General features: G+C 34.0%; 17 protein-coding genes, 3 long non-coding RNA genes and 7 other non-coding genes across 36 annotated transcripts; 16 read left to right on the top strand and 11 right to left on the bottom strand.

The window, feature by feature from the left end:
- Nucleotides 1-2,531: 2,531 nt before the first annotated feature.
- Nucleotides 2,532-5,330, top strand: LOC140060123 (uncharacterized). Its single transcript, XM_072106201.1, has 3 exons — nucleotides 2,532-2,570; nucleotides 3,013-3,870; nucleotides 4,145-5,330. Exons 1-3 carry the CDS (start codon nucleotides 2,532-2,534, stop codon nucleotides 4,343-4,345), a joined length of 1,098 nt encoding a protein of 365 aa, XP_071962302.1. The 3' UTR covers nucleotides 4,346-5,330.
- A 293-nt stretch (nucleotides 5,331-5,623) lies between these two features.
- On the bottom strand, nucleotides 5,624-9,347 carry LOC140060954 (CMP-N-acetylneuraminate-beta-galactosamide-alpha-2,3-sialyltransferase 4-like). The gene is made up of 9 exons (XM_072107330.1): nucleotides 9,212-9,347; nucleotides 8,914-8,959; nucleotides 8,627-8,710; nucleotides 8,384-8,478; nucleotides 8,171-8,240; nucleotides 7,761-7,838; nucleotides 6,736-6,928; nucleotides 6,380-6,511; nucleotides 5,624-5,854 (listed from the first exon to the last, which is right to left on the bottom strand). Exons 1-9 carry the CDS (start codon nucleotides 9,345-9,347, stop codon nucleotides 5,624-5,626), a joined length of 1,065 nt encoding a protein of 354 aa, XP_071963431.1.
- Nucleotides 9,348-10,082: 735 nt separating this feature from the next.
- LOC140060173 (protein dpy-30 homolog) lies at nucleotides 10,083-12,942 on the top strand. Its single transcript, XM_072106270.1, has 4 exons — nucleotides 10,083-10,176; nucleotides 11,037-11,098; nucleotides 11,408-11,598; nucleotides 12,074-12,942. Exons 1-4 carry the CDS (start codon nucleotides 10,167-10,169, stop codon nucleotides 12,144-12,146), a joined length of 336 nt encoding a protein of 111 aa, XP_071962371.1. The 5' UTR covers nucleotides 10,083-10,166; the 3' UTR covers nucleotides 12,147-12,942.
- Trnat-ugu (transfer RNA threonine (anticodon UGU)) lies at nucleotides 10,696-10,768 on the top strand. The gene has a single exon. It is a non-coding gene; the product is annotated as a tRNA-Thr (tRNA).
- A 312-nt stretch (nucleotides 12,943-13,254) lies between the features above and the next one.
- LOC140059874 (symplekin-like) lies at nucleotides 13,255-27,918 on the bottom strand. 2 transcript variants are annotated; one of them, XM_072105840.1, is made up of 26 exons: nucleotides 27,719-27,918; nucleotides 27,116-27,238; nucleotides 26,590-26,663; nucleotides 26,270-26,402; nucleotides 25,770-25,876; nucleotides 25,537-25,648; nucleotides 25,340-25,443; nucleotides 24,623-24,720; nucleotides 22,124-22,278; nucleotides 21,884-21,967; nucleotides 21,509-21,682; nucleotides 21,152-21,292; nucleotides 20,520-20,586; nucleotides 20,122-20,295; nucleotides 19,375-19,458; nucleotides 19,027-19,219; nucleotides 18,692-18,773; nucleotides 18,144-18,326; nucleotides 17,477-17,658; nucleotides 17,007-17,185; nucleotides 16,780-16,880; nucleotides 16,486-16,675; nucleotides 15,865-16,100; nucleotides 15,530-15,658; nucleotides 14,299-15,249; nucleotides 13,255-14,217 (listed from the first exon to the last, which is right to left on the bottom strand). In XM_072105840.1, exons 1-26 carry the CDS (start codon nucleotides 27,818-27,820, stop codon nucleotides 13,726-13,728), a joined length of 4,650 nt encoding a protein of 1,549 aa, XP_071961941.1. In that variant the 5' UTR covers nucleotides 27,821-27,918; the 3' UTR covers nucleotides 13,255-13,725. The 2 variants fall into 2 exon arrangements, with proteins under 2 accessions (XP_071961941.1, XP_071961940.1); XM_072105839.1 differs by having other exon boundaries at nucleotides 13,256-15,249; nucleotides 27,719-27,917.
- A 448-nt stretch (nucleotides 27,919-28,366) lies between these two features.
- LOC140060110 (dynein axonemal light chain 1-like) lies at nucleotides 28,367-32,618 on the bottom strand. Its single transcript, XM_072106186.1, has 9 exons — nucleotides 32,535-32,618; nucleotides 32,379-32,417; nucleotides 31,988-32,100; nucleotides 31,756-31,811; nucleotides 31,470-31,525; nucleotides 31,244-31,333; nucleotides 29,889-29,979; nucleotides 29,475-29,561; nucleotides 28,367-28,943 (listed from the first exon to the last, which is right to left on the bottom strand). The coding sequence occupies exons 1-9, from the start codon at nucleotides 32,535-32,537 to the stop codon at nucleotides 28,894-28,896; spliced, it is 585 nt and encodes a 194-aa protein (XP_071962287.1). The 5' UTR covers nucleotides 32,538-32,618; the 3' UTR covers nucleotides 28,367-28,893.
- Nucleotides 32,619-32,835: 217 nt separating this feature from the next.
- Nucleotides 32,836-36,051, top strand: LOC140060474 (small ribosomal subunit protein uS10m-like). The gene is made up of 8 exons (XM_072106706.1): nucleotides 32,836-32,879; nucleotides 33,470-33,555; nucleotides 33,701-33,741; nucleotides 33,974-34,059; nucleotides 34,340-34,485; nucleotides 34,919-35,027; nucleotides 35,141-35,230; nucleotides 35,344-36,051. Exons 1-8 carry the CDS (start codon nucleotides 32,859-32,861, stop codon nucleotides 35,434-35,436), a joined length of 672 nt encoding a protein of 223 aa, XP_071962807.1. The 5' UTR covers nucleotides 32,836-32,858; the 3' UTR covers nucleotides 35,437-36,051.
- A 460-nt stretch (nucleotides 36,052-36,511) lies between these two features.
- On the top strand, nucleotides 36,512-44,055 carry LOC140060441 (spermatogenesis-defective protein 39 homolog). Of its 5 annotated transcripts, none has more exons than XM_072106651.1 (16): nucleotides 36,512-36,647; nucleotides 37,011-37,085; nucleotides 37,302-37,323; nucleotides 38,878-38,928; nucleotides 39,052-39,108; nucleotides 39,396-39,478; nucleotides 39,879-40,040; nucleotides 40,322-40,458; nucleotides 40,721-40,748; nucleotides 40,858-40,931; nucleotides 41,049-41,139; nucleotides 41,852-41,983; nucleotides 42,161-42,292; nucleotides 42,466-42,549; nucleotides 42,724-42,918; nucleotides 43,314-44,055. In XM_072106651.1, the coding sequence occupies exons 1-16, from the start codon at nucleotides 36,624-36,626 to the stop codon at nucleotides 43,332-43,334; spliced, it is 1,368 nt and encodes a 455-aa protein (XP_071962752.1). In that variant the 5' UTR covers nucleotides 36,512-36,623; the 3' UTR covers nucleotides 43,335-44,055. The 5 variants fall into 5 exon arrangements, with proteins under 5 accessions (XP_071962752.1, XP_071962750.1, XP_071962748.1 ...); XM_072106649.1 differs by having other exon boundaries at nucleotides 37,302-37,443; XM_072106647.1 differs by having other exon boundaries at nucleotides 37,302-37,554.
- Nucleotides 44,056-44,253: 198 nt separating this feature from the next.
- LOC140060440 (uncharacterized) lies at nucleotides 44,254-49,390 on the bottom strand. Of its 2 annotated transcripts, XM_072106645.1 has the most exons (8): nucleotides 49,349-49,390; nucleotides 48,910-48,984; nucleotides 48,578-48,800; nucleotides 46,302-48,431; nucleotides 45,596-45,680; nucleotides 45,406-45,457; nucleotides 44,655-44,755; nucleotides 44,254-44,476 (listed from the first exon to the last, which is right to left on the bottom strand). In XM_072106645.1, exons 1-8 carry the CDS (start codon nucleotides 49,380-49,382, stop codon nucleotides 44,348-44,350), a joined length of 2,829 nt encoding a protein of 942 aa, XP_071962746.1. In that variant the 5' UTR covers nucleotides 49,383-49,390; the 3' UTR covers nucleotides 44,254-44,347. The 2 variants fall into 2 exon arrangements, with proteins under 2 accessions (XP_071962746.1, XP_071962747.1); XM_072106646.1 differs by lacking the exons at nucleotides 44,254-44,476; nucleotides 44,655-44,755; nucleotides 45,406-45,457 and having other exon boundaries at nucleotides 45,654-45,699.
- A 25-nt stretch (nucleotides 49,391-49,415) lies between these two features.
- On the bottom strand, nucleotides 49,416-51,448 carry LOC140060439 (uncharacterized). The gene is made up of 3 exons (XR_011847323.1): nucleotides 51,410-51,448; nucleotides 49,566-49,655; nucleotides 49,416-49,451 (listed from the first exon to the last, which is right to left on the bottom strand). It is a non-coding gene; the product is annotated as an uncharacterized lncRNA (long non-coding RNA).
- A 31,652-nt stretch (nucleotides 51,449-83,100) lies between these two features.
- LOC140060953 (uncharacterized) lies at nucleotides 83,101-88,286 on the top strand. The gene is made up of 10 exons (XM_072107329.1): nucleotides 83,101-83,131; nucleotides 83,436-83,552; nucleotides 84,062-84,307; nucleotides 84,502-84,600; nucleotides 84,818-84,881; nucleotides 85,287-85,475; nucleotides 85,578-85,692; nucleotides 87,621-87,727; nucleotides 88,080-88,173; nucleotides 88,266-88,286. Exons 1-10 carry the CDS (start codon nucleotides 83,101-83,103, stop codon nucleotides 88,284-88,286), a joined length of 1,083 nt encoding a protein of 360 aa, XP_071963430.1.
- Nucleotides 88,287-88,393: 107 nt separating this feature from the next.
- LOC140059818 (uncharacterized) lies at nucleotides 88,394-89,096 on the top strand. The gene is made up of 3 exons (XR_011847258.1): nucleotides 88,394-88,607; nucleotides 88,831-88,897; nucleotides 89,013-89,096. It is a non-coding gene; the product is annotated as an uncharacterized lncRNA (long non-coding RNA).
- Nucleotides 89,097-89,137: 41 nt separating this feature from the next.
- LOC140059817 (uncharacterized) lies at nucleotides 89,138-90,089 on the top strand. Its single transcript, XR_011847257.1, has 3 exons — nucleotides 89,138-89,228; nucleotides 89,449-89,617; nucleotides 89,926-90,089. It is a non-coding gene; the product is annotated as an uncharacterized lncRNA (long non-coding RNA).
- Nucleotides 90,090-91,475: 1,386 nt separating this feature from the next.
- On the top strand, nucleotides 91,476-91,547 carry Trnat-ugu (transfer RNA threonine (anticodon UGU)). Its single transcript has one exon. It is a non-coding gene; the product is annotated as a tRNA-Thr (tRNA).
- Nucleotides 91,548-91,842: 295 nt separating this feature from the next.
- Trnat-ugu (transfer RNA threonine (anticodon UGU)) lies at nucleotides 91,843-91,914 on the top strand. The gene has a single exon. It is a non-coding gene; the product is annotated as a tRNA-Thr (tRNA).
- A 17,878-nt stretch (nucleotides 91,915-109,792) lies between these two features.
- Nucleotides 109,793-124,920, bottom strand: LOC140059803 (cap-specific mRNA (nucleoside-2'-O-)-methyltransferase 1-like). Its single transcript, XM_072105726.1, has 20 exons — nucleotides 124,696-124,920; nucleotides 124,043-124,272; nucleotides 123,777-123,935; nucleotides 123,126-123,218; nucleotides 122,522-122,593; nucleotides 122,126-122,293; nucleotides 120,752-120,944; nucleotides 120,381-120,499; nucleotides 119,379-119,475; nucleotides 118,422-118,554; nucleotides 117,900-118,079; nucleotides 117,514-117,628; nucleotides 117,301-117,384; nucleotides 116,778-116,903; nucleotides 115,489-115,614; nucleotides 115,113-115,204; nucleotides 114,907-115,023; nucleotides 114,249-114,358; nucleotides 113,638-113,746; nucleotides 109,793-112,957 (listed from the first exon to the last, which is right to left on the bottom strand). Exons 1-20 carry the CDS (start codon nucleotides 124,859-124,861, stop codon nucleotides 112,822-112,824), a joined length of 2,625 nt encoding a protein of 874 aa, XP_071961827.1. The 5' UTR covers nucleotides 124,862-124,920; the 3' UTR covers nucleotides 109,793-112,821.
- On the top strand, nucleotides 116,128-116,199 carry Trnad-auc (transfer RNA aspartic acid (anticodon AUC)). The gene has a single exon. It is a non-coding gene; the product is annotated as a tRNA-Asp (tRNA).
- On the top strand, nucleotides 116,492-116,563 carry Trnad-auc (transfer RNA aspartic acid (anticodon AUC)). Its single transcript has one exon. It is a non-coding gene; the product is annotated as a tRNA-Asp (tRNA).
- A 274-nt stretch (nucleotides 124,921-125,194) lies between the features above and the next one.
- LOC140059812 (UPF0696 protein C11orf68-like) lies at nucleotides 125,195-128,672 on the top strand. 2 transcript variants are annotated; one of them, XM_072105742.1, is made up of 2 exons: nucleotides 125,195-125,408; nucleotides 125,997-127,261. In XM_072105742.1, the coding sequence occupies exons 1-2, from the start codon at nucleotides 125,284-125,286 to the stop codon at nucleotides 126,577-126,579; spliced, it is 708 nt and encodes a 235-aa protein (XP_071961843.1). In that variant the 5' UTR covers nucleotides 125,195-125,283; the 3' UTR covers nucleotides 126,580-127,261. The 2 variants fall into 2 exon arrangements, with proteins under 2 accessions (XP_071961843.1, XP_071961842.1); XM_072105741.1 differs by lacking the exon at nucleotides 125,997-127,261 and adding an exon at nucleotides 127,279-128,672 and having other exon boundaries at nucleotides 125,198-125,408.
- A 2,217-nt stretch (nucleotides 128,673-130,889) lies between these two features.
- On the bottom strand, nucleotides 130,890-148,997 carry LOC140059805 (protein transport protein Sec23A-like). Of its 2 annotated transcripts, XM_072105728.1 has the most exons (18): nucleotides 148,887-148,997; nucleotides 147,374-147,612; nucleotides 147,205-147,262; nucleotides 146,938-147,024; nucleotides 146,120-146,445; nucleotides 144,957-144,986; nucleotides 143,573-143,717; nucleotides 143,063-143,221; nucleotides 142,576-142,691; nucleotides 142,125-142,248; nucleotides 140,762-140,932; nucleotides 136,513-136,619; nucleotides 136,022-136,253; nucleotides 135,453-135,611; nucleotides 134,923-135,009; nucleotides 134,436-134,591; nucleotides 133,380-133,445; nucleotides 130,890-132,739 (listed from the first exon to the last, which is right to left on the bottom strand). In XM_072105728.1, the coding sequence occupies exons 2-18, from the start codon at nucleotides 147,598-147,600 to the stop codon at nucleotides 132,653-132,655; spliced, it is 2,337 nt and encodes a 778-aa protein (XP_071961829.1). In that variant the 5' UTR covers nucleotides 147,601-147,612; nucleotides 148,887-148,997; the 3' UTR covers nucleotides 130,890-132,652. The 2 variants fall into 2 exon arrangements, with proteins under 2 accessions (XP_071961829.1, XP_071961830.1); XM_072105729.1 differs by lacking the exon at nucleotides 144,957-144,986 and having other exon boundaries at nucleotides 130,891-132,739.
- Nucleotides 148,998-150,186: 1,189 nt separating this feature from the next.
- LOC140059804 (uncharacterized) lies at nucleotides 150,187-164,638 on the bottom strand. Its single transcript, XM_072105727.1, has 2 exons — nucleotides 164,400-164,638; nucleotides 150,187-153,376 (listed from the first exon to the last, which is right to left on the bottom strand). Exons 1-2 carry the CDS (start codon nucleotides 164,435-164,437, stop codon nucleotides 150,934-150,936), a joined length of 2,481 nt encoding a protein of 826 aa, XP_071961828.1. The 5' UTR covers nucleotides 164,438-164,638; the 3' UTR covers nucleotides 150,187-150,933.
- A 994-nt stretch (nucleotides 164,639-165,632) lies between these two features.
- LOC140059806 (GTP-binding protein 2-like) lies at nucleotides 165,633-171,781 on the bottom strand. Its single transcript, XM_072105731.1, has 12 exons — nucleotides 171,531-171,781; nucleotides 171,252-171,278; nucleotides 170,745-170,929; nucleotides 170,277-170,385; nucleotides 169,821-170,018; nucleotides 169,133-169,319; nucleotides 168,598-168,814; nucleotides 168,028-168,163; nucleotides 167,883-167,941; nucleotides 167,317-167,488; nucleotides 166,745-166,906; nucleotides 165,633-166,059 (listed from the first exon to the last, which is right to left on the bottom strand). Exons 1-12 carry the CDS (start codon nucleotides 171,633-171,635, stop codon nucleotides 165,898-165,900), a joined length of 1,719 nt encoding a protein of 572 aa, XP_071961832.1. The 5' UTR covers nucleotides 171,636-171,781; the 3' UTR covers nucleotides 165,633-165,897.
- A 1,145-nt stretch (nucleotides 171,782-172,926) lies between these two features.
- Nucleotides 172,927-210,482, top strand: LOC140059801 (serine/threonine-protein kinase MRCK alpha-like). The gene is made up of 37 exons (XM_072105725.1): nucleotides 172,927-173,764; nucleotides 175,964-176,055; nucleotides 182,077-182,160; nucleotides 185,321-185,416; nucleotides 186,368-186,610; nucleotides 189,218-189,274; nucleotides 190,616-190,759; nucleotides 191,597-191,762; nucleotides 192,136-192,298; nucleotides 192,835-192,983; nucleotides 193,200-193,316; nucleotides 193,520-193,643; nucleotides 194,164-194,304; nucleotides 194,601-194,736; nucleotides 194,893-195,003; nucleotides 195,787-195,927; nucleotides 196,257-196,463; nucleotides 196,629-196,753; nucleotides 197,132-197,228; nucleotides 197,881-198,029; nucleotides 198,217-198,320; nucleotides 199,600-199,673; nucleotides 200,143-200,223; nucleotides 200,602-200,758; nucleotides 201,415-201,691; nucleotides 202,038-202,119; nucleotides 202,563-202,779; nucleotides 203,117-203,257; nucleotides 204,058-204,381; nucleotides 204,688-204,795; nucleotides 205,220-205,300; nucleotides 205,854-205,951; nucleotides 206,245-206,338; nucleotides 206,828-206,909; nucleotides 207,367-207,466; nucleotides 207,971-208,259; nucleotides 209,943-210,482. The coding sequence occupies exons 1-37, from the start codon at nucleotides 173,587-173,589 to the stop codon at nucleotides 210,053-210,055; spliced, it is 5,142 nt and encodes a 1,713-aa protein (XP_071961826.1). The 5' UTR covers nucleotides 172,927-173,586; the 3' UTR covers nucleotides 210,056-210,482.
- Nucleotides 201,188-201,255, top strand: LOC140061386 (small nucleolar RNA SNORD61). Its single transcript, XR_011847435.1, has one exon. It is a non-coding gene; the product is annotated as a small nucleolar RNA SNORD61 (small nucleolar RNA).
- Nucleotides 201,849-201,919, top strand: LOC140061387 (small nucleolar RNA SNORD61). Its single transcript, XR_011847436.1, has one exon. It is a non-coding gene; the product is annotated as a small nucleolar RNA SNORD61 (small nucleolar RNA).
- A 12-nt stretch (nucleotides 210,483-210,494) lies between the features above and the next one.
- On the bottom strand, nucleotides 210,495-216,070 carry LOC140059807 (ribosome biogenesis protein NOP53-like). The gene is made up of 12 exons (XM_072105732.1): nucleotides 215,886-216,070; nucleotides 215,501-215,568; nucleotides 215,241-215,340; nucleotides 214,930-215,126; nucleotides 214,574-214,650; nucleotides 214,321-214,413; nucleotides 213,893-213,997; nucleotides 213,427-213,588; nucleotides 212,377-212,552; nucleotides 212,006-212,072; nucleotides 211,800-211,876; nucleotides 210,495-211,546 (listed from the first exon to the last, which is right to left on the bottom strand). Exons 1-12 carry the CDS (start codon nucleotides 216,017-216,019, stop codon nucleotides 211,477-211,479), a joined length of 1,326 nt encoding a protein of 441 aa, XP_071961833.1. The 5' UTR covers nucleotides 216,020-216,070; the 3' UTR covers nucleotides 210,495-211,476.
- A 10,112-nt stretch (nucleotides 216,071-226,182) lies between these two features.
- Nucleotides 226,183-228,576, bottom strand: LOC140059814 (uncharacterized). 2 transcript variants are annotated; one of them, XM_072105747.1, is made up of 4 exons: nucleotides 228,430-228,576; nucleotides 227,458-227,736; nucleotides 227,090-227,268; nucleotides 226,183-226,706 (listed from the first exon to the last, which is right to left on the bottom strand). In XM_072105747.1, the coding sequence occupies exons 1-4, from the start codon at nucleotides 228,459-228,461 to the stop codon at nucleotides 226,483-226,485; spliced, it is 714 nt and encodes a 237-aa protein (XP_071961848.1). In that variant the 5' UTR covers nucleotides 228,462-228,576; the 3' UTR covers nucleotides 226,183-226,482. The 2 variants fall into 2 exon arrangements, with proteins under 2 accessions (XP_071961848.1, XP_071961847.1); XM_072105746.1 differs by having other exon boundaries at nucleotides 227,458-227,739; nucleotides 228,430-228,570.
- Between the last annotated feature and the right edge of the window lie 1,425 nt (nucleotides 228,577-230,001).

Raw genomic sequence — 230,001 nt, 5'->3', positions numbered from 1 at the left:
ATGATACTTTTTACTTTTTTTAACACATTTTCTTTATACAAGGATTCAACATCAGGTAAGTGCTCTCCTACTAGTCTAACTGCTCTATTTCCTATTCGATTAAGTTTAATTTTATCTTTTTGCATTGTATTACCATAAAAACAAACATTACAAAAAAGTATTACACTGAGAATTACAGAGTTATAAAACAATTTAAGTATAGTTTTTTCAATTTGTAGATACTTCATTTTTCTTAAAATAAACATCCTTTGGTTGGCTTTGCATGTGGCTTTATTTACATTATTTATCCAATTTAGCTTATTGTCAATTATACAACCCAGATATTTGTACTCATTTACTACTTCAATCTCATTTTAATTTATAATCAGAGGTTCTAAGGGTTCTTTAATTTTCCTAAAATCAATTTGCATTTCTTTTGTTAACAAACGGTCTGAAGTTTGTAAAATTAATTTATAGTCACTCCTTGGTTGATGGAAAGTTTGAGTTCTTACTGGAATTTCATGATGTCTATAGGCCTACTAAGTTTCAAAGATGCTAAGCCTATTTATTGTATTAAAACATAGAGGCATTAGTTTCCAATGCATTCGATAATGTTCGGGACGTGAAAATGCGCTGTGCGATGCATTTTTCGTGTATCTCAGTTGTCATCTCTTTCTGAAAACTATGCTTACATTTTAACTTTACAAAAAACTAATGTTGCCTAACAACGAAGCATCATGGAGTGGGAGGCCTATAAGATCAAGACCATATCAAACCAAACGACAATTCATAATGCTATAATCCCTACAAATCGTTACACCATATTGGATATCAATATATGTTTCTACTGAACTTGTTATTGTTATTATACAATAGTAATCACGTGGTTCTTCTCTACTGGAGCAGAACAAGCTGCGAATAAGATTGGTACTGCTCAACTAACTATACGCAGGGCCGTAGCCAGAATCTGTCAAGACACTAAATATTTGGGTCAACCCCCCTCCCCCTGGGGGTGGGACCTGATGCGAAGCGAATTTTGTTAAATGACGCCCCTAGATGGCCGGAAAAGACACTCTCGTGCAGCATGCTATATAACCAATGAGCAAAAAGATCGTACTTTTTTCCTCCTCCTCAAACACGTTGATAATTTAAATGACGATAACTATTTGTTTCCGTATGTTAGATGCGCGTGCTCTGTGCGGAACCGCCGATTGTTTGATCATTTACTCCGTATTTTGTTTTGCGTTCAAGTTCAATGCGAACGTATATCTAGGAGCAGCCCCGAAAAAAGCACACTGGGTGAAGGCAAATGCTATTTGCTAGCTCTATCTATAATATTTATTTACAGCAATTTGTTGAGGAATATAAATATGTAAATAGGTGATATTGATACATTTTAGTACGTATCGGCTGGTGGTCTAGAAAAAAAATAATCGGATGCCATAATGTGAACTACAGTACTTGATACCATAGATATTATAGTGTAAAATATTAATATTCACTATAATCCACTATGATACATTATACTTCATAGTCACACATAAATACTGATGTACGTCGGAAGGCTATATACTTTATGCATGCTGCCTGACTGCCAGTGATCTAAACAATTATAGGTACGCAGTTGTCTGGCGGTGTCCTTTGTACGAATCATTCGTGCGCCAGCTCGCTATGAGACGCGTCAATATCATGTTACATGCAGGGACCAAACATTTATTTTTCAGGTTAAAATCGGCAATTCATTTGCAGCTTTTAGAAATTTACAGACACGTATCACTAGTTGACGCTCATACAGAGAAGAAGGTTCACGAACAAGTTTACGAATTTTTCAATTTACAAACAACTTTTTGTACTGTGGGGCACGTATTTTGAGGATTTTTGGAGATGAGGGTGAGGTATTGGGCATGTCGGGGATGGGTTCGCTGTAAAGGGGGGGGGGGGGTTCGCCCGAACCATAAAAAACCCCCCTGGCTACGGGCCTGATACGGTCTGAAGTTTGTACAATTATACAGTCATTATAGTAATAATGAACACTTCGCGTTATTATGATATGCTCAAACGCCTAGTGTATTTCTGAACACATCGTGTTCATTGAACACCAACATTAACACGTCAGGCGTCCGAAAAGTTTACCATGTACACGCGTTAGGCGTCCGAAAAGTTTACCGTCTATCCGATCGATAGTTTCTCATTTACGTACGGGGATTTTCTAAATCTTGTGATGCGTGGGGCTACGTTATCCAATGATAAACTTTTCGGACGCCTGCTGACGCGTCTATAGACGCGTCAGCAGGCGTCCGAAAAGTTTACCGTGTACAAAACCGTGTACGGCCTAACTGCCGACCGACCTCAATGTCTGACTGTGAATATTATTCTGCTGTGTTATCATTGGATAACGTAGCCCCACGCATCACAAGATTTAGAAAATCCCCGTACGTAAATGAGAAACTATCGATCGGATATTGTCACAAATAATAATGTAAATTGCAAATAACTTGCCATAGGCTGGAAGCATTTTGATCAAGCAATGATCATTCGTTGTCAAGGCAGCGATGGGCTCGGGCGCCTCTATCACAGATCCTGTTTATATGGTAAGTTGTATGTTTCATGGATGCTATTGGCCTTAGAAAGTAAATGTTGTTAAAGCAAGGCAATCTAACAACAGGACACAGAGCTTGTAACAGTCCTTTGATCTTACGTCTGGCGGCCACAAATAGCAACAGCACTGGTACTTTATACATATTCTGCGAGGCGCATCGTGTTGGTTAAGGGCGTGGAACTGATCATGTCGCAGCCACGGATAAACCCTTTGATCTCAGCATCCTGTTAGATTACCTTGCTCACACCAGGGAGATGTAAAATAATAATTATTTTACATCTTCCTGCTCACACTTTCCCTGTGTCTTGTTATTCATGTTGATAGTTTTTCCTTCAATAAGGCACATATTGTTTTTCCTCCGAAGCAAGACAGGATGTCCAACACCTTAGCGATAAATTAGTCTCAAACCAATTTTTGTTTTATTTTTTCTATAGAATAGCGTGATAGGAAATGACGAAGTTAAAAATCTACGAATGTCGGATCAACTTCCCAATATAAGTGACGAGTATCACTACAGCGAACTGCTAATTCAGGACACTTGCTTAGCACTATACGGTATAATCACCCAAGACATCAAACTCGGCAAGAAAGAGCTACTCAAGGATTCCAAGTTTATACAATGTAGATTTTATGAAACTATGACGTATATAATGTCACGTCAGGAAAAGGACTTGAACCAAGTTCTTATGGAGTATAGGTTGCCTAGGTTACGATATGTACGCGGTAGTATAGTAATAGAGCCTTTGGTAGACGTTTTGCTAGCCCGACGTCAACCAGATACTGTTTCTATAACGGCTCTTTATCTGAAGAAGGCTTCTAATGCGTACAACCCTGATGTTAGAACTGTTAGGTCAGACATGGCAAGGTTGGCGTATATGGTTTTGGACAGAATCATCAGATGGGGTTTTTATTTATGGATCGGTACGTTGGATGAACTACGTAAAATGGAATTAACGAAGGACTACAAAGAATTATCGTCTGCAGAGGGAACGGTAGAGAGTCAGATTGTTTTTCGGAAGGATACGCTGGTGATACCTCGAATAGGAAAACCTCTTCCAGCCTCTTTCACAAAGACATTACTCGTTAACAGACTATCTGGTGACTTTTGTCTGCGTTTGTATCGAATTGAACCAGAAATGACAACATGGGGCAATCGTGATGATGATCTCGATAGGTTGATAGAATATTATCGTAATCATCAAAAAATGTACGCAGGTCACGGTACTTGGGAAGTACACGAACAAATTAATAACATTAGAAGACAACTTAAGAAAGTTAGGGATTACATTGATGTAAGTAGTCTAACCACTTTTCATTACATTTTCTGTGGGTTTTTTTTTCGCTCCGAGCTCTTGCACATTCTCATTCACTTTACGTTAATTACACGCTTTATTGACTGTGTGCCGAGCTAAAAACGCGGCATACAAATTTAATATATAACATTTACTAATTAGGAAAGTTCTCACTTGCAAGCCATAAAAATGACATGTTTATTTTTATAGCTTATACAAAAATGAAAAAGCTTATTAAAATGCTGCCTTTGATATCATTTTTAATTTGTTTTAGGCAGAATTATACAACAGAGCACGTGCGGCATTAATGGTGACCCGGGTCATGTATACTGATCTAACAGTGGTTAAGAAGATGAACAATCGACAACTTGACGAAACGGACTTTCTTAAAAGTCACATTGACGAAATGAAGAACGTCATCGAGGAAGGTTTGAACAGAATAGGATCATTGTCGAGTAATGAAGATGATACGTAAAATGATCTATTAATTAATATGTAAATTATGATGACGTCATTGATAAATAGTTTAAAATGTAGAATGTTTACATGGGATGGAATTTTGATAATTGTACGGTAGTAGCCGCCGTGGGTGGGGCGGTCGGCGTATACAAACTCGTAACGTAAGTTATGACACTAATTAAATGTGTTATGTTCAACATATTCGTTTAAAGCTCTGTCTACACTATCAAACTAGTTTGACAAAAACAGTTTGATGTGCCCAAATTTGGTACGGTAGTGATATGCCCAAATATGGTAGTGATATGACATCAGTAGGCCCGGTCCATATATGGGCACATCACATTTTGTGTCCACCAGAGCTTTAGTAGAGGCCTGAAATATGGTACACGTCTGTAGGCCAAACCGTTGCACATTTTACAATAAATAAAAATAAATAAATAAATATAAATAAAAGTCTATAGCCTATTTCTATACAATATTTTTGAACAACCGCTTTGTAATTCTATTGGTTTTACATTAAAAGACAAGGTCTCTGAACGTATTTAAATTGTAACGTATAGATTAAACGCAAAATGTACATTTGATAAGCAATACTCCTTTTGTTATTTAATTTATACATTATCCAATAACTAATAAAACACGTTTAAATAATTACGATCCCCTCTTCAATCCATTGTTAGTAGTTTTGGTCAATATTTATTACAGCAATAACAGCCCATAGTGCACGTTTAATTATGCCTTAACAACGATGTATCTTAGCATCCATGTAATAAGAACTGAATATATCCTTTCATCTTTCACCTCATGAAATTATTTGTTCCATTGCACTGATTGATTATAGAACGCATCAACTCAGAACCGAGGACTTAGGTACTGTTATTTCAAACACACGAATCTCTACACGTAAAGTAGGTGCTATAAGCTTGTTCAGATCATTAAAAATTGTCTCTAAGTTTTAATGGAAAGGGTATTTAACTGAAGGTTTGAAATACAAGTACTGGTATATAAGTTTACGTTCACACTGGTTGTAATACGTTTACATTTGACTGTGATTTTTTAATGTGTCGTGGGCCTACGCCTTTCGTAAATTAATAACAATCAACATAACCGCATATATCGCTATTTTATGGTAGTTCATATAATTTGTGAAAATATTGTTATTGCTCTATTTTATATCTATGAATGTGTAAAAAAGAACGTTATTGTTTATAGAATATTGATTCGTCCTATTTTTGTAGTGCTTAATTTATATGCCAGCAATTGGCAGAGGTCTATCTATATTTCTACTGTTTTCTTAAGAATCAATGACGTTATATATTATACCTTGTTTTATAAATTCTTGAATCATCTCATATTCATTGTTATTTTTTTTCTTAGCTTTGTATTTTTTAGTCAAATTAGTTGTTTTACCAAGGCGATGCTTAGACATCATGTTGATATCTGTAAATCCTGCGATAGAAACATTGTCGCAAATGTGCAAGGCTAGCATTATTCCGATTGCCCTTCTAGTTGGAGATGCTCTTTTCTACAAAAATACAATTAAATACTGTATAAATAACGAAACAGTTAAATACGGTGAAAATGTTTGTTTTTGCTGTCATCAAAGAAGAAATATCGATTTCAAATACAATTGTACATACAGAAGCAACAATAAAACAACCATGACTGTTTGTAGAAACATTGTCATGTTTACACAGCCAAGCACCAAAACAAATTAACGACACTTGTTATAATGAGGCTGCTAGATGCAAGAAAACAGCTGTAGGCATTGTGACCTGGTGCGTGCGTTCGTCCTATAATTTACACACTACATCGTTTACGCGCGCGTACACAATCCGTTCCATTTTTATCAGTCTTTATACGCGTATGTGAGCAAATTAATTATAATCGCGTCGTGATTGGTCAACATACTTGCTGTGCTTACGTCCTTGCGTTGCGTTCTATAAAATTGTTTTGTCAAATATTGTGGAGTCCCTAAGAAATCAATGCTAATATATTACAATAAACGTTCTAGTTGTGTTGTTGAATAATGATTAAGATTGTTACTCACATGGATTTTGGATGTTCTTTGATACTTGAATATCTTAAAAGCTACCTCTTCAACAACAGCGGGATTTAGCATGAGCATGCTGGTGGTCTGTCGCTGATTTTCCCCAAAGTTTCGCATCTTTGAATGTTTCTTCTATTATAAGATAGTATAAATGAATTACACATATCAAGTTGGCTCAATTATGCTCATTATGTACAATATCATCATTAAAATATTATTGTAAATTGTGAAAGGTTTCATTCATACTTGTTTTTATTCAGTTGTTCACAGCGTAAACTACACACATGATACAAATAACAATTTGTGTGTAAAATAACAATTGTTGAGTAAAATAACATTTTATAACTTAAACGTACTGCAGTCTTCTTATGAACGCGTTTCACAATCTTTTCAATGTGTCCCATGTCGACGGGTTTGTACGCAATAAATACTATTATTGCGTTGATATTTTCAAAGTGTTGACTTTTTCTACCTCTGGAGTTGACGATATTGATGTAGGCCTTATTGGGAAAATTCTTGTTAACTCGAATTGACTGTAAATCGTTGATACTAAAATAAGAAAAGAACAATTGAAGATTAGGTCTATTTGGCAATACACGATGTTCTATCGACACCACATTATTCCATCGCTCCCAAAAAAATAGACAAATACAATTGAATTACCATAACGAACTGGCACGATAATTACATTTGTTTAAAACACAATTGATTGTATTGTATATCTTTCAATTTTATGTTCACTTCCGGCCTGCGCTGAATTTCATTTTTCAAAACCATAATTTGTTATTTTATCGATTTTCAAAGCAAATATGCTACCGGTACTTTATAGCAATATTGATGATGGTAATTGTGATATACCAAATGAAGAAACAGTATTCAAACAATCAATCCAGTCAAGTACTTTTATTTGTATTCTCACATTCATATTATAACAAACGTTCCTCTGTGTGCAGTAAGCTAGCATGTATCGCATCTATAACCAACGCTATTGTGCCCGTGTCGTTGTATGCCCCCCCCCCCCCGTTATTAAAAAGGACTGACCATCTGCAGAACAATATGCAAATAAGGCAACTTGCAGACCAAGTAGGCTATTTACATAAATAACTACGTAAACACTACAGTAATTACTGATTTCATAAAGATATAGTAGCTTGGCGGTTAACATGCTTGCCTTCCGATCCCAAGGTTCAGGGTTCGATACTGACCTTGTGCCAGGGGTGTAACCCACGACTCTTTCAACTCCACTCGAGAGTTCATAAGCACGATGAAATATAAAATAGTTTATCCAACGTATTTTATTCAAATCTACAGTTAAGTTAACTTTTACGCATACGCGCCTTATAATGACGTCATACGCACCTTATAATGATGTCATACGCACCTTATAATGACGTCAAATGAATCTATGACTTTATCAGCAGCTTTTTCTCCAACTACCAGACAACTTGCAGAGGACATACTGAAATAAAGTATAAACTTAGAAAAAAATAGATAGGTTTGCGATCATAGTATTATACTATTATGAAACGGCAATTATTATAATAGGCCCTATATATAAACAATTTCGTTAAATTAAATCTATGTCTAGTGTGTATATTACGGTATATCTGTTGTTATATGGTATAGTGGGACGTACACAAATGCCGATATTTTGGTATAAAAGTTGAAATAAAGTGCAGGAAAAAGCGTTGATATAAGCATGGAGGATCCTTTTGTTATACTTCTTCCAATATAGCAAGGATAACCATACTGATTGTCTTTATAAATATCATTAAGTAAGAAAACACAAACCTTCTTAATTTATTTTTGATATAACTGTTTGCAGGTTGTAATACCTCCAACACGCTTTTAGCAGCATCAGCTTGGAAAAAAAAGAAAGTTAGAAATGATATGCAAGGCAACAATTTCATAGAAATGTGGTGGAACGAAATTTAATAAAGGAGTTTTTAATTGTAATTTAATAATTGTTTAAGCTTGCTCTAAAATCGAGCTATGTGTACTTACATACTCCGTTAAGTCCAAATGGTAAAGGGTAAACCTTGTTAGTTCGACAATTAATTGAAGAATTGTCTATAAACAAGGACAGCGAACGATTCAATCTTCAAAGAAAAAGAAAAATAACAGTGAAATAAACACTAAATTATAACCTGACGTTGTGAACTTTTTGAGTAGAACCCAAACTTTAGGTATGCGACGAGAGGGATTAGTTTAACGACGGAGAACGGTGGTACCATCATGTATACTTACGACGAATTCTCTCTTAACCGGGCTACCAAGTCCCAGGCGGATGGTCTTGATAAATTCTGTTTCATATTAAGGACTGGTACAGGTCTTCAACATACCAATCGGAGAATGAAAAAACAAAAACATATGAAATGTTGTTGAGGCCTATGACTATACTATCTGTACTAGGCTTACTACTCTTCAGTTTACGTCATTTGTTCATTTGTATGTTTGATGAATGATTGCACACAATGTCTGTAATATTATTTTCTAAATAATAATAATCGAGTATGATGAAAAAGATCACAAACCTGACAATGATGCGTGAAGATTGAATACCCGCCACACTCATTGCATCTAAATTTAAAAAATACAGAGTGTTATTATTCAAAATTCATTCAACTACTTTCAACATTATATTATGATTAACTAGCCATGTTTCAACCAATACAATTCCTTGGTTCAACCATGACATTCAATATGTACACTTGCTGCTATGATCTGATTTGTTAGTATTTTCATGGAGGAAATATCATTTTTCTCGATGGTATACTTTAGTTAAAATAGAAAATATAAATAAAACTTGGGATGATAATTTCCTATACTCACCTCTGTTAGTCAGGTTGCCTTTAGGTTGTGAAGAGTGAGACGTATGATAGCCTTGTAACGTCACTCCTACGCACGTTATTGTTAACACGCATGTTAGATATGCGTACAACCTTTTATGATGTTCTACAAAGATCATGTTTTTTTGGATTCGGAATGGACCTCTAAAAATAAATAATACACACATAGGCCTATAGTTAGGCCGCTTGAGTTGAGATAGAGAAAAGTTCGATGAATCGATACATTACTCCTCAGTTCAGCTTGCTTAATCTATAATTTAATCGAAATTAAATAAGTGAAGAATTACCATAAAACAACGTTACCTAAAGAGGGTCTTCACCGATAGTTAGCCGATTTATAAAGTAGCCTAAACACAAATGCCTATTACCAAAATCCGAGTTTTCCCTCACTATAGGCCTACGCAATCATCTTCTGCAAGTAAATGTCGCAACTGTTTACAAGTGTAAACATATGTTTCAGTTGAACGACAACCTACGTACTAAGAGAGGACACACATGATCCTCGAAAAAATAGCCGCCAATAAAGAAACAACAGAAGGTGAAAGATTAAAAAAATGAGTTTGTTGCTTGATAAGTGTAATCAACACAAGGACTAAGTACCATCATCGATTGTGTTCAGTATTATTGTGATATCACATTCTTGCAATAACCGGATGTGAATTTTTCGTTTCATTCTCGATCTCCTGGCTTAAAATGTATAATTATTTTATGTTTTTTTAGTTGAACATCTTTATAATGATGATGAATTCGAAAATACAAATAATAAAATATAATTACAAAAACTAACCAATCAGATTCGCGTAATACGTATTCACGTGACCATCCTAGCGACCACCGCAATTTGATTGATTTTTCTTGATCGCGGAGTTGTTACACACGACGGCGGTGTGGTTATTAACCTAAAATCGAGGCAAACTTTGAATAAATTAAAACATAAAATGGCAGAAGGTAAGCATAAAAATACTACATGATTCGCTTTGTGTTATTGTCCAAACTTCAACTGCCTTATATCTACCATAAACCCCAATACAACTGTTTTCGTATGTTTGAATTTGCTCACTCAGGCCAATTAAGTTGATTAGAGAGGCGTTGTAGCCGCGTGCGACGTGACCTTTTCATGGTAAAGATAGGCCTAGCCTATCCTTTGAATATAAATAAGTGTATTGTGTTTTTCTTACAGGAGAGTCTAGCTGTATGGTATGCTAACGTTTTTGTTGAAATGCAGTAGGCCTAATGATTTTTTTGTGTTATCCTTCCCATTCATAAATCAGATAAAAGAGAGCCAGCATGATGAGATCAACAACCCCTCTAATGTTTTGAATAATTGTAAAAAAAATTAACTACTTTGCTATGTTCAAAAGCATTATTTTGTCAAGGTTCTGTAAAAACTGTGTTGTGCAGTCAAGTGTATCCACCCAAATCCTCACATTTAATAAGTCCATTGATGATTATATCTGGTCAACAAATGCCTCCATAGCTCAGGGGTTAGAGCACTGGTCTTGTAAACCAGGGGTCGTGAGTTCAATTCTCACTGGGGGCTTTCTTTTTTTTTTTTTAACAGAATTTCTAAAACATTGATTTATTAAATTCAACACAGTCTCATTTATTTTAAATTGGGTGTAACAATTTTTTTCCAAAAATACATGAACAATGAAAAGTTAAAATATTCTAACTAAACTGTTATTGTGAATGATCACATGTTATTTTAAAGTTACTATTTAAAATCAATGTGAGTTTTTTTGCAAATTCTTGGTTGTAGAATGGAGGAACTCTGATAAAAGAATTCAGAAAGATTATTTATTTTGCAGAACAGCAGCAAAATATACCACAACCAGAAGCTAGTGTAGCAGCACCCGCAGAGGAAACTGCTGTAAGTATAATTCACATTACTGTGTTAGAAATCCCCAATCACTTTTGTGTGAGTGCTATTCTCAATTGTTCTGTTTGTAACCATGTTAAAGGGACAGGTTACTTCTAGGTTGGTCCTCATTTTATGCTCTGTATTATTTGTATGGCATTTACTAAAATAAATGTTTGAATAATAGACCAAAAATCTATTCCTAAACCAATACCTTCTAAGGTTCATGTAGGGTGTGGTAATCCCTTTGCAGGTTAAATAAAGCTACATGGGGGCTGTCAATATTTCCTCTCTCTAAACTAACAACTCTTTTGTTTCCAGTTGAAAGCAGACACACCCCATGCTGAACATGGCCTCACAGAAAATGTACAAAAGATCATTGCTAGTGAGAAGGCAGAGACAGACAGGCCGAGAGCAAAAGTAGAGCTACAGTCTCTGCCTACAAGGTCATACCTTGACCAGACAGTAGTACCGATACTCTTACAGGCAATGTCAGCTTTAGCAAAAGAACGGTTAGTAGTGGAATACAGTTAATATACCATTGCAGTAATGGCTATGTACAGAATATTTAAATAAATGCTTCGCTTTGAATAAACTCCCCCATAGAACATCATTTTGAATAAACACCCTGGGCCTTTATTTTTTTCTTTAATTAATACCCGCCACATGCATTAAAAAAAAATAAATGTCTCCCTCAAATAAATGCCCCTAAAAACCCTCCTGAACAATAAATGCCCCAGGGCGTTTATTCTAATAAATATGGTATACAATATATAACGATTTGTTGCGTATGGAAGGAAAATCTTACACGCTGTTGTTTATTGCAGTGATTGCCTCATAAACTTCAATCGGAACAAACTAAAATCATACATTATAGCAGTAAAAATGTAGTTACTGCAGTAGAGTAATAAAAAATAAACTTAGTGACTGTTGGTGCTTACATTAATTATTTAAACAATGATCTACTTTATATTTGTCTTCTTTCAGACCTCCAAACCCAATAGAGTATCTGGCAGCATATTTACTGAAGAATAAAGATCAATTTGAAACTAAAAGCTAGATACAAGCAGTTAAGCAATCACTCTACTGGACTTTCAATCTTTCAGTATCGGTTTGAAAATTCCGATAGAATTTTGCTTAATCGTTACTATTTACAATCTTGAGTTAAAATGATGCAAATTTAAATAGCAACATAAACTATTGCATAGTTGCACCAACAAGACCAATATTTCACAGTGAAAAGATGGGCATATTTCATCGTTACCTTAGTTTCCCTCCAGCATAAACATATAGAGACATCTTGATTTGCGATGAACAAGCTAGGTCAGGTCAATTAGTTAGTCGTCATCTGGACCTACATTACATAGCCTACTTTGCTCATCGCAAACAGAAAGCTCCCTATTAAAAAGGTACTAAACCAATTCAGTAGTGTATAGATATTTAAAAGGTAGAGAGAAAAACTTAATTGGTTTACATTAGTGTGTTATTATTTATAATTGTTACCAAGATAGAAAGCACAGTATATTTTTCCCATGTAACTAATATGTAAAAATGTTCTGTTTAATCATGTGATATTTCTTGACCTTTTCATTGGTTATGTGTTCAGAATTTGAATTTAAATATCTTCCGCACAAGTATTCAAATTCCAAGTTAGACAATTCTGAAGTTTTTTTTTTTTTTAACGTAGACTGCAGGCTTTTCCTATGGTGTCTACCTCCTTTGTTTAAAGATTTACAGTATCTTAATCTTATTTTATTAAGTTACAGTCAAGATGTATTCTTAGGGTTATTATTTTCACATATTAATTAAGGTTTCTCCTTGTGTATATTTGTCAATAATTATTGGAATTAAAAAATAAAGTTTAGACAAAAGTAGCCAAGTGGTTGTTGTTCATTTCCGTTTGATATAAAGACACTGTGATACCATCGAGTAATAATTAGATGGTGATACAAAATAACACTCATGACAATTGTACACAGCAAAGAAAAAAATATCAAAAGTCAGGAGTCTGTGCTAATGATAACGGTCAAATAGGTTGCAGATTGACTTGGTGTACTGGCCGAAATTCTGTGTGAAATGTTTTATTGGTTCTCGTAATATCCGTTTCCAGTACTGAAAGAGAGTGTTGCATTTGTATGCAATAACATGAATAGTGCACAAGTATTATGTATAAGGAAACCATATCTTTATTTCTAAATTCTGTATACAGTATAAAGATCATTCCAACCCCTTTGTTTACACAAGAGACATAAAAAGAGCTATTTTATAATAATCACAGGCAAACAATATACCTGCACACCTCAACAATATCTACACATCAAAGCTTTATGTCTCTTGTTTGGTATAAAATAATTATTAGTAGGGAATCTATACATCCTTGTGGTAAATGCATTTGTTTCAATGATCTTGGAGATTGTGGAAAAAAATCAATCAATTTCCAAATTCTTAAAAAAACTTCACTAGCCTGGCGCATCACATACATTCAAGGACTCAAAATAATTGACAGTTTTTAGAGTAGTTTTTCAATACTGGGCGATTATACATTCTGTTCTAAAATCATTCATAATGGCACCTTCCCCCTTGGTCACATGACAGTTCCACAATCGGAACGCGCATATCACACATCGGTTGGTCATTTTTCAATCTGTTTTCGCCGTCCTCTGCGAACTCCGCGTTTGCCTTCGTGAGGCTGCAGGTGCTGTTTTCTTCTTTGGTTGTTTTTTAGCAACCGGGCTATTTGTACTATCAACTACAACTTTACAATCTTCATTTAAAGTTTCATTAGAATTTTCCTGTGAGCTATTACCTTCTTCGTGTGTATCTACTATTTTCTCTTCTATCTTTGTTTTCTTTTCTTGGTTAGCAGTTTCTTGATTATCATCTTCCAATTTTCGTTTCCTTTCTAAATCTTTGCTTTTCTCCTCAGGCATGATTTCATTTGTTTCAACTGTACTTATTTCTTTGCTATTTTGTACATTCACTTTACCAGGTTCAGTAATATCAAGGTCATTTTTCTTTTTTTTTCCCTCCTCTTGTTGCGCTTTTGCATTGGCTTCTTTCATTTTAAGTAGATTCTCATTTGCTTCCTTTTCTTTCTGTTCTTTCAGTTTGGTTTCCTTTTCTTCTTTCAACTTGGCTGCCTTTTCTTCTTCTTTCACCTTTGCTTCCTTTTCTTCTTCTTTCAACTTGGCTGCCTTTTCTTCTTCTTTCACCTTGGCTGCCTTTTCTTTTTCTTCTTTCAACTTGGCTGCCTTTTCTTCTTCTTTCACCTTGGCTGCCTTTTCTTTCTGTTCTTTCAGCTTTGCTGCCTTTTCTTTTTGTTCTTTCTCTTTCATTTCCTTTACTTTTGCTTCCTTTTCTTTCAGTTCTTTAGCTTCCTTTTCTTTTAGTTCTTTAGCTTCCCTTTCTTTCAGTTCTTTAGCTTCCTTTTCTTTCAGTTCTTTAGCTTCCATTTCTTTATGTTCTTTCTCTATTGCTGCTTTTTCTTTCTGTTCTTTCAACTTTGCTTCCTTTTCCTTCTGTTCTTTCTCTTTCATTTCTCTTGCTTTTGCATCCTTTTCTTTTCTTTCTTTAGCTTCTCTTTCTTCTTCTCTTTCATCTGTGTTGTCTTCCTTTTTAACTTCCTTTAATTTAAGTGATTTCTGCTCTTTTTCTTTAATTTCCAAATTTGTTTCCATCTCTTTCTTTATGTGTTGTTTTTCTTTTGGTTCTGTTTCTTTCCGTTCTTTCTCTTTAGTTTCCTTTTCTTTCTGATCTTTTGCTTTTTTATCAAGCTCCAGCTTTTTTCTCTTCTCGTCCCTTTCTTTTTTTAAACGTTCTTCTTCAGCTTTAAGCTCCGCTTCTTTTGTTTTTCTAATCATTTCATCCTTTTCTTTTTTCTCTTTATCTAACTGAAGCTTGGCTTTAATTTCATTTAGTTGTTTTTCCTCCTGCTCTTTCCTCTTCTTTGCTTTTGCCTCTTCTTCCTTCATCCTCCTTTCTCTTTCAATCTTTTCTTGTAATAAACGTTGCTGTCTTGCCTTTTCTTCAGCGACTTTCTTCTTCCTTTCTTCCTCTTCTTTGTCTCGCCTCTTTTGTTCAATTGCCTCCTGTTCTCTCTTGATCTTTGCTGCTACTGCATCTGTTTCCAGCACTGTCATTATAGTCTTTGGAATGTGTGCTTGCTGAAATGTAACAAAAACAAATTCATTTAGTAAAGTCCTACAAAGACAAAAAGTCGCCAAGTGGTTACAATAAGGTCACTACAACCATACACAGCTTCAAGGCACTACTTGGTTATTGTTATGGTAGTATAAAACATCTTCTCAATGTGTTGGACTAACAACCCTACCAGTTAAATCTTTGTTATGGAAACCAGAAGAGTGGGCCTATGTCCCATTGAGATGAAAAGGAAATAACGAAAGAAAAACAAAGAGGAAGAGAATGGGTATAAATGTAAATCACCTGATGGGGTGTGAATGATTTGACATGTTCCAGTAATGGAAGTCGCAGATCTGGACTGGTTTCAAACATCACTGTCAGCTGACTTGGTGGTAACTGGAGTAAAACTTGGAATGATTGGGGCTTTGTTCGCTGAAATAAATCAAAATTATTTTTTATCTTAATTTAAAGAAATGAAGTAAAAACATCAAATAATGACCAGATAAAGGAGAAGATATACCTGAACTTAAGCATAATATTGTATCATTTTCATAATTTTATGGAGAAATAGTTAAACGAGGGAAGAGTGAAAGTACTTAAGTAAGTAGTTTCACTCGTCTCTGGTTAAACAAACAAACCTCACAGCACTTGATGAATCCTTCCCAAACCTTTGGATATCTCCAAACCTGTTTAACAATAAGCCTTTGTAAGATATTCATGACAAAGCCAATGAGTCTGGGGTACATGCTGAGAGACTGTATAACAGTCCTCATGAGCAGCGTTGGGATTGGTGTCTGCTCCATTAGTTGCTGCATTACCACCGCTAACACCTCTTGGGTATAAATGTTTTTCTGGCTGAAACACAGGCTTGTTGCTGGTGGGGAAAAAAAAATAAAATTTAAGTTAATGGATACTTTTTTATTATTTACATATTTGGATATCAAATTAAATAATTTTTAAAATCTATATTACTTTTATCAAATTTTTTTTGTGTTAAAAATATGTGATAGAGAAAACATATTAGTTAAGAAAAAAAATCTTCATTATTATATGAAGTTTGTTGTTGTTTGGAGTTCCTAAGTATATTGTATATTTTTGTTTTGAGGAGCCTATTCACTACAGCCTATGCTTTTATTTAGGCTCCTCCACTTTTTAGTTATTATTAAAGTGGAATAAAATGAAATATGAGCAAATGAAATAATGTTCATGTATTGTAAATCAGTAAAATAACTTATGTTAGAAAGAATGAGAACACAAACCTTTAATAACTGATTTCATATCACACTTTGTCATGTCTACATTGTGTAATGCTACAAGTAGCTCAGCAGGTGTAAGAGGGCTTTGTCCAAGCCCTCCTTCCTGATGACTCATCAGTAATCGGTGAAATACTTCTTTAACTACATTTGGATTCAGTTTTATCAGTTTCGGTAGAGCCGACATTACTTCACTCTGGAAACAACAAATTAAGTTTAGATGGAGGTTGCAGACATAAACAAAATAGATTTGAAAAATAGTAAGTAGATTAAATATTGACTACTTTAAAACAACAATACCTTCTCAAGTCCAATTAACACGGGTATTAAGAAACGAACATCAGGCACACGTTTCTGGTATAAATCACGCACTCGCTTGACAAGATCTTGAGATGGGGGTACTGAAAATAATATAAACAAAAATTGTTGTAACATAATCTTGATTTGGTTTGTTTATAGTAAACAGTGTTAACAGTAGTATTATTAAATGTGATTTAACAACTAAATTAAAAAAGTCATGTTATTACCTTTATCAGTAAGTATATGTAACATTCTAGTGATGAGTGTCTCAGCTCCTTTGGGCGAGGTCTCTAGAAGGGTTAATAGTTCTGGTGACGACATTCCCATGCCGCGTACAGGCGTTTCAAGACTACGCAGCACAATGCGCTTGATTACTGCTGATGCTGCTACGTATACCGTAGCCAATCTGCAATTAAGTTTGATATTTTTAAGTCATTAAACATTGACTTAATGTGACATTGACAGTGTTCCAATGTATTCACCTTTACGAACGAATTGTACAATTCAATCATAAATATTTGTTTAGAAAAAAACTTGAAGGCTCTGAGACTAAAAGAAAAAAAGTCATACAGTAGGCCACTCTTGGCAAAAATAAATTTCAATTTTGTTAAGCTTGTATATATGAACCTTAAGGTCACTGTTGGTTTTGAAATAAATAAATAAAATTATCTAGAACCAATAAATGAATATAACTTACTCATGAATTAATTTATGATTTATAGGCAGCAATGCTAGGTACAAATTAAGACATATTTTGGCAGTTTCTTCAGTCCAGGTTTTATTAGCCTCCACTCGTTTCTCGGGTGCTGATAACGTGATGACCATACTGGGTGGGGGCTTGGTACCTGTTAAGTGTTGTAGACTAGTCGTGGCAAAATGCTGCATAAATAAAAAACATAAATAATACAATTTTGTAATGAATATTACGAAATATGTTTATATAAATATAGACTGAAACGAATTTATCACATTATAAATATCAGTTTGAAAAAGACTGGAATTCATGAGGTAAACATTGTTGAATTTACAACATTTATTCAGTGATTAAATTGTTGAGCTTATTGTTGACTTTAAAGTGGAATTGTGACTTAGTGGTTATGATGCTCAGCTACCAATCGAAGGCTCCTGGGTTCTAGTCCTATCATGTCAGGATTTGTTCTAATGATGATTTACAACTCCACTTATAAGATTTTGTTTATGTAGAGCATCTTGTGTATGTTTGTCTTGTGAACAGGATTGCCACCTTTAAGAAGGATAGTGAATGAATTTGCTTATGGTTATCCTTGCCAATTTGCCTAAATAAAAAAAAACAAAAAAAAACTTTGCACTGATATTGCAGATAGTCGATGCAAGTAAACCAATACCTCTATATGCTGTCTCATGTCTGCTTTTTCATAAAACCTTTTTACATATTGTGTGGCTTGTGATCGTACTTCTATCTTCTCGTTCCAAGTCAGTTCCAGCATGTTATCGAGATAGCGCTCCATGCTGGCGGGACGATTTAATATAATGTCACGTAAAGTTTTCATACCAACGAAAAAATGAATCTGTAATAAACAAATTATATTGTTTGTATTAAACTTAGCGCACAGCACAATTAGTGTCAAAGGTCACAGACAGCAGAATGTAATATAAAACCAATGACATTTCTTTATGTTTAGTGGAAAGTCTTGTTAACATAAGGTGCACAACATTATTCTGCACAATATCATTGTATTTAGGAAGCCTTAGATTATCGACAACTGTGTCGTTTGTTTTCAACTTAGAATCTGCAAAAACCAAGTTGAGGAATCAAGTGATGAACAATAACTCAATGTCTCAGCATGCTCAAACGGATGATAATTAGTTCGTAGGTAATTCACAAATTATCCTCCTACTAATTCTACCCAAAATATCAAATCTTATATCGTACCTCATGCTCACAAAATCTCTTTATAATCTTTAAGGCGTTTGGTGTGATAATTGGCGACTCCAATCCAAGTCTTGCAAACACACTATAATAATATAAACATTATTTTATAATATTATTAATAATATGGTAGGTAAAAGGAAAATATAATGATATCCAAAGAGGAGGATAACACATCATTATTCATATAAAAGCCTACAATTGACCAAACAAACACAAACATGGAAGATTTACATATGACATAATGCCATTATCATTCACTGTTGCTGTGAAGTACTCATTACATTATTTAAACTCCTCTTCTCTAGTTGCTTATGATACATTGTATTATATCTTACCCATCTCTTTGATCATCTCGTACTAGTAAACTTGCTAATATACGGCAGAGAAGAGCGTCATATCTCTCAAGTGAGGACGACTCGTCTCCAAGGATAAGCATATAGCCTCTGTACTTAGCATACTCTTGGTACAACCATGAGAATGCTAGATCAATATTGGCACGAAGATCAGATAGAACATACTCCTGTAAAACTGAAAAGTAAATTGGTGTTAGTTGATTTTATTAACCAATTTTTTAACAAAATCTCCAAATAAGGAGTATTTTAGGAACATGGTAATATATAAAACTTTATTCTGATATAATAAATTTTTCTTAAATCCATACTCAAAATTAGTCTTTAACTTACCATTTATTAATGGTCCACCAAACTGTGTAGTTAAAAGAACAATCATTTTGTTTCTAGCTTGTAATGCTGGTCCCTTAAGGTTTTCTGAAATTTTAAGTTATCAAAATGAAGTCTACCATTTATTACTTTATTTTTTTTCAGGGTAAATTATTCATTCAGGGTACATTAGTTATCCAGGGGTACATTAGTCATCCAGGGGTACATTAGTCATCCAGGGGTACATTAGTTATCCAGGGGTACATTAGTCATCCAGGGGTACATTAGTCATCCAGGGGTACATTAGTCATCCAGGGGTACATTATTTATCCAGGGGTACATTAGTCATCCTAGGGTACATTATATATCCAGGGGTACATTAGTTATCTAGGAGTACATTAGTTATCTAGGAGTACATTATTCATCCAGGGGTACATTATTCATCCAGGGGTACATTATTCATCCAGGGGTACATTATTTATCCAGGGGTACATTATTTATTCAGGGGTACATTATATATCCAGGGGTACATTATATATCCAGGGTACATTATTTATCCAGGGGTACATTATTTACCCAGGGAGCAATATTTATCCAGGTTACTTATGCTTGGTACTTTACACATGTATAAATTCAACTCCCCCAAAACCATCGGGTTGGCTCAAAATAATTGGTAATACTTTAGTATGACATTTTTTAAAAAGCATATTACACAGAGGAGCCTTCACAGCATGAGCCCTAACCTTAGCCTCAAGGTGCCTCAATACTTACTCCCTGAATCTATTATTCTCTGTAATGCCATTGTCATCATTTTATCGTCTAAGCTTGTACTAATTGGTTTTGTAACATCTGCCAACTTAAACTGTTTAATACGTTTTACTCCCTTTGGTGCTGCAAATTGCGATGGTTGCCGGAAATTGTCACCAACCGAACCACTTGACCCACCTGAATGAGCACAATAAGTAAGTACTTTTTATAATGATACAAGTTTTCATACACTTCATACAGTTGGATAAAGATCTCTAACCAACTACGTTTCTTTTTTGAGTCATTCATTATATCTTTTTGGGCCAACCTCTTTTATTGTGGATTGATAATTTGTAGTTCCAAGAGAGTTGACTGTATTGTGTGAGATTTTTTTAAAATATGGTAAATATCCTCGTACTCACCGAGCACTGGAATACCACGTGGTGTAGGCATTATTCCAAGATCATCTGCTTCGGTATTAATAATTTCCTGTAAAGTGTGATACAGAAATAACAAATTACATAATATATTTATATATTGGATTTATTAATAAAGCTATCTACACTATCAAACAAAATTGTGATGTGCCCAAGTACGGTTGTGGTATGCCCAAATGGTAGTGATATGACATCATGTCCATATATGAGAACATCAAATTATTTTTATCACATAAAGTTTGATAGTGGCTTAATATTTAATTCTTATATATAGCACATATTAATATGCTGTACATACAAAGATTTAAAACAGGAAATGGAAAAATTGTTAGATAAATGAAAAAGGAAAGTCTTTAATTGAAAGAGTTCACAATATCACCTTCATTAAATATGGTTAAAATAAAAATAAAATAAAACACATTGTCAGATTGGTAGAGAGGTTTACAATATTGGAGCTGCCACAGAAATATCTCTCTGGCCGGCCATACATAGATTTCATTACATTAAACACCTGACCTAAAAGGTCTAGTAATCTGCTCAAGTTAAGATAGCTTATGGTGTGGCACATATGTAAACATCAACACAATATTAAATAATAGTCTAGATTTATTTTCTACCTTTTTAGGCTTGATACCAGCAGGAATAAACTGCGTTGCCATCATCCTTGCCAGATGCTGTACCTGACTATCTGTACCAGCTGCTGCTATAGGCGTGTACATTGCCTGGAAATGAGCTGGCATCGACTCTGGCAATGTTACCTTTAATAGCAATATAAATGCAATTTTAAAATATATTGGTATATGTGAGTTCTGGTAACTTTTTGTTGGTGTTTTTCTTCACTGTTTTTCCTCATACTTTCTAATTTAATGTAATAGTTTTAATAACAAAATCAATACAATATAGTTACATCATGCTTGAGTACGTATATTAAATAAATTAAGAAAGCAAAAAAAAAATGTATACATAATACTTACCATACTGATAAGCACAATATTAGCAACATTCTCGGAACTGTCTAAAAGAGGTTTAATTTCTTCTGTTAATAAATCTAATGGTGTTTGTTTTGAGATCGCTTTCACAGATGATGGGGGTTTCACTGGCACTGATGTTGTCGCTTCTTCGTCCATTCCCTCATCGTCATCCAAAATCTTAATCAAAAAGTCATAAACCACTGATTAGTGTCAATCTAAAGCTCTGTTTACACTATCAAACTAGTTTGACAAAAAAATGATAAGCTAAAATATGGTAGTGATCGTATCCACATATGGGCATATCAAATTTTGTTTGATAGTGTAGACAGAGCTTAGTTCAAAGTTTTATATATTATTCATTTGTTTTATATATATTACCTTTGCCTTTTTATTAGTTAGATGGTTGTTCTCGTCTCCTCGTGACCTTTTTAAATTTTCTGACCTTGGTACTGCTTTAAAAATCTAGAAAACAGAAATTGAAACATTCAGTTTCTTCAAAAGAAACCCCAAAGAAACCCACTAAACTACTCCTTTTTCAGAGACAGAATTAAATGATTTAACCGTCTTAGTAGAGTACTTATTTTAGAGAATATTGTACAATTAGAAACAATAGGATACCTCATGGTCACTTGCACCTAGATCTTGCAAGAGCGTTATAACACGGGCGTGAAACGTCTCCGATGATGGATGGCGTAGAATCGACATTAAGTGAAGTTTAAGATTTTTACGAACACTGCTAACCTGTGACTTTGCTAACGTTGGTGGCAGGTTTGCTTAAAATATAAAAAAAAATGATTTTGTTAATTTAATATCAAGATTTCCAACACATATTCACTAAGGCGTCATGTCCAAACTGACAAAGCGCGTTAATCGCGTTTTCTTTTGTTTTAGCGTTAGCGTGAAAATTCTAAAATCGTCAGACCATTTGGAAAATGGACAATATGCATAGCTTGTAATAGTTCCGCCCACTAACATGCTTGACTGATTTTTACGAATCGTTTAACGTTGTTGTGAATCGCTTCGTGAACGTCGTTTAACGATGAGTCACATCACAAACAGGCCCAAACAATTCGTTTCAGTTTGCCTTTTAATTAAGAGAGTTTGTAGCTGAATTGTATTCCGGGGGTGCCGATCTCAAACATCATTCTAAAATGTTTATAAGTTTGTAACCTCAATAAATAATTTAATATTAATAATAAACAGAGGCCTGGAATGTTTTTTAGTCGCTTTCTTTTACATAGCCGAATGAAAATATCATTAGGAAGTTCATACGATGAACTAAGCACCTGAGACAATAGCAACACGATGTGCCACGCCACCGGTGAACTATTCACATCTCACTTCTAAATGCATTAGCGAACGTCTACAGTAGCCGATCGATAAAAAAAAAGGTCTTCTAAAAATAGCAGCAGCGAATGCTCGGCCGACCGTCGGTGTTCGCGCGCTCATAGATTGCAGGCCGATAACATAAGAAGGTAAAAACGTACCAAGATGTTGGTCACGCGACATCCTCTTTTTCCTCCTGTTCACAGCGCTCACATCTTTTTACTTCAAATTCTGCCGGTCGGTAATCTTATTTAGATCGTTGAAAAGATGACTGATCATTAATTTAATTCATTTAATGCTTTATTCTATTTTTTGTGCTTTATTTTATTTTGTTTATCTTTATAAATTTGATTTATTTTAATTTAATTTTTATTGTTATATATGTCTCCTCATATTGTAATTTTGTGAGGGTCCCTAATGATCAACTTCGGCTGGATGGACCACCCTCGTAAAATATTCTTGAAAATAAATATATAAATCATTGGCTATTTTTCCGTTGCACAAGGGCCTAGTTGTATTAATAATAATAATTATTATACTTATTAAACAAGGAATGTATTGATTTTGTATTTATTTTGTGAAGGCTTTTGAGCTTTGTCGTCGCTGTATTTTTTAATTTGTTAACTAAGTTAGAATTTACTAGCATAATATAATACTGTAAAACCAGACACTTTTGTGACATAAAACTTTCGCAAATTTGAAAAGTACAAGTAAATAACTGTATACTGTAAAAAAAAGATTGCGTTAATCCATTGTGGATGCGATCTTTGTATATATCGAACATCCGTCGATCCAGAAACGATGCCCACAAAAAAGATGGTAAAACATTCATTCTAAATATAGTATCAAAACGTTCAAGTCGCTCAAAAATATTGCCGACAGAAGACCGTAATTAATACAGACCTGGGTTTTTTGGCATGAAACGCGATACTACTCGATGTTTAACCTCAACCTCTAACATGATATTTTTTTAACTCAGTACGGCCGGCCGTCCATTAGAGGGTGGTGGATGCTCTGCTGACGACCATAAAACAGTAATTAAGATCGTGTACCTGGATTTCCTCTATTTATATCTAGACTGTGTTCCCAGACTCCGATCCACTCGCATGTTTTTCCCACTCCAAATTCTGGTCGGGCCTTTTTCTTTACACAATATATTAATCATTTAAAAGGCCTATGACTGGTAAATCTTAACATGGAATATATATTTAATTTGCATATATTTTGTTGGTGTCCTAGCCTAGGTGTCGTTGTTTTTATAATTTGCTAACCCAAGGTAGGATTAAATAATTTATAGTGTAGGCCGCCGAAACTAGGCTAGCCTGAACTCTCTCTGTGTGAGCTGAGGTCCACGGGCCCGATGTCGTCTCGTTGGCTGATGTTTCCGGCCAAATTAGGATAACTGATGCGTAGGGCGGCTACAAAAATTGACGTCTTCCACCTTTAAATAGGATTTTAATTAGCGAACAATATATTGTTTGTGTGTATTGTCCATGCTTCTAAAGGCGATGACACATAGACATTTTAAAACAAACGACGTTTAACGCCAACGCGCGTCTAACGGCTAAACAATTACAATGGGCGGTGGGCGGTACAATACTAAATGCATAATTTAATTAGCTCTTTTACGATCGTTGCACGCGTTAAACGATCAAGCTATCAACGGTGACCGTTTGACGCGGTTTGTACGTTTGGAAACATTTGGACATGACGCCTAATCAGACTTCCCTCAAATGTAGAAAGTATAACTGGACATTTGCACAACAAATCTTACTCAAACTTATGTCTTACCATGTAAAGCTTCTAAACCTTCTATGACATCTTTCATAAACATGGGTCGTTGTTTGCATATTGATGTCACTACCCCCATACACGCTATCAGATTCACGCTACAAAACAAAAATATTATTTTAAAATATGAACAAATTTATTATTATTAGTAGTATGTAAAGCTCTGTCAACACTATCAAACATTATTTTACTTTCAACAAAAGAAATGTGATGTGCTCATATATAGACATGATGATGCCAATTTACACAGATGAGCTTATAACAAGTGTGTTGCAATGCTTAAAGCTCTGTCCACACTATCAAACTTTAATATGTGACAATAAAATGTGATGTGCCCGTATATGGATATGATGATGTCATATCACTACCATATTGGACACTTTTTTTTGTAAAACTAGTTTGATAGTGTAGACATAGCTTAAAGGCTAATTTATACGGACGAGCAGTAATGGTAATAAAAATATAGAATCATATTATTTAAATATGACACACAACAGAGCTGACGGGCGGTTTCCGCTCAGGATAGATACAGATTCTATATGGGACATGCTACGCGGTTTTCCGCTTACCGTACCGTTTGTCTCTGTAAATTGGCCTTAATGATGTTTAAAATGTATACATAAAATGAAATCAAAACACTAAACAAAAATCTACAATATACTGTTACATAAATGTATCATTTGAAATATTAAATATAAATTTAATCTGTTCACTTACCTGGTGATACTTGGCGTTGCCATAAGTTTAAGTAACAAATCCATACCATTTATAGCATCTGCTTTTATGTGACGATATTTCAAAATGGGATGGTCTTCAGGAATCTAATAAAATAACAAATTGGTAAAAAAGTTGGTAAAATTTGATAAAGTAAACAGATGGTAAAATAAAATGATACTTTTAACAAAACATTTTACCTTATCGAGTGATATGTCATCTATTTTTTTTTTGGGAACTTCTGAATCAGCAGTTTTTGGTGATGAGGTAACAATTAACATTTCCATAAACTTTATTGCATGTGTACGAACACTTTAAAGAAAAAGAAGTAAAATATATAAAAAAGGAACTTTTAACAGAATGTACGGATCTCAGCCTGTAAATGTTTACAAAGGGTCAATTCTAGGTCAATTAAAAGAATAATCAAACCTACCCATCATTTTCTGAATCTATCATTGCCTTTATTTTTGACTTCATATCTTTAAAATTCTGCCACATTGCCTCCTTCTCCTCTCGTACAATTTTTGATTTTAAAACCCACTGAAAAAATAATATAAATTAAAATACTTAACATTAGATGTTGACAATTATAAGCAACAATGAAATGAATATGAAGGAGTTTGACATAAAAAATACAATCCTTGCTACTGTAATAATAGGCAACTGATTCTTGTGTATGATACTGTATCTCTAAATAACTGCCCAGTGTCATAGGAAATACTTTAAGACAGTGTTATATATACCACATGTGGCACCTGTATTATGTTATGGTTAGGTTAAGCTTAGAATTATGATGCAGGCATTACATGTGATACATATGTGACATTGTATTACAGGATTTGCCTATGAATGATACTGAACAAAGTCTGGCAGAGAATCTGCTAAAATATGATATTAAACCTGATATTATTCCTGATCTTTTTATCAGTTTACCTTGATAGCCACACGGTATAGTTGAGCATTGCACAGTATAACCCTCTTAAGCACCGCTACATTCTGAGCAGGATCACTCAAAATCATGTTTAAGTGCATTACCACCGTAACAAGCAGTTCATTATCCTTTTTACTGTAGAAACAAAAAATGAATTGAATTCATATCATAAAAAACTATTTAATGTATGTGTAACAACAGCAACGTTAACGATAAATCAAAATACTTTATCAAAGTTTATTATTGATTCTTGATGTAAAACTAAGAGTTCATGAAACAGGTGCATATATCAAAAATTTAGAAATTAAAGAATTTAACATACCATGCCTCTTCTATAAATCCAACAACAAATCGTCTGACATCAGCAGACTTGTCATTTTGGAACTGAAGTACTTCCTGCAGTGAATAAAAAATATTATATAAAAGAACTATTGATGATGAAGTTTTAGAGCACTGTAAGAAAATACATTTAGTTCTCTCAAAGGAAAGTGGATAGACAAGGACAGATCCAAGAATTTTTAAACAGGGGAGTGCTGCTGACACAATATTAATATAGTCTCTCAAACCAGATATCAAATAGTTTATAATTTCATTTCAGGTGTCAAAGGGGTGGGGAATGTGCTCTGCTATCTGCATTTCACCTCTGATAGATGTCTGCTTCACCATGAATTTATTTTAAATGTTAGTTTACTCATGTGGCAAAAATATGGTATTAAAGCGCTAACATTATTTATTTTATTTTTATTTAATTTTTTTATTTAATCGGTATAAAAATACTCAAAATACAACTCATAGTTGAAATGAAGAGCTTACATATGAAAATGATAAATTATCATGATTGTACTTACATCTAGAAAGTTGTCCAATAAGGTAGGATCTTTATTAACAATCAATTCTTGAACTTGCTTCAAATTTTGAATCTTTTGTGAATCTTTGGGTAACAATTGAGTTTCATTGATCAGTTCAACAACCTAAATAGAAATAAATATTATTTATTTGGGATTTTTTTTCAAATGTTATCTTAACAAAACATACAAACATGGCAAGCAAACATTGATGGTAGTCGGAGTAATCTATAAATACTGTTTATATATACAGAAAACAAAATATTATTTATAATCATTCATACATATTTTTAGACCTAATATTTGATATAGACCCAGCCAGTACTACTACTGTAGGCCTACAACTACTACATGCATTGATTGTGACCGAGTCTGCTGTGTCACATTTTTCCTTGTTAAAAGTACCAAAAAAGAGAAGAAAAGAACCGGTATTGCACACATAAAAAAAGCTTTTAATATCGTTTAACACTTATCCTATAAACAAATACCGCCAGTTATTAAAAAGTGCGGTTTATATTATTGTAGGCCTAGGCACCCTTATTTTATGTATGTGTAATTAACGAGGAGGACAATAGGCCATGCGGCCAAGAACGCGATCATACCGACCTTGTCAGCGGTACTGATCTGTTTAGCGTTGGCTTGGCTAGCATCTGAATCTTCTTCAGCAAAAAACTGGGATGCTATAGATCGACGATGGTTTGTAGACATTTTAAAAGCTTCTAAATAGTTTATTAAATATTAAGAGTTTTTTGAGTAGCCTAAAAACTACCGAATAATCATTATTTTTACGGAATATTTTACAATTCAGAAATTAGAAAAATGAAACAGGCCATTCGACATGCTTAATTTACGTAGCGCCCTCATTCGTTGAATCTCGAAATTAATGATAGAAAAAGCTATATACTGTAGCTCCGTGTGCTGGAATAAGTTATAACAAACTTTTGCAAAAATACAATATGTTGCAAATAATACTCAGCCTCAGGTATTAATAGTTTCAATATCAGTTCACTCGCAAGTCACATGGCAGATTCTTCTTGCACAGTCGTCAAATGGGTCTATTTTTTAAATAAAGCTCATGTCTCGGACCAACATTTTCTTAACACGTTGGCCATCATATTATTAATAATATAAAATATTTTTTTCAAAAACCCCATACCAATATCTTAGATTAGAACTCTCCAAAGTTCAATCAAACCAAGTATACAGAAAAAAAAATCAGACATAGAATAATACAGTTGTAACACTCAAGTAATTTATTGTGACAATTTTAATACGCACAAAAAAACTCTGGGTCACGACTATTCCAAACATTAATATAAGCAATGGCACTAATGCCTAGATTAGATTTTAGAAACAAATGTATTATATTGGATATTGGAAACGTTATACAGCATTACATTACTTTTTTTAAAATACAAAATATTTTACAAATTAGAGTACGTTTACTATAAATTTTATACATTTTGTACAATCTGGACGGTTTCAGCAGTAAAAAGAGAATCATTATCTCTTTATGTTAATTATCAATGCCGTGAACAAACATGACAAAAGCTATAAACCAGGTATTTACACTTGTACAACTAAAACAGTTGTGCTATTTTCAACTTTTCATTGAACAAACAAAAGTAAATGTCAAGTGATTAATATGCAGTTATCTCTCAGTTTGCTTTTTGACACATTTTATGTTTTGTTCATGTTGACTTGAATACTGATGTTGATAGAATTGGTGAAATGCTTGTTCGATCATCTGCGAGTTCGTGAAAACATTGCTTACGTTATTTCTAATCGTCGCCCTCACCCTCTTCATCCTCCTGCTTGATAACAGGTACGCCTGTAAATAAAATAATTAATAATAATTAACTTTTATAAAGCGCGGTGAGATTTTAGAAGTGAATTGCTTAAGAGATTTACATTGATGGATATGGAGTGGAAGCTGGTTCCAAACTAGTGGCGCTTGTGCAAAAAAAACCCTTGGGGTAAGATTTAAGGTGTGTTTTTGGAGTAGATAAAACAAGAGGGCCAGTGCAAGGATAGATTTAGAATACCAAAGAACAGTAGGCAATTGTTAACAGAATTAGACAACTAAAACTCTCCAGTACAGTGTACTCCCTAAATGCTCTCCATTCATTATGCGGCAGTATTGGTTTTAAGCTATGTCTACACTATCAAACTTTATGTGACAAACAAATGTGATGTGCCCATATATGGACATCATGATGCCATATCGCTACCATATTTGGGTACATCACTACCCATATTTGGACACATCACACTTTTTTTGTCAATGACTAGTTTGACGGAGCTTAAGAAAAGAAATAATAATTTATGTTTCACGGCTGCAATCTTAATAATAATTAGTTACCATCTAATTTCTTTAGTTTAGGTAAACGTTTGGTAGCTTGATCTCGCCAATCTCCTTCTGCAGTGTGTTTCTCTTCCAGAGGATTGCCTACACAAAAACGAAATAAAAAAACACATAAAAAATCAAAATAAACACAATCAATATTAACATACATTCATTAAATTAACAAAAAGTTGTTAAAAAAAGAGTAAAAGAATAAAGCTCTGTTTACACTGTCATACTTTATTTGACAAAAAATGTGATGTTCCCATATAGACCTGATGATATTAGATTAGATTAAATTAGACATATTTGGGCATATCACACTTCTTTTTTTGTCAAACTAGTTTGATAGTGTAGACAGAGCTTTAATATAGGTAAACATCTTTAATTTTTTTACAATAAAGTTGAATGAATAAAACGAAATGAACCTACCAACAAACACAATGTCTTCAAGAAGTGGCAGACCAGCTAATTTTTCAAATTCTCCAAAGTCTTTAACCGAGTTATTTGACATGTAAAGTACCTTAAGCAGATAGAAGAGAAAAAATATCAACAACAAATACAACGCCCTTTGAAACTTGAATATGGTCTGGATTTTCTGTTAATTCTGGCAATCCAAGTGGTTTTTGTTTTCAATGGTAAAAAAGAATTTGCGAGTTTTGGAAAAGTCTGGATTTTAGATATTTTGTGGTATTGGAAAGTATCATCATAATATCATTTTCTCCCACCTTTAATTTTCTTTTCTCTCACCTTTAGTTTTTTTTCTCTCACCTTTAGTTTTTTTCTCTCACCTTTAGTTTTTTTTCTCTCACCTTTAGTTTTTTTTCTCTCACCTTTAGTTTTTTTCTCTCACCTTTAGTTTTTTTCTCTCACCTTTAGTTTTTTTCTCTCACCTTTAGTTTTTTTCTCTCACCTTTAGTTTTTTTCTCTCACCTTTAGTTTTTTTTCTCTCACCTTTAGTTTTTTTTCTCTCACCTTTAGTTTTTTTCTCTCACCTTTAGTTTTTTTCTCTCACCTTTAGTTTTTTTCTCTCACCTTTAGTTTTTTTCTCCCACCTTTAGTTTCTTTTCTCTCACCTTTAGTTTTTTTCTCTCACCTTTAGTTTTTTTTCTCTCACCTTTAGTTTTTTTCTCTCACCTTTAGTTTTTTTTCTCTCACCTTTAGTTTTTTTCTCTCACCTTTAGTTTTTTTCTCCCACCTTTAGTTTCTTTTCTCTCACCTTTAGTTTTTTTCTCTCACCTTTAGTTTTTTTCTCTCACCTTTAGTTTTTTTCTCTCACCTTTAGTTTTTTTTCTCTCACCTTTAGTTTTTTTTCTCTCACCTTTATTTTTTTCTCTCACCTTTAGTTTTTTTTCTCTCACCTTTAGTTTTTTTCTCTCCCCTTTAGTTTTTTTTCTCTCACCTTTAGTTTTTTTTCTCTCACCTTTAGTTTTTTTCTCTCACCTTTAGTTTTTTTCTCTCACCTTTAGTTTTTTTCTCTCACCTTTAGTTTTTTTCTCTCACCTTTAGTTTTTTTTCTCTCACCTTTATTTTTTTCTCTCACCTTTAGTTTTTTTCTCTCACCTTTAGTTTTTTTCTCTCACCTTTAGTTTTTTTCTCTCACCTTTAGTTTTTTTTCTCTCACCTTTAGTTTTTTTCTCTCACCTTTAGTTTTTTTTCTCTCACCTTTAGTTTTTTTCTCTCACCTTTAGTTTTTTTCTCTCACCTTTAGTTTTTTTCTCCCACCTTTAGTTTTTTTTCTCTCACCTTTATTTTTTTTCTCTCACCTTTATTTTTTTTTCTCTCACCTTTAGTTTTTTCAATACTTGAATGCCTTTCAGCTTTTCAATAGAATTATATGATATCCATAACTCTTGCAATGTGTCTGCGACAGCTTCCTGTTGAAAGACCATGTATTTGATTATTATCTGGGTTGTTCAATGATACACTTCTCGTTTATTACATAGTATTTTGTTTTTTATTCTGAATGTATCTCCAAAATGTTTTTGACAAACCTTACAATATTGAACTTACCAAACCATTTAAATTCTTGATATTGTTTCTTCCTAAAGATAAAATCTTTAAATTTTCTATAAAGATAAAAATGGGTAATTTATATTTAACTGAACTTACTCACATGCGGCAAGAGTTGATAATTAAGCGTCCATTTTCTCAATAGAGGGAATTGAATTAACATTCCGACAGAATGTATATGAAAGTATGTACATCCATGCAAAGAGATGTATTTCATTCAAAGTATTAAACAGTAAAAGTGGCTGATTCAATATTCTGATTCTGTATTTTCTAATACTGTACTTACTTAGCCCATTCAAGTTTCCAATTTTTTCTATACAATTTGTTGATAGAGACAGCTGCCTGTTAAAATAAAAAGGAAGCATAATTAATGATTATTTTTTTCTTTATACAAAATACATAAAAGTAAACAAAAATTTTTCAAAATATTTGTTACAAAAGAAATAAATAGGCTAGGCTAGGCCTAGAACGTTTTTATATCAATTATTCTTAAAATGGTATTATTTAACTGAACTTACTCGCATGCGGCAAGAGTTGATAATGAAGCATCCATTTTCTCAATAGGGGGAACTTGCATGTACAGCCGCACTACTTTTGCTTCTGAAGGTGGACATTCTTTGTTTTTTTCGGCCTAATTTATATAAAATGTTGATTGAAATGAATAAGCAAAGTGAAAAAACAAATTATAATTTATTAAATTATATGCATCAAAATTGATATATAAAATTAACTTAAATTAAATTTAATGATTTGTTGGCAAATGAAGCTCTGTTATCGTCGACAGTTGATGCTTCATTTTTTTTTAAGTATTTATTATTTATTGGTCTAGATTAGATGTAAATTATACTGTGCAAAGTAGTTCTTGAGTCAAGAAAATCAGGGAAGAGATAAAAAGAAAAGCAAACCTACCCATTTGGCCAATGCATCTTTGATCGTTGTTCCTTTAGACTGAATAAGAAATGAAAGACAAAACACATTTGATTAAAACTAATTACATTTTAAGCTACTATAGAATAGTTACAAGATGTAGAAGTTAATAAGAAATATAAAAGTATTCCACCATACCATTTTATTATCGAATATTAATTAACTCTTCTCTGAATCATAAAAATGTAGATCATGAAGTTACGTTTATGTGTGACCTCTTGTGACCATGGCAATATCAGAGAATGACGGGAAGGAAAAGGATTTTTGTCAAGTATTGTTATATTTACTCATATTAATTCACACTATATAACAGTCACACTATTTTTCTTATAAACTAAATATTAAAATATGTTGTTTTAGATTTAAAATTAAGTCTAGAAGAAGATATTATATATTTGAATTGCTTATTTAACATTATGATATATATACGTGACTCAACATGTCAAATAATCTGAAACCAAGATGGCAGCCTCCATACCGCAAGTGAGTTTTTAAAGTGGTTTATTTAAAATAATTAAAAACACATACAATTCTGATTTATAACAGTAAATATCAACGTATCTTATGAAATTACCTTTATGAAATAACCAGATAATATGCTGGAAATTGTTAGATAAGAGGCCTAGCTAAGCTTTTACGGGTCTACTAGTAGTAGCCTACTATAGTACTAGGCCTAGCCTACTACTAGTCTACTACTAGAGAGTACCTAGCCTAGTACAGTAGGGATGCTAGTCAAGTCGCCCTAAAAAAAAAGGCTTGACTAGGGCTAGCCGTAGCCTAGCCCTTTACTCTAGATAGGCGGCGGCCTATAGCTATAGTTTAGCAGTCAACCTCCTAGTTAATAATAAACATTATTTATAGTATAATAATAACAATTTAATTCATTATAAAATAATTAATTAATAAATAATTTATATAAAATAAAGATTTATTTGAAATAAATAAAGATTTATTTGAAAATAATATTTTCTCAATTTTTATTAACTTAACTTTTGTAAATTTATTATATTTATCTTCTTAATTAATAATAATAATATAATGCTTAAATATGTTTAATTGTTTCCAAATTTCAGCGTTTGCTTTTGCCAAGAAAATATATTCATCAATCAGGAATAGGTTTATTAAAAAAGCACCTTAAAGATGTGAATGGAATTAACAGGTTTGTGATGGTCCAAATGTTATGTATAATTTATAACACATATTGTTATATACTGTATGAGCATGCTCAATGTAAAGCATACCGACACTTATAAGTAATATTATAACAATAGAATAATATCTTGTATAATTTTATTTTATTACAGAAGTCAGTTTGCTCCATTTTTAAGATGTCTATGTATTAGTGGTAAGATTTTTGTCAAATGTACTTATTACTAGGAGATATTGCTGTAAACTGTTGGAATCTTGTTATAATGTCATTGCTTCTACCAACTCAAAAGGCAAATTAACCTAATTCATTGTTGAAAAATTTTATTTAGGAATGTCACATCCATCTCAACCAAGAGACATATATAATAATAATAATTTCAACCTTTGAATTTTTCATAAACTCCATTAAAAAAAAAATTGTTTTTTAGGACTTCCACATGAGAGATGCACTTTATTGGCAAAATCATCAGCGACACCTGTTCGCTATTGTTCAGACACAGTCAAGAAAGAGGAGGTACTGTATGTTTATCTGGCATGGTCAGATGTAGCCATTTTAGCATGGTCAGATGTAGCCATTTTAGCATGGTCAGATGTAGCCATTTTAGCATGGTCAGATGTAGCCATTTTAGCATGGTCAGATGTAGCCATTTTTATCATCTCTTGATAATCCTCAAATAAAGCCATTAAAGTTTGATGATTTACCCTTATATATTTTTATAGAAAATTACAAGTTAAACCAATAACACAACACTGTGCCAAAATTATTCATTATTGTAACATTTTGTTTAACCCAGTCAAAAATCGAAACAACTACAGAAGACGATGAACTTTACAAATCAATTGAAGTTAGAGTCAAAGGTCATGATGAAGCTGTGCTTAACAGTTATGAAAAATTTGTTTCCATGGCAGCCAAAGAATTGGATATAACACTGGATAGTGTGTAAGTAATAAAGGTCAATACATTTTTGCTGTCATGATTGGTTTACACTACAGTTTGTATGGTTTTATTGTACACCTGTCCTTAATTAAATTGTAAGTTCTGGGTTTTTGAGCTTTCAATTTCCATAAAAGTTTCTGTATCAGTCTCCAATACAGTAGAACCTACATTTTACATATGGTACGGGACCTAAAGACGTACATAAAATATGGGATTTATAAAATCCAGGTTAACCTTACATTGACCTCCAATTACGTAGACTGTAGCCAAAAATGCTGCCATGTTTGCCTACTTACAGCATGCAGCAGCTGTCACTACTAGGCCTACTACAATTTAGGCCAAGCTAGTCCTCAAATCTAGCTAGTTATATGTTTATAATTTTGACAAAATAAATTGAATTGACATTTTTACATTCTACACTTTATTGTCTTTGCAGAACGAAACCCAAGAAACACATGAAGCGATTATCACTCCTGAAATCACGATTTATTCATAAAAAGCACTTTGTACAATATGAAATCAGAACACATTATAGAGTTATGTTAGTAAGTAGACAAATACTCAATACAACACCTCCACCTTATTGGGAAGGATATGGGGAAATATTTTTTGGGTTAAATCTATTATTTTAATCATTTGTTTACTGTTTCTCTTATAGTTTAAACATCTAACAGGTTCTACTGCAAGTGTTTTTCTAGAGTACATTCAGAGAAATTTACCTGAAGGAGTGGCGATGAAGGTCACAAAGGTCAGTAATTCTCGAAGCATTCCGGTGTCTTGACCATAACCCAAACTTTAGAATATATTAATATTTTTTTCAATAAACAGCAAAGTTATATTTTGACGTTTTCTTATCTTTAGCGTGCACTTGAAGCAATGCCAGAATACATCAAACCGCCATCAGATGCTGACCTGGATCAATTAGTCACTGGCCTAGATAAGTTCAAAGTTTAATAATAGTATTCAAGAATCGGCCCTGATGAGTTAACACAGTTTAACAAGTTTTGCAAATTGAAATTGAGAGAAAAAAAAAACTTGAGCATTAGTGGTTGTACATCAAATACAGTGGATATTGGTCTGAAATAATTAGCTACTGCTCTGGTGTTGTGTGAAAGTTTAGGAAACTGACCTGAACCTGTTTAGGAAACTGATCTGAACTTGTTTAGGAAACTGACCTGAACTTGTTTAAGAAACTGACTTTGAGTTACTTATCACTGACCATTGGAAATTGGCCTGATATTACTGCTATATTGCTGTGGATTGTGTAAAAGTTAAAGAAACTGACCTGGATAAATTTAGCAGCTGGGCAACAAATACCATAAGAAACTAATATGAATTGGCAGATTGATGGAAGTTAAGAGACTGAAATTATTATTTGTAATTGACCTGGATAAAACACAGCAAAAACGAATGAACTCTTCCCTGGTATAAAAATCATGCCGCTGGCAGATTTTAATTGAGAAGTTGAGACAAACTTGTCCATACTATTATTATAAATGTCGTTTGTTGCTTTATTTCCATGGCAACAATTGAAGATTATTGATTAATAAAATATAACACAAAAATTAATTAATTAATTGTATTTTATTCACTGTTTAGTTTTGTTACATTCTCACAGGTTATTTATCAGTTATTTTCAGAACTATATATAATATCGTGTACCGCAAACTTTAATATAAACATTTGATTTCACATGCAAGCCTCCCGGGGGCAAGCCTTCAAACAATATTTGTTATTTTTTCGTTTTGATGATATTGTGCCCAATGCATTGATTTATTAAGCTCTGTCTACACTATCAAATTAGTTTGACAAAAAAGGTATGATAGTGATATGACATCATCATGTCTATATATATGATGGGCACATTACATTTTAAAAATTTGATATAATTGTAGACAGAGCTTTATGAAATTAAACTAAAGTGGGCGTTTCTCTACTGCGCTCACTGAGCATGCGCATTACGGCGTATTTTGTTTTACCGGAAAAAGAAAGAAAACAAGCACAGCCTAATTAATTTAATAAAAAATTACCGTCCGTGTGACTTCACCACCTGTAAACAAGGAACTGATTATTGAATGTTACAAAAACAATGTTTTAAATTTAAAATTCCTTTGCAATAAGTGTTATAGTTTTTAGTAGCCATGTCAGTAAGATATTCATTAAAGGTAGGTTTAAAACCGGAGTGATTTACGTTATAAGCTAGGCCTAGGCCTAGGCTATGTCATTCTGTCGATAATAATTTTAGAAGGGGGCGCGGCTGGTTTTTAGGCCTATCTGCTCATGTGACCATTCATGGGCCTAGGTAACTTTTATTTTTTTTTAATGGTTTCCAAACTAAGGTGAGTCTGTTGATATTTTGTGTACACTGCTCCCTAATAATTTATTATATTAAAGATGAAGTTAATTTAAATTATTAGAAATTATTTAAATATTTTTAAATTAAACAATTATTGTATATTAAATATTTGTATCTATTATATTTTTGTATGTGTTTACATATGTGAATAAATCTGAACTTGAAATAAAAGGGAGATGAGGAAGATGAAGGTTACTGGAACCAAAAAGAAAAACGGCAAAACTTCTTCGATGACGCAGATGACGAGGTGAGCTGATAGCAAGAAATAGCTTAAAAAATAATTTGTTTGCATAATTTTATGTTTCAAATATAGATTTACATTTTGATTTAAAAAAAAATGTTAATCAGATACAATGTAACACAATTCCACCTATAACATTATTTGATTTTAACTATTTTAACTTACTGATAAGAAAACATACTGCAGTATACAAAAATACATAATCCATGTTTTAAATTTCAGAATGAAATAATTGATTGGACAGGTACACGCATAGAGGAGTTCACCGGCCCACGGGTTACATCTGCCAGGGGAACTAACAAAAATGCATCATTTACAAAGCCTTCTAGGCCAGTAGAGATAGCTAACAATTTTCCAAAAACAGGTACAAATAAAGGAAAACCCTCCCAGCCTGAACCCAAGCCTGAACAACCCAAGCCAACCCAAACAAGTGCCAGTAAAAGTTATCACAAAAAATCTGCTAGTTTGACGATTGGTAACGTATTGTGTAAATTTATTTTGTCATCCTCCAAACATTTAAAGCCCCCTTCCCTACGTTTTTTAGATCTAATTTAAGATCACAAACTATATTTAATGTAAAAATAATACTACTATATGGTCCTATTGCGATAACTTTTTTCGTCTTTAAACAGTTAAAAATATGAAAAATAAGTCGATTCTAATAATTATAGCGGCCCGCTATAAATCCCAAAATGCATTGCGCGCGGATTGATATTTTTGTTTTTCACCTGTAATTCGCCCACTTTTCGATCGATCGTGAGGCCAAAACAAATGGAAGACTCCTAACTTTTCGGCGAAAATACCGGGTTTTCCCCAATTTGTATCAACGGAGTCTGGCAAAAATAGAAAGACAATTAATGCAGCAACTATACAACGTCAGGCTAGGTATATAGCTAGCGTATGATGTTCGTACGTTACCGATGTTTACCAGCTAGGCCTACAAAACTAAGCCTAGCTAGGCTAGGCCTAAGATCGTCCACGAGAGGTCGATCGCCGCGAGCTACTTAGGTAGTGCATTGTTTCTCACTTTTTATCATAATTTACCATAAAACGTACATTTAAGACAAGGAATGACATGGTTTAATGTTTTTAAAGTGATATATATGTATTATTTTCCAAAAAACGTCCAAAATTGCAGGGAAGGGGTCTTTAACATGTTACCATTATCTTCTCTTCTTTTGCCTTCTTTTTTAACTAATTTAAATTCATGTATCAATGCGTAAGTCTCAGTGCACTTGGTTAAAAAATAAACAAAATTTAACACAGAAATATGGTTTGAATGGAGAACCATCAGTCATTGTTTTATCCCATTATCACACATTTGACATTTGACACAGCTACTACAACCCCAGTCTTCGCCCACCCCACCGACTCCCCCTCCCCCTCTCTCCCACTTACTAACCAACCTCTGTTCTCTTAATTCTATAATAGGTTTTGCTTCATCACTGAAATCTCTAAGCTTTTTAACCTTTTGATTTGCACAGCTTTATACATCTACAATGGGCTCTAAACTTAAATTCACTTAATATTTCACTAATTTAAAGAAGATTAATAATGTTAATTCTTCTCATCTGCACTCACATTTAACATGTAATAATAATTGTTTATTGATAAAGATAGTTATCCAGCATAAAAATAAGTTAGACTATTGGTCTGCATTATTAAAGAATGCTACTAACCCAGATAAAAAAAATATTAAAGACTAAAACAGCGTAAAATTCTGCATTAACATTACACTGGTTATTACAAAATAATAATATCATTAATTTACTTGTATTTATTTTATTATTAATTAAAGGTGAAAAGATATCAAAACCATCATTTAGATTAACAACATCATCAGAAACAGGTACTATTATATTCATTTCAATTGTTTCTATTTCCACTATACATATATGACGGATGCTTATCTCTGCTACCTAGTACACTATGAACTATTGCTTTATAACGTTCTTAAATCATTATTTTTCAGTAGGTACTAAGAACTTGTCCAAACCAACCTCTTCTTCTGCATCGTCTCTTGAATCAGGTACAGTAGGATTGTCTTAAAAAATATGAATAGAGTTTGGCATAAATAAAATTCTAAAACGACATCGCACATTACGTGGTGGACAGAGTCTAATATCAGACCTATTTAATTATTTTATGTATTTTGAGGGCAACACGTTTTTCGTAGATTTGAGATAGTGGTGTGATATTACATTTAGTGATATGCTGAGCAATTTTTCTTGACCTATCAATTTTGTTTTTGCATTGTTTTATGTTTGAAAAAATTGCTTTTATTTTGACCTTTTTTCGTTTGGATATTAATTTCAGCTGTAAAAAGGGACTCCAAATTAAGTCATACTGAAGTTTCTAAATTGTATGCAGAAGTTACATCACTGAAGAGGAAACTACAGGTGAACAATGAAGTCTATTTGTATTCTGCTTGTTTATATTTTTTTATTATGTATTTGGGCATAGGATTACCAATAGTAAATGAATCATTGTCCTATCAGATAGGTGGTAATCCCCCTGTTTTGTAAACCAGTTCACCTGGGTAACCCCTACTCTTCTCGAATAATGAACTGGGTTCTTTAAAGTGCACACAGGTTATAACTGTGTACACTTGACCTATGGTTTATAGTCCTTATTTGAAAAGACTTGTTCCACCACCAGAATTAGGAGCGAGTCGGCTTAGAACTCTTGCCGATATTGTTTGCTCTTTAGGTCTTAACGGCTCGGCTATTTGACTTAACCGCTAATAACTAAGTAATTAATGTTCATAATGTACAAACTGCTCACATTTTTTATTATCAGAGTTCAGAACGTTCAAGATGGGATGCTCCTAAGGTATCAGATACCATAATTAGAATGGTGATGGGAGAGCCTTTCTCATTAGAGATGTACAAGTCCTTACCTGATAAACTTACGCTTCTTGATTCAGCTATTGAATATCATGATGGTAACTCTATTACTGCAGTAAGTATTGAAATTAAGCCATTGAATACCTTGACGGTAACTTTATTACTGCAGTAAGAATATTTGCTGTGGTAGATTTATCAAAACAAAAAAACTTTTTAGATATACATCATGAGATTAAGTGATTTAATGGTAAAAAATTGAGAAGAAAATTCTGAATCTCAATTCAGTCAGAATTAAATAATCATTAGATGTTCACAAAATACACACACACAACCGAAAATAGTTTGAGAGATCACAATGGGCAAATGTAATTTTAATTTTTATTTCTATATTATTAGATTGTTTTATTTCTCAAGAAGACATTAAAGAATTCAATATTTATTAGTGAACTGCGTAAAAGACCTGTAGCAATAAACCACTATGCAGTGTATTTACGATCAATGGGAGATGAAGAAGTTTTAGCCTCACAGCTCCAGTAAGTTGTCTTCACCTGCAATCAATTCAAACACCTAATTATTATGTACAGTACTGTAGTTCTTAATACTCCACACCTGTAAAAGTATAAACACACTAGACACTTTGTTGATTAAATGTGGCCAGTCCTATTGTTATCTAATTAACTGTGGATCCGAAATTTCATCTGTCGAAAAACTGTAATAGCTTAGTTTTTAACTTCTTTATTTTATTGGTTTTATCATCTATTCATTTATCTGTAATTTGTTTACTTTTATTTTTAGAACTCTTGGACGAAAAGAGGAAGCAGCTGTAAGTATATTTTTAAAATCCATTTTAGCATTGCATCTTACTTTCTTAAGCACTTGATGGTTGTCAAGAAGAAACATTTACGCATGTTTTATCATATTGTATTTTTTAGATGTGCAGATACCGGTTAACTCTTCAGGAAAGCTCACCACAAGCTAGATATCAGAGTATGAAAAAATGCACTGAGTAAGTACTTGAGACACTTAATTCATGAAGTTAATGAGGTCAGAATATGTTCATATAAACCTATTCATGTCTGAGGTAAGAAAATGCTTAATGGACAATTCCTTTATATTTTATTAGTTTATATTTTGAGGGATACAAGATACTTCATCGTGAAACAGTATTACTTCGTGAACAGTGTTCACTGTTAAATAAACAGATTTTGATTGAGGTAAGTACACAATGATTTAATTTATAAATTTTTATTTTATTTATTTATTTTAGCATTATATAATTTTTATAAATTTAAGCTAAAATTGATATCATATTGAAACTTTACGAGTTAAAGTTTCTCATCAAACTCATTTAGTACATATTCAAGGACACCTCTACTATTAAGTGGACACTTTCCATTTTAAATTTGCCTCAGAATAAAGTTGAATACATGGCATGATTTTTATGGCATATAACATAGATACTGTATTAGTAATATAATTGTACTCCATACTTTTAGATTGGGTTAACGTGCACATGACGGTCATGTCCACATGGGTTGTAGTCGACTGTTCCCGTCGACAGATATATGAACATTTAGATTAAGTGGACATTTACGTTGACGTGCCGGTGAATGTATGACCTTGGGATCTGAGCTTGTAATCTCTATAGTAGCGCTCATCCATGGTGCTATTCCACTGGTCGGTGGAAGTATACAGGCTTAGGGCAGGCTAAGTGTGTAGCTTAGGCCTAGCCGAGATCCCTAATTTTCTGAACGAAGGCTGGCGTCTTAGTGCTCAAGCTTTGCCAGTCTACGTACCAGTCGTCTAGCGCATCATAAAAATAAACGTAATAGGGTAGCAGTCGACGTGAAAGTCTAAAAGTCCCTAATGCCATCCTACAAGTAGTAACCAAGACTATTTTACAATATCATTGTTTCTAATTCTAAGGGTGCAGACTCTAAAGCAAGTAGAGAAAGAAAACCACCTTTTGCAGATTGTCCAAAAGAAGCAGAATTATATTTTCTACCGTTGATAACAACTTTATATTATTGTTGTAAATACCATTTTAACCAATCACAGGTGTGTGGACATTTTTTGCTGTACATTATTGTATTTTCATGTTCAAGTTTAAAAAAGATCTAGGCAATGAATCTTTATAAATATTCAAGAAGTGTATTCTCAAAATATATCAAATTGGGGTGGAAGTAATGTTTACTAATCAAATGTCTTATTTTGATCTGTATGTTGTTTTTACAGTCATCAATAAGTAGTCCAGAATCTTTAGTTAAAGAATTTAATATGAGCGAGAAGCAGTATGTAATGACAGCAGCTAAAGCATGTGCTAATCAGCGTAAATGGGCCGACTTAGAAACTCTGTTAGCACCAAAGGTATTCAAATCATTTTTTGTCTTAATAAAGTAATATACTTTATTTAATTAATGTTGTCTATTTAATTGTAATCTAAGTGTTTGCTAACCATAATGTCATTGGTGTTGTGTTTTAGATGTAATTGGTGTTGTTCTTTTTTCAATACTCTTTTTTAACATTGTTTTTAAAAACAGAAATGGATAATGAAAACCAAGAAACCAACAGTGGGCTTTGATAGAATTGTGGGTATTTTATTGAAAGCAAAAGCGCCAAACGATGTAAGTGTTTATATTCACAATCATTTTAACAAACCTCCCAAACAGTGCCACAACAGCTATGAGCACACACTGACTAAATCCAGGGGCCCTGGAATGTGTTTTTTTTACTTAATCGACAAAACATATTCAATAGAGCTCTGCTCAATTCCAATTCTTCAAATTAATGAATTTCAGATATTACAAAAATACATGTTGATGATGGATGATGCAACTAAGAGATTAGAAACAGCCAAGAAGTACAAGATCCATTCTGTTGTCATAGAGACACTAAAACAAATGCGAGACTTAAGAGGCTTGCAGAATTACAGGACTGAGGTCAAGTATGGGTCAAGTGAGGACATTCAACTTCAAACACTTTTAAAGAACACTGTAAGTATTAATTAAAGACGTAAAATAATTAAACATTGTTTTCTTGAATATGCCATTTTATCCACTTTGATAAAAAATGAGATCAAATAAAAATTTATTAACCTGAAAAAACTGTAGTTTAAAGAAAAAAAATAGTCAAATTGGCTGCCAGCTAATGGATTTTTGGTTGAATTTAACAATTTATTTTGTCATTTGTAAGTGAAAACATCTTTTTTTGGTTCTACGGAAGTGATTAACTTTCAATAGCCTATTCAATCAATCAATCAATGTAACATTTATTTTCTTCAAATTAAAACAGTATTCAAAGTCTGATTTAATTATTCTTCATTTTTTTGGGAGGAGGGGGCAACTTACAAGAAGATTAGTAACATGCTGGTCTTTATTTTTTTTTTCAGAGTATAAAATGGAAGACATGAATGCATTTTTTCAATTAGTTGACACCAACCTATGTGGTTTGTATATAAATATAACTATATACACATTGTGTACAAAACAAACTTGACCAATACAAAATGGACAGGAAAAGTTTGTTGTAAGAGACTAATGTTAAATCTAGATCAATATAGTTAACCCTGTCGTTGAGCATACACATGGATAGAAGTAAACAGTAAATGTTTGTGCATATATCCTTCATTATTGTCTTTCCAATTTTAACTGTACAATATATATATAAAAGAATATGTCACCTTTAGTAAACCATGTTGGGAGTGGAATGAACAGTGGGTTGTTTTGTTTGGTTAAAAAAAAGCAATTAACATTTATATTATATATAAGAGAACCATTCTGAGTGAAGCTATAAAATGCAAAAATATGGTCCTTCGCAATAAATATAAATTATGTAACAAATTTGTGTTTAGCTGCTGGTTGAAATATATGTTTTATCTTATTACAATGAAGAATTTCAGTATTGTAGTGAGTGCTTGCAATTAAATTGATCTAATATTGACAGATTATAATTACACATTCCAAATTACAGTTTCAAACTTGTGGTGAACTGTCACATCACCTAGCAAATCTACACAATTTACGGGAGCGTCAATATCTAAAAATGTTAACTGCTAAATACAAAGAACATTTTCTCTCATTACAAATATTGTAAATAGATTTTAAATGAATATGAAATATATAATTATCATTTTAAATTTTCTTATTTTTATATTGTATGAACTATATTAAAAGCACCTTTGAGTTTTACGTAAAATAAAGTGCAAATAACCAATTTCCACAGTCATCTTTTTATACAAATATCTCTGCATTTACAAACACTCAGCTAATAGTAATACTAATGTGGTTCCAATATACAATAATTATTTATATGTAAAAGTATAAAGGTAGCTTTTATTTGTATCCAAGTAAAATTGGTGTAGAAACCAGTGTTCACTAGATTTTCAAGTTTTATTAAACTTTATTATAAAAACAGTATTTGTAATTAATATTCTTGATCTTGTTTCTTTTCTTCCATAATTTCTTGAGTTTTGCTATAACTAACGTAATGTAGATCCATGTAAATCTTGATCAGGGCTTCGGCTAATAACACTTTCATAACGTAATCCCAGTACTGGAAAAAATACAAAAAAAAACTTTTATACTGTATTTCAATCGATTTGAATGTGGTACTTAAGTTGTAATTAAAAAACATAGCAAAAATATTGCAAAACACATCATGTACTTCATATTTTGCATTTTACCTTATTCTAACTTCTTAATTACCCATAATGCAAAATGAATTGTTTTACCTTAGGACCTTTGGAACAAAATATCTTGACAAGTGTTTCAACTACAGTTTCCACTTGTTCATCTGAGAACATGTGTAGTGGTACTTGAAAATCCAAGTCAGCTGCAAGGAAGTGTATTCATTTTAACAGTCAACTATAAAGTATTTATTATTGTTAATGTATTTAAGAGAGCCAGTCACTAAAATCAAACATTAGGTGGCAAGGGTCAAAATTTCGAATTGGCTCATATTTTGCACATTGGTAGACCTTGATGTAAGTAAACCTGATGTGTAGTTTGTTTGGTAAAATATCGCTTAGTTTTCGAGAAAATCGAAAAATAACAATTTTCGGCCAATTTTGTTAATTTTTGGTGTATAATTTACATTAACTTTAACAGCCTCTGGAAGCCAAACGTAGCAACCTAGCGTTTTAATATTTTACACTTACGTTAACTAGCATCTTGACAATAATTTAGTAAAGTTTCAAAAAATTTTAAGATTTTGACTAATTAATTACTAATTAGCATATATAAAACTCTTAAAAAGTAGAGTAAAAACAAACGCGTTTTTTTTCATGTGCGACAAATTTTGCCACTAAATTACGAATATGTCTGATTTTTGGTGACAAGCACTCTTAAACAAGTGTATGGAATTTCTTTCTGGCTGTTTTTCTTTATGGTTTTTATTTAGCTTTTTTCTTATTTCCTCTCCATTGATGGCCAGCAGATTTTTCAGTAATTTACCCTTTGATTAATAATTGCAAATATATTTACCCTTTTTTGGACCACCCTGTTTGAAAGAAATATGTCGTTTACTAAATTTACTCTGAAAAATAAAAACAAAATTGTGTGTTTAATTTTATTTCACCATTGGTTTACATAATTAAGAAATAGTACACTCTCTACAGGGATAGTATACTGTTATTTAAGGTCTTTATCAATTCCTTATATGGGCAATTCTCACCGTTCCTTGGAATATGTCTCTTAAGTACTGCTCATTTTTCCAAACCATATACGCTATCTCTTCCAGTTGCAATTCATCAATGTCTCTATGTAAATAAAGCAATTCTAAATAATAATAATACATTTATTTAGAGCAAAAATATAGGATCTATGTTTGTAAACCGCGCAGGATAGATACAGATTCTATGTGGGACAAGTATGCGGTTTTTCTCTTAACATTGCAGCTTGTCCATGTAAATTAGTCTTAATACTGTTGTTAGTATTATAGTAACAGTAAAACCTGTCCCTATTCAATTGAGCCTTGTGCTTGTCCCTTAATAGGAGTGTCCCTTAATAGGGGTGTCCGCTGAATAGGGGTGTCCGCTGAATAGGGGTGTCCGCTGAATAGGGGTGTCCCTTAATAGGAGTGTCCGCTGAATAGGGGTGTCCGCTGAATAGGGGTGTCCGCTGAATAGGGGTGTCCGCTGAATAGGGGTGTCGCTGAATAGGGGTGTCCCTTAATAGGGGTGTCCGCTGAATAGGGGTGTCCGCTGAATAGGGGTGTCCCTTAATAGGGGTGTCCCTTAATAGGGGTGTCCCTTAATAGGAGTGTCCCTTAATAGGGGTGTCCCTTAATAGGGGTGTCCCTTAATAGGGGTGTCCCCCAAAGGAGGGGTTCTACTAATGCTGTAACAACCACATAGAAGTAAAAAATCATCAAAACATACCTAACTTGTAGAATTCTATTCTCAAGTCTACATTCATACTCATCATCCATCACACTGACTGTTTCTATCGTCTTGTAACCATAATTCACTACGTCTTTTCTTCCAGTTATTCCAAAGTTAAAAAGATCAGTTTTCTGTTTTTTAGAGCAAGCCGGGTTGACCTTTTCATTCCAAACCTGTGAAAATCTTTTTCTTGATTTACGTTTATCAACATCCTTTTTAACAGGAGAAACGGCACTAGTAGATGGTAAACAAGGCTTGGAATTTATTGATAAAATCTTATTATTTTTCATCGTGCCTCGATCCTTAAATTTATATTTTGGTTTCTTGGTCACAGTGGTTGTCTCACAGTCTTCACTTTTTGTTGTGTCACCTAAATCAAAATTCAATCGACTACACTTCTTAAAATGTTGATCTACTAATGACAATCTCTTTCTTTTCCCAAATACAGGACTACTTATTTCTTTTGGTGATCTTGGATTCACATCACTAAGAGATATCATATTCATAAGACCATAAGGAGCTTCTTTATCAGAGAGTTGTTGGGAGAAGCTGACTCTCGGGAGATCCTCATCAGATGTATCTGTTGTAAATACACAAGGCTCTGTTGATTCTATTTCATGTCTTTTGATCCCTTCATCTTTTTCATCATCACTGATTAATTCAGGGGATATTGCTATTGATTCACTTTCATGTTTCTCATTTGGTGAACTCCGACATTGATTTTCCTCCTCATATGACATCATTTGAGTCTCTGTTTCATCACCATTACATGTTTTATTGTTATAAACCTCTTTACCAGTGTCTATAACCACTTTTTGAGGAAGGCAACTGGAAGGTTGTTTTTTGGCAAGGCAATTTTCTTCACCCGTTTTGTCTGTTGAAAAATCTGGTGATGGACGCCATTTGAATTTCTTGACAGGCTTTGCAAGTATCCAGCTGTCGTCGTCTTCACTTGTGTACGACTGTGCTGCATCTTTTCCTCCGTTTTCTTGAGAAATTCTCTTGGGAAAACTTTCAGAATGTGTCGGAAGATAATCATCCTCTTCCACATCTGAAATGATATTTATATCATCAAATTCTGAAATGTCTTTCTCAGTCTGGTTTGTGCTAGTGTTTGTTAGTGATTTAAATTTCTCACTTGTTTCTCTAAGAACACCTACTAACGATGCAGATTCTTCTACTATGCTTGGTTTCTGTAGAAAATCTTCATTTACAACTTTAAGTGTCTTTTCTTCCATTTCTTCTTTTTTTGTGGGAGCAAAATTGTCAATTATATCACTTTTTGTAAAGTCATCCGTCATTAGGTTGTGATATTGTTGATCATTTACACTCGGATCTGATTTAATTTGAGTGTCACTGTTGTTTTCTTTGTTAGGTAGTTCATTTAGACATTCAACACTGCTAGACCTTCTAGCTTTTTTAGGTAACCTCTCGCTGGGTTTTAAATTATCTTTATTTTGTCTTTTTAAAGAAAGTTTACTTCTTCTTCGCTTTTTTGGAACTTTATTTTGTATCGTAATAGATTTTAGTGCTTTTGGGTTCAATAAATTAGTTGTGGCTTTGGAATTACAGGCATTTTGTAATCCTAACGGAGCTGCTTGGTCAGAAGTATTTTTTGATTTACCTTTTTCTGTAACTTTGTTATTTAGTGCACATTCATTTGTGACGTTTTCTTTAACATTGACATCCTGAAGGTATACCTTCCTTTCTGTTTTCACTTTACAATCTACCTTGTTTTCAATTTGCGTTTTTCTTAATGTATCTTGAACCTTGACATCTGACATGGTGTCTTGAACTTCGACATCTGACATGACATCTTTAAGATCCTCCACATCTGAAAAAACAGTCACCTTCCCATTGGACAACCAATCCTCTGTGTCTTTATTATCTGCTTCACGTTCCATAATCACTGCATCACCATCACTTCTTCCACATTCTTTGTGCATATCTTTATCACTTTCTCCACATTTGTTATTCATATTTTTCTCAATTAAGTCATTTTCAATAAAGTCAGCAGCAGACAGTTTAACTTTCCCTTTTTCCATATCTTCCAAGCTTTCATTTTGCAGCATAAATCCTGCGTCTTCCTTAAAATCTGTTTTGAGTGCTTTGGTTCTGTGATTGACACTATATCAAAGTTAGTGTATAAAAAATAATTATATTGTTTTATAAAAGAAATAATCTTACATGCATAAAGGTATAAATCTTTGGGGTGATGTTTGACATCAGTTAGAAGAATGGCAGTGGCCTATAACACGTATAAGTCTACTTACATTCTTTTTAGATGGGCCTTTTTTTTATGAGCAGACTCTGTAGCTAATTTTCCTGTTTCTTCTTTGCTAAAGTAGTCACTTATTCCAAGCTGTTTTTTGGGCAATTGAGATGAACTCATCAGAATGGATGTCGACAGGTCATCACCAATTGCTGCTGCTGTTGTTGTTTGACACACAGTTACTTTTAACTTTTCATCAAATAAATGCAATGATCTGAATGTATCTATAAAGTATACAACCAATATCCTGTATTTATTTGTAATTATCTTTAAACACGCAACTTATACCTTCATTCAGAAATGAAACTGTGATAGAAAATAAGTTTTCATTACCCCTTTCATCTGGCAGTATAAATGATTGATATACTTCTTTATCCACAAAATGAAAGCCATACTTAATCATGGATCCTATTTTTTAAAGATAAAATAGGTTATTAATATTAGTAAGACACTAGGATGTCTAGAAAACTAAGGAGATTGAGGAAATTCGGTCTCCCATCCAGAACGCAACTGGGCCCAACGTTGCTTAACTTCGGTGATCTGACGAGAACCAGTGTTTCAACCCAGTATGGCCGTATATAAACTAAAAGACCTAATATATCTTAGTTTTCTAGAAAACTGAGGGTGATACTTTAAGAAGGGTCATCAACAAAAACAAGAAAAAAAGTTGAGATAAATTGAAATAATAAAAAAAAATGTAGGCTTATCACTATCAGTATCAGTATCTTTGCAAAATGTAAGATGATGAAAATGTTGTTAAAATGCATCTTACCATTACCAATCTCAACTTGCTCATCTTTTCTCATTTTATTGGTTTTTGTTTGACTTTCAGCAAATCTTCTTCCAATTGGTTCCTTTAACAACATTAGCAATTCCTTCACATAAGATAAATTGCAGAAATTAATTTAAATATAAATATGTAAAAAATAGATAGGCCTAGGTAGGTGCAGATTAAGAAGAATGCTATTTTTAAAAATTGTTTAAATTACCTGTAGACAGTGATCATTGAACCAACCACTTTCCCCACGGTTCTTGTAATATATGCTTAGTTGTAAAAGCAAAACATGATATTTTCCAATCTGAAAAAAAGTGTCAAGTTATAAAAAAAGAAGGTAACTACTAATAATAGGCCTACTAGCGGTCCTACTAAACACCACCAGATACCAACTAGAGCAATAAATCCTACCACCAGAGAGCAGCCACCTGTTCGGAATTGATTATTAAGGGTATATTGCAAATTTCAAAGCTTAATTCTTTCAGAAACTGATAAAATTGAAGTTTAAAGTTGAATTTCTCGCCGTCGTATTCCAGAACCGAATGCGTTTGATAAACATTATAGCAACGAAACGAACGCATTCATCCGTGTCTCTTGTGTATTGTATTCAACAGTCAACTATGAGGCGCTACCGATGCTTTTTTGTTACTTTAGTCAGTCACATAAATTACACCAATCGATTGCGCGATTAGTCTTTCTTTTGACATTATGTTTTTATCATGTTTTGTATGTCAAAATCGGTAACGATAACATAACAAATAGCATACGATAACATTTTTTTTGCAGATTAATTTTAATTATTTCCCTTTGTCATCGTTTTCGTATACTCTGGGTGCTGTAGGAATTGTTATTATATTATTATAAATTGGCAATTAAATAAAAAATGTTGTATATTTTCTATTTCACCACTCTGACATATAGTGCAGTGGCCAGATATTTCTTTAGACATAAAATACACGGTAATATCAAGTTAAAACTTCTGTTTTATTTTCTCTTTCCACATTCCTATTCTATAATGAGTTTACTCTATTTTAACATACGATTACCTTCACTGACAAAAGGTAGTTGGCATTAAGTTTTATTTATTTTTAATAAATGTTATAGTGTACAGAAATGAATTTCTGATTTTAATTGACCAAATAAATTCATCGGTAGCGCCTCATAGTTGACCATTGAATACAATACACAAGAGACACGGATGAATGCGTTCGTTTTGTTGCTATAATGTTTATCAAACGCATTCGGTTCTGGAATACGACGGCGAGAAATTCAACTTTAAACTTCAATTTTATCAGTTTCTGAAAGAATTAAGCTTTGAAATTTGCAATATACCCTTAATAATCAATTCCGAACAGGTGGCTGCCCGCTGCTCTCTGGTGGTAGGATTTATCGCTCTAGTAGGTATCTGGTGGTATCTGGTGGTGTTTAGTAGGACCCGGCCTACTAGACGTACTACTAGTACTATACATCATATGGTTGGCTACTAGCCTAGTAAAGTTTAGGCCTACTCTTGACTTAGTTATAGCAGTAGGCTTCCCTAGCTAGTAGAGAGAGTAGACTAGCTTAAGTAGTAGTAGTACTCTGACTGAGTGATTAGTACTACTATACTACTACTACTATACAAAACTACTATCTATCTTTTACAAGTTCTAGGCCTAGCTTGGCCTAGCCTAGACTACCTTTGTTTGTGGGCGAATCATATAAAGACAAAACCTGTAGGATAGCATAATAATAGTAGACGGCGCTACTGCACTTTGCACATAATAGTAGGCATACGTAGTGTCACTCACCTTCACCACAGCCTAGAGGCCTTAGCCTAGGCTAGTAGTAGTAGAGTAGGCCTAGAGGCCTAGGCCTACCTAGGGCAGGCCTAGCTAGGGTAGTAGGCCTAGCCAAAAAGGCCTACTATCTAGTAGGCTAGGTTTAGCCTAGCCTAGTAGTAGTAGGCCCTAGCTAGGTGGAAATCCGTTCTAGAGTAGCCTAGCTAGGCCTGACCCTGGATCGTTAGTATGTTATTATTTAATAATAATAATAATAATACAGTTAATAATTATTTACCTGCAAAATAAAGCTTTTTTTTTTAAGCATCTTATTATAGGCCTCCTATTCTTTTCAAAGTACCGCGCGAATCGCCGGACACGGATGGATGGTTAGTGATAATAGCAAAGAATATGATGGCGCTACATTTTATAGAAAAGGAAGGTGGCGCTACATTTGGAAAAATGATTTGCAATTAAATATTTATGATTTTTGCGGGAAACCATTCAAAGAACCTAAAACACCACCAAAAAAATCAGTAGTAGTAGTCGTCCTCCGCGAATTGAGTCCAACAACCAATCAACATAACATACATAGCCTACATACAATGGAAAAGAAACAGTTGAATCCTTTCTTTTTTAATGCACTGGACTTGCACTTTCCTTATTTAAGTATGCCTAGCTATTTTATTTATTTATATTTAAATAGTTTATTTATTTTTTTCTTAACTTAATTTTGCCTTTGCATTGTAATTTGTGCTGTTTATTTTATTTACTTGATTTGCACATGTACAGTATTGTAAGTTATACTGCAGATATATTTTATTTAGGCCTATATATTTTTTCCGTTGCTTTTGTTTTGTTTTCTCTCTTCTTTTTTGTTTTGTTTTATTTCATTTGTTTGCCCATTTGTTTTATTTTGGTTGCACCACTAATATAAACGACACTGATAGCAAATGATGACGAATAAATAGATTAAATTATTAAATTATTTGCTTCAGCTACTGCCTGTAGCCGGGTCCGCCTAAAAACCGGAAAAAACCAAAAAAAACCGGAAAATACCAAAAAATACCAAAAAATTACCGGAAGAAACCGGAAAATACCAAAAAAAATGACTATTTACCAGAAAAAAGACAGGAAATTACCGGAAAAAATTGTAGAATTGTGATATTTCACGAATAGAGGGCGCATTTATAAATAATATCGATTTTTCTGATTGCTGCCCTCTATACATTTATTTAATTGATTTTGAATGTGTAATTGTAACTGTACAATTAGAAATAATAAAATGTCCATGTATTCACATAAAACTTCAGTATAAATATTATTTTATGCTTCGCATCTCTAAATGAAATGTTAAGGAATATCATTTCACAAATCCAATGAAAGTAGTTGTTGATAACTTTCTTTTATTTGTTGCATAATAGGCTATATTATTGAAGTCTTAGATGTTTGAATGAGATGAGAAGGACCTCCACCGGTAGTCTACGGAATGTGGGCCAGCTATCCTTAATCCTATCCTAAAATCTTTGATTTGATACGAAATTGTAGGTCGTATTTCAAAATGTAATTGGCTGTTATTTATGATGACATTTAATTATGTATTATTCCTTTCAGTGGTGAAAAAAAGGAGCACCGAGGACAAGAATAAAATAGATAACATATATTTGCCTCAATTGAGTTTAATTCATAGATGTGATGAAATTTATTTAATACAAAACTTGTTTATTATGAGTTCGACCGTAATAAAAAATATGAATTATGAACATGAAGAGTTTGGTGCTTTTGTTTATGTGATCTAAATGTCTTGGTTATGAATAATGGAGAACCATGTTTAATGTTTCAAGCAGTCCGAATGAAACCTTGAAAAAAGTGATGGAGTGTTGTAGACCTACTATGACTGGGTATTAGCGTGTTTTCCTCAATGGTACAAGTATGCCCTACGCAGTATAAAACATAAATCAATTTATAGGACACATACTTTGCATTGATGTTAAAAGTTTGGGACTAGATTATTATTATGCACAGTAGATATTATGACGTAAATTTACAAAAACTGGGAACAACCTTGATAGCCACGAACAAAGGTGAATGCCACAGGAACCATGCATGGGTTATCAAATCGGCAACAGTTTTACATGTCAATCATTATTTATTGAGTTTACGTCCGAACTGTTGATTCAATCCAAGGTTTCGGCACCATAAAAGGATAAATAGAAAAGAGGTGCATTTATTTATGACGATCAGTGTCCAGAGTGACAGTTAAAAAACTATGCAAGAATGTAAATATTATATTACTAATAAATCAGCAATCACGAAACGGAAACTGCTGCAAGCAAATCTTGGTTGGGACGTCTTTTTTTAATCTCACAGATTTCCTCATGTTTATACCGTTTCAAATTGATTAATTAAATTTCAGTATATCACGGGCGACTTATATACAATTCTCTTCGGAGATCCCGGTTCGTGAATAAAATACTTAAAAATGAGGGCGAATCAATTTGAGACAATTGAGGGACACTAGTGTTCTTCCACCGTACCACTAATACCATGTGAAAAGCACCTGTGGTCTAATGGATAGACACATCATGCATAGAACATAAACTCTAAACAGCCTGGTGTATACTGAAAATGTATTAATTAATTTGAAACGATAAGAGAGGAATCTGTGAGAATGAGATTCGAACCCGGAACCTTCTGCTTGATATGCAGATGTCGTAACCATTACCCGGGGCTTTCATGGTATTGTTAAGATCCGATTTGATAGCGACTCTTTAACACTCTCGGAGTGGTACGATGGAACAGTACAAGTCCATCGATTACACGCGCACCAGATACCACAATGTAATTAAAGTAGGTTTATCTGGCATGTGTTACATTATTGTATTTTTGTTACAAAATTACATTTTTGTACTTAATTAGGATCATAACCCACACAATATACAATAGGCCAAAATAATACTTAAACAAGTCGTACTTGGTGGGATACTTAGTATAAAGAAAAGGGCCCAATCATAATTTCATTTATACGACGCCAGTTTACGTTTAAATAAAAATAGTAATTAATATAGTCAATCAGTGATTCAAACTGGTTGAATATCCTTTTGTTTCAAATACGGATGCGATCGCCTGAACACCTTGCCTCCTTCATCCTTTCTATCTTTATGGTAAATTTAATTTCATTCACTTCAATTCTCAGTTTGTAACCTAAATCAACAATTAATGAAATGTATTATTACAGAGCAAAATGAAATCAATACACATACAGACAAAGGTTTTCGCACGAGCCTACTTGGTGCGTACGTGCCTACAAAAAAAATATTGATTAAAATTAATAATAATATTACAGTATTGTAAATATTTATTTTTTTAGACCTCGATTAACTACAGCAAGAATGGCCGCCTATATTTTATTATTATTTTAACCATAATCTGACTGCGCCCTCTATACAAAGATGTTTACTTGTGGCGTTTGACGATCGACTTTGACACAAAAATCACATTTAATTTATTTGTTACTAGCCTATCTGTTGTTTTTTCCGGTAAATAGTCATTTTTTTTGGTATTTTCCGGTTTCTTTTGGTATTTTTTTGTTTTTTTCCGGTATTTTTTGGTTTTTTCCGGTGTTTTTTGGTTTTTTCCGGTTTTTAGGCGGACCGCTGTAGCCTACACGGTTCGTTTGAACAGGGAAGAGACTCTTCCCTGGTTTGAATTTGCAACTTAGAATAAAACCTTGGACGTGACCTACTACTGTAGAAAAGGGGAATTAAAAGTAATCCTTAAGGATTAAATTAAAGTGTTTTATAACACGACGCGACACGCACTCGTTTACTTTGCGACCTGGATCGTTGAAAAGTGGGTGCGGGAACCATGTCTGCTTCAGGTGTAAGTACCGTTTCTTTGATATAGACTTTCATTTCGTTACAAATTATAGGGCCTATATAGCTGAAAACAAATGTAAAAAGGATAATATGCAGTCTTATACTAGGCCTATTTTGTATTTCTTTTGTCAGACGCTGTACGTTTCTTACACACACTAAGAACAATTTCAAGGCATACAAGATCCAGGCGGCTGCCAAGTACAGTGGTGCTGTCGTAAACGTTGTGCAAGATACGGATACATCTCCTGACTTTTTAAAGAAATTTCCCCTTGGAAAGGTTACGCTTAGCCTATTTAGTTTCTGTACTGTTTTGCGAAATCCTACTTTTAGCTTTAAAAGTTTTCCGAATATAATAATTCACATAAAAATTGCATATTTTATTAATGAAGAAAAATTAACTTTCTGTTCTTAATCCTCGACATGTCATATTTCGTTTAAAAAAACAGTTGATTGGGAATTAGGCCCTACTGTACTTTCAATATAAAAAATGTTAACCCACCGACTCTGAAAATTGGTATAAAGGTTTGGGTGTGGACTAAAATTTCAAGTTTTTATTACAAGTCAATTTTGGAGATTACCATTAATACCTAGAGCCGCCGCGTTGACCTTCAAGCAAATCCCGAGTTTTGTTGTGTTCATAATATTATATATTTAGTCCAAACCCAAACTTTTGCGCCGAGTAGATTTTCGCAATAATCAATACAAAGTTTAACATTGTTTGTTTGATCGACAGGCTATGTGTAGTGGTGTGCTGACGGTGTGGCTACTCGGCTGTGATTTGTTTTCCTTGTCGTTTTAAACGACAATTGCCATTTGCCTATTATTTTAGGGCGAGTTTTCTTACGATTCTTATGTCATCCTTTAAACCAACCCGAAATTTGCCGCCTTAGACGCCAAATTAAGTACCTATAATTTGGCAGTAGGCCTAGGTGTCGCATCCGTGTTCTGACTGCAAGTATAAATAAAGGGTAAAAACTCCTATATATAAGTCCATCCACCTTTTGGTTTATTTTATTTAACTGAATGGGGAAAAAACACTTCTCCTTATGCAGTTGCTAATGAGACGTTAAGAGGCAGCAATGTACAAGATCAAGCGCAGGTACAGATGTTTGTGAACTTGGCTGACAATGAGATCTTGCAGTCTGCATGTAACTGGGTTTTCCCAACCCTTGGCATTATGAAGTACAATAAACAGGTTAGTTACGTCAGACGTTTACTATAACAATAACATTTAGTGACAAAAAACAACAAAACATTTTCAAGATAACAAGTGACTGAATAACACAAAGTAGATATAACACCATATATTTAGCAGGAAAATATATAATATAATATAGTTTAAGCTGTTTTTTAGTTCCATTCCAAAATTGTTTACATCTCTACCAAGCTATCTTCTTTGTTTTCTACTCTTATTCAGTCTCCACCCACCATTCACCACCCTGTCTCCTTTTGTTGCATTTCTTTTATTCATATCCACCCAGGATTAATATAATATAGTAGTAGGTATACCTAACTAATCCATTACAAAGGCTGACAATCCTAGCGTCTCCATTTTGGCTTTAAATGAATTATTTACCTAGAGATCACTGATCACTTGTGTATGAAGAGAATGCTAATTATTGCAGTTTCTACAGGAACAAAGATTTTATGTTGTCCGAGATACTTGATGTTTGTGTTCTGCTTATAAAGGGTGTGTTAAATAACTAAATAACTAATAATGTTTATATATTTACAGGAGGGTGTGTTAAACTAATAATGTTTATATATTTACAGGCATGATTGACCGACTTGACAAGTTTCGCAAGTATGGTTTTGCTGTTGTGTATATACTTGGTGAAGACTTCAATAACGAAATATCTGGTATCTGGCTCATGAGAGGTCAAGATTTAGCATTTTCCGTAAGATATTAAAAAAATATTGGTATAAACCAATTTCAATACAGTTGAATCATACACATGGACAAAATTAGATATAACACAGCAAGCCGACAAAGAAATGGTTAGACAATATTTTAGTGATGATGGTCCGAAGATTTGTGATAACGTTTATCATGATATTCGGCCCATAGCAGATATTAAGGTCTTTAACTAGACATGGAATAATGTTACTATATATAACAACTATATATAAGGTTCAGTAATGTTGATAGTATAAGTATGATATATTAAAGAGGATACAAAAACAGAGTATTACGAAAAAAGAAGGTAAAAGATGTATCAACAAATTATGACATTGAATGAATAAAGGTGGCTATGACCGAAACATGTCGTAAAAATAAACTTATGTTGAGGCAGTTTTAACATATTTGATCTTTTTTTCTATGTTAAGATTATATATATATATATATATATATATATATATAATCACAAAATTAAGAGTAACCAAACTGGTCGCATTTTTCGGATAAGACAATCAATTAATTGGCTAAGCAAAAAAACCTCATTTATCTCATACTGTAATATTTGTGACAAACAGTACGTCGGGGAAACAAAAAACGCTCTCGTATGAGAATGACACAACACAGATCAGCTATCAAAACATTAAAGCTTGATCAACCTGTAGCCGAACATTTTAATTTAGCTGGTCACTCGATTGCAAATTTCAGAGTTATTGCAATAGACCACGATGTCAAATGGAGCGACAAAACTCCCAAAGACAAAGAAAACCACTGGGAATTACAACTTAAAACTACAAAACCTTTTGGACTTTACCAAGCTAATAGCATATAATTGTGTTTAAATTTTGAAGGGTCAGGGTCAAAGATGAAGGTCCACAAAAAAAAAAATAATGAAAAAAAACCTCACCGGGAATTGAACCAGCGACCTCACTATGAGAGGCTGGATACATAACTATTACACCAAACTCTCATCCACAACTTTGTAGTGTGCAGTTAGCCTATTTACACTTCAAACTAATAAAAAAAAATGAAAAAAAAAATTTTCCGGGGACATTTTATGTTGGAGAATTTTACAGTAGGCGGAGGTTTGTACTCTCGGAGTACCCTCTAGTTTATGTTGCTTTACTATGTAATAATATAATGATTAAAAACAAAACTATACACTGTGTACCTTTTAGAATAGGTGCAGATTAAAACGAGAAAAAAAATCATTACAAATTAGTAAAAATAAAAAGAAAAAAACAGAATTATTTTACGTTTATGATAAATCACCAAGCTGCAAACACGACGAGAAATATAAAAATGTCACTGAGAATAATAATATTAATATAAAAGTCATATCTGTTAATTTAGTAAAATAATACTTTTTACCTACGTTATTTTTGTTTTAGTGAATTAGTGCCTTAATTATTTGCTTGGTTATTTAAAAAAAAAGTAAAGAAAAAAAATGATGAGAATAGGGCAATATCTATGCTTACAAACAGCACAATGTTGTTCTCATAATAACGCTTATTACGATAATTAGCATAAGGTAAGCTAATTGGTATTTGCGGTGCTGTTTTCGAAAGTATATCGCCAACAACAGGCTTTATTCTAGGGGTAACCATACCGTTTGAAATCGTGTCCGTAATAACGTCGCTCTTATGCGGCGCTTAATGCACAAATAAAACACATCCTGCCGCCATAATGTTGCATCAAATCCGCTATTTCATCTTCCTGCTTAATGCCTGATTCTGATTGTATTTTTGCATCTCGTTGTGGAGAGCCTTTCGAATGTTATTTTTGTTATAACATTTAGGTAATCCTGCCTCATTGATCTACATTTGTTCTGTTTGCTTGTATTGTTATATGTTTGGTGAAATAAATGATATGATATATATGAAATGTATTTAAAGAATATTACCCAGATATTTTACTGAATAAATAGTAACAATTACAGAAAGTTATCATTTTTTATTATTCAGTGTTTTGCTTATACAGATAAGGACATCTTATTCATTTCAAGACATTAAAACAAATGTTGGGTAAACGAAATCCAAACACTATCGAAAAATAAAAAAGGTAAATGAAGAGATATAACAAATCAAAAGGAATACATTTAAAATTACTGTAATAAATGGGCATCATTGAAATACATCGTAACCATGGTGGCTTTTCCCTTAATAACATCCATTATTAAATCATTACGGCAGTATCAGGGAAACTGAAAATCATTATTTATATGTTTTTTCAATGGAGTCAATGATGACCAGTTCAATCTTTAATAAAAGTCTTGAGGAAAACTAAGAATTACAGCACTAGTCGAAAATAGTAATGAAATAATAATTAAAAAAAAAGTAAACATATGCTGAACACGACCAATTCGCTTCATACTTCAGTTGAACCAAAATGCAACTTAGCTAGCTTAATATAATGCAGTATTTAAAAATTGATAATCAGATAATGTCTTTCTAAATAAATATTAAATTTACATTTTAATGGCAAAATATCTTATCTTATTCTCGTTTTTTTCAGTGTGAATTGTGTTTTCAATGAGTTTCTATTTTTGGCAATATTTCATTTCCAAAAAAAAAAAACACAATAAAACTATCATAATGTATGTATGTATAATATATGTATATAATTGAGCATGTTTCAGCAAAGAAAAAACTTTTTGCAATTTGTTTGACTCTAAATGCAGTATTTAAAAAATGATAACCAGATATTGGCTTTCTAAATACATAGTAAATTTACATTTAATGGCAGAATGTCTTATCTTGTACTCTCGTTTGTCAGTGTAAATTGTGCTTTCAATGAGTTTCTTATTCTAAACAATAAAACTATCCTTTGTAACAACTAAATCCCCTTGTCCGAGTATTCATTTGATAACCATTAAGGAATATAATGTGTATGATATCTAGTGATTAAAAATAAACAATGAAAATTGACTTTTTGTTGATACTGGTTGGTATGTTCTAATACCTTACGTCATTTCAAGAAACGGCTGCTGCATTATAAAACATCAGTTGTGTGTATTTAGAGAGTAGACGTAAACAAATGAAGTGGGTTTTGGCAATTTAATTAACGTTATTTTGTTTGTTGTTACTCCTATGTAGCCTAAACCCGGTGTACGTATACGGATGCTGGCAAATGTTTTTTGTACACGTGTGACGACATAATGTTGACATTGAGATTTGTTTTCTATTTTCTCGGCCTATATTATGCCACTGGTAAGTGTATTACAATAATGATATTTTCAAGTTTTTAGGTCTAAATTCATAACATTTCAAACAACAAAACAAAAGTTGAACCAAACAAAAATACATACCTCACATACGGTAACACGATGAAATATCCACAAGATAAGCACAGAGCTACTTGGAATTTTAATGTTTGTACTTTTTCAAAAGGCAATGAATGTGACCCCGGACAATTTCAATGTCGGATGGGAAAATGCATAACCAAAAGTTATATATGTGATACAGACAACGATTGCGGTGATGGCAGCGACGAAATTAACTGTTGTGAGTATTGTAACATGCACATTGTCTTGATTTTGACAAAAATAATAATATGTTATGACCACAAATAAATGGAATCTCAACACTTTCAGAAAGTGTTTTAGGAATCGCTTAGGCCTACTGATGTACTACAAAACCCCCATTTAGTTTCAAACTAAATCTTAATCAAGCACTGATCACTGCATATGACGATTAATTCATAAATAATTTAAATTCTTTTTTTTTCTTTTATGGGTCTCTCCCATCTTTATTCATTCAATCTTTAATGTATATACAAAATTTATTATTATATAATATAATAAAATAATATCATAGAAGAGGTTGTTGAAATAAGACAGCACACAAACAATCTTTTTATATTACTGTATATAAATATTGCACATCCATTAAAGTAAACTTTATAATATTATACCTTATGGATATTGTTTCAAAAAGAACATTCATTTTTTTATTTATACAATTTTTCAGGTAAGTAATACGTTTCATTATTTTTATACATAATTGTTGTTTATAGCATTGATAATATGTATATTCTTATATTTTTTTCATTTATAAAGAGATGATGAATTGAGGCATATTTCCATTTATTTAGTTGTTTTAATACATTAGCTTTGTATATGCTTAGCAAACCAATTGAAAACACATGATCTACATATGTAGGCTAAAGGCTGAAATAAAACTCCTAAGACAGGAGCTAAAGTACACAGAAAACAACAGACAACCAAACGCTACCGGCCTACAAGAAATAAGGGTAGAAATGGAAAAAATGAAAGAAAAAATCAATAAAACAGAAAGAGAAAACAAACTAACAGCTAATGCTTTCATAGATGTCAAGCGAAACAACGATATGATCCTGCAGAAAGATAAACAAATAACAAATCTCCAGGACAAACTACAGACAGCAATACACGAAACAGAAAAAGCAAGGGAGTACGCGTACGAAGCAAAACGAACCCAGGTAGCCATCGACGCATCAGACTTCCAAACTGTTAACTCAAAAAAAGACAGTCAGAAATTGTCGTATGCAGAAAGTCTAATGAAAAATAATGACACACATCGAGCCTACGAAAGCAAGAAACCATCTGTATTACTTTTAGGAAATTCGCACTTAAAAAAAGTCGAAGCAAGTCGTATTTTACCAAAAGCAGATGTAAGCATTACACACGCATACACTAATGACCAAATTGGAAATGCACTCGATGAAATCCTCGAAACACTTGACTGTATAGTAATCCACGAAATAACTAACTCTGTAAAGGAATCAGCTCCAGAAAAGTGCGCAGAAACGCTATACAACACAGTCAGTGAGTATGCCACAAAACATCCAGACACTAAATGTTTGATATCACTTGGCTTACCACGAGCAGGCCCACTAAATTTCAGAGTTGAAATAGCAAACTCATGTATAAAGCACAAGATACGCACAGACAAAATACCAAACCTAACATTCTGCGACAATAGCAACTTCTTACGAAACGGCGAGCTGGTCGACACACTTCTAGCACCTGATGGATACCATCTATCAGATGGAGGCACCAGCCTATTGGCCAGTAATGTCAGATACAAAGTTGAAAACGTTCTAGGTCTATCTCGCAGAAAAGCTAACACAGGAAGAGGTAGACCACGTTACCACAAATTTCAACAATTGTAAGGTAACACAAATTCAGAAAGTTATTGTAACTGAAATTAAGCAGTAGACATAAGCATAGTATTATAAATTATATTAATTAAAATAGTTTTTTATAGACAAATGCAATCAATAAACATACAAAATCAAAGCATGGATAACAATAAAAATAACGGTGATGAAAACGAAATATCAAATCCAATGGATATACTATTTAATCCAATATCTATTGATAATGGTAATAATGACCATGACGAATTCATTGAATATAGTCTCAGAAACAAGCTAAATGCTATTGAGACATGTTCTTATATGAGTCCATATGACTTGAATGAATCTGTGAGGAAATTAAAAAATATTGGCTACTCATTTCTTCACTATAATATTCGAAGTATCAATAAACACATTGATGAACTAACTACATACCTAAACTTAATCAACCACCCCTTTACAGTTATTGGTATATCGGAAACATGGTTAAATAATACATCGTGCAAACCATATTTACCGAGCTATGACTTCCTCGCATTAGATAGGAAGAACCTTAAAGGAGGGGGAGTTGGTATGTTTGTTTCTGCTACAATTGACATAAAAGAACGAAAAGATCTATTTATTGAATCTTGTGAATGTATTTTTATTGAAATAATTGAAAAAAAATGTAACAATACGATTGTTGGTATAATATATAGACCTCCCGATTCGAATATAGAACTTTTTAATAGATCACTAGACGATATTCTTAATACTATTGATATCGAGGGAAAATCATGCCACATTATGGGTGATTTTAACATTAATTTACTTAAGCATGCATCGACTGATTTTGTAAATAATTTTCTAGAAGTAATGATGTCGCATTCCTTCTACCCATCGATTTCAAGACCCACTAGAATACAAAACAACACATCTTCATTAATTGATAACATTTTCTCCAATACACTTTCTGAACAAATGTTATCTGGTATACTAATCTCAGCCATATCTGATCATTTACCGGTATACCAAATTATCCACTCCGTGCCCGACAAACATATTAAAGTAAAAACCGGTAATATAGAACCTCATAAATATGCAATAAACGAAAGAAATATAAATAAACTATATAATGACTTATTATTACCTGTTGATTGGGCTGATGTATATGTAAGGACAAACCCTGATGATGCTTACAATGCTTTTATCAACACTTTCAAAAAATTATATAATAAAAACTTTAAAAAAAGAGAAAAAGTTCAAGAAAATCACAAAAAGTATAAAAAGTTCAAACAACCATGGATGAGCTCAAGACTCTTAAAGTCTAGCAAAAGAAAACATGTGTTGTACAACAAATTTATAAAACATCCCTCGTCTAAAAATAAGGATATTTATAAAGAGTTTAATAAGTCATTTATGCGTACATGCAAAAAGGCAAAGAAATCATATTATGAAAATGTTTTTAACAATACTAAAGGAAATTAAAAAAAAACATGGAATATTATAAATGATATTATAAATCCAGGTGGAGGCAAAAATAATGTTCCATCCACTTTTACATCTGGTGACAAACTCATAGAGGGTTGTGAGCCTATTGCAAACCACATTAACGATTATTTTATTAATGTTGGTCTCAAGGTACGAGACAGTATTGAGCCATCAACGGCACAATACTCTGATTACCTGCTAAACAGGCAAAGTAACTCTATGTTTTTCTACCATCTAAATGAGGAGGAAGTGTTAAAAGTGATTCAATCACTTGATGCAAACAAAACACCTGGTTTTGATGATATTTCACCAAAGGTAGTCAAGGCAGTTGGTGATGCTATTGTAAAGCCCTTGACTTATATATTTAACGTATCTCTTCACTCCGGCTCAATACCGGAACAGATAAAAATTGCAAAAGTAATTCCCATATACAAAAAAAGGGGACCGTCATTTAGCCTCGAATTATCGCCCGATATCACTACTACCAATTTTCTCTAAAATCTTTGAAAAGATAGTCCATTCCAGATTGTATAATTACTTTAAAACTTACAATATACTTAATGAAGAACTGGAAGCACGCACACTAGAGATCATCAAAGCATGCCTGTAGCAAATTGTCATTTCTGTGGCGAGAGTGGGCATGTACGACGAGTTTGCAGACATGAAAAAGCGGTTGTGTGTTGGGTTTGTAAACAAGTAGGACATAAAGCGAAATTTTGCCAAGTTGAACACTGAAAAAATGGCAAAGTAGATGAAGCCGTAATAAATGTAGCTAAGGTGAAGAGTGCTGATGATAATGACATAACATTAAATGATATTAATATAAACAATGATTCTAGTAATAATAGCAGTAATATAGTAAATTCATGTAACACAAAATCAAGTAAAATGTTAAGTTTATTCTTATTGTAATATAAGAAGTGTGAAAAACAAATTATTAGATTTCAATGTTAGATTTTCTTCTTCGTCTCATGACGTCATTGCTATATCAGAGACATGGCTCGATAGCACAGTATATGATAGTCAGCTTTTAAACAATGATTATACCATTTTTAGAAAGGATAGAAATTCTCATGGAGGGGTGGGGGGGGGGGGTTTAATTGCTTGTAAAACATGTTTAAATCCATCTTTATGCACAGATCTCAATGTTGATACACTTGAACTGATTTGGATAGAATGTCATAGTAATATAGATAAAATTTTATTAGGAGTGTTTTATAGGCCGCCTTCTTCAAATGTTCAATATTTAAATTCCTTTATTGATTGATTGTTGATTACAAACAGGTATTACTCATAGGCGACTTTAATATTCATGTTGATTGGAATTGTTTGAATGTGAACAATGGTTTATCCGCCCAAGCAGGAAGCTTGGTAGAAGGAACAATGGCAACTGGACTAGTGCAAATAATAGATCAGCCTTCTTATGTAACACGAAATGGGGATGGGCACTTTTTGGACTTGGCTTTTGTTAGTAATCCACTTTTAATTGATAAATGTCAAATTATTAACAATTTTGACTCATGTGATCATGAGGCAATTGAGATATGTCTAAGGATATCAAAACAACGTGACAAAGTTATAACAAAAACTGTATATGCACTAAAAAATGCAGATTTTGAAAAGATGAAAAGCATATTAATTAATTTTAATTGGGAAAATTGTTTTATGTTTGAAAATATTAATAATATTTGGGATAGTATAATGAACAATATAAACAAGGCTATTTCTGAATCTGTGCCTATTAAGAAAAGAAATAAGACTAAATCATTTCCATGGATTACTACAGAAATTAAGAAACTTTGTACAAAGAAAAGAAAATTATATAGGAAGGCTAAGATTTTAAAAACAAATGAAGCTACAGATAGATTTAAGTGTTGTAGTAGGGGAAATCGGAAAAAAGCCACCCCTGTAAAAAGCCACCATTGTAAAAAGCCACCCAACAATGGACTATACCATTGTAAAGTGGGAGTGCTGGACAATCAATTTTTATTTAATTGTGTTATTGTGAATAGCAATTTGGGTGTAGGTGTTATTTAGAAACAATATCAAAGCTAATCAAAGGGATGCCTACACTTTTCATGTTACCTCTTCCAAATGCCACTGCCAAAACATCAAACACTTCCTACTTAGTTAAGATTCATAATACATGTTATGCCATTGTAATGTTAAGGCACGTTATCAAAATACAAATCATTTCAAAATGGAGTTCATTACAAATAATAAGGGAGGTCGCAAATTATGCTATGATGGTTATCTTTATACTAAACGTAAGTCTAACAGAAGTTCGATAATTTGGGAGTGTTCTTCACATAGAAAGTTTGCTTGCAAAGGTGTACTACGGACAGACATCGATATGGCCGAAGTGCAGTATGTATCGGAACACAATCATGCAGTTAACATCATGAAGGCTCATGCAGAGAAAGCAAGACATAGTATTATGGATAAAGGCACAACTTGTAGAGCAACTCCAGCTCAGATAGTCATTGATGAGATGGCCAAACAACCGCTCAATGTTCGTGTTACTATGACTTGTGCAAAAAGTCTAAAAAGAAACATCAGAATCAAAAGAAGTAAAAGTCATCCTGGTCAGCCACAATCGCTGGAAGACCTAGTCATTGATGGTGAATGGATGAAAACTGTTGATGACAGAGACTTTCTAATCCATGATGCTATCATTGGTAATAATGACCGTGTCACAGTTTTTGCAACTTCAGATGGTTTGCGTCACCTATGCAATTCAACAACCTGGTTTATGGATGGAACATTTAAAACCAGCCCAAAACTCTATAAGCAATTGTATGTGATTCGCGTTGAGTTAGAAGACAATTCGATAACAACTGTATATGTGCTACTTGCATCAAAATTGCAGGAACATTACAAACAATTTCTTACTGCCATTGTTGATCAATGTAGACTACTAGGTTATGTACCATCTGTGGAATGGTAGATGGTCTCGCTTTCCTGCCTCCAGATAAGGTATGTTATCTTTACAATATATTTTATTTATATTTATTTGTTTAATTTCCACCTTCCGTTCACATAGAATTATGCATTTCAAGATGGTGATTTTTTACTTGTTCTTTATAATTTTATTGCTTTAATAATTGATTTAATAACTTTTTTCTATCTAATTGTTCTACAAGCTATGTTGTCATGTCCCTTTATTTGATTTCTTTTATCAATTTAATTTGAACATTTATTCGTACTGTAGCACCATAACTTTAAAACATAAAAATGACTCTTAGGCCTACATGATTTCAAATTAAGAATTATCTGGAACATTGATCATTCTACTTTACTCATAAATAATCTTTGTTTTATCTAGGTCAAAGAAGGTATGCAGCACCTACGGGAAAATTCACCTGAAGTATAGTATTAGAGGACTTTCTTGACTACTTTGATACAACTTATGTCAACGGAACATATTCGCATCACATGGCACAACCAGGCAAACAACACATATTCAGAAGGATCCCACCAATGTTTGACATACACCTATGGAACGTTTATCACCTGACATTAAACTGTGAACCGAGGACAAACAACATTTGTGAATCCTGGAATAGAAAGCATCTTAACAACACTGGTCATACAAACCCATCTATCTGGTCATCAATCAATGCAGTCAAAAGAGATGAAGCATCTTCAGCGACTTTAATTGAACTTGTAAGGCGAGGACAACCAGTGCCATCTAAACGCATTACCAAATCAACAGTTAAACACCAGGAGCAACTCTATAACATAATTTCTAAGTACAACCGACAGGCCAAAGCATTATATCAAACTATGACTGCACTAGGTTATGCCATACGATTAAAGTAACTTGCAACCAATGCCACGTCTTGTATTTAATGTACAGTGTTTGCAAATATAAAACAATTATTATCTCTCAAAAATGTTAAACTGATATAATTAAATATAATTTTGTGTACTTTATTTATTTATTCATTCAATTTAATGTAATGTTTTTAATTAGACAGAATGTTTATAATATCAATACTTATTCATTGTATAAGGACTATGTGATATTTTTTATTTGGAGATTTCAAATTAAATTGAATACATGTTTATTAAAAATTGATTCTTATTTTTGTGTCGTTTGTTTACATTTGTCAGTCCTAAGTATTCCAAATTTATATTTAATAAAATGTTGTACATGTAATTCATGCTACATTCCTATTCATAACACACAATTAAATACAAGTTGATTACATAGCACCCCCATTTTGAAATGGTATAGTCCATTGTTGGGTGGCTTTTAACAGTGGTGGCTTTTTACAGGGGTGGCTTTTTTCCTACTTTCGTAGTAGGAACTGAAAAAAGCCATATATTGTAGTCACAGAAATTATGTTCTAGACATCTCAAATAAGGCTACTTCAAATATAAAGCAATTTTGGGCATATATTAGGGCAATTAGACAAGATTCACAAGTTATAAGTTTTAAGATTAATGATGCTATAGTAACAGATGCTAGAGAGATAGCAAATTTGTTTAATGATCAATTTTCTAGTAATTTCAGTAATAATGATGATGGTGGTAATGATGACTTGCTCTGCAACTCTGATATTATCCCTCAGCATTATATGGAACTTGAGAAATTTAATGTGATGGAAGTTTATCAGGCATTAAACTATTTAATTGTTTCAAAATCTCCAGGACCTGATAATTTACTTCCCATATTTCTAAAGGTTTGTAGGGTAGAACTAGCACGATTGTTGTGCGACTTTTTTAACTTATCTTTAGAAAAAGGCATTTTACCAAAACAGTGGAAAACTGCTAATGTTGTACCTGTTTTCAAAAAGCATGGAAAACCTAAAGGTGATTTTAAGAGTTACAGACCTGTGTCTTTAACACCAATTGTTTGTAAAATTATGGAGAAACTTGTGTGTACCCGAATCAATAATTTCTTAGAGGCTAATAGTATATTATCAGATAATCAGTTTGGTTTTAGACATGCTTATAGTACTGAATTGTTACTCACTAAGGCGTTTCATTCATGGGCTCAAAGTTTAGACGCAAAAAATTGTAAGCAAGTAGATGTAATTTTCTTAGATTTTTCATCTGCTTTTGATAAAGTACCCCATAATCGTCTGATTAAGAAACTTAACAATATTGGCTTAAACAAAGGTTTAAATAAATGGATCCAGGATTTTCTTTTAAATAGAAAACAAAGAGTTATCTATAGAGGTGAAATATCGCATTGGAAGAATGTAATATCAGGGGTACCCCAGGGGTCAGTTCTTGGCCCTCTTTTGTTTCTATTGTATGTGAGTGATATTGAATATGGTATAGAATCTTCAATTTTTCAATTTGCAGATGACAATACCATTTCAAGACCTATTCATGAATTAGAAGACTGTATAAAGTTACAGAGTGATTTAAATAAGATTTATGAATGGTCAGTTTTAAATAAACTACCATTAAATGCATCAAAATGTGCAGCAATGAGTTTAGGCCTATCCAGGTGTAAAGATCCCATCATATTTGCTTACGATATCAATTCCGATTCAACGGAAAGAGTCCATGAATTCAAACTACTTGGTGTATATATCAACAGTAAATTAACATGCCACTCTCATGTAGATTATGTTTGTAGTAAGGCAAGCAAACTTCTTGGTTTTGTTTCAAGATGTAGTAAAGCAATGTCTTGGATGGCAATGCTAAATCTTTACAAAGCACTAATACTACCTGTTGTGACTTACTGTTGTTGTATGTGGGCACCTACTGAAATATCTCATATGTATAGACTTGAAAGGGTTCAGAGAAAGGCCACTAGAATAATTATGTACACAGAAAAGAAGGAAATTGGGACACTTCATATTTATATAGGTTAAAGACCCTAAATATTTTAAGTATTGAAGATATATTTAAAGTGTATAGACTCACATTAGGTTTTAAAATAATGCATGGCCTCTGTCCATCATCCTTTAATGAGTTTGTGAGATCAAGTGAGAGGTGTGAAGGGCGGTTAATACATTGGAAGGCAAAGACCAATACATTTTTAAATTCATCGTTTGTTATTTTCCCTAGATTATGGGAGCAACTTCCCAATGAAATTAAACAATGTGCTACAATTTCAGACTTTAAAGCCCAACTCATCAAACATTTGATCTCAAAATATTAAGTTGTAATTGTTTATACTGTTTATTCAATGCAGCTTATTTTTAATTGGTGTATCTCATTATAACTTTGTTTTGTTTTATTTTGACTTAATTTGTGCTACTTAGTTTTGTTATTTTTGTATTTTATAAGTAATGATGGAGTAAGAGCAGTTTTCTGTTTGGGCTCATGCCTATTACTTGCTCCTGGCAAGATGAATTGTAAAATGTACTTTATGAACTTTTGCCGAATAAATATTATTATTATTATTATTATTATTAATGATTGGCAATACGGCTTCCGAAACAATCATTCAACCTCCCACGCTATAATTGATCTGATCCACAAAATACTAAAGGCATTTGAAAACAAAGAGTTCGTAATTGCCACATTTATGGATTTGTCAAAGGCATTTGATATTATTGACCACAGTATATTACTGAACAAGCTATTCCACTATGGTATAAGAGGTGTTACACTAAAATGGTTCAGTAACTACTTAAAATCACGAAAGCAATATGTTTTTATAAATGGTACTTCGTCTAATATTAAAGAGACTAGTATTGGTGTTCCACAAGGGTCCGTTTTGGGACCTTTGTTGTTTCTTGTATATGTAAACGATATATGTAACTCAAGTACACAAATTGAATTAATTAGCTTTGCCGATGATACAACAGGATTCAAGTGTGGAAATAACCTGAACGCATTGGCAAACACTATGAATGTGGAACTAGATAGAATTAATATGTGGTTCAAGGCTAATAAACTTTTATTAAACACCAGCAAAACAAATTACGTAATCTTTAAAACTGCCCAAAGGCGTATTATTACAACCAACATTGAATTGAAAATGAATAACATTACTTTAGAACAACAAAAAAATGTAACATTTCTTGGGGTTGTAATAAATGAGAACCTTTGCTGGAAAAATCATATAAGGCTTATTAGCAAAAAAACCGCTAGGTCTATTGGAATATTGATAAAAACTAGACATTTTTTTCCTAATTATATTTTAACAAATTTGTATAATACATTAATTCTACCGCACCTTCAGTATGGAAACATTATTTGGGGCAGTACATATGATAGTACACTAGAATCCCTTCTTAAACTCCAGAAAAAGGCTGCTAGAATAATTTTATTTAAAAAGCCATGGCAACATTCTGAGCCACTGTTTAAGCAATTAAATATACTTAACATACAAGATATCAACAGAGTTACCGTCCTAGGTTTCATGGCCCAGATTAAAAGCAATGTTTTACCCAGACGAATCCAAATGATATTCAAAAGAAACGAAAATACTACCCATAATCTTCGAAATATTTGTAGCGTAAAACAACCATACTCTAGGTTAACGTCTGGTCAACATTTTATCAGTATTCACGGACCGAAACTATGGAACGAGCTCTGTAGAAATCACTTAGATATTGTTAACAAAAATTATAAAATACTAAAAAAATATGTAAAAAGAGACATTTTATCGAATTACAGAACTTAAAATGCTTCACTCATAAAATATAGATGCATATATTATGCATTTGTGTTGGTGTGTGCGAGTAAACACACATAGCCTGTTTTATATTATGTATTCATACTTTTGCTATAATATATATAGAAAAAATCCACATGTACTGGAAGTAATAAACTGAATATCTTCTTTTTTAAGACAAAATGTATAAATAATCATGTTAGAAAAACAGTATCGCTTTTTGATGATGAACAACTCTAAAATGTATATAGGAATGTTTTTTTTATTTATTTTGTATCTATTATGTTGTGTTTATTGTTTTATGTTTTTTATGTAAAAGGGTCCTGCGAAAACAGAAGTGTAAACTTCTCTATGCAGGATCCTTGCCATCATTTATGCTATGAAACTGTATTTATAAACGATGAGTAAATAAATGTGAATTGAAAGGTTTGAAAGGTTTATATGTATTTCCAGTGCCAAGTATTATATTTTTGAAATTTGCCTCGATATTGAATTTAGTTATTGTATGCTCATTTATGTAAAGCCACAACTGATTTGCTTCGGCACATTCAAAAAATAAATGCATCATCTTCAACACAGTCGCATTGTAGACATTTGTTTGTGTTTACAATTTTCCATATACATAACCTCTTTCTAGTTGGCATAATTCTATGTTATAGTAACTTAAAGTTAATTTGTTTGAGCTTGTTTTCCTTAATTAATTTTATTTTACGCTCCCAGGCTAATTTCCAATCAATTGTAGTATAAAAATACAACTGCCATTTTATTTGACATTTTGGTTCTATACCTTTTTTCTAATAAAACAGTTATACATTTGCTTACTTGTTATTTTACATAATTTAGTAGCAGACTCAATCTTGTCTTGTATTGTATTTTCATTTTTTGACTTAATAACGTCTTTCCATTCTTGTGGAATGGCTTGTAGTAATGTGTGAAATTCTGCTATCCAATTTGATTTTGAAATTAGAATTCCAAGTAACATATTCGAATTAATGAATCTATTACCAAAAACAATATCTTTTATTTTTCTAATACCGGATCTGATCCAGTTTCTATACAGTAGTGATAGGCTGTTATAACTTATAAATTTATTTCCCCAAATTTTTTTGTTCTAATATCATAGCCTGATGGCCATTTTAATACAATTTCATTATATTTAGTTAATGCATTTAATACATCTAGATAAAAACTAGGTACACCTTTACAACATTTTATATTATAGTGAGACATATTTTCAAGGACATCTAGAGGTCCGATATTATTTAAATACATAGTCGGTAAGTATTTCCACTTTGAAGGTTCGTCGTTAAAGAGACGTTTAGCCCATGATATTTGTAATGCTTGCACCTGCGATCTTAGATCCGGTGCCTTTATTCCACCATGACAATATTCATTTATAAGTGTTGACCTTTTTATTTTTTCTCCTTTTTTATCCCATAGAAAGTCATATACTATTATAATTTAAATTCTGGTAAATCTTTCTTTACTAACGGTTTTTTTTAAATGTCTTTTTATGAGCTCGACTGATATAAGTCCTGGTCTGTCCGGTGTTTCGCTTTTTTCTTTTTGGGGTTTCTCTTTTCACTTTATTATTTTTATTAATTTTGTTTTTGTTTTTTTATATTGGTATATATGGTTTTTCATTTGTCCTAACCATTGTTATTTTGTTTGTAAGTTACTGCAGGAAGTCTAGGCTTAAAGTTTATTTGTTTGTAATAAAAAACTTATCTAGGCTTCCTTCTGCACATGCTTTTTACTATGTAACATCTTGTATTTTTTTGTATGTGTAGAGAATTGTTAAATAAACGAAACGAAACGAAACGAAACCTCCTTTACTTTTATTTCAATAAACTATAATTTTAAACAATTGTTTATATGTGAATCATTAAAATTAGGTTTTTGAATTTGTCAGCCGCAATCATTGTCCCGAGTCATATTATGAAACGCGTGTATTCACACTTGCTTTTTAGGTCGCTGTTAGATGATCATGATAATATTAAATTGCATAATATTTTTTTTACAGCGCAGTATGTTTGTAATGATCAACAATTCCAATGTTTAAGTGGTGAATGTAAAGCGAAGGCCTTTATATGCGATGGAATTGAACATTGTGATGATGGATCGGATGAATTTATGTGCAGTAGGTGTAGTTATTTTGTCTTGAGGGTTGCCGATGTCTGTACTTAACCAGGGCCGTATAGTAGGCCTAAGCTTGGATGATTAATAGTTGGTAGCTTGTGATTTGTTAAATTACTCATGTCATTGCGCTGCGTTCTAGTGGGAACCAAGCTTTACATGTTAAGCCTGTGCCACGTGAAAAAAATTGATCATGTAATGATAGGAAAATGGTCAGGGTCTATACCGTAATGGTTGCTCTTTCTTCTTGTTTAATGTGTACCGTACGCTACGTACGTATTTAGATATTCGTTCGTTTAGATATTGAGAAATATCTCATCTTTTTTGTGAAAATAATTTGCTTATAATCTAAGAACTTATATAATTATTCAATTTGTTCGATTTGTAGATTATCATGAATGTAATGCATATCAATTTCGATGCGAAAATGCTCAATGTATTGCAGAATACTTTGTGTGTACCGGTACTTATGAATGTTCTGATTTTTCAGATGAGGTGAATTGTCGTAAGTTCATTTCCAATTTAATTTGATACAGTTTTGTCCTTTGTCTTAATGTCAATGTATCGATATTGTAAAATCGTATAAAGAAAGGTATTTTGGGAGATGTTTTATTTATACTCTATTAAGAGACAAGTGATACAGGTCATAAGTGTCATCCATCCGAGGTGGAATAGTGGGTGTTCTTATGCAAAATACGACAGAATATCAGACCAATTAGTATTGGTATTAGTATTGATATTTTGAATAAAATATTATCTTCCCAACAAACTTAAATCGTTTTTATTGGTAAAAGAATTTTAAAACAGTATTTTTCTTCAATTTGCAGCTGCTGATGAATGTAACGAGTTCCAATTTCGCTGTCCAGGTGGATGCATTGTGGGAAACTACATATGTGATGGTATTTATGATTGTGAAGATGGTTCAGATGAGCAGAATTGTTGTAAGTTCATTATAACATTTGGAAACACTTTGGTAAATTTATTTGGTTTTATAGAGCGGATAGTTGTATCGTGGTCCACCCAATTGTGCAGCTTACGTCTACTTGTTTTATAAAGCATCACGTCAGATTAAAAAGGCATTAGTTATTGGATTAAACTTCAATTTCCTCGCGGAATAAGTGCAGTAATAATGACTCTTATCATTATCAACACATTGGTCGCATTGATACTTATATTAAACTAGCCCACAGTACTGGTATAAATAACATTATACAATTCTTGTCTTTGCAGATGTCCGTGAGTGCAGTGAATCTGAATTTCGATGTCTCAATGGTCAATGTATTAATGCTTTCAATAAATGTGATGACGTCATCAACTGTAATGACCATTCAGATGAGGAGAATTGTTGTAAGTTGATATTTAGAATACTGTACTTGTTAAAATTACATTCTCTTAGAGATGTCACAGAAAGCTCGTGCAAATGTATGTAAAGTATCTCGCCTTATTGGATACAAGCAATGCGTCAAACGTCCAACACACTGCGCCCTTAGTCGTGCATTATGACATTCAGTAAAATATATTTGATTTTTTTTTAATTCTGAAAGACAACCGCTACAGCACTAAACTAGAAGTAACAACAGGATCACGTTCAATTGACAGTGAGTATAGTATTAAAAACAAATGCTACATAATAAATCTATACAAATCTATATTACATAAATGTATTTTAATTGTCATTTTCATGACTAAATAAATTGAGTAGTTTATTAGGCCTCCTGTTATTTTTCAGTCTTATATTCTTTTTACATTTTGACAATTACACAATTATATTAACAGTATTTGTTTTCCTCACAACACCGATAAAAGTTTGGGTATGTAGGTTTAGGTATGTAACACAAACACCGCGCGTCGAGGACAGTAGTACTCTACATAGTATTGTACCGTACTATTGGTATTTTTCACAGCCAGACATACCACCAAATGACTGTTAGGAGTTCCTATCTTGGCAAGACAAGCTCAGTGTCCTGTTAGATTACTTTTGCAAAACCAATCGTCGTTTCAGAAGTAGGCCTACCTTAACATACAAATATTATTTTTCTTTGTGTGTGTAATAGGCAGTCAGTGTAGACCAGACCAGTTCAGTTGTGGACATAGGAACTGTATATCTATAGGTTTGATATGTGATTCGAGAAATGATTGTGGTGATGGTAGTGATGAAAGTAACTGTGGTAAGTAATTTACCTTCGATACGCGACACAACGCAAGGACGTAGTGGCAACGGTTAATTGACCAATGGTAAGCGAAAGTCCCTTCGTAAACTGGAACATCACCACTCGAAAAATCATGGCACCATTCCTTCTAGACATTACAAGGTTAATGTTGGCTAAATAAAAATTGTCAAAATGATATTAACCAAAATTGAAGTTTGACCGGGGTTCGACACCATGATGCTTCTTTTTTTAATGGATAATGGGGGGAAATACCCGTGCTGTTTTACCCAAACGAAATTACCTCATGGAATATCCCGGATTGAATTATGTTTAATCTCACAGTGCAACATGTTTGTAATGAGCAACAAGTGACATGCGCAGTTGGATGTAAGCACAAGGCGTATGCATGCAATTTTTGGGCAGATTGCTCAGGTGGAGCGGACGAGCGCAACTGTAGTAAGTTTACTCTTTTGTATTATCATATTAAGTATAGTATGAATCCTGAAAGAGATCAATAAGGTTCGGATGAACAAGGACATGGGACATCCAAAAGGGCAGTAACATGAAAAAGAGGCAGGAATAATTTACACGTGGCATGAATGAACACGTGGCAAGACTGAACACGGGGCCAGAAGATAGGCAGCAACACTGGATAAAAATAAACATGGCTTAGACAGGAATGAAGATGAGACAGGAATAAACACGGGTCAGGAATGAATATGTGACAGGAATGAACACGGGTTAGGAAACAACATGGGACAGGAATGAAAACGGGGAGATGGGTGGCAGAACGGGGCAGGGATAAGCACGGGGCAGAATAACATGGGAAGGAATGAAGATGGGACAGGAATGAACATGGGTCAGGAATGATCATGGGACAGGAATGAAAACGGGAAGATGGGCAACAGCACGGGGTAGGAATAAACACGAGGCAGAATAAATATGGGACAGGAATGAACAGGGTTCATGAATAAACGCGTGGCAAGAATAAACACGGGGCAGAATAAACACGTAGACATGTGACAGAAAATGAACACGGGACAGGAATAAACACGGGGCAAGAAGATTGGGAAGCGATAAGTGAAATATAATATAGTATACTGTTGGCCAGGTATTATCTTATTGAATAATATATCTTTGAACTTTGTTAATCAATAGATTATGGTGAATGTAATGAATATCAGTTCAAGGAGTGTGGAATTTGCAGACCCAAGGCACTAGAGTGTATTGCTCAATGCCGTTTGGGATTTTACTGTTTTAATGGTTAGTAGCTATGATCACAAGCTCTTTTTTCTATTGAAATTTAAGTTGCATAGCTTGTTTGCATTGCATAGCTTCTTTTACGTATCTATATATAAATTATGGTTAATTCTGACATAGGCGAGCACAATGCAAAAACTTCGGTACAAATCTCCGCCTTGGATACCTACCTTATCTATCTGAGATGTACCGCGAAACGTAGATTTGATAACATTAGTGTTCACATCGACGCTATTGTTCCATATTTCTATCTTAGGAAGATATTATAAAGAGTTTTTTAACGAAATTTATGATTTCAACATTAGATTTTCATCTCAATTTCAATTCTTTCCGGTCAAAGTAATTTCCGGGTTTAAGATAAGTTCACCTTGCAACAACCTGGTTTCAAATATTTTCTCTCTTTTATACACAAGGGAGCAGTTAAAATAATAGATTTGACCCTAAAGGTGACTGGAAACAGGCACTTTCCATCAATCAATACAGTGTCCCTTTGGAAGACGAAAAAAAAATCAGATAGTTGGCCATTAGTCATAGCCATTTCAGTGTTTTGTTTATTTTAAAACATACCGCGCGTGTGTGAAGGTACAGTAGTTAAATAATAGAAATTATACTGCAAATTAATAAAGATCAAATTAAATATACGCCATAAAGAATCAGAATATATTGTGGGGAATAGTATTATAAAATTACATAGGGAGATTTGATGATAAGACATTTTTCGAGTGAAATCCCGATAGCTGAGTTTTATTGAGTAAGCTTACAGGAATAACTGTAGGCTATCTTCCTGTGTCCCGTTAGGACCGAGATGTCTGCCCATGTTGCAAGCCACAATGTCTTCTTTCTTGGGCCCACTCTGTCACGGCAGTTAGTTTCAAAAGATGATTAAATTAAATAATGTATTAATAATTATTAGGATGGTATTCATTTGAATAAACGCCTCTCCAATAAAACATCACTTTGAATAACCCCCCCCCCCCCTCCCACCCAACCCACCTATCTAATAAACGTCCATCCACATATTTATAATAACACAATTATACTATTTGTTGTAGAATTCACCGCACTGTTATCTACAATTTATCAAGCATTTGTAATTCTTTTTTACCACTTTTCATATCTATTAGAGGATTTCATTTGATTATAAATGTTACCATATTATTAAAACTAAAAAATTTAACATATATCCCTCGAATAAGCACCTCCCTCAAATGACCTCCGCCTCAGCTCCCCAAAGGGCCCTACCAAACAATAAAAACGATACTTTAAAATGTTATTTATCATCTAAAACACTGTGAAACAAAGTTTAGTTTTACGAATGTCAAGCATTTTCAATAATGGTAACCGACAGAAAACGTATAAGGAGAACATTATCATTCCGAGAACCATCGTCTACACTTCCTAGAGGGGGAGCGAGCGAAGCGAGCTCACCCTCTAGTAAATACAAAAATATACACCAGTTAAAAAACTTATAGGAGGTCAAGATAAATCAGATATAACTGTGAAACCTATCAAAGTTATCGAAGGTGTATCGGTGCTATATTGAAGCTATCAACGCAGAGGTATAAAGCGTGCTTCCCACTATAGTGGGGTGCCTTAGGGTCAAAAACGTTACACGGATGACAAAGTTTTCAAATTTTGCACATATGTTCACTTGGACATACAGATTAAAAAAATCACTGTAGCCAAGAAAAAAAATGTATTTTATGACCATATTTGGAGTATTTTCAAAATGGCCGCCAAAACAAAATGATGGTCCATATCTTAGTAACCGGTAGGGGTACAGAGTTCATTTTAGTGTTAAATTGCTTAGAACACATATGTTTCTATTCACTCTAATACAACATTTTATTAGAAAATGGCCGGAATCATCATTTCCGGAATTGTGACCTTTGACCCTAGTATGGTCATATCTCGATAACTACTGACAGTAGAAACATGAGGTTGGTCTTAAAATATTCACAATATACATGTTAGTATTTGGTCTAACGAACTATTTTTCCCAAAAGTGACTGGAAATCATAATATTGACCTTTGACCCGATAACCTCAAATTTCGTTACCGAATGCGCATAACATCAAAATATTGGGCTTAAATTGTCAAAAATGTATATTTTTGTATTAATTAAGGTAATGACTGAATTTGTCAATTGACCAGAAGTAATTATATTAACTTTTGACTTAAATTTTGTTTTATATCACTACAACTAACTTCAGTGTTATAGAGAAGCAGTGCCTTTTCGACATAATCTATTTTTTAACGTTCCAAAGACCAGTTAAAATAAATCACAATATTTGTTATAATAGTTTCTATTTGAGAATAATAAATACTAATAATAACAATGATTTCATTATTTAAGGTCCATAGAACCCCTTTTATATACAATCAATTACTATAGTATTAGCTAGACAAAGATTTCCCTCCAAAATGAGTATTCATAAAATCCGGCATTCTGATTGGCTAAAAGTTTATGAAGTCAAACGTGTTGACAGGTGGATAATTGCCAAGTGGTAAGTATTTTTATGCTTATAAAGCAGTTGTTGATTTCAAACAAGTGTTTTTATTAAATATATATATTGATTTACCACTTTAAAGCATTAGGTTACCATTAATTTACTTTCTTGTTTCTTTTAAGCATTTAAATTGATTATCAATTAGGCTAGGCTAACACAGGCTCGTTGCTAGGCATACCTCCACGGCGAAAACGACTGTGGCAATGCAAAGCGGATGCCTCTCATAGGCCTAGCAAATGCTTAGTTACAGGGAGTCCCAAGTGTAGTTTTGTGAAAAATTATATTGCAATTACACATCATTATTAAATTTAACTTTAAATAATTTAAATAAATAAAATTTTTTTTAATAACTTTAAATAATTGATGTAGGCTATAGGTTTAGGACCAATAGGTACAGGAATTGCTTCTTACACGTATTTTGGTTAAAACATGAATGATAGAAAATGAATAAAAGAAAAACATTCATATTTATTTTTTAACTATCAGGATTGTTATTTGTTTAAGTTTACTCTATATATTTCACAGAATTTATGTTCGAGACACTAGCCCTATGACTAGACTAGGTGTAAGTAAACACTTACAATGGACTGGTCAAGATGCATTATATGCCAGTCTGTTACATCGGAAAGTTTAAGGTGTCCACAAAAACGAGGAAACATTAATGCTAGATGTGTGTACGAAGCGTTTTTAAACAATGTAGACGGCTTTAAGCAACTACAAGCTTCACCACTTTCATTAGAATATGGAGACCATGGTACACCGGAGGCTTTTATTAAAAACGGTGCCTCGTGGCATTATTCTTGCCATTTGAAGTTCAACAACACTAAGCTGGAAAGGTTAAGAAAACATCAAGTAAAAGAAAACATAGATACGAAAGAGCGGTCTTCAAAAAGACAGAAAGTTGCAAGTCCTAGCAGAAATAACTGTATTTTCTGCAAAAAAGATACATTTCAAAAGCTTCATGAATACTCAAAGGTGTCACTGACAAAAATACTTCGAAGAATGGCGACAGAAATGAATGATTTTGATCTTCTTGCTACTATTTCGAATGGTGATTTAGTAGCTATTGCAGCAAAATACCACATGGATTGTTTGACGCAATTTAGAAATCGATATAGAAAACATCAAAGCAATACTTTGTCTTTTTCTAAAACAGAAAGAGATCGTGTGAAAGGCAGAGTGTTTGCAGAATTGGTTTCTTATGTAGAGGGATTAGTAGAAGAGGGAACATTGTTATTTCAATTATCACATTTACATTCTTGGTTTGAAGATCGTCTTCATCAATTTGGAGAGAATATATCATTTAATAAAACGCGCTTGAAAGAAATCCTTCTACAACATTTCGAAACCATGGGCCTACATGAGCATTTTGATGGATACAAATGTGTTTTAATTTTCGAAGAGGCCATATATCAAATGTGGAAAGATGTGCATCGTCGACAGTATGAAGAAGAAGCGCTGTTGTTTGCAAAGGTTGCAAAAATCTGCAGAGAAGATATTTTTCAAATGACGGATGGTTTTCAGTTCAAAGGGGCATTTCCTCCTCGTTGCCAAGAGATGGTATCACCAAGTTTAAAAATGCTGATAGCTATGATTTTATATGGGCCAAACACGAAGGAGCACGTTGACAATTCACAGACATGCCTTACAATATCCCAATTGATTTCTTATAACTCCAAGAAGAAGGTAAGAGAAGAAACTGGTAGGCCTACTGAGCGTCATAACCTAAACCGAGAACCACCTCTACCAATTTACATTGGGATGCTTATTCACACCAATACCAGAAGTAAGCTACTTCCTTCTTAATTCCAAAAACAAAGAGGAACTATTCCTATATTTGTCTGAGTTAGTTGAACAACAATCATTTACAGACAACAAGAATGTGTACATAACAAAGGGTACATCAGTCATATCTAAAGGAAACAACATGAGTAACTCAACACAAGAAGAAGCAGATACCAGGATTGTAATTCATTTGGTGCACTCGTTGGAGCATGGTGCAAGACAAATCATGGTGTGAACTGTGGATACTGACATTATCATCATTCTAATTGGTCAATTTTTCAATCTTTGCCATCGATTTCCTGAACTGAAACTGTGGGTTGCATTCGGCACTGGTAATCACTTCTGTTACTATAACATCAACAACATGTGTAGACATCTAGGTGAAAGCATGGCATGCGCCCTTCCACTTTTCCATGCTTTTTCAGGTTGTGACACTACATCCTCATTTTTCGGTAAGAGTAAGAAGAGTGCTTGGAAAGCATGGAAATCATTTCCAGAGGCAACAGAGGCATTTCTTTCCATATACAGACATCCTTTTCAAAAAGTTGACTGTCTTTCTCTCAACTTCAAACATATTGAGCGGCTCACTATTCTTCTATACAACAAAAGCAGCATATCATTATCAGTAAATGAAGCCCGTCGAAATATGTTTTCACAGAAGAACAAGGATATTGCTCATGTTCCACCCACCCAGGTAATTAAAATTGAATGGTTGGAATACAATTAAACTTATACTTAGTGCATACTTTTTTTTATTCAACTAAACAGCATTGTTTGTACATTATATTACATTTATATTGTAGGATGCATTACTTCAACATGTGAAAAGAGCCATATATCAAGGAGGTATATGGACCACTTGTCAGAATGCTGAACCAACTATTCCTACTCCAGAAGATTGGGGTTGGACATTAGAAAACACACATTGGAAGCCAGTTTGGATGACTAAACCAGAAGCAGCCAAGGCCTGCAATGAACTTATCAAATGTGGCTGCAAATCTGACCGTGACTGTGTGACTTGCAAATGTGCCAAATCCAACCTCCCTTGTACAGAACTGTGCAGCTGCAAATGTCCCAGATAATATTACTCGTAATTGAATACAGACGATCCGTGTCAGAATTTATTATTTCTAAGACATAGTTAATACTTATTATTATTATTTATTTATTTTATTTTTTAATAACTGAGGTTTGAAATATAAAATGAAGAAGTGTAAACTGTAAATATAATACACTGCAAAACAGTTATATTAATTTATTGAAGCTTACAACTTGCAGAAAATAATCTGGAAATGTAATCACGCATAGTAAAATGTAACATTCCTCTACACATAACCAGGTAGGCCATATCTCTAGATACAACAATCTGAATCATTCTAAACAAACATATCATATGAAAAAGTAATTGTTTAAATTTGTTGAGAAAACAATGTATTGCGTGAAAAATAAGTGTTTGACGATTTACTGCCAATGTTGTAGTGATATAAAACAAAATTTAAGTCAAAAGTTAATATAATTACTTCTGGTCAATTGACAAATTCAGTCATTACCTTAATTAATACAAAAATATACATTTTTGACAATTTAAGCCCAATATTTTGATGTTATGCGCATTCGGTAACGAAATTTGAGGTTATCGGGTCAAAGGTCAATATTATGATTTCCAGTCACTTTTGGGAAAAATAGTTCGTTAGACCAAATACTAACATGTATATTGTGAATATTTTAAGACCAACCTCATGTTTCTACTGTCAGTAGTTATCGAGATATGACCATACTAGGGTCAAAGGTCACAATTCCGGAAATGATGATTCCGGCCATTTTCTAATAAAATGTTGTATTAGAGTGAATAGAAACATATGTGTTCTAAGCAATTTAACACTAAAATGAACTCTGTACCCCTACCGGTTACTAAGATATGGACCATCATTTTGTTTTGGCGGCCATTTTGAAAATACTCCAAATATGGTCATAAAATACATTTTTTTTCTTGGTTACAGTGATTTTTTTAATCTGTATGTCCAAGTGAACATATGTGCAAAATTTTAAAACTTTGTCATCCGTGTAACGTTTTTGACCATTTTTTCCCTTAAGGCACCCCACTACTAGAACGCAGCGCAGCGACGTATTGACGCAAAGTTTTGTATTGCAAGTGGGAACCGACGACGCAACAGTGCTGCAAACATCACACTACAGCATGGTCTACACTAGATTTCACGCAGGCGGGGGTAAACACAATTTATATAAGCTTGGTTCCCACTAGAACGTAACGCAAGGACGTAAACGCAACGCAAGCGTTTTAACCAATGACAAGCGAAGTTATAGACAGAATAGCAATCACAAGCGAATAAGCCATCGCTTGTGATTGGTCAATTCACTTGCGTTGCGTTACGCCCTTGTGTTGCGTCGCTAGTGGGAACCACGCTTTAAAAGTGCATTGTCTTACGTTGCGTTACGTTGCGTCGCTAGTGGGAATAACGCTTTAAAGAAACCTAAAGTACAATAAAACATAGAAAACATTACATTTGTTAGGTAACTATGAGTGTAATGAATTCCAATATCGATGTACAAGTGGACAATGTATTGTTGAAAACGCAGTATGCAATAACATTAAGGATTGTGAAGACAATTCAGATGAAGAAAACTGTCGTAAGCAAAAACATATACATCATTTAATAAAATCTCTACTCAAATAATATCAAACCACACAATAGTTTCGGAGGAGTTAGGAAAGAAGGATTACTATACATGTTCTGAACCAGAGCCGTAAACCACCAGGCGTTGGTTTACAACTATTTTTTTACCGGACACACTTATTGACAAAACAAAAACACATTCTTATTGTGTTGTTGTATAGTATAGTACCTTTAGTAGTAACAATTATCTTATAACCCAACTACCTTTAAATGATAAAAAAAGATACAAACTTATTGACACAACAAAATAAGAACCCATTCTTATTTGTGGTGTTGTAGTAAATAGTCCACAAATAAGTTACAACCTACGGCAACCACCTTTAAAATAATTTAAAAAAAGATAGAATAACGCATTGTAACATTTATGTAATTTGTTATAGACAATTGGTTCTGTTCTAAAGAAGGAATTTACAGTAAGTTCCAAGAATTAAAATCTTCCTAAATTCTGGTAACAAATTGTAGGTATGCTAGAAGTTGAAGACACCGCATCACCATCGAATTCTTTTCTTGGTGTCACCGGCAGCACAACAAACTCGAATGAAGTTTCTACCCAACAAATAACTTCCATCTCAACTTTTGAAGAAGGAACTGTTAAAGACAATCACGAACTCAATACTGACATAAAAGTAACCACAGTAACAAGAAGTGACTCGACTGAAAACGCCGATGACGTTATGACCATACAAGAGAAAATTCTCTCAACTGACGGTAAGTTCTTTTTCAGTAGTCCTACCCGGTTTTGTCGATGATAACATATTCTGATATAATTCATCAAGATCTGGCGCCATTATTATAACATAGTAAATCAACACGAACCTATCGGCTATTACAAATCCTACTGCAATAGCAAATCAAATTATTAGATTTCTTTCTGTACTGTATAATTTCACATTATATTTCAGTCAATTTTGAAGCTGAATCACCAAATTTTTCTTCTATTATTGTTGTTTCTGAAACAACAATTGTCAAAGTTTCTACTACGGCTAAAGGCAGTGTCAAAGGTCAGTAAAGAAAAACGACAAGTAAAAATATGTACGTACGTAAATTAAACATTGTAATAGGGTACTTATTAATCAAATATTAGTCAGACTATGATCTGAATTTAAACGGATAGGCTCACTCCAGTGTCTAGTGCACTCCATATAACCTAACTTTGTGAACCCATAGAGCTCCAGAGAAGGTTTTCGAAAATATAGGCCTAACTAATCAATTTTTCAGACGGACCATACAAACTTGTTGCAAGATTGACAGAAGCAGAACAAATAATTAAACGGAAAACTGTGTAAGTTAAATGGCAAATGATTGAAAGTTAAAGGTATTTATATTTTGTCCTCAGGCTTAACCGGATCATCTTGCCTAAGGGTACATGTGGTTCAGATATTCTCGGGCACCCATACCTATCACATGCGTCCGATAGTATAATTACACCATCACTCTAGATCTCCGGTAGATCCCTTGCCGCGATTCTAGGCGGTCTCCCATCTTCCAGAATGCAACCATTGATCTGACGAAAACCGGTGCTTCAACAACGCTGTTGAAACGTACTATTGAAGTATTATTGAATACATTACAATAAAAGACAACCCGTTTTGTTCTTTTACTATCACTACCTAGATTTTCAAGTACTGTCTTACTTACTTTGAAATATTTCTATTAGGCCTACTGTATATATAAATTCTATTTTCAGAGAAGGAGAACTTCTCCCAAGCGCCTCTGAAATTGTGGAAGTTATCGTTTACGACAAAAATAACAAGTCGATTAGCACTAAATGCGAGATAGTGTTCAATAATATTACGTTGAAGAATTTAGCTACAGAAAACGAAACGGATGTTTTACATTTACCAGTTTGCCATTTTACACATGGAAGACCAAATTCGTAAGTAAACTTATCTTTGTTTATTTCATAGTAGGGCAAAACATCTGATAGATTAGTATATATTTCTTGTAAGGTACAGGTGACGATTATTATTAATTTTAGGACATGGTCAACAGAGGGATGTTTAACGGTGTACCAGTACGATTATTTCACCAGTAGTGTGACATGTACATGCAATCATCTGACGTCATTTGTGGTTCTCATGAAACCGAACTATGTGAGATTAAAACTTTACTCAGTCAAATATTTGTTTATGTTGCTATACCAATGTAATATAATAATGAATCCCGAAAAACCCCAGAAAAATACATTAAAAACACAATAGTAAAAATAGACAAAAGAAATACAGTACTACGTTAATGATAAATCAGATGTCTTTTGTAAAACCAAGAGTGAGTGAAATTATATAGTATATAGTGATGAATGGTGTAGTATTTTTATAATAGTAAATAGTAGTTAGTAAATTAACAAGGCCAACAGCCATAAGTCGCGTGCTAAAACGCATAGTGATACCGGACCGACAGACAGACCGACCGACCGACATAGTGAACTATAGAGTCGCGTCCACGCGACTAAAAATATACAAATAGCCATATTTTGTTAAAATTAACAGATTTGCACGTATCGTCAGGCAACCATGACAATAAATAAAAAAATGTCACTGAGAAAATATCTATATTATAAGTGAGAGAGTTTGTCTGTTTGTTTGTTTGTCTGTTTGTTCGTTATACAAAATTTTGTTACTGCACATAATCTTACATATGGGGTATCAAAATGACCGCAATTGTACCGGGAATGTTCTAAGCTATATTTCAACATCATCCGCCACCTAGGATCCCAGTTAGGGACCAAAATGTGGTCAAACCCCCTACTTTCGATGTTTGTTCGTTATAAAAATTTCTGTTTCTGCACGTAACCATACGTATGGGGTATCAAAATGATGGCAATTGTACACTCGGAAGGTTTTAAACTACATTTAAAAAAATTCCCCCGACTCCTGGGGTTTTTGTGGGAGGGGTGGGGCGGGGGGTGGTTTGTGATGTCACATTTTTGCTAGGGCTCGGGGTTGTAGGCTATCGAATTGTAAAATATATACTACAAAAGTTTTACAGTATTTGAATTATCCTCAGCAAGGCGTTTGGGGAAATATAGATATAGATATACATATTTTATTCATTAACCAATATGACACCTATTCAATTACACATTTAGCAAAGTACTTTAACCATATCCAGCTATGTATCGGTCTCTTGGATTGTCTCATTACAGACATCCATACCTGTGTGAACATACACATGATGTTTACTGTTACTGTGTTCAACTATATCACCAATCCTCCAAAAACGTCAATTGTGGGAAAGTGGGGTTGGGTTCAGGGGATTTTGCTTTTACCAGAATTGTGGTTAGAAAATGTTAAAGTATTTAATCATCCCTGGGAAGCAGATGGGAGTTTGGGGTGGGGATGTAGGCCTATCACTATGACCGAAACTGTATTTGCAATGTTTTAAACTACATTTGAAAACTGCCACTGAGGGATTATGGGTTGGGAGTGATAATAACATAATTTGTAGGGGGAGGAGGAGCGAAAATACTAGCGTAATGAAGTAGCATATATGATTGGATTGTACTAGGAAAAGTTACTAAATTTGAACTGACCAGGGGAGGAGTTAAGGTTTGTTGATGGTGGTGAAAGGAGAAAGAAGGCTGGGGACCGCAGTATCTAAATTACATATTTTAATTATCAGCCAATATGACACCTATTCATTTACACAATTTACAACGTACCATTTAACCATTATTAGACCCATCGTAGCTATGCATACTCCTCTCAATTCGAAGCTTAGGTTGAAATGAATTTGTCCATCACTGGGAAGAATTTGTTTTTAAGAAAGAGTATGGGGTGTTATTGAAGAGGGGTGGAGGTTGGCGAGTATAGACAGATACTGGCGTCGGGTGTTATGTACTGAGAAGGCTGTAAACTAATTTTGAAACCCGCCCTGGGGCGGGTATAATTGCTAGTTATATTAATAAGCTATTACTCTTTTAGTGGCCTTACTTGACAAAAAAACGTCTTTTTTTGCAAAGGTTAGAATACAAATACACTTCATTAGTGCCCTAATCATTTTTTTTTTTTTGGTTATTTAGAAAAAATCACAAAATGATAAGAGGGCAATATCTATGCTTACAAACATCACAATTGGAATGTCTAGTGTTTTTCTCATAATAACGCTTATTACGATAATCAGCATAAGGTAAGCTAATTGGAAATTGCGTCGCTGTTGTCGAAAGTAAAGCGCGGCATTTGTATTCATAGGTCTATCACCAACAAAAGGCTTACACTAGGTCCCACTTTTCATAAAATTAGTTTGAATTCTGTGTCTGTTTACCGTGTTAATATTAATGCTGAATTCAGTCACTACTTCGATTCGATTCCTATAATCAACTTCTTAATTTGAATTGTGAACGAGTTTGTTTCCCTTTGCCCGTGTTTGTCGAATAAACAAACTACACACAACAGAGTTAAATCAAATGCATGATGATAATGGTCATTTTTTCATTTTAGTTTGTTTAAAACACATACTTTGTTATATGTTTGTATTTCAGAGAACTGAGAAATTCCGACAGATATAGGTTGTTACGTCATCTGGTAATCGCTTTACTTTTGGTGCATTTTTTCTTTCCTTTCATAAATCTAAATGTAAGTTCTCCTTTTTTTCTGATTTAAGTCGTTTTTAAAAGTTTATAGAAACTCTATGCTGATTCATTCATGTTACATTTTTTTATCATTAGAGATTATCATTATCATCATAAAAGACGATACTCTATAACAAATTTATTTACAGTCTAAAAACTAGTGCACATGCAATGCATAGACAAATTTTGACATTTTGTTTCCTAATAGATTCGTAATCAAGTTGCGTGTGCATTCCTTGCTGGATGTCTTCACTACAGCTTGATGGTAGCGTTCTTTTGGATGTTAATTATGTCAACAGATATATACATAAAGATTAAACACTCATTTATGGATCATGAAAAACGATTTGTGTACTGTCGTTACATTGGTTGGATTGCACCCGGTATTTTTGTGTTGATAACTGCGTGCGCAACAAGAGAAAACTACGCATCTGATGGGTAAATCCTTTTTACACAATTGATCTGAGCGTACACGCGTACCGCGAGTGAACGCGCGCGTACAAAAAATGAACAATTTATGCATCACAATCACATTGTTTAGTTGCAAAACTATTGCATAATTCGATGCTTAATGTAATTTATGAATTTCTAATTGAATGCAATAGTATTTTTTGTTTAAATAAACTTTCTGTATTTTTTTTATAAAAAAAATACTCATTAGATGTTGGTTGGACACTGACTCGGGTGCAATATGGAGTTTTATTTCTTGTGTCTGCATTACTATCATGGTAAATATTATTTTTTCAATGTATATTACTCAGTATCGGTGATATATGAGAGGTGAAGAATTTGGAAGTTACATATTCACCGCAATGTGTTGTTATTATACATTATATTTTGTAGATCGTTCTTGTTCAGATGACTGTTGTTGGGGTTTTAATTTACAAGAAGTCTAAGCTACCAAATCAGAGTAAAAATGACATTGACACTCTTAAACGGCTAAGGTAATTTTAAAAGACATCGAAATTATTAAAATTGATCAATATTCAATTGAGCTACGATATTTTCCTGCTGCTTTTACTTTTTTGGACTTTGCCACTTTCAAAACTCAAAAGAAATGTATTACCATTTTTAAGACACATCTTTCTTTTCCAGTTTGTTTTATTCTCATAAAATATTTGTAAATTAAAAGAAATGTTATTTTTTATTGTTGTTTTGAAATAAATAAATGTTAACTTGAATTGAATTGAATATATGTAGCCTACGTACTTAAATTGTTGTTTTATTATAAGAATAACAACATTTCAAGCAGCATTGACTTGACATTTTTAATTAACAGAACCATGGTAGGAGGTTTGCTGACCGTTACACCAGTTGTTGGAATTCCTTGGATGTTTGGTATAATTATCATTTTTGATGATTCTGAGATAATGCAATACATATTCGTTATTTTGAATAGCACGCAGGGATTCTTTATTTGGCTGACACAGTGCTTCTTTAGCAATGAGGTAATTAACGTGCGCGTACAAACCGTGATAATTAGTATTACTAAACAGATACATTTTTTCACATATGGCGTTTCATACGTACAACAAATGAACCCGGATCATAGTTTTTAGACAAAAATCAAAACTTATATATATAATATGACCATGTCATTAAAATACAATAACTACGGACTTTGGGCAAGTCTACGTCATAATCAATGACTAACTACTGATTTTGAACGGACGGACGTACGTTTTTTTTAAAACAATTAACACGATTATCACATGTGTACTATAAGCAAATGTGTTGTATTTCACTTATATTGCAGGTAAGATGTGCAGTGAAGAAGAGTTTTTGCAACAAAATAGGACCTATCTTTGATAACACCAGTTCTAATACTATTAACACACGTTAAACGTCCCTCTAAATGAAAGAAGTGGAGGACGAGTAATTTGTAAAGAAATATATTAACGAACTGTTCGCAACTAGAAAGCCACTCCGAGAGTGCACATCTCCGCCTACTGTAACATTCTCCTACATAAGATTTCTCTTGGAAATATATATATATATATATATATATATATATATATATATATAAATCATACTGTAAATTATAGAAACAGTGCTCATATTCGGAACATGATCTCATAATCGCGTCGAGCATAGCTCATTTGGCGAAAGTTCCATATTTTTTAGTTGTATGAAAAAATGTCTCTGGCTGGATTCGAACCTGCAACCTCTCGCTTACAGGGCGAGTATCATACCACTAGACCACAGAGCCATGTATGGTATTATCACAGATTTTCACCCACCAGATACATTCTCTCATACAACAAACGCCCTCACAATCAGTGGAGGCTTAACAAGTCAGAATAAATTCCAACTTTAATTCGCAACGGTTTTTAAATAATATTTTGTATATGTAAATCAATGATGTTGCGTAGCACTGTGTAAATTATATATAAATCATACTGTAAATTATAGAAACAGTGCTCATATTCGGAACATGATCTCATAATCGCGTCGAGCATAGCTCATTTGGCGAAAGTTCCATATTTTTTAGTTGTATGAAAAAATGTCTCTGGCTGGATTCGAACCTGCAACCTCTCGCTTACAGGGCGAGTATCATACCACTAGACCACAGAGCCATGTATGGTATTATCACAGATTTTCACCCACCAGATACATTCTCTCATACAACAAACGCCCTCACAATCAGTGGAGGCTTAACAAGTCAGAATAAATTCCAACTTTAATTCGCAACGGTTTTTAAATAATATTTTGTATATGTAAATCAATGATGTTGCGTAGCACTGTGTAAATTATATATAAATCATACTGTAAATTATAGAAACAGTGCTCATATTCGGAACATGATCTCATAATCGCGTCGAGCATAGCTCATTTGGCGAAAGTTCCATATTTTTTAGTTGTATGAAAAAATGTCTCTGGCTGGATTCGAACCTGCAACCTCTCGCTTACAGGGCGAGTATCATACCACTAGACCACAGAGCCATGTATGGTATTATCACAGATTTTCACCCACCAGATACATTCTCTCATACAACAAACGCCCTCACAATCAGTGGAGGCTTAACAAGTCAGAATAAATTCCAACTTTAATTCGCAACGGTTTTTAAATAATATTTTGTATATGTAAATCAATGATGTTGCGTAGCACTGTGTAAATTATATATATATAATATGTACAGTGCTACGCAACATCATTGATTTACATATACACAATATTATTTAAAAAACCGTTGCGAATTAAAGTTGGAATTTATTCTGACTTGTTAAGCCTCCACTGATTGTGAGGGCGTTTGTTGTATGAGAGAATGTATCTGGTGGGTAAAAATCTGTGATAATACCATACATGGCTCTGTGGTCTAGTGGTATGATACTCGCCCTGTAAGCGAGAGGTTGCAGGTTCGAATCCCGCCAGAGACATTTTTTCATACAACTAAAAAATACGGAACTTTCGCCAATGAGCTATGCTCGACGCGATTATGAGATCATGTTCCGAATATGAGCACTGTTTCTATAATTTACAGTATGATTTATATATAATTTACACAGTGCTACGCAACATCATTGATTTACATATACACAATATTATTTAAAAAACCGTTGCGAATTAAAGTTGGAATTTATTCTGACTTGTTAAGCCTCCACTGATTGTGAGGGCGTTTGTTGTATGAGAGAATGTATCTGGTGGGTAAAAATCTGTGATAATACCATACATGGCTCTGTGGTCTAGTGGTATGATACTCGCCCTGTAAGCGAGAGGTTGCAGGTTCGAATCCCGCCAGAGACATTTTTTCATACAACTAAAAAATACGGAACTTTCGCCAATGAGCTATGCTCGACGCGATTATGAGATCATGTTCCGAATATGAGCACTGTTTCTATAATTTACAGTATGATTTATATATAATTTACACAGTGCTACGCAACATCATTGATTTATATATATATATATATATATATATATATATATATATGTTTGTGTGTGTGTTAATGCCCGGATCATAGTTTTCAGACAAAAATCGATATATGGCTATATAATTAAAAGACAATAATTACAGACTTTGGGCAAGTGTACGTCATAATCAATGACTAACTACTGACATTTGTATTTCTGTATTTTTTAAACAATTAACACGTACTTTACTATAAGCAAATGTGAAGAGTTTGAACAACAAAATAGGACCTGTATTTGATAAAACCAGTTCTAATACTATTAACACACGTTTAACGTCCATCATAAAAAAGGAGAACGAGTAATTTAAATTTTGGATTTAACTTGTAGATCTAATTAATGTTGTATTTTACGTCACAAGCACATTGTAAATATTATTAAAACTTGACGGACAGGATTATCTAAACCAGCCACAGTAAAGGAACTAATTCGCACTGTTCAATTTATAGAGATAAACTTATTATGTACAGTTAGAAGAAGTAAATTTAGCCCATCATGAAGGTAAACATGTCCTGAATACGGCACTTGATAATTTACTATACTAATAGTAATACTATTCATAATAAAAATGAAAGCTATCCTACATTGTTTAAATGTTTACATGTCGATATCAAGTGTTCATATAAAGTTAGCGGTGTACCCCAAACTTTATATCAATAAAATGTAAGTCAATTTGTATTTAAAAATTAGCCAGATCTTTCAATAAACAAATGATATACAATTAAGCAGCCATTTGTTATTATTTAGTCTTTTGGTTAAAGGACTTACTTATTTCAAACATTTAAATTATTATTGAGTAAACCAAACGAAAACAAGACACTATCGAAAGATCTATAAGGAATTCATCAAGGGTCACATTGTTTATTTTAAATGATAATGATGATATTTTTGTCTTCTTTTATTTAGGCACCATAGGAGAGCATTTAAAGCAACATAATTATAAGTCCTATTGAAACTTTTAATCATTTCAGGATATTGTCTAAGTGCAAATCCAAATTTGATTGTTTAATTAAGGAAATGCTCTGGATCAAAGAACTGAAACCTACACTTAATAAACAAAGCGATTCAGTCAAAGCTAAATTGTTAAATTAATTAAGGAGGAGCTTAATAACTTAAGTTCTTAGAATTGTAGGCCTTCGTTGTTGTTAATTAACCAATTAATTAGTATTTCCTGTCACCCTTTGGTGTTTGTTATTTTTGTATAATTCAATCACTTGATCTTGAAAATGGTTCCATGATGGTTCCGAAACGTCGATCTTCTTGTTTTTTGTCATTAAATTTTATTGTAAAGTTATATAGTAAGCGTCTATTAATTCGTTCTTTTATTTTGTTTAATATATTATATTGTATAATAAAGAAATACAATTCCTGATTTCTTCAACGTCCGCAAACGAGTAATTCTAGGAATAATGCTTATGATTGATTATGATTATTTCTATTTATTTAGGAATCTTATGTTGAATGTATGAACTGAACTGAGCAATGGCAAAAGAATATAAGACCATGTTTCCCGGTTGATTTTTAGAACGCTGTTTGCTTACAGTTCGGCCTTTTTTGTGAAATATCATGCAGATGTAAAAAGAAAAACTGTGTTCATCCTTCAATGTGGGAAATTAAAATACAGTAAAATAGAATAAATCAATATTAAATATTTCCCATGAATATCATTAAATTGCAATTGCTGTTGTGTACTCTCAATTTTGAGTGTACATTGTGTTTTCAATGAGTTTCTATTTTTGGCAATATAATATTTCATTTTCAAAAACAATAACTATCATATGTTGTTACCAACTCCCCTTGTCCGATTATTCATTTGATAACCATTAAGGCACGTCATTTATACCTGATTACTAAAAATGAAAATTGACTTTTTGTTCATACTGGTTGGTCGGTTCTAATGGTTTGCTTCTATTTGGTGAGAAAAGACTGCGTTATAAATCATCAGTTGTGCGTAAAGTGTTCAGATTTTAAAGTCACAAATGAAGTTGGGTTGTTTTTGTTAATCTAATGAATGTTATTTTGTTTATCAATACAAACTATGTAGACAAAACCAAGTGTATAAGTGGACAATCATTTTTCATCAGTTTCTATCAGCTTTTTTACTCGTGTGACGTCATAATTCGGTATTGGAATGTGGAAATACACTTTCCTCTATTTCATAGGTGTATATCATGCATTTGGTAAGTGTTTATATATCATTTTAAATAGTTCCAAAAGGAGGAAAGGGAGGCCGAGGTGCCATTGTTTTGGTGGTATAACAGATTTTTCGGATAAGGACTTAAAACGGGAAGTCCTTTGTTTTGTTTATAGTTAGTTCTAAAGCTTTTATTTAAGAAAACGGCCGCACTACAAATTATCAGTGTTAAGAAAGGAATAATATGGTGATGTGGGGCGGGAGGAGGTGTTTTTTGCACTTTATTTAACGTTATATTTATTGGTCAGTACATCAAGTGTTATTAAATTAAGTATTCACATTTTGTTTTTTTTTTGTACTAATGTTTGTTGTAATTTGTTAGAGTTACATGTTTAGAGCACTTGTGCTTATTTTATATCCCATTTCTTAACATATTGTAATTGTAATTAATAATCGTCCTTTTTTCTTATTTTGTTTGTAACCAATCAATTTGTTTCTTTTTTTTATCTATATTATTGTTATGTACTGTAATAAGTGTACTTTATCCCTTTAGACGCCCATACCTGCTGTGCAATATGTCACAACACTGTTCTCCCTAACTGTTTATCTTCTAACCCTTACAACCCCTACTACTGTTATAAATGCTTAAGCAATCTACTTCCTTTCAACCACATCGATGACGACGAAGAATTCCAACATGAAATAAGCCAACTTAATCACGATCAATTAATTAATTTCTCAAAATTAAAACACCTAAATATTAACCCATTCGAACTAAATAGAACAATTAACAACACTGACGATTATAATGACTATTTAGTCAACAACGATACCTGAGAATACTACTTTAATGATACATTTAATACCAGATTTACTAATGACTAGATGGTACGCTCGCTTCGCTCGCGTACCATCTAGGTGTACCCACAGATGGTTCTCGAATACACAGTAATTTCAGCGTAAGAAAACTGGCGATTTCAAATGTACGTACCGCAGGACTACAGTATAATACATTGTCGTTTACAGAAACGAATAAATAGACACGATGATTTATGTAGTCAACTAAAATTAGCACCCTGGGAATTACTTCCGAAGCAGAAACTTATCACAAAATGAGTCCAAATTTTTTATTTGGACTCATTTAAAGAAACCCAATTTGTGTTTTGTATGTAACATTAGGGTTGAGGGATGAGAAAGCGGATAGGTACAAAGAAGAACAATTTTTAAATATATTCTTTATCCACTCAGAAACGAAATATTTCTTTCATGTTTTATAGGCCTATAAATAATATAGGCCTACATCTAAATACAGTAAAACATTTGCGATTTAATACTTTGTTAAAACTGTCACTGTCATAATCGATTGAAATATTAAAGTACACGACACCACTACGACGTTTATATTTTTGGTAATTATTAATTAATACAAACGTTGAGAAGGAACTGTCAGTATAAAGTTTATTTGTATATAATAATGTGTTTATATATCTAACAGTAGAGCCTATCCACAATCTCAGTAATAAAGTTTATTTGTATATATTTTTATATTACATCTAACAGTACGAACATTCACAGTAAGAAATGCTCGATTCAAATGAGGACCAAAAATAGTTAGTATTTACAGTATTGTCAAAGTATTGCAAGTTTATTCTCAAAGGGCCCATATATTTACCTACTTGTGTTAAACCAAACTCTGGCAGACTGAGAGATTGGGATGTTCCATTCATCGCAAATCAATACATTTGTATAATCGTATATTAAATCTATCAAAATAGTATTTTTTAAAGAAAATCGGCCTGTCTTCAACATTATGATGCTGTACTCTAGCTGTTCAACCGGTTTTCAGCTATTAAAAACAATTATCGTAGGAGGAGATAGGAAAATGCGAAGCCTCCTCGCATTTTTGTGGCGGGTATTTTTCAAGATGGACATCCATTAGACAGTGTATACCACGATCGGAAAACTCACCTATTTGGGGCAAATCGTTGAACCTAAATTCGTTTTAATCGTCAATAACTAATTATCTAACATAATTTAATTAGTAAACAGGGTTACATCAGGTGGTTAAAATCAGTACCGAAAGTACGAACCAACTTTATATACCATCGAGTAAAAATTCTAGAAGTAAGGCGCGATTTACCGAATTTTGCCCTTACGTAAATTTATATATAGATAACAAATTCAGTATAATACACATGCATTCCCGTAGCCTAACCAAAAATATTGATTCTATAACTGACTATCTTTACACTCTTAATCATAAATTTTCAATAATAGGATTCAGTGAAACCTGGTTCAATAATAACAATGCTCCTCCTCCACTTACTAACATCCAAGGATATACAATGGCCTAATCCGACCGCAAAGGAAAGAAAGGCGGAGGAGTTGCCTTGTACATTTCGAATGATCTAAAATTTAAGATCAGACATGATATCAACCTGACATCTAACCAATCATGCGAATCACTTTTTATAGAAATCGTTTATAGATCGCCCAACAGCTCAATTCATACATTCAACAACAACCTATCTACCTCAATTGATACCTTGTCTAAAGAGAATAAACATTTGTTCATTTGTGGAGATTTTAATCTTGATCTTTTAAATTCCTCAACCCACGGAACCACCAATGACTTTCTGAATACAATGTACGCTGCCTCTCTATATTCTCTTATTGACAACGCTACAAGAATTACGACCAAATCATCCACCCTCATCGACAACATTTTCACTAACGTAATAAAACACAACATCACTCCAGGAGTTCTTTTCAACGACATAACTGATCACTTTCCTGTATTTCTTCTATTGAACACATCAAACGAACCCACAACCAATGCCAAAGTAAACTTCACCGACCCCGTAGATATTGCTACTAATTTTAACCGATACTTTGCAGAAATAGGTCCTACGTATGCCTCAAACATTCCGGGAGCCATTCTGATTTTCTAAAAGATCCTATTAAAAACTCAATTTTTTCGCTCCTACTTCTAAAAAAGAAATTATTGACATAACCTCAAAATTCAAAAACAGTAAAAGTCCGGGCCTTGATGATATTTCTCCAAAAGTAGTTAAAGACATTGCACCTCTAATTTCGGAACAGTTAACATACATCTTCAATCTGTGCTTGTCTACCGGAAAATTCCCTACAGCCTAAGTTAAAAACTTCTAAAATTATCCCAATTTATAAAAAAGGAAACCCTCACTCTTTTGCAAACTATCGTCCCATCTCTCTACTATCGTGTTTTTCAAATATAATCGAACGTCTTATATATAATAGACTTTTTAACTTTTTTTCACAATCACAATATTCTTCAAGACAACCAATGTGGCTTCAGACCAAACTACTCCACTGATCTTGCCGTTCTCGATATCTTTAACAAAATCTCCTCTGCCCTCTCTGAACATCATCACACAATCGGCTTATTCCTTGACCTTTCTAAAGCCTTCGACACAATTGATCATTCCATCAAACTATCTAAACTTTATAACTATGGTATTCGTGGGACTCCCTACTCTCTACTCTCGGACTACCTCCAAAACTGAACCCAAATCACATCCTTTAACTCTCACTCCTCGTGCTGCCTTCCTATGACTTGTGGTGTCCCCCAAAGATCTATACTCGGACCTCTCCTTTTCCTCATTTACATCAATGATATCCAACAAGCCTCAAGTTCTTTTTCTTATGTTCTTTTTGCCGACGATTCCAATATTTTCATCTCTTATCCCGACCGTAACCAATTAATTTCAACTTTTAATTCCGAAATTCACCACGTCTCAAACTGGTTGAAAACTAACAAACTTTCATTAAACATTGATAAAACTAACTTTATTCACTTCTTAAATAGTAATTCCTTGGAGTGACAATTGACAACAAACTGAACTGGAAGCGTCACATTAATACAATTTCCAACACAATCTCTCGATCTATAGGTATAATAAACAAACTCAAATTCACTTTCCCACAAAACATTTTACTTTCCCTTTATAATACCCTAATTATCCTGCCACATATTAATTATTGCAACATTGCTTGGGCTGTCACACATTCTAAACACCAAACACTTTGTCCATGGACTAGCACAGAAACAACAAGACTTGACAGACTTTTTAAACTACAAAAAAAGGCGATCCGCATCTGTACCCATTCCCAACCCCTCACTCATTCCAAACCCCTTTTCTACAAAGTAAAAACTTTTAACATCTTCGACATAAATAAATTACAGACTGCTTTGTTCATGCACAAATTTAGTAATCAGAAACTTCCTATCACATTTAACCGATTCTTTACAAAAAAACAACGAAGTTCACAATTATAACACCCGCAAATCTAATAAATATATCCCAATCAATAACCATTCCACAGCCAAGAAACTCAATTAAATCCACTGGCCCTATTTTATGGAATTCTTTTCACTCTTTCGAATCCTTCAAGTTTAGCTAGAAATCATTGTTGGTATCAAAGTATTCAATCGATCTCGCCTAAGAATTCAGTCGTTATCCTCTAACCCAGTTTTTTAACTCTTGTCCAGCGTCTTGGTCCCTTCTGTCCTCGTTCTGTCACGTGTTTTTGTCCTGTGTCTTGTTGTGCTTGTGTATGTAAATTTTTTATTATTTTTTCTTTATTCTTGTTATTTCTTTATTCATATTTTATTTTCATTTATTTATTTATTGACTACTTTTGAAACATTTATTATATGTACTTTTTGAATTATTTTTTTTCTGGTGTAACTAGCCCTAAAGCCCTCTGGGCTTATTTATGTTTCTCCAGCAAAGTGCATTCTAATCTAAAAAAAAAACATACTGTAATATTATTTCACAATTATGTATCTTATGAAAATAAATAGAATTGAATTGAATCTTTCTATTGTATTTGTATATGTATTTGATTATGGAAAAAAAAGGTCGATGATTGAAAAAGTTATTGTGTCGGACTGTGACGTCATAACTTTGGATTGAAATGTTGCGATTTGTTCTATATTTTGTATTACTGTTGTAATAAACACAAAATATTCCCCAAAAACATGAGAAATGAAGGTTATTTTGAATAGGTAATTTTGCAGATTTAATAATGTTAATCACCTTCGTCGAAAAAAAAGTGTTTTTTACTGATAAAAAGACAATAAACGATTACATTCAATTGACTCGCTTTAAATTACAGTTTTCCCGGCAAATAATTTGTTTTGCGATCCAATTTTTTGAACAAAATGAATAACTATTATGTGACATTAAAATGGCATTTTAAAACATACATCTTTAACATTGCTTTTGTGTAATTAGGTAACGAATGTAACCCCGGACAATTTCAGTGTCGTTTTGGAAACTGCATAGCCAAAGGTTATATATGTGATATTGTCGAGGATTGCGGTGATGGCAGCGACGAGATTAATTGTTGTAAGCATCCTCGGTTACATTATTATATAACTAGTGCCAGGGTTTAGTTGTAACTCACTACCATTTCAACTCCACTCCCTAAGCCGCAAATGAGAGTTTATAAGCACGATAAATAACTTTTTATCATGTTCTGTATAAATAGGCCTACGAGGTTTTGAAAGAATAACGAAGTTATATACAATGTATCATGCGCTTTTGTATATATCACATATCGCAGGCGCGTTCGGTTATAGACGGTCAAAAATAATAATAATTATAATATTGTATACAATTTGCTGTTACAGCGCAATATGTATGTAATGATCAACAAACCCAATGTTTAAGTGGTGAATGTTCGCCCACGGCCTTCGTATGCGATGGATATGAAGATTGTGATGATGGATCGGATGAACTCATGTGCAGTAGGTTTAGTAATTTTATCTTTAAACGCATTATTATAGGCCTATTGTTTAGTTTGGGAGCTAATACAAAATTCACTGATGTGATGCAAGATTATGAGTAATGAATCAATCAATTGGTGTGTCATGTTATGGGCTTGTTTCTTTAATATAGCCCTAACTGTATCTCTATGATTTTAAATACTTAATGACAATCGTTCAAACTTCACAGTCCTAACTGAGAATTTTTAGAGAGAAACGTCTCATTTACTTGGTAATTATATAGCCTTGATTTAAAATACAGTACGCCCCCAGTGGCCGTATAGCCACCATTCGCATTTTAGGCTAATTGAAACATTTAGGCCTACCATAAAAATGATAAAAATCCTCTATCTAAGTAAATACAATTTAAGGAAAATACCTACATATCTATTGGGATAAGTAAAATAATTAATGTTTATATAAAATATTTCACTTACGTTTTAAGTTTAATTAATATCTCTATGCTTCAAACTCAACGTTCTTTTTTTGATTCTGTAGATGACCAGGAATGTAATGCATATCAATTCCGATGCGAAAGTTACATAGAAACGCAATGTATTTCAGAATTCTATGTTTGCGATGGCGTTAGTCATTGTAAGGATTCATCAGATGAGGAGAATTGTTGTAAGTTCATTATGAATTAGGAAATACAGTAGTAGTATTTTAAAACATTTGGTCTGTTCTGATCGAGCCATAGGAGGAGTGTGGTTAGGCTATCAGCATCGGTAACAATAGTACTTTATTCAATTTTGCCGGTTTATTGAGATTTGTTTGCATGTTACGTTAAATTATGTCTTACTAAATGGTACGCTCGCGTACCATCTAGCTCATGCCCACAGATGGTTCTTGAATACACAGAAATTTCAGCACAAAAAAACTGATGATTTCAAATGTACGTACCGCGGGACTATAATACATTAAAATAGACATGTTTAGTCAACTAAAATGGAAATTGCTTCCGAAAGAAAAACTTGTCACAAAATGAGTCCAAATGGACTCATTTAAACATTAGGGTTGAGAGATGGGGAAGAGGATGGGTACAAAGAGGAACAATTTTAAATGTATTCTTTATCCACTCCATATTTTGTTCATGTTTTATAGGCCTATAAATAATATACCACTAAATACAGTAAAACATTTGCGATTTAATACTTAATTGTTAAAACTGCCACTGTCATAGTCGATTGAGATAGACGTACGTAAATTACATGTAACGATACAGAACCTACAATTATTGTAGAAAGAGATAGGTAAATGCGAAGCATCCTCGTATTATTGTGTGCGGGTATTTTTTAAGATGGACATCCATTAAACTTAAACAGTGTATACCACGATCGGAAAACTAAACGTAAATTTATATATAGATTTGAGATAGTTCGATATTGTAATATTGTTCAAATATGTACATTATTTGATTGTGTCGACTCAAAACAAGATAGAGTGCATTGTGTCTTTTTATGAATAAATATACCTAAATATTGTAGAAAAAGAAGAAAATAGGAAATGTTACGTCATGTAACAAAAATATTAATACGCATGCGCACTAGCCTTAAACAAGTTTTACACTTAAAATAACAGTTTCTGACATTCTTTGATGTTGTAGATAAGTGTAACGCATTCCAATTTCAATGTCCAAATGAAGATATATGTATTGATGAATACAGTGTGTGTGATACTTATCCTGAATGTGCAGATTCTTCAGATGAGGAACATTGTTGTAAGTTCATGGTTTATGTTTGCGCCACATAGAGGAAGACTTCGATGTGTTATGTCCTCAACCTACAGTTAATTTACTTATGACGTCAGTGAATTTACTTATGACGTCAGTCAATTTACTTATGACGTCAGTGAATTTACTTACGACATCAGTAAATTTATTTATGTCAGTTAATTTACTTATGATGTCAGTTAAATACTTATGACGTCAGTTAATTTACTTATGACGTCAATTTATTGCGCCCATGCGTTTGGGGGTTTGGTTTGACATTTTCGTCCCCAGACCTTGGATATTGTATCAAAAAAACATGGGCATTCGGGTGTACGGTCGTCGCGAAAAAAATAGAGTGCACGAAAATGACGTAATGCATAATGTTGTATAAAATATTCCTTATTGGCGCCATTGTCGGAACATTGCTTTGGTCTGACATCCTGTCTCTCAGAATTGTGTAAATTAAGATACAAAATGTCCATATGCAATAAAGTAGCCTAGTATGTGATTGATGAGACTTTCGTTAACCATTATAATTACCAACTAAGTAATCATAACACTGGCAAACACTGAATCTATACAACTTATCTTTAAAGACATTCATACATGCGAAGAATCTGAATTTCGATGTTTAAATGGACAATGTATTATTGATTCATATCAATGTGATGACGTCATCAACTGTAATGACCATTCAGATGAGGAGAATTGCTGTAAGTTGATAGGCATAGCCTAATAATCAAAATAAACTAGGCTATATGAATATAATACTACTTGAACTGACATAAATGTTTTGAAAAAAAACAAACGTTTTACAATTTCTTGACTTGATATTCAAAAAAAAATATATGGAAAAAAAAGCACCAAACAAAAAAAATGTTATTAATTTAACAGTAACGACAAGTGATTCTACCACCGATAACTTTGATGATATTCCAACCACACAAAAGACTCTTGTCTCAACTAACAGTAAGTTGGTAATTGGTTCAAAACAATATATATTTTCGGCAGGCTGCTTCTACTTATCACGCTTCTTTACATGAATTCACATCTACAAAATGAGTTTGATCATATAATGACGTCATAACACCTGATGGGCACTAATGCTACAGTACCGTAACATAAACCTATATCTACAACTCATTAGCTTTCATAATTAATTAAATATACGTTATTGTAGATATGCCAGAAGATCAAAACACCGCATCACCACGTTTTACTGACATCAGAAGCACAGAAGACAGGAATGACCTAATTTCTTTCCAACAAAAAACTTCCATCTCAAATTTGGAAGAACCAACTATTACAGACACTGACAACCTTCTCACGGGCTCAGAAGATCCGACTTCACGTGACCATACAGGCTACTTTGATGATTTACCAACATCATCACTACTACAGACTATTCCCTCAACTGACAGTAAGTAAAGCAAGAAATGAATCAAGGTTTTTTTTAATTGATATTTCGAGCATAATATAAGTACTAACTACATTAACTGCAAGTTAACCATATAGCTACTCTGACACCAACCTCGAAGACACTGCAGGCAACCTCCATAACAAAGATATCATACTTGGTTGAATCCAATAGGCAGGCTATATACAAAGCCTAAACATATCAATTCATTAGTTCATAGGTTATTATTATGCATCCAAAGACATACACGATAATAAGCAAAGTAAATACTGATCTAAAACATGTACAACTATGGTTAGCAAGTAACAAATTAAATCTAAATGTTAACAAGACCAACAGCCATAAGTCGCGTGCTCTCAGAAAAAAATGAACTTTCAAAAAGTAATGTACTTTAAAACTTTTCTGTACATCAAAACAGTTCAAAAAGTACAGAAAAGCGATAAAACGCATAGTGATACCGGACCGACAGACAGACCGACAGACCGACCGACATAGTGAACTATAGAGTCGCGTCCACCCACGCGACTAATTGTCTGTACGTCAAAACAGTTCAAAAAGTACAGAAAAGCGATAAAACGCATAGTGATACGGGACCGACAGACAGACCGACAGACCGACCGACATAGTGAACTATAGAGTCGCGTCCACCCACGCGACTAATTGTCTGTACATCAAAATAGTTCAAAAAGTACAGAAAAGCGATAAAACGCAGAGTGATACCGGACCGACAGACCGACCGACATAGTGAACTATAGAGTCGCGTCCACCCACGCGACTAATTGTCTGTACATCAAAACAGTTCAAAAAGTACAGAAAGGTGATGAAACGCATAGTGACACTGGACCGACAGACCGACCGACATAGTGAAGTATAGAGTCGCGTCCACCCACGCGACTAATTGTCTGTACATCAAAACAGTTCAAAAAGTACAGAAAAGCGATAAAACGCATAGTGATACCGGACCGACAGACAGACCGACCGACCGACATAGTGAACTATAGAGTCGCGTCCACGCGACTAAAAAGACTGAATATATGATTTTAGGAACACATCAAAAATTAAATAAATTGATTAACATGGATATTAATATTAATATAGACGGTACAAAACTTGAAAAAGTAAGTAACTGTAAACATTTAGGTGTCATTATCGATGAAAATTTAAAATGGCATAAACAAATAGATCAGGTGAAAAATAAAGTAATATCCGGTCTGTACTATCTAAAAAAATGCAGCAATAGTTTCCCTCAAAATATTCAATCATTAATGTACAACTATATCATAGCTCACCATTTTGACTACTGCAATGTTGTAAGGGGTCGTTGTAACCAAACCCTCAAACATAAACTCCAAGTACTCCAAAATAGAGCGGCTAAAATAATTACACATACATCTAGGTATGACTCTAGCTAGCTCACAGGCGCTCAAAGATTTAAATTGGCCTAATTTAGAAGAAAAACAATATTACAACGAAGAAGTCACAATGTATAAAATAATGAATAACTTAACACCATCCTACTTAAGAAACAGATTCTATGAACGCAAACAAACATATATTACTAGATCAAAAGATATTCTAAGTTTACATAAGGCAAACACTGAGTACAAAAAGAAAAGTTTCTCGTATTCTGGCGTAAAGCTATGGAATAGTTTAAATGCTATAAACTCAAATGCAATTACAGCTCCTAATATACATATATTTAAAAAAATAATAAATGACCAAAGATAAGATATACTTGAAACTCTATGTTTTTCATGAAATCCTTTTTATTTTATTTTTTTTTTATAGTTTTTTTTAATCATTATGTACTGTAAATGATAACTTGTGTAAATAGTTTTGTAGTAAGTAACGGCCTTGTGAAAAACACCCATCTGGTGATCCAAGTGTTGCATCCGTTTTTAAATAAAGTTGTTATTATTATAGGTTAAACTATGAATTGTTGTACTGTATTATTTATATTTTGTATATTATTATTATGAAGGAAATAAATGTTACAATGAAATGAAATGAAATGAAATAAACGTTAATTGATTAAATTTGTTTGTACTGTATAATTTTACAGATTATATTTCAACACATTTTGAAGCTCAATCACCGAATTTGTCTTCTATTATTGTTGTGTCTGAAACAAAAATCATCACAGTTTCTACTACGACTGAAGACAATACTAAAGGTCAGTTTTAAAAAAGACAAGTACAAAATGAGTACGTATATACGTAAATTAAAAATAATATGGTGTTCATCAAAACACCATTATTACTACCGCCAGACTGATCCAATTCAATATGTTGGGGAGTGCCTATAGTTACCACAATATGGTTAATTTTCCAGACGGACCATACAGACTTGTTGCAAGATTGATAGGAAAAGTAGAACATATAACTGAACATAAAACCGTGTAAGTTAAATTACTTATTTTTATATATTTATTCTTTAGGCCTATACTGGGTAGCCTCTTCAGACTGTTCTCCCAGAGTTCCTGATGGTATTACGGTTCTACTGTCTTGACCGCTCGGCCACTCACTCGCTCCGTCGATAATTACAAATAATTCAATTACAATATACTGTAATTTTTCTCTTTTATACTACTACATCCTCAAAATTCCTAACGAATTCTATTTTCAGAGAAGGAGAATTTCTGTCAGGTGCGTCTGACATTATTGAAGTTACCGTATACGACAAAAATAACAAGTCGATTAGCAGTGAATGCGAGATTGTGTTCAATAATATTACGGTAATAAATTGTTTTATACAACAACACCCAACATTTACTTAAACATTTAAGTAAAGTATACTTTCAAAGTATTATTTAAAATGTTAAGAATTATTAAATCAATCGAAGCAGAGTTTTGGAGGTCTTTCACACCTTCTTTCACTTTATAACTTAAATAAAGTTGAGGAGCCTAAATGAAAGCATAGCTTGTAGTGAATAGGCTATTCAGGTGTGCAAGACCCTTAAATAATTGATAACTTATTTATCCATGATGGGCCGAGTTGAAGTCGGGGCGACTTGACTTGGGGCCGACTTGACTTGGGGCCGACTTGACTAGGGGCCGACTTGACTTTGGCTGAGACGGTTTAGGACCGAGTTGGATCGAATTCATTTAATCTTACGCTGACCGGATGCCAACTAAATTTTAAAATATGATAATAAAATATGTCATTGAATTATTGTTATTATCATCGAAATTATTGGGTTATTTTATTTCCGTGTCAAATTATTATTATTCCTTCCAGATTTCAAATATTTTTTATCAAAATCAATCGTTAAAATAAAAAGGTTTGAGTCTCGGTACGAAATATTTTTTTAAAAATAATTATTATTGTTGTTATTATTATTGTTGAAGAATTCAGCTTCAGAAAGCGAACCGAGTTTGCTACATTTACCAGTTTGTCATTTTACACATGAACATGGACCAAATTCGTAAGTCAGATTTTCTTTGTTACATAACTTTGTTATGTCTTAGTTTTTCCTGCAGGAAAATATTAGTTTTTTCTTTGTTTAGAAATTACTAGATTGAGAGAAAATAAATACCAGTTATGTAAATGAAGAATTAGCCAAATAAAAATGGAATTTTCTGGGTGCATTGGAGCGTATTACAGCCTACAAAATACTGTATCAAGAATGTCAAAATATCATATGAATATAATATGTGTAAATAATAACGAGATCTAAATGGTTTTTTCTCTCTTTTTTGTGAAGTTCAATCACCTTTATTTAATTTCAAAACATAATCATTTTTATAAATAAACAATTTTATTATGTTTGTGTATATTATCTTTTTTTTAATATATATTTTCATTTATAAATATTAAATTTTCCCTTACATCTTAAACATTTATGCAAAAGATCATTACTGAAAACGAGATCTAAATGTTGGCAATTTACCCACAAAAAGAAAAACGAGAAAGCGAAATTTTACTCGCGTGATGACATTTTGGTAATTGTTAGTAGGCCTACATTTCCCATGTTCAAATTTAAAGGTGAAATATTACTGAACATTACAAAATATCGAATTGTACGACTATTTGTTGACATATTTCTTGTTATAGTACAGCACTATTATTCATTTTAGGACATGGTCAACTGAGGGATGTATAACGTTGTACCAGTACGATTACGTCACCAGTGGCGTGACGTGTAAATGCAGTCACCTGACGTCATTTGTGGTTCTCATGAAACCGAACTATGTGAGCTAGCTTTGCGGAACTGCATTTGTTTAGTTTGCTACGCCAATATAACCATTCAAAAATAAAAAATAAAAATATTAATTATTTTTCGTTAATGATAAATTCGATGTCTTTTCAAAACTAATTAAAATTGTTACTGCGATGAATTTTGTAGATTATGTATTATTTTTAGACGATATAAGCCATATTTATTCCTTATTTCCACCTAATTAACTTACATTTTCCTACGCCTTTATTGCAAGGTTAGAATACTAAAAAACACTAGCGCCTTATTAAATTGTTGGTATATAAACATTTTATTTATTATTTAGAACAATTTACAGAATGGAGAGAATGTAATGTCTATGCTGACAAACACTACAATTGGAATTTCTTTTGCTTTTCTCATCATAACGCTAATCACGATAATCAGCATAAGGTAAGTTTATTGGCGCCGTGCTTCGTTAGTCTAGGATCTGACTTAATACATTTTTTTTTAAATATTATTTTGGCACATATGGCGTTTTATACTTGAGTTTGAAAACATAAAAATTCAGACAAAAAGCGAAACTGGTGGACTACTGTAACATAAAAAAAGACAATAATTACAGAGACTTGTGGCAAGTCTACGTTATGGGCGTAAGCATCACACGTTGGAATATGTCCACTACTATACTGGTCGATTTTCAAATAAAATTAGTTCGAATTCCGTGCCTGTTTATCGTGTCAATATTAATTCTGAATTCACTACTTCAATCCTCATAAATCAACTTCTTTAAGAAAAACTCATTGCAGTGATGATCATTTTTATTATTGCTTTTTTTTAAATGATATTCTTTTGTTTTGATGGAATCTTAATTCTGAGTGTAAACGATTTTGTTTCCATTCATTTTTGCAATTCCTCTGTTTTGTCGAACAAACAATTAGCAGATCAATTGATATGCGGTTAATGGGATTATTTTTTATTTTAAATTAGTTATTTTTAGTATTATTTTGTTAAATGATAAACATTATTTTTCTATTAGAGAACTAAGGCATTCTGATAGGTATAGATTGTTACGTCATCTGGTAATCGCTTTACTTTTGGTGCATTTCTTCTTTTCTTTTTTAAATCTAAATGTAAGTTCACTTTTTTTTGGTGTTTAAGTCGTTTTAAAAGTTTATAGAAACTCTCCAGTCGTGGAAAATGTTACCACTTTCTTCATCTTTCATCATTTGTATCCAATTAGCTGATTAATCATGTACTAATGGTTTGCAAACGCAACCCACACAACACTAATTATCATATACAATAGGCCATCCAATGACTGTAATCAGTGTAGGCTAAATACATGAAAGCCGGGAAGAATACATGGTTCTTGTTGAAACTATAGAGATATTATAGTAAACTATAATATGCTAAGATTAATCACAATATTTGTGAGGTAGGGAGGATATTCAATAATCATTCACTTTATCATTCCTATAGATGGCCTATACATAATGCGTGGTTCTCACGGAGACGCAACGCAAAAACGTACGCGTAATGTAAGTGATTCGACCAATCACAAGTGATAGATTATTCAAACTGTCGCTTGTCATTGGTCAACGTCCTTGCGTTGAGTCTCTAGTGGGAACCAAGCTTAACTCAACAAACAACTTTTTTTTCTAATAGATTCGTAATCAAGTTGCGTGTACTTTCCTTGCTGGATGTCTTCACTACAGCTTGATGGTAGCGTTCTTTTGGATGTTAATTATGTCAACAGATATATACATAAAGATTAAACACTCATTTATGGATCATGAAAAACGATTTGTGTACTGTCGTTACATTGGTTGGATTGCACCCGGTATTGTTGTTCTCATAACTGCGTGCGCAACAAGAGAAAACTACGCATCCGACAGGTAAAGCAATACTTTTATTTTATACACTCGTTATCAGCTAGTGAACGTGCGCGTGCCGTATCAGCGTTTTCACGCGCGCGTTCAATTTGTAGTGTTACCAGGGAGTTCAAACTCCCTGGTGTTACCATTTTTTTTAGGAGAATATAAAGGGAAAACTACTGTATACTTGATGCCTACATTATGTTCAGTTGGTAGAATGCTTGACATAAATATTACGGAGTTGACTAACGCTGATTTTCCACTAGGCGAATTTGTTCGCGCGAATCGAAAGCGCCAGCTTGTACGCATGTGTATTCATGTTTACATCTTCCAAATCCTACTCTACGCATGCGTATTAGCTAACGCCTTCGATTCGCGCGAACAAATTCGCCTAGTGGAAAATTGGCTTTAAACGCATGCGTATTCATGTCTCCATCTTCCAAATCAATCTCGACATGTGCGTATAAGCTCACGCTTTCAATCGCGCGAACAAATTCGCCTAGTGGAAAAAATTGTGTATTGGCTTTGACTTTTTTTAATTCAATGTACCGTAGTAATTTACAAATAAACTTTCAGTATTTTTTTAAAATATAAATTACAGGTGTTGGTTGGACACTGACTCGGGTGCAATATGGACTTTTATTTCTTGTGTCTGTATTACTATCATGGTAAAGTAACATGTATATTCAATAGTATAACACCCTGTGTCATGTTGATATCATTTGTGTGTGGAAACAAATTACGTGCGCCATGACATTCTTCATACAGATGACGACTAACGTAGTGCATTTTATTTCATAGATCGTTTTTGTTCAGATGACTGTTGTTGGGGTTTTAATTTACAAGAAGGCTAAACTGCCAAATCAGGGTAGAGATGACATTGACACTCTTAAACGGCTGAGGTAAATTCTAAAGCAATAATAAAATAAACTAGTAAAACCTTCAAACAGGGACCCTTCTCTTCCAAAAGACACGACAGATCATGAAAACTAGTTGCCGACATTTTCTTAACGTACACCTATTTTAATGAACAGAACCATGGTAGGAGGTTTGCTGATTCTTACTCCAGTCGTTGGAATTCCGTGGATGTTTGGTATAATTATCATTTTTGATGATTCTGAGACAATGCGATACATATTCGTTATTTTGAATAGCACGCAGGGATTCTTCATTTGGTTGACGCAGTGTTTCTTTAGCAAGGAGGTAATTAACTTTAAACCGTTACGAAAACGTGCGCGTAAATATATTGATAATGACGCGCACACATTTTTTCGTAAGCACACCTATGCAGGGATAATATTGACAGACCTAAATATTAATGGTGTACTGTACTTCTAAATTAATAAAGAAAACACTTTTGTATGTGTTGGAAGTTTATCATTATAATAATAATTATATTACAGGTAAGACGTGCAGTGAAGAAGACATTGAGAAACAGAATAGGACCTGTCTTTGATAACACCAGTTCTAATACTATTAACACACGTTCCACGTCCATCGAAATTAAAGAAGTGGAAAACGAGTAATTTGTAAAGAATTATATTTATCAATTCACCGTTGAAATTAACGAATTAGGGTTTAATACTTTCTTGAACTAATCCATTTTTCTTCTGACGTCATAATCACATACATTTTTAATGAGACTATACACGAGACTGGATTATTTATCCATGTTCAGACCAAAAAATAATCCAGTCATAGTAAATGAATGAAAATTCATTCAAAGATAAGCAGTTATTTATAAATTTATAGAGAGATAAACTCAGAGATAACTTATGTCAAGTGAACATAAGTACATATTTTAAGAATTAAATTTAGCCGCCCAGCATGAAGGTAAAAATGTCCTGAATACGGACAATTCACTTTATACTGTAACTACTAAATACTACTCAATCATTTTAATATAACAAAATTAAACAGTGTAGTGTAATGTACAGTATTTAAAAAATGTTTTATAAGATCATTCACTGAATATCTACAAAAGTACCAATTACAAGTGTATTCAGTTGTTATTCGGTCTTTTGATTACAGATATGGACAAACGTCTTGTCTACACAAGCAAACTTTAGTTTCTAAACTCGAGTAAAGCCGATTTTCCACTAGGCGAATTTGTTCGCGCGAATCAAACGTTTCGAAGAGAAAAAAATCGCCTACTCTCTTTCCACTACATGAGCGAAAAGCTGCGACGTTCATGTTCCTCGCGTGGTTGCTGAGCATTTCGATTCGCATGACTGCTCATGAAAGCGTCATAACTCATTTACTGAGCTCTGATTGGTTGCGCAATATTTCGCTTCGCAAAAAGTAGAAACAATTCGAACTAGTAAATTTCGCTGCAGCGAAAAATCAAGGAACTAGAATTCGTCGCAGAAGGGAGTATGACAGACAGAAACTTGAATACGCATGCGCAGAGCATGACGTTTTCGATTCGCGCGAACAAATTCGCCTAGTGGAAAATCAGCTTTACTACTAAATACTACTCAATCATTTGAATATAACAAAATTAAACAGTGTAGTGTAATGTACAGTATTTAAAAAATGTTTTATAAGATCATTCACTGAATATCTACAAAAGTACCAATTACAAGTGTATTCAGTTGTTATTCGGTCTTTTGATTACAGATATGGACAAACGTCTTGTCTACACAGGCAAACTTTAGTTTCTAAACTCGAGTAAGAAAGGTTTTCCGAAGGTTGCTAGTGTAGACCAGTTGACAAACTTTGACAAACTGCAGAAATTTACACTAGCAAAGATTAGTTTGCAAACAAAAAGTTTGTCAAGTTTGCTAAAGCGTACAATTGTTGACAAACTGCAGAAAGAACGAACTTCAGAAGTATACACGATTGGTAATGTTTACTTGGGAGCATACACCAGTTGACAAATCTACATTAGCAAACTTTACAAATTCGAACAAACTGCGAGTTTGTAAAAACAAATTTGGTAAACTTTGCTACCAGTTACTAAACTTCAGCGCTTAATGTAGAAAACTACCGCAGAAGTTAGGCTGTGCAACTTTTTGACAAACTAGTTTGCTAAGGTTTGTGGAATCAGCCATTAAAATAACTTTCTTTGGGTGGTTTGCAGTCATGTGATCCTCCAGATAGACAAATTAATCCTCAAGAAATGAGTCTAGACATCAATCACAAACTTCCCAAAACACAAAAGTTCGTTAAAGTTTTCCTATAGAGTGTAGAGGCTGCACTACACACTTCTCCAAACAGCGGCAAAGTTTGCAAACAAAAGTTCGGTAAAGTTTGCTATAGAGTGTAAAGGCTGCACTACACACTTCTCCAAACAGCGGCAAAGTTTCCAAACAAAAGTTCGGTAAAGTTTGCTATAGAGTGTAGAGGCTGCACTACACACTTCTCCAAACAGCGGAAAAGTTTGCAAACAAAATTTCGGTAAAGTTTGCTATAGAGTGTAGAGGCTGCACTGCACTACACACTTCTCCAAACAGCGGAAAAGTATGCAAACAAAAGTTCGGTAAAGTTTGCTATAGAGTGTAGAGGCTGCTCTACACACTTCTCCAAACAACGGCAAAGTTTCAAATAAAAGTTTGGTATAGCTTGATATTATAGTGTAGACGAGGTTTTTACACAAAAAAAACTTTGTAAATATAAGGGAATTATTGTATTTTGTTTCATCTTTGTGTTTTGTGATGCACAAATTGCAATATGTCATCTTTTGATAATTTATTGTTATCCCTGTGCTGTTGCGCATTATGTAAAACCACGCCATCTTCCCATTTCCATAACAGTCTTGTTTTAGAACAGTCCCTGTAAGGACAAATGTATCAAGCTTGTAAATGAATTGAAGGAAAGTCGAATGTGTCCGCCTTCTTCTAATAAGCTCAGATTTTTTTATCTCTACATAAATCTTTTGATCCAGATTTTTGGATCTAAATCTAATTTTTTATTACACTACAAACGATGAATGCTCTTTTTAACATTAACTAGGTGAAACCTTCCAGTTCAACATTTTGTGTTTGTGTTGAAGTGAAGAGAAGGTATCACAACAGCACAAAAGCTATTGCCTTATAAGCATGGGTAGTAATATTTTACTGATCCTCTTTGGAAAGTGTCATTCAGTATAAACCCAGAATAAATAATATGAGTCATAGCGCACCTGAATGTGTTTTTGGAAATTTGGTTAAAATGTGTAGAATTGTTTGCAATGCGAGACATATTCAAAAAACCATTGCAAGCCAGGATTTTTACAGGGGTTAGTTTTTTCATGAAAGGGGTAATAATCGTCATAGCCAAGCATATTTACCATACTTTTACTGTTTATCTCTAGTTTGAAAATAGGGAAGGAATAAAAATGGGTTTTGTTCAAACCCCTGAATCTCTCATCCCCTCTCCTGGCTACAGACTCTCTATAACTGTGTTTTCCCCATTCAACATTATTTATACATTGTGTTATGCATAATTAAGTCAACAAAGAATTTAATGATTACCTGAATGATGCTACAGAGTCTGGTGGGCATTCAAACAATGACTCTCTGTTAGTTGAATTGAAGAAGTACTTTCTTTGCTGAGAACGACTAAAATTCATACTCCAAGGCTCTGCAAAAAAAGTTATTAAATGATTCGGTTACTTACTTAAAGTTAGTGAAACTATTATATATTTAATCTGTTTTTAAATTGTTACTTCATGTTTGTACTGTACTATTTTGTGCCATGTTGGGCACTGTTATACCCAGATATAAATAAAGAACAATTAATATTAAGTAGTAATCAGTCCAGTTATGTTCGGCTGACCATACCAGGTACCCATTTGTACACCTGGATGGAGCAAGCAATCTAACCAACAGGCAGCTCCATTAGGTCAAAAGTTTCAACTTTGGTTGATTTTCGCTGGCCAATTGGCTTTTGCAAACCGGTAACTGCATAGTATGAAATTGTCGCAGGCAATCATAAGATCAAAGAACTGTTACAAATTCCTAGCTTGGTAAGGCAAGCTCAGAATCGTGTTCTTTGGCTTGGGTGGGAAAAAGCAAAAGCAAAGTAAAGTGTTTTGCCTAAGGACACACACAAGCAAGCGTTGCTCTTAAACTACAAATCTTACCGTTTGTAATTTTGATAAAATGTAGTCCCAAAGGTAAAAAATGAATGTTTTCATCCGATCTAAAACACAGTCTTGGAATCCGTGAACCTTTAACAACTTTCATCTCCAATCTACAACAAATGTATCGTTCAACAAATCAAATTTGGTGTAAAATAGGTTTATAATATAACACATAATTTTCAACATAAAATTAAAGAACCTTGTAATATTAAGTGGGAGAAACCATCAATTTATTGAAATTCAACAAACAAATCCTATAATTGTTTTTCTAAAAACAACGTAAAATCAAAGAATAAATAAATCTATAAAATTAGTAAGTGGAAAAAACCATCTCTCAATAAACAATCATCCATGATATATTCCAGGCATTATACGTTTATTCGCTACTGAAACATGAATGATTCAACAGGGAAGAGTGAAAATTCACTCTTCTCTGGTTCGTTTTGTTGTCCCATAACCTAGGTGGTTGTAGGGGCATAGCAAACGAGGGCGTTATAAGATACAGTAGTACTCATCATGATATGACACTCAGGCATACGCAGTGCCTATCACCTCTCTGGTATTCAGAGATTAAATGTGGATAGCAGAAAATGAGTTGTGATCATTAATAGATAGTCCAACACAATATCAGGTTAAAATAAACGAAAATAATATATACCTTTGAAATATCGTTTCTGCTTGTTCTAGTCTAAATACTTCTTTCACTCTAACTGGAGTCAGATCTTTTCTACTAGATTTGGATATGCTACGCACAAATAATCCTGCTTTTATCATTCTGAAACAAAAATATGCAACACTTATTAATAGAGCTTTAAGATAAAAATATATTCATCAGCCTGGTTGCTTCATATACACTTTACCCACCTTTCAGTAAAGTGCTTTTTTCTTACATCCTCTCCAGCTAACCACATACAGTCTACGATATGTATAGCTGTCATCCGTCTCTGACCGGAACCCTACAGTAAATAATAATAACAATGACCATGCTGTTACTCATTTCATTTATTTATTTGACCAACAAACGATAATATAAAATATATGGAAATGAATTTACTGCATAATTAAGACTAAGTGTCAGCAGTCTCATACGTGTTACAGAGTTACACTGTTTATACATTATATTATATAAAAATGACATTAATTGATAGAAATGATGTTTCCACTGATGAATGAATAATACACAATACAAATAATTAAATTCAAAATATGTAACAAAACAGGTTGTTTTAATTTACTGCACCTCTCCTCGGAGCTCTTGTACTATTTCTGCTTCAAAAAGAGTATCTCCTGGTAGTTGAAGATTGATGTTTTCAAACTTTGTCCATTTGTTGTTGAATCTCCCATCACATTTAAAGACATGCGACCTCTGCAACAAAACATGAACAAATATATAATTTATGCATTTATTTAATCTAATAAGACACATCAAGTTTGGTTTCTACATGAACGCAATGACATAGGTGCAACACAAGTGAGTTGACCAATCACAAACGACAGTTTGGATAACCCATCAAGCTGTGATTGGTCAAATTGCATTGCATCTCAGTGGGAACCAAGCTTTAAAAAAAAATTTTCAAAATATTTAATTGCTGAGAAAAATAAGTCATAAAAAACAATCAGAACACTCAATTACTCTATTCTTTTTGAATGAGATTCTGAACGGGTCATCCTTAAGATGGTTAATATAAAATAAGCACACACAATATTACAAATGCACAGAGTACATACATATATATATACATATATACTGTAAGATGAGGGCGTATCAATTTGATCTCTGTTGCGCGTGCGTACAACTGAGGACTAGTGCTGTTCCACCGTACCACGCCGAGAATGTCAAAGAGTCGCTATCCAATCGAGTTCGAACAATACCATGAAAGCCCCAGTGGTCTAATGGTTAGGACATCTGCATATCAAGCAGGCGGTCCGAGTTCGAGTCTCGGTTGGGGCGACTTTTTCTCATTCTCACAGATTTCCTCATCTTTATCGTTTCAAATTAATTAATTAAATTTCAGTATATCACCGGGCGGTTTAGAATTAATGTTCTTTGCCTGATTTGTTTATATATATAAAAGTATCTCTTCGGAGATCCCGCCTCGTGAATAAAAATACTGTAAGATGAGGGCGTATCAATTTGATCTCTGGTGCGCGTGCGTACAACTGAGGACTAGTGCTGTTCCGCCGTACCACGCCGAGAATGTCAAAGAGTCGCTATCCAATCGAGTTCGAACAATACCATGAAAGCCCCAGTGGTCTAATGGTTAGGACATCTGCATATCAAGCAGGCGGTCCGAGTTCGAGTCTCGGTTGGGGCGACTTTTTCTCATTCTCACAGATTTCCTCATCTTTATCGTTTCAAATTAATTAATTAAATTTCAGTATATCACCGGGCGGTTTAGAATTAATGTTCTTTGCCTGATTTGTTTATATATATATATGTATGTACACATGCAATTGCACGAGTTTCTATCTAAATATAAACCAAATATGAGCATAGATCTCAAGCGTGTTTGTGTATACAGTACTTACTCCAACTCCCATTATGTAGACTCTACTGCCACCAGACACCATGCAACGATAGTCGTACACGCTATGAATCGATGCAAGATTTGTGGGATCAAGCAATGTGACTGCCTCATGCAAATCTGTTTGTTCCTAGAAAGATTAGACCAGTTTATATAGGTCTGTAAATGCCATGTGTAATCTTTTGTTTTGTCTTTAGGTACAAATAATATTGTGCCAATAATGTAATTTACATACTCAAATGAGAACCTTTAGGGACCATGGCAAAGTTATTCTACTGCAATTACTGCAGTAACTACGTTTTGTGTACTTTGTAAACTTTTTTCAATTAATTAGCAAGATTTTTCTTTGAGTAATGATATACGCACCGTTTGTTGCATAAACTTATACATTGAAACTAAAATATTATGTTACTTACATAAACAAAATGTAGTTACTGCAGTAACTGTAGTAAAATAATTTTGACATGATATCTTAGCAACATTAATTGTTTTTTGTTTTTTTTAAATGAAATAATCAACCTACTTACATAATTTGTATTAACTTTGCACAAGTTTTCAAATTTTGTGTTGGGATCAGGAATTTTTGGCGCCGATCTTGTCCTGTCCGGGACCTAAAACAACCAATAAAGAAACAAACCAAACTTTACACCAATCCAATTAACAAAACCAAACAATGAAATTATGTATTACAAAATAATTTAAAAAGATATACAGCAAAACTTTTTTTTAAGTTGACTTACTCCCCAGAGCTTAAGACAGTCAACCCTTGTATCTGCCTGCTTTGCCTCTGTAAGACTAGTATTCCTGACAAATGCTTGGATTTTGGCAAGTGCTTGGGCCTGAGTACGAGCCTGTCTAATGGTATAAAACAAAGACAGATATAAAACATGGGTTTATTATAGTAAAAAATGGGTATCCTGTAGCCTTTTTTAAGTGTGGGAAAGGTGGGTAATGATTTGGGGCAACATGTATTTCAACTTTAGTTACCAAACCAGGGCCTAGAAATAGAGCTTACACATTAAATGTATACATTATCACTTTTTTTATTTTACATACAAAACAATTGATATTCCCAATTTCCTAAACACCAAAGAACATAAATATTTTAGATACTAAAACAACTTACTTTTCATTCTGATTTGTAATATTCTTGAAAAATTCTTCATCGTCCACTAAATATTTCAGTGGTACTATTTCTAAGATGTCTGTCTCTGTGTTCGTAAGTTCATTTAATCTGTTGTTTATCTCAAACATGTAGTCGTGTATTGGCTCACTATCTTTCCGTCGCCCCTTGCATACAACATATCTGAAACAAAATATATGTAGAAAGTAGAAAAAACATGTAACAGGAAATGGGTTTACACGTTCAAGATAACGCATAAATGGAAGCCTTTTGAACACATGTGATGATCACCAAATTCTACGTACTGTAACTAGTAAAATTATGTAATATATGTAACACATGTGTCACTGTATCACAGAATTTGCCTATGATACTGGAGAAATTATAGATACAGTAGAGAGAATAAGTTAAATGTGATATATATCAACATTCTATGTTGACGTACCAGTAAGCAGTGGACAATTATACAATTGACAATATGTTTATATGCATTTATATTTTGAAAGAAAGGATGAATGTACGTACCTTTCTGAATTTGCTGGGCGGCTTGTAATAGGTTTAAACAGTGAAACACTATCAAAGGACATATACAGCAGAAAAATAAGACCAATGCTGAATGGTGTAAAAAGGTCAAAGGTCTTGCATACAAAGTTCCCTCCTAAAGGAGTGAAATATACATGCATAGTATTAAAAACTATCGAAGGGATCACACATCAACAACTATAAATGACATAACGCTAAGGCTTGTTGAATAGAACAACTTGGTTGAATCAAATGTCAAATAGCTGAAGGTCTGTCTACACTATAAAACTGTATTTGACAAAAAATGCCCATATAATGACACATGACATATCACTACCATATTTGGGCACATCACACTTTTTGTGTCACAAATAAATTCTGACCATAAAATAGTACCTTGGCATGTGATATAAAATCAATCATTCAAATATATCATTCATTATTTATAATTTACTCATCATAATCGTCATGATACTCTCACTTTCAAGCATCTTCGCTCCAGTAATGATATGTCAAAATTTTGCATCCCGACCAGATTCACTAGAACTTGGAATTCCATACCCAATGAGATTCGTGATATTTTTGTTAATGGTTCTTTTATTAATTTTAAATTATCTCTAAAGCTATATTTTAAATGTCGGAGAGAAACTTTTTAAATTTTTAAATGAAATGATATGTCTACTATATTTGTATATATTCTTGTTATTTGTTATTTATGTGTTGGAGAGACACACCTTACCGGTGACAGCGTGTGTTTAATGCTTTTGTCTTTCCTCGGCCTCGTGTCTTGTTTTTCATATATATATATTTATTTTTATGTTTTTTTTGTAATTATTATTTTATGTTTATTGCCGAAATGAATAAAATAAAATAAATAAAATAAATAAATGGCAAGTATACCATTAATTGGCAAACGATCAATACTTTATATAGATAAATGAATAAATACTGAAAACCTACCTTCTCGTAAAACTGAGAGACCGCATAGGAATTGACACAGTAACAGTTGCTTTGTTAATACTTCTTGAATATTCTCTTGGCCTTCAACGGAAAATCCCTAAAATTAATTTCATAGAAGTGAATTATCAGCAATTTGTTTTAATAATCAATGAATTAAGCGCTCATAAACTGATTGAAATACTTGCCAGAATGCAGAGAGCGCAATCGATACGATATGATCCGTTAGATATACATTTTTTTTAAATTCTGGACATTAAATTTAAAATAATAAAAATGAATTAATTTCATAAAAGTGAATTTATAGACAATTAATTTTAATAATCAATGAATTAAGCGTTCGTAAACTCATCGAAATATTTGGCAAAATGCAGACAGCATCATCAATACGATATGATCTGTTTGAAAATAGTGGACCATATCATACAAAACCCAAAATTTCCTTGCTCCTCAAGGCTTATGACACTTTCTAACTAAAATTATTGCCAATGGGAGGATGACTACTCAAAAAAAAAAAAATCTTCACATTCCTAAACCCTCTCTTGAAACTCTCCTTCAGCTACAAGGCCCCTTATTTCTACAATGATCTTCCTCTGTCTATCCGCAATTCAGTATCATTTTCCTCATTCAAAAATAGACTTATGACTTTTCTCCAAACTATGTAATCATTTTCCAGACTTTAAATTGTAAAATATTAGATCTAAGTATATATATTTTTATTTTTGCTTAATTTAACATATTAGTTATTTTACTATATTTCAAATTTTCATATTCAGATTTTTAATTCTCATGTAACTTATTATATTTATAGGCTTTTGTTTTTAACTGTTATTGTTGTATTTTGTGTATTGTATCTGTTCTGAGGGTCCCAAATGATCAGCAATTGCTGGATGGATCACCCTCATTAAATATGGTTCAAATAAAATATTAAAAAATAAAAATAAAATAAACATATAAAACAAGTAATGCACTTGATATTTTGGAAAAAAATATAACAATACCTACACCATCAGCCATAAAAAGGTGAACACCCAGGCCATCTGTATTATCCAAAACAAAACGTCTAAACTCCGTCAAGTTATCAGCATTCATAATATCACCATCCCCATTGATGCCTCCTACTCCTATTGGTCAAAATAGTGCATTTTATGTACAAGCAACTCTTAAGAAATGAGTATGGCTGGATTTTCGAACACATGTAAAGATTACAATTGGAAAGCTTAAGGATTTCTGAATTTTCAGAGAGTTTGAGACATTGCAAATTCTATCCATTTTACATATATAACCAAGCTTGCTTAGGTGAACATTTTTACCCAATGCATTTTCTGCTTTCGCCATATCCTGTTCATTTTGTTTAACTTCTCAGTTTTTCTTACCATAATGAGGCTCAAAGAACTCTGCAGAGGCTGCAAAAAAATCCTCCAACTTGAAGTCATTTCCTCCCTTTAACGTGAGACCAAATCCCTTTGCATAGTTCTTTTTGCGCCACAACACATATTCTGAAAATCCACCGGGACCAGCGCACACATCAGCAAAAAAGAACAGTTGATTGGTGTTTGTCAACGGCTCCTATAAAACAAAAGGGTGCAGGTCAAGTCGGCCCTAAACCGTCTCGGCCAAAGTCAAGTTGGCCCCACGTCAAGTCGGCCCCAAGTCAACTCGGCCTCACGTCAACTCGGCCAAAAACTAATCGGTTAACTCGACCAAAATAAAGTATGGAACGCAAAAAGTGCTTAATATTATTATGATTCTTACTATCCACGCTTTAAAAAAAATGAAGAAATAAAAAAAATAATATAATTAAATAATATCATATAAAAAAATGAACTCATTGCTGATATGAATATAAGTACCCACGTGTTACAAAAACACGTGCAGGTACCGCATTTTAGTAAATCGAAGACGGAGGCCTACGTTCCACCATTTGGCCATAGAAAAAATGATCGTACATATTGTTTTTGTCCATGATTTGCGTTTTTAAAAAAGGGGAATCACCCGGTCAGTGAAAACACGTAGCAGTTGTAGATATCGAAAAAGCTGGCAAAGGCGCAGGGAGGCGCAACTACGAATTGTTTTCAATTGTGCAATTTGAAATTTTATTAAACGTAAATAAAGGAAAGTTGGTGAAATCATTCCTATTTTTTTTGCTAAATATATTATTGTCTAAATATTAATATTCATTAAAAGTCAGAATTATTTATAGTTAAAAAATTGTGAAGAAATATTATTTTATCAATCCCGTTCCATACTTTAACGGGGCCGAGTTGACCGATTATTTTTTGGCCGAGTTGACGTGAGGCCGAGTTGACTTGAGGCCGAGTTGACTTGAGGCCGAGTTGACTTGGGGCTGACTTGACTTGGGGCCGACTTGACTTTGGCCGAGACGGTTTAGGGCCGACTTGGATCGAAATCAAACAAAATTGTAAAAACAATTTTGAAAAAGGAGACCAGGATACGAGGGTTGCCCAAAGATTCTAAGGCTGTTTGGACACTGAGTATTTTTAAATACTTAAAAGTCAGCAGTTAATTAAAACCACTGTATAAGGTAAAAAAAAAATTTGAGTAGATTAAGCTCTGTCTACACTATCAAACTATATGAGATACAAAAAATGTGATGTGCCCATATATGGGCATTATGATGTCATATCACTACCATATTTGGGAATAAGACTACCATATTTGGGCACATCACACTTTTTTTTATCAAAACTAGTTTGATAGTGTAGACAGAGCTGTAGATGGACACTTACACCAGTGTCTTTCTTTGGATTCGTAAACATCATATCAAAAACAGTGTCCATATTAGCCATCTTCATAGCCGCACGATTTAGAAAGATTCCACCTCGTATTGTCTCGTAAGGATTTGAGCGAGTACGAGCTTGCCTCATCTCTTCTGGTTCCAACGTATCAAATATCGTCTGTAAATAAATAACAAAGAGATTACCACCTATCTGATAGGACAGTGATTAATACTATTGGTAATCCATGGATATAAAATAAAAAATAAATAAACTAGAACAAAGATGAAAATGAAAGAGAAAAAAAATGCCAATTCATATGGTATGCAAAATATATAAACTGGTTAATTTATGTTTTGCAAGAAATCATCAATCCTTAACTTTACTATGATATTTATCTTACTTTACCTTTGCCTTCAGAACTCCCTTTAAAATGTCCTCACTACAAAAATTTGTTTCATCATCAATTATGTATTTTCTCTGTAAACAAATGTAAATTGTTGTGTTATAAACAAAGATATAGTTATTATAATTTGATTATGGGAGCATCAATAAGCATGTTAAACACATCAAAAGAATAAATATCTTTAAAGATGTATTGTTGTCCCAAAAAACATGAGAATTGAAGATTAATTAAAAAAGACTTTAAATAGGCCATTACACAGTTTTAATAATGTTAATCACAATTGTGTTTACTCTTTAAAAAAGGCAATATAAATGGTTTAATTCAACCACATTTTTTTTCGATAAAATTTTTGGTCAAATTGACTATTAAAAACTATTATATGACATTAATTGGCATGTTCAACAAAACTTTTTTAAATGATTGTGTAAATTGATAGTGTAGGCATAGCTTAAGTATGATTAAAGCTGTATCTCTGTTTTGGTAACATTACTTTGATTGTACACCATAGCACTGTGGTATTAACACCAGTAAAAACATTTGTGGATAATCTGTAAGTAATTCCTTCAAAACAAACAAAATAATAAAATAATAATTTATACACTTTACATTGCCTTCTTGTATCCATTGCAGCATTTCTTCAAGTCTTGGTACAGGTCCAGAATAGGATGGTAGCCAATCAACTACCTCATGAGATGAGATCTGAAACAGCACATTAAAAAAGTAAAACAACATACGATTAAAATAAAAAGGGAAGCGCAAATGATGAAGACAGATATATGACTGAGCACATTCTGTGAAGTACAGGAGGTAAGTCTAGGATAAAATTGATACATGATACCTATTATTTGTTTTTATATAGCACTTATTGCACAATGCTTCTAAGCACTTCACTTATTACCCAGTCATCTTTTTTTATCAAACACTTCTGGAAACATACTCCCATAATGCAGCTAGTAATCAGTGCAAACAGTAAAGTACTGTACAGTGCAAACAGTAAAGTACTGTACAGTGCAAACAGTAAAGTACTGTACAGTGCAAACAGTAAAGTACAGTGCAAAGTTGTGTCTTGATCTTCTAACCGGGTACCCATTTATGCACCTGGGTGGAGAGAGGCAAACCTAAGTAAAGTATCTTGCCTAAGGATACAAGCAATGCAGCGGGAGTTGGATTCAAACTCGTGATCAGTAATTCAACGTCCAACACACTGCGTAATAATTTTTTTTTTACAAAACCATTAATAATTTTAATTTTACATACATCATCTTCATAATTCCAGGTAAGTTCTGTTGATGCTTCAAAACCTTTTTTCTGTAAACCAAGACCACGTCGCCCTCGTTGTGTTGACGCTTCCACTATATCAACACGCCCTTCTCCATGCTTTCCAAGTCCAGAGCCTTCTTTATGACCCATTTTTGCCTAAATATAAACATATTATTCACATGTTTATTAACCGTTATTTGTTTGTAGGAGAAACAGTACCATTATGTCATGGTGGGCCAGGCATGGAAGGGCTTTCAACTAACCATCATTTTCTGTGCAAAATCACTGTACATGGCTGGTTTGTCCTTTGATGCTCCTGGATGTGACTGAACATTACCACTTTCTTCACTAGGCTTAGTTGGTGCAAAGAAAGACATGTTTCCTCCCATCTCAGAATAGTTACTTTTGCTAATTATACTGGATTCCTCTCCAGAATCTTCAGAACTTAAATGACTGCCAAATACTTCTTCTTGTGTAGTTCCTTGAAAAAAGCCTAAAAAACAACTTTTAATATATAAGTTATAAAACAAACTTAATTTGAATTGAATTATTTTAACATAATTGTACAGTAATACTGTAAGTCATATATGATTTTTATCGCAAAATGATTTGTTGCAGAATAGAATCAAGGAAATTACAACAGAACAGGCTATACAGCCTACAATCCATATTATTATTTAATATTATTTATTAACATACAATAGGCCTAGGCCTAGTCAATACAATCTGGCTGTATGTCTGCTTTTTGTTGTATAAAATAAATATTATCTTGGGCCATGTGACCAAAACGGTACCAAACCTGAGGTTCAGTAAATGTAAAAAAGAACCGGTAATTTATAATTATTCCTATATTTGTGATAACAAGTATCTCAACTTAAAACCTAGGCCTAGCTTAGCTTAGCTAGCCTGGGCCTACCTCCTGCAGCAGCATATCCTGCAGAAGACCCCGTTGAACCCGATGATCGTTGACCCTCATCGTAATCGGAGGAAAATCTTTTCTTTTTAATCGGACTGTAATTGATACTTTCCCGTTCTTCGCAACTATCATCTTGGGATGAAGATGGGCGTTTTCTGCTTGACATTCTTACTCAATTTAAAATGCATTTGTCAGTATAAAATAACATTTGAATCTTGTATCTTTTTACTAAACTTATTTACTTCTATATCGCCCTCTATCGACATTATGAGGACATAATTTTTATTTCAACAAATAAAAAATAAAGGGTCATCCAGTTTCAGACAATAAACCTTTTGGATGAATCACTAAAATATTTTATATATCATTACAAATGTAATCCCCATCTATCAATAAATTATTAGTTTTTTCAGTACGCAATACGGGCACTGAACGCCCAGAGTCGCAATCTGGGATTTTCCCCGACAGTCATTTTAAACGAAATCCCAGGATGTTGGAAATTACAGCTTGTGACGTCGCCCATGTAACATTGGATACAAAATAACAGCATTACTAAAAATAAACGTCACTGTCAATTACGGGATAGAGATGGCAACGGCAGGGAGGACTCACCAAACATTTGGTTCAGATGAACGTATTTTTGACCCAGAATGCAACGAGGAAACAATTGATGATTTTCTGTTCATAAACAAGCCTTCTCAGCTCTGTATTAGGTAGGCTATGAATAGAGCATAATAGAGATATTATTAATATTATAATTCACTATATATCTCATCTCGGGATGGGGTCAGGATAGGCCCAGGTCTATGGAAAGTCGGTATATAATTTTATTATAGAAATAGACTACAATTTTCTCCATGACAATCTTCACAATATAATCAACCCTCAGTGGACAAAATCAGAGCCAAGATTTATACAGGGGTGGGGTTGATCGTTTCCACGGGGAAAACCGTCATCGTTTACCACACTAAATCTGTTGATCTATTATTTGAAAGGGTCGATCCTCATCTCTCGTACAAATAGGTTTCGTAACACCAACTGCCATTCGGGCACTGAATGCTTGTCAGTATGTCAGTATTCCGACCGAGAGTGATGTGACACTTAGTAATTGTTTTTGTTAGCTTTCAATTTATCTGTTTTTGTATATTATCTCTGATCAAACATAAATTCTATGTATATCTTACATTAAATGGAAGTAATTTTTCACTGATGAATGAATGAAACTGGAAGTTCGTTCAAACAGCAAGCATAAAAATCACAAAAAGTAATAATTTTTATATTTTATTTAATAATTTTAAAAGTGATGGCATAACATGGATTCGAGTACTTGGACCTGGGTATCAGGATGCTCAAACCAACTATGACGTCGATCATCTTGCTGCATCGCTTCAAAAACTGACCACTGCACAACAATCGCAAGCTACGCTAAATCAAGAAGAAACCAGCGAAGATGACGAAATCGCAATAACTCAAGATGAAATTAATTCACTTGACGAAGAATTGACGTCAGGAAAATGGATGATTTTTCCAAAACGAGACTACGTTGACCACATTTGGGGAAAGATAGCAGAGGCAACCGTATCTGGAAAGCTAGGTGAAGGTGCAACTATGGCTAAAGTGGCCCCCGTCGGAGATAATGAAGAGAGCTCTTACATCGCGGTGTACACACCAGACTATCGCAACAAAGCCCAGGTATATGAAGTGGAGAGGAAACTGCGGGATATTGGCATTAAAGGCACCATGAAGTATAAGCCTGATATCAATACAAAAACTGGAGTTTACCGCCACAACAATTACAAGATGAGACCTAGTATATATGTCACATATGATAAGTCAGATTCCAAAGGCAAGTCTGGTGTCAAAAGCAAGACAACATCATTATAGAAACTTTCAATGTTACCAAGCAACGGTAAGACTTTAAACCAGTCGCATTCATTCTCATTCCATGCTTCACGTTGCTGTTTTTTCCTGTAGGCCTACGTCAATTCGTCACGCTGTTAGTTTCATCCGCACGAATGTGATGGTGACATGCAACATACTATATTGTACTGATGAGTGTTATATGCAATCCAAAAGAAGATACTTTCCCGTGAAAAAACGAGGGGATGTATATACACTACGGCCAACTCTGGTTACTGAATAACTCTCCATTCAATTTGTAACGCGCACTTGAATTTTTTCGGTGCAAGTTTGGTTACTTTTCATTGTTTTTCATTTCATTATGACACTAAATATAACCCGCAAAATCGTTCACGTCTGCTCTTGTTTTTATTTTACCATTTAAGGTATCCTTTGTTCTATAATACTATAAAGCACGGTTGTAAACAAGTGGGATACATGCTTATAAACCGCTGGAGTAACTGGATTGAATTAATGATTAAATTTATAGATTCTGCTATTATTTTACTTCCTTCTTGAAGCCTATACCCAGTTCTGTTTTTACTCATAGTACAATACTTTGCACAAACACAGTATTCCAATTAAAATAAAGAGATTTTTCTCATCACCGTCGTTTATCATTTCTATTCATTTCATACCATCGAAAACGAAAAAATAATGTTTTATTTGTGTTCTTTTCATTAGTGATGGAATTAGTTGGATACGAGTGCTTGGACCGGACTATCGTAAAACACATTGGGTTCAAACTTGTGATGTTGATGAGCTGACGTCATCATTCAAAAAGCTTACCCACAACCAATCAACGACATCATCAGATGAAGATGCCGCGGCATCTGACGAGGATGAGAAAGGAGGCGTATCACAAAACGAAATTTTTTCACTTGACGAAGAATTGACGTCAGGAAAATGGATGATTTTTCCAAAACGAGACTACGTTGACAACATTTGGGGAAAGGTAGCAAAGGCAACCGTATCTGGGAAGCTAGGTAAAGGTGCAACTATGGCTAAAGTGGCCCCCGTCGGAGAAAATGAAGACGTCAGCTCTTACATCGCGGTGTACACACCTGACTATCGCAACAAAGCCCAGGTATTTGACGTGGAGAAGAAAATGCGAGATATCGGTATTAAAGGCAGGCTGAAGTACAAGCCTGACATCAATACAAAAACTGGGGTTTATCGAAATAATGAACATAAGGTAAAGCCGAGTATTTATGAGACGACGGATGAACATAGTCCAACATCAGGCTATCACGGAAAGGGTGGGTATCGCGAAAGGGGTGGGTATCGCGAAGGGGATGGGTATCGCGAAAGAGGTGGGTATCGCAAAAGGGGTGGGTACCGTGGGAGGGGTAGGTCTAATGGAAGTAGAGGATACCAAGGGAGAGATGAAAGGAATGGTGGATATTAAAGTTATAATAACCATGCGTGATTATGGTGTGATGACGGACACAATTCACTATAAAATCAATAGACTATAGATTGATAATGGCCGACGATGAAGACACTCCAAAATGACTACGAACATTCTTCGTTTGTTAATGTTGTATTGTATAAATTGATGTAGTAAGGAGGTCACAAAAGATACGTCTGTGCTTTTGTCAATGCTAGGCCTACCCAGAAAGTGACTTAATACATAGGTGATTGTTGCTTAAAGTTGAGAACGAGTTTCATTGTTTGCATTTAATATATTAAAAATTCAATAAAAGAAATGTACCCCAACCAAATACGAAGTCCAAACGAAAAAGAATTTAGGCCTGTTGATGTATAATAACAACATTTCACTGGTTAAGTTGTTTATTTGTTGTGTCCTCAGCATAACTATTACTATAATAGTAATTTAATAATTGGTTGTAAGACTTTTTTCAGCTAGAAAGCATATTTATTCAATAAAGGTCTAGTGATGAAGTTATTTTGGAAGGGTTTTTCATGTATTACCGTTTCATTAAACTGTGAATGAGATGTGTTAAACAGTGTTGCTGTTATGTAGATTATCGATTAAACTAAATTAAACAATATAGTCCTCTTTAGACTTTTGATTCTTTCAAGAGGATAGTTACAATAAACCAAAAAAATGGCATCTTCAGCTGGACATCGACAATCGATAATTTTCTGTCTCGTACCAAGCCATCACAATTGAAGTCGAGGTAAGTTACACTACATATTTCTAAACATGGCGTGGGCAAGGGCACTACCACTTTTAATAGTCTTATGTGCGTAGGGGTAAGGCAAACAAAAATTATCTAACAAATTAGGGGGAAATGCCCTTCCATCTCCCTGGCCGTCTAATTATGGATACGCTCATCGACACGAAACAGACACATATTAAGGCATAACACAACCCTGTGTGACGTGTTTACCGCGAAACTTAAAATACATGAAATGCATGTGGTACTTAGTCGGTCTCAAATTCACTTTTTCACGTTCTTCGCCGACCCAAAATATAGCCGTTAGAGAGCAAATGTATATATCATTTTGATGAAATACTTACGGTTACAGTCATAACAACTATCATCATGAGAATAGAAGGACTACTGGATGGAATGTAGGAATGTGAAGATTACGTCGATGACGGCGCTATTGACAAGTCCCTATGGCAAAATATGTAGCAAGCAGGATCTATCTTTCTTTTTTAGACAAAGTCTTCGGGTGCACGGAGTTGATATGCCCACATGATGAGCTTAAGTTTAAGGTTTATTAGTATTTTTTCTTGTCTATTGTATATTCTCAAAATCTTAAACTGCGTTATCAATTATGGGAAAACTTCGATAATTTGTATTCATGACGTAATATCTGTTGTCTTTATAGGCCTAATTATTATTATTATTATTATTTTATTTATATAGCGCTTTTCCAAATTAGTATAAAATTATCAAAGCGCTTTACATCAGCACACCCAACAATGAGTCACTTCTTAGGAAATAGATGTGTTTTGAGGGCTTTTTTAAATTTTAAAACCGTGGTTTATTCACGGATCACAGACGGGAGTTCGTTCCACATCACCGGTCCAAATTTTGAGAAAGTATTATTTCCAGAGGTCCGCTTTTCGAGACAGTGATCCAATCTAGTGTGATCTATCTCGGACCTCAGGCGTCTCTTAGCACATCTATACACCCGTAAGAGATTGCTCAGATAACAGGGCGCATTATTATTTATACAATTGTAGACATGAAGTAACATTTTAAAAGTGATTCTACTTTCAACAGGTAGCCAATGCAATTCATAAAGCAGAGGTCTAGAACTAACAAACATAGGTACTTGGTAAATTAACCTGGCAGCCCGGTTCTGAAGCTTTTGTAATCTCGAAATGTTATGTTTGGACATTCCAACAAATAGTGAGTTACAAATCTAACCTGGATAGAATTAGTGACCTCAAAGCCTCGGTACACGTTTTTTTGTCTAAACAATTTCTTATTCTACGCAATGCCCTTAAGAAAAAATTTACAGTACGGCAGACATTATCAATGTGGGGTGTCATACGAAGAAAAACATCAAACACCACACCAAGATTTCTAACTGTGTTGGAGGGTTTAACAATAATTTCACCAATATTCAGTTGAATATTTCTATTACTAATGTCGACTTTTGGTGGAGTTAAAACTAATAACTCTGTTTTTGATTCATTAAGTTTAAATTGATTTTTGTACATCCAAATACTAAGATCATTAATACATTTAGTAATTCTATAAATGGCAACTTCGAGATCCCCTGGCACTTTAGGGTTAAAGCTGGTATACAATTGAGTGTCATCTGCGTGCGTATAGATGAAAAAGTATCCCATGAGACTTAATAATATCAGCAATAGGTTTAATGTAAGTGGTAAAAAGTGGGGGACTAATTGTGGACCCTTGTGGGACACCAGAGCTAAGATGAAATTTACTTGATTCAGATCCATTTAAAGTACCAGTATCACCACACGACAACAGCACCTATTCTTAGACTTTGTGGAAAAACACCCGATGTGTATGAACTATTTGCAATGTGCGTAAAAACAGGGGAGATCACCTGAGTACATTTCTTAAGCAGCCATGTAGGCATAGGGTCTAATGGACTGGACTTGTTAGGAATTTTATTAATTATTTCAAACATGTCATCAGTTTTAACTAATGGGAACGTTGTAAGACTACAATCAGTTTCAGGAATAAATGTCTGCTCCACAGGCAAGGTGACTATACCACTACTAATAATGTTTTGGTATGTAATTAAAAATAGCTATTGACCACGGATACGTTTTAAATAAACTTCTCTTCTCAAAAAGTTATATATAATAATAATGACTATTTATTATCTATGCTTTTGATAGATTGCTAACCGAAAGTATAGCGCTAGGCCTCTTTCTTCCAGAGAGACTTCACTTTCATTGTGTCTATGCAGCAACAGGCTCCATTTTAGATCGAACTTCTTACAATAAGTATTACAGGCAGGGGATGTGTTTGTCACTGGCAACCATTTTCCCCATTCCTTTCAAAATGTGTACGTTTCGTTTTCCATCAGTGTTAAATGTTGAACATTACAGTGTTGCAGTAGTCATTGAAACAACTCTACAAAGAGCCAACTACAACATACCGTTTATGTAAACACAAAAGACTTTGAAGATTCAATATATTTTTATATTTTACAATACTGTACTGACGTAATGTCTTGATATAACAAATGCACAATTTCTTAACAATTAACCGACTTAAAATACATGCAATTAAAACTGGTACCACGTATAAAAAATACAGACTTAAGCATACTAAACTAAGCAGCAGAACTTAGGTTTGGACACCAGTAGATTTGGAGGGACACCAGTAGATTTGGAGTGATACCCCGCTGAAGCAACACTATAATCAATGAAACTAATCTATTAGAGATATTCCAAATATTATTATTTGGAAATACAAAGACTATAATTTGTTTATGGTAACTTAGAAACATATACAGTTAAACTATAAAAATAATATTTGTAAAATTAAATTAAAAACATCTATTATTAAATTATTATTGAGGCTACTGTGTGACACCAAATAAATTAAAAATATAAAATATTACAACTTTGAATAAGTAATTTGAATAATTAGTGGTTTAATGTATTAAATTATTTATAATTATACATTTTAGGCAAGCAGGATAAATTTGTTTTTGTTCATGGCTGTGAAATCAGAAATATCATAATAAGTTGCAAAATGTCACTTTTCTTTAAATATTTTACAATTTAAAAGAAATATAATTTTATTATAATATAAGAAACGTAGCATCTAAGAAATAAATATAGATAATTTTGATTTAATGTTATTGTTGAAAAAAAACAAACAAATAAACTGACGAAAGGAACATGTTAAGATTATTTTACTGCAGTTACTGCAGTTACTAGACTCTTTATGTAATTATTTAGGTGAGGTGACAATTGTTCCTAATCTTTATTTTCTTCCTTAAATTTGTATTCCAATCAGCGTTTTGATTCTTGTCTTTACTTGAGTATTATGCGTATGAAACGCTATGCGTGCCAAAATATTTGTATGCATACCAATGTTTGGTTAATCATTATTGTAGTAAAAAAAAATGTAGTTACTGCATTAACTACAGTTCAAAAATATTAACATGATCCTTAAATTTATATAAAATGTTAAAATTGGTGTTTTTGGTGATAATACACAAGTTGTATATACAAAATGATTGTCTTTTAACTAAACATCTACTTTCCCTTTGTACCTATTGAGACAAACTTTAAACACTGCCAGTTATTACATAGAATTAAGCTCATAAGATTTTAAATCAAAGTCTTGATCATCCTGCAATAAAAATCTATTATCGAAAAAAGTGTATTATTGACTCATCACCTGTCTTTGATTAATATCACTGCATTGGGTCTTGCGTCCACATTAGACTTTCCAAGTCAGTATTACCCAGATGATCAAAATATGTTACAACTTGTATATATCAGTTTATGCAGTGTGAACAGGGTGTTATGTAATATGACAAGCATGTTGACATTGATACGTCAAGTCTTGAGTGCTCCTTCATACAATAGGTTTAAGATAGGTGCTCAGGTGCTGTCTTTATCAACAATGGCCTGTCATTAAGATTGAGTAACTGCTAATTTCTTAAGATGATCCATAAATACCTGTAAACTAACATCATCAGTTAGCACATATGAGCCACCCTCCTAGAAAACAAAAAACAAAATAGATGTTATATAAAACAATTTATGAGTAACTTTTATTACTGCAAAACATCTGGTAATCAACAACAATCTATCTAAATTAAAAAAAATATTATTGCAAAAAAAGAGGATAAGATATATCACCTTGATACGAGTAATACATAATAATGAGATTATATTTTTATGCATTATCATTATTACACATACATTACCATAAATCACATTTTATTTGAATTTTAATACAATGATGATTAAGTCCACAATTCTTAAAGGTGTATTGTCCCCCAAAAACATATGAAAAATGAAGATAATTAAATCAGACTTTGAATAGGTTATTTTGTTTTAATAAAGTTAATCCATTCTGTAAAAAAAACAAATGTTTTCTCATATAAAATGACAAAATAAATTGTCAAATTCAACCAAAACCCCATTGGCTGGCAGCCAATTTGGACTATTTTTGCTTTAAATTACAGTTTTTTTAGGTAAATACATTTTTTTTCGATTCAATTTTTGTTCAAAGTGGATAACTATTATGTGACATTAAAATGGCATATTCAACAACAAAAAAATGTTAAAATAATTTGTTTGGGACAATACATCTTTAAGGAAAACAAACTGTATAAAGGTAAAAAAGATTACATACCTGGCCATATGCATACGTGTTGTTGTGTGTCTGTGATGGGTTGACACGACAAAGCAAAAATCTAGCCTGTAAACAAAGTTAATTTGGTTTTAGTAATTTCCCACATAATACTATGTTTAATGAAAAATTAATCCATTTCAATTCTGAGTTATTCTTTGATGATAAAATTAGATCATGGAGACAATAATGCCATGTATAATTAAGCTATAATTGAATAGCTTTTATGTAAATGGATTGGTTTAGTCAGAAGAACATTTATACATTTTGCATGTATAATTTATTATCAATAAAATTGTGTTTTATCATTAAAACAACACCACTTGACTGCAATATGAAACATGAAGATCACTACACACTGCATATAGTACTGTAAGTATATATTTATTATAAATAAATGTATTTCACTGTAGTTTTACTTAAGCCTTGTCTACACTATCAAATTTTATGTGACAAAACATGTAATGTGCCCATATATGGACATGATGAAATCATTTCACTTACCGTATTTGGGTATACCACTATCATATTTGGGCACATCACACTTTTTTTGTCAAACTAGTTTGTTAGTGTAGACAGAGCTTTAGCTGTGTTTATACAACACCTTTCTTACTTTACATGCTCACTATGTATATATGCATGTATTCACAACAACAAATAACTGCCGAGTTATGAACAGGAAGGCAGCCAAACGTCTGCTGCTAAGTTCTCATCTTTATTACATACAGATGTACATACGGTACAGAGGGCACCTTGTTCCCTGAGGCTACGTAAAAAGGCTACTTCAGCTCACCACAACCGGTCAAATTTGGCCATTCTCATGTAGCATTTTAAGGCGGTTTAGTAATTACACAGGATCCATTTCTGTTTATACAGCCCGCCAACGTAGAACTGTGTTGATATATATTAAAGGATTGCATGGCGGATAAATGTTACTATATATATAATGGACAGGGTAGTGCAATATTTTTCCTCAAAAACATTGGAATAACGCGATTAAATACGCCTAGTGGAAAACAGGCTTAAGTAACAACGAATTAATAATATTGCATCACTTACCTGACTACCACCTTGTGTGCACTGAATGTACCTTGGCATGGGAAATCTATTCTGTAAAATTTCTTGTGCATCATCTATAGGCGCTTGTAGTAACTGTTTGAAGTTGGCATGCTCTGGCTGGTCCTGGTACTTAGCTTTGAACCATGAATCAATGGTCTGAAAATAATCAAATCAAACAAAGTATTTATAATAGTAAAATATGCTGTTTACACTACAGTATGTAATACAGTAGAAAAACTCTCCTCTTGGACACCCCTATTTAAACATCTATTAGAACAGATCTTTGGAATGAACAAGGGTTAATATATGTCTTAACACTACAGCAAACCTCTATCCATGGGATGCCTCTTTTATAGGGTTCTACTATATAAGATTATTTATACTTTATATTAAAAGGCTACTAGGTTTGCAGAAATAATGAATCAATTTACTATTATTTGTGGCAGAGCCCCATGGGATTACATTAGGGTATATTTTGAAATATTACCTCTCCATGAAATATAAGGATCTGGAAGAATGTGTCCATCAGAAGGATACGGTCTGGCATAATACTACTGCTATCAAGAAGCACAGGCTGAAAATAGTGAATTAGACACATTTATTTTAGCTTTTTTCTACCGGAATAGGAAAAAATAAAGGATGAAATTAATTTATATAAAGCATTTTGTACATTTATGGATTGGGTTAATAGCAATTATTATTTGATGGTATATTTTGTATTTTTATAAGTGAAATCATCTTTAAGAAAAATGCACATGTACTATTATGTATTATGTAAATACCAGTAAAGAGCAGACCAGACTAAATTTGTGGCGAGACCTCGTAATGATGGAGATATATATTAAGCTCTGTCTACACTATCAAACTATGTGACAAAAAAAGTGTGATGTGCCCAAATATGGTAGTCATCATATGAGCACATCACATTTTCTTTGTCACATAGTTTGGTAGTGTAGACAGAACTTAAAACAATGTGGGAAAATAAATCAAGGCATAAGAGTCATCAAATATACTTACCTCAGTGCCTTTAAATGAGTAAGCATATAAAATTGGTTGTATCATGACAAGGCATTGTGTTAGGTCTTCTCGCAGCAATAAATGTCTATAAAATGCCGTCTCGTCTGGGCTGTTGTTAAATACTTGTAAAAACTGTGACCTTCGTAAATGGAACATGAACTGTAAAAAAAATATTATATTGATAAAAAAGTTTATAGATGTATAATAGTCAGCCCTCGTCGTCTGAACCACTAATACCCACAGCATTGTCATTTTTCAGTGATTATTTTATTTGTATCTCCATTGAGATCCAGCCACTGATACCCACAGCATTGTCATTTTTCATTGCTTATTTTATTTGTATCTCCATTGAGATCCAGTCACTGATACCCACAGCATTGTCATTTTTCAGTGCTTATTTTATTTGTATCTCTCCATTGAGATCCAGCCACGGATACAGCATTTTCATTTTTCAGTAACTTGCCTTTGGATTTGTATATTAAACACAGTTTAAATTACACATTTTCTGGATAAAATTAAACTCAACAGATTTGTAATATGTCTTTAATTTGAACTACACTCAAACTTACCTGTGGGTAAAGAGAAAAATTATCAGCAAATTGAAACGAGTTGGGATCATCTTTATGGAATTCACCAAACTTCTGACAAAGTCTAATTAGATTTCTATCAAGCCAACGCAGTACATCAAGTCCTTCTTCATTTTCTGCTTTGTATGTCGCCATCCTTGCCATCAACACGCAGGCAGCTTCTTGATCGAACCCGGCAGCGATGTGTTGTATATTTGTTGCAGCGTCGGCCCAACTAAAAATATTTATATTTCTTGTTAATTGTAACATAATTACAAATAAACACACATTTATGACAGAACAAAAAATTTAATTTTAGGTCAAATATCTCAATATTAGACAATTTAGGCTAATCACATTTATTGGTTAATGAGCAAAAAAATGAGTCATGTTTTAAATTTAGTGATGAAATATTGTTAACAAAGTTGTCAAAGAAAATCTTTAAACAACTACCCTACAACCCTTCAGTAGTGGTCTACTCTATGTTTACATACTTTCTCGCCAGTGTAGTGACTCGTACACGCCGCTGCCCACTGGAGTGCTGATACTGTGTCACGAATTGTACACATCCTCGTCCGCCTTGAGGTATAGGAGCTGAATGCTATAAATAGAAACAAAAAGCGGTATTTTAAACATCCCTATTAATGATAAACTTTGTTGAGTCCCAAAGGTATCCCCTTAAGCTTGGTTTCAATAGAGACACAACACCAGGGCATAATGCAACACAAGTGATTTGACCAATCACAAGCGATGGATTATTCAAACAGTCGCTTGTGATTGGTCAATACGCTTGCATTGCAGCTACATCTCTAGTGGGAATGAAGCTTTAATTGTAGTTCTACAGTATACATTAATAATAATCTTTATCAAAGATGAATTAGTTATTAAAAAGGAAATGAACATTAAAAATTTGACTAGATAGGCCAAACCAATATGAAATATGATTTCCTGTGGTTTAACAAATTATAATATGAAAGAGATATAAATAAGGTTGGTTAACATGCATCACTTTCATGTTTATATCTATAGGCAATCAAAAATATTGTTTCATTAAACAATAGTGTTTAATCACATATACTTAAAATATTCACATCAAGTACACTAGTGAAGTATATATTGTTGATCTACCAATAAGAAATCAACTTACATACAATAAAAATAGAAAGGGGATGATACAGAGTGTATATAAAGACAAGATATATACAGTGATGCTGGACATGTTTCCTGACTAACATCTAATCTACTGCCGTCGTCGTACACTGATGCTTTTGATTATTTAAATACACAATATATGAAGAGGAAATAACAAAAAAACGGAATCATACTTGCATACAGACGGGTATGTTTTTGATTTACTGTAGCTTTAATATCAAAAACACATTCAGAAAACCAGAATTTATGGAATACCAGGCCACTTAAGCCAGCAAAGAGTGTCTTGTTTTAGGAAAGTGGGCTTCGACTGACCAAATTACCTAATGTTAATTCAATGTGTGCATGCGGAACTATTGGGACGCCTCGACACAGTTTTGATGGTTTCGAGGTTTAGACGACCTAATCAACCTAATTAGGTCGTCGCAAATCAAAATATTTTATTAATTTAAGTTAGTGTGCATGTGTAAATTTAAAACCTAGTGCTGTTCTGTCAGCCAACACAATGGGTACAAAAAGTTATTATCTATTTGTATTGTAACATAGCATGAAATGCCCAGTGGTTTAAGAGTTAGGATTGAGTCACAGTTAGGACAAATTAAAGCATAACAAATTCTTAACTTTAAAATTGATCTGTTCTTGACATTTTTTTAAGCTAACTTTATAATGTTTATGCTTCTTAGCCTCGTTCTTTTAATTTAATTTGGAATAGTGCACTTTATTTCCATGTCCTGGAATTAGTAATTTATTTATTGGGATATCCATTTAACTCGAGTCTAAAACTCTGTCTACACTATCAAACTTTATGTGACAAAAAACTGTGATGTGCCCATATATGGACATAATGATGTCACATCATTACCATATTTGGGCATATCACTACTGTATTTAGGCACACTTTTGTTGTCAAACTAGTTTGATAGTGTAGACAGAGCTTTACTTCTCATTTCAATTTCATGGATATGTTGTACTGTATTTCTTAATGTTGTTTATATTATACTGTATGTACTGGTTACTCTTGTTAATATACCTGTACAAATCAATCAACACTATGTATATGTTTTTTGATGTATTTTAGGTACTGCAAGAAAATTAATGGCAGAACATTTTAACACCAGCGAATCTACACTTGATGAATTCAAAATCAACGAACAGTTCTTATCAATACAATTTATACTATTACTGATCATTGCAATAGTCGCGATACCGGGAAACCTATCTCTCACTTTTGTGGTAGCACTTTCAACTCAGTTGCACAAGATCACATTTTTCTTATTAGCTCATCTGGCAGTAATCGACTCAACGTTAGTACTCATGATTCTAATGGCCCATTGGAATCCAACAGACACGATCAAACTGACGTGGTGTTACGTCATCGGCCCCTTAGTTACGCTATGCTACGGGTTAAAAAGCTGGAATCTTGTGCTTGTATGTTTTGATCAAAACATTTGGATCAACAATCCTTTAAAATATTATCAGAAAATAACGACCACAAGAATTTCCATTCTTATATCGTTAATCTGGTTCTTCATGATCTCTGTTACATGTTTCCCGCTTTTGATTGGTGAAAATTACATATTTCATGCTGATATACTACTGTGCACGCCGCATCCGAGTCTAAACATTCAAGTCATTAATATTTTGTTGTGTATTGTAATACCGATTATGATCGCGAGTATCTATTACATACACGTAGCGAAAGAAATCTTTAAACGAAATCAGCAGAAAGTTATTATTTGCAATGAAGTTAATTGTAGATATGTACGCCATAAGACTAACTTTAAGGTTATCAAATGTCTACTACTCACAGGGGGTAAGTGCTATTTTTATTTACATTATTTATTAGTCCGCCATTCCTTTAAAATCATTAAAGATGTATTTTCCCCTGACAAAATAATTCTTAATCTTAATTTTTTTAATACGCCATTTTAATGTCACATAATAAGTTATTCACTTTGACCAAAAATTGAATCGAGAAAAAAAAATTATTTACTTAAAAAACAGTAATTTTAAGCAAAAAATATTCAAATTGGCTGCCAGCCAATAGGTTTTTGATTGAATTTACCCATTTATTTTGTCATTTTATAAGTGGAAAAAATTCGTTTTTGTTTTTCTTTCTATGGAAGTGATTAATTTTATTAAAACTACAGAATGACCCATTCAAAGTCTTTATTTTCATTTTGCTTGTTCTTGGGAACAATAAATCTATCTATAAAGCAGCTAATGATGTTATTATTATTTTATTATTATAATATTATTACCCCGGCCATTTCTTGATCATAAGGAAACATACTCCCATAATGCAGCTAGTCTACTAATCACAGTGCAAAGATATTGACCTTACAAAGGTACCCATTTGTACACCTGGGGTGGAGAGAGGTAAATAACTAATGAATAAATGATTAATATATCAATGGATTTATTGCAGCATGTATCTTTCCTTGCAATGGTTTTTATAAACAATAAATACCTCAATATATATTTATTTGGAATAGATTACAAGAAGAAAAAATTGTACATAAATATTACAAATTAGTCATATATTGGTCATTGAAATGCAACCGATTTTGTGCGAGATTTCAAAAAAATCAATGACGCGTTGCGTGCAAACCGTTCATCGTATGATGCTAATAATTTTTGTCCTCTCTACAGGGCTATACATTGCTTGTTGGATTCCAGTTGTTTTTACGTCAGTTTTAACAATGACTGGAGTGTCTGTATCTCAATACATACAGTTGATTCTTCAACCCATCACTTGTATAAGTATTGCGATTGTACCCATTGTACAATATAGGTACAACACTATTTTGCGCCGAGTTACTTTACAACTTTATCACCGTTCAATACCAACATGCATAGTGAGAAGAACAGAAATAGCAAAACGACGACCAACAGTTTGTATCGAGACTAATTCAACTGGAAAAAGTAACAGTACAAGACATGAACAAAGTACATCGTTTTAACAAAAGAAATTGGGGAAGGGGGACTATTCATATTTGGGGTTAGGGTGGGGAGGGTTGTTTATATGCTTCAAGATATCTAGGACCATTTTTGAATGTGTTTTTAAAAACATTACTGTCACTGCAGAAGAGTAAACTGTTTTCACTGATATACAATATATTTATATTCGTTATATACACAGCACTAATTGTACAATGCAATTCTAAGCGCTTTACATTATTACCCCGGTCAATTTGGATCAAATACATATGGAAACATAGTCCCATAATGAAGCTAGTAATCAGCTCAGTTTTGACCTTACCGGGTTCCCATTTGTACACCTGGGTGGAGAGAGACAAACATAAGTAAAGTATCTTGCCTCAGGATACAAGTAATGCAACATGAATTGGATTCAAACTCATGATCAGTAATTCAACACACTGCGCCACACGCCCTTACATTTAAAGAATCTGAACCTGTACACTTACAAACAAGTATTAAATTGGATTCCTTCTGGAGGCTTATATACTAGCCAAGAATTCAACTTATAGAATAAATAATGCTAAATTATAAATATACAATATATTCAAATGTTAAAATATGCTCAAAACTTAATAATGAACCTTATATATTTTGAATTAAATAAGCACTTACCTGGTTAACAACTTCAAAAAAGATTGCTACAGTAGAACTAGGATAGAGACCGCAGAATTTCCATTGACACGTTCCTCCCATACCAATCTCAGTGTCAGAGACACAAGGTCCCTTAAGGTTACTGGATATACAAGGTCCAATGGCACCAGACACTTTCAATTCCCTTGAAGTCTGTACACATGATAAAGTCAAATAAATAACGTCAAATTATGATGTGAAAAGTTTGGGATCAAAATTATTCTACTTCAGCTACTGCAGTAACTACATTTTTTAACTGCTTTAACATATGATTTTTTTAAATGTTACTGCAGTATACATTTTTAAACTGCTATAATGTATTACCGTATTTAAGTTTGTTTTAATGTAGAAGTTTATTAGTCACTTCAATAAACTATGTATAATCACCAAAAAGTTGCTAGGCAAATGCATCAACAGGTTAAAGGCCAATTTATACAGACAAGCAGTAACGGTAATTAAAATACAGTATCCATGTTATTCCTTACAGTATGATCATTTGCACACAACACGGAGCGGACGATTTCCGACCAGTATAGGTAGAAATTGGGACAAGCTACGCAGTTTTCCGTTTACTGTTATCGCTTTTCTGTGTAAATTGCCCTTAAAGAGCAAACTAAATGTATTAACAGTACTGAGAGTAAATTAATTTAATTGTAAATACAACAACACTTTTAACTTCTGAATTGTATATATACAGTACTCTAAAATTATAAATTTTGTGAAATAACAGGTTTCATGTTACAGTATATTCTTGAAGTAGTGTATGACACCATTCTATTTTTTACCCTTATCGGTACTCCGCTACTTATTTTTTTTATATGTGCAAATGTTTTGTTGAAAGGAATATAACAAATGCAAAATATATTGATAATATTTTCTTCAAATAATTGATTTCAAATCTCTTATCCTATTTTTTTTTTTTAAAGACAGTGAATTGAAATATTTATTTACACTGGGCGACCTTTTCAGTCAAAGACTGGTCTTCCAGAGGGCCCAGTTATGATGAGTGGCTGTGATGTACTAGTACACCGGGATAACCCCTACTCGTCTTGAAAGACATCTTTAAAGTGCACATGAGCTAGAGATGTGTACACTGGACCTACAGTTTATAGTCCTCATCCGAGAAGACTTGTTTTACCACCACAACCTTGGAGGGAGTGAGCCAATGTTACAGCTACGTAATTACAGCCCCACTGTCTTAACCGCTCGGCCACTCGCTCGGCAAAAAAAAACCTGAAAATAGCCAGTGGATGATTAAGAATGCTGGTCATTGGGAGGGGTTAAGGAGGGGAACCTGGCAAGAGGGTTATCTTTTGAGAAATGTGATTGGCCCTAAAGAACTGACCTTGACCTCCATTGTGGCACCAAAAGCCATCTTAAATTCTCCTTTAATGTCTTTAGCAAAGACCCTCTGAAATGTCTGCTTGAAAAGTGACGTGTTAAACGAATCACCCATCACCATATGGCCTCTGAAACAATACAAAGTACAAATTAATCAAAATCTGTATACAATACTCCAATCAATAGAGGGTGCTATATAGAATATTTACAATACTTAACTATAGAGGGTGCTATATAGATATTTACACTACCCTAACCAAAGAGGGTGCTATATAGAATATTTACAATACCTAACAATAGGAGGTGCTGTTTACAACAATACCCAACACAATAGAGAGTGCTATACAGATGTTTACAATATTTCATATTTTAACACAGGTGATAGTTGAACAGTGGTTGTTGTTGGCAAGGTATTCCATTTCATATAAAATAACAAAATAATTTAATGTATTTACCCGGTGTAATTACTACAGAATTTCAATTCCGCTAAGCCTGTCTGATCCAATGAACATGCATACACATCAATGGTGTGTCCATTATTAGATGCTCTAGATGCAAGAGATTCATAATGCTGGAAAGATCAAAGAAATAAAGTGTCAATTGGAGTCAACTTATAGCGCTCTAACCTCTTATTTTTTGGAGCAGAAGTATATTTATTATTTATTTTACCTATTTATTTTTGTTAACGTTTCATTTGAAAGAAGAAGACATAAATGTTACTTTATACAACTGAAATCTAGCTTTTAAATGTATGATTTTTACTGAGTGAATGTTGAGATTTATTCAAATTATCTTGTTATTTTTATGCCTGAAAATTTGGGGGCAGAATTATACCTCATCAATATGATATAGTGAAGTAATGTGAGGTCAAATGTTAAGGTTTGTTAGGCCTAATAAATTTCATTTCCAAAATCTATGTTGTGTTGATTCCAGAACTCTTACCTTGCATGCTTTTCTCATATATTTTGCATTGTCTTTGTCAATATCATGATGAGACCGAATCGGTGCCTTTAATTCTTCTCCAACAACAATACCTGGGCCTTGAGTGGCTGGCCCTCCCATAAACAGCATTATACGTGCGCCAGAATTAGGAAAGGTGCACTAAAAGATTTAAAAAATTATTAAATACAAAATTACTATATCAGTCAACTTGCCCAAAATTTGGACTGGCCGAATATGACCTGCTCAGATACAGTATTTGTATTCTTCCTAAAGCTCTGTCTACACTATCAAACTATGTGACAAAGAATGTGATGTTCCCATATATGGATATGATAATGTCATATCACTACCATATATGTGCATATCACCATCATATTTGGGCACATCACACTTTTTTTGTCAAATTAGTTTGATAGTGGAGACAGAGCTTTAGGTGAAAGCAGCCACTGACTAATCAACAGAAAAAGACAATACTGTAAATGGTTGGAGAACAAATTAAATATAGTTTACCTCCAAAAGTCCAACAGCAATGGACAGTGCGACACCAGTTGACCTCAGAGGGCGCTTTCCTGAACCTACAGGCCATGGATCTCTCTGAAGTTCTCCAAGAAGGTCAGTTAAATTCATGTCGCACTTGTGAACAGGTTGCAAAAATCTAAATAAATCAAGCAGAGTTTATTATTATTGACTAATGTATTGTAAAACCTCGAAAACAAGCCCGTGGGTGACCTTTTGAATGGCTTGAAATTAGCAAACAAACAATGATAAATAATAATTTAAAAAAAATTAAAAATCCAGGCTGCTGATTATGAGATTTTTGTCGGTGTAAAAAAACTTTACTGTACTAAGACACAATTTAAAGACTGAACACTAGTTCCTATTTCACATTGCAAGCTTCAGAGATTATACACAGTACAACATTACACCAAGGCACAGACATGCACTGGGACGTCAACATTTTTGCATTATGCTCCCCGGTGTGTGCAAACGCCATATTTTTGTGGTGTGAAAGGGTGTACAAAAGGGTGTACAAAAGGGTGTACAGTATGATTGGAAAGTACTGTTTATACAGTAAGTATTACTAAATATGGAATAACTAAATATTTTGAAAATAATTATATTCATATAAACTTCAATCTATTCAAAATAATAATTATAATTAGTACTGTAAAGTATAATTAAAAAGGATAACAGAAATATGGATTAATTATACCAAATCACCACATTCAAATCCAACATTTTGAAATGGGCTTTGTATCATAATGAAAGGGTCACGGTTTTCAGTCCTGCACCGGCAATGAACACCGCCAATGTTTCGTTTTCATGACGATCCACACGGCTATGTGCCAATCGATTTGTGCGTAGCCACGTGAAGATGAAACATTGACGTTCGATTAAATTTGCCAGAGTCAGACCAGAACCGTGTCGGTAAGTGTGAGAAAGACCCTTATAAAACAAAGAGATTCAAGACAAAGTATAGTGATAAAGATAAAAACAGAGACAGTACAACGGAGAGTTTGCAGACGCTTTAAGTGTGATATCGAAAAGAGGCGGAACAATATTAGTTGCACAAACTTCAAGATGGCAAAATACAATAACAATTTTTGCTGAATTTGATTTGAATATTTTGTTAAGCATTTCACAATCACAGGTTACAAAGTTTTGCATATACAGAGCTTTCAGATAGCAATAAAGCTTGGTTCTTACTTGTCCCTAGCACAGTACAAGTGAATTGACAATGACAAGCGACATTACGGTTGATTCATTACGTCATGATAGGTCAAATTACAATACAGGGTCCGCTTATATGTGTGCACTGCGTCCAAGTGGGAACCAAGTTTTAGTGAAAACAGTACAATGACAACAACAACAAAGAGTTAAATATGATTCGAACCTGTGCGGTGAATGAGCCCAGTTGTCAGGCCTATGATAGGTAAAAAGGTAATAAATAGGGATCAATAGGCATACAGTTTTAGGCTTTGAAGTACTTAAGGTATGCTTGCCCCTGGTTATTAAACAGTAATAGCCAATTGGGGATTGTGTGTTTTTGAATAGTAGGATAAAAAGACATTTAAAAAAAAAGGTTTTAAACATGTTTTTAAATTTGGGGATGGGGTGGTGGGGACCTACCTAATAAAAAGAAAATTAATTTTTTTATAAAAATTTATAACTTTAAGATTTAAGAGGATATGTGTATAAAAGTAGTAAATAAATTAATAATCAAAACAAAACCATATATAAAACTAGAGGGTACTCCGAGAGTACAAACCTCCGCCTACTGTAAAATTCCCCAACATAAAATGCCCCCTGAATATTTTTTTTTTTACATTTTTTTTTATTAGTTCTAAGTGTAAATATGTTAACTGCACACTACAAAGTTGTGGATGACAGTGTGGTGTAATGGTTATGTATCCAGCCTCTCACAGTTGAGATCGCTGGTTCAAGTCCCACTGAGGGTTTTTTTTTTTTTATAATTTTTTTATTTTTTATTTATTTTTTTTTTGTGGACATTGATCTTTGACCCTGACCCTTCAAAATTTAACCACAATTATATGATGTGTCATTGATCATTGTGGCTAAGTTTGGTGAGAATCGGATCAAAACTGTGGTCTCTAGGCAGTAAAATAGTTTTTTGTTAGTTGTGACCTTGACCTATGACCTTTCCCCCTCAAATTCGAACTCGTCCGAGCTTTTTGGGCATAGATCATTGTGTCCAAATTTGGTTAGAATCGGATAAAAACTGTGGCCTCCAGGCTGTTCACAGACACACACACACAAACACACACACAAACATACAGGGGTGAAAACATAACCTCCTTGGCGGAGGTAAAAACATTGTGATATGATAAATATAAAATAATAAAAAGTGTCCAATAATATTATAGTATATAATCTTGGGGGTTTATGACGGGAGTGGTGGGGAGGTGCAGGTAAAATATCAAAGCAACTACATGCTTATAAAATTGTTGAGTCTGGCATTAGGAAGTACTGTTTTTTCAATAGAAGTGTGACTTGCCCGAAGTTTACACCGGGCTAGCACAGTAAATAAATACTAACCTGTTAAGAGGGCTTTGCTGAGTCTGCTGTGCCCCTCCTTGTCTCTGTTGCTGGCCTTGAGCTTGCATTTTTCCAATCCCCAACATTTCTTGAATCTGTTTTGCAGTTAAATCCTTTGTCCCGCGAAACACATAACTTTTTGAGCAACCATCGCAGCCAAGCTCGTGCACCTGGACCATTCGTCCGAAAGTGATTAGACCGATGAGAGCGTTTGGTGGAAGTAACGACAAGGACATCTGAAGAGATTCTTTCAGAGCCTGAAGATCTTCATCGTCCATGCATGTGTCTAACACAATTAGGAACACCAAAGGGTTCACTTGAGCTCTCTGCATAGAAACAAAAAGAAACCGTTTTAATATCAAACATACCAAGGCATCTGATAATTGTGAACATTTTTTTGATTCCTTCTAAAAATTCAACATCCAATAGTGTAGAGTATAAATATATTTTAGTCTTTTTTGTTGTTTATTATATTATTCAAATTTCCACAATTAGGTAACAATCACATAATACAGCATACGACACACTTGTAATGGTGTACTCATTTATGCTAAAAAGCAGAAGCTTTCTTAGTGCGAAAGGGTCCTATGACCATTCCTATTTACCATTCACACTTAGGCTACAAGGAAAACACACACAAAAATCTCCTATCTAAGTGAATACAATTTAAGGAGAATACTTAAATATTTATTGAGTTAAGTGAAATACTTAATATTTAAGAGAAATATCTCACTTAAGTGTGATTGGTGAATACGGCCATAGCCCCTTAACATACTGTAGAGGCTATAGGACTACTGAATACAGGGAACAATACTTACAGTCAAAGTGTACTCTATAGTTGAAAACTGTGGGATCAGTTCTGCTGGTTGATGTTGCTCTGTGATGCCTTTATATTGAGGAGGAAACTACCAATTGAAACAAAAATTATTAATACATTTCCAAATTCATTTTCCCTTCTTTGTAATAAATAAAAAGCTGTTGATATAAAGTTTGCGGTACACCACATATATTTAGTTTAGGAAAACACGGTTCTTTTCTAAACTAAAAATATGTGATATATGTTTGAGTATAACACTCTTACTTACCTGGTTCCTTTGAAAGCAGAAATTACACGTCCAAAGCTTGGCCCTATAATCCACCTGACTGTAAATACAAATAATTTCCTCTATTAACTTGTTTACTTTGATTATAACTGATTTTTGTTTTTATTGTTACCATCCAATATAACCATAAAGGAAAATTTATTTGACTTACCACAATGGATTAAGGATAGCTCTGCACGTTGAACGACTACAAAGAACTGGGTCATACTGAATAGGAGGGAGGTCAGGTCGTTCTTTTAATGGTGTATAGAGGGCGGATAGTGGTACCACCATTCTCGTGGCTTCTAGCCTACTTGACGGCCAAACGTTCCAGCTGAGCCTAACTCCATCACGATCTTCGTTTTGTTGTATAAATTCTTGATATGTGGTGGTAGCCATTTTTTAAATAACCTGGTGGTGGGAATTAAATTATTAGGAAAATACATTTTTAAGCTTTTTATGACAACATACATTACTACTGCTGCCCAGCACCAGTGAATGGTATCCATTCAGTTTCCTGTTAAAAGTAGAAAGAATGTTTAATTCTAATTGATTGATAGAAAATATACTGTGTGTGTAATACTAATACGCCGTGGTTAGGATTCCGGCACCGGAACTCAACTGCACACCGTTAGGGAATCCGACACGCTATTGCGCATGCCCAGAGCTCTGGGAAGTGAATTATAGCTTGCACCAAAGTGCCACACCACGGAGAGTCGGAGTGTTATAGGGATTTACTGTAGCCTAGATAGTCGTTGCGCGAGCGAGAGAGCGATGGATGAAACTTGGCCAATGCCATACATGAATTAATAATTAAAATATGACTACGCCACGCGTTAAAATAATTATAATGATATTAATAAGTATCAGTATCTATCTAAGAATCGTAATGCAGTTTTTAGCGCTGTCTTCCCGAACAGTTTTTTCACATCCACGCGGTGGCTGCCGTCAACAAAATCAACTTGTGATTGCATGTTGTATGTACAGTATATAATGCGTTATGAAAAATCATAAAACTAGTCATGTAGGCTATAATTATATAATTCATATGATATGAATTTTATATATGAATGAAGCAACCACTTTTTAATTACAAAATAAATACTATAGGCCCACTGGTCACGTAGTCTAACTGGTAGCCCTAGCCTAGATTATATTAGTGGATCCCATATTAGAAGAAGGCATCTAGGCTAGTTCGCCGTGTGGCGCAGCTTCCAGCTATGAAATAATCCATCGCTGTTGATAAGTATAGAGTCGCCGATTACCTCGCTCTGGGCATGCGCAATAGCGTGTCGGAATCCCTAACGCTGGGCAGTTGAGTTCCGGTGCCGGAATCCTAACCACGGCGATACTAATAATATTGCATAAACTTAATTAATAGGCCTATATATATAGCCTAGCCTAAATGAGTTGTATTAAGTCCATGTTTAGTTTACAATGGATACTTTTCAATAAAATGCTAGGCTAGGATCAGGTCGTCCCACCAACGGATCCAACGCCTACGCATCGTATCCTCACCTCGATGCCATTATACACCTGACTTGCCGTTTTGATATATAGAAAGGCCGGGTAGTTGGTAGCCTAGCTAGGCCTCTGGGCCCAGTCCAGACTAGCCACCCTTATATTAATTAATTACATTACCTGAATAGAATCAGTTTATGTAGAATTCAGAAGTTGCTACTTACAATTTCAGTCAATTTGGAAGTCTATTTATGTGATAACACTGTCCACGTCAATAGAAATTACTACAAAATTCCAACATTAATTTCTTACAGTCAGCAGTTCATCATTCTTGTTTTTTGACACGCCGAATTAACAAAATCTAGCGCCCTCATTTGCCACGCGTACTTTAATTTTTGTATGGAGCGCCGTGATAGCCAAAAATGTACCGTTATCCTGTTAAGGTAGGAGGAGCTAATGCAAATTGTATCAATTAATTATTGTATAAAGCTATGCGAACATTTTACTAACGTTAGAACTATCTGAACAATATGATATGTCATATCATCATCAGCAACCGTGATTTGATGTACTATGTTATTCATGACAGTATCATCAGTAAAGAGCAGAGATACCGAATAGGATGTACCATTTATAGTTGTGTTTATAGTTTCTATAGACCCGGTCTAGATATACATGCCTACTCATGATGTGTGAACCAGGTGTTGGAATTGCTTTCTCTGCACGCCACCTACCACTAGATGTGAAAACTTAACAAACCGTAGCAGGATGACTTAATGACCTTGACTATTTTTACGCGCAGAAGAAGATATCCCTGGAAATTGATAACTTAGCATGCAAATACAATCATGACCCGCCCGGATTTCAGAGAAAATTAAACAAAAATCATGAGTAACAGTGAACTCGATCACCCAGTTAGTATAGAGACTAGATTACGTAAAAACTACGTCATTCGCCATATATTGACACACGTTCCCTGTTAATTGTAAGCCCATGGGACCACCAAAAGTGTCCTTCAAGCTAGCTCTAGCTGGATTCCCCAGAGGGCAACGCACAAGGGACAAGTAAGTAATTTGACCAATCGCGACACGATAAATCATTAACTGTTTGTCATTGGTCAATTCGTTTGTGTTGCGCTTACGTCATTGTGTTGCGTCCTACCGAGTGAGAACCAAGCTTCAATTCGCGAGCCCGTTTTTAACTGCATTCATTATCATTTTTGTATAATGCGCATGATCTCTCTAATGCTTGGTTCCCACTAGAGACGCAACAAAAGTAACGCAACATAAGTGATTTGACCAATCACACGAGATGGATTATTCGAACTGTCGCCTGTCATTGGTTAACTTTGTTTACATCCTTGCGTTACGTCATAGTGGAAACCAAGCTTTACGTGAATACCAGCGTCATTATGTAGGTCATTCAAATAATGAAACCCGTAGAGAGTGAATTCCATGATTGTCATTTGTAAGCCCTTTTATTCCTTGACCATTGTATTATTAACAGAAACATACATGACACATATTATGTTTACGTCACTTTAATTGACCTTTCAACAAAATATTTTTAGCGAAATATTCAACTCATCTGATATATTTCATTGTCATTGTCGAATACAACAGAGTGCACTGAAAAACAACCAATTGCATATTAATTAATAAAAAAATAAAATCAATGAAAGAAATCTTTTCACATAAAAGCAATACATTATTTTTACTGTTGATCGCCCGTAGTTTCTTGTATAAATAAACTGTGCACATATAGAGCTTAGTATTTATATTACAGTTATATACAGTTTGATTTTATTTGGCGCTCAGTGTAAAATACTATTAATTTATAAGTTTGTATACTATCGTATTTATTTAATTATAATACTGGTTTTCAACCATAAGAGCGCGGTATACATATTAGCTACCGTCTCTTGAATTAAAGTAGAAATAAATGTTTCTGGTGGGCGAAAAAGCGAAGAATCTATTCTTTTAGAAACGTCTAAATACACTTACGGTATAGTTAGTTCATAAACACAAGTTTAAAATCTTAGCTTGAATATTATTGATAATCACAGACAAATTTGATTACGATCAGGATGTTTACACCGAATATGTTTTTATACATATGCCAGAGAATATGCACGCAATACGCTAAAACCTCGGCTAACTTCAGAATGTGGTTGTCGCGTGTCGTCTGTTCAATCATACGAAACACATGTCTTGCCTATTGCCATAAATCAAAACCATTTTCACCGTTTCGGCATCGCAAATTTTGTTTATATTATGACGTATCACTATGTACTTTTGAACTATCGATATTTTGTATTATCCCTATGTTCATTATTGTACCTGTACCATCGCACATTACGACAGTGATTCCGCAAGGAATATTCGCAATTCTATGTTTATTTTGACAATAAGATGCGCACGGCAAGGGTATATTGTGCAAGAGATCACCCGACCTCATGTCAGCAAGAATGATGCATTTATTCTCGGTATCTGATGCCACGATTACATTCCCGGAAGACACAGCAATAGCGTCACAACCGCCCTCAAAGCCATGACGAAGATCAAATAGTCTTATTGCATTTCCATGCACATCCATCACCTGGATTCTACGATTCCCTGCGTCACATACTAAAAGCTCCTCTTTCGCATTCAAGCACACATCACTAGGCCATCTGAATTCACCAACGCCGGTTCCTTCATGGCCTATAACCCTCTTAGATCGACCGCCAGTAAGACAGAAGACATGAATGCAGTTTAGTGATTGATCACTCACAAAAACCTCACCAGAAGAACTGACAGTGAGCCCACTTGCTCGTGACACACCGTCTAGAATGACAGACTTTTGTAACTCCCATGATTGGTTATATATGTGTAACCTATAACCAATGTTTGTGGTCTTGCTAGTGGAGCAAATGAGGTAAATGCTTCCCTCACCGTCGGTAGTTGCCAAAGATTCTTCGAATCGCTTAGCATCAGTCGGTATGTTACGGACATGGGCCCCTTCCAGATTAAACTCAATAAACCGTTCATTTTCAATGTTGTCAAGGAGAAACAGTTTACAACCTATTCCGACAACGTCTGTTATTCGGCCAATACCTTTGATGTCCTTCAGGATTACCTGGTAGACTACCTTCGACGTCTGCTCCTCTATCAAACCATTCATGGAAGAAAATATCTGATAGCGACCCATCTGTGATGGCTTAAATAACATTTGCCGGCCACCCTCAATCATGCAGTCACTCATACACGGGACACGGATATCTTCGGGGCCAACACATATGGCATGCAGATCAAGTGTCTTGAGTCTAAAGTCTACAACTATTTCATCCTTGTCATTGACAAACAGAAAGACAAGCTCCATGACGTCACCGAGCTCAAGCCCTTCGATATTCCTCGTCCGGCTTCCAAGAGTCAGAACGTCTATGACTGCGATTGCTGGTTCCTTTGGACAATCTTGTAAGTTCACTGCCATTTTGAAGCCTCCTGGAATATGAGGTTTAAATTTCACAGAATAAGATCCATTTAGATTGTCAGTGACGTCAACAATCTTGACTAACGTTCCATCAGGCGCAGCTATGTTTGCCCGCAGGAGAAGTCCTCCCATTCTACATACGCCTCCAGCATGAGAAGGTCTAACTTTAATTGTGACGTCAAACCCTCGAAGAACGACTATAGGAACCTCGAAGCTAACTTTACCTGGTGTGATGTTCATAATAAGTTGTCCAATCTTAGCCGTTCCTAAGAGTTTTTTGATTTTATCAACCTCAAATGGGTTGATTTCATATTCGATATAATGCTTGGTATGCAACTCAGCTTTAAAGTCTTCCCTGATGATGGCGTCTAGGACTGGCTTCTCTGTTTTTCTTGCCAATTCCATATCAACATCATTAGACTTTATGATGGGTAGAAAATAATCGATTATATCTGAATGTCTTTTGCTCATTAATTTAGCTCTTTGTTCTTCGGCTTCGAGTTGTTGCATTGCCTGTTTCCTGAACATGTCAACTCGCAAAGTTTCTTCGTGCTCTAGTTTTGTCAACGCATCACGCAAGTCCTGATAGAGCGTTTCTATGGCAATGACTGCCTGATCTGCATTACTGTTAATAGCTTTCATGGCAGTCCTAATTTTACCCTGATATCTAGTCGCTGGCTGGTGCTTTTTTAACGCCACACTTACTATATCATCCAACTCTTTTCTATGTTCTGACGCAATGTGTGTGAGCGTTATGACGTCATGACCATCGCCTCTGTGACGTGTCTGGTGACATATTGAGCATATTGGCTCTTGGCATTTAATGCCTTTGCAAAAAAGCAATAATTCTGATTGAGGATGAAGTGAACAGAAAAATAGATTCTGGTTATCTCGGAATACGTGATCTGGACTGTGGACGACACTGTGCATTTCTCTGCAGTTTCCGCATTCTGTACATTCGTTACAAGACGACGATGAATTCGGGCTGCTTTGGCACGTTCGCTGATCGTTGTCACCATTCACGGGTGTTCTAACACCCTGATGATCATTTGACAGTCCATTTTGAGAATGATATTCGGAATGTCTTTGAGTGGTTCTCAGAATTGATTTTGAAATGTCAAATTTGTTTAAAGCAATCACAGATAAGGGTTCCAATTCTTGGTGGTGATTGTGTGAGCTCCTGGAATTCGTGACGATTGTTGTAGTGGAAGACATCTTCAGCTTATTATAAGAAGAGTGCGATCTAAAAGAAAAACAAAAAGAAACTTTATCCATTTAATTAATTAATTCAAATTTACAACAAAAGCTATAAATCAAGTTATAAAAACAGTGTGGACCATGATCTTGTGATGTCATAATCCTTATCATTTTGCTCGTAAAATGGAAGTTTTTAATTTTGTAGGGATCTGGTAGGCTTGAACATACGAGCTGCCGGTCGCAGAGTGCGACGTATTACACCGTAAGTTTTTTACATTCAATCAGAACTCAATTATGTAAATATCTGTCTAGTATAATTGTGGCTTCAATTAACAATTTTAGATTTATTCTACGTCAGTAACACCTTGAGGGCTCGCAAATGTACTATTAAATAAACATTATGCAGGCGCTGCAACTAGCTTTTGTTAATAAGGTACAAACGAGAAGGCAGCAAACATAAGACTTTCGTTGCGGTTCTGATTCTAGATAAATGAATAAATAATGTAAACGATATATTTTATACATTTGACACACCTTTCACCCCGTGTATAAATTTATATTTTCAACTTATGTTAAACATGTAAATATCTGCAAGTTGTATAAGATGTGATTGCGAATCCTTTTGTATTTTCTGAACAGGTGATTACTGTATCATTACTGTTACTGGACTGTAATTTTTTTCCCCGCATCATTGGCAAATTCTGTAATAAAATGTCACATATGCGTCACATTTGAAACCTGTATCATAGGTCATAAGTCTAACCCGACCTTAACATTAACACTATAAGGCGCACATGTGACACTGTATTACAGAATGTGTCTATGATACTCTCTTACCAGACAATGCCATATAGATACAGTATACTTAAACGTTTGAAATAATTGTGTTGTATTGATGCACAAGTACTTTAGACGTTTCTTTTCAATATCATTTCTTATAATGTGTTGAATAGCATGTTTAACTGAATTACGTTATAATTGAATTAAGCTAACTGCATTTAGATCTGAATTTACCTAGGATCCCTGACAGTTTATGGGAAAGTGTTTGACAGAATTAGTCCATTATCGATTCACAATTGAGTCCTGAGTTGAATATGGCTAAAAAGATGTGTTTAGTAATCATTATCTATCTAGTGATGCCTCGTAACGACAGGCTGAATACTAAAGCATTAGCCTATTCATTCTGATACCATTTTGAAGTTTGAAAAAATGGGAAATTATATATAGATAGTAATTACTGTGGATAAGGTGGAAAATAGAAGAGTCTCCACTCAACAGAGTTGAAAAGATTTGTAAAGCACCGAAATGATACAATGGAAAGTTATGTGAGAATCATAGGTTCGAGTCTTTCCTGTTTCCTGGAAGAAATATTTGGCATATCACTACCATATTTGGGCACATCACACTTTTTTTTGTCAAAATAGTTTGATAGTGTAAACAGAGCCTTATTACAAGTCTTTTGGGATACGGAGTTGTTATTTTTCATTAAAAAAATTACTTGAACCCGATGACCCTCGGATTGGTAGCCAAGCACCATAAACACCACCACCATAACTCCATTCACTACATGTATTATGTATTAACGTAAATGTGTCCGCGGTACTGATGTTGATAGAGTACCAAAATACCAAATAAAATTCATTGAACCTTTCTCTACGTTATAAGTCGCATAGTGTTTTATCGTGTAGTCAGGTTGTATTCGATTAGAAGGCATTTTCATAGTTCACAATTCTGTATTTCAGAATTTTAATTACGATAAGTCAGCGAGGCATGGAAGAAACCTACGGATATCGCATTAATTATGGCATTACCAAAGGGGGTTCATGAATATCCTGTCATTCAGAATGTGTATTAATAGTAAGGTATTTTACTAAAGGCTACAGAGATGGAGAGACGAAGGAGGGAGTGCGGGGGTGGGCTGTCATTAAGGGGTCCAAAAGGTTCTACTTTGTATACTGCAGTTTTCAATTCAATAAAACGCAAGGACGTAGACTCAACGCACGCGAGTTGACCAATGACAAGCGACTGTTCGTATAATCCATTGCTTGTGATTGCGTTGCTTTATGTCTATGCGGTGCGTTCCCAGTAGGAACCAATATTTAACGGTTAGGACCCCTGCTTTGGGATACCCCTATTCAGGATACACTTTACCGTCAAACGAACGACAAGAACTAAACACACGACCAAGCCCTTGGGTACCAAAAGTGTCCCCGTAACTGGTGTTGCTACACTGTATTCATTCAAAGTATTCGATAACATTTAATAGAAATGTGCCTTATTTGTCAACATTTTCTCCATGAAACAAAACCAGTAACAAACCTGCACTAATATTAAGTTAATGACTTCATTGTGTCAAAATTATCGTGCGACAAACTGGATAAATGAACTGACACGTGGTTTTACAATTTATTTTAACGTATACTTACGTCCAGAAGAAAAAAACAATTCAATATTATAAATTATTTGAAATAGGTCTATATAAAAAGAGCCATTTAAAGTTTCAACCAATAGGCCTAAGCTATGTAAAATCATTTACTGACACGTGATTTTACAATTTATTCCAACGTATACCTACGTCAGAAAACAAAATGTCAAATTTATAAATTATTTGAAAATAGGTCTATATAAAAAGAGCCATTTAAAGTTTAAACCAATAAGCCATGTAAACTCATTTACACACGACTCACGTATTCACGACCTGCTTTAAAAATCATAATTTTATTCATTTAGGGAAAAAGACATAAGTAGTATCCTATTATAACATGATTGATTCTAATATCCAAAATAGCTTACGTTATAATAAGCAGAATAGATAGTCTGTTAATTGCTAAAGGAATATTAAATATTGTAACGTATTTCAAATGTTAAATAAAGAGCTACGAGGAATTATTGCTATATTTGAAACTAAACCGTGTTTTGATTGATTGATATCAGTATAGGTATATAAATGATTTCTTTTACTGAACTATACATAGTCTTTTTCTAGTATTTAAAACTTCGGAGGTTTGCAAAAGCGAAGTGAAAGGAGTTATTAAATGATCATTTTAGTATACTAATGCACTTTGACCCCTCGAATTGATGATTCAAATCTTCTTACTCAGAATTCCATCAACGTTAAACAAAATATAACATTTAGGAGATTCTTAGAAGAGATATAGAATTGAGTTAATTTAAATTATAGCGTTGAAAGCAAAGATAAGCAGGCGAGAAAACACATTTTATGTCTGCTATGGATGCAAGAAGCGGTAAACAGTTAACACTAACAACATTAATTTATAGCGTAGGCCTACATTCATGTGGTAAACTCATATTAACGGCGCTTTAAATACTGTCATAAGATTATAGTTAAAATACAACTTTTGTGTGACGTGAAGAATTGCACAACCAATCACAAATCAGGAATGTTCGATTCAAATATATTCGTTAATATAATGGAAAACATGCTGCACGAGGGCGATATTCTCCACCACCCTGTACGAGTTGTACTAGGGGATGATGGGTAAGTAGGAGTAAGCATCACAAAGTGAGCTGATTAAGATGGCAAAACACGTGACCCACGTCTAACATTTACAGAAGAAGATGAATTACTAAAAACAAGTCGTGCAAAATCACACATTTTATAAATTGGACACATAAGCTAGAGGCTGAAGTGTTTATGAAATTGTTACAATCGCAATCTCTCAAGACTCGAGTTGAGTGACATTCTTCAAGCCTTTTATGTATTTTGTCATATTAATCAATGTTTATACTTATAAACCGTTCAATTATCGATAGTCACCAGTAGGTGTAAATTAGTCAACTTAAACAATATTGGTTGTATTACAAACAAGTAAATGCATTTTATGGTATTAGACCTAATAACTTGACTTGGACAGAGCAACGCAATCTACAACAGGAAACTGGGCTCGTCCTGCCAAGATAAGAACTCGTAACAACACTTTGATCTTAATATGTCTGGCTGCGACAAATCCAAGCAGTACTGTACGTGCTATGCACATATTCTCCGCGGCGCGCGGTGTCTGTTAAGGGGCACGGAATTGATCGTGCCGCATCCACAGATAAACCCTTTGATCTCACTGGAGCTCACTCAAGACCGGAAAATGTGGAGGATTGAAATAGTCGGCCCTAGAATAGGAATTATTATGTAGGCCTAGACCTAAAAAAATGAAGATTGTCCAATAATAGGCAGAACAGAAAATACAATGAAATTCAGACTCACGTGGTATACTCTTATGTTGTATCAATAGTTACCACAAGTAAAGCAATGTGATATTACAATAACAATATTATTATAGCAATAAAATAATAGATACGATAGTTATGATAATGATTTGATTATGTAGAAACAGCTGTTACTGAACGTAAACAAAATTACGTTAACTACTTATTAGTCTTTAATAATTGAAGCCAAAAGGAAAATACATTTTTTTAAAGTAACCAAATATTTAATAGTAAACAAAAGACAAAAGAAGTGTGATGTGCCCAAATATGGTAGTGACATTACATCATCAAGTCCTGCTAATTTAGTTTCCATCATGTTGCGCATTTTAACTGTAAACATTTTCAGATCGAATTTCTCTCTTTTAAGTTCACTAATGCACTAAAAGCTGCATTTACAATAATAATTATTTTTCAAAATATAAATTTGAATTGATAGCAATGGTTTGGTTTAATACATTATTGTCAGGTATTTCCATCCTATCTCTAGGTTATTTATTGTTATGAGATTGTCTTTTAATCTTCGTGGATTTACGTTTTACATTGAACATTAATTCAAAATCCATCAATTCAGTTACCTTAAAAGGTCGATCGGCCAAGCTTGTATGTGGACTTCTCGCTGCCTACGATATTTCGTCAGGTAAAAGTATTACGCGTGCATTGTGTTCACACACGGCTTTCGTAAACGCGCGTCAACATTCTGTCTCTCTTGAGTACGGTTCACACTGGTGATCAATAAATGATTGTCAGTTCTTCATCATCATACAGTAATACAGTAATTATTGTATGTTTATGTTATATCATGGATGTATAAAAATAGATAATATGATTATAAGTATGTATCTGTTTTCTTTATTTTTTTATTGGTGATAAAAAAACAAATAGATAAAGATATTATTGAGTAAAGGTACTTTCATTACGGCTATTAAAATGAAAATGTGTGGTGTTTATAGTATTCTAACACAAATAAAGGTTAGTTCAGCGACGTACGACGCAATAAGTTACGGATGGTTTTCCTTATTATTATATAGCCTCAGGGAATATAACTTTGCCAATACATTATAAACATAAGAGGTTGAACCAAGACATAGCTGTTAGGTAAGTAAAAATGCATCATCAAATACGTTTTGATGACAGCATGTGTACTTGAAATTAAATTGAAGTCTATAAAAATGTATCATCAGTTTCAATAGTCGATTCGATTATGATGACAAATAATACAAAGTGATAATTCATTGTTCATTTTATTAAAAAATTCTCTGTAAAACATTTCGATGCGCATACTGAATTTGTCACTCAGGTGTGACCGGGTGGATTGGAGAGTGGGGGTGGGTGGGTGTGTGTGTGTAAGTAGTGGTGGCACAATATTGTAGCAGACACTGGCTGTGGTATATGCCCTACACATAGAAATTGGCATCTGTTGTGCTCCACGAATCCACTTTCGTATGAGGTAATTTTATGCTAAAGCTTTACCGAAATAATGTCCACATGCTTTCAGTAAACAATATCGTGTTTGTTCACATGTTAACACAAACAAAATATTCCACCATTTTGTATTCGCACAACTAGGCCTAACATTTGGAACAAATATTATGCACAAATGTAATCTGAATCACAATAGACTAGAATTCGACTAAAATGTTGCATGCCATTATAGTCTGCTATTCATTGCTTTACGCCTGAGGGTCACACAATTTATTCTATCCATACTTTTAATATTCGTAAAACTACCAAATAAGGCAGAGACATTTAAAAGAGGATGTAAATGGCCCAAGCACGGCTGTTGCTTTAGGCATCAATGCATGTAATCTGTATACTTTTCATAATAGATAGTTGACGGAGAAGGGATGATGACAAGAGACAGTTAATGAGCGGTAGGATATGTAAACGGCGGATGAACAATACATTTAAGAGAAGATATGGGTAAGATCGAGGGTTAAACATTATAAATGCGCAGGATATAAGATTGGGGGTTGAACATTATAAATGTGCAGGATATAAAACCGGGGGCGGGGGGTGAACATTATAAATGTGCAGGTATAATGATAAGATCGGGGGTTGAACATTATAAATGTGCAGCACATACAACCGGGGGGGGGGGGGGTGAACATTATAAATGTGCAGGTATAATGATAAGATCGGGGGTTGAACATTATAAATGTGCAGCATATAAAACCGGGGGGGGGGGTGAACATTATAAATGTGCAGGTATAATGATAAGATCGGGGGTTGAACATTATAAATGTGTGATATATAATTAGGCCTACTTAATTTAAAAAGAAATGGATACGCCTAAGCAATTTATAGGAATTTAAATCATCATACTATCCTATTTTATTTTGGAACACCTTACCGGACCTCAATCTGTAGTTGATTCACAAACAATTTTATCATTTAAAATCAGCCTTTCGAATTATTTTAAGCACATTTAGTGAATTTTTATTTCTTTTACTGTTTTTCTGTATCAATTTAAGATACCGTATAGTTTAAAGGGAGTGGGGGCGCTTAGTTAGCCACTAACCTTAACGGATATGTGACTATCTGGCTTCTCCGGGAGACTTGTTTCCGAATTGTGATAAAAAAAAAATAACTGAAAGGGGATATGTCTTCCAGTAATAATAAATGCTGAAATAATTAATAATGCAAAAGCTGAAAGAAAGATGAGAAAATGCACACTTTATAACAGAATGTAACACATTATTAATACATAATTAATAAGGGTAACATTTCTATTAATATTATACATAAACAATTTTGTACGAGTTGTTGTTGTGTGGCTTTGGTTTGCTGGATCTCAAAACAAAATGAGCAAAAAGCTTACACTTACAGCTAGAAAAATGTGTAGAGCTTTCGAGCAACACTCAAAATAAATAAATAGGATTTACAATATAAACAGAAACATAAATAAGCAAACCTCATACTGTATGTCATAAGTAATGTATATAAAAGGTACAATTAATCTGTTTTGGATCAAGACGAATAACAGATTCATTGAACATCTCAACCTTACTCATAGACGTACGTGAAACCAGGCTATGATCATTCTGAGCTGTTTCTAATGTGAGTCGCTTCGCTTAATATCTACAAATATTAAAGATCAAGTTGCATGTAATTTTCTCTAAATGTCAAACATTAAGGCAGCTCTAAATGAAGAATAACCAAATCATCAGATTACATGGAACTCAAATAACAGATAAATTACCATAATATATTATTGACATACAGTACTTTAGAAATTATCATAAAGATAGAAATAGAAATTCAAATTTTTTTTTTTTTTTACATCTTCGTTTTGTCATCTGTTTAGATGTATTGGTGTATTGTCTGTTTTACTCAGGATTGTATCTACAAATATATGGCAATATTATTTTGTCTAGTGACAATTCAGTACGAATTCTCTTTCCTGGTTTTAGGGTTGTGGTAAATAAAGTCACATGTTATGCAGTTCTATAAAACAAGCGCAGATACACGGCCGAGAATCCGATACAAGCATATTAGCCAATAGGCTACTCAACGCCAAAGTGCATAGCGAGGCCGGGATCGTCAGAGTTTTAACATGAATTAAGCCTATAAAACAAATGTAACGGTGATCATGTGAACATGTTTTCCACTTGAACGCAACGTAATGACGTACGCGCAACGTAAGTGAGTTGACCAATCACAAGCGACAGTTCGGATGATCCATCACGTCATCGTGACGATGCGCTTAGTCGTTGTTTGCGTTGTAGAAACCAAGCTTTTACGTGCGAATCAAGTATTGCATAGTCAGAGAATGTGTTGAATCGATGCAAGACAACATACCTCTGTTTCTTCAATACAATTCACATTCAATTTATGGTTGTTTCGCATTTACTTTTTTGGTAACAAAATTATTCAGCTTCCTTCAATTTATGACCTATTTATTCATTATTTATATTCATCACATTTCTTTGCATGATTCATCAAGCGTACAGAATGGGGTCCCCTGCGTACTAGTGTAAATTGAAGCTACGCGCCTAATAGCCAATAAACCTAATTAGTGAACATTACTAGCTACCACACTAATAAAAAAATATTGTGTTAATTAAACTAAGTCCGAATTCAAATTCGTTGTATCTAATATGGCAGTATAGCCTAACTAATGGACTGTTGCTGATAACTATCCTATACTGTACTTTGTAAACATTATTATTGAATTGTGAGGCATATTGTTACGTGAGCTTTTCACAACTTGTTCACAACTAAGCTTGCTTTTGGACGCAGTACAATGACGTAGGCATAACGCAAGTGAGTTGACCAATCAAAAGCATGGTAAAAAGTACGCATGTGACCTAACTATCAAAGATTATATACTTTATTTTAGATTTCTTATTTCGCACGTAAGGTACATTTAGCTATTTTCAGATTCAAATAGCAATGATTATATTTATTGTGGTACAATTTTATGTAAATAAAAATGCAATCGTGCGCTTTTCTTTTTGCCGGCCCTTAAGTTATTCAAATACTGGACTACGGTATCATTGTAGCAAAGAGCATTTATGAGTTTGTATCGTTGCATATATGAGATAAGTAACGAACATTATGCCTTTACTTGCCTGCATACAATGTAAAAAAGGTGAAGAATTTTGTTTTAATATCTGATCATACAGATATGAATTATTATATTACTATACTGGTAAAAATTCATACCGTACTTAAGGTCAAAACATCACATGCGCACAGCGCCGCGCAGTACACATGAGCACAGCGCCGCACCATACCATGTGATCATTAAATTAATTGACAAATCTATTGTGCTAAACTGATAATTCATTGAAAATTCTAATCTGAAATGCGTGTGTATATGTCAAATAGTATACATGCTAGTCGCAGTGTGAATCGACGGGGTATTCTATAAATGACGCATGTCCGATGGTCAACTGAGACGGGAACGTGGACGGTCAAGTGGTCAAAGATCGGCAATCTTAATGCTGACCAAATGACTAACAATTCATTCTATAAAGCTCTGTCTACACTATCAAACTAGTTTACTCAAATATGGTAGTAATATGATTAAATATGATAGTGATATGACATCATCATGTCCATATATGGCCACATCACATTTTTTGTCACATAAAAGTGTAATAGTGTAGACAGAGCTTTAGCTATATACGAATTCTCTAAAAACGAATGAATAGGAGTGTACCGTCAATTTTCTTTTATAAGCTATTAGAAAAACAAGAATCAGGCAGAAATCAACGAAAAAGGTACATTCAGTAATCTGTCATTATTTATAAAGATTAATAGTAACTATGAAGGAATAATTCGTCTACAGATGCATTGCGACAAATAAAACTAAACAAATGTCTCTGTACTTCTAATAACCTATTAGTGTTCTGAGATGTGTTTATCTTGATAAGAGGAAAAGCGCGTACAGAAAATGTTGTTATACAAACCAAGAGATTAATGATAAATTGTACTAACATTTATTATCATCGTAATTTTTGTATATGCCTATATATACATATCATTCGTATTCAGTACGGTAGTCATCAAGGAAGTGTTCTCCCCCTCATCATCATCATGTCATATATATATATATATATATATATACACAAGAGGAAAAGAACATATATATATATATATATATACAGAAGAGGAAAAGAACATATATATATATATATCATTTTATAGGATATTGATCAATTCTCACCCAATATTCCTATCACGCTATCACATTATTCTTATCATCAAATCAATCAAAATCACTCCCCTAAGACTTTATATTTATAAAATGAGTGACGTTCAATGTGTGTGCATCTTGTTCTACTCATTACGGTACATGTTTGTAACTTAATCTCTGTCTACACTACAAGAAAAGTGTAATGTGCCCAAATATGGTAGTGATATGCCCAAATATGGTTGTGATATGACATCATCATTTCCATATAGATAGGGACACATCACATTTTTTGTCACATAAAGTTTGATAGTGTAAAAAGAGCTTTAGGATTTTTTTTTAATCGCACCCGTTTCTCTTTAGTATCTCCACATATGACGTTATTATTCCTGTGTCATCGTTTTATACATGTCACAGTTTCAGGTCACATGTGCTCCTGTATTAAGGGTTAAATTAGGCTCACGGGATCCTATCCCACAGTAGTCACACATGACACATCGTAACACTGTATTATACAATTTGCCTCTTACTGTACCTTTTATAGAACAAATTGACTGTATACTTTATCATACAAAATACTGATTATTGCCTAAATTACCATTACCTGTTTAATTTCAATTGTGTAGGCTTAATTTGTCTTCTACTACCAAACTTGTCATGCATTTATATAAACAAGTAACGTTTAGTTTAATGACGTCATACAAATTTAACATATAACTGTTATTGAAATACGCGTTTTAGTCACATAGACCGATACGTGCTACCAAAAGGGGCCATAAATTATAATTACCAATTTGCATATAGGCCTACACTAAAACTTATCATAATTGGACCATAATGTTAACTATATATACTGTAGGCCAAAGTAACATTTTAGCAATATAATAATGTTTATTTATATAAAATGCATTGTTTTGTGTTTCTAAACATACATTGATATTATTTAAAAAGGTTGAGATAGGTAACATTATGTATGTACTATACTACTTACATTTATGCCGAATTTCCGTTTTCTGTGACATATAGTACGCTCATGTAAAAAGCAATATTAGTTTCATTCTATAAATACCGAACCATCGAGACAGATTATGATAATCAGTAGCATCGTCTTCTTTTATACTATTTCTAGAGATGAAAATTTATCCTCTAAGACGGGCGATGACTTTAGACATTATTATTAACGTTATCATTTACTTGAACTCATACATACCTCAGAACATGTGCTTTAAATCCTATAGCCACATACATCAGCTTCTGTAAGAGCTTGTGTCGGCATTAGCACTATGATGTGCATGCTCTTTTAGTCACTCAACTCAATGTATCGTCTGCTAGTAGATGTATTAATACATTATGGCTTCTTATTATGCAAATCGAATGTGGTGGCGCACTTAAAAAAAGACTGTATTACAAAGTATGTTTTATATTACTAAGTACATCAATTTTTAATGCTAACATTTTTTTTCTTTTAAATCACATTTGACATTTTAATTATCTTAGCTTTATGAGCGTCATTCCCGGAATTTCCACTGTTTTTTTCGGTTTCTTTCTTCTAGAGTATGTAGAATACAATGTAAATGTATGTTTTCTCTCAATTGTTATATATATTTTCACGCTGCTGCTCTAGCCCGCTACGTCACAAGAGATGACTCATTTATAAGCTGAAAGCAAGCAGCAGTTATAGTACTAGAGGCTGACGTTTTTGCTAATTTGTAAACTAAATTATAATTTATAGATCCCAGCTGCTGGACCCAAAAAACTATGGGAAAAGAGAGTCTATGAGGGTTTGGATTCTCGCCCTTTGATTGGTTGACGCAAATCAACAGACTGGAATAAATTTTCTCACTTGAAGCAAAGAATATATATCACTCTTTGCTTGAAGTAATGTTGTCTCTAGAGGGTATTCAGTTGTATGAGGTCATGAGGTCACACACACACAGCACATTAAAGTTTAAAATTGACCATTTTTAAATGGGCATGTGATTCATAATTAAAGAACTATCTTTGATTTGTATGTATTTGTGGGAATAAAAGACATCTTTTTAATAATTAATCATAAATATATCTGAAGAAAAAACAATGATTAATTTTAAAATGTCGAGCAGCGTTTTTTGGAAGAAATATTTCTTGTTTAAATTGTTAATTTCATACGCATCCAACAGCTAGTAACTCGCAAATTCCAAGATGGATAAACTATTTAATAATTTATCATGCTTATAAACTAAGTCTCATTTATGGCTTAGGAAGTGGACTTGAAAGAGTCGTGAGTTACAACCCTGAAACTACTTAAGGATTGAACCCCGGACTATGAGATTGGCAGGCAAGCACGTTAACCACCAAGCTACAGCTCCACTATATGTGTATTTCATATTAACTGTGTTGTAAGGAAATATAATAATGTTATCACACAGAATACTATGAATTTTCAAAAAACTTTCAATATGAATTTATACAAATTATTTATTCAACACACACTTTCCACATTACTATTATTAATATTTTTTCACTTCATATAAAATTAATATCTACAAATTCAAAGTGCCGGTGAAATATCTGTACAAGTTAATATTTATGCTGTTTTTTATACAATTTAAATTGAAATGGTGTATCTAAAATCCAAGTAAAACACAGTGCTTAAAAATGGAACAGGAAATCTATTTTTGCAACCACATAATGCTATAATATGCAATAAAAGTTCATATTCTATTAGGTCATCTTTCTGCTACATCAATGAACGGTGTTAGTTTGGTGATTTGACCCATTGCTTTTGTTCGGCCTTCTCGCAGGAACAGCCGTGAGCCAACTCGTAAATACTCGGGATGTTTAAAAAAAAGGAATTTTACTGTCGCCTTCTCGTTTGTTTTCAAAGTTTCCTGTAATATTGAAAAAAAAATTATTAATCGTTTTGGCCCGTATTCATGAAACTTTAGTCTTGGATTATCTCTGGATTTAGTCCTGGACTATTTTGAAATGGTATTCATGAAAGGGGACTAACTTTAGTCCTGGACTAAACCTGGACTAAAACCAGCAAAAGATAGTCCACCAGAATAGCTAAAAAAAAAAATGGCGGCCTGAGGTAAGGTAGGTTACAAGTGTGACAACTTTAAAACCATATTTAAGAAACAAAATATTATTGTTTTTGTGAACAACAAAATGAACACTAAGTATACACCTATACTATTAAAGGGACACTTAACACTATGGCCACATGTAAAATGTACATGGGAGAATAACCTGCAACTTGCAGTCTACTGGGCTGAATTGCGCACAGTTGTGGATGACACATACCACAACTTTCTACTCCCCTAAGGATCCCTTCATGTCCAGTGCTGCCACCTAACGGTGCCTGTTCGTCTGTCCATACTGACAGAGGCTGATTGGACCATTGGTAACCCCCTACTCGTCTCGAAAGATGTACTAGGTTCTTTAAAGTGCACACGAGCTAGTTGTGTACACTGGACCTGCAGTTTTAAGTCCTTATCCGAGAAGATTTGTTTTACCGGCACCAGAACAATGGTCGAAGGTGTCCCGTTAATAGGTGTCGCTGTGATAATTTACCTTGTCCATATGTACAATGGTAGCTGTTTGACACACATTACTAATGTGTATAGTGGCTTGAAATCCACAGCTTATTGTTGTAGTGTGATAGAGGAGGAGAATCTCAGCTTCAAATTCCATACAAGCAAATGGCTCCAAATCAGCCTTCAACAGAACAAGACCCTGAAAATAGTTTTAAACAAAATTAGGAAATACTATTATTTTATGTGTACTGTAAATGATAACATGTGACTAAAGCTGTCTACACTATCAAACTAGTTTGAGAAAAAAAGTGTGATGTGCCCAAATATGGTAGAAATATGACATCATCATGTCCATATATGGGCACATCACATTTTTTTTGTCACATAAAGTTTGATGGTGCTTTGCACTATCAAACTAGTTTGACAAAAAAATTGTGATATGCCCAAATATGGTAGTGATAAACTTAATGGTAGTTATATATATGGGCACATTAGATTGGGCTGCAGTTCAACAGTGCACATTAAACTTTATAGAAAAATGTGCTTTTATTTAAATATTATTGTTTAAAAACTTATTCTCTGTAAAATCAAATTGATTAACAATCGTACCTTTCTTAAAACTGATCTATCGATTTCTTTAAGAGATAAGGAGGCAGCTTGGCCTGGCCTAACGATGCGACATGGTGATCTGTTGCGGTGTATACTAGTTATCTCAACCATTTTGAAATTGCCATTTTCAGAAGGACCTAGTAGTAGTTCATCATGCTCTCTCACAATGCCCCTGTAAAAGTTAACATGTTTAGAGTAACTCTAATGTTCAAAATTGTGTAATATTTAATTATTAGATGTTTAAAGCTCTGTCTACACTATCAAACTAGTTTGAAAAAAAAAGTGTTATTGCCCAAATATGGTAGTGATATGCTTAAATATGGTAGTGATATGGCATCATCATGTCCATATATGGGCACATGACATAAAGATTGATATTGTAGACAGAGCTTAAAAGTTAAATAGAAAATAAACATATTATTTTGGCCTCTCAAGATAAACTTTAAACGTTATTTACATAATATTATAGTATTTTGCTCTTGAGACTCGTTCATCTGCTGTTCCTAAATAATAGTTTGCTTGTTTCTTGTATTGAGATTGATAAAGAAGTTTAATGTTTATAGTACCTTAATAGCGAGCCTCCAACAACCGTACCTACATGTGGTACATTAAATACCTCATCTATCTGAAAAGAGAATAAAAAACAGCTTAAACATAATATCTTTGGATATTTATTATCAGTATAATGGAATCAACTTATGGTACACTTACTTGGAATTCTGCATGCTCTTGTATAAGTTTCTCTTGTTCGTGTGTTGTGTGCAGTGGAGGAACAACATGGAGGAACTTCTTTAGCATATCAAGGTTTTCTCCAGTAACACTGGACACTTGGAATATTGGACATATACTGAAATTAAACAATTTGGTTCATTAAATTGCGCTTATTTGAGGACCAACATGTAGACGTAGCTCTGTCTACACTATCAAACTAGTTTGATAAAAAAGTTTGATATACCCAAATATGGTAGTGATATGCCCAGTATAATTGCTATTCACCTCTACCAAAAACTGGATTGAAAAAAAATTATTTACATGAAAAAAATTTAATTCAAAGCAAAAAATACTAATACTACTACTAATTGTCTGTCAGACAATGGTGTTTGGTTAAAATTAACTGTTTCTTTTGTCCTTTTATAAGTGGAATAATTATTTTTAAAAAAATGTAAATAACTTTATTAAAACTGCAAAATGACTTATTTAAAGTCTGATTTTATTAATCTTCATTTTTTTGGGGGACAATACATCTTTAAAGAAGAGATCACATGATCATATTGTACCTACCTTCCTTGATTGAAATTGACAGCTGCAGTAACAGCATCATCAATGCACTGGACATCATATGGCACTTTCTTGCAACCAAGTCCTGTTAGTAGCCGATGAAGCTGCGTCATGCAACGTAGCAACATGGAATTTGAACACATGTCAATTTTGGTAACAACGACAAAGATTGGTACATGTAATGCCATGGCAACGCCCAAGTGTTCTTTGGTTGTTCCAGCTAAGAATAAAATGTTCGAATCAATATTAATAAACAACAAAAACTTATTTATAAATGAAATAATTATTTTTGTGAATAACGTAATTAAAACTACAAAATGGCCTATGCAAAGTCTGATTTAATTAATCTTCATTTTTCATGATTTTAGGGAGGCAATACATCTTTAAACATCTGACAAAAAATGTGATGTGCCTATATATGGAGACAATGACATCATATCACTACCATATTTTGGCAAATCACTACCATATTTGCGCACATTACACTTTTTTTTGTCAAACTAATTTGATAGTGTAGACGAAGCTTTAGTCAACTTACCAATACCAGTGTTTGCACTTATTACAAGCATTGCAAAATCTGGTGAATATCCTGTAAGACCACATATAGTTGTTTTGATGTATTTCTGGTGGCCAGCTAGATCAATCAACGTTATTAACTTACTAGCATTGGAACATATCTCCTCTGCAGTTAAACATCCTTTCTGAGTGTCACCACTGGTAATCACCTAAAAAAAACCCAAAAAATCAAAGTGAGCCCCAAATAGGAAAAATTGGATGTATCACTGACAAACGGTTACCTTAATGTTAATCCAGAGTTTTGATAGGTAATTTGAAGGGGGTAATAGACTACAGGTATGTTACAATATGCTTAAGCGTGATTTCCACTAGAATGCAGCGACGCATCTACGCAAAGTTTGATTTCATGCAACAACGCAAGGACACTGGAAAACATAGTACAGCGCATAGCCAAGTACGCAGGGTGAACCAAGCCAAAATCTACGGCAACTAACATTGACGTGCAACAAGCAGGAGAAAAACACAATTATTGGAAGGAAATTTTGTTACGTTGCGTCTTCCTCTAATTGGAAATATGTTTCCATACGTGTTTGATCCAAACAAAGATGGGGTAACAATGTTCAGCGCTTAGAGGTTTCACATTAGGCGCTATATAAATCCAGGATATTATTATTATTATTGATTGAAATAAAAGAAACAAATTTAAAGACCTCTCCCTCGCTGTTGAAGCCCAGCATCTCATGACTAATACTGGATGTTCTTCCTGATTGGATTTCATGCAAGTGTCGGAATAAGTTAAGCCTAGCTCGCCCTCGACCATTATCCAGTTCTCCCTGAGTCAACACACCCAGCAGTGTGCTTTTTCCTCCATCCACATTACCAAGAACAGCAAGTTTTAGATCAATAAACTAAACAAATAATACAAGTGTGTGTTACAAATTTAATTAATTGTTGTCCTATTTTTTTCTATTTTTTAAATAATCTTTTGTGTCTTTAATTAATATTTCCACTTCAAACCAATCTTTCACAACTCTATGAATAATGGGCCTTGTATTGTCACTAAAATAAACAAAGTTTTCAGACAAAATAACAAAAACTGTCTAAAGTGTTTCAAAGTACAGTACTGTAATTATCTCTAATAATAATAATATAAATATATATATTACCGGCTGATCATCAGGAACCTTACGAACCAACACTTCACATGCCGTTTTCTTGTCAACTTGACAATCGCTAACAACTCGTTGACGTAAAATGGTAATTGTAGCTCCAAGTCTATAAAATAAAATTCAACATTTAGCGCACAAATATCATTTAGAAGTTTCAGTATGCTATAATGTTCTGATAATTTGATTTAAAACGAATTTAATTTGTGAGTTGCGCCCCTCGATCCTTTTTTTTTTTTTTTTTTAAATTGTAATCACTTATTTTAATGTTATCATGAAATGCAATTCAGCTTGGGACGCATGCGTCCCTATATGCTGCTATATTTTATGAATTTTGTTTTTGTAAATTTGTTGTTTTCATTTTTGAATAAAGATATACCAGTCAATAAATCAATAAAAAAACTTTACTTTAGGTCATATAGTATTACCAGTACCAGTCCTCTCTGTAGCCTATGTCACAGAACTTACTTTTGAGCCATTCTACGTAGTGTATGAAGAGATGCTTGGAGGTCAACGTCATTCAATCCCGCCAACAGGCCACTGTCCTCCACTCCAATTTCATAGATTGCTTCTCCATGGCCCTCTCGCAGCCTCCATTTCATTTGTGTAACAAGATGCTCAAATCGGCAGGCAGATGGATTGATGAGTTTTAACTATACAAAAAAAAACACACATTTATTCTATATTGTACAAGTACATTTTGGGTGGAGAATTTGTCTTTAATAAAAATGAATTGAGAAGTTTCTGTAAAAATATAACTAATCGGATGACAATACGCTGGTATAACAAGGGGCAGATCCAGGCCTAGTGCTTGACAGCTAAAATAAATTGTACTACTTTTTGATATCATTACTATTTTAATATTATATGCTAGCGCTCCCCCGTTAAACAAAAATTCTGCATCCATTCATCCAAAATAATATTATTATTAATTACTTTTTATTATTAAGTACAAGACTGCAACACGTCACCTACCTTATATTCAATATTTCCTTCTTCCACCTAAAAATTAAGAATACTTTTGTATTAACAAGAATTCTATAACTAAAAACTGTCCTGGATGAAATTTCGATCGATAGTATTGTGAAGTAATAATACTAATAATATATATAGAGAGGGCTTATTTTATATAACATCCTATCAATAATAACAATGTAACGTTTGCAAAACAATACTAGCTAGGCCCAGAAATCTGTGTGGCAGTTAACCATCCGCCTCTATAGTAGGCTAGTACAGCAAGAAGGGCCTACCAACCTCGGGCGGTAAATTATCCATCCTGCTGTCATCAGCTGAGCCCGCCGTCAAGGTTTCAACCGCCGATTTACTTTCCAAGTCTAATTTCTGTTTATCAACCTCCATTTTCAGGAGTAGGCACTGATCTAGTTAGTCAACAAAAACACCAATTCATCAGAATAATTATAACAGTTGCAACACCATCATTTTATGGCATTTCTTTATGACAGATTGCCAACTATTACACCAGCCAAACGTAATCTCCCCGCACCAAAACAACACAGGCAACAACAATAAAAACAATATAATGTCAAAGGTCAATGATAAGGTTTCTGGAAAGGGCGCCACCAATGATGCCTAATTACAAAAACTATCAAATGCGTGCGTTTTCCGACTTAAATTTATTTTTATTTCCTCAACCCAATGTGTTTAAACATAGACATAGGCATATAAAGTTTATTCGTCAAAAATGAATTTTTTGAAATTTGGTTCTTCTAGGCCTAGGCGGCAACGATAAATACATTTATACATTTAAAATAGGCCTACTTAGCTATTATAGCCCATGGCATGCATGTACATATACATAATTGTACACTTGAAATCCCAATCTACAATTAACATATTTAAAAAAAGGTTATTTAAAAAAGAGATATTGTTCCTCAAAAATAAAATGAATATTATTTGATTAAAAATAAAATCAGTAATTTTTTATTAGGCCATTTTGTAGTTTAAGTTAAAATCACTTCCGGAAAAACCCAGGAATAGTATTACTTTTCCCTTATAAAAAGCGTTCGTAAATAAACAGTTAGGCCTAAAAAAAACAAACGGGCGGCGGGCAGTCAAGACTTTTTTTGCGTTAGATAAAGGTTGCAGGTAAATAATTTAGTTTTGATCAATTTTGGGTCAAAGTGATAACTATGTGGCGTTAAAATGGCATATTCAAACACATCTTGTTTTAAAATTATATTTCCTGGGGGAAAATATATTAATTTAATAATAATTCCAAAGGCAAATTACTGAAAAAAATGACAATGCTGTGGGTATCAGTGGCTGGATCTCAATGGAGATACAAAAATAAAAAGCGAAAAGCTAAATCAAAACGATAAAGTAAACAGCCAGAAAAATAATAATATATTAATAATTAATATAAATATCTTTAAAATAAAATAAAGAAAATGATAATCTTTTTTATGATGTCATATCAAAATCTGACTATTTCACTTCATTTTACTTCCTCTCTGTAAATTGAAAACAATCTCACATGCTTGATATATTCTTTTCTTTAGACAATTCATGTATTTAAAGAATTTTATGGTATAAAAAAATAATAACTTTTTCCTCCTCAACACACTCATTGCACATGCGTATAATTCGGAATGTAAAGCACCCACAATGCTCTCGTCAACAGCCATCTTTCTTCTTCCTGATTGTCATTCTTTCGGTGCGATAGAAGCACCCAAATGTAGGAAAAAAGTTGTTTAACTTTGTTAATTGCAACGTAATATCTAAAAGGATGATATGGTGTACTTGAAAATAAATGACAATACTGTGTTCTAATGTGAAATTAATAGGAAGCATTCATTTACTTGCACGGAACAACTAAACATTGAGGATACCCTACGCATCGTCGGCTGCGTACACATCCTTTCGGAAGTTCGGACCCCGAAGCACCACCGCACATCTGTCTGCTGAGAGTAGACGGTTGAACGAGTTCAGAAGTTTCACTTTTTTGTTTATTGATTGTTGACGTTCGATAACTTATTTATTTTTGTAAAAAGGGAAGATTTATTTGTACAATTTGTATTATAATGTATTATATAAATGGAAAGTGTTACAGTTCTTAGTTTGCAAGAACCGTTCGTCTAATTAAAGGGAGTGGCAATCACAAAGTGTCGATATCTTTTAGGCCCTTTTTTGTCACCTTTTTTACCACCATATAGCAGCACTTGCTTAAGCCTAGCAGAGGCCTAGGCCTTGCTGCAATGACTCAATTTCTGAGAAGATAGGAACAACCTTATTTATATCATTTTGAAATCTGTGACTTGATTATGAATTGCTGCCAAAACTGAGGATAATAATGGATGCAGATAGCAGGTTAAAAACATTAGAAAAACTTTACACAGGTGGGGTGCAGACCAGTCATGGTCAGGCGGTCAGCACAGAAACACTTCTGGACATTTTTGTACTACTTTTTACAGAATGTAGTAATTCAACTCTTCGCAGGGAGAAGTCCATTGCAGACTTTGTCATTTGGGGTAAGTTTTGTATTTGTAGGCCTTCCATACACGTAAACCTGCATCCATCAGAATATAACTTGACAATCTTTTTTGCATGTACCGACCTACAGTAGTGCCGCTATCTTTGATCGCTACTGGGAGGACGTAGGTCTTCTTTCTTGTTTCTTGTCAACGAAGTACAAAGTCTGACTGAAAGTGCAGTTTAGTGCCAGCCATCATATCAGTAGGGTAGGGCCTCTAGCCTATATACTAAGTATCATCACGATCACTTGAAGTTTTTTTAAAAAGTTTTATTTAAAAATGTTATGCATGTTAATTGTTATGTTGTACATAAAGTAAATATCTATGACATTATTTGCCCGATAAGACTACACATTATACACACACATTGATTATAGATCTGGCCACCCTCTGTGGACTTGTTGCCACTGGATGCCACCAATCCCTGCTTTTTTCTGATAACTATCCCTACTCATTAGACTGTAAGTGTAAATAAATCAATAAAACATTCTAGAATCCACTAAAATTGATTTAGTATCTCTAAAAGTGATTTCCTTATCAGGCACTTTGGGGATAGCAAAATAGTTTCCCATCAAATAACAAACAATAGCATTATAATTTGGAGTTTTGTTAACCGACAACAAAGGTAACATTGTTGTTTTTAAAGTGCTTAGGCTATCATTGTACAGTTGACAACAAAATATCATGTTCTGTGTTATGGCTCAATGATTCAACCAAAATTCATCCATTTCCCTCTAGGTCTTTAAACATATTAAATAAACAAGATGACGCAACAAAATTACCAAATTATCAGTATTATATTCTACAACTGCATGTGGCCAGATTTCTTGTCAAAGCATTTCTATTCAGAGAGGTGCCCATTAAAAATGTTCACACTGCTAATTGAATTATATTTTAATTGATTTACAGTTATTGTGTGACATTCTAAAAATACAAATTATTTATCACAGTTATAATCAGTGCTTCAAATTTTCTCATCAGAGATCACAAGTTGATATTTGTGGTATGCATGCATAAACTGTAGGCTGATGAAAAAAAATACATCAAAAACACATTATAAAAAATGATTAAATTAAAGCCAGTACAGTAAACCACCTGACTTGTCTTACCTCAGCAATTAAAAAAACTTGTACAGTAAAACTACTGAAGTAGTGAATTATTGTCCAATATATTTATTATTATTAAATATGGCATGGCATATGAAATGAATCAAAACATTTATTATTTAAGTGAATTTAGTGTTACTGTAAATGTAATTTTATATAATTTAAAATGTTTTTGTAATAATATTGTTGAATTTTCTTTTATTTGTGCATTGAATATTAAACAAATGACAATCTTTTTTCTTCTAGCCAGCACACAATTATTTCACTTTTGTTCACACGCTCACAAACACATTACCAGTGAGCAGTCCCTTAATAGGATTGCACACTGATGATATTAAAATAAATTCACAATGTTTTGCTATTTAGTTTCATTCTTCTAGTTTTGTTCTTAGTCAAATCGGAATAGAAGGTTGTTGTATTATATGATGACCTTGTGAATTAATCATAAACACTTCCTATCATTGCTAATGAAGGAAATTGTATCAAATGAGCACTGCTTTCACCTGTATGTTTCATCTATCCTTACCAAGCCCTTCACCTACTTTAAAAAAATCATATTTATACAGTCCTTCAACCCAAATTGGTTTCAATAATTACAAAACCTGAAATGTTTCCTTTGTGAGCTGTGACATCATTCCATTGATTTTGTTTATGTTATATTTTTAGTATGAATGATCTCTGTAGATACTTCAAAATGTTCATTATCCCATTGGGACACAAATTTTTGGATGGGACCAATATTTAAACTTGTTTTACTCCAAACTCCAAGGTACTGTACTGTATCGCTACAAATACAAGACATTTAAATGACTAGAGTTATGAAAGAAATTGTAAAGTAGCGCTGCAGTTTAATCATACAACTTAGCTTTTGTATGGTTATAAAAAGCCATTTTTAATTTCCTATAGGGATGAATGAAAAGATTAAATTCATGAGTCATACAATTTATTTAAAATCAATCGTGGGATCCGATCCATAGGAATTCACATTTTGGTTATAAATTTAAAAAAAGATACTGTTATATAAAGCTGTCTTGCCTAAAGTAAATTTTAATAACTCGTATAAATTTATGCTTAAAATTTATCATTTCAGCACGTCCTATAGTCAATAAAATAACAGAATTACGTCTTCATCGAGATGACTTTGAAACGCTTAAAGTCATCGGAAGGGGTGCATTTGGTGAGGTGAGCATCTTATATCTTTTATTTGCATATTTATCTGCCATAATTTTCTATGTAGTTCAGTGAGTATACAGTAGGTTGTACAGGTGTTGATGGTGGGGAAATTACCCATGGCCCCCCTCCCACGATAATGGTTTGGGCTGCTGTACAGTATGAACACACATCACGATACCAATGCTTTGAATTTTAAAAATTGTATGAGCTTTTTTAATTACAATCTTATTGGAATAATTAGGCAAACCTGTGGATATTATAGGCCTAAAAAGGCCAAGTTACACAGACGAGTGGTAAGCAAAAGCCGCGTAGCTTGTCCCACGTAGAATCTGTGTCTATCCTGAGCGTAAACAGCCTGTCCGCTCCGCGTTGTGTGTAAATGGTGTCTATCCTGAGCGTAAACAGCCTGTCCGCTCCGCGTTGTGTTTAAGCCTTGGCTTATTGCGTCCTCCTCACACAATTGTATTTATTAATTTATGTTTACTGTTCTATTGTATTGTATTGTGTGAAACAATAAACTTGAAACTTGAAACTTGTGTGTAAGTGGTGTCTATCCTGAGCGTAAACAGCCTGTCCGCTCTGCGTTTTGTGTAAATGGTGTCTATCCTGAGCGTAAACAGCCTGTCTGCTCCACGTTGTGTGTAAATGGTGTCTATCCTGAGCGTAAACAGCCCGTCCGCTCCGCGTTGTGTGTAAATAGTGTCTATCCTGAGCGTAAACAGCCCGTCCGCTCCGCGTTGTGTGTAAATGGTGTCTATCTTGAGCGTAAACAGCCTGTCCGCTTTGCGTTGTGTGTCACAGAAATAACATTAGATTCTATATTTTTATTAACTGTAAATTGGCCTTTATTGACAATGACAAATATTGCAAAAGCAAACTATAATATATACAGTAATTTTTTGTAAAATGTCAAGTTTATTGAATTTAGAACCAGCACAGTAGATATTGATTTTAAAAAAGTGGTGTTTTCTGTAATATATTATTAGTCATCAGCCATACAGAGTTGTGTTTTTATTGTGCATTGTAAAGTCTACTGGTTGTCAATACATTTGTTTATCCTACTTTTACGATTCATTGAAGCCAGTGAATATTAGTCAGAGTATAGATTTTCTATTATAATATTAGGTATTTGTATTGGAATTCCAGCTATGAAAGCTGACTATTGTTTCTGGCACCATCATTGGATGCTAACTGTTTTTACTAGTAAATTCTTTGATTGGACATCAATAGATTGACTATGTACCAAAACAGGGTATTTAAAATAATTGATTGTCAATGTTTCTGTTGGTAGGATGACCTATTTTACTTATTTAACAAATTAAAAATCAAATCATTTTACCAATTTGCTGTATCAAAAATGATATGGTAATGCATTATGATAACAATGTCTACATTGTATTTTGCTAACGTTGTGCTCCACCACAACACAAGGCCTTATGTTAGCGAGTGCTTGCCAAATAATATCACACTGTATAACTATAACAGTGTTCTATAATATAAGCCTAGTCTATAACCCCAGTGTTCAACTATTCAAAAAATAACATTAATGATTTAAAAACAAATAGTTTATCATCAATGATCTGAATTTATACATTCACAATTATGACTTAACAAATTATTGTTGGTTGTATGTTACATGATATATGAATAATTCAGCGAACATGAATAGAACACACAAGAATACATCTAAACACATATAGTGTTACAATTAGCTCAAGTTAGCATAGCATTAGCCAGGATACTGTTACAATTTCCACTTTACACTATGAGTTTAAGTAGCTTTAAATTTAGTCAAATCGTGCACAATCATATTGATAATTTGACGGAAAAACAGCTTTTGACCACCGTGAATAACTAATAATTCATTGTGTGTATACAGTAGTACAGTTACCCACACCAGAATAACCCTTGGAGATAGTCCTATTTCTAGTGGGACACGCTATGATAGTTTAGCATTAAATTATAAGTCCAGGATTGACTTTACAAAAACATAAGGCCTAATAGTAGGTATCCCAATGAAAAAATTCAGATTAATTTTTTTACATTTTCTTTCAGTTAACCATAAAGAACTTAATGTAATTAGCATTTTGCAATTTAAATGATTGAAATCCGATTACCCGTTCTAAAGTTATGGTTATTTAAAGTGGTAAAAAAATATACGATTTTTTGCCTAAAAATGGTGTTTTTTGCAGTTGAAATTGGAAGCATTTTTAAAAGGTTATAACTTTTACAATAATTAGTTAAAAGTTTTGAATTTTGTTAAACCTATAGATATCACAGAGTTGTACAACTCTATTTTTTTTGGAGCCTCAACGAAACCTATTTTTTAAATTATTGGTCCGCAAAGTGGTAGGAAAGCATTTAACGCCCATTTTTGCTGGAATTCCCTAAAAAATGAAAAAACTGCAATTTTTCAATGATCTGTAACTTTTGAACTACTGTACTAATTCATTTAATTTCCTTTGTACTTGTTAGAATGTAGTGTATATTTCATTAATAAATATATTTTAGATGTGTATATGAAAAAAAAAAATTTGTTTAATGGTGAAATTTAAAATTATAAAAAAAAAAAATGAAAAAGTATGTTAAAAACGGTGTGTACTGTTTCCTTTCTTTTACACTAATTTTCGGTAAGTATAATTATTAGAATATTTTAATATACTTTATATTTATAATTTCAATCATAAATACTATTATATATAACTTTTGAATACGTAAAACAAGATTTTAGGCCCATATGATTATGACACCAAATCTAAGCCGGGCTGCTAAGTAAGATATGCTCTTTTAAAACGCACAATATGGGTCAAAATAAACTCATTTAAAATAATCAATGTTAATTAAAACAATTAATTGTTTACCTGAATAGTATATATAACATTATAAAAATTGTTTTCTTTTCGTATTATTACGTTATTAAATTGAAATACGGAGCTAAAGTTTAGGCCAAGTCACGGCTTACTCGCGATCAGTAGTCGCTCCCGTTAAAGTATTTCGGTCGCGGTTAATGACTTTCGGCCGCCGTATACAGAGTCAAATGTAACGTTGGTAAATTAGCTTAATGAATTTCCTCGGTACATTTTAACCTAACGCATTTGCATTGTATACTTGCATAATAAATCTTCCGCACATTACATCAATTTTAAGTTGTTAAATTAATGTGTAAAACCAGATATTCTACGACGGAATAGGACATGTCAATCTCCGACATCGCTGCTGTCACACATCTCGCGTCCAGCCGGTCGAACTCGAGCGAGGAAAACTAAACAACGTGTTCAAAATATGGAACGTACCATTCGCTGATAGGGTGCATTAACGTATTTAACGGAAAACGCCACAACAAACACGCGCGTATTTTAGAGTACAATATTTTACTCACTACAATATTCACCGGATTATAATGGTTGGATCTTTAAAATTTTGAACGGGATTTACGCCTCATGCACCATTTTAAAATGTAGTTCGCACAATTACCATGCACAATACGTTTGTAAACTATGTTTTATCGATTTCAATGTAGATTTAGCTATAATTTAATACCAAAATCCATAATATTTTTCCATAAACGGTGAATCAAAATTGGATTTTTGTCACAAAAATTGACTTTTCGTTACGAAAAACCTATTTATAGAAGACGATTTTTGTATCAAATTAAAGCTTATTTAAAGCCTGATAACATACAACAAAAATTAATCCGCTAGCTCCAATGGTAATCGTGCGATCGTGTTTTGAAAACTGATGGGGATTTTCCGATGAGGTTTTCAACGCGCGGAAATCGGCTCGACGGGATTTTAGAACCGTTTTAAAATCGCATTTTCTCGGCAACTAATTCATTAATTTTAATCATAAACACACTTATACATAGATTAAAACAAGTACTTTCAAACAATATAAATTTTGTAAGTATTAATTAAGACTGAATACGATTTATTTAACATCAAAGTCATACTACTTTTTCGAATTTCGTCAATATTTCAAAAGTGATACCCCTCTGTGCGCTTTCATTGGGATACCTACTAATAGTGGAATTTACAGGAACAGGAGGAAGGAGTACAGGAACCTTGTTAAACCAGAGATGCAGATGAGTCTGGTTTTAAAATCTAGAGGCTAAATTGCACCATGTGTACCTAATGGTCCCCCTATTTATAGTTAAGTCTTCTTTATGTTGAGAACCACTTCCTGCTAATGCTAAATGTACTGGAGTGTTAGTACTAGTAGTACAGTAGCTGATAAAGTGAAAAAAATGTAGTTATAATTGTATGTATGTTAAATTTGTAAATCTCATAAAAATGATAATATAGTAAAAATGGAATGAATGATTTAAAACCTTGGTTTTTTATTTATATAAAAGAACATCTTTGACGAACAAAATGTGCATCCAATCCCCTCCCACCTCCTAAATGAACAATTTAACAGGAACCAAATGAAAAGTATTCCGTGGTTCAGCTCACATCATTGTGAGTTACCAGCAGTGTAGGCGGCTGATATCAATGCCTACCAGTCACAGTGTAGACAGTACACAATTGTGTGTTGCTACGATTCATTTCATTTTGTTTGGTCCATCACTACTTCATGTCAAGAAGACCCAAATTATTTAATAACTTCATTTCCTTGTTACGTTGTTTTATTTAGACTCTACATTTATTTAGTAGAGTGATCATACTTGATTATTAGTCTATTTTGTGACTAGCTTACCTGTATAAACCATTTATCCTTTGAGGGGAAAACATAACTCGAACACAATTTTAAACATTTTAAAAATTCCCCTCCAAGACAGTGGTATCGTCCATATCTCACCAATACCCCTAATTGTATTATATTGGTTTGTGTAATTTTTACTTTCCATTTCTTTTCAACTTTTCTTTTTTAAACCAATTCTTTCTTTGACAATGGTATTTTCTTTATTATTTATTATACTGTAAACTAATTTTTTTCATAGTTGAATTAAACTATATGCATACATGTGTGTTAATTGATATCATGCATTTTTTTTATCCAGACCATATGTTTTTTTCAGAAAAGGAATGTCATATTGTTGTAGATGAGGAAAAACCTCTCTGAACAATTCAGGGCAATCAGTTTCATTAAAAAAAGCCGTATTTATTAACTGCTGATCAATAGTTTTGGGTTGCATTTTCAGCTTTACCGTTTCAAACGTGGCTATGCTACTATATCATTTAATATGGTATAATTATGTATTCCATTTTATTACTGTACACTTACATTATCAACATCTTAACATGGTACAGAAAAAAAATGTGATTACCGTACTGACGCGGGTATAAGCCCACCCCCCTCGAACATGAAATCACGTCAAGTTTGGGGGGTGGGCTTATACCCGAGGATCCAAAAATGCAGATCATCAAAAACAGCACATGTACACTGTGTATTCCACCATGCGAGCGAGCGCCCTCACGTGTACGACGTTGCCTCTAATTAATACACAAGGTGTAGAGTGTCGGAAAATTAAGCTTATAGTTCGTGTAATTTATCGTAGAATATCTTATTTTAAACATCAATTTAACAAGAATTTATCAAGCAGAAAAGCAAGTATACAATGTTCGTTAAATAGAAATGTACCAAAGAAATTTAATAAGCTTGTTTATGGCAGCCGATCCCAAATAGTGGTTTTCCGTTTTGGCGACTTGTAGCGTCGTGTGTGAAGCGATCTTCGACCGCGATGGAGTGTAAACAAAACAGGACCGCTAGGCCTCATATGGCCTAGCGTATATTAGCCTAGCTTGGTTATTCGGTGTATGGACGTCGCCAAATACAAAATAATGCATTACGACATACACTGTAGATCTTCGAATTAATGGGTGGGCTTATACCCGAGTTCCTCATTTTTCATGAAAATTATTCAAAAGTCGGGGGTGTGCTTATACCCGAGTATGGGCTTATACCCGCGTCAGTACGGTATATTGTATATTTTGTGCCTAGCTTACCTGGATAAACCTACAATATCCCTTTCTCCTCGAAGAGTGAGATATAATTTGAAAGTTGAATTTTACGTTTTGTTTTATGTTACAGGTTGCTGTGGTCAGGCAGAAGGAAACACAAAAAGTTTATGCCATGAAACTCCTCAACAAATGGGAAATGTTAAAACGAGCCGAGGTAAATATGTTTTACCTTTTGAGTCCATGATATGCGTCTAAATATTTTAATAACCAAAATGAATCATATTGCATCATATTTTATACATTGTTGCTAGAATTATCATTAGTGATTTATTATTGACCTTAATAACTAGCAAAAGTACTAATAATCATCTACTTAAGGAGTCTTAGCAAAATTATTAATACTCATCGACATAGGGATTTACAGTACAGTAACAGTTGCCTAGTTAAACCATCAAAGAATGAATCTAATGTTCAATTCATCATACCATACATTGAATCTGCTTTTGAATTATTTAATTCAATTTACTATACTTTTTACGGTAGATTAATGGCAGAATATTGTTACCGCAGTTTGTATTTTTATCATACAGTACTCATGCCAGAATTAAATAAATACCCGTATTATTATTAACCCCTATATCAACACCCTATTAAGTATTATGAAATTACATTATTTTACTCTGGAATTATTTCACTAGATAGTTCTGATTTTTGTTCATCATATAACAATTGTGGTTTGCATACATAGATACAAAGACAATACCCTTTGTACACCGATCAATCATGTATTGATCTTTACTGATAAAACTATTTTTAAAATTCAAAGTCTAAGTTTCTCAGTTTGTTGGCTCTTCATATGTAATTTGCAGTAATCTTAACATAGACTTTCCTAATGTTTGTTATAAATGATAAATTAGCCCCAATTTCAGGCCAAATATCATAGTATAATAAAAAAAAAATGTACATAAAGATTTTTTATTAATTTATCGATTGGAAATGAATTGAATGAATATTATTATTGCAGAAAGAGATAAATATTTATTAAAGATGTATTGTCCTGCTGAAAAAGTAATTCCTAAATTTTCTACAGAAGTGATTAACTTTATCAAAATTACAAAATAACCTAATTTAGTTAATCTTCATTTTTCATGTTTTTGGGGGGACAATACATCTTTAATAGAAGTAAGCACATCATTTTTTTATATGATATAAATGATCGCTAATTTTAGACCTTCATCTCATGTGCAATACTAAACGTCATTCACCACTGACAATCTCAGCTAGAGATTGGCTTCTTGGTGAGTTATGACCTGAATAAATTATGGGATGTACTGAGAGACAAATCAAACAAGAGCAACACAGCTTAGAATTCATCCACCTAGAAGTTAGGAAAAAATTTAACAATATTAAATTAAGTAAATTTCCACAGTTTGTACGAGTTGAGGTTTATTAGTATATGTATGTATTTGAGTAGGCCTAGTAAGATATTATGGTAATCTCTATGGGTGGAAAATGTTATATTCATCCTCAATACAATAAGTTATGAAAAAAAACATTAAATTATTTTCTACAGTTAGTACAATATGAGTAAAAGTGTGTTCCTTGTTTTATGTATGTAGTGTGTGTATGTTAGTATTGATTAGGCCTAATAAGAAATAACAGTTAATAGCTATAAGGGCCATTTAAATGTATCTGCCATTTAAATGTATCTGTATGAGAAATCATTCTTCATGTCTATAAGAACTATTTTATTTTTGTGAGGTATTTCATGTACATTTCACAATTAACATAATTATCAAATACATTTTCTTCCAGAAATGTTCGTCAGAATTTTATTTAGGTAACATTTGTTTTGTCATTTTGGCAAAAAAATTAAAGCTCATAAGATAAGAATATTAATTTTTTTGAATTATTTTTAGGTGAATTATTACATTTTGTTTATAAAAAATATTTTTGTAATTTAAATTAAAATTAGATTAGAAAATTAAGGCAAAGATTTTTTTTTAAATAAAAATTTGATTTCATACTTTCAAACTAATTCAAACATATTGATTGTACTTCCAAATCCAAGGTGAAGTATAAAATAATAGTTATTAGTGCTAAGGCTTGGTTCCCACAAGGACGCAATGCAATGATGTACAGTTTAAACGCAAAATGCAAGCAATTTTACCAAATTTACAATGGTAATTTAATCGCATGTTAATTGCATTGATCTTAACGTTATTTTGTTGCGTCCTAGTTGAAACCAATCTTGAAAAACTGCACTATAATAATCAGTTACAAAAAATGATGGACAACACGCAATTATGATGGATGTCAGCTTTTAAAATTGTATAATGTCTGGTTTCTGATGATGTTTATTTATACACGCATTAACAGCTAATTCCTCGCAGAAAAATAGCCCTACAAATAACATACTCTTATAAAATACCAAAGATGTGTAGTAACGCCACCATTTATTTTTTCTAAGCAAAACAAGCCCTAAACATAACAAGCATAGACGACCAAAGATATGTACAAATATTAATAAAGTCTTGCCAAATTTCAACTTAAAATATGCACTGTAGTTATAACTGTACATGCAGCTTGGACTTCAATCAACAACGTGCTGGCTTGGTTCAAATACCATCTGCCTTTTGCAGACGAGTTTAATTACAACTGAACAGAGCATTAACATGTTTAATTGCTAGCCTTTCCCTTTACATTGTCTCTATTTCTTGACACCAATAATAAACCGAGTGTTTCAGTATTATTTCATTTAAAACAAAACGCAATCGAATGAACGCTGCATATTAAATCATTGAAGTGGAAACAAAATTAATATTCTCCTTCATAGTTAAATGTTATAAGAATAATATTTAAGTGCTACTAGGCCAAGTGATAATAATTTATACACATACTAAAGTACTGTATGAGAGTTGACTCATTTCCTACAGTACTGAAAAAGATTCATTCAGATTATATATTAATATGATATTATTGTAGTACTATTCTTCTAGTAAAATAAATTTAAAATGAAATAGTAGATAAGTGGGATTATAACATTCTTAAGATCTGAATCAATTTTGCAACTCATCAAACTTTGTTGCGACACATTTTTTTGACTTGTGGCCCATATGTTGATTTACTAATATTAAATTATAATAAAATTATAGTAATTTTAATAAATTATAATAAAATTATAGCAATTTTTTTATTGAACAAAAGTGATGGCGTCTGTTATTGGAGTAAATAATTAAATTTTAGTTTTTACCTTCTTTGTTATAAAATATTCTTCTTTTTTTTTGGCCAAAATCTTTTTTTTTATTATGGACTATTTGAATAAACATGACTAACTTTCAATTTAATAACATTATAATGTTCATTTTTGCCAGACGGCCTGCTTTATTGAAGAACGTGATGTTCTTGTGTATGGAGACAGTCGCTGGCTGACAAATCTACATTTCGCATTTCAAGATACAGATTATCTAGTAAGTATGACTTGGCTATATTTTAGAAATTGGGGGAATCCCCGTCCCTACAATGGACAATACCATTGTCAAGTGGGGTGCATCAAGTGTATTCAATTGTGTAGAATCAAAGGAGCTAGAATCATTTAAAAAAAATGATATTTATATACAATATATATTTCAACATTATTACTCTGTGTGCAGTTTATCTCTTTCCATTAAAATGCATACATTGGTCTTATTTTAATATTATAAGCCTACAAACTTTAATTTCAAAGAGGGTGGGGCCTGTACTAAGTACTAATACGACCGTGATCTTGATGATAGACATAGAAGATTCAGTAAGACATTAGTAGTAGACAATTGTAAGCTAGATAAATTAAATTAGTATGTTAATGGTAATGTACATACACATGCGGTAGGTGAGTGGACAACGTGGTGAGTCATACTAAATGATTCATTTTATAACATTAGTCTGTTACTTTACTCTAAAGAATGTGAACAGAACAATGTTGACTCATAAATATACAAACTTGACATTTGTATGTAGCTATGTTTTTGACCCTTGACCCCAATCTTGGCTCAGTTTGAAGTTTAATCATTTTTTCGACATTTCCTTGAAACCTTCTAAAAGAAAAAAAAAAGAAATATTCTCTATGTAAAAATATGTTGTGGATGTGAAAATCAATTTGGTCCTATATTAAGTACCCGCGTATGTTCTTGTTGATCGGCTTCTCGATTTTTTTTCTCCTGTAGGCAATAGCGTCTACGCTAAATTTTGATATCTTGTGCTAACTTATTTCATCGTTAAGTCCCCTGACGTTGAATGTACTTATATTAAAAATCTGTTGATCTTAAACATTTGGTCGTTCATATTGTTAAAACATCCAAGATATAAGCTAAAACACACGTCACAATATCCCATCAACGTTTTAGTCCATTTTGAAAATGTTGAACTTTTTTTCTTTCCAGTATTTGGTTATGGACTATTACAGTGGCGGTGACCTTCTGACCTTACTGAGCAAGCACGAGGATCGTTTACCAGAGTCTATGGCGCAGTTTTACATTGCAGAGATGGTACTCGCAATCAACTCTGTACATGAAATGGGTTACGTGCACAGGGACATCAAGCCGGACAACATACTCGTTGACCAATATGGACATATTCGACTTGGGGACTTTGGTTCCTGTTTGAAGATGCTGGAAGATGGGGCGGTAAGTCAATGTTTTTAAAGCTCAGGTACAGGCATGAATTTTAAATATAATATCTGGTTAATTACCGTACTGACGCGGGTATAAGCCCACCCCCCTCGAACATGAAATCACGTCAAGTTTGGGGGGTGGGCTTATACCCGAGGATCCAAAAATGCAGATCGTCAAAAACAGCACATGTACACTGTGTATTCCACCATGCGAGCGAGCGCCCTCACGTGTACGACGTTGCCTCTAAATACACGAGGTGTAGAGTGTCGGAAAATTAAGTTTATAGTTCGTGTAATTTATCGTAGAATATCTTATTTTAAACATCAATTTAACAAGAATTTATCAAGCAGAAAAGCAAGTATACAATGTTCGTTAAATAGAAATGTACCAAAGAAATTTAATAAGCTTGTTTATGGCAGCCGATACCAAATAGTGGTTTTCCGTTTTGGCGACTTGTAGCGTCGTGTGTGAAGCGATCTTCGACCGCGATGGAGTGTAAACAAAACAGGACCGCTAGGCCTCATATGGCCTAGCGTATATTAGCCTAGCTTGGTTATGATCAAAGGTAGGTGTATTCGGTGTATGGACGTCGCCAAATACAAAATAATGTATTACGACACACACTGTAGATCTTCGAATTAATGGGTGGGCTTATACCCGAGTGCCTCATTTTTCATGAAAATTAGTCAAAAGTCGGGGGTGGGCTTATACCCGAGTATGGGCTTATACCCGCGTCAGTACGGTATACATAAATCAAATATTTGTAATAGAAATCTAGACGAAAAAACATGAATTCCCTTAATATGGTCAAATACAAAATTTGGCAAAATTCTGCCATAAAAACCAGGAAGACTTTTTTTCAGTAGTTAGGTAGTTTAACCTAATGTACAGTAATAACATGTCTGGTGACTCCCTAGAAGGTGAAAAAAGATTGTGGATATACGGTGGATAATTTTTGCTATAGCATGAAAATAAAAATCTGAAGTTGATTAAAAAAAATAAAAAATACCAGAAATGTAAAATTCAAGTTATATTACCTATATTTAGTCATCTGATAACATTTTTTACCACACTGTTTATTTTTCATAGCTTTTTAAAATTCCTCTTTATTTACAAAATTTGTGTACAAAAGAATAGAGATTTTACTGTGTAATTTGAACTATCCCCCACTGATAAGAAAGTGCTTATTTTCAACAAGCTCGTGTAACACAAATAAAATCCCAAAAATTATGAAACATAGGGGAAACTATAGATCGATAATCATTGGAATGTATGATCAATATAAATTTTTTGCCCGCACCTGGCTTTTAATTCATGTTTTTTATACAGTTATCTCATGCAGAAATAGTGATTGACGAAAGTATTAGGGAAATCCTGTTCATTGGTAAAGACATACAAATTCAAATAATTATTGCAAAAATTAAACTTTGACCCAATTTTGACAAAATTAATAAGTAAAAAAAAAGTGCTTTCAGTCAATCCTGGAATGGCCAAATCTAGTTTTTTTATGTGTTTTGTTTAGTGTTTAAAACATAGAATTAAACATAATTATTAAGATACAAGTTAAATTTCTCAAATAAAATACTGCATGCGAATAGAGACCAGAATGAGTTTAAAAATAAACTTGAAGGCATTAGTTTAATAGATGGAGCCTTTGTTTGATTTTGGGCCCCGCCAAGGAATCAAATGTCTTTGCCTATAAATTAAATAAACTAAGTAAAATGTCTACGATTCATCCAGATGTATTATTATAATATCTCTATAAATACATTAGTTTATTTTCCCTTCCTTTTTACTGTCTTAGGCTCAACTACCCTGGGCCACTAGCTTCATCCAGGCCTATACTGAACTACCATCATTTTGTTATCAACAATGCCCCTATTGTTTGTGTGTGTTCCTATTGTTTGTGTGTGTTTTGTGCTTTTACTTATCCTGCAATTTACTTCCCTGGAAGCATTCTGTCAGGAAGCTTATGCTATATTTTAACAATGGTGTTTATTCATAATCTGGGATGTACTGTTTTTAAAAACAAAAGAATAAAAGAACCACCTAATTTGACCTGATCTTTTTAAAATGCATTGATTGGTCTATCAATAAAATTGATGGGTGTTTATTTCAACTTTAGAACTATATATCCTGTAGTTTGATGTTAAACAAATTAGTATTGGAAAATTGTCAACTGAAATATCATGGATGAGGATGGTGTATCTGTAGAAAGTTTACGGGAAGAAAATGTACTTTTGTGATATTTATGTCATCTTATTATATAATCAACACGATTGCAAACCAGAAGCTTTCCCAATTGTTTTACACAGTAGCATTAAAAAACACTTTCAGAATGTTGCCAGGATTTTTTGAAAAATAAATATATTGGGAGAGTTGATTGTACATTACTACATAAAGCTCTGTTTACACTATCACATTTTATGTGACAACAGAATGTAATGTGCCCATATATGGACATGATTATGTTATATCACTACCATATTTAGGCACATCACACTCTTTTTATCAAATTAGTGTAGATAGAGCTTTACCACTTAATTATGTGGATTTACCTTTGTGTAAAAGTTTGTTTGTAAATTATTAGTTATCATTTCTTTTGATTTCTTCTTGTAGGTACAATCATCAGTTGCCGTGGGAACTCCCGACTATATTTCACCAGAAATTCTCAGGGTAAAGATTTCATTTTTTCTCATAAATTTGTAGCCTCTGTACATTCATAATTTAATTTTTGTTTCCAGTATTATAAATTATTCATTCAAGGAACCGATACTTAATAATTAGCATTCTAACAGTACCTGCAGTATATAAGTAGTGCTTACTGTATTTATATAGTGGAAAATATATATTAAATTTAAATATTTAATAGTAAATTTAGAAACAGAAACATAATTTACATCTTCATAAAAGTGTTGTTATATAGTTGGTGTATAATTAATTAATCTTAGTGAAACAATAAAAAAATTATTAATTTTTTTAAAACAATTTGAACCACAATAATAAACATAGTATTAATAATACATTGTAGAAATTAAAAACTTTAATAGACTTTTTGAATGATAGAGGACAAATGAATGTGATGTGACATTAATATTGTTGAGTCTATTTCGTGCCAGCTTACCTGGATAAACCGACATTGGCCTATTCTCTCCGAGAAGAGAGCTACAACTCAAATATATAAAAAAATTAAAACACCCCTGTCCGATAATGGTAACAATACCACTTTTGGTTTGTGTAGTTAGGCTGTGAGACACAGATTATTCCCAAACATTGACATTTGTATCTTAGTTATAACTATTTAGCATTGATTGTTCCTAATCTTAGACATATATTCAATATATTAAAAAAGATTTTATAATTTGTCATAACTTTTTATTTCTGTCAATAGTAAGACTTTATTTATTTATTGTCACGTTTTTCAGAAAGAATTATTGGCTAGTGAAATCGCCTGTGGTACAGTACGTTACATTTGTGTAATGTTAGTCACTGTAACGTTGGTGTTTTACTTGCAGTTTCTGAATTCTAACTCAATGATTTTTAACAATACATTTATAATCATATCCATTATAATTAAAGGTTTATATACATGAATGTGTGTTATAAAATATTGTTATTTTGCACATATTATGTAGTGATGTTTACAATCTAAAATCTAACTTCAAGTGATTTTATGATTAATAGTCTGAATGTTTTTGGTTTTGTTATATATACAAGATTTGCTTGTTAATAATATATTTAATCAAAATTGCATTACTGTGCCTTGCTTCTGAAACCAAACAAGAACTACTGTAGGTTTAATACCAAACGGACAGCATACTTTTCAATTGAAAGCCAGGCTACAAACTCGGTGTCTCTTCCCAAAAACATGGCTTCAAAAAGAAAAATCTGTAATTTTAAGCATAATAAATTGTTTGTAAATGCTAAAAATGATAATAATTATTAATTATTTTCTACTTCATGAATTCTTCATAATAGTTAATAATAAAAATGTTTTTTGTTTTTTCGCTTTTGTAGGCAATGGAAGATGGTAGGGGGCGATATGGTGCCGAATGTGATTGGTGGTCATTAGGAGTTTGCATGTATGAAATGCTGTTTGGTGAAACGCCATTTTATGCCGAGTCATTGGTAGAAACGTACGGAAAAATCATGAACCATAAGGTATATATCTTGGTATCTTTATTTCAACTGAAGAAAAAAAATATCGGCAAGTTAAAATCTGTAGCACTGAGCAGCCAAAAAAGTTGGATTGGGGCCTTTACATTAATTACAAACCAATTTTGAAAAAAAAAATATGTATTTAAAAACAGCAAATTTTATTTAAATTAAATTTATTTAAACATCACATTTGTTTATTAATTATCATTTGATTATATATCCATTCAAATATGAAATGAACCCCACCTAAAATAAGTCAACTATCTTGTATCTAGAGATCCATTAACCGCCCATAGTACATTGTTTTCTTGGCTAGACAGTCAAATCAATAATCACTGCTATTCCTGTTCCTCGCCTCATTATGGCACTCCTTATTAAATTAATCTACTCAGTGTGTTAAGTACACGGCTGCGTAAATTCATTAAGTGTACTTATTGTTTTGTCATAAGAGACAATTCCTTAATAGCGCCACTGGAATAGTTATTCATAGATTTTACTTTCCATTTTACTAGTCTAAGAAAATTGACCAGAACAAATTATGATTTATGATGACTATGGTTTAAAATACCAATTCAAGGAAAGACACAAAATACAGTTAAAAGCAATGACTCCAAATTACATGGGAGTTATCGTACCCATAAGATATGATTTGTGTATTTTGTTATCATGTCATGTTATAAATAAGTAATCTTTGTGTTGAGAACTGATATTCAGTAATTACTAGCCCATAGTGAGAGTAGATTAGTTAGCCAGTACAAACATACTGTTGGCCTACAATGATTAATTTTATCATTAAAGAAGAAGGGAACATACAAATTAAATTCATTTAAATTTTTTTAGAATCAATTTGACTTCCCGCCTGAAGAAGCCGAAGTATCGGAGAATGCGAAGGATCTTATACGTAGGCTAATATGTGACGGAGAGAGTCGACTGGGAAGAAACGGATTAGAAGATTTTAAAAACCACTCATTTTTTGAAAATATTGACTGGGAGAATATCAGAAACAGTATGTCTATAATTATATAATTACTATCTATTATATAATTAATTAGTGTAAATAAAAAAGATTTATATATAAATATTTCTATTTTATTCTTTTGTGTTTACTTAAAGACCGAGCAGAAAACAGCGTAAGTAGTCCAAGTAGAATCTGTATCTACCGTGAGCGGATGCAACTGCTCCGCATTTTGTGTAAATGGTCAAAAGAAATAATATAGATTCTAGTTTTTTGTTTTCCAATTACTGCTACCGCTTATCAGTGTAAATTGGCCTTAAGTCTATTATATATATTAGATTTTCTAACTTTGTTTTTTTTTTATACCAGAATAAATTTGTAAAAATATATTTGTATAAGCATGTACATTTTATTTTTTTTTCAGTGACTCCTCCCTACATTCCTGATGTGAAAAGTCCAACAGACACGTCAAACTTTGACGTTGATGAATCAGATCTGAAAAATTCTGAAGCCATGCCGCCAAACACACATGCAGCCTTCAGTGGTAACCATCTGCCTTTTGTTGGCTTCACATTCACAAGAAATAGGTAAGCAAAGAAACATTAATTTAATGTAGAATGGATTAAATACAGAGATTCTACATTTTTGTGGTTTCAATAATAAGTGTAAGAAATCTACCTGATTCTTGGTACTGTATCCCCACATAGGACAATACTTTCTGTAATATGGTATCACATGGGTTCACAATGTCATAAACCATAACTTAACCCATAACCTAACCTTGCATGATACAGGCACCACATATGCTGTAGTATGGAATGATATGTGGAGATACAGCACTTTTATCATAATACACTGGGCCCTCTGGGAGAACAGTCTTAGACTGAAGAGGCAACCCAGTATAAAGAATAAATAAATAAAGCACTAAGAATCGAGTATTAACAAATCAATATTTAAAACTATCATCATGAAATAGCCTAATTACGATGTATAATACTGAAAGACCTGTTAGTGTTATATTTTTAATGAATAAGAGTATCCTTCTGTAGCTTTTGAAAATTTAAGTTAAGTTAATTGAGTTGTAAATTGAGTTGTTAATGATGCCATTATTTCTTTTAATTAGTAATTTATCTGACCTGGGGTCATTAGCGAACGCAAAGGGCATTGAAATCAAAACAGATGGAGTGGTTGACAGTATTACGATTGAGGGATATGAGAGGCGGATTAAACGGTTAGAAGCGGAGAAATCTGAACTTAACCGACGATTAACAGGTAACTATAGACACGGTTATCCAATATTACAGTTGAGCTCATAGAGTCTACAGACAACATTTGTTAAGTGGATGGCTTTCCACAGCAATAATGACTTCCATTTCCAGCTTCTGTTGACATTTCTTCTAATGTTTGTTCGGATGAAGTGAGAGGTCTTTCCCGCTTGGTTTCAAAATGACTTGCGTTATAACTATTTTACCCACTTTGATTTTCTAGAATCGTCAACTCTCCTGCAAGATGCTAATATAACTGGACAAGGATCTGTTACCACGGATACTGCTGAATCAAAACGACTCAAATCAGAAATATTGATTTTAAAGAAGCAAGCTGCAGGTAAACACATTTTATTTAAATTAAAAGATTACAAGACCTGCCATGGGTGACTCGAGAATATGATTTAATTTCAGTAGCAATTGTGAAACTTTTTTTTAATATTTGCTTATTTTGGATTTCCTAAGTATGTATAATCCCAACCAAAATTAATTATTCAGTTTTATTTTTAATAATTTTGTATGAAAATTTTTTTTTTTTTATAGATTCTACAGATGAAAAAAGTCATATGGAAAGGAATTTAAAAGAAGCTCTAAGTATTAGGAAAGATTTAGAAAGTGTGGAAGAAGAAAGGTTACTAAAAATTAAATTTATTGAAAAGTCTAATAGGTAAGTGTACAATAAACCATTATTTATCTTTTTTATCTTTAGCTCTGTCTACACTATCAAACTTTATGTGACAAAAAAAATGTGATGTGCCCTTATATGGACATGATGATGTCATATAACTACCGTATTTAAGCATATCACTACCATATTTGGGTACATCACACTTTTGTTGTCAAACTAGTTTGATAGTGTAGACAGAGCTCTGAAAGTTGTTCAGTTTTAGGAGAGTTGATTGTGCATGTATTTGTTTATTTGGTCTTGTTTTGTAACTTCTAATTCTTTATTATATTTTTTATCACATATTTATAATTATAATGTATGTATAATGTTTGAAATGGGGGTCAGTCTTAAAGTTCTTTAACGTATTTGACCCCCATCCACACTCATGTTTCTTTTAATCTAATTTGTAATTAATCTATGTTTTATTTGAATGTACAACTGTATTATTTGATGTGTGTGGAAATTTAATAAAACAAAACAAAAAAACGATGTAGAACTTTTAAAAATCGTTTGAATACAGGTTATTGAAGTCTGAGAAGCAGGAGTTAACAAAAGAATTAGAAGATGTTAATGAACGGTTGAGGATACAAAATAAGGAATTAAAAGACGCCCAGTCACAACGAAAATTAGCAATGCAAGAATTCTCAGAAATCAATGACAGGCAAGTGTCAAAAAAATAATTAAATCAGTACCTAGTATCATTTTTATTTTTAAATACAAGTTCCAAGAATGATATGTTTGAGTATGTTTATACTATCTGTATACAATTCTTTATGGTAAACAATTCATAAATAAATTTTGACTTGTTGTTAACAAATCTTTTAGTCACTGTTAGACATACTTACGTATTTATTAATGGTTTATCGTAAAGAATTGTATACAGATAGTTAACATAAAACCAGATGAAAACATTTTTCGAAGATATGTTTATAATAGTGAAAGTTTATTTCACTTTAGGTTGTCAGATCTTCGTTCGCAAAAACAAAAAATTTCACGTTTACTGCGTGACAAGGAGGAAGAGCTGGATGCCAGCAGTCAGAAAACGGAGAAATTGCGCCTTGATTGTCGCAAAGCAGACAAGAAAAGGCGTGAGGTACGTATTATTTTATTTATTTTAATTTTCTGTTTTCATTAAACATCTGCATATATGTATTGCTTTAATTTTCCAAAAATGTAAACGAAAAGTAGATTTTAAAAACTAAAAATTAAAATATTTATAAAACTAAAATATTTAAAAAACTTTTTTCAGCTTGAAGCTCAAGTTGAAGAAATGCAGACAGAATTAACAAAAGAAAAGAAACTTAAAAACCAGAGCAATATTTACGCTAGTCAATTGGAGGATGAAATTCGCCAGTATAAGGTAATAATTATTCAGTTTCTCTATTCTGTGTGAAATAATATTTTACAATAGATTGGATTGGAATAGAAGGTAAAATGCTCATAAAGTGTGGTTCCCACTAGTGCTGTATTGCATAATCACAAGTGGAAACCGGTGACGCAACAGTGCTGCAAACATTGCAGGTTTGATTTCACGCAGATGGGGGTACAATTTATTCAAAGGGTATTTTCTTGCATTGTGTCGCTAGTGGGAACCAAGCTTTAACAAATTCTTAAATCCAGTAGTAAAAATAAACGACAAAATGTTAATGAACTCCTCCTTCCAGATGTACTGTACACTAAAGCCGCGATCGCTCTGAAATTAATTTGGTCAAATTAACCGTGTTGCCGCCTAAAGTGACGAAAACAATTTCAATTCGAACACTGTCTACAATTCCCACAGTGTTAAATTAACCAGTCCAATAGTTACTTTTACCGACCACTGCCTGCCCAGTAAATCCCATAGTCTTTGTAAAACTAATCACGCAGCTGAAAACCCCAATCAGAACGTGCATGTCACGTTAACAAATGTGAGTCAATCGTTTTTAACATCCTGGTTATATTTTGATAAAATTATGGTAAAACCAAATGCGTGAAAACATCTAAATGCGAATGATCTTCTGATTACATCGGGTTAAGCTGCCTTAGTTAATTTATATTTTACCTAAGTAGTTTTTATACTATTTTTCAAGTCTAGTGCGAACAAGGCTTTATTTAAGTTATGTGATTGCTGTAAAATATTGTATTATATTCATATATTATGTAGCAAAGTGGCAGCATCAGAGGAGTAGATGCTGTACAACATCAACAAGAAACTGAGGATTTAAAGGCTGAACTTGAAAGAGTGAAAGTATCACATGAAGATTTTATGTCAGAAGAAAGGACAAGGCACGCAAAAGAGGAGAAGGTATGTCACCATCTTAAACTCTGTAACCATCTAAAACTACTACAATATCAAACTTTTTGTGACCAAAAAAATGTGATGTACCCATATATAAACATGATGATGCCATATCACTACAATATTTGAGAACGCCTCTTTTTTTTGGCAAATTAGTTTGAAAGTGTAGACAGAGCTTTACATGCTTGTTAAATTGCACATTCATTTGTGTAGGATGAAATAGTAAATAAAATAATCCACAATTTGTTGGAAGCTTTATATATAGATAATAGAGGTGGTTCTTTTTTACTCTGTCTGTTAAAGATGTTATTAAAATGTTTTTGTTTTCTGTGTAGAATCTCAAAGATCAGATATTGGACAACGAACAACAAATTCAGGCATTAGAAAAAGATGTAGCAACTCTGAAAGAACGAAGCCATCGGTTGGCTCAGGACAATACAGATGTACACGACCACTTAATATTGGACTTAAAACGAAAACATGAACGAGAAAAGTCAATGCTCCAAGAGGAGAATCAGAAACTATCACAAGAAGTTGAACGGGTGATTATTATAATTTTAATTGTCAAAAAATCAAGATATATTGTCCAATTTTTTCAAATTTTTTGATAGTTTTCACTTTGACCAGAAACTGAATCGGAAAAAAAAAATTATTTACCTGAAAAAAATGTAATCTAAAGTTAAATGTTATTGATTTTATTTGTTTAGGTAACGAATCAACAGGAGAAGTTGTTACGAGAACACAAGAACTTGGAAGAGGAAGTAAGAGACATGTCAGACAAGAAAGATTCAATAGCACATTGGGAAGCACAGATAGCTGACATCATTCAATGGTAAGAAAAACTGTTCTTGTTTTAGTCTTATCTTATATTCATTCCTATCAAAAAAAATGAAGGATTGGAACAAATTGTCACAATAGATTTTTTTTAATAATGTCATACTCATCCAACAGCGAGCACAAACTCACCAATTACAGGATTTTATAATATATCGTGCTTATAAACTAAGTCTCATTTGAGGCCTAGGGTGTGGAATTGAAAGAGTTGTGAGTTACAACCCTGGCAGTAGGTTAGGATTGAACCCTAGACCTTGGGATTGGAAGGCAAGCATTTTAACCACCAAGCTACAGCTCCACTTTTATTATCCTAATAAAGATTGGTCCACAAACTTGTTTGTATCGTTCATGGTTGATTTATTATTTTAATATTTAGGGTGAGTGATGAGAAAGATGCAAGAGGATACCTACAGTCACTGGCAACAAAGATGACGGATGAACTACAGGGTTTAAAAGACTCTGGGCCAATGAGAGTAAGTCATTTAGATATTACAAGTGGATTCTATTCAGCCTAGATCTGAAACTGAAAAAAACTGCTGCTCTATTTATAAAAAAAATCCCTAAATTGTACTTATTTATAATTAATCCACTTGTAATTGTACTTACACTGATACACTTTGCACAGATGAAGGTCTAGTATTGCCCAAAAGCTCTGCACATTTTTCTGGCTGTCCATTGAGATCCAGCCACTGATACCCACAGCATTGTTATTTCTTTCATTAAGGACGCAACTTAACAACAAACCACAAAGCCATGGGGAGTCAAGCCACGCATGCATTCCCCCTACTATACAGCAGTGACTGTTTTTATTAATAGAAATTACAAGAAAGTTGATTTATTATTTATAACACTTTATTTTAACATCGCATAGCCTGCATATACTTTTTTTCTTTTCTAGTTAGGCCTAGACTATCTAGGCTAGGCCTAACTAAATGTGAGGTCATGCAGTAGGCAAACACAGCAGCTTTTTAGCTACGATCTAGTACGTATTTAGGGTAATTTTAAGGTCAACCTGGATTTTATGAAACCCATGTTTAAGTACATCTTTCGGTCCAGTACTGTACGTAAAATGAATGTTCTACCGTAGTTGAATATGTATTATACATTATATATTTTTTTTTAAAGGAAAAGGCTTGGCAGACGAGGAGGTCTCAGAAGATGGAAAAGATGGAACTACTCAACCTGCAGTCCAATTTGAGAAGCGAAATAACAGCTAAGAATGGTGTTGTAGAAGAACTGAAGAAAGTTAAATATGCCCATTCGGCTCTCGAACAGTAAGTACAGATCTGCCTTGAACGGCATGACTTCACTATGATCTATGTAAAATCTTGGAACAAGTTGACAGGCTGAGGTTGACTCGTTCAGTTTCACATAATTTAAATTGTACTTAACATATAGAACTAAAGTGTTTACTTTACAACTAATACAGTTTATTTTTTAAAATGAATCGTTTATTTTCAGTAAATCACTGAAAACCGAGCAAGAAAATATAGAGCTTAAGTTACAGCTAGAAGAGTTGAAGGCAAAAGTGGAAGAACTTGAGTCAAAACTCAGAGTGTCTGAGCGTAAGTATATTTGTGTATGTCTACTGTATATAGTTTCAAGACCAGTCCTTTGCATTGTAGCATTTGCTTTTCCAACAATGAGAATGTATAATTGGGTTGTGGTTTTGGGACTGCATTTAACATAGGATGCAGTGGCTGATCCAGGATTTTGAATTGTAGGGGAAGGGCCTAACAATTGTAAATGTAGTTTTAAACATAAATTGTGGGCTGGGCGCGATTTTATTTTTCGTAAATAAGTTGGGAACTCCTTTTGTGAAACATAACCAAACTACATCCTAAATTTAAAGATGTATTGTCCCTTTGACTAATTCCAAAAAAATAAAAAATAAAAGATTTCGAAAAAAGGTGGGTCATTTTGAAGTATCATAATAGTTATTAACTATCACCAAAAATGTAAAAAAAAAAAATAATTTAACTGAAATACAGGCGTTTTTTTGTTTAAAAAATAACTTTGACTTCCAGTCAAAGTTTTTAATCAAAATATATCCCATAATGAAACGCGCTTGTTTGGCTACTCTGTATGCATAATCATAAAACTTCCTCATGATCTGTGTGAAAATACCTTCTTAACCGTGACAAGTTGTAAACAATCCTAATTTAGCATATGCATAATGCGTACTCATGGTTTGAAATCTTTGTTTATTTTCGCTCGTGACGATTTTCCAGATGAAATGTAATCAAACTAATTTACCTGTTAATTACGTAACCTTGTTGTTTTTGGCTCGAATTTTCGACTTAAAGTGAATAACTTTAATATTACTTTGATATGGCCACATTAAATTTAGAATATTTTGACCTTCATTTTTTTGTGTTTCAAGGAACAATACATCTTTAACTAAACTTAACCCTCTTAAATATCTCTCTCTCACTATAAAGTCAAAAGAAGTTGCTCATTGGATTCAAAGCCCATACATCGACATGTAAAGTCCACAGGACTACACAGACGTCTCAGAAAGAAGCATTTACATTAGTGAATTGTAGTTCTTGCGTCGCACCTTATGGATATGACTAATGAATATTTATGTTTATTTTGTGACGTTTCATGAGGGGTCCCCAACTTATTATGAAAAGAAATATCGTGACCTGGGCCCACACACATTTGGGATCTACCTATGGGATGAGTATCCCAAGGACAGTACATGTTATTTGCAAGCGTAGACAATGCTATAGATTGTAGAATGAGAATTTCCATCGTGCTAGTAGATTGATTCAGATTTAGATATGCATGTATTTTAATGTTTGCTTGATGTGTTTCTTTTCTCCTCTTCTTCAAACTTAGACTCTGAGGGCAATCAATTCTTTGATTTCTTGCGAGGCTCTTCGTTTTTCAGTGAAGCCAAATTAGACAATAAGGTAATTTGAAGCTAATTTGTCTATGATGATGGTAATGACCAAATTTTATTTATGGAAGTAAAACAAAATAAAAAAAAACTAATTTGTTGCCTAAAATTGAGTTGTCTGAAAAGTAAATAAATTTACTGCATGCAATTATCTAATGTAGTTTGTGTTTTTAAGACACTTTTATATATTGTGAGGAGATTGCCCGCTATGGAATGTTAATATAGTGTCCATCAATGATTTAGACAAACTCTTCCAATAGGTGTCGTATATATGTTACAACTATCTATTTAGCATTAAATTAAGAATGAATTAAATATATGTATATATTCCAAATAGTGCTACTATGCCGCCATACGTATTAAATATATAGTGCATTGGTTAGGGTAATGTTACCTTATATTTTAATGAATTGTTATGGTACTAAGCCATAATAAACTCTGTATTACTCTTTTTGCATGACTTTCCCAATTTGTATTAATAGATATTAGATGATGTAGATTTCGAACCAATTATGGAGACATCTGAAAATGTTGTGGAGGTGGATAGCGAAGTGAACGTTTCAGTGAGTTCTCATAAATTGTGTAGCCGGCAGTGTCCACTGGCAATTCATTTGGTGTGCCTAATCGGCGATCATCATTGTGTTTACTTTATGAATTTCATAGTGCATTTATTTTATGGTACCGACTCCCGAACCACTTCTTGGTTTATGCCCAAGTACCAAAATATATTTGGTTGAACACCCATATATATTATTTTATTGAAAATTATACCAATATATGAGAGTTTATTATTATTAGAGGGTTAATACACCTGTCATTATGTCCAATCTGTTTTTTCTAACATTCTGATACACCAATATCAATATATCCAATCAGTATGTGAGAAAAACCTAATAGAGCATATTATTTCAACTAGTCAATTTTTTTGTTTTACTATGCAGAAAACAAATATACCATCTCCTCAAGGAAAACAAAATGCTGGACGTCTGGAACCCAAAGCACATACGTTTGAAGTGAAATCATTTCATAGTCCTACTAAGTGTATGCATTGTACCTCGCTTATGTTGGGACAAGATAGGCAGGGATTAGCATGCAATGGTACGTATTCAATCTTAGTTGCCCATTGAGCAAGTTATTTTTAGGTTTTTACTAGCCCATAAGATAAGTAAATATCTAAATCTATAAACTCTGTCTACACCATCAAACTAGTTTGACAAAAAAAGTATGATGTGCCCAAATATGGTAGTGATATGATCAAATATGATATATGATATGATCAAATTATGATATGACTTGTCCATATATGGACACATCACATTGTGATATAAAGTTGGATAGTGTAGAAAAGGCTTTAGTTACTTGATTTAATGATCTTGGAGTGGTCTTCAATGTATGTAAGACTTCTACTGGTCAAGTCCTGTGAATTACAATTTAAAAAAAAAGAAAAAATAGTTAAGATTGCTGGGGACAGACAGACAGACATACTAACCACATTTTGTTTAAAACTAATGTTTTATCTATGTTACTGCAAGGATGACTCTTTGTTTCTGAGCTAATGACGAAATTCATTTTGTCCTCTAAGAAGTTCTGAGCAGTAAAATTATATTTTTGAAAGCACTGAAAAAGAAAGGAATACCAAATACCATGTACAATTATCTATAAATGTCATTGTTAACAATTTTTACATTCTTTATCTTTTTTGTAAACAATATTTATCTTTGAAATGTGTAGTAAATTTTCTTCTTTTTTTTTAGTTTGTAAGTTTGTTTGCCATTCATCATGTGCGGAGAAGACGCGTGGTGTTTGTCCAATGCCACCAGACCAAAGCAAGCGGCCACTCGGTATTGATCCAAACCGCGGTATCGGTACAGCTTACGAAGGGTACGTTAGTATACCAAAACCTGGTGGTGTTCGCAAAGGTTGGATGAGACAACATGCTGTAGTGTGCGACTTCAAGCTGTTTTTATTTGACATGGCTGAGGGTCGTGGCGGTGCGTCCACTAATAAGATCACACACGTCATTGATATGAGGTACCTTTTTGTTACACTAGAATAAATTGTTTATTTGAGTACAGTTAACTTTCTATATACTTGAAACTCCATCATCAAAGGTCAGCTCACAATTGTTCTATTTGAAGAGTTAACTGTACATCATACGGAAAGTATAAACGTTTTCTTATATGATACTGCTGGGATGATCTCTTTGTGTTTCTGAGTTCGTGATGAAATTCATTTTGTCCTCTAAGAAGTTCTGAGCAGTAAAACACATAAAATTGTTTTTGTTTTTTGAGATTTGCTTTTAATACAATTATGTTAATGTTGGGCCAAGCTTGTTTAGTTCTATGACAATGTTATTATGTACAATGTATTTTTCTAGGGACGAGGATTTTTCTGTTAGTTCAGTTCTACCAGCTGATGTAATCCATGCCAATAGGAAAGATGTGCCATGTATCTTCAAAGTAAGTAACAACAATATTTATTTGCTTGTTAAATATGAACTTATTTTATTATTTACTTAAATTATATGCGAGCCAAAATAGCTGAGCAGTTAAGGCAGGGACACTGTTTACATACCTAAAGAGCCAACGATATCGGCATGAGTTTGAGGCTGACTCGTTCCTAGTTCTGGTGGTGGAACAAGTCTCCTCAGATAAGGACTATAAACTGTAGGTCCAGTGTACACAGTTATAACCTGTATGCACTTTAAAGAACCCAGTTCATCATTTGGGACGAATATGGTGTTACCCCTAGTGAACTGGTTCACAAATTAGCCCCTGTATCAGAGGGATTACCACCTATAATCTGATGGGACAGTGATTAACTTACTATTGGTAATCCGCGGCCACATGTGCATAAAGAAATAAAATAAAAAGATATAACATGATATAAATATATTTTACAGGTGTCTGCTTCGCAACTAAATCCACCCAGGCTGCAAGCCCAACTTCTACTGCAAGCGGACACAGAGGCAGATAAACACAAATGGGTACATGCCTTAAATGAATTAGTTCGCATTTTACGCAAGAATAAACTCCCAGATACGTCCGTGTTTCATGCCAAGGAAATCTACGATAGTTCATTACCGCTTGTAAAGATTACGCAGTGTGCGGATATTGTAGGTGAGTGAAGCACTATTATGTGTTGGTATGTATGAAAATGAAAATAAAAAAAGTAAAATTGTATTAAAGATATATTGGCCCCCCGGAAAAAAATAATTAATAAAATTGTTTTTGTTTAATGTCAAGATATTAGTTATTCACTTTGACCAAAATTTGGGGGAAATAAACAATATTTACCTGATAAAACTATTATTTTAAGAGAAAAAGTCAACTGACTGCCATTGTCTGGAAGTCAATGTGTTCTGGGTAAATTTAACTGTTTATTTTGTCTTTGTAAAGCAAAATTATTTTTCTTTTCAAATCAAATTATTCTTTTTAAATCAAATTATTCTTGCAGATGGAAATAAATTTGTAATGGGGACAGATGATGGGTTATACACAGTAGAAATCTCAACTGGTTACATAGTGAGGGCAGACAGTAAAAGGGTTTATCAAGTCAAAGTTTTAAAGGAGGACCAGTTAGTCATTGTGATATCAGGTAAATTGAAACCAATCTAATAGTGCCTGGAATTTGAGGATTTTAGGGGGCAGGTCCAAAGACTTGTAATAATTGTAATAAGACTATGTAGAGCATCTTGTGTATATGTTTGTCTTGTGAACCTCTGGGGGTCCCTAATGATCAGCAATAGCTGGATGGATCACCCTCATTAAATATGGTTATATAAAAAAAAAAGTTGGCCTCCGATTTTTCGTTAATTTGTGGAACAGCAAAGCAAAATTAGAAAGAATCAAATGGTCAATTTATAGTATTGTATTGTTGCTTGTAAATAGTTTTTAGCTTTTAATTATTAATAATTAATTATAGTTTAGTTATTCATGTCTTTTTATTTTCAATATGTTCTGTTTTGTTTCTTGGACCGCACCACATATCATGAGTGCCACCGATTCAAAGGTGCATGGTCAACAAATAAAAATTATTAAAAAAATTAATAACTATGAACTTCCTAACACAATACAGGACAGCAAAGTAGCAAAAATAGGTCTGGTAGGCGGAAAAAGGAAAATACAGTTTTGTACAAAAATGTATAATGATAAATGAACTTTGATGTTATTCCCAAAATATGTGAATTTTAATCATTTTGGACCATAATTATGCCTACACTATCAAACTAGTTTAACAAAAAAAGTGTGATGTGGCCAAACATGGTAGTGATATGACATCATAGTGTCCATATATGGACACATCACATTTTTTGTCACATAAAGTTTGATATTGTAACAGGGCTTAACATGTGTTTGTTTTAATAATTTTTAATATGTTTATTTTATTAATTACAGGAAAAGGAAGGCATCTTCGTCTGTTTCCAATAGCAGCCCTTGACCAGGACGTGAATAGTATAAAAGTAGAAGAACCGAGAGGCTGTAGTATGTTCACTACTGGCCGGATACGTCAAGGATCCACGAATTGCTTGTGTATCGCGACACGTCGACATGTTTTAGTCTATGAATTGAATCGTACGCGAGTACGACATAGAAAGATTAAGGACATTGCATTACAGCAGGCAGTTCAATGTATGGAGGTGTTTGGTGGAAGGCTTTGTGTTGGTCACACGTCCGGGTTTGGTCTGTATACAATACAGAACGAAGGAACGCATATGCAATGTAAGTTAAATGAATTTGAAATTATCAATTTATGGTTTTCACAAATCTATTTTACTTATTTAAAATTATGTAAATGCGTGTTACTGCTGCCTGGGGCGTCCCATCAAATGTGATTGAGGTTGTTGTTGGAATCCCCCGGGTCTAGCATGCGTGTTATTTTTTGTTTTTATTGTTCATGTAAAATCCGGAATGAATTGAATTGAACTACTAACAATAAATATTTCTTTCCATGAACTGGTATAAAAATAACAAAGTTTTAAAATATTTGTATCTTATAATAGTAATTAGTTTTTGTTTTAATTTCAGCGTTGGTGAACCCAGATGACCCTTCGTTGGCCTTCATTACATCATCACCTATGGACTCATTAGCAGTTGTTGAACTTAACTCAAAAGAGTATTTGCTTTGTTTTATGAGTATGTTTTAACATTTCATTATATAGGTTAATACAGCATAGCTTTATACAGTAAAGTAAATTAATATCTAATTCAAATTCAGTATCTATTTTGTATTCAATTCAAATTATTTCAGATGAGAAAACTGTTCTTGTAATGTGGCTAACATTTCATTATTTTTTTGTTAATATCTGTAAAACTCTGTTTATACTATTAAACTTTATAAAATGGGATGTGTCCATATATGGACATGATGATGTCATATTACTACCATATTTGGAATCCTCACACTTTTTTGTCAAACTAGTTTGATAGTGTAGACAGAGGATAAGATAGCTTTATACAGTAAATTCAAAATCTTGTATTGTGGCTAAACTTTTAGAAGTTTGCAGTTCATTTCTAGTTTTTATGATAACATTACCTAATGTATCTGGTTTTTTTGTAGCTGTTGGTGTATATGTTGACTACAATGGCAAGAGATCAAGACAGACAGAACTGATGTGGCCATCACCTCCAACTGCAGTCTGTAAGTTGATTTATTTTATTAAGAAATGATTTCCTCAAGTTTATAAAAAAGTTATGTATGTGAAAGGAAAAAAAAAAGCAGTGAGCCTTCCCAATTTATATTGTAACAATTATATATTAATATTATGTATCTTCTTTGTCAAAATAAATTTATTTATTTTATTTATTTATTTATTTTATTCAGTTCACAACCAACAGCGATGAAACTGCCACTAACAGGTTGAATCTAAACATAATAAACTATAATAATGAATTCAACAATAACATAAACAAACATTATAGAGAATATAAATATAATATGATATTATATAAATGTGAACATGAATGAATAAATGAATGAATAAGTTAAACACTGTTGAAATTGTTTATATTGTATGTCCACCACCCAAGGGAAGAACAACCATGCGTTGATCTGGTGGTTAAATAAAGTTGATTTGCAGCCTCTACCTACTGCAATGCAGTTAAATGTTTTCCTTTTCTTATCATCTCAGTGTTGTGAGTCTATATACATTATACCACCCTTATAAATATAATGTAATTTGTTGTGATTTTAGGTTATGCAAAACCATATTTGATTGTGTATAGTGAGACGTCCGTAGATGTATTCGACATTGAAGAAATGCAATGGGTTCAGACAATACCAATTAAAGGGGTAAGAATTTGTTTGTGGCCCTCATTAAATTTATACGATATGCTCTATACTGCTGCTGGTTTTCATATTTAAAATAAATTTCTTCTAAAATTATTATTAGAAAATTTCACACTGGTTATAAAGTGAGCATAATTCTAAAATTATTCAATAAGAAAATTTCACACTGGTTATATAATGGATATGTGTTATTATATTATCTAGGTTAAACCATATCTTCAATCATTAATGATAAACTGGTATTTAATTAAAGTTTAAATAATTAATTTAATTAAAATGTACTCTTTTTGTTGTAGACACGAGCGCTTAGTCACGATGGAAGGTTAAATCTGAGTTTTGTGACAGACTTGCACCAACCACGTCTTGTATACCTCAAAAACAAGAACTCTGGTGAGAATACTACAATTTATAACTCTTTGAATAATTCTCTACAAGTATTTCAATAATGGTAACGAATTCAAATACATATCGAGCAAGAAACCAAATTAAAAAAAAAAACACTTTTTTGATTAAATATTGATTGATTCATATCTATTTGTATGCCAAATTAAAATGAATACATATTGGTAAAATTTTTTGATTGTTTATTTATTATTTATTCTTTATATTGGGCAAAGACTGTTCTCCCAGAGGGCTCAGTGTATATATGATGCGTTTGTGACAGTGGCTGTGTGTGAACTAGTACATCTCCCCCCCCCCCCCCCCACTACTCGTCTCGAAAGATGTACTAGTTTCTTTAAAGTGCACATGAACCAGATGTGTACACTGGACCTACGGTTTATAGTCCTTATCCGGGAAGACTCTTTCTACCACCAGAACCATGAAGCGATTGAGCCTTGAACCCTTAATATTAACTGTATTTTTATATTTGTTTTATAGATGATAAAGGTCTTGAATTACCAGAAAGACCATCAAGAGATCGTAAAAAATTGTCATTCAAGAGCAAAGAGGAGATAAAAAGGTACGTATAAAGCATGGAGGTTACTAGAAAAAATAAATACAGGTCAACAAACTGTATAGTTGGACTACTTGCAGGTCAGCAACACTGACAGCCAATTTCCACATACAATCGTTAACGGTAAGCAGTATCTGTACTATTCTAAGCATTTTTTACTTCATTTCATAATATTTATTTACAAACGCTGACAAAAAAGGTAAAGAAAAATAACATGCAAATAATATAATGATAGCAGAAACCGACTGTTGTGTGTAGTCATTAGTCATAAGGAATAACATAGATTCATATTTTCTTTGATTGTAGTTTTATGTCAAGGTAGGTTGTTGCTAAAATAAACATTTATTACCAATATTGAATGACTGTGCATATTACATTTTATATCTTCCTTGATTAAAGTTTAAGATCAAGGTAGGAAATTTTAAAAAAATCAATAGTTATTTTATATTGTGTTGTATTTCAGGACTATTAATAAGAAGTCAATGATATCTGCTCCATCAAACTTCAACCACTTGGCACACATGGGTCCAGGAGATGGAATACAGATTCTCAAGGATTTACCGGTTAGATCCAGTTTTTTTTTAACTTTCAAAACAAATAATTAACCAATCAAATTTGCTATACTTTGAAATTAAATTTACATGATATATTAGTTTATTAACAATCTTCAGAGTTGATAACCAATGCAGATCTCATTAAAAAAGAGCTGATATTTGGAGTTCTCTGTAAATCTAAATAATATATGCAAAAATATAACTCAAATTCTATGTATGTATCAAGAATGACAATGGTCTATTTAACTCCACTCCATCTCGTTAAATAGACCATTCCATTTTTCAACACTTAAAAATATTCTATCCATTGCACTCGCACACATTGATTATTTGTATAAGACCAGAATGTAGAATTCTTTTCATTAAAGCAATGTTAACAAATATGAAAATAGATGGTAATACCTTCTTGACGATTTCCTCGTTCCTTACACAAACAACTTCTTCAGAATAATTATTCACTTGTGATTACAAACTAGATGACCTGTAATAATTTACCTTTACTAAAAACTTTAGATAAACAAGCAACAAGAGGAGGTACCGCACGGAATGGAACGAGTAAAAAGCATGTTCCAACCAGCTGGTCCACCACCGGTACCCGCTAATAAACCTGTCGGACGGCAAAGACCTCACACGACTATTCAGTTGGGAGGGAGTAAAGTAGACACGAACAACGTGAATGGTAATGAACGCCCTCCCAGTCCAAAGATGGAAATGCACTCGCCTGAGGGCTTTCTGCCGCGATCCGACATGAGTTTATTCGGAGAAGACTTTACATTTACGTCAAGTCACAGGTTGTCATTAGGTAAGGATGATACAAGTAGTGGTGTGTCTTCTAGTGGAACCTCAAATAACTCTAATTTCTGATTCATGAGAATTCCCTCAAAAACATATATTATATATATTTTTAATTATGTTTGACTTTGTCTTTTCATTATTGAAGTAAAGCCCTCTCTACACTAATAAGCTAGTTTGACAAAAAAAGTGTGATGTGCCCAAATATGGTAGTTATATGACATCATGTTCATATATGGTCCGCATTTTGTAGTGTAGACAGAGCTTAAAGATGTATTGTCCCTTGAAACACAAAAAAATGAAGGTCAAAATATTCTAAATTTAAAGTGGCCATATCAAAGTAATATTAAAGTTATTCACTTTAAGTCGAAAATTTGAGCCAAAAACAACAAGTTTACATAATTAACAGGTAAATTAGTTTGATTACATTTCATCTCGAAAATCGTCACGAGCGAAAGTAAACAAAGATTTCAAACCATGAGTACGCATTATGCATATGCTAAATTAGGATTGTTTACAACTCGTCACGGTTAAGAAGGTATTTTCACACAGATCATGAGGAAGTTTTATGATTATGCATACAGAGTAGCCAAACAAGCGCGTTTCATTATGGGATATGTTTTGATTGAAAACTTTGACTGGAAGTCAAAGTTATTTTTTTACCAAAAAAACGTCTGTATTTCAGTTAAATTTTTTTTTTTTCGAAAAATTTTTGGTGATAGTTAATAACTATTATGATACTTCAAAATGACCCACCTTTTTTCGAAATCTATTATTTTTTATTTTTTTGGAATTAGTCAAAGGGACAATACATCTTTAAGAGAAGTTCATAATTGTACTATTTAATCGTTTAAAATCTTTGAAAAGATACAAAACAGTATTTTACAGTACTTTGATGACTGTATGAAATAAAATACAATAAACCCATTCTGCCAAAAGGTTTCCAAGGTCTAACCTGGTTTCTTGGCCATATTGAGTGGTTTGAATATGAACACATTTTTCAAATTTATTATATTTAATCAAAATAACAAATTGTAAAAACTATATTTTCATATGCCTGATCTCTTAATAATATTTACCAGCGAGTTTCAAATTTATAATGTTTTCGATTATTAATTGTTTGAATTATCATTAGTGGAAGTTGATATGGATAAATATATATATATTCAAATCATCTTATTGTTAATATTATTTTATGTACAAATGTATAATACAGTAATAAGATTTAGTGTGCAATACAATAATATATCATTGTCTCAATCATTACAACTTTTCAACTAACCATCATCTTCCTAATTTTCACATTAGTAGACATTTTTCCACATATTTTATGCTGTTATAGCAGATTTTGGCTTTAAAAAAATTCTGCGTCCTTTGTAATGAATAGGGACTGGTAAATTGCATCAGAGCATAAACATGTTCCAAGCATTATAGTATAATAAACATCTTTGCCTTTGCAATGTATGAATTTGACATAAATGCAGAAGCTATCACAAAGCTAATTGTGTTGTGAACATGTGCAGATACTTGTTGCACCCTATTGCATTGTCCACATACATTATCATTTCACAGCATTTGCCTCTCATATTTTATCAATAACATAGGTTTAATCATTTTCTATCTGTTACGCTTGAATGCTTTCTGTAGATTGTTGCTTTGCCATGTTATTTCATTTCACTCATTCTTCCATTAGGTTCAAATAACAGCTCCAGCTCACCGCCAACTCCGCAGAGGACAAGTTTTGCGGAAGCTGACCAAGGCTCGGCAGGTTCGGGCTGGGATAGCGAAGACAAAACGTCAAACTAATTCATCATCTATTGTTCATAAACCATTTCTGCCATATTGGACCTTGTGCGGACCCTTTGCTTTTATGTAATCGTTTCACCAACTACTGCTGTTGCTAAAATGTATATGAACATCAACTTGCGCTTTTCTCTAATCTGCTATTTTAAGTACGAAATCTTTCTTCCGGTTAAAGACCTCTTTTGGGTGCGGTGTGGCAGCTTAGATAATTTATATTACGTGTAAAGATTTGGTCTTTAATTGGAGGGCGAAAAACAATTGCTATTTCATCTTTGTTAATAACATTTTTTATCTTTAAAGTTGCTTGTAAATGAATTTTAACGTTTGGTAAAACTGCTGATTAAGTAATGACATACATACAGAAATCATGTTGAAAAAATTTGAATATAAAGTAATTAATTATGAATAAATTACTAGATAAATTAACACCAATGGTAATATTTGTGTGCGTGTGTGTGTGTACTTAATAGATATACAACATCGTTGGTTGATATATTTAGGGCCATAAGTGATGCTGGATATCTATTTCCAGGGGAGATTTAGTACAAACTAAGATTTAGACAAAAACAAAAAAGCATGGAGTGTGTGGCTGTGTGTGATTTAATTGGACAAGAAGTGAGAATTAGTTTTCACCCAATACTCTTATATATAATATACAGTGAATTTATTTAAGACATTTAAGTAGAATGCTTGCTTTTCTTTTTATATCCTTACATTTGAAAATGATATGTACTCCAGGAACTAACATTAAAAATCATGGTTAATTTAATGGTATATTGCAGGGCAAATATAGCTATTTGGTTTGCTTTTAATTTTAGTTGATTTATTTAAAACGGACATTAGAATTCTACAAAGAGTGCTTGGTGTATTATATATCAACTCGGTGCTGCGTATGGTGAATTTTTTTTTTTATCCTGTTGGTGGCTGTATTTAAAAAAGGACAATGTAAACAATGCATGCATGATATCTCAATGCTAGCAGCAGGGTCAAGGTGTTAAGATACCTTGATATTTTTATTTATAGGAGCTACGGATTGTTTTGTGTCTTAGTTGTATAGTTTTATTACATGTGCGTGAGACATGGTCTTCCAACTGACAAGACATTATTATAAAACACATGAAATGCATTATTTTATTTTTACGACTCAAAATAACGGTATTCAGTTGATTTAAGCAGTAATTAAGTTATAATAATTATAGGGAGATTTTGATTTGGGATGACCTACCAGTCGTGTCGTCAGCTGGATCAAAAACTGTGTATAATGTATAATAATAAAATAATGTATATAATATGCACAGTGAATCAACATGACATAGTTTGGTCATCGCAAATCAAAAGCTGCCTAATAACTGCACCCTTAGAATCTGGATTGATGGTTAGCTTTTTGCTATTTAATACACTTCATGTGAATAAAACTGTAAAAACTAATTGTCATCCTCTGCGTCTACTCTGTGACTTCGTTTTTGTACGGTTTTCAAATTTGGTTTTGTTCCTCTGAAAAAAAGAAAAATGAATCAATTTTTATATGCTGAAATTGAAACTGTTCCTAAAGGTCTTTCCTAGTTAATTTAAAAATAAAATATTCCACCCTCACAAAAAAGTGTGATGTGCCCAAATATGGTAGTGATATGACATCATCATGTCCATATATTGGCACATTTTTTTGTCACATAAAGTTTGATAGTGTAGACAGAGCATTATTCCCAAGAAGAACACTGTGTATGCTGTGAGACAAGCAAAGTAGTACCTTCTCCATATTCTTGGTTCTATCATGTTACGTCTTTCATATTCCTTGTAACGTTCCTTCAGCCCATCTTGCTCTGGCTGTGAAAAATATTTAAATTATAATTGTTAAAATAGCAATAGTATTAGTGCAAAACATAAGGGCTGAGTGTACTGCCTTCTTACACCCGGTTTAAAAATATTTTAAAAAATGATTAGTGTTTAACAAACCTTAAATTCCCTTAAGCTGGAAACCAGTTCTTCACTCAATTTAAACGTTATTGGAGCAGGCTCATATCTGAACAAAATTAAGGAATCTATATTATAAAACTTGGGTTATTTCATTGATGCGGTTTAAAGCACCTTGACTGGTCCTATCATTGATCAAGGGCTTCTCGTCCAGTGCCTACCTTGACCACAGAAAAGGCATGGGCCAATGTGTCTGAGGCATATACTAGATGCAGGGGCTGCCATAAGATTCAGCAGTGCTGATTTCAAATACCCAATGGGACCCCAGCTCCATATACAGCACCCAATATTCCCTTCTATGAGAAGCTATATTATACATGTGGTAAGTGGCTCATTTAAATAGTAAAGGATACTTATGTGGCCCGATTTGTTTCGTCTGATTTGCTTGTTGCTTCTTAATTGCCAACCTCTTGGATTTTTTCTGATTCATTAGATCTTCTCTCTGTTTTATTTCATTTTTTATGGCTTTCAATCGATAAACTTGATGCATCTTAATATTATCATCCTTTCCTTTTTGTATTTTATCTTCCTGTCAATCATAATAATATTATAGTAATATATTTTGGATTTTAATGCATTCATATTAATTGATTCCAAAATAGATACTGAGCCACTGAAATATTCACCAATCACAATGTACAAATAAAAAAATATTAAATAAAAGAAAGCAAGATAAAAAAAAAGATGTTGATATATTCATTCAAAAACAGGAAGTACTGTCTCCATGTATGAATTGTTTTGTTTCAAATAATAAAGCTCTCTGATTGGTTGAAAGTCACTTTCAGTTGAGTATAGTCTGCCAGCCAGAAGTGTGACAGTGGCTACAAATTGGATGGACTATTACCAAAGAATTGCCTGGAAATTAATATTTGCTGCTTAATTGTTAGTGTCTAAACTTCAAACATTTATAGAGTGACTATAAAGCAATCCAAATAGCAATCCAGCAATACAAACCAAGAAGATAAAACCATTACTAGGCCTAACCTAGGCCTAAGTTCAGTAGGCTGGGCCAAGCAAAGAAGGTAAGTCTCTTAGAGTACTGTAAGCCTAGCTTAGTAGGCCTAGCTAGGCCCAATAAAGCTAGTTGGCTAGGTCTCTACTTTGGCATTAGCTTAGCGTAGCCTAGGCTATCAAAGTCTGTTTCATAACTAATATTAGGCCTGCTTCTGACTTATATAATTGTATAATACTATATTTATTAATAATAGTTATACTGTCTTTAATACTTTCTAATACTTAATATCTTTCTTTAAATATTATTTTTAAATACATTGATTTAGGTTTAGTATAGGCTGGCTAAATATGTCTTTCAATAATTAATATAAAATTTCTTCTCACAATTGTATATAATGGTTATACTGTAAAAATAATATATTATTAAAATATTTAATATTTTTAAATACCATTTGTTTCAATTTGGCTTCTTTTTGCCGTTGAAGACGAGTTTTCTTCTTGCTTGTTTTGCCAACATTATCATCATCTGCATTCCCGTCTTTGGTAGAAATATTTTGTTTTTCACCATCAGCATTAAATAGCCCCTCAGACATTTCATTCAACCAATTTGTCTTAAACGAAAAGGATTAAAATACCCTTTATTAATCTAGTCTTCTATTCTGTATTTAGCATAAATATAAAAAGTTGCCTTCACCAACAGTAGAAAATGACTGTAGTACCAGTGGCTACAGTACTTTTAGGCCCCTAGTTCAGGAACCCTAAGTGACCCTGTAACGCTGGATGCCTTAGATGTCTAACTTTTTTCAACATATTTTAAAGTCTGTTGTTTCCTCTGGGCTCTGCTCAGGAGCCCCTGTAAGCTCCAGGGTCCCTGGGTTTAACCAAATAGCGCTCATAACCTCCACTTATTAGTACCTGTTGTTCATTAGCATCTACTGTTGAGAATGCATGCCATCTTTTAAGTTTTTCTTCTTTCTTCTCACAAGCTACAGCTTCCACAAAAGCATCTTGTAACAAATTCTTAAAAATAAAATTTAAAACATTAATTTATAAATTCATTACATTGATAGCAGATTCACATTTTATAAATAAGTCAAATACAGCAATCTAACAGGACACTGAGCCAAGATAGTAACCCTTGCCAAGATAGGAACTCGTAACAGTCCTTTGATCTTATGTCTGGCAAACACCAACAGTACTGTACAATGTAAATACATTCTCTAGGGCGCAGTGTCTGTTAAGGGGCGTGGAACTGATAGTGTCGCAGCCACATATAAACCATTTGCTCTCTAGAGCTTAGCATCCTAGAACACTCTACAAAGAAAAGGAGATTTGAAACTCACCTGATGATCCTCAAAAGAGGGGTTATATGATCCTCCTGCTGGCACCATCTCAGACTCTGGTACTGGTGTTTTAGAAAGGTGTTGACGTCGACACTAAACAAAATTGATCACTTCATTATACCCTTAATAATTCAATTTAGTTCATTTCATTTCTAATAATATCTAATATACACTGCAACTATGACACTTCAACAAAATTAGGCCAATAAAGTATTGATAAGCAATAACATGTACTATGTATAAACATATTAACCTTTACACGTCTTTTCCTTGTAATAGTTACAAAGTGTCCACCATCATCAGGAGATTGCACATTATCGATTTCTCCACCTGTATGGAAAAGAATCAGTTAACTTAAAAAAAATAGTTATAAATAATAATAGCCTTGATTTATAAAGCGCCTAATGTTGTGAAACCTCTAAGCGCTGTACATATTATCACCCTGGTCAAACACATAATGGAAACATACTCCCATAAATTCAGATAGTAATCAGTGCAAAGTTGTGTCTTGATCTAAACGGGTTCCCATTTGTACACCTGGGTGGAGAGAGGCAAACCTAAAGTAAAGTCTCTTGCCCAAGGATACAAGCAATGCGTGTATAGACTTACCCGACCACAAATCATACTGCTGCCTTCCATTCTCTCTTGCTTTGACCGCTTCTTGTCTGTTTTGTTGATACTTCTTTTTTTGTTGAGCAGCACTTTGCAGTCTTTGTTTCTTTACTGGACCAATTATTCCTTTTCTTTCTGCTTCTTCTTTCTCCAATGTTCTTTTATTCTTCTTGAAAGGTTTCTTGTATGTTGGACTGAATATTCATAAGAAATACAAAAATAAACATTTTATTAATTTTATATTATTATTATTTAAATTAGTCGAGGACTTTGTACAGTAAAGTAGTTCGCACTAAATTTTAACTGACCTGTGTACTGGTGATATTGATGGATTCGGCCGGAGGTTTCGATGACATTTCAGCGGCTTCTCAATTTGTGCCTTCCTCTTTCTTTTACCTCTTAGAGGTTCTATAAAATTATAATGATTATTCGTATTTGTTTAAATGTAATCAAATTGTTTGGAACAAATCCTAATTAAAAAAGAGATAATATCCATTTTATTAAATTAGCTAATAATGTTGTGATGTATGGATGGTGCTTGATCTACTGTACTTGTGAGAATGTATACCTTCTTCAACAATAGGCTTAGATTCCACAAAAAACAATTTATCATCAGTCTTCTCTGACACCAAACCACTGTAAAAAAAAAGGAAGATCATCAGAATCATTTCAAGTTTAGTTTATATTATTTTATACTTGTTGTTTACTTGTTCTTGCTATCTACTGTTACTAACTATTACATTAGGCCTACTAGTACTATCATTAACTATTTTTCAATATAGCCAAAACTACGATAGGTCTAAATCAAGTACAGTTTAATACTGTAATTGTCAATTTTCCGGGGTGAACCGACCCCTTCCCCTCTGGAGTTGTGTTTATCGGCTGGCATAGCACCTTTTTCCGTATAGATTGTAAGCCTAGCTAGCAACGTCCAGCATATTTGACGAACATACCCTGTTCTTTGCTGTAATCTTTGATCTTCAAGAAATTCTTCTACATCTTTGATATTACTATGTTTTCGCCATGCTTTCTTTCTGTTCTTTGCAACTCGTTTTCTTGGTCCTATCTTGGTTTTAGATTCAGTCATTTTCACCAAAAAAATATCAACACGATTGTCGCTGGTTAAAAAAGAACAACCACGTTGTGCTCTAGTAAGTTAAAGGTCACGCTGTGCTCAATGAAGCGCGAGTAAGCGCAACTGCGTTGTGAACGGCGCCCGCTGGGTACCCCTCCGACCGAACGAGGGCGTCGCCCCGATAGCTTGATTTGCATACAAATATATGCAAATATGCTTGATATGCAAATGTTAACGTGGGACCTCGACGCCGCCCGAACCGGTCTATTCGAAGCAGGAACTGAAGAGAGACGGACATAACGAACTTGACCAATATATTTGGATTTGCTGCTTTCGGATACTTGTGTGATTTAGGACAAGCGGGACTGTTAGGTAAGCCTAGTAGCTTTAATTATCAGGCCATTCCAGCACCAACCTAAATTCACAACATTGGCGCTGCGAGCAAAAGCTCGGAGTATATATTTTTTTTTTTTGGAGAGGCGGGAACCTTGATTGCTTTGCATTCTTAACGTGATCGGGTTGATCGCGAGGTATTTCGTCCTCCGAAACCTATTAACTTATTGTGCTTACGGTGCATTTGTTAGTTTATTGAAGTTGGTATATTTATTGAAGGTATAACATACCGGTAAAGTTAATCACGCAGTACAGTATTGTGGCATTTGGATACTTGCTGATTAGCGTATCGACGGGGTAGTCGATGCGTACCGGGAGTTGTATTTATTTTGCTATAGTTGAAGTATTAGTGGGCAGTTTATTAGGCCGTATCACCTGGTGGGGTATTAGGCGTGGCCGTTGAACTGAGTGGCACCACTAATTTTTAACCTTGATTGGTTTTTTTTGATAACATCTTTTTTCGTCCGTTAGTCAGGTTTTTAATCTTGAGAAATTATACTGGCTGTGCGTATTACTATTATATTGTGATGTTAACCTCACCGTGGCATTATCGCTCTCCTTTCTTTGCATCGGGGGAAGGTTTAGTGGTGAGTGTTGTTAAACTGTATTGACGTCTTTTTGAATAATCTAGTTGCTTTTCATTGCAGGGTTGCTGGTGAAATATTTATTATATTTGCATCTCCAACAGCCATTTTGCAATATTGTGTGTGTGTTACTGCATTTGACGATATTTGATTCTACTGTTGGGCCTGTAATCTTTTATTACGTCTGGCGGTATTTTAATTTGTATCTTACTCTTTGCTTAATAACATGTCATACACTGTAACTAGATTTAGGAGCATAACCCAATAGAAGAGAGACAATTTTTAGATCATGTCGTCTAATAAGGTTCTAGTTAACTTTTGCCCAGTGCAAAACCTTCATGGAGTCCCTAATGTAGGGAAGAAACGAGCAACTAGAATAATTAAATGGCGGGCTACCCATGGCAACATTACGCCCTCTAATATTAACCAGATACACGGAGTAGCTGGTACTGCCAGGTTAGTTGACTACCTGGATTTTCAGCCGAATCCGAGTTTAGGGGAGGCGTAGGCCAGATGATTGATAATGTGTCACCTCTAGTGGAAAAGCAAAATAGAGCGGCCAGAAAGGGGTCGCAGGTCTCACAATCTGTAGATATGGAAGGGGCATACCGGGGGAAAAATGACGGGGGCCATAGTGGTCGATACCACGTCCTCTCATCGCCCCAGGCTACTCCTTTATTAGACGTACCAGGTACGTATTATACTGCAGGACCTGCTAGTGATCCTCGTTACCTCGAAGGTGGCTTATATGCCATCCACCTCCGCTGGGCGTTCTGACCAGGATAGGAGTAAGAGTAGGTCAACACAACGTATGAGGGGTAGTACATCAAAAAGCCATCTCCAATAACCTTAGACTCGTGTTTTAGCTCTAGGGAGGACGAGGAGGAAAGACTCCCCAGGAGACTGTCTAGAACCCCTAGGTCTAAAACTAGGGCTCGCCGGCGATCTCCATCGACCAGCGATAGTGACCTTAGTAGAGATGGGGCTGATTGATACTGATAGTAGCAGGAGTATAGAGAGTCGGATAGACATAGTGCAGGGGCTAGGACAGCAGTAGAGAGTGTCTTAGGGCGGCTACCCCGAGAATCAGGCACTACGAAGGCCGGCAGGGTATTTTAGAACGGAGGAGGATGCGTAAAAAAGATATACCTAGGTCTCTAACGTTTAGGGGGAGGGGAGACAACTGGTCTTTTTTTAAGCGGCGGTTGGCTTCATTTATAGAGGAGCAGGAACTCACAAACCGTGAAAGTAAGGACGTCCTTACTTGGTGTTTAGACGGGGCGGCGGCTGAGTTCTATGTGATCTGATAGAAATGGACGCTGATATGGGCTTTAGGCAGATCATTAAAGCTTTCAACCGATGCTTTAGTGAGGACGAGCTCCCCGCAGTCCTCCAAGCTAAATTAGAGACTGCTACGCAAAATGAGGGAGAGACTATAGAGGAATGGGGAGATAGAGTGCTAACCCTGACTAGAAAGGCGTTTAAAGATTTGCCCAAGGAGTGGATCCAAGAGCAGGCCGTAGTTAGGAATGCAGAAGTAGGTAGGCACGTCATGCACAAGCACTGCTCAACTATTCCCAGAGCTATTAAGGAGTTCGAAAAATATGATAGTTATAGGGGGCTATATAGTAAACGTAAGAGTAAGGTTAAGGATACCGTGAAACCTCATGTTAGGTCCACGGTCCGTACTTCTTTTGCACCCCCACTATCTTTTCAGCTAGCTACCTTCAGAAGACCAGGACGATACCGAGGGTGAAACTGGCGATGAGGTGTCCATTCAGCAGGTGCGAGGGAGGCCTATGAGGGGAAACCGTGTAACGTTTCAGAGGCCAGCACCAGCTTGGGTTCCTCCGGAACCCGCACCTACTGACGGCCAGAACCAGCCTCGAACTGTGACGTCGGTGCCACCCACCAACAATACTCCTACTACGGAGGCCCGTTTGGCCGCTGTGGAGGGTAATTTCCAGCCGTTGAACACCAATCTGGGACGGGTGGAGAACACCGTGAACACGGAGATCGCCGCCATGCGGAATCAATTGGATCAGCTCATGCGTTTCCTGAGACCAGGCGAACTGGCTTGCTTTGAATGTAAGGAGGTGGGACATTTCCGCAGGAAGTGTCCGAGGTTAGCGAGCCGTTTGTGTCAGGTTGGTGGCAATGAGCAGGATCCCGTTAAACGAGTAAGGGTTGGGTCAGAGGGCCGACGACCTAACCCGGTTCCGGAAGCTGGCCAGGAGGAGGATGGCTCGTCAACTATCTCCAAGCTGGGCCTGATGGCCAAGCCTGTAAATACAGAGGGGAGGATCCGTTAAACGAGTAAGGGTTGGGTCAGAGGGCTGACGGCCTAACCCGGTTCCGGAAGCTGGCCAGGAGGAGGATGGCTCGTCAACTATCTCCAAGCTGGGCCTGATGGCCAAGCCTGTAAATACAGAGGGGGTAGCACCGGATCCTGTGACGATCATTGAGCCATCTACAATTAGCTCAGGGCTGATTGAATCATCTACACCGACGACAACCAAAACTGAAGAGACTCAAACCCGGATTGTTATCAACAGGGTAAAATCGTTGAATGCGTTGCATGCAACTGCTTTTGTAAATGGTACAAAAATTGACGCAGTCGTGGACACTGCAGCGAATTTTACCATACTATCCGATAAGGTTTATAAAAGTCTAGATCCGGCACCACCTGTGGTGTCTACCCTGTCCTTTACTTTGGCAGGGAGGGGGACATCTATGCCAGGGTCGAAGGTGGGGCCTCTACAGTTTACATTGGGAAGCAAAGAGTACCATGAATTCTTTATGTTGCCCCCATCAATGACGATATGCTCTTGGGTGGTGATTTTCTTCATCCACAGGGAGCCGTTATCGATTGTGGAAATTTGCTTCTGGCAATTGGGGGCAGTACTATATCTCTAAGAGGGGATTCACCGGTAGAACCTAGGGTTGCCCAGGTAACGGTGGCTAAACGGAGAGTAATTCCTCCTCACTCAGCTTAAACTTAAATGTAAACTTGTGACTAACAATTTATCTATGCCTGATTTCTTTATAGAGCCAGTTCCAACTACTGACGATGTGGCGATACCGGCAACTACGCACTGATGCGCCATGCATCTGTGTCATCAACACATCTGACCACTACCTCACTATGAAAAAGGGTAGACAGATAGGTACGGCAAGGGAAGCTGAAGGGGTGAGTGTGTTCCAGACGGGGGCGACTCCGTCCGATGATGCTTTGTTGAACCAAGCGGACGATGACGGTAACCAACCCGAGGGGGTGCCGGCGCACCTAGTGGGCATGTTGGACTCTTCGAGATCTAATCTCTCAAGTGAAGAGGCTGACGCGCTCACTAAGCTATTGGTTGATTACCAGGATGTCTTCGCCGCTCATCAATTCGACATTGGCACCTTTGGTGATATTGAACACAGCATCGACACTGGAGATGCCTCACCAATCAGGCAACGGCTCCGCCATACTCCTCTGCGCTTTGTGGGGGAGGAGGAAAAGGAGATAAAGATGATGTTGGAGGCAGGTGTTATTCAACCATCCATGTCCGAGTGGGCATCACCGCCTGTGTTGGTCCGGAAGCGCGATGGTTCTGTGCGCTTTTGCATTGACTATCGAGCTCTCAACAACATCACGACTAAAGATGCGTACCCATTAACTCTGATTCGTGATTGCCTTGACACACTGTCGGGGAATATCTGGTTTTTTAAACTGGACGCGATTTGGGGGTACTGGCAGATTAAGATGAAGGATGAAGACCGTAAGAAGACAGCGTTTATCACCAAGCATGGCCTGTATGAATTCGTGAAAATGCCATTTGGTCTTACCAATTGTCCTGCAACCTTCTCCCGTGCCATGGGTTTGGTGCTGCGGGGATTGGCGTGGGATACGGTATTGGCATTTCTCGATGATATTGTCGTGCTAGGTAAAACGTTCGAAGATCATCTCAGCAACCTCTCTCAGGTTCTGCAGCGATTTCGTGTTAACAACTTTAAACTTAAACCTAAAAAGTGTTTTTCTTTCAGAAACAGGTTGAATTTTTAGGGCGAATCGTTGGGGAGGATACGGTGGCGGTGTCCGATTCGGATATAAAGGCTGTTCAAGACTGGCCGACACCTACCAATCTGAGAGAAGTACAGCAGTTCTTGGGGTTGGCTAACTACCATAGAGAGTTCATTGAGAACTTTGCTGGTTTAGCTGCACCTCTATCTATATGAACTCACTAAAAAAAAGGTGAAGTTTCACTGGGGGGAGGAACAACAACAGGCGTTCACTGACTTGAAAGCTGCTCTCGTTCAACCTCCTCTACTCGCCTTGCCGAACGGGACTGATGAATTTATTCTGGATGTCGACGCGTCAGATCAAGCACTAGGAGGCGAGCTGCTCCAGGTGCAGGAAGGTAAGGAGAAGGTAATTGCATATGCAAGTGCCCGTCTAACTCATGAACAACGGAACTATTGCACTACACGCAAGGAGTTGCTAGCAATTGTGTTCATGACAAGGCATTTTAGGCACTACCTTCTAGGCAGACCTTTTAGAGTGCGGACTGATCACAACCTGGCTCCTCAACTTCAAGCAACCACAGGGGCAACTCGCTCGGTGGATCGAGGAGCTGAGCCAGTACCACCTGCTGATTGAACACCGCCGAGGGCAGCACCATGGCAACGCCGATGCTCTTTCTCGCCGACCAGAAACTCATGACAGTAGCCACGAACGGCCTGCGCTAAGGGCTTCCCTGTGGGGGCTGTTCGTACTGTCAACGAGCGGATGCAAGATGGTCAGCGTTCCAGGATGAAGTAGACGACGTTGTGCCCATCGCCCACGTACACCAGGTAGCCGTGGACCACCTGGAGGGTACTCTGCCAGGGGACGATGTTCCTTGGGACCCCGGTGGACAGGTAAGTATAGAGGTATCACGGACTGCTACTAACGGTACGATTCAGTTTTCTTTCCTACAGAACGACGATGGTGGACGAGTGGCTGCAGTACAGCTACGCCCGAAGGGAGCCGAGTGTTGGGGTTATTCACTGGACGAGCTACGGCAACATCAAACGAGTGATCCTGACTTGGCACCTGTTCTGGACTGGTTGCAGAATGGGGAACCCTCCGAGAATCAGCTGTTTATCTCCAGCGCTGCCACCAAACACTATTGGCTGAACAGACAACGCCTGCATCTCACGGAAGCAGGTATACTGTTCATCAACCAAGCAGAGGGTACCGGACGACTACTTGTGTTGCCCAAGGAGCTACACGCCGTAGCTCTCAGGTTACATCACGATTTGCCATCGGCGGGTCATCAAGGGGTCGCCCGGACCAAGTTTCGACTGAAGGAGAAGTTTTTCTGGTACGGTATGGGCGGGGATATACAGAGGTATGTTCAGACTTGCAATATTTGTAATAGAAGCAAGAAGGCCACTCGCCAAGGTCGACACCAGTTGACCGAATTCCAGGCCGGTGTTCCTATGGAACGCATACATATCGATTTCCTTGGCCCGTTACCAAAAACTGAACAGGGAAACATCTACATTCTGATGATGGTCGACCAATTCACCAAATGGGTTGAAATCAGCCCGCTCCCGTCTCAAGTTGCAGAGGTAACCACTAGAGCCCTAGTAAGGGACTTTTTCTCTAGGTTCGGTGTACCTTTTCAGTTACACTCAGACCAGGGGAGGAATTTTGAAAGTGAATTGTTTGCATCTTTATGTAAAGTGTTACAGATCCACAAGACCCGAACGACAAGCTACCGACCGGCGGCTAATGGTCAAGTAGAGCGATTTAATCGCACACTAATGGATGCTGTACGATGCTTCGTGGGGAAGAGACAGCGAGACTGGGATGTCTATCTACCGCAGATTGCTGGTGCACTACGCGCCACGGTGAACCGCTCGACTGGTTTTACTCCGAACATGCTGATGCTGGGCCTAGAGGTTAATTTACCAGCTGATCTCATGTTCGGAGAATGCCGGTCCACCGATGAGCAGGAAGCCGCCACCTACGTTGCAGATTTGGTAAAAGCGATCCGTGATGCCCATGGCATCGCTAGGGAAACGCTGAAGCAGACTCAGAAGAGAATGAAACGGGACTATGATCTTCGAGTGCTGGAACGTCCATACCAATGTGGGGACAAAGTCTACGTTCTTGACAACGCTACCCCTCGGGGGAAGTGCAAGAAATTGTGTCCCCCCTGGAAGAGGCCCGGTATTATTACTAAGGTTATTAGTTCTTGTTTATTTCAGGTGCAGCTGAGAAACAAGACGGTGGTTTTAAATCATGACAAGTTGAAGCCCTGTCGGGATCGACAGCTTCCTAAATGGCTGGCTGATTTTAACTTACCTTCTCTTTCTTCACCTACAGATCCGGATGCGGGACCGTTGTATTGTCTATGTCGCCAGCCCTGGGACGGCTCATTTATGATACAATGTGACTATTGCGAGGTGTGGTACCACGGTGCATGTGTGAATATTGCACCAGCTGAGGCCTTGGACATCGACTTATATCGATGTGCGGACTGCAAGTCCTCAGTTAACAATTAAGTACTCACGTTTACCTTCTCTTCTCCCTCAGATATGGATCAGTTACCGTTCGCTGACGGAAGTGAGACGGACATTTCCGAGATGGAGGAAGATGTGCTCCTGGCTAGTCCGGGTGCACAGGAGGAACCGACCCCGAAAGGGGAAGCGGTGGCTGGGGATACGGGAGGGGCTTGCCCGGCGGCGACCACCCCGGCCAAGGGGAAACCAATCTTCCATCTGATGACCCCGAAAGAGCAAGCAGTGGCTGGGGATACGAGAGGGGCTTGCCCGGTGGCGAGCACCCCAGCCAAGCAGAAACCAAAATGCCATCTGGGATGTGGTCCAGTGAGCAACATGCGGGTCCACGTCACGAAGATGCATGCCCCGGCATGTTTTCGACCACGGGAACAAAGTTCTTGGCGGAGGGCACGAGTGCAGTGGCGGGCACTCACCAGCTTGGCAGCGGAGGGCCTTGGTAAAGGCAGGACACCCGTCGGCTCTCATACACTGGCGCTGTGCGATTGCTCTCATCGCTTCTTTTGGTGAAGAGCTGGTGAAGGAGTGTGGTCGTCGGGCTGAGGAGGAGGAGCCGGCAGTGGACCAGACCGCCAAAAAGTCGACGAAGAGGAAAGCGGCAGGTGGCGAACATGGAGAGCGACCGACCAAGCGCGATGCCCCGGCACCGAAGGATGGTAGATCAGTGGCGGCGCCACCGATTGTGCAGGGTACATCGGCCTCGCTTGGTTCGGCGCCCAAAGTGTTTGACGCCTGTTTCCATCTGGACCGGTTGCAGAGGGACCTGCAACTCTCCCGACGAGGGGACCTCTGGGACGTGGAGCGAGCGGTGCGGGTGAGAAGTGGAACACAACCTGTGGAAGTGGTAGGCGGGATTGCCCTGTTTGTCAATCCAACCACTTACCCACCGAGCGGGAGATTGGCGGACTGGCGAGGAACGGCTGTGCGGTGGGCTTGGGAGTGGCTCCTGGCTACTCGCCGACAACGGTCCAATTCGATAGGCTTCTGGCCTTAGCCCGAACTCGAGATGTTCGAGTAATCGGGAGAGTGGGGTTGGACCATTCGGCCCCGCCTACGGATTGGCCGAGACAAGATCAGCTGCTAAAGAAGGTGTTGGGTCGTTGCTTGGACGGCCGCCACCACCGCATCCTGTGTCTTGAAGTCTCTGGAGTTCAAGGCGATGTCACTGGGGAGGAGTGCTACTATCGCGTCTTGGACATCCTACGTCTGAGTTGTGTGTTGAAGGAACAGCGGCTGCTTCTGGCAGACTACGCTTCCACGGAAGCCGTAGCAATCGCCTACCTCCGACATTTCCCCAGGACATACTTTAGCGTGACCAGCCGAGTGACTGGCTTTACGGCCGATCAACGCAAGGGCCTGCGTTTCATCGCTACCAATGAAGATCGGCGATTGCTGATGGGGTCCAACGGACCGGACTATCCTCCTGCCGGATACCCAGTCGGAGCACCTCATCTGTTGTGGGCGGCGACCGCCGTCGCCGTGGGACAGGTGCTCGACCGGAGCCCCATGCAGGTCATTGATCGGACATGGAAGAATGGTCGAGATCTCCTTTGAGCCCCTGGCTCACCCACAACCAGAAGTTTTCAGTTTTTCCAGAAATTGTCCGTTTCAAAAGAACATGGTTCTGTTTTACATTTATTTTCATTTATATCTTTCAGGTATCCAGGGAAGCGGAGGACGGTGCTACAGGCATGTCCCACGGCCAGTGACTACCTGAAGGGATCGTTAGAAGCGGTCTACATAGCTACGGGTATCGGGTATTTTTCACGTACGAAAATCACCCGGTTCACCTCCGAGGTGGATCCAGGACGGGGTGCCCGCTTTTCAAACACGGGAGGAGTGTTGTGAACGGCGCCCGCTGGGTAAACAGACCACCCCTCCGACCGAACGAGGGCGTCGCCCCGGTAGCTTGATTTGCATACAGGGGGTATGCAAATGTTAACGTGGGACCTCGACGCCGCCCGAACCGACCGGTCTATTCGAAGCAGGAACTGAAGAGAGACGGACATAACGAACTTGACCAATATATTTGGATTTGCTGCTTTCGGATACTTGTGTGATTTAGGACAAGCGGGACTGTTAAGGTAAGCCTAGTAGCCTTAATTATCAGGCCATTCCAGCACCAACCTAAAATCACAACAGTTGCTTTTGTATAATAACATTGTCCCCCTGAAATTTGTTTTTGTTTTGAAAATGTCTTTTTTTTTGCATATGCAATTTTAATGTCACATAATATTTATTTACTTTGACCATGGAGGTATCTCCATGCTTTGACCAAAAATTCAGTGGATCGAAAAAAAACACTTTCTACTTTCCTGAAAAAACTATATCAAAGTAAAAACTAGTTGAATTGAACCGTTTATTACTTTTGTTCGTTTTTTCCTACTGAAGTGAATAACTTTATTAAAACTGCAAAATGCCTGATTAATCTTCATTTTTATGTTTTTGTGGGACAAATCTTTAGGGTTCATTATTTTATTGCGTGTCTGGTTCAATGATTTAGTTCCATAGGTTTATATATTTAATACATCTGAAGACATACATTTCTGTTTAGTTTCAGTTTGACTGCACTACCGTGAAAGTAAATAAATTCACTTAACAACCGAGAGAGAGACTTTATTGATTACTGTAGTAAGTAAAAGTAACATTGAAAATAAAATACAAAAGCATGTTAACGTCGACAAACTAGTTCTCACTATGGCGAAGGCGCATCGCAAGGACTTAATGTGACCAATAACAAGTGATGGATTATTCTAACTCTCGCTTGTCATTGGTCAGCTTGCGTTACGCTTACGCGCGCTTCTTTGCGTTGTGTCTCAGCGTAGTGTGGAAAGCAATAGCATTTCCAAAAAACTCAACTAAGTAACATATAGTATTGTAATATAGGCCTATGCTACTTCCACCTAGTAGGTTTAACATTCTAACATCATCATCATGACCTCATGGTTACAACGTTTGAAGTAAGAGTTTCATTATATTAGCATCATGTGCGATCATCGCCTCTCTCTCTTTTCTTTCAAGTTCGAATCTTTCTCTTTCAATGGCCGTTTTTTCTATATTGAGTGCAAATTCTCTCTCAGCCTTTATCTTTAAGTATTCCACATACTCAACAAGAACACGATTTCTTTTCTCTGCTGCTGTAGTAAGTACACACTGTTCAGTGTTGTCATCTAATAAAATAAAATGTAATGGTGTACCGGTATATAAAATATAACGAATCGTACGTGATGATATCGTAAGACATTGTTGAAACTCAACCTGTATAAGGAGACTCCTTTGGGACTCCACAACGCAGCCTGAATTAGGGTTTGTTGGTGCACTTGTTCCTTTCGCACAAGGCCCCTATTTAAGCTCGTTCCACTAGGATGCAACGTAAGTACGTAAGCCGCAACGCAAGCGAGTTGACCAAAGCAACAGTTCGAATAAGCAATCGCTTTTAATTTGTCAATTCTCTTGCGTTGCGGTTTACGTCCTTAATTGCGTTCTAGTAGGAACCAAGCTTAAATATGGATGCCCCCCCCCCCCGATCGATTAACCATGACATTATTCTTACCTTGCTTGTCTGAATTCGAGTCTTTTTGAGGTTCTTTTATTACTGACTTCTCTTTAACATTAGGTCTAGGCGCAACTTTGTCAGGCAATACAAATCCTTCCCTTGCCTGGTCAATCTCAAGTCTTCCAACCTCTACTAATAGCCTTTCTCTTTCTTTATACTCTTCGATAGTCCCTGCACTAAATATGTGATATACGGTAATATAATTTTGGAGAATTTAGAGAGTGAGAATTGGTTGTTGCGGTGATAATAGAATAGCATGGTGAATGATGTTGGTCATGATCAGGGAAGAGTACAATTTTACTATTTCCTGATCATGATCATGTTGGTACGGTACGTGTGAACAAAAAGTAATTTTCTATACGTACCCTCTTAATGACCCAATGTCATTGGCTTTGAACGCAGCCAGGAGTTTGCGAAATCTGTCTTTGCATCCACGAGGGGTAACAGGTCCAAGCTTCATTGCAATCGCTTCCCATATTTTGACATTTATAATGGGCCAATTATCGAAAACCAGTTGAAGCAGAGCAATGTCCAAACCCGGATCAAATCGACGGGATTTCCTCTTGGGAGGTGTTATTGGCTCATCTGCAGTTAGGCCTATTATTTTGTAGCTGGTGTTGGCTGTCGTATCCTCACAACTAGGCCTACTGAAATACGATGGATTGGTATAACTGTGCTTATAAAGTATACAATTACAACAAGACGTTGGTATCAGAAGCAATGATTGCTCATGGCAAACATTTTAATATCTGCTTAAAGTCCGTCATCATGAAGACGAAAATAAGCTACTTTAAACTAAAACGCTGAATGAAGCATTATACATTATGAAGAAGTAGGATTTAATTATATAATATTTATACAGTAAACAGTATAGGATAGCCTAGGCTTATAAATTCTAGTTGGTAGATTTTTATTATTAATTGGATAGGTTTAGAAGCAACACTAGGCTACGTATAATCATTCAAACCCGCGAGTGAAAATTATTCAGGATGGATGGGGAGGAGAAAGAAAGTAATGCTGTTAAAATGATATTGTATGGAGAGATAGAAGTTGCCTAGTTTTGGACAATTGAATGTGGGATACCGGTATTTCAGTGTGGAACACACGTAGGCTACGTGTACGCACCACGTACCATTCGCCGCGCGCACAGCCGGAGAAGCAACAACACAACAACCCGGGAGACGACCACGACGGATCGGCAGATCGGTCTTCTTCACACAGACAGACCGTGCTGCCTCTCTCCGTTATATTATACTCTAAACTCATGTCATGTCCATCAAGTGATTCTTATTAGCCTATATTATTTTATTGAAACATTTTATCAAACTTTACCGTACGTTAATAAAGTATGGATGCTAGACGTCTCCATCTCAATCTCTGTAAATGCGTTGTTTTACGGTTGTTTTACAATTTTAAACAATTTTCGGAAAGTAAATTCGTACGGTCGTCGTCAGAAGCACGCCATACACTCAATTTGTCAAAACGTTAATATAATTTTCAGCGCGCGTTAACCGTTTGCGCGTTCGATTACCGAACGCATGCGTACATCAAGTATTTGGTAAATTTGTTGACGGAGCTACGATTTCTATTTATTTATTTATTTTATTTTATTTCAACTTTATTTATAGAGGGTAATCCTTCCTTCCGTCATCTGATATCCAGGGGCCCTCTTAAAAATGACAAAATATATAAAACTATACTTAACTAATACGAATCTACTATATACTTTTAAATTTAAAACAATTATCTAAAACAAATTCAATTAGACAATTACGATAAAATGTGTTTTTTTAAATTAAATTTAAACGAGTTCTTCTTCTTTCCCTTTTCAGGGAATTTATTGGTTCAAAGTATATTGGCCTTTGGCCCTAATACAAACAAATAAAAAAAAAAAAAACTATAACTTAAGATAATGGTTTCTTCTTTCAAAAGCAAAGTAGACGTATTTTCCTAAATTATAAGTAAAATTTGTGTTGGAAAGTAATAAACAAAGCTTATTAATAGAAGGAAAAACACGAATAAATCTTGGAATAAAACTTTTTCTTAAATCATTGTAAAATGTGCATTGCAAAATAAAATGATATTCATCCTCAACAATGTTCTTTTTACATAATTTACACGTTCTCTTATATCTTTCTACACCCTCCCATCTGCCCTTTTCAATTTCTAGCTCTAATATCCCTAAACGTAACTTAGTTAATAATCTTCTTTGTTTAAAATTAATGATGTTGGTCAAGTGATAACTTAAACATATTTCTTTTTTATAAAGAGAAAAGAGCCTTAACTTATTATGTAAACTAAATTTTTGAATGCATTTTTGTTTTTCAATATCACATAAGCGCAACTTAAATTCTCTCAAAAATAAACCTTTACTATTAACATATTGTTGTAACCATATATAACCAAAACCAGTAGAAAAGAGTAAGTGTTTAACCTGTTGTGCCCAACAATTCTCATTACGGTTAACTTTTCTAAGTTGAAACTCATAACACTTAAAAATGAATCTGTCATGATCTAAAGTAATAATGTGTAACCAAAATCTTATAACTGTAACTAAACAATCCACAGAAAGTGGTAATCTACCTAACTCAGAAGTAACCGCGGCATTTGGTGCATTTTTTCCAACTTGCAATAAATATCTACAAAATTTAGTATGTGTTTTTTCTATAATGTTTGTGCTATCTGACATTCCCCAGATTTCGCTTCCATACGTTAAAATAGGAAGTATTTTCACATCAAAGATATGGTTCCATGTATTAATTGGAAGAAAAGATAAGTTACGATAAATGAATGATTTTAAGCAGAATAAACTTTGATTTGCTTTTTGTTGATTATGTTGCATTGAGTTGTTCCATGCACCATTTGAACTAAAAATAACACCAAGATAATTATACGAATTAACAATTTTT

The sequence above is a fragment of the Antedon mediterranea genome, chromosome 10 (genome assembly GCF_964355755.1).
Source record: "Antedon mediterranea chromosome 10, ecAntMedi1.1, whole genome shotgun sequence".
Classification (NCBI taxonomy): Eukaryota; Metazoa; Echinodermata; class Crinoidea; order Comatulida; family Antedonidae; genus Antedon; species Antedon mediterranea.
This window is presented reverse-complemented; position numbering and strand designations above follow the sequence as displayed.

Excerpts from the sequence above, each read along its gene's own strand:
- LOC140060953 (XM_072107329.1), top strand. The coding sequence starts at position 83,101 with ATGGTCTACACTAGATTTCACGCAGGCGGGG. Across the intron at positions 87,728-88,079 it reads ATTACGATAATCAGCATAAG|AGAACTGAGAAATTCCGACA; the intron begins GTAAGCTAATTG and ends TTTGTATTTCAG. Across the intron at positions 88,174-88,265 it reads TTCCTTTCATAAATCTAAAT|AGATTATCATTATCATCATA; the intron begins GTAAGTTCTCCT and ends TTTTATCATTAG.
- LOC140060110 (XM_072106186.1), bottom strand. Across the intron at positions 29,562-29,888 it reads TGAAGACATTGTGTTTGTTG|GCAATCCTCTGGAAGAGAAA; the intron begins GTAGGTTCATTT and ends GTTTTTGTGTAG. Across the intron at positions 28,944-29,474 it reads TAAACTAAAGAAATTAGATG|GCGTACCTGTTATCAAGCAG; the intron begins GTAACTAATTAT and ends TTTTATTTACAG.
- LOC140059805 (XM_072105728.1), bottom strand. The coding sequence starts at position 147,600 with ATGGCTACCACCACATATCAAGAATTTATACAACAAAACGAAGATCGT. Across the intron at positions 143,222-143,572 it reads TTGCTGTTGGACTTTTGGAG|TGCACCTTTCCTAATTCTGG; the intron begins GTAAACTATATT and ends TAAATCTTTTAG. Across the intron at positions 140,933-142,124 it reads GTGCCACAATGGAGGTCAAG|ACTTCAAGGGAATTGAAAGT; the intron begins GTCAGTTCTTTA and ends TCATGTGTACAG.
- LOC140059807 (XM_072105732.1), bottom strand. The coding sequence starts at position 216,019 with ATGACTGAATCTAAAACCAAGATAGGACCAAGAAAACGAGTTGCAAAG. Across the intron at positions 215,341-215,500 it reads TAAGCCTATTGTTGAAGAAG|AACCTCTAAGAGGTAAAAGA; the intron begins GTATACATTCTC and ends ATAATTTTATAG. Across the intron at positions 215,127-215,240 it reads TCAATATCACCAGTACACAG|TCCAACATACAAGAAACCTT; the intron begins GTCAGTTAAAAT and ends ATGAATATTCAG.
- LOC140060954 (XM_072107330.1), bottom strand. The coding sequence starts at position 9,347 with ATGATCTTTGTAGAACATCATAAAAGGTTGTACGCATATCTAACATGC. Across the intron at positions 8,960-9,211 it reads AGGCAACCTGACTAACAGAG|ATGCAATGAGTGTGGCGGGT; the intron begins GTGAGTATAGGA and ends TTTTAAATTTAG. Across the intron at positions 8,479-8,626 it reads CGGTTAAGAGAGAATTCGTC|ATTGAATCGTTCGCTGTCCT; the intron begins GTAAGTATACAT and ends TTTTCTTTGAAG.
- LOC140059806 (XM_072105731.1), bottom strand. The coding sequence starts at position 171,635 with ATGGAGGTTGATAAACAGAAATTAGACTTGGAAAGTAAATCGGCGGTT. Across the intron at positions 169,320-169,820 it reads GCTTCAACAGCGAGGGAGAG|GTGATTACCAGTGGTGACAC; the intron begins GTCTTTAAATTT and ends GGTTTTTTTTAG. Across the intron at positions 167,942-168,027 it reads AAGAGCATGCAGAATTCCAA|ATAGATGAGGTATTTAATGT; the intron begins GTAAGTGTACCA and ends TTCTCTTTTCAG.
- LOC140060440 (XM_072106645.1), bottom strand. The coding sequence starts at position 49,382 with ATGAGAAAAGATGAGCAAGTTGAGATTGGTAATG. Across the intron at positions 48,801-48,909 it reads TATACTGCCAGATGAAAGGG|ATACATTCAGATCATTGCAT; the intron begins GTAATGAAAACT and ends TATACTTTATAG. Across the intron at positions 44,756-45,405 it reads ACAGGGTGGTCCAAAAAAGG|CTGACTTGGATTTTCAAGTA; the intron begins GTAAATATATTT and ends ACTTCCTTGCAG.
- LOC140059801 (XM_072105725.1), top strand. The coding sequence starts at position 173,587 with ATGGATGCAGATAGCAGGTTAAAAACATTAGAAAAACTTTACACAGGT. Across the intron at positions 194,737-194,892 it reads CAGACAAGAAAAGGCGTGAG|CTTGAAGCTCAAGTTGAAGA; the intron begins GTACGTATTATT and ends AACTTTTTTCAG. Across the intron at positions 195,004-195,786 it reads ATGAAATTCGCCAGTATAAG|CAAAGTGGCAGCATCAGAGG; the intron begins GTAATAATTATT and ends TATATTATGTAG.
- LOC140060441 (XM_072106647.1), top strand. The coding sequence starts at position 36,624 with ATGTCAGTAAGATATTCATTAAAG. Across the intron at positions 38,929-39,051 it reads AACAACATCATCAGAAACAG|TAGGTACTAAGAACTTGTCC; the intron begins GTACTATTATAT and ends ATTATTTTTCAG. Across the intron at positions 40,041-40,321 it reads ATGGTAACTCTATTACTGCA|ATTGTTTTATTTCTCAAGAA; the intron begins GTAAGTATTGAA and ends CTATATTATTAG.
- LOC140060173 (XM_072106270.1), top strand. Across the intron at positions 11,099-11,407 it reads CACCCGCAGAGGAAACTGCT|TTGAAAGCAGACACACCCCA; the intron begins GTAAGTATAATT and ends TTTTGTTTCCAG. Across the intron at positions 11,599-12,073 it reads TCAGCTTTAGCAAAAGAACG|ACCTCCAAACCCAATAGAGT; the intron begins GTTAGTAGTGGA and ends GTCTTCTTTCAG.
- LOC140060474 (XM_072106706.1), top strand. The coding sequence starts at position 32,859 with ATGGCAGCCTCCATACCGCAA. Across the intron at positions 34,060-34,339 it reads ACACAGTCAAGAAAGAGGAG|TCAAAAATCGAAACAACTAC; the intron begins GTACTGTATGTT and ends TGTTTAACCCAG. Across the intron at positions 35,231-35,343 it reads TGGCGATGAAGGTCACAAAG|CGTGCACTTGAAGCAATGCC; the intron begins GTCAGTAATTCT and ends TCTTATCTTTAG.
- LOC140059874 (XM_072105839.1), bottom strand. The coding sequence starts at position 27,820 with ATGTCTACAAACCATCGTCGATCTATAGCATCCCAGTTTTTTGCTGAA. Across the intron at positions 21,683-21,883 it reads TAACTAATAAAAAGGCAAAG|ATTTTGGATGACGATGAGGG; the intron begins GTAATATATATA and ends TTTTTGATTAAG. Across the intron at positions 17,186-17,476 it reads AATCATAAATTAATTCATGA|ATTGGCTACGGTATACGTAG; the intron begins GTAAGTTATATT and ends ACTTAATTGCAG.
- LOC140060123 (XM_072106201.1), top strand. The coding sequence starts at position 2,532 with ATGGGCTCGGGCGCCTCTATCACAGATCCTGTTTATATG. Across the intron at positions 2,571-3,012 it reads TCACAGATCCTGTTTATATG|AATAGCGTGATAGGAAATGA; the intron begins GTAAGTTGTATG and ends TTTTTTCTATAG. Across the intron at positions 3,871-4,144 it reads AAGTTAGGGATTACATTGAT|GCAGAATTATACAACAGAGC; the intron begins GTAAGTAGTCTA and ends AATTTGTTTTAG.
- LOC140059804 (XM_072105727.1), bottom strand. The coding sequence starts at position 164,437 with ATGTATGTGGCTATAGGATTTAAAGCACATGTTCTGAG. Across the intron at positions 153,377-164,399 it reads TTTAAAGCACATGTTCTGAG|ATCGCACTCTTCTTATAATA; the intron begins GTATGTATGAGT and ends TTTTTCTTTTAG.
- LOC140059814 (XM_072105746.1), bottom strand. The coding sequence starts at position 228,461 with ATGGAGACGTCTAGCATCCATACTTTATTAAC. Across the intron at positions 227,740-228,429 it reads AGCATCCATACTTTATTAAC|TAGGCCTAGTTGTGAGGATA; the intron begins GTACGGTAAAGT and ends ATCGTATTTCAG. Across the intron at positions 226,707-227,089 it reads CTCGAATTCAGACAAGCAAG|ATGACAACACTGAACAGTGT; the intron begins GTAAGAATAATG and ends TTATTTTATTAG.
- LOC140059812 (XM_072105741.1), top strand. The coding sequence starts at position 125,284 with ATGGCAACGGCAGGGAGGACTCACCAAACATTTGGTTCAGATGAACGT. Across the intron at positions 125,409-127,278 it reads CCTTCTCAGCTCTGTATTAG|TGATGGAATTAGTTGGATAC; the intron begins GTAGGCTATGAA and ends TCTTTTCATTAG.
- LOC140059803 (XM_072105726.1), bottom strand. The coding sequence starts at position 124,861 with ATGTCAAGCAGAAAACGCCCATCTTCATCCCAAGATGATAGTTGCGAA. Across the intron at positions 122,594-123,125 it reads AATGGATACAAGAAGGCAAT|AGAAAATACATAATTGATGA; the intron begins GTAAAGTGTATA and ends ATTTGTTTACAG. Across the intron at positions 117,629-117,899 it reads ATTACAAATCAGAATGAAAA|ACAGGCTCGTACTCAGGCCC; the intron begins GTAAGTTGTTTT and ends TTATACCATTAG.